The sequence below is a fragment of the Aulostomus chinensis genome, chromosome 2, assembly GCF_037954235.1.
Source record: "Aulostomus chinensis isolate RoL2024-O1b breed Wild chromosome 2, RoL_Achi_v1.0, whole genome shotgun sequence".
NCBI lineage: Eukaryota > Metazoa > Chordata > Actinopteri > Syngnathiformes > Aulostomidae > Aulostomus > Aulostomus chinensis.
Window position 1 is genome coordinate 9,258,119 of NC_141321.1, and position 243,793 is coordinate 9,501,911.

Genomic DNA, 243,793 nt, shown 5'->3' on the forward strand with positions numbered 1-243,793 from the left:
AAAAGCGGTTTCACAGCTACATTTGGCAGTTTTGGGGTTTTTTTTTAATACTTTTTTTAAATGTGTCTGACTGCAGGTGTTATCCCCCACCCCACCCCCCCCAACCCCAAAATTAACATAATGAAAGACTCACACCAATTAGTTGTTTTTTTGCTGCATAAGTTAGATTGATTGAATTTCCTGTTAGACCTGCCTTCACCAGGCTACCAGAATCAGCACAAGAGGAGACAAAGTGTCCACACACGGAGCTCAAGGTTTAACAAACGAGGTTTATTAGTGTACAGAGGTCGAGGTTTCTCTGAGACACAACAAACAAGTGGAACGCTAATAAAACGCACGGGGCGCAAAAACTAAAATTTGGAAAAACACTAAATCTAAATGCGGGCAGCACTATAAACTGAAGGAACGATAACAAAAGGCGACCACCAGACTAACTCTGGGGTGAAATAAGAATTTGGGGGAAAAATAAATCAAGGCTGAGGAATCAGCGAGCCAAATAGAATGGGAACGGAAATCTAAGGAAATCAAAAGGTCAGCACTCAGCTGCTATAATCCGGCAAATGACTAACAAAAATACCACAGAAATACTGGGTCTTCTAGCACACCTTAGTGGCTCAGGAAAAAGTGGAGCGAAATCACACTTAGAAAAAAGTGTCAACGAGGCGTGAAGACGACGGATGCTATTTAATATTTCGGCACACAGAAACAACCAGCTCGGACTTAAATACCTAGGGGGGGTAATCAGGGAATGGATTCAGCTGGTGTTTCCTGTGTGCCGCAGAGTGACTGACAAAGGGAGCAGCCAATCACCAACCAACAGGGGCGGAGCTCGGAACTGGGCAGAGAGAGGGAAATAGCACAGGGATGCTGGATCATAACATTTCCATCGTTGGCATTTATGTCAGTGAGCAACTTGGATGATTTTTATTTTAGAAGTGAACGCCAGGTTGAACCAGCAGCTGTTGATCATCGGCCCGTCTTATGATGGGTTGGAGGGAAAATCCTAGTTTCAATCAGAATACTTTCAGAATACCATCCAGACTGAGTGGAAACACCAAAACATTGGAGGAATGGAGGAATCTTAATTGAAGATATATTACTTATGATACTACATCGATTTGTTTTGTTTCTCGTGGGTCTGGTAATTAATCCCCTGACAACACAGCTGCTGTTTTAGCTTCACAGTAACTAAACACACCCTGCTGAAGTGGAAGCAAGTGGTGGGTGTAACTGCGCAGGAGAGCTGCAGAATGGAGATCCAGTCATAGAACTAGTAATCATTTCCAGGCAGCAGCCGCTCGCTGGTGGCAGACGTCCTCATCAGATCCAAAGCCCCAGTAAAATGATGAGCAAGATTTCACGCGGAGTCTGATGCGTGAGCGCTGACGTTGGGTGTAAAACTGGCATCAAGTGTTGAGATCATATCAGCATGAATAAACACAGAACTGTAGACCGGTGGTTTTAATTCTACATGTAGTTGTTCAAATGATGATTTTTGTCAACATCCCCCCCCCCCCCCCACAATACGATGTAATGTTTTGAAAGCTACAGAGCCAATATATATTGACGGTGTCATTAAGATAATTGAAAAACGTATTCAGAGCTCTCTCAGCAACCTGTACAACCCTAAACACCAACATATAAAATTGATGTTGTTAAAGCGATTGTTTGCAGAGTTAAATAAATGTTCAGTTCACCAAAGTCCGGAAAAGGAGGCACACACAATCCAGGGGGAAACAGCACCCTTTTATAATCCATCAATCACACAGGCGTCCCACAGGGTTGAGACAGGCCCCCTGTTCTTTTCACTCTCCGCACAAATGATTGTTCAGGATTTTGGATGTTCACTTGGATGACACCTTCAGCTGGAGGGTTCACGTTGAACTTTTGTGTTCTCACTGACAGCAGGGACTTCATTGTTTTTAATCAGCGTCTGGTGTGGTCCGGAGGATCGTGGTTTTATTTTATCAGGCTGTATCAGAGAGCGTATGGGGTGTCAGCGTGGCAGGGGAACCTCACCAGACACCTAACAAGACGAGGAGAAATGTAATATATGTCTTCACGCCTGGTCAGAGAGCTAAAATGTGGAGAAATTGCGGCTCAGATATTGCATGTCCTGCACTGCAACACCAGGCCAAGGTGGACAGACGGTGAGGGACGGAGCGATTTAGCCTGGCTGCACATTTTAAGATTTGGTTGTGATAAATATAGAGATGTTGGAAAGCTAAAAGTGTGTCTCTGGGTCTCAAACTACCGCTCACCTCGTGTGGGTTTAAGAACGTGTCAAATCTGAGTCAGTGGTTGGTCGGTTACACTCCAGCTTTAGCAACCACCTTTACCAGCGTTTGAGATGTAAATTTGATATTTATGATTTTAACTTACTTTTCTATCCATTTAATCTGTTTGTAGACTTTATGATGTGCCTGTGTGTTGAAGGAATTATGACAGTGGTGTACTTCCCAACTCAGGCACAGAGGAAGACGTACGTTTGGGTTAAAATGGTGTGCACTCTGTTTTATTGGTTTTATTTAATCAAAGGCTTTTAATACATCCCTGACTCAGAGCGAGTTAGTGTCTACATGTTTTAAGTCAGTGTCTTCCCATTTGTTTGGAACTGATTTAACTTCAAGAGCGCGTCACATTCACCTGGACTTTACTACGCCATACAGTGAGCGCTTCCCACTTTCAGCTCTTCATAAATTAAATGTATTTGTTCTCAAATCCTCTGCAAAACATTTCCAAACCCTGTCCAGCGTGCCTTCTCTGTCACTGGTGAACAAATATCACCCTCTTGTGGTGCGTCAGCTCTATTACAAGTCTATATTTCAGCAAACCTGCAGTAATATTTACAAGAGGAAAACTTGATATTCCTACTCCGGGAATGGTTTCCTCAGCTGGTCTATCCCAGCTGGAAATGCACAGGTGTGTTTGATACCTCTGACCACGTGTGTGAGCTCTAATCAATGCTACTGATCACTTCTGGGCGTGTCAGTCTTTACGCGAGTGCTGTTTTGACAGACGCTTCTAGAACCCGCCTCTAACTCCTGCAGTGGATTCATTTTCCAATGTGCCTTCAGGTAAAATTACCATTACAGTGGATAAAGTGGAAAAGAACTATGAAATTAATCCCATATTTCCCTTCAGTATAGGCTAAATATTATGATCTGTAAGCTATGACATCATCATTTCATTCATATAGTGCTATGACCAGTTTAAGTGATTACTGAAGAGCAAAACAAAGAAGGAAATACATAAGAGAGAACATCAGAGGCAAGCAGATGGGGGCATTAGAGGGGGGCAGGGGTTGCTGGGGAGGGCAAGTCTGAAGAGGCTGGTTTTGGGGGGGGGGGGTGTTAAGGCGAGAGTGTGGGATGGAGGTGGGATGGGATTCCCACAGGGAGGAGTGCAGCAAAGGAGGCCATCACAGGACCGGGCGGATGTGGAGGGGACATGCGGAAGGTTTTGGGGCGGTGCTGGAGAGGAGACCATAAGTGATCAAACAGAAAGAATGTTTTCGTAGTCGGAAAAGACAGAATGAGCGAAGGAACAACAGAGCGTAAATGACAAGAAACAGAAAATATTTCATTATGCTTGAACTACTCAGGCCTGCATGCACGCCAGTCGTCATATTTCCATGCAACCAACCTCCTGAATGAACCCTGCCACTGTTTTACCAGCTGGTATTTGGTTTAGATGTTTTCATAGGTCTTAATACCTGCGCGGCTCGCCGGAGCGCTCTGGCCTGCAATGAGCCCCAGCTGACTGAAAGATTGTCCACACAGATTGCGTGTTGATGTGTGTCTGTGTTGCCATTGTACAACTTTTCAAGCTAAATATATCATTTGAAAATATATTTTGTGCCCGCACCACATCACTAATAACATTACATGAGTGGTTGTGACTGCTGATAAAACAGGAGGAAGTCAAGATGGAGGGGCGACCACTGGAGAGAAGAGTGCTCTGAAACTCGGGAGCTACGTTTCCTCAACCGTACCAAATGGTTTTTGCTCCTAAGCATAAATTTGCAATGGGGAATAGGAGGAGGTTGTGATATTTATTCATTTTTAACCCAAACCAGAGCATTTTCTTAACTTAACCAAATTTTTTTTCTGTGCCTACAAACCCAACCTTAACCTTTCTCGCCATAAGGCATTATTTTTGTCACTTAAGTCAAGACATCAGATAGCACAGATTTTGAAGGGATTTGTGATTGGCGTGCTGAGTGTAAGGATATCCACGGGCCGTGTGTAACCGCGGATGTAAACTGGGTCACCGCCTGCTTCACCTGCGAGATTGTCTGAGATCACCCACCCTGGCAGCTGAAGCAAACACTGGTTTGCATTATCAAAGAATTTCTGGACAAACTGTCAGAAACCATCACAGGGAAGCTGTTCTGAGGACCAGGCGTCTCAACCTGACCGCAGTTCGTCACCAAACAGACTCGCTTGGCCAAATTTTCACCTTTGATGACGTCTGGAAGAGAAGAGATCTCTTCATGGACAAATCTCTGTTTACACTGAGCTGTCAGATGGCACACAGCATGTGTGCCATCATGTGGGCGAGAGGTTTGCTGATGTCAGCGTGGTGAGTGCCCCATGGTTACTGTATGGGCAGGTGTAAGCGAGGAACAACAAACTCAGGTGCACTGTATTGATGTCAGTTTGAATGCAAAGAGAAAGCGCGATGAGATCTTGAGGCTGGTTGTCACCTCCTATCACAGGGTGATAACCCACGGCGCCACGGTGATAGGATCTGGACAACAATTTCTGGTAGCAGTTGCTCCTGTCTGGGATGCTCTGGAACGGCACGGGTGATTGCGGGTTTCCGTTTCTGTGCCAACTTGGCGCAGAAGAAGAATAGTTGAATATTCCACAGGCAACAATCAACACCCTGGTGAACCCCCACGCAGATGCAGGTCACACCAGGTACTGACACCGCCCAACCAGAAATGCACGTCTGTAGTAGCTCATTGTTTAACGCCTGACAAAGGTATTTTCATCAAGAAGTGCTCACAATCACCAGTTTTGGCACATTTATGAACACACTGGGTGGGAAATAACATCTTTTTAGTGCAGGTAAAAAATCTAAGTGAAAGTGGGAGCGAACGTGTTTGTGTTGAAATTTCTGGTGAGTAGTTTTATACGGACGTCACAGCGACGGTAAAAGTGGTCGATCAGCTTCAGGAGCAAACTAATACTGTTTTGTGAAAATGTCCTGAAATAAGACATGCAGACCACTGTTTATTTAATTGATGCAGCCATTAAATGCTATGTGTCTTGAGTTTTAATAAAACACTGATATGGCATGGTTATGTTGTCACCTATGTGAGGGCCATCATATTTTCCATGCGTTGGGTTGACAGCAGAATGACTCAAAACTATGAGGTTGGTTGCCTCTAAACTGGGTGGAGGCTGCACGGGTCAAGGAGGAACCCGCTGAAGTTGCTAGCGCCACCCCGTGGATGCAGGGAAAGTCCAAACATTATCAGCAAAATTTGGGTAGCATTCCTTTTAGGGGAGCCGCATTGTGGTATCCCAGCCTGAACTGGTTGGAGGCAGCGGATGCAGAGCAACGTCGTACTCAGTCCCTGCAGCAGCGCTGGGGACCTCAATGTTGTTGTCGCTCAGATTCATTTATTTGTTCATGCTTCGATGAACGCGATAAAAGAAGAGGAACTTGCTCAGGTTCAGACCACCGCTGGAACCTCAGATGTACCTCAGGAAGCACAGATACCCACCACTAGGTGGGACCAGAGTCAAGGTCAACCCATTTAGGCTCCAAGTCCCACATACAATGTGACAACATTGAAAGCTTTAAATTCACATGTATAATTACGAGGATTATTATGATTGTTATGATTAGGAGTAGTAGGGGTTGTAGTGGGCTAAAAAGAAAACTTTCTTTGTCCATTTGGTTTGTTTTTTTTAAAAGAACTATTATGATTTCCTATAGTTGAAAAACAATCTCTTCTAAACTATGAAGGCACAGAGACGTGACAAAAACATCTCTTAACATGCAAGGCTCACTGGGTAAGAGTAAGAAACTGTGTATAGAAATAGAACCTGTCCCCAAGAACAGCCAGAGACCATAAAAAAGCCTCTATCTGACTCTACGTGATGAGCTGTATGGTGCTGGCAGTGAGGAGGACGAGGAGCTCCTCATCCTGACACTCACTGGATGACGTACGGCCTCTCGACTCAGTCTCCCCCTTGAAGCTGGTGGGATCTCTGAGGAGGTGTGTGTTTCTGTGCTTGGTGCCAATGTCAGAAGTATGTGGTCTCCCTCCAAAAAAGGGGTCACCATAGACTTTACACCCTGGACACCACATGGCAGTCCCTTACATTCTGGTTTCATTGGGAACCCTGGGATGTTCGTGGCGACTAGTTCACTCCTCCTGTCCTGGATGGTGACGTCACCGTCAACTCCAAACTCAGGACCCTCTAAATCACCCTTGAACTCACCGTTGCGAAGAAAGATCCGCCTCCACCACATCAGACCACGTGATGAAGCCGAAGGTCTGGTTCACAGCTCAGGCCGCAGCCTGGCTCCTTGCTGTCTCTTATGCGCTGTGACTGCACCAGGATGCTTGTTGATCTCTATGTGGTTATGACGTCATTCAGGATTTGGTAGCTTGTTGTGAGTTGAACCCTTGAAAGGATCCTTCTCCTCAATGAGGTCCATGTAGCCACTCTGCTTGTTTGAGGAGTTTTCTTTGCAGTTTCAAGGTGCATTAGCTGCGTTAGTTTGACACAGTCGAGCAGCGGCGGAGGGATGGTGGATCCTGCCACCGTCATTAAACATCTCCTTTGAAATGACTTCACCATCCGAGTTTAGCAACCTGAGTTTGATGTTCACGTCTACCCGGTTGTGGACAATCACCATCAAACGCTCCAGAAAATCCTCTTCATATTTGATCTACCTACTGGAACAAATGGAGTAGCTGTTGATCAGGGCTCTGGCTTTAATTTGTGATGTCTAAGCTCTAATCTTGGGGGGGGGTTACTGTGATCTCAGACATTGCTACTACTGACATTACTTCTTCATGCCCCGCCCCTTTATCCCTTGCATGCAAGCCTTGTTTCCAGTGGGCACTGAACATGTGGTATTCAGGTGGACGTGTGCGGTCAGATGCAGGGTTACTGGCAAATAATCATCCAAGTTTGACCTTTTCTAGCGTTGTTATTTATTTCATGAACCTTATTGTACAGAAATCCAATCCATTTCAAAGCAAAATATCCTCAAGCAAAGACTTGGAACATCACATCACAATAACACAATCTAATTTGCTTTATGATTCTGTGCATATTGAAGCAGATGCATCATGAACTGTGACAGCAGAACGTCAAATCAGCTGAAGAACACTGACAATAATTGCCAGCTGTCTAAGGGGAAGAAGTACGAATGCAACTTTATTTTCTCCTTTCAAGTAAAATAAGGGCTGCACTTAAAAATAAAACCCATAGCAGAGTTTTTACACTGCTCCATCGACCCCTAGATCTTCCATTCTCCGTGCACTTAGTTCAGGTGTGAGTTAGTGACTCAAGAGTTGGTGCTTTGTCTTAGCGGAGCTTTGTTGCTTTTAATAATCACCACTGTCTCGGAACATCGACACTTTGGAGCAGCCCGGGCACGAGAGGGAAGTTGCTCTCGTCTCTTCTCCTTTGCTCATCATCAGTTGGGAGAAAACACCAATGTACACGTGATTTATGGCCTTTTCCAAAAAGGGTTTAGAAAAAGAGAAAAATGTTGCTGTTTTTAAATTCACGTTTACCAAATCCATTTGTAAAATATCGACTGTCGGCAAAAAAAAAAACAAAAAAAAAAACCCTCCCCCCCCCAAAAAACAATATAGTGCATCCAGCTGAGCAGCATCACATGAGAGGCTTTCTATCGCAGTAAGCTTCCTGGAATGCTAAACCAGTGCTGTAAATGCTAGGCAAGCTTCACCAGTAGCAGATTTAACCTCCCTCTCGCTCACAGCTTTCCAGCTGTAATAATGCTCCAACCATAAGTCTTCATTTGTCTGTAATCAGTACTTAAAACGTAGATAAATCTCTGTCAGTCTTAATAGACTTTGATTAGCTTGGTGAAGCAGACAATGGTCGACTTCTTATCTAATCTTCACTGTCTATCAACTATTAATTTCAAATTCATTCCGGATCAAAAAGTTAAATGACTGGTGTTGTCTGTAATTAAAGCCAGCCTCATTCTTCATGATGTATTTGTGCCACTATATTTAGCTGCTTGTTTGACATTAATGGAGTAAAGCTGCGAGGTAATGTTTAGTTTAGGCAAATGTGTGGAACAGAGGGGCCACTGACTGATTGAAAAACGCAATAAAGCTGTTGCTTCATTTATCACACAAAGTTTCATGGATGGAGCGACAGAGAGAGAGAGAGAGAGAGAGAGAGAGAGAAGTTAGTTTATGGTTGTCATTTATTATTCTGTTCTCCACTTTGGAGAATCCATGGAATTATTTACTCTTTAGCTCAGGTTGGAGACAATGAATTAGATGTCATCACACCAGATAATGTTCAAGTAACGTCTATCTGAAGCCTCTCACCATGTTTGGTTATTAAAATGTGCCTGAAGCGCCCCCCCCCCCCCCCCCCCCCCCACACACACACACACACACACACACACACAGACACACGGGCTGATTTGCTCCATAGCAGAGGCTTTGCTTCCCCCTTGTGGACAGACTCAGACTCTCCTAGCCAGAGGGATCCACAAGGAGACAGCATCAGTTGTGGTTTCTCATTTCCCCAAATGTCATGAGAGAGTTTCTCTGTTTCAAAGCTTCAGTGCATGAGTTAAAGGGGAAAAACCGGTATTTTGTCTCACGTAAATGCAAAAAAACCTAGTTCATCCTTATAGAATGCATTAAAAATGACATGAAGGGGGCTGGTTTGTATTGTTTATGCCCTCATTCCCACATGGATATTAATAATACATACGTGTTGCCTTACTATGTTGCATGTTTTGATGCATTCCACCATTGCTAACGTTGTATATTTACAGTGCCACATGCCCATAATGCAAAACAATTATTTCCACATGTTGCATTCACCAATTAAGGGTAATACATAGCAGAGGTGGAGGAGTCCATGGTATCATGGTCTCAGGTCATGTATTTCACATTTGATGTTTAAATCAGCGGTGAATCCTGGTAGTTTAGTAAAAATAAAAATATAGAGTTCCCTTCTGAGTTCACGAGAGTCCGAGTCATCAAGCAGGACCTCTCTAATGTGTTTCAAAACAGAAAAGAACAATTAAAAGTACAATTTCCTTGTAATGATGAAAAAGCCATCGGTAGTAAGCAAACATCGGAAAAGTAAAATTTGAACAATTCGCCAGCGTATTTGTGAACTACATTCAAGTTAAAATAACCTCTTTTTTGTTCAACATAAAACACTGGTAAAGTGTGTTTCCATTAGAGAAAAAAACCAACATCCTGAATTGGAGCAGGTGAGGCAGATGCAGTGACCTCAGTACTTTAGTGGTACTACCATAATCCCAGTTCAGTGGTACTCCGCTCTAGGTTTTCCTGACAAATTTCACCTGAGTTTAGGATCGAGTGTAGTTTCCCCAACAAGTTTTTTTTTTTATTAAGAAAATACCTCAGCACAAGTAAAAAAAAAAAAAAACTGATAGCAATACTTTCACTTGCAGTGGAGTAATGTTGCACAGGGGATATTCATACTTTGACTAAAATACTACAGTTGTGTACTTTGTCCACAGGATAAAAATAAAAATTAAAAAAAACAAACGTACTACTAGGTCATCGATTAAACTACAGATATTTGGGGAGAAAACTGATTGTAACAAAGTACATCTATTTAATTGCTGCTCCACCAATGTTTTTTTTTTATAAATCTTTTTTATGAATAAGTTACATTTATATTTACCCCCCCCCCCAAAAAAATATTTTAGTGTGCTGTGTTGAGAGTTTTCCAGGTATTTAATGTATGTATGATGTATTAGAATAGACAATATTTCAAGAGGGGCTCGAGTTGCATTTATGTTTAATTGGAAAACACATCATCTATCCATGTATCAGAGTAAAATATTTCATTCTCCATGAAAACTTCAAACAACCAAACCCCCGACAACAAAACCCCACCCAGTTTTATAGGGGCGCTCTGATTGGCTGGCGTGTCTGTAAATCCGTTCCCTCTTTATTTGGCGTCTCTGATTGGTCGGCGGTGACGACAATCCTGGAACGTTCTCCCGCCCACCGAGCGGATCAAGTTTGAATGAACAGCAGCAGTCTGCTCTGGAGGTGCTAGTTGCATTTGTGGTAATTATTAAAAGTGTGTTTTCTCCTCGAGGCTGCGCGGATCCAGGATGGACATGAAGAAAAGAATTCACCTAGAGTTGCGGAACCGCACTCCGTCAGATGTAAGTCCGCGTCTCTCTGGTCATGTGTCATTCTCAGCTAATGGAGAATCTTTGGTGTGGTGTCTTGGCGTGGGGATACAAAGTTTCTTGCAAGTCAAAAAGATGTTGGAGACGTCGGTTGCTCGGCGAACGTGTTTACGGCTGGCGGACGCTGCGGGGACGAGGCTTCAACTTTTGTGCGGCTGGAAACTCGCGGTCGGAGGATGCAGCACAGCGGTATAAACAAGGCAAAGCGCGACCAGGAGCCATATTTGTAACTTTTGATCTACGAACGCGCCCCGTTCCGTTTAAACCCCCCCGTGTTATTGTTATTTACCCACCGCTCGGTGGCCATCTGCACGCTTTGATTGCGAACCGAATTCGAACGCGTCGTTTTTAAGCCATGTTCTCGGCGCGTGAAGGATGCGGGTACTCAAAGTAATGAAATTATCAATGATGCATGGAGCCTCGGACAGCCGCTTCCCGACCAGTCCCTACAGCCACTCGAACTACTCCGCCGAGTCCGTCCTCGATGCAGCCCGGCCAGTGGAGCATCCACGCCGGAGCCTGCAGCCCGAGCCAGTGCGCACAGATGGCCGACAGAACGCGCCGCGAGCCCGGACCGTTACTCGCCTCCAGCCTGGGCGAAAACACGGAGACACAAGGACACCCACGTCATTAACAACTGTTATTTAATTTGTCCACTCGAGGCTTTCTGTCGGGTTCCACTCGCGCTCCCCGGCTCCGACAAAAACAAATACTCGCGCCGCGTTGTTGTCTAGTTTTCCAGAACTAGGACAAGCCGCCATTTTACCCAGAAACAAAGGCAATTCGAAACGCGCCGAGCATCGCTTTTATTCGACACAAACGACGGACGATTCCTCGTACCTTCTCAAAAATAGACGCATATACACGCCATCAATCCGATCGGCAACTGTTTGGCGCAAGCAACAATGAAAGGTTTGCCTGGCAGCGATCTAATCGGCTTTAGCGGCCCCTCCTACTCACAAATGACCCTGTGCACGACTCGTAGGCTGTTTGGCTCCCACTGGTTTGGACTAATGTGCATCTGCGCCGCTTCCACTCACATACGCGCGTCTCCCGCTACACTGGAACGCACTTAAATACCGCATGTGTTCCCCCGCAGAAGGTAGTCAGATGTGGTATTTACGCGCTGGTTCGAGGAGCCGGCGCATCGCGATAGCTAGAGCCGCCGCGTGCGGAATATTGATGTACAGTTACAGTGTTTGTTACAGTTGAGTCCTCAACGCTGATTGGCTGAGTCACCATCAAGGCCGCAGGAGGAACGTCCGTTATCAGCGCACCTGTGACCTCATGCCTCGCTCTCCAGTCTCGTAACCCTGTCCGGTCGCCACCATCCGGCTCTTGAACGTCTTTGTCTCCTTCCACCGCTGCTCATTGTTTTCGCGAGGGTTCGTCAGGCAGCAGTGTCTTGGTGTCTCCCACCAGCGTGGCGAGTCTGAATCAGAGCTGCGGGGCCGAATCGTGCTCGCAGATGTGATCAAAGAATAAAGAATTACAGGCTTAATTACAACAAATCTAAAACAATAAAAAAAACGCTCAGGAAATCAACGTTTATGTAGTTTTCTTCACTGTGAGTTTCAAAAAGTACTCCTTTAAATATGTCGGATGTCTCATAACTAGGATTTCATAATATGATCACGTGACACTTTGTTCGAGGCTCCAATAAGAAAACACAAAGAGGTAGAGAGGCAGTGAGCTCTGAGTCTGTGTTTGAGTTGGACTTGCTGCTCTAGAATCTTTCCAAGCTCAGAAGAAACACATTCTTTGTTGTTGTGCAAGGTAGAAATATGGCAGTACCCCCCCCCCCCCCAGAGAGAGTGTTTACTGATATATATGTTTTTCATATCATTTTAATTAGGGCTGCATGATTAATTGAAAATGCAAAGTAGCCCACTGCAGTTTTCAAATCCCAGGAAGCTGCAATATTTGTGGAAACACGTTAATCAAGTGCAGCTGGGATCGTCGAGGATTTTTCTTTGATACTGATGTCCTGACAGAAATCCCACCTTTATCACTTGAATGAGAAAAATAATAGGAAAATGGACAAGTCGTCGCACAACTGCAGTATCAGTCAGAATGGTCACTATTGGATGTTTTTTTCCCCTAGAAGTCCCGCGGCTCTGATTTTAGTCATGTCACCACGAGTCAACGCGTCTACAGCTAGTCTGTGCCTCTGGTGCTCTACGTTCAAGGTTTCCAGGTGTGGAGGTTGGCTGCCACTCACCAGATGCTCTCTTTGTGCCCTGCAGGTCAAAGAACTCGTGCTAGACAACTGTCGCTCGAACGAAGGAAAGATCGAGGGTCTAACGGACGAGTTTGAGGAGCTGGAATTTCTAAGCACAATCAACGTCGGGCTGACGACGGTTGCTCACTTGCCGAAGCTAAAGAAACTCAAAAAGGTCTGTTTTTGTTTTATTAAAACTAAAAAATCAAATGAACAGAACAGATTTTTGATTTGGGGCCGTCGTGTGTATCTTCTGATATCGTTTTGTCCCGGTCAATGTCCCGCAGCTTGAACTCAGCGACAACAGGATCTCAGGTGGGTTGGAAGTGCTGGCAGAGAAGTGCCCCAACCTCACACATCTCAACCTCAGCGGCAACAAGATTAAAGACCTCAGCACAATAGAACCGTTGGTAAGCAAAGACTGCAGTCACACGCGGAAAAGTACCACGCGGCAGCCGGCTGTGTTGCAACGCTCATATTCGTGAAACTTGTCTTTTTAACAGAAAGAATTGGGGACCCTGAAAAGCCTAGATCTGTTTAACTGTGAAGTGACAAACCTGAACGAGTACAGAGACAACGTGTTCAAGCTACTACCCCAGCTCACGTACCTGGACGGCTACGACAAAGACGACAAAGAGGCGCCCGACTCCGACGCGGAGGTGTACGCAGAAGGATTCGATGATGATGAGGAAGATGAAGACGGTAAGACGGGGCGAAGCGCTCTGCGTGTAAAACTGTGTTCATTCCTAGCGTCACGGGTGTTAGCGTGTTTGGCTAACACCGAGTGGCTTTACCCAGATGTCGATGAAGAGGAGTACGATGACGATGCAGCGCCAGGAGATGAGGAGGAGGAAGAGGGAGAGGAGGATGAAGAGGAGAACGAAGAAGAGGAGGAGGAGGACCTCAGCGGAGAGGTGAGAGTGTGTGGAACCTGGAATGATGACGTTTATTAATTTCTTCATTGAAGCACAGGAAACCAGCTCTTCTGCGCGGCTCTAAAACTGGAACCTAACAGGAAGTCGTGCTGTGACCTCCCCGGCGACTACGGTTTTGGAGCGGTGAACAAAAATGTCTTGTTGTGTCACGTTAGTCGGACAGAGTCAGTTCATATTGTACACCGGAACCATTAAATCCCAGCGTGTCCAGGAATGGAGGCTCTGGTTTGGAGGGCGATGGTCAAAGTTAGAACAACAACCTCTGGCTGTGGTCATGGTTTACTAACCGGAGCCAGGTCATACAACAGTGATGACATCATCTCTGCTGGGTTTGTAGCGTACACTTGGTTAACCCTTATTACATCATTTTAACACTCAGAAATCCGACCAGGGCTTACTATCAGCGATGGGCGAGATCAGGCTTAGGAATCTTGAAGGGAAACCATTTCCGCCTCACAAGCCTCAGTCTTAACGCACTTGAACTTGTCAGTTTTCACAGATGAATTTCCAATTTTTTAAAGATTTTATTTCTCCTCTTTAACGAAGGAGGAAGAAGAGGAAGATCTGAATGACAGGGAGGTTGATGAAGAGGAGGAGGAAGGTGAGTAAACAGAATCTGGAGAAACGATTTGAAAGAAGAAGCCCGGCAAGGGGAAAAAAAAAACAACCAAGCGATCTTTTGGTCTTACGTGTGATTCTTGCCCTGCAGAGGAGGAGCGAGGTCAGAAGAGAAAAAGGGAACTGGATGAAGAAGGGGAGGATGACGATGACGATTGAGCGTCCTTTTGTGAACTGTTTTTAACTTGTACCTCCCAGTCACTTCCTGATAGCCTGATGTACCCCCATCCCCTCCCCCCCGTCCCCTCCCCCGTTTCATATTGCAGTAGGAGTGTTTTTTTGTTATGGGCCAGTCGGAGGGGGTTCGTCCGGAGAAATTAGGTCAATTTGTGTACCTTTGATGCCACCGTGTTCCAGTCTTTACGGTCCACTTTTAAGTACTTTGTGGACACAAATTTTGTAATATAAAATGATGGCAAAGATGAACCTTTTACATTTTTGTTTTTTTTTTCTCCTTTTTTTTGGTTTGTTTTCTCACTTGTTTGTGTAAAACCAGTTTCTGATGACTTCTGTATTTTAAGACCCCACCACTATCAAAAGGAAAAAAACAAACAAAATGAAACAAAAACAAAACACAAAAAAAAAGTGCATGTCTAATACATTTTAAAGTCAACTACTGGATTTCATGTATGGCTGTGTCCTTTCTTGTCTTAAACTTATTTTTGCATTGTACTTATTTTCCCCTCTAAAATCTTAAGTTCCGTGTTCGTAGTGTCACCGGTAAGCCAATACTCCCTGCTGTCCTGGTGTGAAAAATCTGTCAGTGTGACCCTCCCAGGGCATATTTTTAAATCATAGCAAAAAAAAAAGAAAAAAAAAAGAAAAAAAAAGAAATGTCTGCCCTTGTCAAAGCTGCTCCTCCTCTCTTTAAACCTTTCAGCTTTGATAGTTCGGAAATTACGTGTTCTTGTAAATAATGACCAAATCTATTTTTTTGTATTCTCTTTGATGACGGCAGACATTGAACAGACAACTGAGGGAAAACTATGAATTGTAATAAGATATTAAATATGTATGCTGCTATATCTCAAATACGCAGTGTGAAATTTCTTGAATTTGAACATAACTTTGTATGCATAATCTTTCCATAACATCAGAATTCACTCTCACTTTTCCATTATTCTTTTTTGTGACACGCAGGTGGAAATGTTTGAATTTGTGGTGGTAGTGTAGAGAAGTTCTTGATCTAAGTGGAGGTTACAACTGCAATTAGGTGCATTGTATTGTTTGGAAGTGTAAACTCTGGAAAACTGTCAGTTATTTTGACTTTATTGTCACTATTATACATAACGGTCAAATTGGCCTACCTCAGTGATTTTCACTATTATGTTAAATCCACTGTTCTCAGCCAAATTCTCTTCTTTTTTTCCTTCCCATTCACTTCAATAAATCCCTTTTATATATGTTTGGAGGTTTGTGGTCCTTGTGCAGTAACGTGGTCTAGTCAGAAGGTGTACACACAAATCCAGTTGGAAGTTCTCACGTGATCCTCTTATTTAGGGTTTATTGTTGCAGCAGATATAAAACTGATCAGTCCTGTAAGGGCTGTAGTCTGCCTCTGGAGCTACAGCACAGCCAAACCAGCTTGAAGCTCAAACTTGCTTCCTCCAATCAAGAGCATTTGCTTTGGAGTTTTTCAGGGTGAAATTACCTGAAGAGCTCGACTCAACGCGTCCCACTGAAACGCCACTTGCGCATTCACCTGCTATTGCTTTCAATGTGACCTTTAATTGTTCCTGACATGATCATGTTTTCCTAGCTAGGGCTAGCATCTCTTGTCTTGAATACCATTGCGTACCACAAGGCCTGAAGCACGTGTGCACCAATAGAGGTCTGCAGGCTTTTTTAAAGGCCAGCTAAGAAGCTAGCGGCGCTGTGGGTTCCCTCAACCAAAAGCCAGTGGGACTTTTGCAATGGAATTTTGATCATTTGTGTCACACAAGAGGTTATGACACTCCCGCATTTGGTTCATCAAGATAATCTCTGTGGGTGAACACCACTTTATGATTACTGAAGTGTAAATACAATAGAGGTACAAGGCTAAGCTATGACCATAGCCGTAGCCATAGCCAGCTTCACACTCTCTCTGTTTTCAACCTGACAATTAATGTTGGCAACAGCAGTCTTGTTTATCCACTTGTTAGTTTTCAAGACGTCAATGCTATGAAATTTGTGAGCCTGGTAACTGTTAATGTATTTCATTCAGGAGAAACAAAGGCATGTCGTAAAAGCTCAGCTAGCATTAACCACAGCCATTATTTCTGGCATTTAACCTAAAACCCATTTTAAAAAAATCCCACGATAAGAGATGAGGGAACCGGACGTTCAACGATGCTAGCTCACTACGAGGCTTCAGGACTGGTGGAGTCTGCACTTTGGGGGACAAAGGCATTCTGCCATCACCTGACAGATCCAAGCTGCAGAGAAAGGGAAGAAGAATTTGATTCTTTTGTTTCTCTGATGGCAGAATCTGCAATGGACTCATTGGTTGTCTTCAGAATCATGCGCGAACGCATGTATAAAAAATACTCAAATCTCGCACATTGTCACCTTCTCAAAATAATTGTCAAAGTTATTTTTTGGCTAATTTTTTTTTTTTTTTTTTTTTTGCTGCCTAAATCAACTCCTTATGATGTTTTGTCCCCAGTTTTTTTTTGTGTTTTCTGAAAAACTTGAGAAAAAAATTACGTCGGTGATTATTTCAAGAAGGCAACGACATTATGTTCCGTTAACTCAGCTAAAGATTTGCACGTTTGCCATTTCCTGTAAAGTATACAGCAGAATGCAGGAGGGTCAACAATCCTACCATCTAGAATGTACATACATCAACAAAAACGCAAATCTGGTTTGTTGTGTTATTCCCCGTCAAGGGTTTCATGTTGTTGTTGTTTTTTACTGTGGCTAGTGAGATAAATCTGTCATAAACCGCTAAGCAGTTGTTATCTGTACAAACTGACCACATATTAGGACTGTGTTTAGCCTGAAATGTCTACTCTACACTGAAAAGTTCACCTTCGAAGTCTGTCATTGCACTTTTTGGAGAGACACAGTGCAGACTGAGGCTTCAGTCACTTACTTTCGACTTACTAAAGGCACATATTTTACTCTCGCTCTTCACGATCCTTGCCTAAGACTCTTCACTTTCCTAATCCACCAAGAGCTGATCAGTTTTAAGAAAATATGGTTGGGCCTCGATGAAAAAACACATAAAATGTTTGTAGTGTAACTGCAGCTGACTGACATGTGACAATTAATTCACCATTTCTCTTCATAATGCAGAATTATTGAAAAAAACAAACATGAAGGCATCTAAATAACAAGTTAGCGTACATCAATGGATGTGTCGGTGGAGGAGTAGGAGTAGAGGCAGATAGCCTGCAAGTCTCTAGAACAAAATTACAGATCTACAGAGAAACATGACTTAGCAGTAGTGATATACTTAGTTTAAATGTAAGAGAGTGGTAAATACTACAGTTTTTGTCGCTATTAGGAATAGGCAAGAATATATACAGTATATACCTTGTCTGAAGTTGTTGTTTCATTCAAAACCGTTTTAGGTCCAATTTCACAACAATCTTGCATCAAGTCAAACTGAAACCTTCAGCACAGCCAAGCATCACAATCATTGCTTGCTCAGCCACATCATCATCATCATCAAAAAAAAAAAAAAAGAATATATGTTATTAGTTAAAAAGATGACAAATAAATAGAAGCAAATATACATAACCCCATCATAAAAATGAGCCCTAAACCCAATAACAGCCAACAAAGTTTCCCTTAAGACTCTGGAACGCGGGCCCAGCGAGTCCATCTGATCCATGTCTCCCCTGCTGCTCTTTCTCTGTTTAAACAGGGAATAAAAACACCTACAGAGCGTGAGCCGCTCGTTCTCCTTGGAAACAAAGACTGCATTTGCGTCGCTACGTCTCAGCGTTTAAATTTATAGCCAACATTTGAAGGTGAGGAGAGAAGTTACAGGCTTAGCAGCTCAGGGAAGCGCATCATCCATGTCTGCAAAAGCTCCTCTCGTCTGTCAACTACTTCACATGTCAGCCATTTTGAGACGATGCTGCAGCTCACTGCAAACGGCAGCAGGATTTTAAGGCCTTGGGGAAGAAAAATAGGAGCCAGTGATAGTCTTTTTATCCTCCAATCTGGACTCGGTACAAAACACACAGAAGGTAGCGCTGCTGAAGATGATGGTTTGGTCAGTATTGGAGGACGAATGTGGTTGTGAGGCATTGCCACAAGGGTGACAGGGTAGGCATAGTGGCTGAGACTGAGACAAGAATCTAGGAGGTCTAACTGAGAATTATTCATCATAACACTTTTATAATAACATAAATAATACCAAAATTGTTTTGATCGCAAACTTTCCCTATCAGCAATTTAATGTTGAGGTGGCAATCCAAGAATTCCCTCATCATGTGTCATTCTTACATATTCCAGGAATTAAAACGTTACCCAACAGTAATCATAGAATTGTGTGCGCTATGTGGGGCAGGAGGTTATGATATTGTGAGATATATCAAAAAAATGGGGAAGGGCTCAGAAGCTTGTTGGAGGTCAGAATTGGAGGCAAAGCAAAGCAGCTTTGTCCGAGGTCAGACGTTGTTGGGGCTAACGTTCTTCAGGTTGTTGAGTTCAAGCTCCAATTGGCGTATTCGCACGTCCTTGGTGGTCAACTCCTCCTTCAGCCGCCGCAGTTCATCCTGCTGCCGGAAGAACATCCGCAGGAGCTACATAAAGACACACAAAATTAAATCCAGGAATAGGCAGGAAACAATTATCCTGGGACCTATGTGGAAAATGTGCTGAAGGAATACAGAGAGGAACTAATTTGTGGTCATTACATATAAGTTTGCATTCTAGCACCTCACAACAAGAGCTCATTTATGAAAACAAAAATCTGTTGGTAGATAAAATGATCTTCCCTGGAGACACGTCAGTACCACAGAGCTCCACCAAGGTGAACCAAACCTAATGTGAAACACGCAGCGATGGGCGAGCCTTCAGCCCCACCCTGAGGGTGAGTAAGACGGGGTGATTCGATTGGGGTTTTGCATCAAAAAGCAGACTAACGCTGCACTGTGGTGCAAATATCACTTCATACATCCAGCAGGTGGCGCTAGAGAACACACTATATACATTATGTTGAGGCACATAAGGGGATGAAAGCACGGTCATATTTATGTATACCAGACAATGTTTGTTTCTTCAGGGCACCTTCCTGTAACCAATAGGAGGCACTGTGACTTGAGGTCAGTTAGCAGGTGTCCTCAGGCTTGACCCTCTTCAAACATGTGAGGTGTGGTAAAGATCCGATCATGCTGAGTCCAGCTGCTATCACTTCCTGTTCTACGGTGAAATATCAGAATTGCCGCCTCACAACAGCAACCATTTAACCATTTACTGAATGCTCACAGTAACCGAGTCACCAAGTTCTCAAGTTCATTCTGACTAAATATGAAATGGATTTTGGTGACCCACTAGGAGGAGCACGTCCAAAACTCTGCTCCCGGTTGGCGCTATGATTAATCTGTCCCACATCTTCTTTGGCCTATTTGTGGAGAAATATTTTTCTTGATGCTTTACCTGTCTGAGAACAGGGCTGTATCACCCTCATCAACCCCACTCGCCTCCTCCTCAGAATCCGTTTGAGCTGTCACAGTAGTTAAAACTTAGTGGTGATAATCCAACTGATTAAAACTCTTTGAAAATATTTACTAAAACTAGTTTTAACTGAGTAGAAGCAGCTGGAGTAAGAGAAACGGTTCTGGATGTGTGTCGTGCTGCGCTCTGGTACCTCGTTCTCCGTCCTGGGTGGTACGTTCTCCAGCAGGTCGATGCCATTCACAACCACACTCTTCTTTTCCTTCACCGGTGCCTTGAACACTAACTTGTTTGGCCGGTGGTATCCGTCCTTCAGGGACATCAAGACTGGGTCTGTCAGCCCAAGACAAGCAAAAAACACTCCTGAGCGCCAACATAAATTAGGTGGCCACTAAACTAAATGTCGGTTGGTTTATTATGTTCGGAGGAACTAAGTAATTTCATGGATTTTGGACTTTCGTGGAGGTTGAAATACGTTTCAGCAGATCATTGGTTTTAGAATAGAATGAAGAATCCAGATGATGAAATACTTTGTTTCATTTAAAAGAACACCTCCACATTTTGTTCACCGCTGTTTCTGCGACATTTTTTTGCGGATGATATTGTAATTTTGCAGGAGAAAGGAGGAGTTTGCGCCATTTTCACGACATTACAAACCAATGTGTCGTATTAAAAGACTGAACAACAAGATTCAGTGATGGAAGGTTTTATTGTCTTATTACCTCAGTGTTTAACGCAAACCTCTTTATGCTAAATTAATGTCCACGTCATCTTAACACAATAAGCCTACTGGCACTTATTTATGTAGATGAATGCATGAAAACTAGCCGACGAGTGATTATTGTCTTTATTTTCCTGACATGGTTTAATATGGCAGCTGCTGAAGTGTGGCTTCACTCTGGTGTAGGGTGTGGAGGTTTACCTCGGTCAATCCCACTCAGCCACTCACTGGCGGACAGCGCAGGTTCAGTTCCCGCTGTCATGGGGTAGATGTCCTCCTGGTACGTGTCTGACTGTAAATCAAGAAACACCACTCACTTTCACAAATATATTCTCTGACAGCTTGATTGGGTTTGCCGGTGATATGCAGGAATTTATCTGAGGTTTGAGGAAGTGAAGCACTTTCCTTGTTTCTCAGTCAAACTAATAAGTGGTGTTTGGTTGATGAGAACCTGAGCTGCTCTTGTATGTAACATTACACAGTAGGAAGACTCAGGTTAGTCCAGTGTTTGACTCTCACTGACCCTCCTAGGCACAATCATTGAAACAGGCTCAATCAAGCCCTTCAGGGTGACCAGCTTGTAGAAGCGGAACACCTCGCAGGCCCCCACATCCAGCCCGTGCTTCGGCATCACACCTGCACACAAGAACAGAGGATATGTTGGGGAAGCATTTCCAAAGACTTGGGGTCACCTACATGATCAAATCAGCAGCGTCACTGCAACGTGCAACTACATCGAGGTATAATTTCAGTCTATCTGGTCCCTTTTATTCTCTTATCCTTTCAGCTCTTATACAGCAGTGTCTTGCAGAACCCATCCCACACTGACTCCCTCCCCTTGTCCCATATAGGCTGCTGATCAGGGGGGAAGGGGGAGGGGAGACAATATTTTACCGATCAACAGATGACTTACCAAGGCCTTTCTGTGGTGCTGGGGACCTGAACTCCATGAGATACTGGATGAACGGCTTCTCAGTGGTAATCTCAAAGTAACGGATGTTGCCATCTCCCTGCCAAGATACCAGGAAGGGGAAACTAAGTTAGTATTTACTGTTCCTGAATTCTCTCAATATTTAACATCCGATGGGACAGCATGGCTCAGAGGTCGAGTGGCCGTCTAGCAACTGAAGGGTCGCTGGTTCGATCCCCACTTCCCCCAGTGACCATGTCCAAGTATCCTTGAGCAAGATACTGAACTCCTAATTGCTCCTGATGGCCCTGTGACGGACTGGTGACCCGTCCAGGGTGAACCCCGCCTCTCGGCCAACGTCAATTGTCATATTGTGTTTTATTTGTGTGCATATTTTATTCTTTTATATTGCGTCATTTTCTTCCTGGCTCTGAACCGTATCCATCTTATATTCAGTGTATTTGCATCCCATCTAAATTCTCTACAGGTGATTTATTTTCTATGTTGGTACTTCCATATCTCAATAAGTTTTTAAGAACTTCTATATTTGTGTATTGACAAGTTGAAGTTCTGTATTTGTGTTCTGCTTCCCATCATTTTCTCATTGTTTCAATGCAGGCTTGGCGCAGTAGTGGTCGTAGTAATAGTAGTGTCTTAATCTTCAAGGGTAGCGCTTCAAGTACGATGTGAACAATATAGTATTTTATGAGGTGTACTGGCAGCACTGACCTTCCCCGCCAGGTACAACATGTGTGTGTCAGCATCATAGAAGGGAAACAGGAGTCCCGAGAGGCCGTCTATGTCCTCCTCCGCCATTGGCATAGACAAATCCTCCTAGAAGGAGCAACACATGGAGTTCAACACTCACACATGCTCTGCCCACTCTGGAGCTCACACGTGATGAGCCAGATGGATGTGCTGTCAGACCTGATCCCAGAGAGCGATCTGCCGTGTGTTCCAACGGGAAACCCCTGTGGTGAGCAGCCGCTTCATGTTGCCCAGGAAAACCACCCGGTTCACACGGTGGTTCTTACAGCTGGCTTGCTGGTGGAGCAGCAGACAAAGACAGAGTGAGGCTTTAATGCTGCAGGTTGCTGCTGAGAAGGCGCATGTAAAAAAAGGATATGCAATGTATATTATGTACGTTATTACTGAGGAGCTGCACGTCACGTCCGACTGGGATGGATCCCCAAGGTGACTCTACTTGGCACAGGGCACATACTGTAGTGTGATTTGGGTTGAATCTTTCAGAGTGGATCTTTCAGAGTGAAAGTGTGTCTGTGTACATGTCCCGGTCCTCTCCCCACGGCCGGCTCTCATCGCCTGCTCTGGGTTCAGCAGGGTTTATGAACGTCATTATGTGTCTCTCTTGCGCCAAGAGACAGAATAGTTTCGCTAATCCAAAATGTTGATGGACTTCTAACCACTAATGTTAATAATTAAACACTGGCATTCAAAATGTGTTTCATTACAATTTAAAATTGTATTGATGTGAATCCAAAAATTAAGTTTGCAAATAAAGAAGCTTTTATTTCTTTTTTTTCCCCCACTGGTTGTCAAGCCTTGTTAGTTGGACTTCTGGACCTCTGTTAGCCAGTGTTTCTCAGAGTGGCTAGCAGGGGTGGGTTTGACGTTAATCAGCACATTATGTCCTACAGGTGAAATTCAGTTGGAAATTAAGAGTGAGCGAAAACTTTTTGCACTTGGAACCAAAGCATTTCTGTCAACCAATGCTGACTGACTGGACAAAGAAATACAAAAGGTAGGAGAAATGCAGTACATGGGTGACATCACAAAGTATTTTGAGCTCTAACATATGTCACCTGCAAACATTTTTATAAAGACATATATCTTTACAGAAAAGAGGCATCATTTAAACGTGAACTTGATGAGATGTGACCGTTAAGAACGTCACTCCACGGGCGTTCATTTCCTGCTAGAACTGGAATTAGCAACAAGAATCTATTACTTAGCACCACAAGCTTAAATGTGCAATGACTGACTTTCCAGTTCATTGGGGATGGAAGAAAATAACTGAAAAACATCGCAGCACAGAGGTCTTGACTACACAGGACAACGCATTATTCTGAATATCGGAAACAATGTGTGACATCAGACAATTCTAATTCTCTCGTGTATAGTAACTGGTCCACTGTGGTGACTGCGTGCTCGCTCCCGTGACAACCCCCCTAGCAGCAGCAGCAGCAGCCCCCCTCTGACCTGAAGCACTCTCCCGGAGCGTGGCTCAATGACACGTAGCTTCTTGTCTTTACAGCTGGTGGCCAGCAAGCTGCCGTCTGTGTTGAAGGACATGCTGAGGATGACGTCACTGTGGCAGTCGATCATTTTTACAGGCTCTCCGATCTCCAGGTTCCAGATCAGGATCTGACGCAGACAGGAAGGATGGTTCGGGCGGGGATGGTGAATGGCTGGACTCTGCTTATGTTGTATTGTATTTGAATAAAGAGGCACGCTGAGGGAAAGTGAGAACACTAGGACTGAGACTATTTATTTATTTTATTAATTAATAATGAGTGCGTGACTCTCAATCAATATCATTTATTAATTTCTATTTTCAGTTTAAATAATTACCACGTCTGTTGAGTTGGAATATTTTTTTTCTAATTAAGTTCAATGGCTTTTTTTGCTCCCAAATAACCTCGTGAAAATCCACTACAGAAAATAAATTGAATTAGTTCTTATATTTTTGAGGGTAAGTCAATTTTCACATTTCAGAGACTGGACAGTGTTTCGTGTTTATGTAAGTGCTCAATGACAGATTCTCAAAAGTGTTGTTTTACCTAAGAAAAACTGATCAACATAACAAAATAAGTTTATTTTTAGTGTTGTGATCGTTCTGCAACAGCATGAAGAGCACGTCTCTCCATTCTTTGGTCCGTGTTGTGAAAATCAAATGTTCATGTCCGTCCTTTAATTCAGCATATTACAATGTGAGCCGTGCTTTTATCTCGGTGCTGCTGTGGTACCTTGTAGTCGTAGCCAGCGCTGAAGAGGATGCCGCTGGTGGTGGGGTGCCACTCGATCAGACCCACCCGTCTGCTGTGACCGTACAGCTCCAGCACCGCCTCCGTCATGTTGCGCCTCAGACCGCCCTCTGGGATCTCCCATACCCGCACCTGTCACATTCACATGTGGGTTAATATGCAAATCTCATCATTTAGCATCCACATATCTGCAGGTATTTTATAGAACAGGACACCCGACTGTGTTTCTCTAAATTCTTAACGTGAGCAAACTGCAATCAGTATGATAAGATCCCTCTGATCAAGCACCAGCTATCAATGGAGCTCGTAGCATTAGGATTAGTCTGGATTACAGTTATGGCTGGAAGCTCCATGTTCACCCAGAGGAGATTATCCTCCAACAACTGAAAGTACCATAGAAGCTACCGAGCCTCTGCTGGGCTCAGTAGAGGAACGCAACAGGTGCGTATATCAAGAAAATGGCCAGCAGAGGTTTTAATACAGGTCATGTAACATGAGATTTAGATTAGTTATGACTGGGATTAGACATTGTGTGTAATGTCATTGATGTTATGGAACAGCGAGTGGATTTATATCTTCATATTTGTCATTTTCAGGCCACGGACCTAAAATTAGAATTATCGCCTTGATATTATCCGCTGCAGCTGCAGCTTACATCCATGTTGTCATCATATACTGGATTCAATGCAGACCGTAATTAAAGGTTTTAAGTGTCTTCTGGTGGAATGGAAAGAAATATTGTGTCATGCATAGTTACAGCGAATCATTTTGATGAGGAGTATTTCGTCTGCAGAAGGCAGCGTCAGTCACAAAACCTGCCAGTGGCTGAAAGGGGGAGTTGCATGTCCTTGCTGTTACTGAGGGAGGTGAAAAGGGGGACGGCTTCCAATCAATAACTGGCCTCACAACACCAAAGGTCTCTTCATAAAGGGACAGACCCGATAGGTCTTCCTGAGGAGACTCCCGCACATCCTCCATTAGCTCCTTGTATAATAGTGATCTCACATTTTTTTATTCAAAAAATAAATTAGAAAAACATGCTTGGACTTTGTGTGAAATCTTTTTTTTAGGGCCAAAAATTACTTGCCAGCAAAATTGAATCAGTTCATTCTTGGTTGACAGTTTTAAGGCGTTACTGAGACTGAATGAAAATGGGAGAGACGGATGGACAGAGGAGGACGTTGTGCTTCTGGTAACAGCTGTCACCTGCAGGGAGGAACAAGGACCAGAGCAGCTGGCAGCCAGAGTCAAATCAAACGCTTGTGTCCAGCGAATGAGTTACCAACAAGGCAACAAAGAAGTTCCAGTGGTTGTCAACGTAAGCAGGCATTACAACTCCTTCATGCACCGTCACTCTAACACCATGTTGTTGGTTGTAGTTTCATGAGAGCCTGAATCTCCAATAGTGATCAGCATCAAAATAGTTTCTCGGTTACAGGATTTTTTTTGCCTTCTCTAAGACATTAGGAAAGATGTGTTCACTTACCGAAGTGTCCTCAGAGCAGGAAGCTATGATGTTTTCAAAGAATGGGTTCCACTTGATGTCCAGTACGTTGCCTTGGTGACCGCACACTTTTGGGTAGTGAGAGTCCAGACGGCCCGACTGAAACGCACGGACAGACGAACACCGTTTTTAGATGAGATTTTACTTTTTAAAGACACACAGCACAGCACAATACAAGAATTGAAGGAATTAGAATAACATCTTACATTTACTGCACTGTATCTAATTACATAGAGACCATACCAAAGGCAACTTGATGAGCTGCTCCAAATGAGCTGACATTATTTGCTGGACTCAATAATTACCTGCATCACATCAAATCCCATTTTTATTGGTATTATTGGCTTTAATTACTTGTGAACATGTATGTGAGCAAAAAGACCATGACATCATAGCAACGATCAGAAAATTAAATCCCTGTTAACTTGATCCTTGTAGAGCAGCACAAACCAGGATATAAAAATACTGCTCATGGATGTCTGAGGCTGAGGATTGTTATTGCAGTGACCCCAAGTGTCCACAGAGGGGTGCTGACTGTCAACAACAGGTGATGGAGCGCTCCTCATGTGGTGATGTCATGAATGTCTGATGTCACTTTAATCCACTGACCTCTTTTTTATGTCACCAGAGATTTATTCGGGATCGTCAGGTTGCACGCCAGTGTGTGTGCGTGTGTGTGTGTGTGTGTGTGTGCGCGCGCACACACGCGTGCACTGTCCTCTGTCAACCCTGGAGACTAACAAGCTATAATTTACATTAATGAACAACCTTTTAACTTAGCATCAGTATTTGAAATGAATGACAACCGGCTGCGTCTCAACTTTCATTCCTAAAAGGCAACTCAAAATTTCATACTTTATTTGACAAAAGTCAGACGAATTGTTGTAAGATTCCTGGTACAAGTAAAAGCAATATATTGCCACCAAAAATCAAATTCATGGTCAACAATGTTAGATATTAGAAATACCTAACACAACTGCCGCACAAGAAGTGAGTCCGAGACACAGTTTAGTGTTATCGTCTTCTTAAATACAGAGCATGCAAACACACACAAACAAATATTATAATCGCTGTATTACAGCAATTACAGTCTTTCAAGGCTTCACTAATAAGATCAGGGAAATCAGCCAAAACCAGGAGAAATAAATGTCTGCCAGAAACTGACACCAGCGAAGAGAAGACATCACGTTCATCGATACTGGAGGGGAGGAGACAGTGACGCAGGAGTTACTCCGCAAACATGTCTAAATGCACTGATTAACCCTGGACCGCCAAGGTCGGGTGATTCCCACCCACACGGTTCTTGTCATGTCATTTTCTATGGTCGCCCATGGTGCCTTTTTTACATTTTACGTGACATTGTATCAATTTGGCATACAGTGCACTTGAATATATTTTGATGAAAACTATCTTTTATCAGGAATATCATATCAGGTAAAATATGCCCAACATTAGTGATTGTGTTACTAATTTTAACCTTAGTGTTCTTGGGTTAATGTGGTGGAAAGTCGGATGTGATATTAATTCCCTGAAAACAAATGGTCACCTTAATAATTGCCTGTCTTTTTTTTTTTTTTTTTGCTTAAATCAACTCCTTATGAGGTTTTGTCTCCAGTTTTTTTGTGTTTTCTGAAAAACTTGAATAAAAAAATGACTTGGGGGGGTTTATTTTAAGGAGGCGACGAAATGTAACTTTGACACCACATTCATTTCATTCTCATTTGGAAATGACTGGGAGGTTTGAACATGGCCTCAAAACGTTAATAACACTGGATCCAAGGGACTCATTTTTAAATGGCACTAATTACCTACAAAGAAATAGAGTCTGTGGGGAACACCAGGGTTCCGAGGGTTCGTGAGGTACCACAAGGACATCAGAAATAATTAATGAAACAGGAAACGACTTGAAAGAGAAGGGCGGATGGCCAGAGGCTGCACACTGTGATTTCTACCAAATGGATCTGTAATGCCAATAAATCATTATTAATGAGTAATTACAGGGTTACTACTCTTTAAAAGGCGCTTTTGTGTGCAAAATACAGCCTGATTGATACAAAAAAAGTGCCAGATGAAAAACCCGTGCAGCAGCTGAACATCGCAGCGTGCTGAATCCAAGACAACACATCTTTTCTGAGCAGGTTATCAGTGGTATAGTCTCTCATAAGTGCAGCCCCTCCTTACTAGCAAGCATGACTCAGCAGGATTTTTTTTTTTTTTTGAGTTTAGTTGATATTCTGCGGCTGTGGTTCGTCACATGTTAATGCTGCCGCTGCTGGGTTTGACGTATGTTTGACCAAAACAGTAGCAGGTTGTTCCCAGTGAACACACAGCATGACAGAAATTAGCATGAGATACTGTAGCATCCATGTTTATGAATATGAGTATTGTGTGTAACGTGCTGGAAACCCCCTTTCTGCCATTAAAGTACATTAACAGCAAATCAGTCCATGGAGATGACTCTAGGCCAAATAACACCACACCAGACACAGTCCACTACACGCATTCCTGCGTCTGAGCTGGTGAAGAGGTGTGTGTGACCTCATGTGTCATTATATGTGGTCCTGCTTGCGTGCCAGGTGGCGCCAGCGGTCGTCCTTCCTCTAGTTAGCGCCGTTGTCTGGAGGTGGCCATATGGCTGTCTCGCTAGCAGTCAGTGCTAATGTGTCAGCCATGCTGCCACCTCACCAAACCACCAAATATCAGAAAACAGTTGTCGCGTTTGTTGAGCCGTTCACAAGTGGAGGGCTGCCTGCAATAAACAGCTTCTTCTCGACAGCTATGGATTGTGGTGAAAGTGTAACAGGTGACATCACTACCTATCTAATATTAACCCCTCCTCATCGATTGTGGCCTTTTGCGTTCCTCATCTGTAGCTTCACGCTGTGAGAGCTGCACACCCCCACATACCCCCTCTGCTCTTGTCTGACATCATCAGTGAAACCGCCAGAGCTTTAATGTCATGAAGTAAAGTAGCAAAGACAATTTCTGCGGCCTGCAACTACAGATTCTGATTCGTTGACGGGTGCATCGTCCCACCCAGGCTCTTCTCCTCTGAGCTGCTGAGTAATAAGTGCCATTACTGAAGTCAGCATCCGAGCAGAAGCCAGGAAATGTTCAGGTACCTCGATTCACAAGGAGATGAATCCAGTTATAGTGTTTACACAGGTAATTGATAATGTCATTACACAGCAGGGAAGAAAACATCGACAATACGATTATTTCAGCAGTGAGTCTGCTGTTTTTTATCCTGTAAAGTCGTGAATAGTTGAGAATGTGCTGAGCGTAAAGGTGGAGAGAGGATAGACAACTTATACACAAATGTTTTTGTATTTTACAAAACTCAAATTATACTCGGACAGCAAAAAAGAAACACCAATTCATTTTCCTGTACATGCTTGCTATTTACATTATTCCTCTCTCTGTGATAAAACACAGTACAGTACACAGTACTATGTATTTCAGTGTGCTGCTGGGAAAGTACTGTATGAGTTCCTAAACCAGCCAATGAGACCTGATTGTCTAGCAGCCTTTAGAGAGCAGCAGGGCTCCCACACTTTCCTTCAGTCAAACTCAGCCACTTTTTAAGCATATTCAAGGTACATTTACAATACAAAATCTATGACATCTCCAAATGTCAAAGCTCTCCGTTGCATACTGGGATGTACCACCAGGAATGTCATTGCTGGGAACTATAAAGAACTGTACCAGAGGAGCTCTTTGGGTCTGAATTCCTTTTTCATGAAAGGAATTAAAAAATGGAATTGACTGACAACTGAACTGAAAACACACATACAAACAAACTGTGCTTGAATGTGCATATGTGTATGTGGGTGTATGTATGTGTGTCTGTGTGTATGTATGTATGTATGTATGTATATTTGTGTATGTATGTGTGTATGTATGTTGGTGTGCGTATATACGTATGTGTGTATTTGTATTTATGTATGTATATCTGTATGTAGGTGTATGTATGTGTATATGTGTGTCTGTATGTATATTTGTGTATGTATGTTGGTGTGTGTATGTATCTATGTGTGTATTTGTATTTATGTATGTGTATCTGTATGTATGTATATTTGTGTATGTATGTTGGTGTGTGTATGTATCTATGTGTGTATTTGTATTTATGTATGTGTGTATGTATGTATATTTGTGTATATATGTCGGTGTGTGTATGTATCTATGTGTGTATTTGTATTTATGTACGTGTATCTGTATGTATGTGGGTGTATGTGTGTATGTATGTATGTGTGTATGTATGTATATTTGTGTATGTGTATGTATGTGTGTATGTTTGTATATTTGTGTATGTATGTTGTGTGCGTATGTATGTATGTGTGTATGTGTATCTGTATGTATGTGTGTATGTATGTGTGTGTGTATGTGTGTGTGTGTGTATGTGTGTGTAGTAGTCATAAGGTAATCTGATCATGTCTACAAGTGTACTAGAAAGTTTTCATCAGCTGTTTGAGAGTAGGTTCCATTCCTACGTCTCTGTTAAAGCCCTCTTAGGGACGGACATTGGAAAGTATGCGATGCACATTTTGTTAAATGTTGATAAATTTTCCATATGAATTTTCAAAAATTAGTGAATTAATGCCAGCAACAATCAAATCAAATCAAACATAATTGCTACAGTAACGTGAGACATAATTAAACACAGGAATGATCATCGTATACTTTTGACATAAAGTTTTAAGCTGTGCATTTTAAAATTTCAGCACCTGAACAGAGATCTGACCTAAATACAACTTTTCCACTATAAATGTAGCAAGAAACACTTAACACGCACTGATCTCAAATCAGTCTTCAGGTCAGATCTGAGCCCTCACAGGACCAGGTGTGTGTGGTCTATCACTGACCTGCTGTCACCCACAAACACCTAAACCTTCCCTAAAAGGTGGGTGTCGAACGCTGAAAGCAAACCACAAACAAGTATAAAAGCGTCACAGACCCAGAGTTTGATGATGAGAGTTTTGCAATTACAGTTTCATGCAGTTTCACTTTACTCAAAATCCAAGCTTTTGAAGAACGCACATTAATAGTCAAGCTTTTTCAAGGACTTCTAGCACCCATGAACCCCGACCTGAGCACAGAGCCTGGCGAGTGGTACTTTACTCTCTGATGCTGTGAGTGTCATAACCAGAGAACACAGCTTATAGCAGCTCGCAGCTTATTACAAACGGCCTCAACACTTATAAAGACTGGTGTTGGGGGGGGGGGGCGCACGTCTGCAAGAAATGAAACACGTGTTTCTATTTCAGGGGACGCATGATGAGACAATACTTGCTGCTGAGCGAGTCATTCAACATTACTGTGCTTTACATCGATATTACGTAACAACTGGGCTTCCAAGCTCCGTTTCTGTGTACAATTCACTTCGATTCACTGTTATGAAAAAAGTCGAAGGGAAAATTCAGGGAACATTTGTCCCGTTATGCGAGCGACACTTCCTGGGGGGCTGATTCACGAAACTATCCGACACCGCAACTACACTCAAAACCGTTCATTGCAGCTTATTGGTGGCATTTCCTCAACATCCACCCATGTTGAGTAAAGCAAAAGTGTGAGTTACCTGGACTACAGGTATGACGATGAAGGAACCGCCGCCGGCGCTCTCAGTGACCACGGCCAGGAACTTGGAGTTGACGGCACAGAAGTGGTTGTCATGGACGTTCTTGGTGATGGGGATGCCATCGTAACAGTGCTCCCGGTTGGCTACTTTTCCATAGACGTTTCGAAACTTGGAACTTCGGTATGTTGGACGCCATGACATCTGAGGAATACAAAAAAAATCAGTTAATACAATGTAAGACTGATTCTGTTTCATTGTTTATTTAAAAAAAAAACAACTTCATATAATAATAAAGCAATCTCTACACAAATAATAACCACTTTACAGGTAGAAAAACTGCATATTTGTGGTCTGTTGCCATTTTTCTTCCTAACAATCAGGTTATCTTCGTGAAATGCGAAGTTCTCCACGCTCATGAAACTCATTTACTAGCTCCTCTGGCTCTCCAGCTGTTCATTTTTAAATAGTTTACAGTGTATAGTTTGAAGCCGCAGTCTCCCATTATTACATACACGACACAGGCTCATGTCACACACTCCCCGTAGTCTACCCCCCCATCCCCCTGCTGTTTTTTCTGTTACCTGGATGAATATATTGAGTGTAACACTACCACGTGAAGTGACTCATTTTAAATTTGGTCTAATAACATTCGGAAAGTCTAGAGAAGTGACACTTATTTACCCACGTTCATGTTAGCAGAGGGCTAACTGGTAGTAGCCGGTGGTCTCATGCACTACACGGTGCACACACTGACTCCATTTACTGTGAGGTGTATCATGATTGACTCAGAATCGGTGGTTGGTTTGTGGCTGGCCATTTAGCCAGTGACACTTTTAATCACACACAGCTGAGTTATATTGTAATTGTTCTGAAAAAAAAGCGGTTTAATTGTAGTTGCTTTATTTGTTGAAGTATATGGAGCTCACAATCAGTGGAGTCTACTATCACATCTACCCGACCCACAGTGGCAGGGTGGTATGTCCCGTCTGCGTAGGCATGATAACACTCTGCTGAGGCAACTCTTCCAAGTCCGTTGGTGTGATACTCTTCAAGGGTGTTCTGACACCACCAGACAAATACGTACATGTCAGGAATAGGACGATCACAAACACAACGAGCGAAAACATAAATACAACAGATTCTACCACCAGCCATCACTCCCCTTCGCTTCACATGGATCTTACTCAGAAAAAAGGAAGGAGAAAAAAAAGCAGCCATTGTTTACAGCCACTACACACGAAAGAGAAGTGGCTCTCACATTTGTTCACTTCACCAGAAGAAAGCACTGAAGGAGCTCTTGATTTTTTTTTTCAACAGCTTTAAGTCCTTTGTCCTATTAGCAAGCAGGAGCTTCTCATTTGTGAATAGAGTTTCAATTTGAGTTGTTTTCTGAAGCTGTGAAACCATTAATGGCCCGTACGACTCCAGCCTGGAGGAAGAGGGTGAGCGGTCAGATCAGTGGCAGCTTTACCCGATGACATCAGGCAATTCAGCATTGTTCCAGTTACATGGAGGGAAACTAGTGGGACTGATGCGTGCAGGCATGTAAACAGCCTCACACTGTCATGCCACTTCCGTCTCCGACCAAGCAGCTTACGCACTCGTTCGTCCCAACGCTGCGCTCATTTCTGTTACATGATTGACATAGAATGAATAAACAGGAACGACTGGAAATTTGGTACAAGAAATGTCGCATTTCAATATTAACATCACCAGACTCATGAAAATCATTTTACTGGTCATGTGAAGCTGTAAATATGTTTTGAGCTGAGATCATCTGGTCTGAAGCAACGTCTGAAGTGAACCAGCAGCATAATGGCAGCTTGTTACAGAATTAATGCAGAACAGAGGAGCAGCAGAAAGTGGCCTGAGGGACGGTTAGAGGAGAGGGACAGTGGAGACTTGCCGGCTTTCAGCTCTCTCCACAAGGATGCTCATTCATTGGTCACCGGCATATCACACAGAGGGAGTGTCTGTGTGTGTGCGTGTGTGTGTTTATGTCCTTACCCCGGCATGCATGGCCACACACACAAAAACACTGCAGCATCTCAGAGAAGAAATTACATTGTGTGTGTGAACATGAATCACAGGACTGCTGTGTTTCAAGCATGATTCCCTCCAGGGTATCCCAGTATCCCACCTTCTTAAATTTGCAAGTTTGGTATATTATTACCATACCAATGTTTTATACTGTATACATTCACCTTTCATGTCTGATACACACTATGAACAGCCCACTGATGTTCTCATAATCATCTAAATGTAAAGGTCACCTTACCATCCTGGCGTCCTCACAGTGACACGGTGCTGCTGTGGTCCTCTCAGGTTGCAAAACTCCACCCTCCTTCCTACACCAGCCGCCAGGATCTCCTCACTTCCTTCTTTTCCCTTCAAATCTAAGCAGACGGCCTGTGTCTGCTCTACCTCCTCTCTTGTGTTTTTCTCCCCCCTCCCCTTTAAACTCACTCTTCCCACCCTTCTCTCCTCCTACTGGTACTGAGAGCTGGAGGGACAACACTCCCTCTTCCTCTTCGTAGCCCGCTCTCCCATCGTACCGCTCTATCACTCCCCCTCTCTCACTGTCTTCCTGTCGGTTTGTCTCAGGATCCAGACATCACAGCCTCGGAGAAGTAGCCATTCATACTCCTCCCTCTCCCACCTACTGCTTGTATTATTCTTGGTGATTCCCGGCACCACCCTCTCTCCCCAGCTTGGTCTAATCCTGCAGATCAGTGACATGAAACCTCCTGAATTTGTTTCAAGACTTTTGTCAAGACAGTGAAAGACTTTGTTGCCTTCAGGATGAATCCTAATCAGTTGTGTGACTTCTGTGCTCATGAGTTCGAAAGGTTTTTGCTGTCGTTTAAAGGACTCATAACTGTTGATGATTTTGACATTTAGCAAACCCATTCATGGGTTGTGTAATATCACCTTTCATTTAGCTCCATCATGAAGTCAATATTAGAATCAGGCCTTTAAATTATGAAAAAATACCTGCAAAGTTAATGGCATTATGTATCAGCTCTGATAACGTGCTAATATCATGGACACAGAGCATGATGATAGCAAATGCTGTTTTTAAGAACCGGATGCTCAACAAAGCCGCACTTTTGGACTAACTGCTACGTCATTCTGTTATCCTTGTCATGATGAGCATGTTAGCACGCTGACATTTGCATTTTAGCGAACATTAGCATTTAGCTCGGTAAAGGTTGTCTGTGTCATGTCTTAAAGGAGTTGTGATAAAGAGCTTTTATCAGGGAACAATCGTGTAAGGAAGGGGAATGCAATGCATCTGTGGTGCTTCACGGTTTAGAACTATGACTTGAGTCTGACTTTACTGACAAATATATTACACTGGTGCGTTATCCTGGTCGGAAATGTGTCAACTAGATGTGACCGACACTTGAAATACACTCGTATTAATTCAAGCATTAGTGCTTGCTCCGATTTAACTAAATGATTTCATGTGAGAGGATGATCACATTTAATACACAACTAGTCAACAGTGTGTGATTTTCCGTCCTCTGACAAAATGATTCAATACATCCCAAACATATCGCTCCCATCTTGCAGTCAGATGCATGTTTAGAGAGTGATTTCAGTCTCTAGATTTCTGCTTCCCCCACGTCCTGCTCACTCATCCTGGAGCCTGTGTTGCCTCACTACAAAGAGCGGCTGCAATAGCCTCTGGTCAGGTCGATACGCTGAGGCAGGTGCTGGTAAAAACTGCAGCCCCTGATGATTGTCGACTGTGCCTTTGAAATGCGTCTGGAGCCCAGCAGCTTCACTGTCGGCCTTGGCCTCTTGACTCGATGTAGGAGTGTGTGTACACGTGTGACTGTTTCCATGCCTGTGTGACCATGTGCAGTCTGTTGGTGCGGGTGTGCGTAAGCAGACTTATGCTTATTGAGTTTTATGCCGGGCGGCACGGTGGTGCAGTAGTTAGCGCTGTCGCCTCACAGCAAGTAGGTTCCGGGTTCCAGTCCCGGCTCCAGCACGGGATCTTTCTGTGTGGAGTCTCCATGTTCTCCCTGTTCCTGTGTGGGTTCTCTCTGGTACTCCAGCTTCCTCCCACAGTCCAAAGACATCAAGAGAGGATGAGGCTGATTGATACTCTAAATTGACCGTAGGTGTGACTGTGAGTGTGAATGGTTGTCTGTCTCTATGTGTTGGTCCTGTGATGGACTAGTGACCTGTCCAGGGTGAACCCTGTGTCTCACCCGTAGCTGCTGGGATAGGCTCCAGCCCCCATGACTCTTAACAGGAATAAATGGAAGAAAATGGATGGATGGATGGATGGATGGATGGATGGATGGATGATGGAGTTTTATGCCTCAAGACACTACAGTTCTGTGCACACCCAGTCTTTCTCTTTGTTTCAGTGGATGGAAACATAATGGCAATTAAGATTATTTTTTTGCACATAATCTAGGCTCACAAGTTTGACATCATGTGGTTGGCAGAAGTTACTGTTGTTTAAAAATGCAAGAAAGTCTGCATCAGGCCGCAGGATGGCATGGTGGTTCGTACCACTGACCACAGGGTCCAGCAGCAGGAGCTGTGTGTTCAAATCCTGCTTTTATCACTGCGTTTCATATAATTGACCTAAAGTGTCTTCCTAACCTTAACCAGTGGAGTTAATCAGACTGCAACCATGCTCACACACCATGACACCTTATTTTCTAACTGTGGAGGTCATTTCAAGGAGTTGTCGTCAGTGAATAACGATAAAATAAAGATCTTTAAACGATTCATTAACTGACATCCCATTGTTTAGTGTGTCCTCCACCACGAAAAAAGGAAAGTATTTGACCGTCTATTCCCTTTGTTTCCATGGTGACGACACTTCATATTAACAGATGTTATGATTTGGCATCAAGAGGCAGTGGTCACTTCACCTAATTCAATGAGATGGCATTAATCCAAAAACAGCATTTGGCTCTCTGGTCGTCCTTTGCCTCCAATCTCTCTTCAAACTCTGACACAGTCAATAGAATACAGACTCATTCTGAAACCTTTCAAAAACACCATCCAGTCAAGATTTCCTCAATGTTGGTGCCAGCTGAGGAAGCTGGACCATCTGCGCTAACATCCAGTTGATACACAAAGGAAATCCACACACTTGTCACTCAGGCATACTGAGGCACTGTCAAGCCCTCCCTCCTCCTCTCTCTTGGCAGTGACACTGTACAATTATTAATGTTGTAGTATTCCCGACTCTGCGAGAAGTAAATATCAGAAAAAACACAAATATCCTGTCTCTATTTCGGCCAAACTGTCTCTCAGCGTGAAGCGGGCTTTCTATTGACTCACACAGGAAGTGTGGCAGCTTGGCTGAAAATGATGGAATATTTCCTGCCCTGCTATGGTAATTGCCTGATGGGACTATTGTGGTGATAAAAGGCTTTTGTACAGTAAGACGTTGCAACTGAAGGAACAAAGCATGTGCGCTTTACTAGATATCAGCAGACAGTTAAGTCATTGTTTGGTGTTAATTCTTCTCAGCGCAGAAATACCACAAACCAGAAGTCCAGTCTTATTTCATTATACTACATCTACATCCCTTTCATATGGTCAGAGATCAGTCATGGTCTGATTATGTAGTGGTGAGCAGCATTGATGGGAGCACAATTACGTGGACTCCATCCATCCATCCATCCATCCATCCATCCATCCTTTTTTAGCCACGGACGTGCCTGGAACATCAGGGAAGCTTTCAAATCCGACTTCACTTGAATTTTGTTCCTAGAAATCTCTTGAAACGTAACGTAACGTAAAATGTTCTTTTTTCTTGTGAACCAGTTAAATGGCTACTTTTCCAATAAGTTATGTGTTCATCGAAGAAAATAAAAATAAAAATATTGCCACCTGCTTTGCTTCTGTTTTTCTCATGTTTTGTGGTACCTGCATAAGTAAAAGAAGATTTAGAACAATGGAGCCGCTGTAAATGAATCAGCTACCAAAGGAGCTATTTTTCATATAAATATTGACCGTCTGGAGTGTTTTAATGAAAGATTTTACTCCAAATAAATCTTTAAAAGCTTTAAAATAAAGGCTTAAAGGTGTACTTTAAGGTTAAACAGCAGATGTGGACCCTCTGCAGTAGATGCATCCTGTCCAGCGCAGCTAAACATGTGCTGGTAACATTCCATGCAACAGTGGCTTGAAGCAGTTTTGACCCTCAGTGAATTAAAAGGATTGCCAGTACTGAAAGGTGAAGGCCTCTAACAATTGACAAATGGAATTAAAAACACCGAGTGCAATACATTTTTAACCCTCCCGCTCGTGCAAGCAAAAGTGAACTAATCTGTCTGTATTTTGTGGGATTTTCCAGATGGCCAATTCAAGAATGTTGGCTCGGCGATCTTTTATCTGTGCCTGCATTAATTTCAATCACTTCAAAAGAGAGAAGCTCCTGGAACTCACTCACTTTCCAACATCTGGCCTGTTAATGTCTATCATATCATGGTTTGTATGATTTCATGATGAACTAAGAATACACACAAAACACACAACGGACAGAGTCAACTGTTACCAGTCAGGTTTTAGAGAGCAGCAGCATTGACTGAGAGTGCGAGTCTTCCCTAGAGCTCAAGCCACCTTTTAGCTGGCAGGTGGGGGCTGGTGCCCTGAACTCCACCTCACGGCCACAAAAATACAGTTCCACTGATAGGACCAAAAAGTTCAGCTGGAAAACATCCTGCCTGATTCCTCCTATAAGAGAAGCCACAGTAGTGATGTGCTCCTTACAGTTGTGGACAAAATGAGAGTGGGAATATCAGCATTTGGGGGTGTGGTGCTTGTCGGTCAGGTTGGGCTCTGTGCTGAGATACCTTTGAATCTCCATCACGGGCCTGAAGCTTCAGCATGTCACTGACAACATTTGAGCTGCTAAGTAGGAAGCAAAACCACCAAGGGTAAGTTGTGTATTTGAAAGGCGACAGTGTGGACAGGAGCCTGGTGAACAGCAGCCAGAGAGCGAGATGCAGTAATAATGACAGGAGAGGCAGAAGCTCCGCTAATGGCGGCTCCTGCGGGTCTTAAGCCGGTTCCATTAAGCAGCACTAATGGTGCAAAGAGCAACTTTCCCAGCAGCAGGAAACACAGAGCTAAAGGGCACTTACAGCAGAAGCCCGTGAAGGAGTGAATGTCCCAGACCCATGCATCACCCTCCATTGATGACAGGATTACTGCTACGGTAGTATAAATACAACCCTCCTAGTGCAGTATTTCCTACACTTCAGAAACTACCATGATACGTAAGGTATTTTATACACAAACATAAATCACTGACACATTTCTTATTTCCATTTGTGCTAAATTAATAATATTGCCCTTCCCCAAGGACTTTCTGGCACGTGCTTTTTGGAGCATAATAATGTGATCTTAAGTACACACCCCAAGTGACAGAGGGGGTTAGCAGGCTCAAGGTGAACGGAGAAAGACCGAGGAACAAAAGACGACATGTGACGGAGGAGAAATAGATATAAAGGGAATGACGGGATGCGGGACTGAAGGTGAAAGAGAAGATAAGGAAAAAAAGATGAAGAAGAAGAAGAAGAAAGGGCGGTGGCAAACCAGCTAGGAGTGATGAAATATTTAAAGAAACAAATGCAGAAAGCAGACAGGGAGGAGGAGCAGAGGAGGCTCTTCCCAGACAGAGATGAACTGCCTGCTGTTAGACCACCTGCCCACACACACACACACACATATGCACGCACACACAGTCTCTCTCACACACACACACACACGTATTGAGCCAGCTAAAGCAGTCTAAGGATATGCAAAGAATTCATAAAATCTAAGTGTATCAAGCTTTGTGATCTAATTGATTAAAATACCAGAATCTTCAATCATTTACAACATCCAGACAACATTGATGGTAAATTAAATCTTAAGATCTAAATGATCTTTCCATTACGTGGAGGAAAGACTTAATTTGAAATTAGTTTGGGGGGGGGACTTCAAAAGATAAAAGGACAATGATTTATAACACAAATCTGATCGAGTCCCTCTGGCAACGGTTCAAACGGAGAGAGCTAAATGGCACCAGGCCCGGAGACCGAGGAGAACTTTCATCAGACAAACAGCTCTGCGGAGTTATTCAGCAGTTTGTTGAATTATTATTTCAGATGTGTTACGATATTACATTTCAAAACTTCAAACACAGTGGAAACATTTGACAACAGGCCTGGCTATGGAACCCCAACCCTCACACTTGCTGACAGCACATTAGGAGGCTGAACGTGAGTGACACTTCCAAGCGGTTTGGGCTTCAACTATCAAACAGTTAACCGTCTTACACTTTCTTGGTCCTTGACACTACAAAAGTCAGTGTATCACATCCATCCAGCGTGGGAGCGTCCTGAACTCAGAGTCCCAGTGCAGCAGTATTCTGGTAGACCGTCTTTAAGAGTCGTGATAATGAGTTCGAACCTCTGCTGGAAACTGTTGCGTATGCAAAGTGCAACACTGTGTGAGTGAGAAGCCCATTCACCTGTTTTTATTTTTTTTCTCTGTTAAGGCTACAGTGCATCCTATTTTCATACGAATGAACGTCCCTTACATTGAAGCCATCACCAAATGAGTTCACACAATGCTCACAAGCTCACTGTGGCCAGAGAGGTGTCTCATCTCACACGCCACGCTGTTAATGTACGTGGCGAGATTCCCTCGCCACCAGGAGGAGCCACACATCCTATCAGCATTCTGTCAACTTACACCAATATGGATGATTAAAATAAAAAAAAAAAAATCACATCCCACTTATAAACTTCCCAAAATATTACTGGACCAAATGGGTCAAATCCCAAGAGTGACATGAGTGATTCTGCAGGTTTGCATGAAGCTCAGAAGAATTGAACCGCCATTTTACAATATAGTAGGCCAGGACCAGGACCATTCCTTCCGGGAAAACCTCCCCTTACTTGAATGTGGAAAAATAATGAAATTGTGTGGCTGTAGGTTTCCAAATGAAATATGCCAACTAGGTCAAATTATGACAGTGAAAAGTAATTTCAGGGGGATTATGTGACGCTCGAAACAGTTAATCCACTGTTTTTACAGGCAAAACAGTAACAACGCTACAGTGGAGCATGTGACATCATGTTCAACTCTACGTCTTTAAAACCTTCAATCGACTATTTACTGGTTCAACATATTTGTGAAATCGTCTCTTCTTTTCTCACATAAACTGCACAGTTACTGCTGTTTTTCATAAGTCTGGAAATGCTACTTTTGCATCCAAATTGGATGATGCTCAAGGCTTTCAAGCTAGAGACTCAGTGTGCCAGGCAATCCCGCGCCCATGTGCTGGCTCCCAACACGGACCAAACACACACTCCTCAAACCACCACCGTTGGTAAGACTGTCTCTTTGCTCCCCTGTCCTTGTCTTTCTCTCACTCTGTCTTCCTCTCACTCCTCAAGATTGGGAGGATAGAGAAAGTGAAAAGCAAACCTAGACAGGGAACCTGGCCAAGCCCAGTGCCAGACCATCTGTCTGGCCGGGGACTTCGCCATTCCAGACTGAGAGCGTCTGCACCCTGGCAACCAGGATCTGTGCTGCTAAAATACTGATCTTCCTGACATTTATCTGATACAGCTTCAGACAAAGATAGTGTTAGAAAAGGAAAATTAGATTTAAGGATCCATAAATCCGTATTATGGAATCCATAAAAAATAAATCGGTTCAAATGTTTTATTTATTCTCGTCTCCACTGTTGTGCATATCTTGTGATCTCTGGCTGTCCAGTGCACATGGCATCTTTCAAACCTCTGTTACGGTCTCCTTGTCCTTGGCAGCAGGGAGCCGTATGACTCGGGGCCCACTTGGCGACATCAGGCATCAGAAACTTTTGTCATCAGTGCTGGAAATGCTGTTGATGTGCTCTTTGCATTCCCTCATTCCTCCTTACTGCCCCTCCTTTAGGTTCCTGCCACTTTATTCCCTGGTGAAAGGGGTGCTTTGGTGGTTCTTCTCACTGGAATCAAGGGTCTGGCATTGTAGTTTGTGGAGCCCCTGAGGTAAACTGTGTAATATACATGTGTTGATGTTCAGTTAATGTGTAGTAAACTATAAGCATGTGAAACTGATCATCTCCTGTCAGCAAACACACAGCAACTCCGCACGTCAATACATTTTAAAACAGTGACTCGCAGCCAAATGTTGCATTCAAATGAAACCAACTGCATAAAAAAAAACACAAACATAAATGAGGATTTGATGGAAGATTTTTCAAAAAAAATAAACAAATCTTTTGTGTGTGTTCCTATTTTCATTTGGACACGATTCATGTTGAAATATTAAACACATTTTATAGACCAAAGTCAGCACTGCAGTCTGGGGTCAGCTTCTCAAGCTTTCAGCAGTAAGTTTGACGGGCTGGACCCTTAAGTTTCAGCTGCGAGTTTGATCATTTCCCCCCAAATTTTTACATTATTTTAATTTTTCTGGACGTTCAAAATAAAATTCCGTCAGCATAAAAATATAAAAAGAACAGCATCACAAATGAAATCATTGGGTTGAATTAATTTTACTCTGTTGACATTGGAAGTGGAAAAAGTGACGATTGATCTTGAAGGATTGTCACAAATATTTTTTGATCCGTCCAATCAAAGTTTAGATATCGGAGCTTGGGCCCAGAGTGTTGGACTGATCGATGGCCGTTGGTCCAAATGCTGGTTGTTAATGGTTAAGCGCTATCATGAAGCTATTTGTCTCCCGTCACCCATAGCAACAAGGTAATGATGTCATACAGGAACATTACTTCCATGATCTATGGGAGCACCAGGTTGCCCTGTTATTTCTTTATGTTTGCTCACAAGCTAATAGACTCGACAAGAACGAGCCTCTAGAAAACAGCTAGAAGCACAACCCTGCTGTCAGTTTTCATAAGCAGGACACAACAGAGATCCAGAGCGTGAGAGACAGACAGATTATGGCATCTCTGGCACCTTGGCTAACAGCTGTGACAGGGGGGCAGGGGTCATCCAGATGTTCCTGTTTATTTAGAGCTATTTTTCTACCAAAGTTAACAGGTTGAAGCAAAACTGCAGATCTTTTGGTTGCTTATAAAACGAGCAGAAGTGGAGCCAGTGGAGACGGAGACCGTGTGCTGCGGAGGATGAGGTGAGCTGATGAAGGAGAGCTTTTCTCCAGGACCCCAAAACTTCTAGATAGGTACAGCGGTTAGATTACCATACGCACATCTGGAATAATTTCTCCCTTTGTTTCATGAGTGAAAATCTTCAGATTTCTGTTTCATAAAGAGAAGAGACACCAGCTGTACGTGCACGTAAACACACACACGGAAAGGAAGCAGGCAGCAGTAATCGCCTCTGCATCCATGTGTGAGCTTGTTAAGCCACATTTGAAATGACAGTATTCCCATATGTGGGTGAAGGTTAATGTGTTGTGAATTTGACCTATTTCAGTGTTGACGAGATCATCGGTGGAAAACTAAACGAGCTGCAGTCGTGGTGCTGCCTTCACTCCGCAGCTATGCACCTCCATATGTTTATTATCATTTTTAGCAGTTGATTGTGAAGTCAACAGTATGCAGCTCACATGGCCGGGAGCTGCTCAGGCCAGCAGGCAATATGGTAGATATATATTGAACAGTCACTCATGCATATCTTTTTCCAGTTGGCTGCATCGATCTGCTTATTGCTCGCTCTCGATTCTTCCACTGTAGCGTATGCGTCCCAGTTTAGAGTTCAGAGGTCCCAGCGGTGAAGCGCAGACCTCATTTCACGATCCTCTGTGGACAAATATTTAATTTTGCCTTCTATTTCATGAGGGAGGCTTTATCGGTACCTGGATCTGCTCATTTCACGAGGACTCGAGCTGACTGTATCATCATGGTTCTTGAGTGTCACGGTTTTCAACAGCGATGACGATGATGCACATTTACACAGCTGGCACATTTAACAAGAAGAAGAGTGAACACGGAAATCAGGCTGAAGTCAAACAATGTCAAACGTTGGACTTAAAACCAACAAATATCAATTAAAAAAAACTGGAGTACTACATTGTGGAGGTTCACATGCTATTCTACTGACTGTATCTGCTTTTGACTCCTGTCTCAAGGTCCTTGTGTCCAGCTGGGTGTCTGATCTGTGTGTTACACTGTTGATGTTCCCAAGTTTATCAGTTTGTTCTTTACAATAAGATTACATTGAAATTACAATGTATCATGATGCTAAATTAGGTTGTCCCACAAACTCGAGATGTTCCCTCAGCAAGCCTCCAGAGAGCGCTTGCCTGAGTCCTCCGTGGATTGAAAGAAAAAGTTAGTAAAAGAAATAAAAGAAAGTCAGAGCTCCTAATAGTTGTGGATTTTCTGAAAGGCCCATAGTTTGACAAATACTCATGCAAAATAATCTGCCTCGATTTCAGGTCTCATAACCACATAATCGTGACATTCAGACAATTTAAAAGTTTCTTTAGAGTCTAAACTGGTCTCTTTGGTCTATTTGCTGTGACATTTTAACACATTACAAGCAAAACAACCTTGGTGATGCAATTATATTATACCAACACAAACACCTTTGTCGCGACTGACTACGACTCACAGAGCGAGCAGAGAGCTGTTGTGTTCGTCTAGCCAAGACTTGTCCTCCAGTGACTAGCGGGGGACCCCTTTTGGAGCAACTTCCATCATTTCCCAGTCAGAACAGAAACCAATCAAATCGTCAGACATCAAACTGATGTCAGGTGACTTCACAAAGCGGAGCCACAGGCAGGCTGCTGGGACTGTACGCCAAGCACCCTGAATCACTAGCAAGAACATCTTCCAGTACTTCTGTGCTCGATGGAGTCTGATGCATGAATGCACCCTGCACGTTCTCCGGTGCTACCTGGCCCCTGATCTCATCGAGTCATCAATTAACCTCAGACCCATCTCACTTATAAGATACTTTTCTTTGAAAAAACTCAATTAAAAAACTGCTGACGGGCCACGTTGTATCAGTGGGTCTGGGCTGACAACACAGGCTATTAGAGGCTTGTGTTTTTCTGCTCCACCTTGACAAACCTTCTGTGAATTAATTACCTCTGTGTGTAATTGGATGGTTTAGACATAGCATGGGTTTTAAAACAAGGTCTACACAAAAAATGGAAAGGAAAGACACAAAGCTAAGCAGAAGACGGACAAAGGAAGGAGAGAATGAGTGAAACATGGAAGTATTTTGTGCTGCGGAGTGACTAGTGTCTATATTTACACTGCTTTCAATGCCCATCGGCGCAATACAGAGCTGAATTTGACCCGGATGAACTGTGCTGAGGATTTGTGTGTGTGTGTGTGTGTGTGTGTGTGTGTGTGTGTGTGTGTGTGTGTGTGTGTGTGTGTGTGTGAGAGAGAGAGAGAGAGAGAGAGAGACGGAGAAATAGAGAGATAGAGTGTGTGTGTGGGTGGTAGGATCATCCACCATAGATGTGCCCCTCTCCCCACTCATTGCTCTCTTAGCTTCTCTCCGCTGCTGGCAAAGGCAGCTCAGCTCAGGATGCAGACACAGAAAAGAATCTTCATCTGTGTGTTAAAATGTATCACATTTGAAAGATGTCTTCAAGCTCATGACTTATCCCTCTTTCTGGACCTCAACAATGAACATGGTGATGGTAGGACGTGAGGGGGATATGAGCTGACATTGCATAAGCATACAACGACTGAAACCCCAGCAGAGCCCATAACCCCTCCGCTGTCAGTCTCATGGCTGGGAATGTGATGAGGGATAAAATTATGTAAGTAGATTCCATGACACTTGTCGAGCCTCCCAACCAGGCAGCTTCTGATCCAGCGAGAGGATGATTCTCCCTGCTTCTCACTGCAGTGACACTGCAACAGCCTGCATAGCACTGACCGCTGCAGCACCGCCAGCGCTAGCACAGCTGTGCCCACATCTAAAACTGCTGTCCTGATCATTAAACACCTCCATTTGCAATTCTTAGTTCCTGCAGCACTCACAGGGTCACTTAGGTTCACTCAGACTTGGATCTTGCTTTTATAGTTCTGGCTACAATTTCCCCCCGCAATAACGTGCTGAGAATTGGGACCATTTCCACATTCTTTCAAGCAAATCTGATGAAGTGAGAGTACGATCAGTCAGACAATCTGACAGGTTGTAAATCAGCAGACAGGAAAAGTACTGAACTGATGATAACCGAACCTGAATTGTCCTGAACAATATAAAGATAAGCTGTAAAAAGCAGATAACGTGAAGCATTTGTTGCTCTTTATCAAGCTGTCCACATTTCATTTTTCTTCCCCCTCATACTAACCTGAGGGCTCTTTAGAAACAGTTTCTTTACTCCATACGAATCCAATACACTCCTCCATCAAAAGACCGTGTTTACCGTTGAGGTTGAAACGGGCCAGGATGTGGCGAGGAGTCACGTATGTGCAGCTCGTCTTGGGATGAGTTCAAGGTATTGGAGTCACTGCTGAGCACAGCACAGGGTGATAAAGGGATAACTACCCGAGGAAGATGCCGCTGTAAAACGTCTGTCACCAAACAGCCGTACATTCTTCTTCAAAGAATATACTCCCTAATTTCATCTGATCCAAGCCTGTGTGGTTACCAGCTACCGGTGTTTGACAAGGTGGTGAGGGAACCACACAGCTGGTTTTATTAAGACTTCACTATCAGGCTTCTGCTACTTTGTTCATCTCCTGTATCGAGACATCCCTCGATCACGGTGAGTCAGCACAGGAGGAACTTGCGGTTCAACTCGTCTTCATTCTCCTTCTGTAGGAAAAAAAAACTTGGCTTGTTTGTATTTCTGGCAGCCAATCAGAACCGTTGTGGGTAGGGCGAAGTTCAGGATGCCACAACCGTGTCCTTGCAAAATGACACGAATAAACCATGTTCTGTCCAGGAAACTTGTTTATTCATATTTGTTGTATATTTGGTGATTATAACCCAACAGAATTGTCTGACTTTATTTGTCCAAAAGTTCATAAAAACTTAATTTCCAGCATGTAGGATGCTACTGGCTTGCCAGGGTGGCATTTGTTGTCGTTTTGTATAATGAACTTGGAAAACTGTAGCACGCAAAAAGCATGGAAGGGACAGAGACTGCTGACTGAATGTGACTGAATGCTACACTGTGGCATGTAAACTAGGCTAAGATTTTTGCTGGTACGGCAGGAAGTCGGAATACTTTTAGTCTCTTAAAAGCTCGTATAAAATTCCTCAGTTCAGTCTCTTTCAGTGTGATAAAGCCAGACTACCTGAAAAGAAAGCCACGTGTCACCAGTAATGAAGTGGCCACAGGAGCTTTAGGAGCCTCTGAAGGAAAGAAATGCACAGTATGAAGACAAAGACAGACGGCTGGACATGGAGAAAGCAGATGTATGAGAGGTTGTGTAAAATAGTAGTAATTGTAATAATAGAGAACACAGCCATGGCTTTGTAGCACACATGCAGTCCAACAGGATCCTCTGTCTCAATGCACTGGTTGACTTGTCCCCAGGCCAACAAACAGGAAGCACATCCTATGTCTTGATTGCGCGCACACACACACACACACACACACACACACACACACACACACACACACACACACACACACACACACACAGAGTCACATTTCCCTTTGTTGGACATTACATGGATTTACATTAATTTCCTGGAGACTTACTGCCACCTTTACCTGACAGCAGGTCACCATGCTAAGGTTGAGTGATTTGTGCTCGGTGCACCCAAAGGAGGAGAGTCCCCTAACAGCTTTGCATGCCCACAACAGGGGGAATATCTCATGTACACACAGACTCCACAGGACGTGCACCTAATCTCGGCTGGAGGGGACACGGGCTGTCGGTAGTCATGGTCCCTCTCTCCTGTTCCTGTCTTTCCTCTGGAGGATGCTCTCAAATCATTTCTGATGAGTCTGTCTTTTTATATCTGCCACCTCCCAAATGGAAATCCAAAAATGAACAGGCTCATCCAACAAAAGCCACGGCAAAGCTTTCCATTGTGTGCCTTTCACAATTCATTCCATTCATACTAGAGAAAGTCACTGAGGCAATTGTGTGAATGTATTTGCAGAAAGATAAAGGAATGAAGAGTTCCCCAAGTCATTTGGAAATGTACTCGAGTCTTTTCACACACATTTGAAATGTACAGTTACACACACACACACACACACACACACACACACACACACACACACACGCACTGAACAGCGTGAGGAAGCTTTCTGACAGGCAATGAGCTCATGAGATCTGAATGTCTTCCTGTGGTGAATGCTTTTTTTTTGTGGCTTTCTCACAACTATTTCCCCTTTTTACCTCTTTTTTCTCACACTTTTTGTCAACCCCCACACGCAGCTCACTCTCTCTGCGTATCTTCTTGTGAGTCTTTTATCTGCTCCATTTAAACTGAGCTTACTTCTGGATTTGGTATTCCTAATCTCCTACGCTGTTGTGTATTTTTCTTACTCTAGGAATGGAGGTTTTGGGTTGCTAGGTTAGCGATTTAGCTCTGGTTTTAATGTTTCCGCCTGTGTGTCAGAGAGAGTGTGCGGGTAAACACCAAGCTTGACAAATGGCCAGTGGTCTAAATCAGACTCAATGAAGATTTATGGTGGCTGAAGTGCCCCAAGTAGAGAACGTAGACAGTCTGGACGGTGTTGGATTTGTGCGTGTTGATGCTAGCAGCCAATTATTTATGTTGTTGTTTTTATTGGACGTAAAATAAATGCAGTCGTAGGGTTCACATATTATAATATATCATGAATTTTTTTTTTTTTTTTGCAACGGGAGTCTTAACAGCCTCGCAGTTAACAGCAGAAGCTGCACCATAAACACTGGAAATGGCTTTCAGACGTCCCTCCAACCACATATGTGCGCCTGACATCAGAGCAGCGCTGGCCTCCTGCATAATTGGGGTGTTTGCAGATAAGTAATTGCAAACACACGCAACACAGCTGGAATGCTACTTTGAATTATACAGAATTCACGTCAGTTGGCTGAATATAAAGCTTTGGCTGGAAGCAAGCGTGTGTATGTGTGCGATTATGAGCACTGAGTTTTACACCGGCAAAAAAAAAAAAAAAAAAAAAGAGGACCAAAGGGAGCCCAGTGGGGGGGCTACCCTCTTCAATAGCTTATTTGATGCTTCTAATTTGAGGGTTTAAGTTAAAATAGGATTATGCTGAGGTTAGGGATGCAGGGCAGATGGTTCAGGTTAGAATTAGGAGCCAAAGTGTTTGTGCGTGTCTTCAGAGGACGTTTATCACCACACTGACTCTGTTCAGTCATATTAAAAGCATTTTTGTTTGAGTCTAATGAACAAAAAAAACCCAAAACGCCAAAGGCGCCCCTCCGTGCCGTCCCCCGTCCTGTCTCCCATCCCCATCTCAACCACTTCCCTCCTCTTTCAGCGTCCCCCTCCTCAGTCATGGCACACTGCTCTTTCTGTGGTATCCAACCAAAAACAACTCAACCATTTTAGAGGTTGCCATGCAAATCACAGATTTCTAATCAAGAGGGTATCAAAAGAGCGGGTCGAACAGTGCCAGCAGCTTGACGTTAATCTTTATGGCACATTTGAATAGTTTGCTAAACACTGAGAATTGGGTTTGAATATGAAACACAATTCAGTTCCTTTGTGCCTTTATTACCCCAAATCTGACTGGATATTGGCAGAAGCAGGGCTGGGTGACCTCAGCCTTCTGGAGAGGTCATTCATCTGCACAGAGAAGTCTTGCTGTGGTCATTATGACTCCCTCAACTCCTGCAGACAGAGCAGAACTGACAGGAAGGTAACTCGGGGCAACGATCAGAGCTGGAGCTGGCCTCCTGCGTTGCTGCAGGACACTGCTGTGGGCTTCTATTGAGGCAACAGAAGCCTCGGTGGTTTACTGTAAGGGTTTCGTCTTCCCACCTTTATCTTATGTAAGGGAGCAACCGGGAGCGGCAGGGTTGCATTTAGCTACTTTGAACAGTCTTGACGATGACAACTCTCACAGAGCCTCCAATACGCTGCTGTACCACTTTACTAGTAACGGAAGTCATCCACCCACCTACATAATGTGTCTGCCAACGCACGTTTGTGCCCTGCCCACACACACACACACATACACATATGAGAACAGAATATCCAGATATAGCAGTACTAATCTCACGCTGGGCCCTGATGTGTTAGCTGTGCTGGCAGTTTTCCTCTTCTGTGAAAAGCTCTGCATGTGATTCAGCACTGGGCATCTCACACTTTCCTCCCCTTTGCCATTTCAATACTTCTGCCTCTCCTTTCCATTGTAAGTGCGGTAGAGCTCACCACTGTCAACGGCATTACCTTACAATGACAAGGCCATTCACCAGTAAAGCAAGTGCAGCATCATTTAGGGTGAACTACAGCAGCTCAAAGTCTCAAAATGATTGCTAGCTAGAAATCATGGAAATTCAGTCACCACTGAATTCACCATTTACAGCAATTAAAGGATAAATGTTGATCCCATGACATGAAAACTACATCTACCCAGTTTTAATACATGTTCATTGTTCCTTTATCTCTTGCCAAACAGTAATTATGTGTCAAAAATCTGTGTCAGACTGTTCTTCATCGCTAAATGTCAGGTCTTTTGCATCCAATGAAAATTCCAGCAGTATTACAAATGATCACACACCAAAAGGATTAACTTCATCATCACAAGTTGAACTATGTTGACTGACAATAGTCCTAAATTCTGATTGAATTCTTCATCCACAGTTGGTAGCAGAGAGCTAATCAGAGCCAGCCAGTTCAGCTGATGTAAGTCCCCAGTGTGCGTGCTTTCGAACGCGGGGGAGCGTTGAGCACACACAGCAAAGCTGGAGAATAGAAACGCCAATCAAAAGCCAAGACAAGATGCTTCATGTTTTTACTGGAAACAAGTCAATAGCGCTCTGATGTCCGTCTCAATATCCAAATATTCAGCTTCTTCTTCAATTTTCTGGAACCAAAACATCATTGTTCAGGAAAATACACTTAAATTCAGGTTATCTGGCTTATAAAAGCCCATGGAAACGTACACAGAGCGCTAATCTTGACTATTTTTCCACATTTTTCTGACATTTTATGGACAGTTAATCAAATAGTCAAGAAAAGAGTCAATCAATACTCAATAATAAAAATAATTGTTAGTTGTCGCTCTGGTTTTCTTTTTGTACTGTTTAGTGTGTAAACATTGCCTGGTCACCATTTTGAGCACAAAGTCACTTTGTAATTTACAGTATGTAATTTTCTATATGACTTTCAGTGTGCAGAGACTTACAGGTAGATGTAAAATACAATACATAAAGGGTTTGTTCTGCCTTCGTCTTCCTCAGAGCAGTGTGTTTCTATGGTGATTACAAAATATTAATTTTTCATTCTTTACATTTTAAATCCTAAATTATAGTCGCGTCATAAAGTTGGTGGTGAAATATTGGATAAACCATTCATCCATCCGTCCATTTTCAATACTGTCTATCTGTTAAGGGTCATGGGGGTGGGGTGGAGCCTATCCCAGCTGACAATGGGTGAGAGGCGGGGTTCACTCTGTATGGGTCACCAGTCTGTCACAGGCCCATCAGGAGCAATCAGGGGATCAGTATCTTGCTCAAGGATACTTGGACATGGTCACCGGGGGAAGTGAGGAATGAACCAGCGACCCTTCGGTTGTGAGACGGCCTCTTTACCACTGCGCCATGCCGCCCCCTGGATAAACCTCCGGGCCCAAAGAAATTATTGCCTGTCGACTAAAGCGTCTGTCTTAAAAAGCTAAAGAGCTTATGGTGCTGTCTCACAGACGACTCAGCCTATAAGGCCATGTTTGAAACTAAAGGCCAAGGATTTAAACGTGCAATGACCTATTTTCACTGCATTCCATTTTGTCACACAAATAAATGTCTCTCTCTCCCTCTCTCTCTCTTTCTTTCTCTCTCTCCCTCTCTCTCTCCCTCTCCCTCTCTATGCCACGTCAAATATTAGACCTTTCTATGCGGAGCTGGGACAGACTAAGACAATTAGTCCCAGTAACTTAAACCATCTGTTTGCAGGTTCACATTCGCGACTACTGTGAGTGTTATTGTAGAAACTAATGTCTGCACATCTGCATGTCCACTTTGAAAATAAAACCCCTCCAATACACTTTCATGCAAATTCTTCTTTGCAGCAAAGGTGTAAGTGGTTTACAGGCTTTTTTTAATTTTTCAGACGACCAATTTAATGTATCGCAGCCATATTGACTGAACCAGATGCAGCAGGATTTAATACCGAGTCAGTCAATCAGTTATTTCTCTCTTTGTTTTCACGTAGAAAAATAAAAGTGAACTCAAATGTATCACATGACCATGTGAGAATGTTCCCCCTGAAACCTGGTCAGATGTGCCGGTAACACAAGAAGAAGGTCCTGTGCTGTGGAGCACTGCATGGTTCAGGTTTTTGTGTTTATCTTCTACCTTTTTTTCTACTATGGACGTTACTACAGTTAGCGTGCTACACGCATGAGCTGACCTGAAGACTGGACCTGCTAGCTGCACCAGATGGGGACTGGATCATGTTAGCACCAAAAAGGAGCCAAAGCAGAGTTTGCTTACAACCTACCTAAGAAGACATCTTCAATCAAGTCTTGGCTCGGTTCATTGGTCTGCACCTGTGAGCAACCCCTGGTTTCACACCTGCCCACCCTCCAAGGGGGGAACCAACCACTGAACCGAACCAGACGAGGCTTGTTTGCAAATTGGAAACTGTTTATTTATTTCTTGGTCATATAACTTTTATAAATAACAGTTTGAGCACTCTGTCCCACCCCGAATCATAAAGCCCACTTGGTTACAGAAGCCGTTTAGCTGAAAGGAACCGGAGTTTGTTAAAACTGTACCAGGACCCAGAGACCACCTCTTCAACAGGCCATGGTCCAGTTGTCTAGGTGAGTTCTGAAGTGCGATTGATGTGTTTGCACCTGATCCTCACTAAGCTAGATAGGTCCTTACTGGGGGATTTCTACTACTGCGAGGCGGCGCACACGAGCATAAACTCCCTGGATCTACTCCAAACTCTTCAAACACTTTAGGACAAAGAAGCCAGAGCTGAGCTCACAGACCCGAAGCTCCTCAGTGCTGCAGTGTGTTCTGTAGTGCATCACCCGGGGGACTTAGAGATAATGGTCTGAATCGAACCTGTTACTTTCCTACAATCACTTGTCAGACTGTCTGGAGTGAAAAAGGCCGACTGAATTTCTAAACGAGTTTTGGATTAATCTGTAAACAGCCTGAATTGTGCGGACAATACCTGTCCAGCTGGGCTTCAGCTACCACGACGCTATCGTCGGTCGCTAGCACGTTGCTGTGTGTGACATACAGCACAGCACCATAGCCACTGAGTACCTGAGGGTCAAGTATCCTTTATACTGCAAATTCACGGATGGTTGCAACACTCAGTCCTGGTGTTGTTTAGAAGCCAGTAGATGCCAAAGCTACAGGCGCAGTTCCTCCCTCAAAGACAAAACTTGTGTGTTACATGTATGATGTACGGTCACTAGGCTGGTCCTTGACCTGAGCCTCAGTAGCGCTGTCTCTCCGTGATGTAGCCATCTGTGTCTGTGATGAGAGGACAGGGCTGTTTAGCCCTGTCAGCGCTGCTCCCAAGGTGACTTCTCTGTTGTTGGCAGGCAGAGCCATGAAAACAGCTCCGGAGACTCTCTCTCTCTGTGCCGGCTTCTCCCACACACAGACGTCATCTTTAGATACCGCTGGTGCTTTCATACCCCTTTTATGAAGGAGCATTTTTGTCTTCCACATTGTCCTCATTTCCAAAATAACATGAGAGAATCAAATTCATTAGAATGCTCCTCACTGCCTTTGGCTCTGTCTGTAGTCAAATTTTAGTTTTGGCTAAATGCCAACACAGGCTCACCTGACCTTTTCCTCTTTCCAGTTCTCATAGTGTAGAATGCCTACCTACGCAGCTAGCAGCACACACATGCACGCACGCACACACACACACACACACACACACACACACACACACACACACACCTCCCACACAATCTCACACAGGCAGGGAAATTGTAGTTTGAGAGCGAGCGTCTGTGAGCTTTTATGTTCCAGATTACTAGCTAAAACTGAAAAGTGCACCGTCCTGTGTTCAGAACTCTTTGGAGTGGGACTTGCAGGTATGTGATTGGACTATGAGTCGGAGTAAATAGGCCATTGTCCTGTGTCTGCACCAGGTCATCTATTTTGGTCCAGGTTAATTCTCTTCACGGGAGTAGGTGTACTAATTTCTTCAGTGTCTCTTCCTCTCTCATATTCTGTCTTTCTTTCTCTGTTTCTCTCTCCCCCTGCTAATTGATTAAGAGGATTCAAGCGGCTACAGCAGCCTTGAGCTTTGACTGCGACCACCAACACGCACTTGAGTGCACACAAACACTCACTCGAGTGGGCTGACACACCTACTTTAAGAATAGATGAGACTGTTAACACTGGTGACCTGTCCAGGGTGAACCCCGCCTCTCGCCCGAAAGCTGCTGGGATAGGCTCCAGCCCCCCTGGACCCTTAACAGGATAAGTAGAAGAAATGGATGGCTGGATGGATGGATGGATGGAGACTCTTAATACACTCATACACACACTGAGGAGGACACTGCATGGACTGAGATTCACTCCCTGGAGACATTCCAAACCATTACCACTTCACTCCTAAACTTTGGCCAAAAAACAACCATATACCCTACAATTTCGTGGTTTGCCATGTGGTGGCCAGTTTTTCATCCCTAATTAGGATGTGAGAGACTTTAGTACTTGAATGTACTTAAGATTAAACGTCCCTCAGTTGGTTAGTATTATAAATTACTTTACAAATGGTGCAACATGCAAAAACTGTTCAGATACCAGTGCTGATGTTTCATTTCTCCTCAGAAAACCATAAAGTTTGCAGAGATCGGCAGACAAAAACCTGCCAGCGACCAGGATGAACAGACTGCTGACTGTCACAATGGAAATTAATTTTCGTTGTATCCTAACCAGCGGGGACCCTGATACCTGTCCTCTATCCTGCAATTCTAACACACAAACTCATCTTCACTCCCAGCCTGAAAACACACACACTCACACACACACACACACACACACACACACACACACACTTACACACACACACACACACACACACACACTCACACACACACACACTCACACACACACACACTCACACACACACACACACATTAGAGTAATTATGTGAACAACCTTCCTAGTCCCTTCTAACCGTGAGCTCAAATCAAGGGTGGCATCCTGATAGTTGCCACCCGTTTAAATCAGTCTTACCTTTGTGACAGTCATGCAGAATCAGTGGGTGAGGAGCAGGCCAGTGTCCCCTGAAAGCAGAGAGCAACGCTGCAGGAGTGGTGGAGTGATGAGGAGCAGAGGAGGGCAGCTCTGCTGAGTATGCAGAGAGAGAGAGAGAGAGAGAGAGGGAGAGAGAGAGAGAGAGAGGGAGAGAGGAGGGGACCGGCAGGTTTGAGTGTCTGGCTCACTAAGTACAGCCGGGCTGATTGCTGCTGCTGCAGTGGAGCTTCTCTCTGTGAGCGCTGGGTTACTAACACAGAGAGAAGCTCCCTGCTAGGATACACCCCTCCCTCTTTCCTCACCACACACGGAAACACACACTCTGGTGATGATGATGCACACAGAGTGAGGCTGTCCTGCTCTCTCTCTCTCTCTCTCTCTCTCTCTCTCTCTCTTTCTCTCTCTCTCTCTCTCCCTCAATATGATTAGTGATGAGCTAATACAGCTTATTGATGAGCAGTCAGGCCGGACTGCAGGAGGGGGAGAGGAGGACTGCAGAGGGAGGGAGGGAGACGCTGTGTCGCAGTTTACTACTCAGACACGGGGCAAGCTGCACATTATCGTGTGTGTGCTTGTGTGTGTGTGTGTGTGTGTATGAGAGGGAGAGGCATTGATTGATTTTTATCTGTGTAGCAAATTAGATTCAATTAGCACTAATATTAATTCCTACATTTAGTGTAATCCTATCTTGATGCGATCACACTGTCTTATTGCTCATGTCTACGACCATGTTGTTACCTGAACAAGTGACTATAAACCTTAAACTTCATGCTGTAATTGTACTTTATTCTCTCCCATTTCAAGCGCTCGGTCCGTCTCCACTCCTCAGTCATGCAGCGTCCCGTCCAGCTCATCAGGAGCTGCCGGAGGTTCAGCGGAGATGTGGAGATGAGAGCTCAAACCTCACCGCCTACGTCACGTTTTGTACGGTGCTTCTTTCTCGCACTGCCAGTGAGGTCGTTTGCGTCTTTGCAGGATTCTGGAATAAACTCCTGAGGCTGACTGTTGTGAAATTTTGAAGCAGACAGGACCCTGGTCCAAGGACAGAAACCGTTCCATTTTGGGGGGAAGATCAGAGTCATGGAGAAGAGACATCAACACCTCTGAACTTTCTTTGTTTTTGATAGAACTTTTATAAATTTGTTTTCTTTTGGCAAACAAAAACAAATATTTTGCTTCACGACCCTCCAACTGCCCCACTGACGCAAGTGTGAGGTAAAACCAGGATTTCCAGGAGGGACTAAACTAAATCTATGATTTCCCTTTATCTCAGGGTTTTGACGCGGCACTTTTTTCCTCACCGGCTCCCGTGAGCTGACACATCGGCTGCTTTCTGATGTCTGTGCTGTTTTCCAGACACTTGACTGACATTTCTGTCCATCTCACTTCCACCTGAACGGGTTTATGACTTGGAGTAAAGACCCTGAGTATCAACACGTGAACGCGGGTGTGTCAGTGGGCGGAGACTTGTTCATTTTCATAAAATATCGAACGTGCATTCTGTTCTCTCTGAGTGCGGTTTGCCAGTAAAGGACAGAATCAGCATTGTATCTTCACAAGTGTTTTTCATTGGCTTATTTGTAAGGACATTAGTATAATAGGACAAAGCCATCCGCCCTTGCAGAGAAACATCTTTGTCATACTAATTTTCTAAATAGAGGGATGCTAGAGACAGGCCAAGATTCCTACTCAGTTTCCATGGTTTAACTTACCACCATGAGACTCTTTTCTAGAGGCTGCAACACACAATACCGGCTTTGTTTGCACCACTTTGGGTTGTGCATCGCTATACCAGCTTGTGTCTGTGTTCTGTAAGTGTCTGTACCAGACAAAAACACAGTTCATAAAAATGCATACATGACCATATGAGGGCAGGCCATCGCTCTTTTTTCCTGCAGTTTAATTAAACCGCCCACTATGTTTGTCATTATATAGTTTTTAGGAGTTTCAGCTGAGGCCCGGCTGTGAGCATTTCCTGTCTGGAACAATAGAATTTCCTGTGTCTGCGTGCATGCCATTGGTAGGGGGACGGGGTCTTCCAGATCTGAAGAGGCACATCTACAATAGGCAACATCAGTGTATGAAGGTCTAATTCACCGTGTCAACTCAGGAATACGAGAAGAAGCCATTCCTGTCACTTGGCTCACTTGGCAGCGGTGAGAGACGATGTGGTGCTGTGGAGCTCAGTGGAGTTAAATCCTTCACATTCTTAGAAATAAATGCCCAGCTCCAATTTACAGCAATTATGAGGTGTGGGAGTAACAGACATCATCTGCTGGGTGGAGGCGACAAATACCTGCAGAGCTGGAGGAGCCACCATGTCTCATATGTTCCACCAGATGTCTAGAGGAAGGAGGTGGGCGGAGGGAGTAATTTAACAGTTTTATTTGCTATGACAGTCAGTATTCACGGACGTCAACTTCATTCATGTCAACATTTAGGGAAAAAGTACTCCTCTTCTGTCTGTTAGATGTAACTTCCACTGTTCCCCACTGCTCCGGTGAAATGTGGAAGTCTGTCTTGTATTGTGACTTTTGTGCCTTTATTGTATTTAAACGCTCAGACAAGTCCTTGAGACCTCGGAGTAGCTAGTAAAATCAAGAGCATGCTGCCCTCGTGTGGCCGAATTATGGTATTACCTTCAAATTTTGTGAAAAAAACTCACATTCTTCTTTTAATAGCTATTTAAGCATTTTCCAAGTCCAAATGGCTTTTTTAAAAACTTTATTATCAACTAAAATGCAGAGCTCACATTTTTTAACTCAGCACGATAAAGTCAAGCAAAACCCAAACTAAAACTAAATATTAGTTTAGTCATTCCCATGAATGCTAAATCCATCCATCCATCGTCGTCTTCCGCTTAGTCCTTACTAGTAAGGGTCGCGGGGGGGCTGGAGCCTATCCCAGCATCTACGGGCGAGAGGCGGGGTTCACCCTGGACAGGTCGCAAGTCGAATGCTAAATCCTAAAAATAAATTCAGTTTATACAGTAAATATTTGAGTTTGTAAATAAAAATCAAGACACTTCTATTTTTTTGTTGCAGCCCAATATTTATTTTTCTTAATTTTCTTTAAAGTAATTAAAAAACTGATCTATTTTTCTTCATGCTTTGATTTAGAATATAATATTCAGTGTTCCCAATGCATGGAAATAAAAACTATTGTAAGGATTTTGAGTTTTACTTATGTTTTTAAACACACTGCTATTATTTTGAACACACATGTATGTATGTATGCATGTATATATGTATGTATGTATTCCCCTAAAAGCTGGCATGATCCTTTAAATAGCATCTGTTTAAAATATCTATATAGATATTTTAAACAACATACATACATACATATATAGATGCATACATACATACATATATACATGCATACATACATACATGTGTGTGTTTTTAGTGGGCTTGACTGCAGCTGCAAAGATACTTGCTGTCCGCTGACACACTAACACGTAGACACTGGCTGAACACTTTCCTGGATTTGATTGTTTTGGAACTTTCTGTAGTGAGAATGCACGGCACGAGTGACAGAACTAGCTTGCAATGGATAGAAGCATTTACTATGGTAAAGGAGCAGCTGGATAATTAATATGATGACATACACTGTAACATGTGATGATGAAGATGATGTAATCATTTCTTCTGTAGATCTAGGGGTGGGGGTGGGTCGCCATGGGTGGGTGTTTGTCTCCGTAACCCTGACAGAGCTCGGCAGAGTGCTTAGGCTCAACAAACCTTTGAGCCGCGAGTCTTGGTCCAGATGGAACTGCATGATGCTGGAGGGTGAAGTGGTGCTGCTCCTCCTTCATGACACCCTTCACTTTAAACACATCTCCTACTCTGTCACCTGCAAAACATCCCCATACCACAGCACTGCCGCCTCCTGGCGTTATTGTGGGTGTTACACATGGAGCTTCAAGAGGTTCACCAGTTTGTCTGCAGACACAGACTCAGCGTCTTGAACCAAAAAGTTCAAACTTGCTGTCGTCAGTCCAGAGAACTTGCTTCCAGTCATCATAGGTCCAATTGTTGCGAGCTTTTAACTTTAACAATCTACTTTTTCTTTTTCTGTAGATGAAGTTGTGTTTTTTTTTCACAACCCCTTCAAACCAGTCTTTTCACGGTTGTCAGAGAATGGGTTATGACCTTGTCATGTTGTTTTCCTCCCTTGTTTGAGGTGCTGTTTTTCGCCGATCTCTCTTACTGGTGACAATAATATGTTTATCCTCTGCTTTTGAAGCAACCCTCTTTGTTCCAGGCCCTTTTCTATCCTCATAACTTCCAGTTTCCAGTTCCAGTTTCCTTCTAGTCTCTTCATTTCTGCTGTAGTTTGTCAGAGATCTAAATGCAGATGAGATTTATTGGGATTTTTGTATGCAGACTCTCAAAAGCAAATCTTCTCGACCCTAAAACTAAGCCCTTCTTTTGTTGACATTAATTCAGCAATGATCTGGTTACATATATATCATATATATTAATATCAATATCTCTCTCTCTCTCTCTCCATACATATATATATATATATATATATATATATATATATATATATATATATATATATATATTCCCCTTAAAAGACATGTTCCAAGTTGCTGAGATGATGTCACCAAGTTGGAACCAAATTAACCCTCTCGGTAGTGACACGTACCTCTCATGGTTAACTGACCAAATGTCTCCTCATCCAAACCATTTCCGTCCCCTCTCATGTTTGACTGTACTGGCAGCATTAAAGAAATCGAGCAACTTTACAAACAGACTGAGTAAAAGTGCTTTACTCCGATTTATGGGTCAGAGCTGACAGGAACATGTTCAGGAATCCCTCTTAGCACTCTGGTGCACGTAAAGACGGGTCGCCGGCCACAGCTGACAGCCTGTTACTCTTTGTCTTTAATGGCTGTTACTAAATCACATAATGATGCAGATGCACGACTTCTTTTTTAAATGATAGACAAAGATTGTGAGGAGGGAATGTGCTCCAAACGCTGAATGTTTCTACAGTAAATACCGCTTATGTGTTACCTAAAGTAAATAAAGGTACAGTTTGTTCATCACTTCAGCAGCCGATAAAAACCTTGATATATTTGCATCCTGATGTGTTGCTGGTTCACAAGTGCATCAGTTTCTCTAAAAAGCAACCTCAGGAGGAATTGATAAAAGTCTCCCCCGCAGACAAATGCTCTCATTGCAGCATTTCTAGGATATTCCGATTATTCTGATGTCTTTAATTCACACGCTGACTCAAAACAGAAGACATGAGATCATTCTGCTGAGCTGGTGACTGCAAATGAAAAGACAAAACACACTGTGATCAGCTACTTAGCCACACGATGACTGTCTCATAGAAAACTGGTGAGGACGAGCAAACGCCGTCGTAGACCAGAGACCTCAAAGGGGCTCCACATCTGATTCATCTCTCAGAAACCACATTATAATCACAAACAATGACATGAGTAAGCTGGCGGACCACAGACTGTGCTCAAGTAGACGTAGCCTCCAGGTCACTGGTCTGTTACCAAATCCTAGCGTTGGACATTTTTTAGGTGAAAGATAATTCATATTTGGTCATTGATTACCTTTACACTCAATATTTCCACTCACGTACAGTCATTTTTCCATGATTTCAAAAGTGATAAGAGTCCTTCAAATTTGTTTACATGACTCTGGAAAATAAATAGTACTCTAAAATCATGTTTATATGTGTGAAAAACACCCAGAAGGTCTCCTGCTACAGGGCAACAAACTGCTGCAAAAACCCAGATTCAAGATGCATATTCTAGATATGCTCGTCCAGAGAACGCTCCTCAGACCTGACGACATCCCGTGCGTTCGTCTGAAAATGCTCAATTCAGAAAAAGGCTTCAGTTCTAACAAGAATATGGTGCTTGTATGACCCTGATCTAATTCTGAATATTGTAATTTTCTGGATTATGGTGGATTATTTGTGCGCTAGCGTTGTCGATTGGTGTTGTCCATGTGAAAGTGATTCATTAATCTCAAGGCATAATTCCTACCTTGCTTTATTGTCTTTCTCACTCTAAATTGTGCCACATATATCATGCTGGATGAAATAAACTCACAGACTCATTCAAGAAATGTGCCGAGGAAATAAATCAAATGATTAATACAGCAGCATCTCTTCCTCAGCCACTTCCATCCAATCTGACTTCTCTTCGCACTCCTTGAAGTCACCCCCTGGTGGCTGTTAGAGGGCTGTAAGGCGCTGAGAGGAACATCCACATCTTTGCACAGTGTCTGCTGCTGACTGCAGACTGCTGTCAGTTTAACTTCCAAAACTGCAGCGTAAAAACAACTGTGTCACGCTTGAAGTGCTGTTGTCACGTGTAACGTCCCCTCCAGCACCACAGAAGCAGCTCGTCTTCCACTGGGTAATGTCTTGTTTTATTCGCATTAATGGCAGTAAATTCTTCGCCATTAATCCCATAAATACAGCATAGTCGTAGCTATGTTATGACCCAGATTGGTCATTATTTGAAAAATGAACCCAATAAGTCCCGTTTTGTTCAGACTGGTGTAGCATCCAGTCAGCTGTTCTTCCAAGTCCTTGACTGTGACTGAGTCACTCTGAAACTATACATTAAATACAGCACCAAAGTCCACCCCTTGGTGGCGCCGTGCTCCTATGTTTCTCACCCTGTCAAGGAGGTTCGGTGCAGCTCCCTCTGCTCTGTATTTCTGCCTCACTGGTGAGATTGCAGCAGAGGGAGTTTGAGGTAAGAAGAAGACAATAACATACTACAAAGGTATGTGGTCAGAGTATAATCCAGACCTACTCAACCACCAGCGTTCTTCTTTAGAATAATGAGCAGTTCTTCCTATTACCACCCCTCCTCTCTCTTGTTCCAACCACCCTCTTCCTCCCCCGCCTCCTCCTCTCAGAACCTTAACACTGGCCCACCGCATGATTTCCCCTCACAGAAATTGTTGCTCTATTGGAACATTTAATGTACAGAGGCTCAAATTTCGGCTGCACGGCACACTATTCCCGCCAGCCACAGACTGCACAAAAAGTACTTCCTCCATCATGAGCAAAATTAAGAGGGGAGAGAGAGGAGAATGACGGGGGGGGGGGGGGGGTGAGTAGGACCATGAGGATAGAGGTGGCTGATAGAAGCTGACAGAAATAGGAAGCACAAGAGCAAGTCGGAGTGAGAGTTATTGAGGTTCAAATCAGTAAGTCTTGTGTGTTTTGAAACAGTACCAACTCTTTTCAGTGTGTGTGTGTGTGTGTGTGTGTGTGTGTGTGTGTGTGTGTGTGTGTGTGTGTAGGGTATGCATAGCTCAACCATGACTGGACAATTCCACAGTTTATTCACTCAATGCGATGCATCGCTCCAGTCTCACCGTCTCTTTCAGTCATTTTCCACTGGTTTTCAATTCATCCAAGTCTCCTCTCTCACTACTTTTCCCTTCCTGGAGCCTCTCGTTTGCTCTATTTTTTCACCTGCCGGTCACTGGGGCAGATTTATGGAGTCTCCTGTTGGAAAAACCTTTATCCTTTCAACCCTGACTGGACCCTGATTCACTCAGTGTCCGGGAGGAAGCCGTCATCTAGAATTATTGGAAATTGGACGTCTAAATATAACATAGAAGGCAATTAAGAGGAAGATCTACTGTATCAGAGATTGGGGGATGTGGAAAAAAGACACAGAGCTGGTAACTAAAAACACATATCCATTTCTGTCTTATTTATTTATTTATTTATTTATTTATTTTACGTCTTACGTTCTCTCAGTCTCTTTCATTTCTTTCATACACACTCACCACACACCGAGTCTGGAAAACAACACACTCACATTAAGTCAGTGACAGCAGCAAAGAGGCTTTACCATGTGGTTGCAGTTAAGCAGGCCTTCGCGATCCAGTAGACCTCAAATAAAGACAAAAATACAGGAAATAAAGCACATCACTTTTTCAAATCTCTACACAACAAGAAAAGGGTTAACCATTGACCTTTAAACATCATCAGAGTTTATAAAAATACAACACGGACTCAAATAACAGCCTCCCCTCTTCATCACACCAATTTCCTCTTTACTGTTGTCCCAGATTGTATGTTCCACTCTCATAAAAGGCAGTAAACAAAGGCAAAACATGTAATTCTCCGAGGATCATTTGCTGAACTGCCTGAGTGAGTCAGTTTGGCTGACGCTGAATGTTTGAATGCGCTTTGGTCGGCTCTGTCCCCGTCAATGAATGGGGAGCCATTTATGTTCAGTTGGTCTCCGTTTGGGGCCAAATTGAGGGGTACCACACTGGAACATGACAAATATTGGTTTCTTTACAGGATTACTGTGCCACAAAAGCGGTGACGGAAGAGTACATACACTCCAAAATTACTCGTATAAAATGTTCTCCATGATTAGTCTTAATTAATTAGTCTGGTTTGTCCGTTAGCAGGATAACTCTGAAAGTTTTGGATGGATTTTGGATGGAACTTATAGGTTGAGGAACAGTCGATTAGACTTTGTAACTGATTCAGAAGTGCGCAGTGAACCAACTGAACTCTGTTTGAATTTTTTTTTTTAAACCAAGAGACCAAGAAATATCCTGGAAAATTGTTCAGGAATCACTAAAACTTGAGAATTTAGAAATACAGTAGCTAACAGTCGCATTTATCACCTCCGCCATGCAGGTCACGTGATCGCAGGCACTGGAAAGTTTACTAGCAGCGCAACACAAAAGCCTTGAATGGATTTCGATGATATTCGGTAGAAAGGTAGAATTTGGCTCAGGGAACAACTGTTAGATTGTCCTGATAGTGGAGGTCACGTAGCCCCAAATGCAGACGCCGAGGCAAGCAGGAAGTGATGGACTGACAATCATTTATTAAACTAGCAAAAAAAAAAAAAAAAAAAAGAGACAGACCAAAGAGAACAACATCTAAGCACTGCAAGAACAAAAAGGCAAGATATCAACATCATATCATAGAGAGAAGATCAAACTGAATAGCTGATCCAACCACACGAGAACAGGAAACCTCAATAAAGAAGAGAAACACAGACAGGAAGTTACACAACAAGACACATGAGGGAGGTCCATTTCAAAATAAAACTGGGGTGACTAAAACAGGGCTCAGGCAAACAAAGCATTAATATTGATATATATCATAAATCAATCCAATGAACAAACTGAAAAGTTCCTCATCTAAACTGAACCAGCACCGTGAGCTCTGTGTTGACCCGGCTCCAGACGTCCTGTCCGCAGAGGTATGTCCTCTCCGAGTGACTCTAGTTCCTTTCATGATTTATCTTATGGTAAAAGTTATCAGAACAGTTTTGGTTAAACCGGTGGAGGGGTGCAGCAGGGGCCAAGAGCAAGTGAGTACATTTTAGGACAGATCTGTTAACATAGTGAGTAACGGCGCTGGTTGTCTTGGTGGAGGTATGCGCTCTCTGCGTGCCCTCAAGTTCTAAGTAATCAGAGGCAGTTGCTTTGATGCTGTGTGAGATGATCGGATGACAAAAACAGACGTGGTGTGTGGTCATGTGGTCTTCCTATCACAAGTAGCAAGGAGGCTAGCTCCTAATCCGGTGCTAAATCCAATGGTCTTCCTTCGATTAGTGCAGCTCCTGTCGTTGCTTTTTCAGCTTGTTAGCCAGTCTGAAGGTTTCACTCCCTGGATTAGGACCAACAGGCCAGGGTTTATCATAAAGCTGCGGCATTCTATTGAACCTTCACAACCAGAACCAGGCGTCCCTCCTAGTGTGCTGCCAAAAGTAAAAACAAAAGAACCATGTCTGAATTCATGGGAGGCTCTGAACCACACCGTATCAGAGCTGCTTCTGGGTGGTTAATGTATCAGAAACTTCTCTCTGATTGTCAAGAACTGAGGGATTTGTTAAGATGATGAAAAAATGTATATGTAAACTATTTGACTCCTGTTCCTGCTCTGCTGTTGCATTGTTTATATCAGCCAAACGGCTAACTGCTCCACATTGATTGCATTCCAACTTGCTTCTTGATTGTGTCTGGTAATCAAAGTTGAAACACATGCGAAGGCTGATTACTGCCAGCCGCCTGACACAGTGGCATATTTCTACCACATGGAACAAGCGACATGGTGTTGTTCCCTTCAAACCTTTTCCTTGATTGATTGTGGCATGAATCACTTAGTATGTAATCATGTTCAGCAGAGGTATTGGATTATATCAAAATTCCTCGGAAGACAAATATGACAAAGATATTACGCAATCAAAAAGTTATTCCAGGTTTTGTACAGTTCTCCTCAAATTCATCTCTAAGTGATTCATATTTTCAGAGCCAAATGGGCACACGTCCTCAGACTCAGACTGGGATTCAGTGAGTTGATGCTTAAAATTAACGTTGCAAAACAGGACAAGTTGCTGGGTTTGATCTGGACCGAAGGATGAATGTTTCATTATGAGATGAAGTTATTCAATGTCAAAAACAAATTGCGACGAAAAGAGTTTGTTTGCAATCTGCTTTTCCTTACAAGTGTGCAGACGTCCCACTGTAACGCCAATTCACATCTGTGTGGCAACAGCTCCTGTTATTAAGGAAGTATTTTGAGGCTGTGTGAGAGAATACAACCACATCAGAAATGTGACAGGCTTAAAAGGGAGCCAAAGTGACTGAAGTCCAAAAAAAACAATAATCATGTAATACTAAAATCTGTGTTTCTTGTGCAAGGAAGTTGAGAAAGTGTTGTTTCAATTTGCCTTAAGCATCCATCTGCTGCTTCTGCCATACAGGCATGAGGCCTGATGGACTGTAGACATATGAGATCTGCTATTTTGGAGTTGTCTGATACAACGCTGCGGTTATATGAGGAGAAGGAACCCCCCGTGAGCTCTCAGGTACAGAACGGAGAGGACCAGAGGTTCTCAGTGCCAGCAACCACAGTTGGGTCACATTTTTACATCAGCATGGGGTCGCACCTACACTTACAGTAAATCCCTGAACAGTTTGGGTCAATGGAAGTGTTTAAAAGTCTGAGTTGGTATTTCCAGCGAAGCCTCTCATTCTTTGACACCAGCTGTTTGGCACATTTACATTGAGGAACCAGCCAGCTATACATTGCTGTGGTTTTTGGTACTGGAAGCCATGTTCTTTTTTTTTTTCCATGGCTGTTTTTTCAGACTAAGCTCTGTATGTGATGTTCATTATATGGTTAGTTTGCTGTGTGTTTGGAATAATTGGCCAGGCTGTGGTACATGTGTGTGTTTGTACAGTATGGATGGAAACTACTGCATGTTTCAAAGTGCAGGTGTCAAAAGTGGTGAAATCCCCACTAATTGTATGAGCAGTGAAAACTCCTCTTTTGGAGCTTGGCTGCGTTGAAGCCGAAAGTCAGAAAATTTGCCTTGAAAATGAATCATTTTTCCCACTTTCATGTGTAGATTTTGTCTCTTTACATCAGTCATGCAACCAGTATTGTTCATATTTGATCTGTAGATGTGTTTGTAATAATTTGTAGATATGTTGCTAAGATATTTACTTATGGTTAAAGGGTTGTTCTCAACTGAGACGTCAACAATAAGTGTTTTTTTTTGTTTTGTTTTGCTTTTCTCCACTTCTCTGACCCCAACGCGGTCAAAAGATGTCAAAGGTGTCATTTCTAACAAGAAAAACAAGCCTTAATAACCCCGTCATGTTTGTTTCAAGTGGTCCACGGCCCATGAGGAGATAAGAAAACACATAGTCCACATTCTTTGATAAACTTCCCTTTTCCTTTAAATGATAGCCAGCTCCTGAGTCTGTCCAGGCTTCAGGCCACGACCGTCGTAAAATGGGACTGTTGGATTTGTTTGTTTGCAATTGAGACTTTGTGCATCAGGTTCTCATTAATCCCAGTGAAACATTTATCTGCATTTATTACACTCCAACCAGCCACTAAGTGGAACTGTGGTCTGTTGGCCCCTGAGCAGCTGAACTCAGTGTTTGGGTAACATTTTCATCTTCAGTTTGCTCCTCTGTCCACAGGCCTCTTACAGCGAGGCCTTAACTGACCAAAGGTCATGCTCCCTGTTAGCAAGAGCTCCCTCGGTAAGTTATCCAGTTATAAAAACCACAAATATTCATCTTTTATTTACGTGTAAGAAATAGAACAATGCAGCGTGTCAAGCCCATATTATCACACAGCTCGGTCTTTCATTCATGTCCCATTTAAGAGGGTTTTACAGTTACACTCTAAATTACCACATCAGCTGCTATCATGGGAAAAAAAACACAAGTGCCATAAATTATAAAATTATCATTGCCCCATTTATGGTGCTGTCTTTATTACAGATACCTTTAAATTTCATTTATGGTTGAACAGTTGTTATAAAATCTCCAGGCATTGACAAGGGTGTTCCCCCGAGTTTGGGTGAAGGGGTGGGGGGTGTGTTGATGAAAACTTAATCCTGGCTGATGCCTTCAATCACAATGTGCAGAACAAACTAGAACTGGATTAGGACCCATGTAGAGGAGACACCCTCTGCTTGCCAAATTAAATAGTTCTTTGAAAAGTGCAAACAAAGTTATGGAAACTGAATCTGTCTCCTCCTGACCAGACACGCTGCCAAGCCTGGTACGAAAACAAACAGAAAGTTAGAACTTTAGCTGGAACAGTAGCTGCCAGGGTGTAGAACAACAGAAAATACCATCACACATAGACTTTCCTTGTGGAAAAACCACACCACAAGATGTGTTGCATTAACCATTGATGTGTTGTCACAAGCGTTAAATTTAAAAGGTCTGTGAGAGGGACTTAACTTGGTGTTTAAGTGGTCAACCTGCAACAGATAATTGCGTATGAGCATGATGAAACCTAATAATTACAAGGAGAAAATTGTACAGGGTTTGGTTTTCCATTGAGAACACAGAGGGCAAAAAAAGCCTACTACAATTTTTCCATCTGTCTCACAATGATTGTGAATGCAAATGCAATGAAACAGGAGTGTGTTTCCTCCAATGATGAAAACATGACGGAGGCAAAAGTTTATGTTACACCGCAAGACTTAAGCTCCCGCAGGAGTTGCGAGCTGCTTGGTCGGACGGAGGAATGTGGTGGGTGATGGTCATTAATTTTTTTAATATTATTTATTAATGTTTAGCGGGCTGCACGGTGGTGCAGTGGTCAGCACTGTGGCCTCACAGCAAGAAGGTTCCGGGTTCGAGTCCCGGCTCGGGCACGGGATCTTTCTGTGTGGAGTTTGCATGTTCTCCCTGTTCCTGCGTGGGTTCTCTCTGGTACTCCAGCTTCCTCCCACAGTCCAAAGACATGCAATTAGGGGACTAGACTGATTGATACTCTAAATTGACCATAGGTGTGAATGTGAGTGTGAATGGTTGTTCGTCTCTCTATGTTGGCCCTGTGATGGACTGGTGACCTGTCCAGGGTGAACCCTGCCTCTCGCCCGTTGAAGCTGGGATAGGCTCCAGGACCCCCGCGACCCTTAATGTGTAGGAATAAGCGGAAGATGACGATGGATTAATGTTTAGCCTGGAAAGTATCACTACTACCAAAATGTGACTTGCATAAGAGGCGGGAAGTCATCTCACACTGTCATAAGTCACTGAAACGGGTTCTCACTGAAATTTTGTAGGATGAGAGTGTAACATTTAATTTCACGATTCAAATTTGAGTGGGGGGGGAGTCTCCATGTTCTCCCCGTGCCTGCGTGGGTTCTCTCTGGTACTCCAGCTTCCTCCCCCAGTCCAAAGACATCAAGAGGGGACGAGGCTGATTGATACTCTAAATTGACTGTGGGTGTGAATGTGAGTGTGAATGGTTGTCTGTCTCTGTATGTTGGCCCTGCGACGGACTGGCGACATGTCCAGGGTGTATCCCGCCTCTCGCCCGTAGATGCTGGGATAGGCTCCAGCCCCCCCGCGACCCTTACTAGTAAGGAATAAGCGGAAGATGACGATGGATGGATGGATGGAAATTTGAGTGGGGAAGAAAAATGTATTGTGGGAGCACGGTAGAGTTTTCAGATGTGACTTCAGAGGGAGTGAGGAACAGGACATCAAACGTATGTCTCCTCTCCAGAGCAAGGTACAACAAGCACGCCTCCAGTCAAACAACATCAGAGGCCCAGCCTGGGTATTAGCAATTCGCTGATGTAGTCTGGAGTAAGATTATTTCAATCCCTTGGGATGAGGAGGAGGATCTTAAATTGATTCCTCAATATAACAAGCACAGCAACATCATCCTCCATCTCCCGGTGCAGGCGGCGGTGGGAAACATGAGGGATTCATTGCGAGAGATTCACACGACGAGGCCGCATTTGATTCGCTCTTTTTAAACATCAAGCGAGACATTGCATCGCCTGCAGCTTCATCAGGTTCGCTGCGTTTCTTGAATTTGTTCAGGAGCCACTGAGACATCAGGTAATATATGAATGGTGTGAGGTCTTGGTGGGCAATCCTGATCCAGCGTTTTGCAACTATTTCAACAGATTCTCGATTTAAGACGGAGTAGAAAATCTGGCAATGTAAAGCTGGAGGATAAATGAATAAATGAAGGTTCTCAGCTGACAAGCAAAGAGAGAACAAGGTGAATTTTAGCAATATTCCACAAAACTGAATGACTTACGAGATGCCTGAAATGGATTTCGGCCAGTAATCAAACAGAACATCACCAAGGTTTTCTATTAAGAGAAAATAGACCAAAGTGGAAATGTGATAAAGGACAGAATTTCAGTGTTATTGCTTTAATTGAATGTAATTTAGTTGAAAAACAGTTTTAGACATCCTGTAAGTAATCTCAACAAGACACTTGTTATGTGGTTAAACAGTACGTGTGTACATATCAGTGTCCCATAGATTAATTACTAGAATAAAACTGGTTTAAGAATTGAGCCCTGCGGTACCCCATACAGGTCAGAGGAGCACAGGTGGATGCACTTTCAAGATTTGAGACAAAATAACTCATTAAACTTATAACTTAGAGCGTATAAAAAAAATATTTAGAAGAAAATCAACCGAGCACAACACCAGAAATTCCAAGCAATTTTTTTCCGGGTGATCAAGTGGAACAGCACGGTCATTAATGCCAAAGGCTGCAGAAAAATAAAGAGGAACACAAACTTTTTTTTTTTTTTAATGTTCAGGCATTGGAAGGTTTTTATGGATGTTGGTGTGTTTTGGTTGTTTGTATGGGTTTTTTTTGGGGGGGGGGGGGGTGGGCATGCACTGAGGCCATTTTAAAACACTCAGTAACCCGACAGGGCCTCCTCCATACTCGCAGTAAACAGGGGTTCAATAATGCTAACGGCCACTTGAAGCACTTTTGGAGAAACAAGATCAGGCGACACCTGGATGAGTGGGTGTGGGAGTGTCGGTCATGTCATTGAAATTATGTGGGTGACTGATCAAGGAGGGCTGGGCTGATGTTGGAGGCCTCAGTAATCAGGTCCTGGAGGCTCCACCTTTAATCCCAAGGATTCCATGCTTCACAATCCCCCTCTGCACTCGCTGGGACCTCCTCGATGTTACACGCATCGCTCTCTCCATGGAGGTAAATCCATACGAGCAGCATGGATTTTGATTGAAGCAGGGGGGTAAGAGACAGTGTGAGCCTTGCTGTGTTCTTTGTCATCCATCTTGAGCCGTGTGGCTTTAGTTTCCACATTAGTCTATTTCCCACTATTGCCACTGGCACAACCAAACCTGCACAACCTGCCAGAGATCTGGAAAAGTAGGAATGACTCACTCAAACTTAGACAGAAACATTTACCTCTCTCCCTCTCTCTCTGTGCAGCTCTTTAATACGATCACTTTTGCTATATTTGGACTTTCCAGAAACATTCAGCAACAACTGACACTGAATATGTCTCACCGGGAATTTCACTCATAACTGAGCTGATTGCCACAGAGACAACAAATCTGAACTGCTGCTAGATGATAATTTCCCTCTCCAGCTCCTGAACTGATTTGAACCGCGATGGAGGATCCAGTGGCAAAGGGAGATGACGTAAATCTCCAAATATCTGAACTGCTGAGTGAGGACTTCTCAGAATAATGTGTTTCCTGCCCCAGACAAATTAAGAGGGGCTAATAACACACTTAAGCTACCTCAGCCACGTCTCTGCTTCCTCGTTTGTGACGTCGGCACAATAAGTAGTGCGGTGCTTTGCGGATTCTGAGCAGAATTGTTTGAAGTCATAAAAGACAAACATAGTGAGGTGAATATTAATCTCAGTGTCGGAAACTAAAGTTCTGATGTTTCTTTTTTTCAGTCACAAAGGGACAAAACTGGAATTCACAGTCATGTGGCAAAACAGCTCAATAAGCTGTTATAATGATGTGCTGATACACATAACATGGACCAGTTCTTTGATTATTGTTTGATGAAGTTATGCTCAATAACAGAGATTTTATTTTTTCTATGTGTAGTCATTTTGTTTTGGAAAAACTGCATACTGGGATTGAGGAGAGCAATTTATACGAGAAAAGCACAGGCTGAAAAAATAATATGGACTTCAAATCTCGGTAGAACTGCAGGGGGGGGGGTCACGATTTCTGCAACACGATCAATAATTTAACATCTCAGTACCTCACAATTCTATTTGATTCAGGGGAGCACAGACGAGCTTGCCTACATGGAGCAGAAGGAGTCAAACACCTTTTCTGTTTCTGCAAAACTTCATTTTGCAAAATGACATAAAATGTAAGCTGCGTATAAAATGTAATTCTGACGGGAGAGTGTATATTTTAGTTTCAATGTTTCACAGAGGAGTTGCTAATGTTGACACTTGGGCTCAATAAATAAGAGATCTGTCAGGAGATGCTGCCTGCTGTTCATCGTGTTAGAGGCTAACTGTCTGGACTGGAACTGCTCTTAACAGCCACAAGATGCAGGCTGTCTAACCACGAGCTGCAGGCTCCCCAGATTAGGCACCAAATGCCTGGAAGTGATTGGGGAAAACCTCAAATCTTCTCTACAAGAACACAGTCTGTAGATTTTAGGAAACCAAACTTAGGAGAAATTCTCCAAATAGATGAATCATGTTGATCTGTACCAGGTCTGGTGGGTTTGTTCATCTTTCTCTCCTGCTCAACAGTTTAATCAAAGAACACGAATGACGATTGTGTTGGTTAAGATAATGTTTCTCCAGCCAGCTTTGTTTATCCACCTCTAAATTAACAGAAGATCACAATATAACTATGCTTCCGCTTTGCAGTTCCCAAAGATTCCACTGATTTCTTCTTTCTTTTTTAGCTCCGCTGTGTTTCATGTTTTGCTGTGTCTGGGAGCCTGGTGAAGCTGCAACCATCATCATCATATGATATCTGGCCCAGGTTCCAGTCACAAGGACGAGGAGGAGGACTGAGACATTGTCAGTGTTTAGCGAAGTGCTGTGTGTGATGCTGGCAGTCTGGTGTTCTGAAAAGAAAGAATCTCGGACCTGAACAAATAAAATAGTGAACTGTTTAATGTTATTATAAGTGCTAATGATACCGGTGAATAATAATAAAGTTAATATTAACAATGATAATCATTTTTATTGATACTGCACTTATCAAAACCTGGATTACAAAGTCAAGAAGCAGCATTTTAGTTCTGTGGTGAGGTCTAATATGTGACTGAAATTTCTCATAGATGTCCATCATCCATCCATCCATCCATCCATTTTCTTCCGCTTATTCCTGTTAAGGGTCGCGGGGGGGGGGTGGAGCCTATCCCAGCAGCCTTCAGGTGAGAGGTGGGGTTCACCCTGGACAGGTCACCAGTCCATCACAGGACCAACACATAGAGACAGACAACCATTCACACTCACAGTCACACCTACGGTCAGTTTAGAGTATCAATCAGCCTCGTCCCCTCTTGATGTCTTTGGACTGTGGGAGGAAGCTGGAGTACCAGAGAGAACCCACACAGGAACAGGGAGAACATGCAGACTCCACACAGAAAGATCCTGTGCTGGAGCCAGGACTGGAACCTGGAACCTTCTTGCTGTGAGGTGACAGTGCTGACCACTGCACCACCGTGCCGCCTTCTCATAGAAGAAGCTTTGATGAGTTGTACTGCAGGCACACACTCTTAAGTATTTTTGCAAGGTTCGATTGTTTTTGTATTAGTGGTTGCACGCAGGCAGAATCAAATATTCTGGGCCAGTGGCTAGCAGGATAGCTTAACATAGCTGCGTTAAGCAGCTACTCACCGGGTTGCTGAAGTGTCTCTACTAGTGTCCCTAGAGATGAGAGACAGAGCTGCTGTTGCCACCAGGAATCAGAGAACCTGTCCTCTTCAAAATGTCCTCTGAGACAAAACTCTGTCATCATATTGGTCAGTGTCAATTAATATGTTGCCTGCTTGTAATAGGAATGGTCAGGTTAATTAGGCTGAAAGGACTGCTGCCATGACGCCTCATTATTATATCACACTTCATCGTACAAAGACACTTGTTTTTGGTAACATTGATAGGTCCATACATCCATCTATCAATCGATCCATCCATCCATCAATCCATCCATCCATCCATTTTCTACTGCTTATCCTGTTAAGGGTCATGGGGGGGGTGGAGCCTATCCCAGCAGCCTTCAGGTGAGAGGCGGGGTTCACCCTGGACAGGTCACCAGTCCATCACAGGACCAACACATAGAGACAGACAACCATTCACTCTCACAGTCACACCTACGGTCAATTTAGAGTATCAATCAGCCTCGTCCTCTCTTGATGTCTTTGGACTGTGGGAGGAAGCTGGAGTACCAGAGAGAACCCACACAGGAACAGGGAGAACATGGAGACTCACACAGAAAGATCCTGTGCTGGAGCCAGGACTGGAACCTGGAACCTTCTTGCTGTGAGGCCACAGTGCTGACCACTGTGGTTCCTGATGTTCATATCTACTCAGATATGACAGTGAGAATGTGGTGAAATTACATCAAAATCAAAATTTGCATCGTCTGATCCAGCGCTAGAAACTCAAAGTAGATCTGAGGTTGAACTATCACCCCTGATACAGTTTGTTCTAAATGCCAAACACCAAAATAAATACATAGCAGAAAAGAAACAATTTTCACTTCAAAACACACATGCACACACACACACACACACACACACACACACGTACACACGTACATACACGCACACATGCACTTACACGCACACAGGTTAATACACTGGCTACTGTGTACTCTTTGAGGTGGAGGACTCACGTCTCTTTACAATAGAGCAATCCTGATTGCATACTCGTTACGTACATTTAGAACAAGAGGGGCTGGAGGAAGCACTGGAACCTTTACCACCGTGAATTTGTGAAACACAGTTGACATTTGCTTGGGTTTCTGCATGGCAGCATGAAAACCACCAAATTCCTTCCAGCTTGCATTCTGTCACTCAAGTTCTCGTCATCTGAATCCGCTCACATTGCTTTGATTTGTGTTACTTCAACTTTGGCCGACCATCTCGTTATAAATATCACAATCACATTTTAGTGCTGATGTTTATTTACGTGTATTAGTCAGACCCAGCGGAATGCTTCACTCCTCTTACGGAGGTAGTGGACCTGATTATTTTCATTTCTTGCTTAATTTACTATTAAAACTGTCAATTCAGCCACCTCAGAAGACAGAAAGGGTCCCTAGTGATACTAAACTCACAAGCAATTGACTCCTGTGTGTGTGTGTGTGTGTGTGTGTGTGTGTGTGTGTGTGTGTGTGTGTGTGTGTGTGTGTGTGTGTCTGTGTGTCTGTGTGTCTGTGTGTGTCTGTGAGTACCACACACTACACACTTCTTGTTTGGTTCATGTATTTTATTGTGTGTAATTCTTGACAGAGAGCTTTACAAGTTATGACCTCCCAACTCTTTCTCCAGGTTAATGCTTTATGCAGGGCTCTGTCTTCCTGCTGTCCTCACTGAAGATGATAGAGGTCCAAAAACTATTTTGAAAAAGCCCCATGGAGCAGTTGGAGTATGTGATGTAACACGTTAAAAAAAGAAAAAAAACATCCATTGTTTCTTCCTACTCGTGCCTTACTTGGCTGTGCCTCGTGGAAAGGAACATCTCCACGGGTAATAAGCTTCAGTGTGAACAGTCAAAGTAGAGATGTTTTGAAGAAGGACGTCCAAGAAGTGTCGTAGGCAGCAGCGGAAAACAGAGGAGGCCTTCAAAGGATATGGGAGTGTAGCCATTACAGGCCAGGATGAGGAGAGGCATTTGAGCGCCTCATCATTAGTGACTCCGAGGATGAAGTCTGCTTCTTGATGTCTCGTTGAGTCAGATCTCCCGCACTTTTGGGGAAGTCATTCCTCGTGGAGATGCTGGCCTTTGTGTCTTTTGTCTTCTCACAATAAAAGCCTTTGTGCATGTAATTGATGCTATGCAGTAACAACAGTTGGCTTCCTTTTTTAGCCTCAAGGAAAATCGAGTTGATCTAAGGTCATTTGTCCACAAAACAATCTTTTTTCAAGGCTGGCTTTTCTTTGTGATTGTTTCAATAGTAGAGCTGAGTTTTGTTTTTGTTTTTCTTTTAAGTTACTGCTCAAACACCAACAGTGTGCAAAGGTGCATGTGGCAGGTTCTATTCCTCAAGAAAAGACTGGACAAATACCACAAGGCCCAACTGCCACATATTCTGGCAAACGAAAGCAATGGAGGGGCTCCTGATCTGGACCATTGTACTCGCCAAAATGTTTAATTGCCTATAAAATTTTGTGGATCCACACAGGCCAGGTTCCGTCCTCTCTCCTTTTGTAGTTCAGTGTTTATTTAGTTAATCCAGAGCAAAGACCAGATGAAGAACTGCCCCTTGTGCCAACATTTCCACCTCCACTGAGATTCAATACCTCAGCAACCAAAGTGTCTAAAAAATGCTGAGCCGCAAAAGTCAGATGGTTTGGAGTCATGTTTTTGTGCATCTTAAAGCAGAGGAGGCTTTTCCCTTGTTCTTCTAACTGATGACTTTTTGTCCTTTTTCTTCCATCATTCCCTCGAATTGTTCCATGCATCCCCGCATCATCCCACCAAGCTGTCCTGGTCGTTGCCCCGCTCGTTCAGCATCTCTGGGGGCCAACACAATCAGCTGACAGCGAGGGGTTCCACCCTGGGTTACACGTAATGTGTGGTACGTAGGATCGCGCAGTTGCAAAAAGATCAGCCATATCAAATTCATAAACTGAAAACATAACACTGGCTCTGTGTGCTGACCAGCTGTGCTTCCTGTGTGTGTTCTTCCCCCTCGTGACAAACCTGCGTTGTTAGGATGGATGAACTAAACTGTGGTCTGTTTTCCCGGAGGCAATATTTTGTTTGGTCAGATTGGAAAATAGCACTTAAAAGGAACTACACCAAGACCATTTACAGGAAGTGGTCTTTCCCGGACTCCATGATGTTCTGGAGTTATTTGTATATTGTAGGGATGTGATTCGGCCTGAATCTGACCCAACTCCCAGGTGCTTGCGCATATGCAGCTTTAGCTGTCCAGGTCACATGCACTTGACAAGCTGGAACGTTGATGAGCAAACTCAGTCCTCGCTAGCAGTTAGCTGAGGAGTGAAACGGGGTCTTCAGATTGAACCTTTTCTCTGAGTTTCTTGTGTTTTGCAGTGTTAAGTGGACTGTGAAAAGAGCAGCACACAGTCATGTCCTAGAAAAAAGAACTGCATTGCCTTAAACCTTAACCAGTCTGCCATCCAGTCCCCCATCAAGCTGGCTTGGTCTCCCTGCCTCCCCTACCAGAAGCTTCCTTCTTCAGCTGTTATTAACATTTCCGTGTTTCCCACATTTTGGTATTGTAAACGGTTTTCTTGTCTGTAACAACATCTACTGCACGTCTGTCCGTCCTGGGTGAGGGATCCCTCCTCTGTTGCTCACCCTGAGGTTTCTCAGATTTTTCCCTGTTAAAGGTTTTTTATGGAGTTTTTCCTCAGTCGATGTGAGGGTCTAAGGGCAGAGGATGTTGTTATGATGCCATGTGAAGCCCTTTGAGACAAACTGTTTGTGAAAACGGGCTCTACAAATAAAATTGCCTTGCCTTGCCTTGCCTTAAAACACTTGAAAGTACAGAGAAGCAGTCAGATTTAAATAAAGCTCACAGAACAGCAATTGGCCATTACAGCTTTGCGTCGTTCATCTCCTGCCTCAGCTTCTGACTCCATTCTTAAGTGATGACACACTGGAAAGAAGCAGTTCAGAAGCAGTAGCCCAAAACCCACACAGGCCAGGCTTGGAGGTCTCAGGTTTGACAAAGTTATGGTCGGTGACAGACGCTGAGACTCTCGAGACATCGCTCCTAGTCTGAACTCTGATGGGGGTTAGCTATTTGCCTCTTTACGCCTGATCTCCGAGGACTTGTCCTGTCTGTGGCTACAGCTCCTGTTCTAGTCCCCGGAGAACACAGACTACACACAAACAGATAACCCGGAGGGTGATGGAGGTAATTGCTTGCAGTTGTGCTATGGTGTTGAGGGGTTGTAGAGAGGTGAGGTAAGTGTGACTCCTGTTCAGTATTGATTTCACACTGCTCACACACACAATGGTCTGGAGGAGGGAAAAAGAATGAGATTTCACACTCCCTTCAGCTCCGCTTTGGTCCCCAACACCCCCCCCCCACCGCGCGCCACAGCTTCGTCCTCCAGTCATTGACATATGGAGCCCCAGTCCTTCAAATGCACTGGCGAACTGCCTTCATTCAGAGCACCAGACCTTAATCTTAATTGTAGGTTTCTCTTGGATCCATCATTTGACAGCGGGAGATTCTTGAGCTCTGAGTTTGTGTCCACAATGCTGGTTGAAACAATTCTTGTTATGAAACGTTTTATGTTTATGGAGGAGAATGCTTTTATACCATGATTGCCAAACCCCTATAACCTCTTGATTTCCCCTCCAATTTAGGAACATTTTGGTCTGCTGGAGTTAGATGGATAATGAATGCTGCCTTATTAAAGATTCTATTGTTACGTTAGTCTGCCTCGTGATATGATGCAGCCTTGTATACCACGCAGTCTTGAGGGCCATAAAATATCAGCAGGATGAACAACAGGATGCTTGTGTGTGTGTGTGTATGTGTGTTTTTACAGTGGAAATGTCCTAATGACAAATGCAAATGTGTGTATGTGATCAGGTATATCACTTACTCTAAGAAAAAATTAAAATTTTCAAGAACGCTGACCAGTTACATTCACACCAGAGCTTTGCAGGCACCAGTCGTAGGTGCAGGACTTCATTTCCTGACTTGAAAGAAGAAAAAAGGGAGGCCACAGTCTTCAGATGAAGGAGGAAACCAACCAATGAGCTTTTAAGTAGCCTTGATGAAAGCAAGTCTTATTTATATTATTTTTCTTTTTCCCTCTGAGTCGTTGAAGCGTAAACACTGACTTGATTTGCGTGACCTGTGGTTCGTCTGTGTTGACAAGACAGAGCGTTCTGTGAGAGACAAGGATGTATATCCCTCCTATTTCAGGGCTGGAGATCAAATCTTGATATTTCACAAATTCCTACTGGATTACATCAATGATGAGTTTCACAGGTACGTTAGCCTGACATTTTTCTGTTTGTGTTGCACTCATAGAAGATACGCAAGGCTCCTGTTTCTGTTCACCTTTCCTGCATCCTGACTTTTTAATACCCAGGGGGTAGCCCCCTCCTGGACTGGTACAGCTGATGCAATCAAGTCAGTCCCCCTTCCCGTATAACAGCCCCTGTCTATACTTCTATAACCAACTGTAAATTTGATTGGCTGACTGGTTGAATGGAAAATTTGAATTAAAAAAGTGGACAATTAATAGTGAATTATTAATTGTAATAATAATGACAGATGTTTACATCTGATTTCTAACTACAACATAACATGATTATACAAGTTGATATATTAGCATTATTGAAGTACGCAATGAAGTCTATAATTTTGACTCACAGATCATATTTGCTTGTGTTTCAAAGAGTTACAGACAGCAGGGGAAGCTGAGGAGATGTGATGGGATTGTTAGTGGAAGTAAATCCAACTTTTATTGCAAGCATTATTGTTATATTAGGATTTTTAAAATTAATTCTCATATCTTTCTTATAGGCCGAGTCTCATTTTAGTCATACCACAGCACAAATCCTACAAGTAAATCAAATGGAGCCCACTGTCAGCGGTTTAATAAGTAGCGGTGCTCATAGCTCTGTGTCTGCATCTGAAACTAATTTCACTCAAAACAGAAGATCCTAATACATCAGGGTATCCTTCAAAAAAGTCGTGCTGCATTTCATTTGAACGTAATCTCATTGCTGGGGTGAAAATCATTTTCCAAACCAAAGTGAAAATGAGGCCTTCGTAAGGAAAGGACCCAGATGAATGTGACATACGGTGGTTAACTAGTGAACCGGAGACCTACCAGATGACCACAAATGGCTTTCAGGAGAGCTAATGTACACAAGGTATGTATCCTTACGTCAGCAGGATCATTATACCTTCTCGTCAGGATTGGATGGTTCAACAGCGAGGGTATGAGGTAACATAGAAACCCCACATTTGCGTTCCACTGTTAATACGCTGGTTAGTTTGTGGTCGGAGCATGATGATAGCATTTGTGGTGCACAGCTCGAGTCTGACAGGACGTTTTTGGTTTGAAAGGAGGAAAGGTTTCTGTCGTTACACTCGTATCGCTTCTAATTTTGATGATGCTGGAAATTTTATGAATGTTTAGCATGTATTGATGTCCCACCTGGATCAGGATACGGTCTCCACGCTTACATTTGAGTACGTTATCATGTGCACAAGTCCTGTGGTGAAAAGACGGCCTTTCCAGTCCCACCTTCACATCTCCGTATGTCATCTCCCTCCTGTGGATCATGAGGAACATCCACTACAGTCATGTACTATCAGAACGCTGCCTAAGATGAGCCGTGTGAGAGCTTCAACTCAGCCAGACAGTTAAAGGACTGGAACAGTATTCCTGCCAGCTGTGTCAATGTGGTCCTCCTTCGTCTCCAGCTGTAGTCCCCTCCTACTTCTCCAAGATATAGGCAGCGCTTTAACTAAGAGTTGGAGTCAATCAGAGTGGGATCTTTAACTGTGCTCTCCACTGGGTCTCTCAGCCCACCACATACACACTCATGCACACTTGCGCCGGCAAACATATGGAGTACCTCTGCTTCCTCCTGCTCTGGATCTGCAGCCAGCAGTTAGGTGAGTGAAAGGTGTTTAAGTGTGGGTGTGTTTTGGAGTGTATGTTGTGTGTGTGTGTGTGTGTGTGTGTGTGTGTGGGTGTGTGTTTGCATCCTTGCCTGCTGGTGTTGTTATGCCGTTTAAATCTGGTTTCCTCCTCGAAGCTTTGCTGTATAATAACGGTACTATAAATGTAGTTTGACCCATTTTAACAGTAACTGGAAACTTTGAGACGTCTGTGTGTGAGAGAGTGAGAGGTGGACTTGAGCAACTAGACTGAAGAAAAGCAACTTCTCACAACTTTAGGGAAACGTCTTCACTCTTGTTGATTTTTACAGAATTTGGAATCTGGATTTGTGCAAATATTCAGTGCTTTGCAGAGCAGCAATATTTGGAATGAATGAATGGCTGCCTGTGTGACTAGCCTCTGATATAGTCTGATATTATCACGGGAAGAGACAGAGTGTGGGAGCATATGCTGTCTACAGAGGTGCTCTGTGCCTCATTGGTAGCAGACATGCCCTCGGAAAAGAAAGGTGATGTTATCTTTTTGCAGTCAAGAATCCAACGGCTGCAGAGGTTTGGGTGTCAGCCAGAACTGTGGTCAATTACCAGTGAAATCACTATAGCAGCAACAGAGAGAGAGAGAGAGAGAGAGAGAGAGAGAGAGAGAGAGAGAACGGGCACCAAAACCATCAGTACAGAACGTCAAGTTGTTATTTTTTCCAACATGGATCCAATGAATCAATTCATAATTGTTGCAGGTACAAGACAAAATTATAAAATTATAATATGATAAATTCTACTGCTCAAGTTTAATATACTGTTCACTACTGTAGACTGCAATCATATTGGGTTTTTTAAACAATGATGCTTTATTCACCCATTTTGTTCAGGGGCTCTCTGAACCCCCCCCCCCCCCCCCCCCCCCATGGCGGTGGCTTAAAAGATGTGGGTTTTACTGTTTGCCTTACCCAAGGAGGTCATGTGATCACCAGCATCGTCTTGGCTTGTCTTGTATAGATGAAGAGGGACTGTGATGAAGTTCAGTAGGATGATGGAACTGTTGAATTTTAGAAGTGCTGATGATGTCATGTTGCCTTGGCTGAGGTATGCACTTCCCCCTAAAAGTTCCTCTGACTGTGTTTGTTTTTTGTGTTTTTTATTTGTCATTCATGACTTGCTGACTCTGGAATAAAGAAAGCAAATGGAGAGTGACTACTAACATCAGCAAATCTGTCCAAAACATCTGTTTACTCTCAAACATATAGTCCGGTTGAACCCAGGTCTTCCTTATCCAGCTGTGTGAGCGAGAATGCTAATGTGAAGGAGTACAACCAGCTGGCACATTCAGTTGAACCAGTTCACCTCGTTCAGAGCCACACCAGACCAGAAGTGTTCTGGTGGCTGGTCTCCATGAGCTTTAGGTTAAAACTACAGTATGAGGCTGATGTGACTCCTGGAGTCACCACAGTAGGAAATGTCACTGACATAGAAAGGAAAACCTCCTTATGAATGAAGCCCATTTTCCTCTCTGTGGTCCACGATAACACAAAGATAGGAAACTCTAGTGGGGAATGTGCTCGTGTCCATAAATTTTTCTCCAAATTCATGGTACAGTACAGCACGGTACCATACCATAGGGTAGTAGTACAGTATGGTTTGGTAAAGCATGGTATGCAATGGTATGGTACAATATGCTATGCTATGCTATGCTATGCTATGGCATGGTATGAATGGTACGCTGTGGTATCGTATTTGTTAATGAATTGTTTGAGTTTCGTTGCTATGGTAATTCTTGACACGTCCCTCATATCAGTCAGAATATGAAAATGGACCTGCTGGTGTCTTGAATACAGAAGCAAACAGAGCCTCCATTCTAATCTGTTCAGGCGATGTGCATGTACTCACCTCATGCCAGTACTGAAGTAGAACTACTGGGGTTTATATGCTTGGAGGTCTTTTAAAGGAGAAAAAAATGTGTAAATAATACAACGAGTAGAGGAGAGGAAATGTCTTTTCTAAATATTTAGTTTGATTTTGGAATTTGTTGGAAGCAGGACTTGGAGCGATGGTCAGCGAGGGAGACGCTGACCTTGTAGCTGGAGTCTGTGGAGACAGACGTGATGCTGACTGTGGAATGAGATGTTCAGTCAGGCGCATGAGAACCAGGCGTCAGTCCATTGTTTGTAGATTCCTGGGACTTTGGGGCTGATGATCCCATCAGATAACTGACTAACACCATGTCATATAAATAGAAACAGCAAGAAGAGGGAAACTGTCGGCTGTGACCGACGATAAGTGTTTTTCTCTCTTGGAATTGATACTCCTTTTCTTTTTTTCATGTTTGATTTCTTTTTTTTTTGTTTGTTTGTTTTTTTAACAATCCAGACAACTTCAGTGCATTCCCTGGAAATAAAAAGAGTCTATGTTTCCTGTGTTTGTGAGCTAAGCTAAGCTAACCGGCTGCATGCTCTTGGTCGGTGGTCCTGATATTCTCCTCTTCTCTTGATGAACAAGTATTGGATGAACCAAATAAATCTTGTGACCTTCAAAGACAATTATTTCTGTGAAAATGTTTCTAATCCCTCAGGGACTTTTCATTTCCCTGCCAACAAAATAGGCCAGAGGTTGTGTTTCACACATTATTGTCTGTGCAACACTCAGCCCAAGAATCAACTGATCAAAGTTTTGTTTAGACCAGAATGAGGGATTTCTTCAAGCTGACAGATATCAGTGTTGACGGCTCTCAGCCATGTTATGCTGGTAGCGGATGTCCTTGGGGAGTTTCATGTAAGAACCTGTCCTCATAAGTTACTTGAAAATACTTTCTCATAAACTGATAAAGTTTACAGAGCTCCACCTCTGACTCAGTCCACAGCCTGTAAATGTACCATTCGCTGCATGTTGATATCTTGACAGCTGCGTGGATGTGATAGTTGGGGTCTGAGTGCCTGGAGAGCCTGTTGTTGGCTTAGAGGGTTAACAGCTTGTAAAGCTTTGCCCGGTTGGCTGTTGTGTATTGGGGAACATCTGGATTGAGATACCCCCGTGCCTCCCAGATTATTTACGTTGGCGTGGCGCAACAGTGAATGAAGGTGCCAAAATCTTTGAAAGAACGCAGCATTTGTCCACTGTTATGTATCTTTTGGGGGAAAACCTTTGTAACAGACACCCAGAATAGATCAATGGAAAAATAGTGCACCATGTGGCTTTTGAGATTTGTTTTATGTGGCGACTCTGTTCTCACATTTTTTTTTTTGAATTGTGCAATTGGCCACATATCACTAGTCATAACAGTGTCTTCACAATTTCACTGACATACCAGAATAGAGAGTAAAGACGCATTAAAAACCAGTAAACATGACAAAGCATCATGATGCACCATACGTTTCTTTATAAATGTATACATATGTATACCGTACCACTCTGCACCAGGCGTGTAAGTCAGCAGTTTGCAATCTGACGGCTGCGTTTTGTCAGTGGGTCTGTGGTGGAGCTCCTGCAGCTTGGTGTAAGGCCAAAGGCAGCAGCGAACTAATGTGGGTCGCACCGGCAGCCACCGGCCTGAGGTTTATTTATCTGGGCACAGACGCCGGTACACAGGAAACCCAACAAGACCCTGACCTTGCATTAGAAGCTGCTGATATTACTGGGAATATTAAATTGCTCTGCCACAGTAGTAGCTTGAAATGGAAAATGGATCCCCTCCATTCTCATGCTTTCACCCTGACACTTTTTCCTGTCCCTGTCTTTGCTTTCACTCATTTCTTGGTAAGACCCCTTCTACGGCTGTTTCTCCGGAAATTAATTTTCAACGCATTAAAAAAAAAATCATAGCAGCATTCAATCTGCTAGCTAAAGTGCTACAGTTGAGAAACCCGGCATGCTGGAGGGATTTAATGATACAGTCCGCTGACCTACATTTGTATAAATGATTCATGCTACTAAAAAGGGCTAATTTTTTTTTCTATACGCATTTCTTTTCCCAATGATCTATTTTCAGTCAACCCTTTAATGTCTGGGTAAAGAGAAACCTCAGGAGGCTGTTCGGGGGCAGGATCAAACACCAGCTGAACATGTGAATCTTTCATACAACAGGAAATGAGCGACGTGGAGAATGTGTCAATATTTATGCGAGGAGCCTGCGTGGCGATGATGGCTATTTGTTTAGATAATGAAACAGAGCAAATGTTCTATGGTTCCACCAATCAGGTGTGACGACCTTTGCTCGCATGATTTATAAACATGAATGACGTGCTCAGTCGGTGGCTGTCACTCACTCATGTGTTTTCAGGCAGCTCGCAGGCCTCAGCTTCAGTCCCAGGTTTCCTCTCTGAGGAACCGTGGGAGTAGATGTTTGGTTCCCAGTGTGTTTCTGCTTATTAACACTCCTACATATTCGCTATCTAAGGAATGAAGATAACGTCATATTTCTGTTGAGAAACAGAAGACAGCTGCTCAGAGAAAAAGCTCTCTGAATCTTTAAACAACTGCGCACCCAAACAAATAAATCTGTCTCCTGTTCAACAAAGTGCAGCTGAGTTGGAGCTCTACCCTGGAGAACTTCTCAACCATAACGTCACATGAGTATAACATAAAGCTTCCGCACAAAATTATCTACATTTTATTTGTCCTACTGAAATAATAAAACACTCACTCCTCTGCAGTCATCGCGCAAATAATAATTTCTCATTGAGACTAAACCTCACCCGAATATGTTGACCTAGATTATGAGTTCTGCCATTTCAAAAATATTTTTGATTCCTCGGGATGTGAAAGATCAAGATTCAAAGGTAGTTGAGAGCAGGCAAGGTTCATCTCCATCACGGAGAGTTAGAGCGAAGAAGAACGTGTCTGAGGAGAGGAGGATGGAACAAACTCTGGAGGCTGCAGTTCCACTCGGCCCACGTGTCACATCTGCTGACATCTTCATATTCCATAATATAAATCAGTTAGAAAAGCGTAGGGTGCTGTTTTTACCCTGATTATAAGAAAAAAGGAAACGCTAACTTCCTTCGCGTGAGCTAAATGGAGTAAATGTAGAGGTGTCTGAAGCCATGGTGACAGAAAGACTGAGAAGACTGATGGAAGCGGGCGAAAGAGCTTCCTGGGTGGGGCGGCCGATGAGCTGCGGGGGAGGAAGTTTCAAAAAAGTGAAAAAAGTAGCAACTCCAGAGTGAAATAAATGATCACACAAAATATTGGACGCATCAATTTGAGTCTCTATTTACGCTGAATCATCTCTTTAGTTGACATTACCTTGTGTGCTCCCTTCAATATTTTAAATGAATTCCACGTTTACTTTTGGCAGATCTGGTGACTTCAGTACCTAAGAGCGCAGCTGCAGCGCCTTCACAACACAGTGACACACTCAGCACTGGGTGGAGTTCCAGGGACTGATCCCAGTCAAGCCAAGGTTCCCTTGTGCAATAAGGCATCACGATAATTCCTTGTAGCAAATGATCCCTTTAAGAACTCACTAACGACTGCTTTCAATTTCCACTTTGCAAACAACGGTTTGACATTTCCAATAATATTGAGTTATAATTGTTGACAAGATGACAAAAGTCACATTGTTTTCCCAACGACAATAACACAGCAACAGTATCGGGGCTAAACTTCTGTTTCAGGTCACACAATCGACAAAACTAACCAAGGGTGCAGGATCACATTATTTGGTTCATTAGGTACTAGGAGAGTTTAATTGTTCAAGGACAAGCTCTGCTTTAACCAGGGCCGACACCAGCTGGCATCTGCTGTGGTTTGACTTGAATTCTGCATGTTGTTCATGCTTTCACCTTGTTGTTTGAATTCAGCAGAAGTTTCCCTAGCAGGGAAAAAAGGGCTCACTTGACTTGCCGTGACCCCGGAGCCTCACAGATGGGGCCGAAGCTGGGAGAGGGGACGTTTAGTGTGAGGCTCCGTGATTGAATAAGCTCCATTGTGTGTGTGTGTGTGTGTGTGTGTGTGTGTGTGTGTGTGTGTGTGTGTGTGTGTGGACAAGAGCAGCAGAGATGGGGTGGGGGGGGGCGCAGAAGCCTTTGTGCTTTCATCTCAGCTGTGCGACTGAAAACACATATTTTATAAGGATTGTTAAAAACGCCTTCAAAACCAAACACTGTGACCCATTAAGTACAAACTACACTCTGCCTTCCCTTTCTAGTCCACATCATATTTGGTATATTATGAGTGTAGCAGAGCTCTGGTGAAAAGGCCAAAACCATCGTTGACCTTACAGAAGCTGAAACATCGCGGGAGCAGACAGATCCTGAGAGCTCTGGCGTCTGGGAGGACAGACGAGCAGAGAGATGGATGGAGGGGAAGTCTGTGTGGTGGACAGTTACGTTCTTTCCCTTCTTGGCGGCCAAGAGCGAATCTCATCACCTCCGGGTCCTCACACATTTCACTGCTCTTCTGATGGAAATTTAAAAGAGGACTGATGCTTTCAACATTAGTAAGCCATGGTGGGCAGCCTGCTGACATGTAGAAATCTTTGTGTGATCTGCGTTTAGGTCAGGTACCCGCAGTTCTTCCCTCCCACCGCCTTCCAGCGGGGGAGCTGTCACAGGACATGAGAGACACAAATGAAGAAACAGATTTGCTTTGATCAGAGCTCTCATGACATCTTTTGTTCCTTCCTCTCTTATTTCCTGTCAGATCACGCAATAAATCAACTGAACATATCTGGCAGCCCCAACTCATAGGAATATGTAAAATGACCACAACCTCTTAACACTGCATTACTTGGCAGCGGCGAATCTGTCAAAATTATGTGTCAGCGCACCATGGAAGCAGCAGAGAGTCAGAGGCCCTTTCACGGCCCCTGGTTCAACAATGTAGCACTTAAGGTGTTGATTAATGTTGTTAAAAACTTAATTTCATCGTTACTCACTGACTTTTTAAAATGGTCATAGTTAAGGTAACCACCAGAAATGCGTGGTAAAGGTTATTGAGACATCATGGATTGGGCCAACCAGCCAAATCTGGTGTAACGACACGGTTGAACCAGGGAACCACAAAAAAGAATCCTGATGGATTTCCACTGGCACTGTTTCTGTGGCGCAGCTACATTAAGAGGTTGGCCTTAGTTATATATTTTTGAATGAATCATTTTTTCTTATAAATACAGTTGCAATTAGATGCGATTTCCCCTTTCCTTTTTTAAACAATTATCTATTCAGGGGCAATCTCAGAAGAGGCTTTCAAGGTTCTGGTGGAGCCGGCAGATATCAGTCCAAGGGTTCTTTGTTCCGTCCACCGCTCATTGTTTACAGTCTCTACACCCACTTGAGAGGTTTGCACGGAGTTGAAGGATGACAAATAAGAACGGACTGTTTCAAAAGTAGCCAGTTATTCTCCGTTACAAGTTTAAAACCACTACAGACGCTTTGTTGAATCTTCTTAAACAGAAATTTTCCGACCTTGCATTTCAACCAGTGCGTTCCAACTTTTTCTACCCCACACGGCCTGTTTACATGTGTGGAACCAAAGTCCACACAAACGTGACTGGCCGAAGCAACTCAAACAGAAAACAGAAGCTTCCTTGTCACGACATTTCCTCCCTCGTCTACAGATTCTGTGTTTATATGCATTAATTAAAGGATAGGGGGTTTTTTTGTTGTTTTTTTTTGTTTGTTTCTTTTTTTGCAGGAACACCCTGATCACATCCACACAGTTACACACATTCACACCTGGAAGTTGCTCAGTCTAACCATAATCTGATCTGCTGGCCTTTCAAACTCCTTTACTCATAAATGTGCCATATTAATGTCAGGACCTTCTTAAGGAACTGGCTAAGAGGAACGTCAATGTTGTTTTAACCGTCTCCAGCTTTGGATCTGAGAGAAACGTCTGCTGGAGGAATGTCGGTCAACTGTGAGAAGCAGCCTAGCCTCTATATGATTCATTAATTCCATCCTGTCAGGGTCTGACAAGCGGAGTAGGAGTCAAATAAATCATCAGTTAATCAGGATGCAGACACATTTGTGATATTGCTACTGAAAATAAAAGATTGTTTTTTTCTCTGTCTAGGATTCCATGAGTGCTTCAATATCGACACAAAAAAACACAGGATCATCAAGGGTCCCAAACAAGCTCAGTTTGGATACACTGTCCAGCAACACGTGGCTGCAGGTGGAGAAAAGTGGTAAGACTTTGCTCAGCGCAGACTGTATTTGCATTTTAATGTATAAGTTTAGAAATACAACCATTACATTCTCATCATGTTTGTTCCAACCCGAGCTGAACAGCTTTGAAGGTCAGATAAGTGAATTAATTGCTCTTTTTCAGAAAGTCAAACTATCACGGTGACTTCACATTGTCCGTGCAAGCGGATTAACGTAACGTAACATTTTGGTTTTTAAATTGCATTGTTAAACCTTTCAAAATATCAGTGAGCCATATTTTCTTTTCCGTCAAACACTTAGAATCTATATAGCTGTCATCAAGAGGTCAAGTCCATTACAGCTGCGAAACACCGAGTTGACAGGCTGCATCACTGCCTCAGCCCCCAGATTATTGGACATTTTTCACAGAAAGATTGTGATCTACTCTACCTCTCCTTTGGTGTCCCATTAATTTGCGCTTGCAAAACAAACTGTAGCCCTGCATGCGCTGGATACCTCACATTCATCACATTACCTCATAGCACAAACGAGCTTCTAATCCACACTATTATTAGGCCAACTGGCACCGTGTGGTGGCTAAGATTAGTTTCTGGCATCCCCAGAATGTCTGTTGGCAAGTAGTGTGTTGGTGCAATGCCGACATTCAGCTGAGCTTCTGTGTGCGTGTGAGAGAGAGAGAGGGAGAGAGGAGTGTGTGTGTGTGTGTGTGTGTGTGTGTGTGTGTGTGTGTAAATCATTAGTTCCGTTGATATCTTTAATTACATGTGTTTTTCGTTCCTAACGTCAATGGCTTCCAGACTGGCTTCACCAGAAAATAGATAGCGCTGGTTTCTTAAGACGCTTTAGCAACATTTGCTAACTATTTCCTGACTAGCGACCTCATGCAGTTGTGTGAATAAACACTGATTTCTCTAAGAAAGAGACGCGTGAAATACCTGCACTTGAACACATGCAGGGGCAGTCAGTGAATATTCTAGAACTGGATGTATTAATTTTGTTCTCTCATAGTTCTTCAACCTCACTTTCGTCGATGAAAAAGAAAGGTAGGTCAGGCTGAATGAAGCAGCAGTGAATCTAACCACGGGAGGAGTGATTCGCCTTCTTTGCGATCTAAATTGTGTTGCTGGGATATAATGAGGGTTGTGGTTGGTGTGTAAATTAAGCTATCTAAGCTATCTACTGATACGTCCAATTATGAGTCATTTATGAGATCTTGCTGTAAAAGATGAAGTGCCACCAACTACTCGTAGGGAGGAGGAGATCTCCCGTCTTCAGGTCTTCCAGTATCAGACATTATTTCATTCCTCAGAACAATTGATTGCCTCTGTTCTCCATCAGAGCTCATTACTGTGAAGCTGCCTGGATATTCATAATTTTAGCCACTAACACACCTTTTTATAAATGTTGCACCTCATTGTGCTTTCATAAACCTACTTTCTACCTATCAGTCACGAGAGGTTAGACGAGGTTGGAACGAGTCACCTGGTGTGGCTGATCCAAGGTGAATTAATCTCACTGTGAAATGAAGAAATCTCCATCTGGCTGAGTCCACTTCTATCCTCCCTGGTGGCCTAAGCCACTTGGAATTGCACATGGCCACAGAGAACTGCCAAGAGAGTGACGTGGCCTGATAATCTACATTATTTACTTATTTAGTAATTTTTTTACAAATCAAAGCTGCCATCTTCTTTTTATGGGTTAAAAAAACAGCACCAATCTGCCGTTACTACCCTCACTGTGGTTGAAGGTGGAGCTGATTTGCATCAACACCATCTACTTTTGTTCACAGCGGTTAAAAAGTCTATGTTGCTGCAATCGCTAGCAACCATGTATAATTAATGTGTTAGAAGCACAAGATGATGTCACATCGACTATAATCACTGACATGTTTGTCCAAAAAGAACAAATAAATAAGTCACGCATTGATACACACTTAAATGTTCTTCACGTCGTATTCATTAACGCCTTCTGGAGTTAATACTGTATATCCTGAAGTACTTGTTTTGACGTCATTACTTAATACTTTTGTTTCTTTGCACATTTGTTGTGCATTCATTTTGTCAGGATGCAATACATCATGTTAACACTTGTATTACAAAAACATCAATATGTTAAAACAGTCCAGACTTTTTTCAAGGCTTCAGGAGACTCCAGAGACTCTCCCAGCACGGAGTCCTGAGTCTGAATGGGACTCTGTTTATACCAGCGTCTGCTCCTCCATGCAGGTCTGCGGCCTGCAAGGTCACAACAAGCACATTTGCTAAGCCCTGCATGCAGCGGTGATGCACATACCCCCTGGTGTGGACTCGTCTTGTATGATGCTGATCTGAACACCATTTATAACCGGAGCAGTGAAGTTGTAATGTAAAAGCTAACCCTTTACAGCAAAAATGTCTAGATCTTTCCTTGCAGTACACATGATTTTAGCTTGTAATCAGATCTTCATTGTTGGGGGAATGTGGGGAGGTCGGGGGGGCGAACATGCTCACAGGACAGCCTGGCTCACAGGCACGGCAACAGTTTGGAAACTGTTGTCGTGTGGGTCAGAATTGTTGGTGTTGTCCATCAGTTCATCTTATCTGGTTGCAACAAACATAAATGTTGATATCACTCATAATCCTTGTATACAAATACTCAATAACAAGGTATTTGAGTGTCAATCACGGTGAAGAGCTCCACTTCACTCTGTAGCGTCAGCAAAACCTGAGATTTGTTTTTTATTTATGTTCCATCAACACTGCGGTGTAACTGGATAACAACACAGTTAATTTTACCCCAAAAGAACCTTCCCCTGGTGTAATACACTCTGTGCTTGGATAAACTCATGTCACTTGTGTTTATGAGGCAAATAACAGACTTACAGTCCCATGCTGATTTATTTTACTTTCTTTTCCTCTCCCATCATGCTCGGGCAGTACAGCAAGCGATGAAAAAGAAAGTGTGAACTGCCTCAACCAGGCACAGGATTCTTCAGAAAAATTTGGAGAATATTTCAGTTATTGCTTACTAAATCAAAACTTTAAATAATATCGCAACCAAGAGTATTTTCTCTTTTTAAATGCTTACAAATATCAGACCACAGGGATGTATTTCCCTTCCTACATCCTTTCTTGGTGACTCCAGAATGCAGAACTAGCCAGCCATGTATAATTAGAATTTAGTTTAATTTATTGGATTGCATGCATCAACAGCACCGCAACAAATTCCTTGTATGTGTAAAATTGTACTTGGCAATAAAGTTTTTTCTGAGTCAGATTCTGATGCTAATTTAGCTTGAAGCTTATAGCGAATGATGGCTAACAACAGCACAACGGTCCAAAACTGTCAAGTCTCTAGCATATCGTCCTGTGTAGTCAAGGTTATGTTTTCCTGCTGCGTGATCAGTTACCCACGAACAGTTTGTTTTTCAAGTTTCAAAAATCTGTGTGTTTGTGTGTGTGTGTGTGTGTGTGTGTGTGTGTGTGTGTGTGTGTGTGTGTCTGCATGTTTTGATATGCTATCTCTAAGAGTTTCTTTTTGGTGCTACGTCTTTCTTTTTGTCAACAAATCCCTTCAAAAGCCTGTAATCAATGCGTATTAGTCGATAATCAGTTCGTATCTGTTAACCTACAGCTTATTTGTCCGTGCCATAACCCTTCATTATTATCTAAAACAGCAAACCAGCATCAAACTGGGGTCTGTATCACCCAGCAAGCTCATCAAAACCAGACAATCTTGAATTCAGCTGGCTTGTGAAAACCAAACAACCTCAATCATGGATCAGCGACATCACAAAGGTGATTATCAACCAGATAATCAAGATGGCTACAGCTGCATACCTCACTCGAGGAGAACAAAGCATAGTCCTTTATAAATATGAGGATTATAATCTCTGAATACAGTTTTGAAGCCACACAGTTGGCGCAGAAGAAGGCCAGATGGAAAGCAGATGGCACCATAATGATGAAGCATTTTTTTTTTTTTGCTTCATTGCATAGATGTGTTTGTGGCATGTAAGAAAAGAAAAGAATCTAAAAAAACAAAACTAGGAAGAGTTAAAGTTATGACACCTTGCTAACACATTATTTGTGTGGTACAGGCCTCCGGTGCCCTCTTTCCAGCCAGCGTAGCTGCTGCAGTCGAGCCAACAAACACACACAGAAAAGTCTAGCCTTTGTAAACTGAGAAAGTCACCAGTGCTTCTGTGTCTTGTGGGGTATTTCCTGTTTTATCTTTTAACTCTTCCCTCCTGTGTTCGTGCTCTTTCATTCTGCGCATTTCTTTTCTTCACCTGTATTTTACCAGTGAATCCGACGTCCTCAACCATGAAGATTCCCCACACCACCCATCTTGAGTCATTTACTCAGTGGTGTCTTAGTCCAGTTGATGGCCTCTGTCCTCATCAGATCCTCCTTTCAGTTTCTCCGGTCCAGTCTCAGCATTGCATTCCCCCTTCGTCGTCCGTTCAGAATACTTGCTGTGTTCTTGTTGTTCCTGTTGTTACTGAGCTCTATTATTGCATTTTTGTGGATTTGAAGGCTAAAATAACTTGGCCGACTTTTGCCTTGATTCCTGTGTTCGGCTCAGTCTTTCTACAACACAAATGTGACACGTCCAGGTGCGTCTTAGTTATTCACAAACAAATTTAGATAAATAAAATCAATTATTTGGTGCGGGACTGAAAGACCACAGCAATGGATGACAGGACAGAAAGAGACAAACCTCCGTCTCCTTCTGGTCCTCTCATGGGATTTAGTTCCAGAGAGAAGACAAAAATCCACGTCAGTATCGAGGCTCTTCAAGATTTAGTGATTGACCAGCAGCAGATGACGGCTCACAGCAATCAAAGTCTTTCTGTGCCGCAGGACTCACGCGTCAGCAACATTGTCGATGACACTGCAGATTCCAAAATCTTTATCCTTCTGAGCAATAGTCAACCAACCACCAGAGCTGAGCACGTCTGAGGTGGACACGTGGAGCTCATCAGACTCCTCGGCTGAGGTAAACGCATGAAAGTGGAGCAACAGCGGAAGAAAAGAGCAACACAAACTCCCGCTTGTCCTCACAGTCACATGCAGAGGTGGCGATTAAGGCATCTTTCCTAAAAATGTCTTTGTTCATCAGTCAAGAACTATTTTTTTGAAGGTGTACAACACAATGGAACGTCCTCCCATTGGTTCAAGATATAAAAAGTTCCTAAAACACTGTCCCCCCAAAGATGATATAACCTGGTTTTATTATTGTGACGATGGTGTATTGGCTGAATGTGACCCACAGTGCTCCCATCTTAACAATGACTCATGCGTCTGCTCTCTAGACGGCTTAGTCATCCTGTGGATGTGAAAAGTCCATTTATTCAGCGCAGCAATGTAGGTGTGGATACACAGCTGCTGCCACATATTCAACTGTTTAGTTGTGTGTGTGTGTGTGTGTGTGTGTGTGTGTGTGTGTGTGTGTGTGTGTGTGTGTGTGTGTGTGTGTGTTTTTCCAGTAGTCTGAGAGTTTTCAGCTGGTATGAGGAAAGCTGCTGGACCTGAGGTGACACTACAATTATTACACATAGCTGAAGAATATCATATGAATACATGAATATATGAATACATGAATATATGAATATGAATATGAATAATGTATGTTAAAATATTGTCAGAACTGTTAGGTGGATGTTTCCACACACACATCCATGGACGTATGAAGAGGACTGGATACAATATCCAAGCCTGGCCTCATTAATCTCAGTGAAACTTGCTCAATGGTCCCAGTGGTCCCAGTGGTCCTAGTCGTCCCAGTGGTCCTAGTAGTCCCAGAGCAAGTGCACTAGAGTTGTCCTCTTGCTGGTTTTGGCTTCAGCTCACTTGAATGGGGATGAAAGGTTCAATTTGGCAGCTCTTCTAGACATTCAAAATCTTATCGGCCCAAGGGGATCAAATTATGAAAATGTACTGAGTGTTGTGCAGCTGCCTTCCTACCTGAAGCCAACAGATGAGTTTGCCTTTTTGTTTTTCTGTGTTTTATCCACCACACTCACAAACATGAAACAAACTAAAGACTTCTGCATGGAGAGGCTGGAGGGGATGATGGCTCAGAATTGTAGGGAGGAGTCCTTCCAGAGTGTGTCGGCCAACTGCCTGACAGACCGACCACTGTTTATCCGCCTGGCGGTCAGATACGGTTACAAGCTGCACACTACAGGACACCGCATTTACGCCTCGCCAGAATCTCCACACCTCTTACTTCCACTTCCACCCTGATCTGTGCCACCAGTACACAATTCCAAGATCATTTACCAACAGAAAACATTTCAGATGGTGTGCGACTTGACGCCTGTCATCATCCAGGAGGGGGAGAGCGGAAGGGTGGATTCCTCACAGATACCTAAGGGGGGGGGGGAGGTGAATGCAGCTAAACAATCAGGACTGGACCGCAAGCAGCTGGTTCTTCCTGAGGAGCTGAGATCCCTCAGTGTGTCTGGGAGATTGATGAGATGAAGAGGAGGATGAAGATCAATGTCATCCAGGAGAACTCCTCTCAGCCAGCCTCTGGCATGACAGAGTTTCTTTCAGACTCCAGATGACCTATGACCCCAGTTCACCCACCGTGACCCACCTCTGTCAGTGCCCATGATGCTCATCCATGTGTTCATATTGTCGGCACCCTCAGGATTCAGCTGATTTTGTGATTGTTGTGGTCAAAAATGCTTTATTTTGATGCCCCATTATTAAAAAATTGTGGAACAAAAAATTGCATGATTTTGTGATGGGGGGGGGCAGCGTCGAATGCAAAATTTGCAATTTGATGCCAAAAAAAATGGGATTTGTTGAAAAAACATTGTATTTCTGTTTATGAACATGTTTAATGCTGCTCCGTGTTTAGTGAGGCTGCTTAGCAACGAAGCAGGGGTGAAGCAGGGGTGAAGCAGGTTCATTGCACGAATGCATTATCACATGCGCTGAGAATAGTCTGTAATGTGCAAACCAACATGTAAGAAGGTGATGATGTGTCACGTAGCGTCACAGAACCGATGTCATGGAATCAATTTCCCTCTTAGGAAATGGCGTCTCGCACATAGACGAGAAATCATTAATCAAAACATTAACCCTCTTTTTAATGTGAAACTGCAGACTTTTTGTGACAAACATGCAGTAATTTTGAAACCACGTAAGCCCCCAGATATTCCTCAGTTTGGCTGATTTTGTATGAATTCCTGTTATCACAGATTCACGATATTCCAGAGGACACCCTAAACCACTGTAGAGTTCAGAGGGTGGGAAGGTGTACGACGTTACACTGTTGTGTCTCCAAGTGGTGAATTGATTTTGCGTTCTATTTTTATTCTTTCTCCTATTCTATGGACCTTTCACCTCGTTTATTGCTCCGAACATCTGAATATGGATAACTTACAGAAGTGGGGATAAATTAAAGACAAATGTGAAGATGTGGCAATGATTTCTGCCCATTCGAACGTAATCTGGAGTGTTTTTGTTGCAAGCAAATAAAAATGATTCATCTTTGAAGTGTCAGACTCTTCACCACAACATGTGTTCAGCAAGCATCAGCACTTCCACGGAATGTTTCTGCTGATTGCAAGTTTGTGTGTTTTATCCAGTAGGGACTGAATTTACAGAAATCCCTTAGATTAGTAAATTAGAAAGCAGTTTTTGAGTGATGCACTGATGGCGTGAATTATAATAGGCATCAGACGTTGTCGCTGCCACTTAAGCCTTTTAACTGTCTAACCTCCACTTTCCCCTCGAGCGGTTTCACTTCGACGGAGCTGTCAAGAAAATTTAAATTGTTAAAATTACTGATGTTGCCCATGAACTTGTGTGCCAAACTGCAGCCTTGTCAACTTTTCCAGAGTTGTCTCCCTCGGCTCTGTGTTTGAATAGGAACAGGATCACAGCTGGAAAGGGACTCTGTAAAAAAAAAAAAAAGCTTTTTATGACCCGAACCTGAAGCAAGACAGGCACGCAGCAAAATTCAAAAGGCCTTTTTTGAAGACCAAATTAAGAACTAGCGCTTATTGATTCTACTGTGCTTGGAAAAGTTCTTCCAGGCATTTCATATGCTAGATATTGAAGCAGTATAGGGAAATGAAAACTTATATGAACTTTTAGACTTTTTACACTTCATAGACAGCCGGTGGGGTATGAAAGGGCTTTGTGCACACAGTATTAGGATGTAGCACTCAGAAGCCTCACATTAAAGATGTGGCCACATATCATTCTTGATGCATTTTTGCTTGAAAACTGACCTAAAATTTTTTTTTTTTTTTTTGATCAACAAAATAGTTTCCGCTATTATTTACACCTCAAAAACCTTTCACTCTTCTTGGTCGTCGTTTTTACACACCTTCATCTGCTCTCGTGACTTTTTCGCGTGTGTGAGACGCTGATGGAGCAACTAAGAGTTCAGCCTGTCAACGCTGTCTCGTTCCTGTAGGCGTACACTATGCATTACGCTACTGTAAACACTCTGCCAGAGCTGTTGCTTGATGGGGAGTTGATGAGAGGACACATCGCCTCCAACCGACGAAGGGCTCGGATTGAAAAACTGATGGGGCACACAGTCCTGCATACTTGAACCAGAAGGCTCCCACTTGCACAGTTTATTTTTCTACTGTTGTAGCAGGTCCCTTCAGCAGAGACCTGACCTTTACTCCTGTGCTCCGTTACGAGTCACGCACAAATAACTGCAGGGTGCTGGTGAAGTCTTTTATTTTTACAAATTTGCAAAGGCTGAGCCAAGTAGGAAAACATCATTTGATCTAGAAAATTTGGATTCAGATGCAACACGGATGTCTTGGTACAGGCTGTAGAAGTAAGGAAACTATTCTAGTTATCAGTGACTCAGTATTAAATATTGTGAATTCATGAGGGCACTCCTACATGTGTGTTGTGAATTAAGAATTCACAAAAATCCAACCACATGGTCACTTAGTACTGAAGTTTAATAACAGCGAAACTGTCTAAAAATGTCTTTTTACAAACTATCAAATGCAACATTTGGTAAAATCCAAGTTTTGTTGATCAGGCTGTAGGCTCCAAAAAACAACAACAACAACAACTTTGCTTTAAGCTGAAAAGGAGCAGGGAGTAACTAATAACTAATGATAGCCTCAGGTTCATGTTAAGCGTCATTGATGGTGATAAATAGTTGCTAATTAGCATAACATGCCGCGTAAAGCAGAGGTTGACAAGAATGTCATGAGTTGTGCAGGAGAAGTTAGAGGAGGACTTGCTGGGAGGAAAGTTGAGGAGTCATCTGGAAGTTCTTCATCATCTAGGACTGATTGTTTATCACTACCATCAAAAAAAAATAATGATTTATTTAAGTCCAGGTGAAAGTGGTGGAGGTCCAACTGACCGTCAATCCACTATTGATTAACCAGGGCTTTGTGGAACAGTGAGTTGTAAACCAACTCAGACACGACGGGAATGTTGACCGCGACTTCTTCGATTTGTGAACACATGGGGTATGGCAGAGAAGAGCATCGGGATGTGCAAGCGTGAGATTGCTGTGACACGCTCATGTTTGGGGCAAGGATGTGGTTTCACAGCATCTACGTCCTCTCCATCCAAACGTGAACAAAAAAGATGACCTCATTAATCACAGCGTGGGCTTGGAGATGGCACCTACTCAAACCCCAACATCTTCTGTTCCCTGCATGGTAACCATGGCAGAACATGTCCAAGTGTTTGTTTCATGGCGTCTAGACGTAAGCTGTGTTTTTAATAAAGCGAATTACAGCCTTGCAAAAAAGTGTGTTCTTGTTTCAGCTGTTTGATAAAATTGGTTGAAACGCATGACTTCCTTCCTCCTCATGTGATTCATCTGCTCATGAACCCTTTCAGATCTACATGCCAATACTGACTGATCAAAGACTTGAGTTGATGTTTTCACCGTCGACGTGCTAAAGTTCATACATAAAGTTTTATTTGATTTTAACGCATTTAATGTGTCCTGATTAAAAGTGATATTTCAAAGGTCATAGGTCACAGACCCTCGGTACCTGGAATGTCTCCAACTGTTGATTACTAGCTTTCACCGCAAGCTAACACATCATAAAGCCATCACACGTTAGTCGGCTGACATCAAACTGTTCAGTCCACATGTTGAGGTTCAGTCCATCACGAGGGGGTGCCGGGGCACATGTCATATTAGTGAGCTTTGATTGGACATGTCTGTTCATCTTTGTGGTGTGAGAATTGTTAGAGATGAATGAGCGTGTGAGGCTGGGGGAGTGGGGAAGAACAGGGGGGTTGTCTGGGGCCTCAAAGTGGAAGGAGGACCCCCCCCCCAAGGACAGCAGGTTATATTAGTCCACAGCAGCAACAGGAGAAAACCCCAAATGAACACCCCTCACCCTGTGAAAACCTTTTTTCCATATTTTCCTCTGCAGTTTTTCACTCCATGCAGCTTTAGGCACATGAGAACACTACAGGGGGAAACGGCCATTCTGGCAGTGGTGACGCACGGGGGCTAGCGTTCGACTCTAATGAGCTCTGGAGCAAGATTGTTTGAACAGCTTCTGGCTAAATTCGGGAGGTCCTGGGGCAAGCGTCCAACTCAAAGGCAACAATGGCCCTTTTGCTCCAAGGGAGCTGTGTCCTGACCTGGATTTCTGGTGCAGTATCAAAGTTTTCCAAAGGCAATAAAGTAAAGTCATAATCAGGGTATTAATAGCAGCAAAAAAACAAAGACAGCAGCTTATGAGCTCCATATGAGTCATGCCTGGGATGTGCAGTTTTTTTGTATGGATCCTGATAACACGCACCACATACAGAACTGAAATGAAAGGCAGCACACAGCACCTAGAAATGTCCTGCTGGCTGGGTTGTCATTCATAAGACACACTTCTTACCTTTTCAGATATCAATGTCTCCAGTTGTGTGTCTGCAGTTCTTAATTCAGCTGAATCTCAAAACCTGTTTCAGTAGATTCCATGGTCTTGCTCTTGTAATCCTCCGCCGTCTCAGCTGACCATTCCTGTCCGTAATTGAAGGACCAATGAAACTGTTGGCTGCACAAACACATTTGTAGATTCCATTTTAAATCCTGTGGGAATGTTTCATGATTTTTTTTAAATTTTATTTTATTTACCAAAGTAACTAACAAGAACTTAGAGAAAAAGAGGAACTGGTACTGACTAACTCAGTAATGGAAAATGACCCTCAGTCACAGCACCATATTTCTGTTACGTTCTCATAACCTTTGCTTTCCATTCGTTTATGCTAATATTTGATATTTGATACGTCATCTGAGCAGTGTTTAATTTTAAGGGGCGAGTGTTTTCTTGGGAGTTAGTAGCTTTTTGGAGGCCAGAGGGATCCCGACCTATAAATCCTAAAGTTGAAGATTTGTCTCTCTCTAATTGTTTGGCCTCAGAGTCCAAGCCTGAGGTTGGCCCTGGTCTGCTTTTGCTATTAAGTGGTGTCAAGTGTCTTTCCTCTGGGGCACCGCTGAACTCTGAGTTGCTCCTTTGTACCCGCTAGATACTGTGTGATTTGGACTCCTCAGCTTTTTAAATTCCTATTGAAATTTTTCCAGGAATGTAATTAGATACAATTGGGCACTGAATAGGAATCTGTTACTGAGCAACACCTTCAAAGTTTGGAAAATTTGACGAAAAGAATTCCATATGTTACTGTTTCTCGTTAGTCAGCATTCCTGTAGCAGAAACATTTCCATTGTACTCAAGTTTATTGAACAACTAATAATGAACAAAAGTGTAATTACATGCAAATATCAGCACCAGTCACACGTAGGCTGACCTGAAAGACTCTCCCTCATTGAATCAAAGCTGTGGTTTGGACTCAGTGTTCCAACAATGATGAATCATTTCAGTACTAATAGCAGCAGCGAGTGTGATACATTACTGAGGTGTCAGGGATGAAAATGTTGGTATCAGTGGGTGAATCAACATTAGATGGGTAAAATACAGTTCTCTCAGGCTATCAAACGCTTCACAGTGCCCTTAAACACCTTTTTGGTGCTATTCAGATTCATATCTGCTTTTGTTCTTTTTAAGACCAACCCTGATGGAGGTGACGAGCCAAAATCCATCGGTCAAGAAAAGTTATTTGATTACCTACTGTTCCCGGAGCTTCTAGACCTCTTCAAAATTTTAAGCTGTGTGTGTGTGTGTGTGTGTGTGTGTGTGGATAACGTTTCAAAACACACTGGGGCGTACGTCTCTCTCTCTCTCTCTCTGACTGTAATTGAAATGTAACTCTACATTAGCTATAATTACTCCCCCCTGTTGTTATCTCCTTTTGTTGTTTTCTCTTTGCACGCCAATCTTAATCGTCATCTGCAGGCCTGTTACGTATAGACTGCGCTTCACAAACTGACAGAAAAACATTGCTGTCTTTGTGGAGATGTTAAACCCTGATGCATCTCAACATTTAACGTAAAAATACCACATGATAAACAGACACACATCAGTAGCATTTAAGCCCGAAGGTCTTTCATGACTGCAACAAAGGGTCAAGTCAGCGATAAACAAATCTGCTTTAACCCTTCACTTGTTCTTATCTTTGAAAATACATTTGAATTATGGCTGCCTTCTAGGTCAACGCTCACATCAGTCCTTAAATAAACATTCCAGACTTTTTTATATATATTTTCCATCAAGTCATGTAATCTAAAACCTTTTAGCGACATTTATAAGGCTGCTCTGACCTGCACAGGAAACCCACTGCGAAGTCGTCCGATGGTCTGTCTTGGAAAGACATGGGAAAGGAATGTCCACCACTCAACGGGGTTTTCTGAGGAAAATGGGGTCTATGACCAAAATGCCTCGTCTTTAACTCCATTCATCCAATAACCAGTACAATATTGCTGCCGAACTAACAATGCCGAGGGTGGTGGATGATTTTAGAGACATCAGCTTTCAATAGAGGGGAGTGTATCAGTTCACATCTCAGCCCAGTGGTTAATGCTGCCTAACTATTAAAGACAAGTTTGGTGAGTGGGTGACCTGTGTGGGTTGTAACATCACCTCCAGTGGCTCGACATGGTCCTGTGCAGGAGAAGCTGTATGACTGAACCTGGTTGCCGATCCTGCATAACTAGAAATACTGCACTGTGGCTGTGAGCCTCTGCCACATGTTCATGCCACAGAGACCTCGACCTCTGACCACCAATTTTTTTTAAATGTATAAGTTATATTACAGTTGAAGGGATTTCCTGAAAGTGTTCCTGAGGTATCAAGAATGGGACAGAGCTTGTGAGGTAACAGTGGCAGTGCCCTTTGAACTCTGACACCCAAAATCTTGGAGTTTCATCCTTGAATCCTAGTGGACACTTTTGAGGAAATTTCCTTGAGGTGTTCCAGACATAAAGTACCAACAAAAATGGGAAGGAAAACATATTGCCCCTGGTCTGCAGCTGTCAGCTGTAAACTTTACAAAATGATCAGTTCTGACTTTTGGATATTGTGTTTCTGCAGGTTACTAGTAGGAGCCCCGTATGAAATGAACGGTCCTTACCAGACGGGGGATGTATATAAATGCTCACTGAGCAAACGGACCAACGGGAACGGTTGCACCAAGCTCAACCTAGGTAACGTACCACACAATCTATCTGAACTGACCCCAAGCATCTGGATAAACAGAGTCTGTCCGCATGTGTGTCAGTAAACATCACGGCAGAATGTGTGAGACAGAAGTGGGGACCATACCAGTCATTCCACCTTTTACTGTCTGAATGGTTTATTTACATTTCCACGTTTGATGTCACCATGTCTCTCCACACTGATCACGCACGTGTTGTACCTCTTAGTTACGGTTTGTCAAGCAAACTTTAAAATGTTAGTCTGTCGACACGACGTCGGCCAGCCTGACAGGAATAACAAACCACCAGATCCCAGATGTCGGTAGAGGAAGTCCTTGTGTATTCATGTATGTGAGATCATCTCTGGTTTTCCCTCAAGGAAGGATATCTCTGACCAACGTATCAGAGCGGAAGGACAAGATGAGGCTGGGCATGACGCTCACGTCTAACCCCAAAGACAACAGCTTTGTGGTGAGAACTGCTCGCAGCTCTTTGAATTCACCTTATTCAAATAGAGCCTGACCAGAACATTTGAAAAAGGCCTGATAATAGTCCCCTCCCTGACAGCATGTGCTGATGTTGAGATCAGAAATGTTGCTTATTAAAAAATGCTTCCTTTTAATGTTTCAGGCCTGTGGGCCTCTGTGGTCCTATGAGTGCGGCAGCTCATACTACAGCACCGGCATATGCTCCAGAGTTAATGCTAGCTTCAAGTTCTCCAGAACTATCGCCCCAGCGTTTCAGAGTACGTATCTTTCTTCATGGAGATTGACAGAGAGGGATTATTCATGCATTTCTTCCAGTTTTTCTTTCCCCTCAGCACCCTCCTGCAGTCGTGTCACTTTCTCATCTCTGATGTTTTTCAGGATGTGAGACCTACATGGACATCGTCATTGTTCTGGACGGTTCAAACTCTATCTACCCTTGGACCGAAGTGCAGGCTTTCCTCATCAACATTCTTCAGAAATTCTACATTGGACCCGGTCAAATACAGGTGTGCAAGATAGGAAAGAATGATGAGATATATTTGGTAGTGATCCTTTTTGGATAACTTGAACACCGGTGTTAAAGGCATGACAGCAGATTCTGTGCCATGACTGTTTATATATACGTGTGTCTGTGGTTAGGTTGGAGTTGTTCAGTATGGTGAGAAGGTGGTCCACGAGTTCAAACTCAGTGACTACAAATCTGTTGAGGAAGTGGTGAAGAGAGCTCGCAGCATCAACCAGCGAGGCGGGGAGGAGACCAACACAGCTCTCGGCATCAGCACAGCACGGTACAACATCCTCAGATCTCCACATGGAAGCCTTCATTCCGTCACTCACTTCAGTGAACATGTGCCCCGTGTTGCCACAGCTCACAAGCCTTTAAACAAGGAGGTCGCCGCGGTGCCAAGAAGGTGATGATAGTTATAACTGACGGAGAGTCACATGACAGCGCTGATCTGGACCAAGCCATCGAGGACAGCGAGGAGGATGGCATCACCCGCTACGCCATCGCCGTGAGTCTGCTAGACCTATTACTCACCTCATTTAGGCTCCCACTTTCTGAGGGTTTCTGACGGCTCCTAAATTTCCAGTGCAGCATTAAAACACCATAAACATTAATGAGGTGACCTCATCAGTTGAACCAGGTCCCTCAACAACTGAGGTAAGAGTGGAGCCAAAAACACCCAGAGTCCTCTGGGAGCTTCACAAGTAAGCTCAGTGGAAGTGCAGTTAAAGGTGTAAATGATCCCGTCCAGACCGCATGCTCATGGGGTTCGTTCCACTACTGGGCCGAGCTAATGGCACACTTAATTCCCATCTAGTGGCTTTAGCAGTCTACAAACATCTGAGCGAAAACACTGAAGTCATTTGGATTTGGTCCCAACTGGAGCTGGGGACGATACTGGCACCGGTGTAGACAGGGTTCCCGCAGGTCCTTAAATTAGATTTTCAGAATTTAGGGTCATAAAATGTTTTCAAAGTCTTACATTTAGTTATGGAAGGGCTTCAGTTAGGAGGCGATGCCTGCTGCATGAGAAACAGCCTTATCCCCCACAGGATAAACTTATGTAAATACAACTGTGACTCCATCCTGCTCTTTCTCTTCCTTCGCATGTTTCACAACACAGCTCAGGACGGACACCGTCCTCTGTTCTCAGTGACAGTTACTAGAATCAGAACATTATAGTTTTACTGGTGAGTCATATCTTTCAGTACGGAGAATTTCAATTTGCAGAATAGCCGGAGTTTACAGTTGTTAAGTGGATGAAATGCGGAAAAACTGTAACATTTATGTGTCTTAAAGCTTAGAATTACCCTCAGAGTGCTCTGAAAATGTACATAAAACTTAAATAACAAATTAAAAAAACAATTCTTTTCCAGTTGTTTCTGATTTTTATATATGTATTTCACATTCCTTTGATTACTTTATAATATTACAAAAACATCCCAATAATCCATCCATCCATTTTCAATCCATCCATCCACTTCCTATACTGTTTATCCGTGAAAGGTCGCGACCCTTCAGTTGCTAGGCGGCCACTCCTCTGAGCCATGCTGCCCAATCCCAACAATATCCCTCTTAAGGTGATTTTAAGCATAAAGCTCAGCCCTGACGTGCATTTTATTTATTAAAATCAAATGTTTGATTTGATTTGATTTGATTTCACAAACATGCAGCAACCTGCAAAAGACCAGCATTCTCAATGAGAACGTTGGTCTGTTGCAGGTTGTGAGATTAAGATGTCCAAGCTTATTGGCGACGAAGCCCTTTGCTCACACACTCCATAGAAGGCGCTGACTGGTATTTGAATCGCATCTCCATAGGTTCTTGGCTACTACAACCGGAGAGGAATCAACCCTGAGGCCTTTCTCAAAGAAATCAAGTACATTGCCAGCGACCCAGATGACAAACACTTCTTTAATGTGACAGACGAGTCAGCGCTGAAGGACATTGTTGATGCACTCGGGGAACGGATCTTCAGTTTGGAAGGTTGGCCAACAATGTGTTTGATTGAAATGATGATGAATTCAAAGAAGTTTCTCATAAATTAACAATTGGATGGTTCTAGGATGAGATTATGCTGTGTTTTCCCAGTTTTTTTTGGCGGTGTGACTATAATTTTGCACTTTTGGTTTGATAAAATAAGCCACAACTTCTGATTATTGACCTTATTGAACCTGTAATGTGTCTGTTCTAAGATGGGGGTAGTTGGGATATTCTCTGCTCCTAGAGTGCACACATCTCTCAAAGACTGACTTATTTACTCAGGAACCAGTAAGAACGGGACAGCGTTTGGCCTCCAGATGTCTCAGGCTGGATTTTCCGCACACAACGTTGAGGTGAGTCGTACTTAGGCGACCAGGTTGCCTCATACCATCTGTCAACACGTAGAGCAACACACATTGTCTCAATTTCTGGCACATCATGACTCCTCTCCAGAACCTGCCATTTATCATGTCCCAGTCCCCCCTCTGAGGAGCCTGCTGTGTGGCCCCAGAGGTTTAGGTGATCCTGATTTAGGAGCCCCTGACAGAAAGAGAAGGGGCTTTTTCCACTTCAGCCAGGCAGTGATGGGAAATAAGACACCACATGTTCTCCAGGGAAACATATTAGTGAGAATGTGAGACACATTGAGTCAGTTCTGCTGCTGAATGGCTTGTTTTTCCTTTTGTCCCCTAGAGGATTGTAATTATATCCAAGAGCGTGTAGTTACAGATGGGCCAGCTTTAAGGGTGACACAGCTGGATTAGGGAGACCAGGCACATCTCCTCAACTGTACCTGCTGCTCACTCCAATTTATTGAACGTTCACCTCTCTCTCTCGCTCTCTCTCTCTCATTCACTCTTTGGCTCTTTCCAGACATTTGCTGATGCAAATGCTTTGATTTTCCAGTTCCACTTTACAGTGAGATTTGTCAGGGGAGAAATGAATCTGTCCCATTTATGATGGAAAATAAATAGAAAGCAGAATTTGCAGCTGGGTGTCAGGAACGGTTGGAAATTCTGTCCACAAGGCCAGATTCCATGGATGCTCAACGACACCAACCTGAGTGTTGAGAGTAGAATAACTTATTGGAAGGAATGCTGGATCTTTAGGAGAAAAAATGTCCTCGAGGCCCAGATGGGTTTTACTGCTCGTGCCCTATAATATCCTACTACTGGAACTTGTGTATATAATGAGTTCCAAGGCACGAGGTAGCATAGCATGCCTGTATGTGCTACTGCAGAAGAAATAGGTCACTGGTTGAGCTGTTTTGGGGTTTCAGTCATTTGCCATGGAGACCATTTTGACCAAACATTTTGACCAAACCACATATAACTGCTGTCAGAGAGCAATGTAGTTCAAGCTTGGTGAGCACACAATTCCATCTCTCAGGAAGAAACCGGAATCCTTCCTGAGCTCAAACACTGGAAACTGTTTTGTAGGCATATTGTGTACACAGAGCTGAGCTCATAAAGTAGAGTAACCCTTTATATAAGTCAGTGATGCAGAGTATGCTGAAGGATGTGTCTTCTGTCCTTACTCGTTTCTGAGGCTAATTACGCTCATAGGTTTGGTTTTGTGTGAAAATGTTGGTTTTTAACAGTCGAAGCAGTCGAATTCCCCACATGCAGCCCAGCCTGTGCGGCTTGGTGCGTGGAAAAATGCTCTAAATATGTATGAGCCTTGAAAGAAGTTGTGGTAACCTTATTGGTTAGTTAAGAGAGCGTGACACGGGTCCACCTCTAAATGCCTGAGCATGCTGATCATGAACTAGCATTCATGTGAGTGATGTTAGGAGGGAGAAAGACTGAAATGGTCCAAAATTGCGGTGAAAAACATTTCCCTTGTAGTTTGTGTTTATCACTGTTAACAGCATTAGGTTTCACCACAAGATGAGTCATGCTAAAAACTGCAATTACTGAGCCAAACACACACACATACTGCGGTGGTCATGCTTTGATTGCGATGCTTTACGTATACAGTATGAACTAGGTCAATACTAGAACCATTCTGTTATGGACGGGTCTAGGCAGGAATCGGGGTCAAAGCAAGCCTGGTGAAACCATCTGTATCTGAGTTCTGTTGCGATACTGTACTTCTGGATCCCCTCCTGTCTGCAACCACTTACCTGGACAGACAACCAGCGTAATAATACATCAGAGACATCCCATGACAAATCCAGTAAGAAGAGAGTCAGAACATCTGAACTGCTGAGAACGTCTGCCCGTGCATGCTCCTGGTGTTGGTTAATTGTTCTTTTGGAGTCTATGTCTGGAAAAACTGCATTTACAGCTCGATCTTAATATGACCGTTTCAAGAGACGCCACTTCGTTCTCTGTTTTCTCAGATAAGAACCAAGCAGGAGTTGGGTTTGGGTGGCATAAGAGTGGTTAGAATTGATTGGTTTAGTGACTCTCTAATGTCTCAAAGTGGTTGTAGACAGGTGGCGATATGGACGATCTCACCAGGCAAGGTCAAAGTTAAGTCCTGACCCCAAGCGTGCAATAAAGGAACATAATAAGGGAACATATTCCAATAATAATGATGATTCATTTTATTGTAATGCACTTTATATTACAAAAATCTCAAAGTGCTACAGAGTAAAATTAGCATCATGAAAAGCAAAGATTATAAAAAGACCAAGACCAATAATAGTTCAAACCAGGGGAACCTATGCAGTATAAGACAACAAGAAGAAAAAAGCTTCAAAAAGATACATTTTAAGGTTTTTCTTAAAAACATCGGTGGACTGTTGGGCCCTCAGATGAACAGGGAGGGTGTTCCACAGCCTTACAGCTACGGACGAGAAGGCCCATTGTGTGGAGTATGGTTCTGGGGGCTTGGAGTTTGTGATTTGTTGCAGAACGGAGGGTGCGCCAGGAGGTTTGGAGAGTGAGTAGTTCCTGTAGGTAAAGGGGCGCGTGACCGTTGATGCACTGGTGGGTGAGTAGGTAGACCTTATATTCAATTCTAAAGGGGACAGGGAGCCAGTGAAGGGATTTCAGGATGGGAGTGATGTGTTTGTATTTGCACACCCTCATCAGGACCCTGGCAGCGCTGTTCTGGATGTTTTGGAGTCTCTGGATGCTCTTGTCAGGGATCCTGATGAGAAGTGCATTGCAGTCGTCCTGCCTAGAGGAGATAAAGGCGCGGACAAGCTTCTCTGCATCTGCCAGGGAGAGTGATGGATGGAGGTGGTAGAATGATGCCTTACAGAGGTGTCTGATGTGGGTGTCAAATGAAATAGGCGGGTTAGCTTACCAGTAGTGCTTACGACCGCTGTCAGGCAGGCGAGCCATGCTAGCCCTGGTTTTTGCTTCCATGAGTGGCAGGTCCTGTGTCAGTTCAAATTATGAGGTTGCTGACTGCTGCAACCACAAGTTAAACTAAGGCTGGTTTATCACAGTTTGTCAGGGTTTAGTTTTCTTTGGTGTGCTTACAAAAACTGGCATCTCACTGACTGACTGAGACAAGTGCAAAGCGTGAGCACAACTCTAAAACAAAAATATACTCCATCGGTGCACAGCCACAATCCTTCCAGCACAGAAGCAGAGAAAGCCAGCACTGTGTGTCCTTTGGATCTTCAAAGAGACGTGTCTGACCCACAGCACTATGATGATGCCCAGCTCACCAAATACAGCGCACACTTTCTTATCTCTCAGTAAAAATCGTTCTGTGCTGAGCAAGTAAGAAGGGAAAAAGGGAACGAACAATACAAAAATGAAAACTGGCTGCATCTGTCCTGCAGGATGGGATACTGGTGGGAGCTGTTGGCGCTTATGATTGGAACGGGGCAGTGCTGAAGGAAACACGGCAGGGGAAGGTGGTCCCCCCCAAGGCTTCCTACATAGAGGAGTTCCCTGAGGAGCTCAAAAATCACGGCGCTTATTTGGGTGAGTATTGTTTGAGTTCAAACTGAAATTCTTTGATTGGAGCAGAACGTTCAGGTCTGGACTGTGATGGCTGTGGTTAAGAGGAGACGAGACAAATATGGAAAGACAGAGGATTTTTGTTACTAATAAAGGTTTTGCTTGAAACATGATTTTTCTCTCAGGGTCATTATCCTTTTATTTCGACTTAGCTCTTCTTTTGGTGGTGGCACCATATGTATGTATGTCAGTATAGGACTTGTGGTTTAGGTAGCCGTCGAGCTGTGTGTCCCGTAGCTCCAGTGTTTGGCATCCCATCCAGAACCATCTCCCTCCGCCACCACCACAAACCTCTGCTTTTACCATCTGTGGTTTGTCTCTGAGTTTTTCCAACAGGCTGCCAATGGAGGCCTTTTAAGGCGCAATAGTAATATTAGGTGGAAGCATAACTTTGGAAAGAGACAAAATATATGCAAAGAAGTGGATTTTTTAGTATGAATCGACAAAATAGAAGCTGTAGAAGAAGAAATTTGAGAAACCTGAGAAACCATCCAGCTTTTTGTTCCTCATTCAATTGAGTCAAAGTGAACTCTGCTATAAAATTTAAACTTAAGGTCGTCCTGTTCCTATATGCGCACTCAACAGTGGAACTGAGTTTTCCCAGGAGTTTATATTAGCAGGCAATCTGCTCACTTGTAGAGGAAAAAAGCCTAAAAGATGGTACAGCATGTGTCTAAATATGTGATTGCAAAAAATAAAAGATCTTGTTTGGGTTATTTGAGTATAATGGAAGGCTGCTGTTTCAGCAGTATGTTATCAGTGTGTGTTTTTTTATATTATCAGGTTATACAGTGACGTCCGTGGTGTCAGCCAAAAACGGGCGTCTGCTCGTAGCGGGAGCTCCACGCTTCAATCACACTGGCAAAGTCATCATCTTCACTCTGAAGAACTCGGGCAACCTCACTATCCTGCACTCCCTCAAAGGCCAGCAGGTGAGCTGAGGCTGGAAGAGCACAAGCTCCTGGCAATCATGGGCCATCAGGAAAGGCAGCAGCAGGGAGAGCAGCAGCAGAGACCCCCTGTTAGACAGAACAGAATAAATAACAGCCTTTGGTTTCTGACATAACATGAAAAGGAGGAGCTGGGTTGGAGGTGGGTTGTAGAGGAGGTAGCAAACGTAGGCAGACTGGAGCAGTTTAGAAAGAATGCTCTGAATCCAATTAACCAATAGGAAGCATAGGTGGAGTTAAGTGGGCCATCAGCTGACTGGGGTTGGCTAGAGCTTAGCAGCTATCAGCTGAGCGTGTAAACACAGCTGTGGCTTGCTTGAAGTATGGCTGTGCTTGATATTTGATGTTTTTACATGTCATCATATGTAATGGGCTTAAACTGAACATAAAATGGGGAATGCACTGCCAGTCTTTCCCCTTTTCAGACGCTGTGTTTTTAGCTAGTAGCTATGTGATGTATATGAACTTCATACTGCATGAGGATTTTTCCAATTCATAAACAAATAAAACAATACAAATTACTACAAGAGTAACCATGAAACACTGTATTTTTGTTTCATGGAAGAAAAATTAAACATCAGCCAAAAAGATTTTCATTTTGAAATGGAAGCTCAGTCAAAGGACTCTGCTCCGCTGCTGCAGCCCAAACGACAAAAACACAACACACTTCACACACAAAGTCAGATTTCATGTAAAAGCGTGTGATTGTTTTTATTGTTTGTGTTTGATCTGGTGATTTAAATCCTAATTGATGAGGTTATTATCAAACTGTTAGGGATTAAATCTCATGAACTGAGTCTACCAGGAATCCTAATGTCTAGGGAATGTGTGTCAATGACCGCTGCACACTCACAGCCGGCATGTCGTCACAGGCTGTCAGCCTGAGGTCGTCCTGCAGCAGCGTGCGTTGTACCTTGTCAGCAGCAGTTCATCCAAAATAGCAGATGGGTTTTTTTTTCTGCAGAAACCCTTTTTGATCTCTCAACTCATGAGACGCTTTTATAGGCAGATGTTTCTAATCTGAAACCAACAGATGACACTCCAACTAGTTTCTCCAGTTTCAGCTCAGACAGACACACAATGCATCAGGACATTTGCTTTGGTTCATTATTCCAAAACTGAGTCAGTAAATCGTGAAACAACATGTGGTTCAACACACACTTAGGGAGAAGCCAAACGATTATCAAGTCAAAGGATTGATTTAAAGCATTAAAATCAGTGAATCTATGTTCGGATCTGGGCATGACAAACATTTGAAACTCTTGCAGATCGGCTCCTATTACGGCTGTGAGATTGCACCTCTGGATATTGACGGGGACGGTGTTACTGACAACCTTTTGGTGGCTGCGCCCATGTTCTTCAGTGGAGGCCTGGAGAAGGGAAAGGTCTACATCTACAGAGTGACGGAGCTGGTGGGTATAAACACTGCGACCTTCGACAAATACACACAAGCAGACCACATACTGGACAGGTATTAATGAGGTCTGAGCCAAGCAAACTTGTAGAATCGGGTCAACACCTGTTCAAACTCCAGACGTCGCCAGAAACACACCTCACCACACGTGTCCAGTAGCTGTTGCAGCACAGCTCCACACTTTACACACATACAGACATTTGGCACGTGACCTTGTCCAGATCAGATGTGTGGATCACATGAGGAAACGCCGCCGTACCGGTGTAAAGACTCTACTGGGTGTGGAGAATGAACTCAACAGGAAAGTATTCTGCACCCTCTTAATCCGGCAAATGAATTGGAGGCGAGAACTTTCTTTAATAGAAGGAAATTTCCCAGTGTTCCAGGTCTGTCTCGCTCATTGGAATAACAAATGTCTTCAGCTATTTCAAAGTCAATGAACAGGCATGGAGAAGGTATTTAAATATCTGGTATGACCCAAACCACATCAAAACTCAACACTGGGAGCTGAAACAGAGAGATCGGTCTGTGAAAATGTTCACCGGGGAGGCAGTGGCACATGTGTGAGGCTGTAGGCACGTATGATGTTGACTCAGGTGTCGCTGTGGATACTGCTTTGGAATGACAACTATACTAGTTCAGAAAAGTTGCTGTGGTCATAGTGAAAATGATAAATCCACATTATGACTTTTTCATATTTGCCTCCCTGAAAAACTACACAAATTATCCACCATTGGCTCTGTTGTGAAAATATGATACAACCAATATTTAGTCATTCAAGCGGCGTGGCTCAAGTCATGGAAGTGGAGGGTTCGGGCCAGTTGGACCACCAATCTTTGGCTTAGCCTAAAATGTCACAACCGCGACTGGATGAACTGTGATATTTGAGGAGGAATGACACTGTGTTTCCTTCGATGATTGACTGACAGTCTCTCGCCATCATGAGGTTGGTAGTCAGTTATCGATCCACAGGCAGACTTTTAAGACCTTTTCTTGATGCTGCATCTAACGCCGTCATCTAATAATTTTGGGGGGAAAAACTGTTTTAATGTATAATTCACCAAAACCTAACGATTTCCCAACCGGCTACGGGCATGCTAGCATGCTAAAATATGATAGCAACACAATAAAAACCTCCCCTAAATTCTGGCGCAACAAATTCCTAATGTTAGCATTTAGCTGCCTGGTGTGTCTCAGAATGGCCCCACAGAGCTGCTGGCATGGTTGGAGACCAGAGTGTTGTTTTGTGTTGAGTGTCTATCATGTTTGTCTTTTCTCACAACGTGTCTCACTCATTTTGTGGACTTTATTAAAAAAAAAAAGTCGTATCATACAGTAAATGCATGGATGGTACAGATATAAACTGATACTGTTGAACCACCAGTTTCCTCTTCACAAAGTCGGTAAGATGCTGCAGATGTTACACATCAACCCCCCCCCCCACACCTCACCCACCCCCCCCCCCAAAAAAAAATCAGAAAAAGCACAAAGTTTAGTTGTGTTGATGTTTTAATTATACGTCTGAGTTGTTCGTTTTTCAAAGATTATCTCTGGGGACAAAACATTCAATGTTCGGCCTGCAAAAAATATGTCATTCCTGCGATATTCTGTTATAAATGATGAGATCAAACACTGCAAAAACCAAAGTCATACCAAGAATTCTCCGCTTTAAAGTTTAAAATAAAAAAAATCTCAATTTCATTTAATATGTCAGAATCACCTTAAAATTAGCTCAGCTTGACATTTCTTAAAAAAATACAGTCTCGTCGCTGGAAGTCTTATTTCACTTGTTACAAGCAAAATCCCAACAGGGTTTTTTTACCCATCTGCAGTTAAGATGATATATTCCTGAAAACCGACTTACTGAGATGCTTCTTATTTGTGATTCTGTCTTATCACGAGTGTCATTAAACTTTAGGACTGGAAATTAGACAAATATTCTTGGCAAGAGTTTGTTTTTGCAGTGTGATATAATGACACCACTTTGACTTCACCCAGACAGCTCTGACCAGAGTGCACCGCAAGTCCAAAACGAAGTAGTATCCGCTGAAGTCTGGAAGCTGGTCAAAAACTGAGATTCTACTCAAATTCTGACACAAACAACATAAAAACTGAACTTTTTGTGACCTTTCACTACACAAACCTTTGAAATTCACATGAAACAACACGTTTTCCCCTCTTTCACCGCAACCCAAGAGCAGATGAGAAGAAGTGCAATCTTACTTCCAAACTAAAGTCATCCCATGATACTTGTAGAGCAGGTCTAGAAACACACTCTTCCAATCAATCTAGCTTAAAGAGACCTGACAATTCCCCATGAGCAACGACGCGATGAAAAATTGTATTTAACGGGTAGAAACATCTGCTTTTCTTGGGCCATCTGACAGGTTGGGGTCAAAGAGAGAGACTAGAGGAAGACAGAGAGGGCAAACATAGAGACATACGAGCAGACAGGGAGGAACGGAGGGATGAGGGAAAACAGATTGACAACAACAACAATAATAGCAGCTATAGTAACAGATATATGAACTGAAGAAGATATAAAAACTACTCAAGTCAAATGTCTGTCCATTTTCTCAACTGAACAGACACGTGTTCTCAGGTTTCAGCTAAACTGAAAAGCCAACTAGAGCAATGATATGCATGACTGCTGATGGTTTCTCTCCATTTTGTCTGGATGCTTTCTTTGAAAAGTTTTCCAGTCAGTTAGTTGCTTTCATAGACGTGGCTATTTTCCATCTGACCTTAAACTCAGCACAGATCTGGAAACCAAGATCAGCTTCTCTGATAGTTCAGATGATTGGTGTTAGTCAGCAGGTTTTAGAAGTAATGCTCAAAGCCTGAGTTTTAACTTTTCATTCTGACTTGCGTGCTCATCCAAAGTGTTGCTATTGTGAAAATAGATGGTAAAATACTTGACAAAACTCCAAAGCCCAGGTTTTTACAGAAAGAAGGAGGAAAATGATGATGAGACCTTGAGACTTTGAGCCCTGGGAGGCGGCACACGTTCTTAAAAATGCATTTCAGAAATCCTTTCAGAGATGTTCTCATCTTCTCGAGTGATAGATGTGACTTGAGACTCTGACATGAAAAAGGTGGAGGCAGTAAAGATTTATTGTATTCTGAATAAATATACCAAAGCTATACAGCATTCCTTAGTTCTTTTATGACCCTGAGGTAAAATTCCTCGCTTTCTCATGTACTGATGGTTAAATATTTGTGTTCAAACAGGCGAAGGATGATGTTGAAAACACAGACGTTGATCCAAACTGTCTGTTTGATTGGAAGAAAGATAATGGTCGTCTTCCTGTATATATCACGACATGATTGTATGACTGAAGATGGATCATTGTAACAGCAAACAGAGCAGGATCGAGGTCAGGCGGATTCAGACTGTGCGTTGTTTGATCTCAGCGTCTAAATATATGGATGTTACATGACAGGGAGGACGGGTCGGCTCTTCAAATGAACCGTGTCAGACAGCTACGTGAGACTCGGGACTAAGTGCTTCTGTCCTGTGCTGTGTTTGTTTGTGAGCGCTGATGAGTCGCACCGGCGTGTCCACACTGAAGGGTCTATGACTGACGTCTGTAACGTGTCACGTTTCATTGGAGGTATGGGGATGAAATGCTGCCTGCGGTTTTCCAGACATTGGAAGTTCTCTGTAGGCTTGAACGCCCGCGGGGATATTTCAGATTTTTCCACACAAGATGCAAGAAGTTTTTATGATTCATGAACAAAAGCGTGGGCAGAGAGTTGGATCATCTGGCAGAGCAAAAATATGAATTCCAGAAAATAGATGGAAGAAAACAAAAACATTTCTAGTAGGGTGTCTGTGTAGGTTCTCATTCATCGAGGTCATCGTAGATCGAAGCGAAGTAAAATCTGGTCAACTGGACGTAAGTTTATCTTGAAGACGTTTACAACGTCTTTTCAAAGCTTCCCCAAAGAGCTCAGCTGAAAGACCCATGTGGAACGGCTGCTGCCAACACAGCCCATTAGCATCTGAGTGGTCGGTGAAACTCCCCAACGACCACCCCTGAAACTCCCTGACACCGCACAACGACTGTCGTTTGGGGAGGTCAGGTGAGTCTCGGGAGGGTCGTTTCCACCACAATAGCACTGACCACTCCCACATAGGTTTATAAGCTGGAGCTTCCACACTCTTCACTAGAACTGAAGAAGCCTCTCGGATGAGAGGTGAAACGTCTTCAAGATAAACTTACGTCCAGTTGACCAGATTTTACTTCGCTTCGATTTCTAGTAGGGCCATTCATAGAAAAATCAGCATCAAAAAAGATGTATTTATGACTTGTGTAGTTGTGTGTACATGAAAAAATTGACTGTAGACATTTTTTAAAGGCAGATCATTTTGGATTAATTGCCTGCATTTATTCATTTTGGATTAATTGCCTGCATTTATTCATGTTTTTATTCTTTCATGTTTCGTTTTGTTTTTACTGATGTTGTTGTCGTCACTCATAACCCCAGAACACATTATGATATCAAATGTTTGATAAACAGTAGTGAGGTCTGGAAGAGAAAATCAAGCTTTGGGAATCCATTCGATATTTCCATCGTTTGTCGTGGTCACAAATGTTGACTTTGTTTGTTGTGTTTATAATTGTCGGGGAGGAGCATCCAAGCCTCCAGCTCTTAAGAGTATCTATTGACATCAAAGTCCGCAGTCACAGGAGTTTAAGTCACAACATCCCTGCTGACTGGTCCAGCCTCTCTGGGGATAAACAAACTTGCTCTGATAGTCGCGAGTCTTACTCAATAACTTCAGTTTGGTTGTTTTTCTTACCTCTTTCAGAACCGTTTCATCTTTGAAGGCGCGTTGGAGATCCATAACGGAGGCCAGAACGCTCGCTTTGGCTCGTCCCTCGCTCCTGTCCCTGATTTGAATGGTGACGGCTTCAATGACTTGGTGGTGGGAGCTCCTCTTGAGGACGAGCACAAAGGAGCCATTTATGTTTTCTTCTGTCAGCAAAACAGAATCCTGCGCAAATACAAACAGGTAGGCCATATGCTATGAGTATATAACGGGCCGCTTTGGTTTTTTCATGATGGAGGCGTCCAGGATCGGTGTCAGTGTCTTGAGAGGACAAATGCTTGATTGAGATAGATATTCTATCATCATGAAGAACGGTTGTTCTCACCGCAGCAGCCAGGATTAGAGACCCTACCGCCAAACAGAAATACATCATTTTTTTCAGCGCACCACCATGGAGCACAGATGTGCTGCGCAGGCCAAGGAAAACCGCAAGAACTGTAACAAACACCGATTGTTCTTAAAGATCAGTTACTTTTTTCGGCACATGTCGACATCTTTCTAAATGAATTTCAATTCCATTCTGACATTAAAGCTGAAGTATGTAGGAACCAGGACAGGCTACCTCCTCATATTTCACTCTGCACACTTGCAGATGTGTGAATGTGAATGAGCGTTAGTGGTTACTTCATGCATTCATTGTGCATTCAGAGAGTTTAAAGGTAGAGTCTGTAGGTGATCTGAACGAGCAAGCGTTTCATATTTCTGTCTTTTGTCAAAAGCAGGAAAATGCTAACTTCCTTAGCGTGAGCTGAAAGGTAAAACTTTGAATTTACTCGTCAGTTTACCATCCAACACTCGAGCTTTGGCCGGTGACTAAAGCATGAAAGTGCGAGCAGCCAGAATCCCTCCTCAGGGTGACTGGGTGACCGCGGCTCACTCACCCCACAGTGACTCACTCTGGTCTCAAACTGGTATTACTGGGTGAGACAGACCGGCGCTGGTTTATTTGTATCCCTAAAATATTGTATTTATAATAGAAAATAAAGGTTATGTTAATTGTTACTCGTATGAAATAGTAAAAGTGTCACAGAGTTGGATATGTGAAATAAAGTTTTTAATTTGAATCTGTTGGTTCACCTTTGTAGTTAAATGTAACCTGTCACCAAAGCTATTTACAACTTTCATGACCGGCCTCATCATTTAGACGTGTCAACGTCCTCCAGCAGATAGAAACATGAAAAAAGAAGAAGCTTGGATCGGAGCTTCCTGACAAATTTAATGGATAAATGAATCATAAAAAGCTCAACTAGAAAAATAGGAAATCATTTTAAAAAGACTTACAGAATACCTGTATGTCGTTTAGCACGATATGGAGGACCCCCAGCAGGAAGCAGAGTGATGCCTAGGGCAAGATGTCAGTGTGGTGCAAGTGAAATAAGTGAATAATGAGTGAGTGCTACACAAACAAAAGGCATTTAACAGCACAGTGTGATTGCTTTGCCCCCCAACCCTCCATTTACTCTGAGTTCTGGTTGGAGAATCCCCAGCTGAAACCTTTGGCTTCCATGCAAAATGACTGGCCTTCCTCCAAATATTCATTAAATATTTTTAAAATCAATGAAGGGGTACCAGCATGCTATATTTTGATTAACTATTGAGTTGACATTGTAGGATGTGTCTGTAGTCTACACTCCCTCCTCTGTGTCCTTTCAGAGGATCGCAGCGGCTGACCTGGCCCCCGGCCTGCAGTACTTCGGCCGCAGCATCCACGGAATGGTGGACATGAACAATGATGGTTTAGTTGACTTGGCGGTCGGCTCCCTTGGTGCTGCTGTTCTTCTCTGGTTTGTATTTCAGTAAATAATATCGTTATCAGAAATATTAAAAGACAGGATCAATGGTTGGTTATCATGAAGACATCTGTCTTATCCAGTTGCTCCCTGTAACAATCGAACACAAAACGATGGCAGCGCATGTTCAATAGTCCAATAAATATTTTGTCTTTGACTTTTTAGCCTGCAAAAGAGACCGGACAAGAAGTGTTTGACTGTGAGGTGTATGGAGAGTAAATGTGAACAAAGAATAACGTTTTTTCAGATGTAAACATGTAGTATAAGAGTGTTTGTTTACTTGGGCGTCCAAGTTTGAGTAGAGGTAGAAACAAAGGAGAAAACCCTGCTCCTGCGAGAGTCATATTTGTGGACATGGTAAGTCTTTGAGATTTGGGTTCATCTCCAACATGTCTGTGCCCTCACAGGTCACAGAGTGTGATCCGGATATACACCACCGTCAGGTTTGAACCCAGCAAGGTCAACATTTTTGTGAAGGACTGTCAGAGAGGTGGCAAAGACGTGACCTGTATGTCAGCCATTGTATGTTTCAACATCACTGCCAGGACAGCCATTCCCCCCACACAGGAAATTGGTAAGCCAGCAAAAATAATCCCCTGCTGCGGAAGCGTCCCAGTATGGTTTCCTGCCCCCCCCCCCCGCTTCGTCTTTTGCTGATGTTTGGCGACCCCCTAAGATGAATAATGACCCATTTTCATCTTATGTGAAGCTAATTTGTCTCCTTAATGCACACATTATAAAATCTATAAACGACAGCATTTTTGTTTGTAGAGTAAAAAAGTCTCTGACAAGACATGGGGGAAAAAAAAGATGCGGCACACTAAAAGAAGCTCACCCTGCCAACTGTACTGTTGTCAAACATTCAGCAGACCATTTTTACTGATCCGCTTGAGCTGACAAACCTTGGACTTGCAACTGCAATATAGATCAGGACCGGAGCTGCTGATACATGACAGGAGGAACGATGGCTGGTGAGAAGAGGCAGCATACCTCAGACCCCTGAACGCATATCCTTCATATCCTGACCCAAGCTGACTTTTTCCCGTAAAAGCTGTGATGGCTCCTTCTATTGAGAGTGGCGCCAAAGCCAAATGTTTCTTTACTAGCAGTTAGAGACTCTGATCTCACTGCTGTTTCTCTGCCAAACCTAATGCTGCCGCCTCCGTATCGGGTACATCTCAACCACACTGGTGCTGTCAAATGTTCCTTTCATTGTCGGAATGTAAGTTTCGCTGTCCTTTGTTCGGTTTCCAAGAGAGTTGTTTCTAACTGATTGGCAGTCCAGAGGTGGCTGGTGTTGTGCCACAGATAGAAGACCACCTGCGCGCATTCACAGCGTTTGTGTTTGTTTTGAGAGGCACGTTGGCAGGGTCCAGTTTCCCTGTGGGTAGGGGCAAGGAAGCAGGGGTGAAGCCGTGCGTGTTCTTAGTTAACCTCTCAGACCTCCGACATCTTTATCATCTTTATCAGACGTGCCAAAACAGAGCAGAGGAAGAACAGAGGGAGTTATCCTCTCCTCCGTGGATGCATACAGCGGAACACGTTTATTTAATTTTCATTGTCATGTCTGGCTTGTAATGCACGGCAGATGTGCTCCTGTTTGTGAGTTTGAGTGGTCGGTTTAAAATGAAGCAACTTTTCCCGTCTCATTGAAGTTATACATATTTATGCAAATATATTATACTTTGTATTTTAGTTCACCTACAGTACCAGCTATTTTTTCATAAAGTTGAAATCTTCATTCTGTCGTTGATCCTTGTTCATCTTGAGCGGTAGTAGACTTTCCTCAATAAATGGAAACATCTAAAATAACGTGGCCTGGAAACGACTCCAGGGAAGCCAGATGGTTTGGATTCTGCTCTATGTTGGTCACACATACATAATATACAGGAGTGAATCTAATGTTGCGTTGCAAAACCACACTGATATCATTTACCATAGGCAGAAGTTGCTGTTGGTCTACAAAGTAATGTCTGAACTCTTTTTCCCAACCATTAGGGATCAAATACAACGTCTCAATCTTGGAGCGACGATTCAATCCTCGGGCTGTACTGGACAACCCCAACAAGCTGCAGCCTCAAAACCTGACCCTCCTCCCTGGAGAGGAGACCTGTGAACACATCTTCTTCCACGTTATGGTGAGGCTCATCTCTCATGTACACACACAAGGGTGCGACGAGTGTATCACTCTACATTGGCTATGATTAAAACTTAGCTACGGACAGTGAAATTATTTGTCTATCTACAAATGCATGTTTCATTTCTGTTATGCTGAGATTCTCTGGAAACCACACACACACTCCACGCCCTCCTATAACTCACCTCGATCACAGACCCCCATAATACTGTATATCTGACGTCCTGTGTGTCACCCCTGATGTCAGTGCAGTTTATGGGGTCATTTTATGGCCTGCTGCTCTCCCTGCGTTTGGCTCTTCATGTGTGCACACTGAAGGGCAGGAAGGTCCCAGAACACACTCGTACCACCACACACAAGATTTACTACACCCATATAATGATTGTTTTTACTCTTAAGTTAGCGTACTGTAACAATGACATGAACAATAAGAAAAAGAGCATCCAGGTAGTGCACCGGTCGACAGGATATTTATATGTGCACTACATGTGCTCAAGTTGCTGTGTGGCCTCCAGCCTGGTTGGATGTCTGATAGACATGGCAGGGCCTGTCTTCGGGTTGGAGGCCAGATGGGTGGGGGGAGGGGGGCATCAAGGACTGCGACAGCTTTAAATGCACAATGGAAGGGAACAACTGGCACAAAAGGACATAAGTGGGAATGAGGACCACAGAGATGAAAGTGACATGACAGAGCAAATCTGCTGACTAATAGTTGAACTTCCTGTCTTTCATCAGGAGACCACTGACTACGCGAGGCCGATAGTGTTTGCTGCTCAAGTGGGGCTGTCGGATCCAGAAGCGGGCCCAGTTCTAGATGAGAGCTGGCCAACTGTTGTTAGAACTGAGGTGAGAGGCAAGCGATACTGTAGCTCAGTGGTCCCCAAACTACGGCCCGCGGGCCAGATATGGCCCACCTCCACATTTGGCCCAGCCCCCTGAACAATAACAGATGCATTTTGATTTTTTTTTTTCCATATGTGTATTTGTATTTGATAATAAAATTGATAACTAGCTATTAACTATTTTCATTATTAACTATTAAGGTGTGTTCACGAGGGCTGCAATGATTAGTTGACGTTGTCGACAAAAATCAATAATAGAAATAGTCGATAAGGAATTCTATTGTCAACACACGCGTTTTTCCAACAGAGTGAGGCATCACACTTGATTATCATGCCGAGAGTCGCTCATGCGCAGTAGCGTCTCTGTCTCTGAGCGGTAACATACAGGAACGCAGTGTCAACATCAGGTATGCGCACCAAAACTTCTAAAGTTTGGTGGCATTTTAGCCTGGATACGGCGAATAAAAAGACTACTTGGAAAGTTCGCAAAGCAGACCTTGGTGTCATGGCAGGACCTCGCTGATGCAGGAACATTTGAAGAAGCCCGTCGGGCAGTTGAACGAAATGGAGTCTGACTCGCCTCGGTGAGATTCAAGTAACATTCAAGCCAGTACGGTTTTCATGACACACATTGTACATTTTATAAGCGTATTTGCGCTATAAAAGAGCTCTAGCGTTATGCCAGACTGTGCCTGACAAACGTATTTTGAATTAATGAATGTTCAACAAAAGATGGATTTTTCACTGTACCATCTTTCTTGTTTATTATCATTTGCCACATAATTAAATCAACTTCATGCTAAATTTAAGAAAAAATTAATAATTATCCGATTAGTCGACTAATCGTTTCAATAGTCGGTGACTAGTGGACTATTAAAATAGTCGTTAGTTGCAGCCCGAATGTTCACACCAAACGCAACGCAAATTTTCACGTCACTTTATTTGTGCGAATTTGATCGCTTCATCAATATGTTTCTATTCACGAATAAAGCGACGCGAAAATTCCCATTGCCGTTTGGTGTGAACACAGTCAGTCAGTAACGATTTCATACACGCATACAGCGTGACATTCTTGTCCACCCTTCTGCAGTCTGTGCCCCTGTCTGGCAACCCCCAGAAAAAAATCCTAGACCCGAACCCAGAGAGGGTCATTTGGTTGTGTGGCTTCTGGAAAACAATGCATTTTTACGTTCAGGCAACCCCATGATTGTCACACTTTTTCTGTTACAAACCGACCCCGGCCCCCCATCAGAGAAGGGGAAAGTTATGTGGCCCTCACAGGAAAAAGTTTGGGGACCCCTGTTGTGGCTTGTCATGTCATCTTCACTCCATCAAAAAGTCCCAAACTGCAGCTTCCGAGCCAAGTCATTTCTTGCTTTGACGTCTTTTTCACTAGTTGCCCTTCTGGAACGGCTGTGATGAGGATGACCGTTGTATGCCTGACTTAGCGCTACAGAGCATGACTGACCTGATGACCCAAAGGTAGGTACATCCATCACAACACACACACACACACAAGAATACACAGTCATATTCACACCCTGGATGAAACATTTCATTGATCTTTCACTTCTGATTTCTCTTTATTTTCTCCTCTTCGTCCTCTTCTTCTTCTTCTCTGCCTGCCTCCCAGTCAGTTCTGTTCACAACCCGTTCAGTCTCGCGGTGCTTTCTGCCGCCATCTGGGTGAAGGAGGGATGGAGGGATCTCTGCGGGTGCTCGAGGGAAACAGGAGGAGGATGGTGGTTGATGTCCGGTTGGAAAATAAAGGAGAAAATGCTTATAACGCCCGACTCAATATCACCTACACGCCCAACCTGCGCTTCTCCAGCCTCATAGTGAAGGTACGAGTTCATCAGCAAACTCTGCAGTGTTTTTCTGAGGACAGTGTGAACGAATACACCAGGAGGTACGTTTAAAGCTGATTTAACAAGAATAAAAATCCACATGTGTTTTTCTTGATGCAGGACAACTCTGACATCAAGATCGAATGTTACATTGTGGACAAGCTGAGGAGTGAGAAGCTGTGCAATGTCAGCACTCCTTTTATGAGGGCTAAATCTCAGGTGGGGTGCCACATTCTTTCTCTCTCCTAAAGCAACTTATTTCACAAGAATCACTGTGTTAGCATACCTAAAATATGACTTTCACCGTAGAGTTGGGGTTTTTGTTACTTGCCCTCAGATAAAGAAAAACATGTAGACATGTGTTTTACATTGTGTTTGTACATCGGGGGATAGATTGGCAGATTTGCACAAACTCTCCAGCAGAACTGTTTTTTCTGGAGGTATGCATTTTGGTTTGGTCTGTAGTGGTTTTATGTCTGAGAATACCATATTTTGGAGGTGACATTAATCTGTCTTGACAGATTAATGTAAAATATAAAATGCAAATGTAAAAGCTGAACTTTGAAACCATAAAAATGCATTCATTTAGTCAGTTAAGATACTCGCACTGCTGAGTAAAATAAATATCTGGGTCTTATAGCCTGTGTTGGGACACAATTAAGGTTCTGAAAAAACACTGACATCTGCCATATTAGACCACAGGAAACACGTGCTGCACACTGGAGACGACCATCACCGACCCCACCAGAGAACAATGTCGTTCTGCTTGTTGAGATCCCTTTGTTCTCTCAGTCAGTCCAGGATCAGCTTTGTAATCAGAATCCACCCCAAAATATGACTGGGGTTGGCCTTGGCTCCTGCTCCAGCCCCCCAACAAGAGTCATGAGAATTAACCCTGTCCACTCTGCATAATCCTGCTAAAATCCAGATACAGACCAACAGATGATTTAACCAACCACTTAACCTCTCTGGAGGTTAATCCTCATCACTTGTAGGAAGACGTATCTAATAAGTGTGTTCACGCAGTTCTAAGTATTACACGCACCTAAATAAAACTACTTTCATTACTGTTATTTTCCCATTGCCAGCAAATCCCTCCAAAAGCCCCAAATCAACAATGAACTGATCCTACTAACATGCATTTGTCAAGTTTTGCCAAAGCTTCCTTTTCCAACAGCTATCCTATGTCCACCTTCCTACTGCTGCACACGCTCACTAAATCCACCACTGAAAATAATTTGAAACGAATGTGAATATTTGAGACCACTTTGCCGACTGTCGTTGCATGAGGCTAAAGCCTTCTAGATTAAAATGGTGGGCAAGTTGGTGTCTTTGCAAACAACCAAGAAAATTTTAGATACTGTTCAACTGCTTTAGTGGTACTTCATCCATAAAGTGTACTGTAGTTTGCCTTTCAAGTACTCACAAATAGCGGTCATGAGCTGATGAAAATGTCTTTTTCCTTCCTGCATCACTTCTGTGTGGCTCCAGAATGCAGAAAGAGCCAGCCATGTACATTTGAACTGAGGCTAACGGGCTCATAGGAGCTACAGTAACAAAACGACAGAAAAATCCAGTATGTCGACCTCAAATTTTGGATTATCAATCAGGTCAAAATGGAAGATTTTTCATCAGTTAAACATTCTGTGTGAAAGAGGACTTAAGGGAGTGAGGGAGTGTGGAGTTAAGAGAATTCCTGGGAAAGAGGCCAAAACCCTCATGAGTCATGTCGCCGGTTCTCGGTTATCTGACTTAGCTCGGTGATTTAGGATGAACTTTCTGAGTTTACACTGACTGTCCCTTATTTAATGACCACGTCATTTTGGAGACTTCTCACTGCTTGTACATTCTTGAAAAATACATGGAAATAACAGCTTGAATACACCAGAAGAGCCCTGTTCCTCTGCCACTAGGAACGCCTCTCTCCCCCCGCAGCCTGGTGCTCCAGGTGAGGCACAACCAAAGTCATCTGCTACTGATTCTCATGCTCATCGCTGACATTTCCAAGTCTTTCCACAGCCTTGTAATGTCAGAAATATTTATGAGACTTTTTATTTTGCAGTGCATTTTACAGCAAAGGAATCAGGTTTTACTCTCGAGAGGGTGATGTTTGAAATATTCCTGATAGAGGCGACACAGATGGCACTCTGCCGTACAATTAAGAGGCATTAAACAGAGAGCAGATTAGACAAAAGCCATCTATTCATCCCACTGTTGTCTGAGCGTGGTTTCATGGTTTCTGCACTGATCCAAAGATGGAGGAATGAGGTAATGAAGGTGATTGAAAGGGTTTATGTAACATCCAAACCACTATCCATTATCATAAACAGCGGCCCTCTCCTTGGTAACGGCAATATCATCATATTTCTCTGTGATGCTCCCCAATAACAGCTTCAAGAGGACTCATGTTAAAACTCACCGAATGATTCATGGCCGCTCATTCAGCTTCCAGAACCACAGCGCTGCTCTGCTCTGGTCAAGAACCTTCGAAAATGTGGCACCGGGGGATGAATGTATAACGATTCTGCCACCAAATGAGCGCAAATGGCTGTTTATTTTGAGGGAAAGTAGTGGCTGTTTTAGAGTGGGCAGTAGTCACTGTCGCTGAGCCTTCCACCTGCGTAAAACCAGTGTTCAGTGTGAACCCGACTACTGCTGCATCAAAAAGCCAAGTAAACACGAGTTAATTGTGACAGGCGTGTTTATGGTTCCTCTGAGTGTACGCAGAGATAGGAAGTGGTGGTTGTGGTGTGAAAAGTCCAGACATGGACAGTGACTGTGTCTGAAAGGGGCAGGCGGAAGAAACAACCGCGTACTCACACCACTTCTTCCGAGTGATCGTCACCGAGATTCACCCAGTTGATTTGAAATCAGGGCATGACAAGGGAGAAGAAAACCGCCATTTACAAGGAAGTGGAAACAAAACTGGATAGAGGTCATTTCCCTCAAGGTGGATTACAGGGAAAGAGGTTATCCTGCACTGTATCTGTGGTTTGTCAGGGATGAGTCGGTCTACATGGAGGAGGGAAGCAGTACAGTAAACATTGTTAAACATTCTTTTTGGTCAAATGGAAGTCGTCAGGCTTTCATTACAGCATGTAGGGCTGTAAACAAGGCTCTGCTCTGCGCTGCCAATCAATCGTCCTCTCCTGTCTCATCTCCCCCCCCCTAAATTTCCTCCCTCTGTTTTTGTTTAGGATTCTTCCCTTGCTTTCTATTTTTTACAGCTGCCTCCTCTGTTCCTGTCCGTCTCCTTTCTGCTCCCCTGCCTCGTTTCTTCTATTTTGCCCTAAATTTGACTCTCACTGCTAATGAGAGTCAGATACGTACTGGTGCACTGATGTTGTATCCACAGGGAAATTCTTGTGTTGTTCAACCTGGGCTCTATTTTCCCTTGTTTGGGTCAAAATGATCAATAGTAGGGATCAAAATGAGTTTAATTGTTCCAATACTGAGTGAGATACTCCGGGTCTGGAACCAGCCTGTGGACCCTCTCGCTCAGAACCACAGCGTCCTCAAAGAAGAACAAAACACCCCACCCCAAAAAAAAAATCAATAAAAGACAGCATTGTTTTGCAGCGATGCATCATCTCTGAGCCCACGAAGATGTTTTTCAACGCTGCGTTTCTACATCGTGACTGCAGAGTGTAGTAATGGGCATATTTAGCTTCAAGCTCATAGCAACCCATCATGCATCCTCCAGCTGCTGATTCGTGGAAGAGCGGAGAGACGCGAGCGCATTGGTTCAACTGAACGTGTGAGTTGGTTGTACTCTGCGACAAGAGACCAACAGAAAGGGTTGTAGTTTGTTTCAAACTCAATTAAAAGGGTTTGGGGATTACTGAGCATAAAACTGGATACAGACGACTTGGTTTATATTGTAAACAGACACTTTTGCACGGTCTTGCTGTTGTTTTGTAGCCATTAGTGTTACTGTATTGAGCCATGGAATAAAGAGTCGTGTCTTCGTCTTCTGCGCAGGTTTCGTTTCGTCTGGAGTTTGAGTTCAGCCGCACTGTCTTCTTGGAGCACGTGCGAGTCATCCTGGAGGCCAGCAGGTGTGGACATGTAAACCCTAAACCGTGTGGTTCAAGTGTTGACATCCGAATATTGAATGTTGAGATGTTGATTGGTCTGTCATTGAGTAACAGCCAAACACTAAGTCACAAAAAGAAAGAAAGAGAACACATTGAGACACATGAGAAAACAATTTGAGTGGCTTGTCCTAATTTGACCAGGCTCTCATTCTTTGAATGTTTGTGTCTCATTCTGCCAACAGCGATGGTGAGGAAACCAGCACAGCTGATAATTTCAATGACATCTACTACTCACTGAAATACGAAGCAGACCTTCTCTTCACCAGGTTTGTTCTGACTCTCCCACCTTACGCTGTATGTTGCTGAAATCTATCATGTTGTAATTTTGGAGGGAGTGAACTTGGAACAAAGTTGCTTGATGTCATCTGGAAGATGCTGGAAACAGCGTGGGAAAATAGCTTGCAGATCTTTTTGCTGGAATGAGAGTTTTGTTATCATGTACTTGAGAGCGCAACCCAGTAATTGCTTCTCACATATTGTATTAATTGTCTCTGTTTAATCTTTGTTTCCAAAGAGATTCAAATCCGACTCGGTATGACATCAAATCCGAGCTGGCGCTGGAGGAGCCAGGAGTTATCGGTCCTCCTTTCAACTTCACCTTTCAGGTGAGACCGAACAGGGTGATCACATGACTTGAATGTACAGCACAAAAACTGCTTGGAAATGATTGACACAATGTTGTATTCTCAGATCCAGAATCTCGGCTACTTTCCTGTGAAGGACCTGCAGCTGAACATCGAAATCCCAGAAATGACAAAAAACGGGAACAAACTCCTTCAGATATCTGATTTACACATTGACCAGGTGAGTGGGAAGTTCACCTCAGCGATTTAAGGTCACCATTTGTTGCTGTTGAAAGATAAACGCCCGAGTAAACACTAAAATCCTTAAAGGGTCTAACACACCAGTTTAGTTTACATCTCGTCGTTTTACTGAAAGAACCATCTGGGTTGAACTGGTGTAAATCTGTGAAATGACCACTGCCTCCTAACATCGGCCCGTCTGTTGAAAGGACTCCATCATCGTGGAAGCTGCACCAAAATGAAGTCAATAAGGATCTTGACACAAAACCCCTGGTTCAACAACGTAACGCTCTGAGCCCCAGTTACTGTTTTATTCGTTCTGATGTGTTTGATTGGCTGCGGTTAGGAAAACATCGTCGGTTCCGTTCGTGATGTGAAACGCGGTGTTTTTAGCAGGACTCCAACGTTAAGTCTGCTGTAACTTCTGCCCTCTGACTTGGACTCCCTGTGTTTTAACAACAGGATTTCCTGGTCACAGCACTTGTTTTCTGTGAGATGGCCCTGGTTCTCTCTTGTACGTGGTTGTTCTAATTTGAACCCAATATGAGCTCTCTTGCTCACACAGCAGAAAAAAGGAAGAGTTCATTTTCTTGCTTGCTTCAGAGAACAAGATAGATTGTGTGTTGAGATGATGGCTGACTTAGCGTTGGAGTCTGGGTTGAACCAGGCTGACTGGCCGCCCTTCACCTCATCTTTCTGCTGAGCTGAATTATCCTGGCTCACAAACACACGACATCAATAACAGTCGTCTTATCTTTCCTTTTATCCGAGAGCAAAAAATGCATAAATGTCAATACATGCAGATACGCAGCTGTAACATACTCACTGATAGTTCCGCTCTCGTGTGAACAGAGAGACGGTACACGTTGTTTACCACCCCAGCACGTGGCACAGAGCAGAGCGTCACCTGAGGACCTCACGCGCTTCTCCCGCTTGGTAACGTACAAAGCAGCACTCCTCAAAGTAGATTTTTATTTTCGTCTTCCTCTTCAATCACTGTTCTGTCCTAATGTCCTGGTGTCCTCTCACAGAACCGAAGCAACACCCTGCCTCTTCCCATACAATGCTTGGTCAACGTCGCCTCCTACAAGGAAATTGTCGTTCGAATCACAGGAACTCTACGGATACATACTTTACATGCTGTGAGTTCTTAAACTCAAAACATGCATGCTCCGGTTTTATTACAGTCATGCATGCAACATATCGATTTGTCTCTGTAATTCTCCTTTGACTCTGTAGAGACGACAGCTTTGTCCTTGTTCAGCTGCACTTGTAAAGAAAATAAAAATAACAGCATGTTTTCATTTCTCATCCAGCTGAAGTTTAAAATCCTCGAGCTGGTGACCAGCGCATCAGTGGTGCTCCCCCCCTCCAGCCGCATGTTCCTACATGAAGAGAGGCCTGTCAGACATGTGAGTCAACAACTTTGAATGTTGCAAACTGCCCTGTCTCAGGTTTGACCAAATTCTAATCTGAGTTCTTTAGGCATCCTAATATAATCAGATGCAGCCTGAGTCTGCTCCCCACGTGTGGTTTCACACTTTCATGCTTTCGCAGCTTGGTCTCCAGAAGGGTTTAAACTGGGTCTGGATTTTTTTTTTTATTGTTTTAATGTATGTAGCAGGTACCGGGGATGTGTTTTGCCGGAGTAGTGAGTTTGTGATGAAACAGCAGTATTTTTTACTACAGTTTAACACAGTTCTACCAAACTGCAGCTGCAGAATAACACAGTAAAGTCTGGCACTGGAGCTCACGTGCTGAGTGGTGCTCAGGGACCGAAAGGACCAGCGGCACAACATGTTAAAGTCTGGTCTCACACACTAATCTCTGCTGCCACCTATTGGTCAGTACAAACACTCAAACCATCTCTTTGTATCATCTCTTTTCTCATCTTTACTTTCAAATGATGATGTGAATTTTAAATATAGTGAACAAATGCAAATGGATTTGGGTGTAATCTGATTTTGGTTTTGTCATAATTTATTCATCTTAAATTGTTGACAGAAAACTAAGATTCAATCTTCTGTCTTGTCTTGAAACGTCTAAAAAACAAAGGGAGGTCATAACTAAACTAAAAGATGTCATCATCTCTGAGGAGATTATTACTGATGATGACACACTCAGTTTAGGGTTATAAATGTTACACACATTGTAATTAGGCTTCTACAGTGGTGCAGCGGTTCGCACTGTTGCCCCACAGCAAGAGTGTTCCAGGTTTAAATCCCCGGCTGGCCAGGGCCCATCTGTGTGGATTTTGTGTGTTCTCTTTGTGTGTGCGTGGGATCTCTCCAGGTGCTCTGGCTTCCTCCTACACACCAAAGAAGCAAACATTCTCTAAGTTTAGTCCCTTTCACACTGCACCAAAAACGCAGGTCAACACGGGTTTTTGGTGCAGTGTGAAAGGGTCAACCTGGCATTTTGACTTGTGTCGACCGACTCGCCAAGCAGCCCCGGTGTTTGCTCAGCTTGGCTGACCTGCAGTGTGAAAAAGGCAACCCACGTCGTCTCAGGTTTCACACAACCTTCCTGTCGTATCCTGATTTTGTCACTGTGCCACCTGTCAGGCTTCGCCTATAGCTTCTCTGGCTCCCTTCCAGACGAGCTAAAAACTCCATCCTCCTTCGCTGCGCCGAATTTGTATGCTTTGCAAAAGGGACAACATTGCCACGCATGCAACGATAACACTAACGTTCGACTCTGCGACATCCATGTTGTCGTTTGTTTACATCTCAGTGTTCTGGCACACGTGTATGTGAAATGATGACGTTGTCAGCGCGATGACGTAAGAGAGAAAAACACAGGCATGCAGCCCTCACAGCAGAAGTTCAGACCCGGGTCTTCTGGAAGCTTGAATGCTCCCTAATGCCGAGCAAACCTGGGGCCAAAATTCCACATTGACACGCGTTTTTCAGTGTGAAAAGGGTATTTGACTCTAAATTCCTCCTAGGTGTGAGTGGTTGCCTGTCTCTATACATGGCCCTGCGGTAGACCTGCTGATGGGATCCATCCATTTTCTATCTATTTTCTATCACGGGGGGGTGGAGCCTATCCCAGCAGCCTTCAGGTGAGAGGCAGGGTTCACCCTGGACAGGTCACCATTCCATCACAGGACCAACACATAGAGACAGACAACCATTCACACTCACACCTACAGTCAATTTAGAGTATCAATCAGCCTCGTCCCCTCTTGATGTCTTTGGACTGTGGGAGGAAGCTGGAGTACCAGAGAGAACCCACACAGGAACAGGGAGAACATACAGACTCCACACAGAAAGATCCCGTGCTGGAGCCGGGACTGGAACCCGGAACCTTCTTGCTGTGAGGCGACGGTGCTGACCACTGCACCGCCGTGCCGTGCTGATGGGATAGCGACCCTAAAATCACACAGGCAGTTAACAATGGATGGATGTTATGATTATATTTTCAAATCAGTTTGACAGGATAACTCCATCCGAAATGCTAATTGAATGAAGTTGTGTTTTTTTTTGTGTCCTCTGGTGTGATAGATAATCATTGAGATCAGGAAGGAGGGTGATTACAGAATCCCCACCTGGATAATCCTCGGCAGCACGCTGGGAGGACTCTTACTGCTAGCCCTGCTCAGCCTCGCTCTCTGGAAGGTAAGCCATCATAGTCACGCAGTCCTGGTCATTAATGGTCTTCTGAATCTGACCCTGAGTTCTTTTTTTACTGCCTCCATTTAAACTGGAGTTGTCTTCTCAGCTATTAAAGCAAGACTGACGCCTTCTCATGAGAATGAAATCTTCCTTCACAGTTTTCTTGATAAACATTCGCCAAACATATTTCAGAAAAGTCCTTAAACTTCTTAAAATCAAATTTCAATTTAAAACACACAGATTCAAACTGCACAGCTTTGCATTGTCCACGATGTGCCAAAAAAAAAAAGGGGGGGAAGATTCCCCTCCTGATTCGAACCTTCTGATCTTGCAGTGGACTCATCCTGTTGTTGGGGAGAGAGTTTGAGTGACAGCTGAATTTTACTCAAACTGAAGAGATCTGTGGTGGTTCCACAAGAAAATCGTGGAATATTCCCTTTCAGACACTGTGAAGGTCAAGTGTGATGTAACCTCTGCAACTTGAAAGTGGAGTCAGTCATAATCTGATATGGATACGTCACAATTTGCTGTCAGATTATTGTTGTTTAACTGCTTGATGTGTCTAACAACGTCTGTAAGACAACAGTTTTTCAGACGCGTCGTTTGACAGTGTCCTCGTCGTCTCCTTATTTTATTGTTATTATTCTTCAGGGCACAAAACTTCTCGTGCATATTTTGTATTTCTTTTGTCTTTATGTTGTACGAGGCTACAAGACACATTTCTCCTTAAAATGCACCGAAAATAAAATAAAAGATATGGAGCAAAAATTCTAGAATACAATAAAAGTAACAGAGACTCTAGGTTGTTGTTCTTTAATCCAGTAATTCATTGTGCTAAACTACTCAAAATTCAACCGCAGGTGAAATCGTCAGTTCTGAAGTTGGAAGTTCAAACCTGTCTAGTTTGGCCTCTTTGCCAGGGAAGCACTGTCAGTGAGCACTGATTTCCTCTGGTTGCTTGAAGAATTGAAATAATTGTTTGTTTCACAGTCTAATTTCTCTTCCAGCTTGGCTTCTTCCAGAGGCACAAACGGAGGGACGAGGACGAGCGGGAGGTAAATGGAAAAGTGGCTGAGGAGCGGTAACGCAGGCTGAGGGCCCCCACCAGACACCTTTTCCACAGGGGACCCGACACTCAGGGACCAGCCCACCTTCCCCTGTCCCCCAACACCACAGTGGCAGCGCATAGACAGCTCTGCATGATCGCTGAGGCGAGGCTTGTTCAGTGCACTGGATCTGCCCCACGCCACGACCCCTGACCCCCGAGAGTCAGCACTGTCACACTCACTTAGCATTCCTGCACTGTTCCGACGTCGGGGCCTACTTTGTCTTTGTATTCCGCTGCCCTCCATGTCGTCCCCCCTCAGACCTCGGAGCTCGGCTGTCTGTGGCTACAGGCCGCAGCTCTGGCGCTTCCGGTGGTCTAAAGAGGGAGCTCTGATTGATCGGTCTCTTGAGGCGTCTCTTAGCAATTCACTCTTCGTCTCTTCTTAATGTATTTATTTAACTCGTATGGTAATTTCTGAAGTACATGAAAAACCTCAAGGGTGACTTGCCACCCAAAAAGCTACCGCAAATGTAAAGATATTTTTCTGTATATTGAATCTGATGTTTAAAAGATTTTATCTGTTCAGTTGACTTATAATTTATGATGACACAAAACTGAACTGAAGTCACCAAAGAAGATAAACGTACAGAGACTTCTCTTGATCTTTCCCTGCGAATCTTCCAGACATGCATCCTCTCTTTGGACTTCACGCCTCGTCTTTTAATATCTTCGTCCTGGAAAACCTGTAAGATGACCTTTAAACTTTTGATGCACTTTTACTTTGTACTAAAGTAACTTGAATTTGTAAATAGTCAAGTACGTTTTTTTGTTTTTTTTTTTTGTTTTTTTTTATACCGTTTCAAATATTATAGTGGTTTCCAGTATTTTCCACATGGTTTATGGCATTACTTTTTAACATAAACAACTTGGCAACTAGCTTTCAGTTCCTAAACCTGTTTTTTGATTGTTGCAGGCCTCTTAACACGTGTTGCATCAGAATATGTATGTATCAAACACTGCAACTATTCTGTCAGAAGTCCTGCTTATGAGAAGTGTAAACCAATGATGTCCAGATACCAGAAAGAGTCCAATCAATGCACATTTCTCACAGATTGTCAGCCCCCCACCCCCCGCTGCCAGTACCGATGAAAGTCAGATTCTTCTGTCTGATGAGGTGAAATTCTGTAATAAATCAAATAAAACATTTTATATGTCTACAGATGAAATAAGATTTATTGAAGACCAGCACGGGGAGTTTGAGGTCAAAGAAGGGCCACAGTCGGTGCCTTAGGTCAGGGTAGCTGGAAATGGAATGAATTTTAGGCCTGTAGATGGAAATTTGCTTCACAAATAACAGGATATGAAGACTATAGGCGGTTCCGTTAAGATCAACATAATCGTAACTGACTTAAATGAATATTTATGCTGTGCGAAACCACTGAGCTTGTCATTCTTTTCCATTATGTACGCAGTGGTCCATTTCAACATGGATTTCCACTCTCAAGAGAACATATGGCGAAAGAAATTGGCCTAATGTGTGTGACAAGGCCATGGACAACAACTGGTGAAAATGTATGTGGGCCCTTAAAGAGTGTTTGCCCATGTGCTAATACTGTACTTGCTTTTCCATGTAAGATTATTTGATAAAAAAAAGAGGGATGCTCTTGAATTCTGTAAAGTTTAAATCGTCCAGTAGGAGGCAGTATTTATAATTTCTATCTCCACCTCTCTTATTGCAACAGAAATCTGAGGATAAAAAAGTAAGATGACACCGAAAAAAATAGTATTTCTCAATGCTTCACAGTAGGAAATGTAACTTGTCATATCTGGCTTCCAGCCGTGTTTTGGTACTGTAGATACAGCAGTTTCCTGTCCTATTTAAACATCTATCGCAGCGTCCTGAGGATATCAGGGCTCTGAGCACACAGCTGATCAAACTCCTTCAGGATCTGGGGGGTGTCGCTTTTAATTACACCTGCAAAGTCCAATCAAATAACAAATGAGGAGCACTGAAAGTGGTTCATTGTTTTTCTTCCACGTAAAACCCAAACAGCTGTATGTCTGACGAGCACACGCTCCCACTGGGTATTGGGTTTTACTGGAATTGTCATTTGTTGATGAGATGCCGGTTTGATGGAGCGGCCTGACAGGTGATCCTTCACCCTGCAACAGCGCTTTGTTGAAGGCATATTGTTCCCTGAGGCACTGCAGATGTAATATGATGATGCAGCCGGGGAGGTGGAATCCATATAATGTCACATGCAGCTGAATATGTGAGATTAAATCGACTCTCTGAATGAGACTTATGCTTGCATTAGGACTGGATTCTTTTGGGGCTGATGTAGCCCACAATCATTAAGAGTTAGACGGAATGAGAAGAGGCAAAACATGGACGTTAAAGTGAATAAAGTACAATTTGTCAGAGATCTGAAGCTGTGTCACAGTCGTTAGCAGTATGCTGGTACGACAATCCGCCACAAAACACAGAGACGATTCAAACACTTCAAATTTTACAGGAGAGGGTCACTGGGATGATGTTTGTCACTCTGAAGCTAACATAGGGGATTCTTTATCTCTATCAAAAAATAAGCTCCGTGACAAACAAGCGTTTATGAGATTAAAGGTTTCGTTCAGCAGGACAGTCTTCACTAATGAACTCCACTTTTATGGCCGAGCTTATGTTAGCCAAGCTTACGTCAATGATGTGAACAAACCACGTCACGCCAGCTGGTGATAACTACTGCAGCTCCATTTAGCCTCTTGTTAGCAACTGCAAATAGTTGGTGAGTTGAGCCCATTCAAAACCCCATTAGCTTTGTGACGAGGGAGGCAGACGTTCAACAAAACCAACGCATCAGGCGTTAGGACTCATCCCTGTGCTAATCTTTCGTTGGCAGCATACTGGGATGTCCAACCCTGTTGCAAGAAACAAAGAAATGCTCACTCCTTTAGCATGCGCAGAAGGTGAAACCTTTAATTTCCTCAAACTCATTTATATTTATTGCCTGAAAGAATGAGATAGCTGGTGCACTGGGCCTGGTTTCCCAAGGAGGGGTGCTGGTCTGGACGGCTGCCCCCTGGTTTCTCATTATGGCCAGGTGAAGAGCTCCAGAGGGTTGTCAGTCACTGTAACTCCCCGTTCTATGAGTAATTTCTGTAGTTTTTGTCATTTTTCTGCCCAGTGGCAAAAATAAAGTCAACCTTTGGACATTGTAGCGTCTTACTGCGTGTTCTCGGTGCATCTTTCAGCAGCGTGCAGCGGAGAGGGGGGAGTGGAGCACCACCTCCCCTGTGAGTTCCGTGAAAGTCTATCCTGGTGAGTCAGTAAATGTGTTTATGCCAGATAAGAGAATACACACTTTAAATTAAAAATGCTACATCTTATCTTAAGCAAAGACAATTCCATAGTGTACATAAGTCACATGACACTGTTGCCAAAGCAATATGATATTCCTAACTGTGGTTATTAGATCCTAAAGGGGAAGTCAGTAGTGAACGTTCTAAAGTTCACAGCATCCGAGAACAGCACCAAGACAATTGTGTGCGGGTTCTACGAGATGTGTACAATTTTGTAGTCACTTCTGTGGTGAACTGGAGTGTCCTCAAATGATTAACAGCCTTGCCACTGTGTTCACAACAACTGAGTACGATTGGAGTGTGTGGTTCTCTAACAGCTGACTTAGAACTTGAAGACACATGCTGGACATGTTCCTGCTCATTCAGTAGAAAATCAGATGTTGGAAGACCATTATTTAACCAGACAGGCCTCACCACAGTCCACTAGGTGGACAAGGGCTATCTTCAATCCTCGCCCACTCCCAAATCCGACCCAAGAGAATTTAAGGCTTTAATTCTGTTAATGTTTAAAACCCAGACTGTGACACGCTGGTGTACCCACACCACAACAAGAACTGTACCCTCCTTGAAGCCCTCTCTCCAGAAAATGTTGTAGAACAGCTGTAAAGGTGTGTATATCACACTGCTGGGGACGGCTACCAGGCTGGATCCTTCAGATGTCTAATAACCAGAATGCAGCCGTGATTCAGCCGAGGCTGCTGCTTGATGAGATGATGTCGTGGGAACAAAAGGGTTCCAGGTATGTTGCGAGCATTCATCAGCAGTCCACCTATGATAGTGAGTTGCTGTTACATGTGTCTAAGTGTCACATGTAGCACTACGTGAAAAATTTATTCCGAAGAAGGTATATTTTGGTGACCTGAATCACTTCCTGGAACAATCCAGTAATTCTCAGTTCAGCTGAGTCTTAATCGCTAACGAAGTCTTTGCAACAATTACACGGGTCTGAACCCTCCAGACTTTTCCAAATCTTGCCCACATTTCCTTGCATGGCTGATCTGCACTGTCACCCACTGCCAGGAGGTGCATCAGTGAATATTTCATTGAATGAATGCAGAGCCAGTGATTTGTTTGATGCATGAATCACTAACCCTGCACAAGTTCATATGCAGGTCAAGCGTCAGTAGGGTGAGCTGCTCATGCAAACCCGAGGCCCGTCCCGAGCTAGGAAGACGGCCCCAAATATTCAGTAACTTGGCGTTGGGAAAACGTAAGAGCTGTACGCAAACAGCTCACTGGCTCAAAGACTGATCCGCTGTCACTAGTTAGTGAGCTGAGCTGTGTGTGGCTGTTTAATGCAAGTGAATTGCATTATGGAGTCTGAGTTCCAGTCAAGCAGTGAAAGATTCAGTCGACAAACCTTTCGAAATCATCTTATTCGTGAATTAATTTCACTGATTCATTCCCCTCATCTCTACTTTGGACATTGAGTGCTCATGGATCAGAGTTCTGTTCTGTCTGTATCGCCCGGTGATTCATCTTTACAGGGGATCTCATCGCTTGATTCAGAAAAAAATGCAGGGGGGGACGGGACACACACGTGTCTGCAGCGTGTATTCATGAGTCAAGCAAAACCAGCAGGTATGAGACACAACAAGTGCAGGACGGAGGGAGAACAAATGGGGAGAGCAGCAGGTTCTGTCTCAGAATGTCCTTGGTTAAATTCTGGTAGATGACATAATCAAGCGAAGGACAATTCGTTAAAGCCCGTTACTGTTAAAAATAAACGCCCTGAGATTCAGCCAAACACTCTAATTATAAAGTTCAACATCAGAGATTTTTATATTCACTCTTCCTGATTAGTGTTTGGGGGCACCTTGTTGTCCTTTGATGTACCAACTTCAGATGTTATGTTCAGTATGAGAAACTGTAACGACAATGGAACGATGTACCGAGGTTCAGTTAAGAAAGAAATGCTGTCAAACGCACTGAAATGAGCGTCTCGGTGTGTTTTTTATTCACATTATTAGTATTCCAAGTGTGCTGCATGAATCCTCTGTCACTGTTAATGCAGAGAACACAAGATGAAAGACCTCTTCTGATGTCGTTGCCTGCCAGCAGTTGAGCGGTGCTGCCTGTTGTTGTGCAGGCCGACGCGTCAGACTCATCGGTGCATGCATGACACTCACAGGCTGAGGTAAAATTGATTTTATTTAATTATTAATTGCACAAAATGAGGATGTGTTGTTTTTTTTCTCAAATACAGCTGAAGGGTTGGTGCAGAGCCCTGAAGTGGCCATAACAGAGAGAAAGAATCTGTTTTTGTTCTCCTTATGGAGAGTGTGGCAAAAACCAATATCTCATTGCCACAAAACAATCAATTCATAGGGACTATTAATATTTTATGGACACAAAACACTCTGCGTATAGCTGGGGCTGTGCACTGTCCCCTGGTATCTCGTTGGTGCCAGCCACCGTCCTCCTGTCACAAAACCGGTTATATACAACTAATCTCATGAGCTGTTTATTCAATGAGCCCAGGAAACTCTTCAGTGATAATTAGCAGGAATTAAGCAAAGCTCGCACTAGTTGTGTGAAATGTAAAACATTTTTCATAATGACAGACATTTCGTGAGATACAAAATATTCAGTTTGAGACAGAAGCGAAAGCATAACGCAGGTGTGATGACGGTTTCAGCAGGTGGATCCAGCCGGACTACGAAGTTGCAGCTGAGGCTGAGTGCACACCGGGCTGAACTATCCGGTCTGAGTCAACATTTTGGTGCTCGATAAACCTTTGCGATCAATGATGGACAGCGTGTACTGTACATTGTCTGTATTCCGGAGAGGCACGACTCCTTGAATTTCTCCGTGCGTAAAAGAGCGCGTCGCACATTCCTTGTTGGAGGATGAAGTGAAGACTCGCCAAAACAAAACACTGAGCATCTTCCGGATCTCTGGCCTGATTAGGCAGTAAAGCACCGGGTTCAAACAGCTGTTTGCATGCGCCAAGCACACAGTAACGGGGAACACGTAGGTGTGCACCATGTAATAGGACTTGTCCCAGTTGACCGCGTTAAATTTAACCAAGACGCCCCATAGGGTGATGGCATGATTCGGCATCCAGCAGCAGAAAAAAGATAAAACCACAATAGCGACGGATTTGGTGACTCTGGACCTCCGTTTGGGGTTGCTGCTGTCCATGCACCTGCGCCTCACGAAGCGCAGGAGCATCAGATAGTTGACGGAAACTATGAGCATCGGGATGATAAAAGCAACCAGTATTTTCTGGATGTGATAGAGGGCGAGCCAGTCGTACCCTTCAGGAAACTTGAGGAGGCAGAGTTTTTCTCCAGCGACCAAAGTTACCGTGGAGAAGATCGCCGTCGGTGCGGTAGCAACGGTCGCCGCCACCCACAGTACCGCGCAAACCCACTTCACGCACCGCGATCTTCGGTACGATTTCTTCTTTAAGGTAGTCGCGACGGACCAGTAGCGGGTCACGCTCATGGCCGTGAGGAAGAACACGCTGGCGTACATGTTCATCACCGTGACCGAGAGGATGATCTTACACATGGCGTCTCCGAACGGCCAGCTGAAGTCCAGCGCGGTGTCCACGGCCCAGAAGGGCAAAGTCAGCACGAACTGGAAGTCCGTCACCGCCAAGTTGATGATGAAAATATTGATAGTGGACTTTTTTCGACATTGTCTTAATCTCATGAGGAAAAAGACCAGCAGGTTCCCCACCAACCCCACTGCGCAAACCACAGAGTACACCACGGAGATGAGGATCCTCAGACTCGGGTTGCCGTCTGCGGCAACGTCTATGTCCTCGAAAGTGAAGGTGTCATTGCCCCCTGAACTTTGGTCCAGTCTGCGACTGTGGTTTAATAGTTGAGCCATCTTTAGTAGCAGGTAGTCTAGAGGAAAACACAGCTCAGGTACCACATCTCCAAACTAACCAGGAGCTCTCCTCATCCGCACACCTCGCTGACTGACGGCCCGCCGCGGCGTTCGCTCTTATACAGACCCGAGACTGCGCTGCTGAGCTGCCATTGGTCCATGAGCTGTGACACACGCCGAGATCAAAAATAATCTCAAAATAATTAAGGATTCCAACAGCAAACATGAATGGCGCGGTTTGTCTCTGAACGCATATCTGTTTCTCCCAACAGAGTGAAGCGCGAGCCGTGCGTAAAAGGCTCCAGTGGAGCTGTTTATTACCTTTGATGGTACGAATACGACGGAAACCCAGGAATTAAGACTTAAAAAAAAACATCATGTGCTACGAGAAAGAAAGTGTTCGTTCTGTTTTTAATCAGGGGCCAAGAGAAAGTACAGAAATGCGTGACGTGTTTCCAAGGCGGATAAACATATGCGGCCTGCTCTTTATTTCATTTTTGTCAACACTTAAAAGCGCCATCGTACATCCACGCGAGCAAATGTATTAACATGGTGAGTTGAGGTCAAGTTACTGTCACACTTCATAATTGATGCCCACCTAGAATCACGTTGCTCCTGGTGTTTCGTGTCAGTCCCTCCTTTCGTCCGCTAGATGGGGCACTAACACAGATAGGGACTAATGGACGAGCTCCGTGATGATGGTGATCAAAGGTGAACTCTTTTAACTTTATAGCTTGGGTTTTTACATTAATACTATTAAATAAACCGGAATTTCATATTTCAAACCTTCACTTTTTGAACATAAATTCTAGATGACGGGATGCAGCTGACGTTACACATAAAACTGTGGGAAGGTTTTGCTTTTCTGTCTTCAGCTGTGTGTCCATTCCGCGAGCACAGACTATTTATATGTAATTTACGATCTCCAAGTGAAGGCACAGACACCGAAAACTAGCCCTCATCTGGCTCTTGAGAACCCCGCCGACCTCAGCTCTGGGTGCACAGTATCCGATTTCTGGGAGTAGCAGCAGAAGCAGCAGTCTCCTTTAAGCCTCCAGCCCGGCTCCAGAGGTGGCCCATTGTCTTGAGTCCTCCCATCTGTGGGGGTGGCTCTGCTGCTCCGCCGCGCTGAAAGTTTGCTAAGGAAAGTTTTCAAGCTGTCACTGGCTGTCGGGAGGAGACTGATGGAGGACGTAGGGGACAACTTCTCGTAGGCAAACACCGAAATACTAACCAAGGCCGAGAATGCAACAAAACCAAACCGTGGACGCAGATGATGTCCAGGCCTGAACTGGAGAAAGCACTTGTGAATGCCAGAGTGTATGGCCGCAGCAAAGCGAGAAGTGTGCCCAGCTCAGATGGAGATCATCTGAAATGACAGTCGACACGGTGACAGAGAGGCAATCAGTGTTTTAATGGACAGTCTTGTCAAAATGTCCCGTGTGGACTGCGGGCGTCACGCCTTTGGACAAGGTGTTTCTCCCCTCCGCCTCCTCCTCGCTCTCTTCATCGTCCTGGAAAACTGCAAAACACTGGGCTTATCAGGTCAGTCTCGTTATATATTTGAATTCATGGTTCATTTATAAACCGGACATTGCCACGTCCGCTCGCCTGCTTTGGCTCTGCATGTTTGCTCTAAAACGAATCCCATTGAGCCGAGCAGTAGAGGAATCAATCCCCGGAGAGTCTCAGTGTGGAGGCAGGCCAGCTGTGACTTGTGTTTACAAAGTTTGGGCTGACCAGAGCAATAAAGCCCAGGGGTGTGCAGCCTAGTCTGGGAGCTGCAGAGACCTTCTTTCATGGAATCATCCGAGGTTCGGGTCCCAAGTGTCCTTAAACTAAACAGTACAGAGCTGCTGCTGCTGACCTCCAACTGAAGGGCAGGAAACAGACTGCCACTCAGGGAATTTGCAGCCTGTAGTACTATAATTATCATAATGGAGGTGGTTTCCATTCTGCAGCCAAATGAAACAGCACATCAATTGTCAAGTTAAGTGGGATGTCATCACATTGGAGGATCCATCCTCTCTGCCCGGTCCTGAACACATTCTTCTTTTTCATGCCGTCAAAAGCTGGTTTGGGTGATAAAATGTGAGGCATCTGAGAAACAAGCAGAACAACCAAGGTGCCGTCCTCACTGTGGAGAGAGAGATAAAGCTTGGTCAGACAGTAGGGACAAGGATGCAGCGCCAGGGGAAGCAGCCCTCTAACACAATCAATGCAGCTGATAAATGGAGGCGCTGGAGTCTCAGTTTATCTGGAACCTGAAGCATCACAACACCTGCCTCCCCTTGATAACACTAACGAACATCCACCCAGGGCTTTTATGTACATTCATAATGTCATAGTGACAGAGGTCAAGGTGTTTGTGTGTCTGGGGGGGGGGGGGGGTGCAAGCAAAGCATCTTCAGGTGTGTTTTCACACCGACGTCATCGAATAAATTGAACTGCATCTGTGGATAATGATTTAGTTTTATAGGTTTTCAGGTTCCTTTTTTTTTTCATGACAAACAGCTGCATTTAGACACACAGCAGAGGGCACAGCTGCTTGATGGAAACCTGCAAACACAACCCCTTGAGTAAAAAGCTGGATGGCGTCTATGTTGTTTGAAACTATGCAAACTGGAAGTGTTTGCTCCTCACGTGTTGAGCTCAAATGTTTCTGAAAGTACAGCGAGCGCCACAGAACCAAGTTTAATCTGTAAATATTCTAGAAATGTTATCTGGTCTGGATCGCCGTCAAGACGTTGGTGGCCTTAGTGGCAGATTACAGACATTTTTGTGCAATTATTGAAACCCTTTTCTGGAACATTACACTCATTTGAAGGGTGAGTTGTAAAAGTTTAATCTTCATGATCACTTGGAGTGAAATTCTTAATTCCTATGTAAAAAGAATGTACAGACCTCAGTAGCTGATGTGTGCGAAGACAGAAGCAGAGACCTTGTCCTTCTTACAAAGCTTTGTGAGAACATTATCTGCATTCTACACACTGTTGATGATTGACACGTAGCTTATGATCTCATTAATAGAGGCATGATCATGCAGAGCCATGTCTGGGGATGAAGATGAAACAGGGATTGCTTATGTATACCTAGACGTCCTCTGTGTGGAATAAATTGGCTGCTGTCCAGTTTTTCAATTTAAATGATGGCATAATGTCACCCTATTGAAGATTCGCATCAGCTATTTACCTGTGTTCATTCTATTCACGCCAATATCGAAAAATGTAGACGGAAAATGAGCCCTTATATTTGATGGTTACTGTCGGATCGGATCTTCATTTTGCACCATCGGCATGTCAGGTTTTTTTCTCCAGTCAAAAATGATAAACATGTCCTCATCGTTATGCCTCCTGCTAATGAAGTACGTTGCATGGCTTTTCATTCACCTCCAGCCTGTCTGAGTCAGGCAGAGTGAGATACTACATGAGGTGGTGTTCATGGGAAATGTAGTCTTTATTTTTGAAGCGCAAGAGAACTGCGGTTCTTCTGTAAGCCGGTTTGGTCTGGATAGCTGCTCCTTTGCACGAATCTGACACACCAGCTGGTTTGGAACACAGAACCATCTGGGTAGTCCCCTGTAGGAAAGGGGCAGACACTTTGAAGACACTCTCAGGCAAATGATTGGATGAACCACCTGTCTGTCGCTGTCTCATCAAGGATCAGCAAACACATGAAGCCAGTTGATAGGAGAGCGGGAAAATCTTGTCCTGCAGTGGGGATCTTTGTGGGATGAGTATTTTTTTAAATGAAATACTCATGGTAGTTGTTAACAGACTGGTGTGCTGTCATCGCACCAAATCCACGCCCCTCTCTATTCAAACAATGCTGATTGGTGAGGCCACCAGTATATCATTTGAAGCCTGGCAAGATGGATCCTTGTGTAATTCTGTGAATCCGGCGCCCCTCACTGCCGCGATACGGCATGCACACATGCTCGCTGATTGTCCCAGACGAGCTGCACTGAGCCACTCGATGAATGCGCTGTAGGAGCATTGCTGCAGTGGTACAGTGCTGCTGGGCTCTGAGAATTGTTGATGGGAGTAGAGCTTCATGATAGAGACCTTCACTCTTGCCAATGTATAGAATAAAGTGGTTTGACAAGACACCTCTGACTGAAAAGACGTGTACTCATGTACGCATTCATGTGTTTCACATGTATTCATATATCTCTATCTTCTAAGTGTCCTCAGCCAAATGCTCCTGTGATTAGAATGTGCATCCATTACAAACAGACAGTGGCGCGTCATTATATAAAGGACACCCATCAATGTTGCATCAAGGCTTGAGACTAGACAGCACATTTGCATAACAAACGTCAATATTGTTCTCCCAGGACAACCGTAATGAGGCTAACAGACTGCTATGAATGGCTCTGCTTGAGACGCGTCCTCTTCAAAAGGGACCAGTACCAGATATTTGGTGGACTGTTCCAATAACAGTTGTTTCCATGACTAGCAATGTCTGACTGGACTGTGCGATGCAGTACTTTAATTTAGTTTGATTTATGTATCCACTATTTATTCTTGGAGCGGAGGACTGTTTGTTCTTCTCTGTGAGCTGCTGAACATGTGAATTTTCCCTCAGGAATGAATGAAGGTTTTTTTTGTTGTTGTTTTTTTTAATTTCATTCTATTCGGTGATAAAGCGAATGCACCATATAAAGAGCAGATAGGGACAAAAACACCAGGAGTTCTTCTGGGTTTTGATGAAGAATTTTGCACATGCAGGTCCGTGTGTGACCGTGGAGTCACTTATTGATCCTTGCCAGATTATTTTAGATCACAGCAGCACTGAGTTTCAACTTCACGGAGCCTCGAGATAAGAAAGAAATCCAGTGTGAAGAAAAGTTTTTCCAACTGACTCAAACTGCAGTTGTATAATATGAAAGTTTAGAGATCAGACAGCCGTACATGCTCGAGAGTCTTACTTGTCTATTGTCTTATCTCCTGATTTAAGAGCCTGTCTTCTCCTACATCTTCTCTCCCCATCATGGCTCTGACAGAGAGATTTCTCCAGCCTCAGTATGAAGTAGTTCACCCCACCAGAGTGGATGTCAGAGGCCACTTCCTGTCCAACTTCCTGTCTCACCATGCTCGTCGTGTGCAGCGCCGGGACGCCTCAGAGGAACCAACAGACCTTGATCGCGTCTTCTACCAGTTGTGGCACGGTGGTCAAAGTTTGCACTTTAACCTCACTCTCAACCCACACCTGCTGGCTCAGGGCTTCCTGACGGAGAGGAGGTACGGTGGTGTGGAGGGTGCCAAGATCCATCCTCCCTCATCCTCCCCGTGCCACTTCCTAGGTGATGTGTGGGATGGAGCCACAGTTAAAGGGAGTGCAGCCATAAGTACTTGTGATGGACTGGTGAGTTGGTTACATACAAACTTGTATAATTTCAATCTTAATGTGTGTTTGAAGCTGCATATTTATATAATGAGGATTTATTTCCACATTCATGTTAACAATCCCTCTCGCAGCCAAACACCCTGGATGTCATTTTCCCAAAATAAATGGCATTATCTGTAATTATGTGTTGGAACTCAAGTGGCTTTTTCGCCCTGTATAAAGAACCTCTCAAGCCAGGAGCCAAGAGGTGTCTGACATTTTCATAAAACTATGGGAACATAATGTTCTTGTCTGGTTCTTATAAATGTAATCACTGTTAAATGGCTGCTGAAGAAAATAATGCTTCCCCCTGTAGTTTGTAATATCTCAGCAATAATCCCATAACATGCCAAAAGTGGCTTCTATAGTCTGTTCATCCAAAACTCAACAAACAGTTGACATCCAGGTTATGTGACTGCATGTGTTATGTTAATGGAACGTGATAGAACCCTTCAAAGCTACAACTTAAAGGGGATCAGAACAAACAACTGCCTCTATTTCATACTCCAAGCCCATAGGGGGCAGTATGCTACTGAAGTAAGAGCCAAGGAAATGGTTACTTTCTTAACAAACGTAGAATTTATCATTCACTTTAATGGTACTGAGCTCTACAATTCTACAATTCTACAATTTCATTTAGCAGACGTTTTTGTCCAAAGCGACGTACAACACAAGCAAGAATTTAGACTTTAGAGCTCTCTGAGCTCTTTTGTGACTAACAGTTTAAACCTCACCCAAAAAGTGCATTTTGGCTTTTAGGTCGTCTTATAAGTGTCTCGAGCTCAAACCATGTTGTCTTTCCTGCTTCACATGTGTGAGTAGGATATATTTAGCTTGAAGCTAATGGCAACTAAAGGTTAACAATGCTGCAGCAACCAAACAACAGCAAAAGTGTCCATAAACATCCGTTTACTGACTCTCAAGTGCATCGCCCGCTGCTATCCACATCTTCCTTATCCAGCTGTGCACACAGTAATTCATAAATACTTTGATTTGAGCCAAACCCAAACTATAACACTTCCAGTTCTGCATGTGTTCATGTTATCGGTGAAGATGGCGAGCTGGAGGATTCAGTTAAACCAATTTGCTCATGCTACAATCTTTTGATAAAGCATCACTTTGGGATTGCTGATACAAGTGGTTGAAATGACTTTCCTCCTCCTTTGTTGGGGCTGCAAACACACTGAGACACACGCACGCACGCACGCGCGTGCACACACACACACACACACACCCTTCTACTTATACTGTATCTTTGTGAGGACTTTCATTGATATAATACATTCCCCAGCCCCTCACCCTAAACCTACCATCTCCACTGACTGCCTGACCCTAACCTTGATCCTAAACCTAACCTGAACCTGATTCTAACCTCGACTCTCAAACCAAGTCTTGACCTTCAAACGGCCCTTTGAAGAAGTGAGGACCTGCTAAAATGTCCTCATTTTCCAAAAAATGTCGTCACTCTATTGGTTAAATACATATTCTAGTCCTCAATGTGTAGCAAGTACAACACACACACACACACACACACACACACACACACACACACATTCTCATTATTCCTTCCAAGTTGGTGAATTAGCAGTGAGACAGGTGCTGCCGTTAATACTGGGCTCATCACAGTCACTCTGACAGCTTTACCAGGTAGACGGTCTCTTCAATCGTTACTCTGCCTGATCATAAATGTTTATTCCTTTCATACTCATTGAATTAAAAAAAACAACACCAACACAAATTTTACTCTCTGAGGATCCAGATCTGTCAGCCCTCAGTGGTAATTACTGTTTCACAATGGTGCTCTGCTCAGAGCTCATGTCAGGTGACAGGAGTGGAACCAGACATGTTTGTAAATCTTAAATGTCCCACTGATTGTTAGTGTCAGTGCAAACCCTAGTATGTCTTACATGCGTCTGTCCTCAGTTTAGACATTTAAGTCAAAACATTTCCTCTAAGTGAAACATTCCGACTGCACCCTGGTGTTCACCCAATAGATGCTCGCTGCATTTTCTGAGCTGTCGTGTACAAAATTTCCACACAAAAGCTTTTTCCCGAGGGGCTGGGAGAGCCACATCTTGCACCAATAGTTATAATTTAGAAAAGTTTAGCAAGTCACATGTCATATTAATTTAATAGTGGACCTCGATTCTCTTGTCTTGTTCCTCCGTGTGTTTATTCATATTTTTGTATTTGTGCAGAGTGACACAGAGATACGTATGACCTTTTGATCAAATGTGTGTGTGTGTACATAATCTGCGAGGTTGAGCGTGTGTGTGTGTGTGAGACCCAGCTGAACTCTTATGTAGTTGAGTAATTAACTGTCAATATTTATTGTGAGAGCAACAGTCTTGTTGTCTGAGGACGCTGCCTCTGAAGGAGGATTTCGTCAGATATTAAGACGCTTGAAGACGGCATCTGCCATATTCACTCGCTGAAGAGACAGAGAGGAGATTGGGGACACTGGACATGAAGAGATGGTGTCTAGTGTCTAGATTTTTACAGGTTAGTAGTGAGTAACTGTAATTTTAACCACTTCTGGTAATAATACAGTCATTCATGTTACTAGATTCTGCAAAATCCATCCGCATTTAATCCAGGAACTCTTGCTTGAATGGCAGCAGCATGCATTTCAATGAACATTTTGATAACCATGTTCAGCTCCAGTCACTCTCCCCGCACCTCTGCCTCACTTTCTCTCGCCCACCTACTTGAGAGTCTCACACTGCAGCTACAGCACTAATGGAAGACATTGCCTTGTGCAGTGAGTGAGCCTCATTGCTCATGTTGCTTTTCATTTTCCTCACTGATGATGAAGGCCGGGCTCACCCTTCACACAATGGAGATGTAATGGTAAACACATTCAAATCCAGTTTTTAATCAGCAGGTCCAGTTGCGTAGTCTCAGGGCCAACGTGCCAGCGTACAGAGCCCAACTCTCTTGCTCTCAAAGAACTCTGAGCCAAAACTCCAGAACTTTTGCCAGCGCTTCTGGAGATTATGCAAACCCTTCTTTGGAAAATTTATGAGGAGCATAGTCTGTGATTAGTCACATTTGTGGTGGAAGAATGATGAACTCTGATGACCTCCAAGGAGGGGAAGGCCTTCAGATATCTGTTGTATCGTTTGAGGATTCTTTGTGTGTCCGTGGATGATTTTATTCAACCGTCAGAAGCATTTTTGAAAAGAATACAAGTCCTAGCTTTTTTTCCATTCGGAAAATATTTTTTGACTGTTATGTCAGAGGCTGCACCCGAGTTTAAATCCTGAGCTGAAGAGATTTGCTGTGTGTCGCACAGCTGTGTGTGTGTGTAGCTGCTGGCTGTTGTAGGAGCAGGTGCACGTGACAAAGAAACACTATCCCCAGTTTCTTTAGCATTCAAGCTATAGTAGATACGACTGCATATGACTTAATATTACCTCCGCAAATGAGTTCACGATTTCTGTGTTCGTCTGTTTTCTGTTAGCAGGATTACATAAAAACTACTGGGCGGATTTTCACCAGACTTGGAGGCGGGGTGTAGCGTGGGCCCTGGGAGAACCATTACGTTTGGGGGCAGATCTGTTTGACTTGGTGACTGGGGTTAGCTGAGGTGGCCTTGGTGGATATGTGCTCTCTCTGAGTGCCCTCTGGTTGTCTGTTTTTTTGAGGACGACGGACAGTGCTTTTGCTTTGCCGCTGTGTGATTTATGATGTCGCTGTCCTCACTTGAAATGATAATTTTACAGACATTAGAAATGACACTGTCATCACTTTGAATTGCTTCACAACATGTCATTGAGAAGTGCAGCTGTCGGAAAAAAAATACACACAAATCAATCAAAGAATCTGATAAAGTGGAAGAAGAGCACAATGGCGCAGTGGTTCGCACGGGCACCTCTCAGCAAGAAGGCTCTGGCCTCCAGTCCGCCAGCTGTGTAGAGTTGGTACATTTCCCCATGTCTGTATGGGGTCTCTCCTGGTGCTCCAGCTTCCTCCCACACGCCAAAAACATGCTCGTTCACTGGAGACTCAAAATTGCTCGCAGGCATGAGTGTGAATGGCTGTGTAACTGTCACACACACAAACACGGTACAATGAGCATCATTCAAGACAAACTTGCATAGCCATCTTAACATGCTGGGCACTGCCATTACGAAACAGAATTTCTTTGTTCAGAACATAGAGGACTGGTTCAATAGGCATCTGTAATTGTCAGGGCCGTTCACCTGAACAGAAGAGCACGATTTCTCGCAGATCAGAGAATCATTCTGACACTCTTGCTGCTGCACAGAGTAACTCCTTGGATCTTGACATGGAAATGTTCCTGTCTGGTTTGTCTTTTTGTTCAATCACAACACGTGAATAACAAAATGTAATCTTGCATATTTACATGGAAAAAACATGAAATATTGAATATAATTCACAAATATAACAGGAATATATCAAATAAATTGAAACGCTTTTGTCTTAGAGATAACGGCTTCCCATCAAGGCGCAGTATTGTCTCACAATAATAAATAAAAGAGTCGATTTCTATGAGTTGCATCCCAAAGCATCAGTGTCAGTCCAAAATAATCAGGATTATTATTCTTATTATGAGGTATTTTTCTACGAGAATGTATGCTCCACATTCCACATTCAGGCTACAACAGAAGAAATGAAACAAATGATTCAGAGGTGATGTGATCTAAAATGTTCATTTGTAAAATGGCTTGCAAAAGAACAGTAAAGATGTATTTGTTCGGCATGGCAACCAATTACACAGCAGGATGGGTCATAGCCGGACACATCGCAACACCAGACAACCACAGTGAGTCACTTAAGTGTGGTAATTGTGTGTGTGTGTTTATTCCCGGCCCGTTCAATCATTTCAGGTAAATAATGTCTAAGAGCAGGTTGCCATGTTGTCAAGAATGTGAGGTCAAAGCGTATACAGGGTTTTGTATGTGAATGTACACGAACACGAGTAGTTGGAACAGGCTTTTCACAGCGCAGGTGCAAAACAGACAAATCTAATCCTAAAATTGTTTTACATTTACATGAGTTTACATTTTTGAGGTTTTAGTCAGAGGTGGAACAGGGAGGATAATCACTAACAACAGACTCTGTTGCTTCAAGAGCTGCCACATCAGTGGAAATATTAACCACCTGCTGCAACACATGGATGTTTGTGTCCGATGCCGAGGACCGGTAGGTCATGCAGGTCAGGACACTGCCTCCTCCTCGGTCTATAACTTTGTGCTGAAAGATCACATGACAGCATCTGTTTGTTATTGATTATTGGTCCATCATAATGTCAATTAAAGAGCTTCTGGTACTTTGCAGTAGTGCTGCACAGTTTGGTGATAAAGTTATACTGAGATTACTGATTACTACTTAAATACATGGTATTATCGTTTATCACGAAATATGGACACAATTACTGAAGATTTATTAAATACACAAACAAACATTTGTGTAGTTCTCTTTCCAACAATTTATAAGTTATTTAAACAGCAATAACAAAAGGGTTTTACAGAATACATCTATGTCCGTACCATTCATGCAGCACTGAAAATAATGATTGTGCTTTTGATTTTCTTTTTTTTACAGTTATGTAATGCTATTAATGACACAGCACTACTTTGCAGCAGGTTGTTTATCTGTTAGATGTTTTAGTTTTTAGTTCCACCGTCTACGGCGGCACAGTGGTGCAGTGGTCAGCACTGTGGCCTCACAGCAAGAAGGTTCCAGGTTCCAGTCCTGGCTCCAGCACAGGATCTTTCTGTGTGGAGTCTGCATGTTCTCCCTGTTCCTGTGTGGGTTCTCTCTGGTACTCCAGCTTCCTCCCACAGTCCAAAGACATCAAGAGGGGACGAGGCTGATTGATACTCTAAATTGACCGTAGGTGTGACTGTGAGTGTGAATGGTTGTCTGTCTCTATGTGTTGGTCCTGTGATGGACTGGTGACCTGTCCTGGGTGAACCCCGCCTCTCACCTGAAGGCTGCTGGGATAGGCTTCCTCCCCGTGAACCTTTACAGGATAAGCAGAAGAAAATGGATGGATGGATGGATAGATTGATGGATCACCATCTACATGATAAATACTAGAACCTCGGGCTCTGATGGCTGCGTGCTACTGTATGTGCCTGTCATGTTTACAATACAAACGAGCAATTTTTAACTCTGGCTAAATGAGACAGCTTTGGTTCACAGCACTCAGCCAATATCACATTGCAGATTTAGCTGAGATACCCTTTGTTCCAACAGAGAGACAGACAATAATAAACATGCTGCCACCTTTGACACGGCTGGATGAAGATCAGCAGTCGTGACTGGTGGGATACGCTCATCATCATCGAGTCCAGGGATTCACAGGGGATGGCAAATTTCCGTATGAGAAGGATGCTCTTTATCCAGCAGTGTGACATAGTTGAATTGCTGATGAAACTGGATGAAATAACATTACCATTAACATTACTAGTCCTGCTGCTGAATTGGAGCTACTTCATTCGTTCATTATTAATAATATTGCTTCTTCACTGTTTTTTTACCTTTTTCAGGAGCGTCAGGAGGATTCACTGTCTCATTATCAGTGCATCAGCCGTCTTTAAAGCACCAACCTGAACAATACAAACATTATGCTACATTTATACCCCTGTCGACATGGAAGCTGACAGGTTTGCTCAAGGGTTAGAGAAGCCGTCCAGTGATCACATCGAGGTGTTTTTGAGCAGAATCCTTAATCGCGCCCAATGACAGTTGCCACCATCTGAATTGAAGACAGCTGCAGAGTTGTAAAAGGCCCTGCAGGGTGTTAGTTGAGTCTCTACCGTTACAACTGGCTACAGTTAATCCACAAAAATTGACTAAATGTGAATTCCAATATGGACCAACTAAAGCGTGATGAGCAGCACCTTGCTGCATGTCACAGTTCCAGAGGTGAACTTGATAATATTTGGATTATGCATGAAGGTTCAGACAAATCTGTGTAACTGGAGTGCAAATAGAGAGCACGCACACTCACTATATATTATGTAGCCTTACACACGAAGACAACACAGTGTAACTTTGATGTGAATCCAATGATGTTTGTTACATCGGGCTCACTTCCTGTAACCGCGGGGTGGAACTATGACTTGAATTCTTATGAACAACTTCAGAACCCTCATCATCTGAAGTTCCTACAAGACGTGGTTTTATGGCAGTTTTATATTTGCCACCATACCACATTTAAGGAAAATTCTCAGTCTCCTCAGTAACCTGGCACCAAGTTCATATCCGAGGTGGATCTGGTGCACCCACCAGGATGAGCGCATCGAGTTGTAAAAACAAAAATCCTGTAGTCCAGCAGGTGGCTAACCCTATGATTGATCTGCCCCAAAATATATGGGACCCTCCCTTCTGTACACGCCCCCAGCTCGTCTTCTGAAATTTGGCTTTTTACATCCAGCAATCTCGCTGACAAACAAACAAACGTCACTGAAATCATGAATCTATGGGAAAGGTAGTAATAGCAATGACATTCCTGCAGCTGAACACTCACGAACAATCACCACCTACCAACAGTGAATTTGTGAAATGTGTGTTGCATTGTGCTTTCACATATTGACCATTTTTTTCCAGCTCAGTCAGGCAGTTCACACATCTGGTGTTGATCCTGGTTGAGGAAATATTTAGAGTGAAGAACAAAAGACTGACTGGCCTCTCTTCTTTTCTTCAGACGGGGCTTTTCAAGCTGTCGGATGAAGAGTTCTTTATTGAGCCTCTGGAAAAGTCAAACCGTGAGACCTCAGCACCGCAGGCACATGCCATCTACAAACGCCATACGTCCCCGCCCCCCCGGAGTCCAGTGGTTCAGCCCATCTCAGGGAGACAAGCTCTCAACGGTTCTTGCGGAGTCCCAAGTAACATCTCCTCATCAGCATACACACCTATACACACACAATTATACAGTTACAGAACTCACATGAGATGCACCGCATGAAAATTATGCCATCTTATCTCAGAATTACATCATCATGCATCGCTGAGTCCAACTTTCTTGTCTTTCTCACAAGTCAGCCTCCAGCTGATGAGCAGCAGAACCCCGGCGATTACAAACTATAAATGTTCAGTTACTGATTAATAATCCACTAATTCTGACTGGCTTGACTGAACGAGAACGAGTGATAATCAGGACGATGTTAGAAACCGGTTAAAGCAGTGGTGCGGGTTTGAGTGAGTGGTACTTTGGAGCCTTCTGAAGGACTGGCGAGAATCAGGTGTTATTCAATCATTTCACTTTTAGGACAACCTGCAGATGTGAAGGAACAGAAAATCAGTCACACTGCATCTGTTGCATCTGGCTTAAGGGGTTTTGTTTGGTATGTAAATAAGTAAGTTTTAAGCTTTTTTGTGTAAAGTTGCCCTTAGAAAGCAGAGGAACGGTAACAGAAGAAGGAACTTTCCAGTGTTTCCTATTTTAAGTGAGAGTGTAGATTATTTAATGAGGTTGTTGTCATGTAAAACTTGGATGTGTTTTTCTAGCTAAATGAGAAAAATCCTTCACACTCAGTACAGTATGTGGGTGGCAAGTTAAAAGTCAGGCCAGAAATGCAGTTTGGCCTCGGCAAGTTTTAAATGTGTGTTTCTATCTTCCGTCTCCAGATTCCCATCAAAGTTTGGAAGACATTGAAAGACGGCGGGAGCGCTGGGAGCGCCGCCAGCAGAGGAGGAGGAGAATCCGTCAGCGCTCAGTCAGTAAAGAAAAGTGGGTGGAAACACTGGTGGTGGCTGACCCGAAAATGGTGGAGCACCATGGGAGCAAAGCTGTAGAGAACTACATCCTGGCTGTCATGAACATAGTAAGTGAATGAAACAAGCCTGTATAAAACACAAACCAAGAGGCACCTCACCAACCCTACAAATGAATGAAACAGCAACAATTTTTTCTTTCAATTTCTGTAATCAACATTTATCTTCAAAAATGAATCAGAGCTACCAGCACTTTACAAATGCACCAGAGCTGGTAAAGAACTGGAGGTTCTCTGAGAGCACATACCTCTGCCGAGGTGATCTGACGCTGAAATCAAATAGATTTTTGATCAGAACCTATCCAGAATGTTACCCTGCAAACACGCAACCCAGCGCCGGTGATCACATGACCTCCTAGAAGCGATAATTCGGTACTCTCCTGTTGTAACTTGCCAGCCTGTCCTCACAGCTCCAAAACTTTATATCAAGTCACGGAACTTTATGCCATTTTGCAGAGACTTTTGTTCCACAGTGACTCACAGTGGCACATGTGAGCCCCCGTGGTGACAGACGGCAGGGCGATAGACTGCAGGTAGGAGGCTGCTGCGCCACCCTGCAGGCATGTACTAGTGTGAGAGGGAGTTTGAGAGCTTAGTGCTGGTTTGAGGACTAGATGGGCAGTGGGGCTCTGGAAATTTCCAAATAGGTGATTCACCGCTCTTTGCATCGTTGGACACAGGATGTGAGATGGACCGCTGGGGGATTTTTTTTTTTCCAAATCCCCAAAACATCCAGGTATATCTGGCAAACTGCAGATTTGGCTTTTGCTAGTGGACACATTTTGTCTGTAGAGTGGACAGATATTGGCTGTAACATCAGATGTTTTGTAGCAGAACAGCTGTCATGGACACTGACTAGCACACAGGGTTATGGATCACAGCGGCTTAGCTGTTAATAATTGATTGACAGGAGACATGCAAGCCGGACTCCCTGAGCTGCTGCATCAATATTTAGATACAAACTAGTGTCCAAAAGGAACAATCCTCCCAAGGTACTTAGGTTCAGCATATGTGAGGCGTTTTTCCATCCCAGTGTCACATCATACGGTAGATCTGATTCAACTCTCCTCTTTTGTATCTTCCTCCAACTCACCGGCCTGTAACAGAACTACTCCCGATAGTTTGAGCTTAAATAAACTGACTTCTTGTCTGTTATTCATTAGCACATAAGTGGCTTTTTCAAAACACTGTACGGCTGCTGTGACCGCAGCCACTGAACATACTGTTGCTGTCAGAAGACTGAGTGTCAGGAAAGGGAATTCACTGACAGACGATCCCGCGGAGAAACTGATGTAACAGGCAATAATACAAGGAGGAAGCTGCCATTATATTCCACATCCTCTCAGGCTTTGAAGTTTCAAGCTGCAAATTATTTGAATTTGTGAAAACAATCTTGTGCGGGATTGTGTGTTTTCATGCTCTTTTGTGTGACATGATTTACACACACACACACACACACACACACACACACACTTGGAGTATTTTGATCACACAGGATGTCTATCGGCGGGGTGCCCCCGCAGATCTCAAGAGGAACGCGAAACTGCATTTGATCCAATATTTGAGATACCACCGCCAACCGTTTTGATGTGAACAGGTGCGTCATACAGAGTGTAGAAAGACCCCGGTCAGAAGAGTTACACATTAACAAAGATAACACCCCCCCCCCCATCAAAAAAAATATAATTTGTTGTTTTAAATTTATATTTATCATTATTTCATTGCAAACTTTCATCATGAAACTGTTGCTTTGCTCAGTGGTATAGAATTGATGAGTTTTAGTTGAGATTTCTCTGAAGCCTTTTTGCAAGTAAGGATAGTGAAAACAAGTATGACATTTCTTATAATATTGAAATATTATTGGAATAAGATGCTTTCCTCTTGAGTTGGACTGGCCGTGTGAGCGATGTACGAGGGCAGTGACACTGAACCCTGAGCAGACAGCTGGGACAAAGAAGGGCAAGATACTTGGTCACATTTTGTTGTTAAACTCTCAGGCTCAAACAGGTGACGGGTCATAAAGCAGGCGAGAGAAAAAGTCCCGGGTGTTTAACCTATCACAGAAGTCAGTGTGAAAAAGAGGAACTGAGCTTTAAACACAACACTGGAAACATAAAGATGAATGCTGGAACTCTCACACACTGGCGCAGAAAGAAGGATGGACTAGAACACTAGAAGAGGAAGGACAATACTGAGACACAGGTGAAGCACGTCGGAGTGGGACAGGCAATCACACAGGCAGGAAACCTGACAGGAAGTGAGTTTAAAATAAGACAAGGGGCGAGTGACCAAAATAAAACAGGAAACACTGGGGAAATGTGGAAAAAAATCACAACAACGGAGGAGGGAGCAGAATGGCGTGGGACAGACTCACCACAAGCCCCCTGCTCATCGACATGGCGTCAGAAACTTTTCTTAACCGTAGTGACTGTACTTACAGCAGTGTGCTAGTGAACGCAAGTATACTGCCATACTTCTCCACTGTGTGTGTGTGTGTGTGTCTGTGTGCGTGTGCGTGTGTGTGTGTGTCTGTGTGTGTGTGTGTGTGTGTGTGTAACAGGTGGCAGGACTCTTTCAAGATGCAACTATTGGAAATGCAATCAACATCGTGGTTGTCCGTCTCATCCTCCTGGAGCAGGACGAGGTAAAACCACACGTGCCTCCATTCTAGTGTGTGTGTGTGTGTGTGTGTGTGTGTGTGCGCGCGCGCGTGTGTGTGTGTGTGTGTGCGCACGTTTATTTCTAAGCTGTAACAAGATAATAAGCTTCTTCCCTCAAAGCTCTGGGCCCTAATAACAGCTTAGGTGACTCAGAACATAATATTCAGTGGGCTTTTGCCGGCTCACTCCAACTCCATATTGTACTTTGATTTTTCTGACATTAAGAACGCCCCCCCCCCCCCCACACACACACACACACACACACATACACACACACACACACTGTTCCATTATCAAATCAGCCTGTCTACCATGTTGCCATCATAATTAGCAATTTCGACTGTTTTGTTCCTGTTATCAAGGGGTTGGGCAACAATGTGTCCGCAGTCGAGATATGGCTGTACTGGTCTAATAAGGTTCAGGCAAACACGGGAGGAGAGAGTGAAATTGGAAGAACCGGCCAAAGTTGTGGGACTGTGACCATATAATGGAACGCTGTTTTTTTCACCCCCAACTGGACATGTATTTTTTCTTCCATTGCATGACCACATGGTCTTCCAAGAATCAATAATCACACAAACTCCACTGATCATGCTGCACTGCAGTTGATTAAACTGAGTCAGTGGAACAAGTAGAATAGCCTGCTCTGCCCTGCTGGGGTTAAGCATGTTTCAGATGTAACATTACAGCAGCCTGCAGGAGGTTGGAGTGGCCCTCAGAGACACTGATCCCAGTGTATTCTGGGTGTTGTAGGTTTTCTACCTTCCAAGCAAATCAGCTCAAATCTCCTCAGAACGCTCAGTCAAGATAGATGTCGTCATGATTAAAACATATCTGGGGTTTACTGTTGCTGGTTCTGGTTCAGAATAATTTCTGCCTTTGTCAGAGAGAACTCAGATAATCCATCCATCCATCCATCCATCTTCTACTGCTTATCCTGTTAAAGGTGGTGGGGGGTGGAGCCTTTCCCAGCAGCCTTCAGGCGAGAGGTGAGGTTCACCCTGGACAGGTCACCAGTCCATCACAGGACCAACACATAGAGACAGACAACCATTCACACTCACAGTCACAACTACGGTCAATTTAGAGTATCAATCAGCCTCGTCCTCTCTTGATGTCTTTGGACTGTGGGAGTACCAGAGAGAACCCACACAGGAACAGGGAGAACATGCAGACTCCACACAGAAAGATCCTGTGCTGGAGCCGGGACTGGAACCCTAACCCTCTTGCAGTGAGGCCACAGTGCTGACCAATGCACCAGATAATATGTCAATTTTTTTCTGATAGCATCACAGTGTGGTGTTCAATGAAAAAAAGTAGTGAAGGTTCAGCTAAGCTGAAAGAATATTTGGCCCATTTCCTGCACTTAGGGTTCATTCGCTGCTAAGGTTTGGTTTAAGGGCATCATCACTTTTCTTTTTCTCCCTGCGACGCGCTGAGCAGGAAGACCTGAAGATCACACACCACGCTGACAACAGCTTGAACAGCTTCTGTAAGTGGCAGAAACGACTCAACATGAAGGGAGATGATCATCCGCTGCACCACGATGTAGCCGTTCTGCTCACGAGGTAAAAGAAACCATCTCCAGAGGAGTCACTCACGTGTTGATTTTGACTGTTGGGGAGAGAAAAATTAAATCCGCATGTGTTATTATCATGAGAAGTAATCACAGTGCTCGTGAGGACAATCAAAGCAAGTACATATTCCTGTGTATTTTACACAGCACAAATAATCTTGGGAAATTAATGTGTTGCCCTATTTCTCTCCTTCATACATTAAACCTTTTTAGGATTAATTCCTTAAAATGACATAAGATTAGCTTTAATTAATTAAGATGACAGATTATAGGTAAGTGTCTCCCAGAGACTGAAACCACTCCTCAGTGTAGCTGTATGAAAAGGAAGGAAGCGAGGGGCACCATGAGCAGTGCTTCAGCCAAAAAGGCTACTTTGCCTTTCAAGTACTCGCAATTAAGTGTCTTGAAATCCTTCATTGCCTCTTTGTGACTCCAGTGCACAAAGAGAGACAGCCGCATGTATTTAGCTGGACGCTAATGGTGTCTCAAGGCTATTTAAATCAAAACTGTCCATAAATGTCCATTAACAAACTCTGAAGCAAGTTGTCTGGTTTAATGTGCATCTTTTTGGTTTGGTAACACACAAATACTTACATTTGAGCTAAAAACAAACTGAAACCCCTCAGGCAGAGTCACTAGTGCCAAAGTGGAAGTGTTATGGTTGGTTTTTAGCTCAAATCAAAGTGTTTGTGCATTACTGAGCATAAAGAAGACATGGATTAGACCGGACGATGCACTCGATGGGTAGTAAAGAGATATTTTTGAGCAGTTTTGCTGGGTTTTTGTTGTTGTTGCTGGTGTAGCTAGTAGCCAAGAGTTGCCTGTAGCCTCAAGCGAAATATGCGTGTTTGGCTCGTTCTGCACCTTGATGTCCCAAAATTTAATGCAGGAAGGAAAAACTGTATTTTACAGCTCAAAATAGCATAGATAGCTCAACGCTTTCTTTTCAGTGGCAGAGTAGAGAAGGATCCTTTTAGATTGTGGAAGATAGGAAGATGTCAAGATCAAGAGAAGAGCTGGAGAATTTAGCAGTGTGAAAAGGTCGTAACTGGATACGTTTCAAAATGGCAGTGGGTTGAATGATAAAGTCATGTCAGGGAAAATGGTCAAATGTAAAAAAAAAAAGCTCAAGTATCTTGCCATTTTGCCAGCTTATCTCACTCCCATCCTCATGAGTCACCCTCTCCTCTGCCTCACTGACTCTGTTAGCTCTCCTGTCTGTTACATCTGTATGCTCACATCTGCCCAAGTCTCTGTCATTCTCCCTCTCTTCCTCTTCCTCCCTGGTAAATATATGTTGCCATCTAATCTGTGTCTTCCCCTCTTTCTCTGTTTTTTTTTTTATGTGATTGTGATTCAACCCGGTGGTTTCAACTTAATTAATCAAAGTAAAGAATTAATTTTCAAACCAAAAAGAGTGAAGTTTTCAGACATTTAAATTGGATTGGGGATAAAATGAGAGGATAAAAAGAGATGAGAACGCTACCGTCATTCATTTTTATGTGAGGTAGTGTCCTCTGCGACGCTGCGTTAGAAACAGCTCGTTGAGTTCAACCTTATGGAAATTTGTTGACATTTAGTATTTAAAAGAAATATGCCATATATCAATGTGTATTTGCATTTTCCAGCAGTTCATCTGAGGTATGTAATGGCTACAGGGGAAACACAAGACACAATCATTTTTCTTTACTTTCCTCTGCGGGTCCCTGTTTTCTTTTCTTTTCCATTTAATGGAAATATTCCCAATGCTGAATACCTTCTCTCCTCTTTGCTGCTTAAGGGAGCACAGAAACCTGCTGACCGCTAGTTAGCTTAGCATGCTGAATTGTAGTGGATGGGACAGGTTAGCATGCACTACCTTTTCACACATCATCAAATAACTCCAACTAGGGTTCTGAGTAGTGTTAGCTAGTCATGGAATAATAAATTTAAATACCAAGAGCTTGTCTTTTATGAACAGGCGTGTAGTGATTTGATGGAGCAACTCAAAAGCTCTGTTTTTATCTTCTGCCAACAAATCGCTTGTTGACAACTAGAAGAGATGTTGCTACGTTAATCATGGCTGACTGGAGGAGGACAAGCCCAGACCCCGACCACCCTCTACCCCCTAATGCGCTAAGGTAACAAGCGGTCAGCTGGTGTGAGTCTCAGCCCCCATAAAGTTTTGAGGTTACATAACCAAAACAAGCAAACAAGTCAGAGCCGTGCGCAGGATACATTTATTACCTGAATGTCACAAAATGGGAACATATAACTAGACAAACTGAGACAGGTGGGTTGTTTTTTTTTTATTTATTGATTCAAGCCTCCTCTTTTGTTGTTTCTTCCTGGTCTTTCTTATTTCTCTGTCACCTCATACTTGAGACCTTGTTGTACGGTCGTACGTCTGTCTGGAACTGACCTGAACCTACACCTGACATTTTCACAGGAAGGACATCTGTGCAGCCATCAACATGCCCTGTGAGACCCTGGGTCTGTCTCATGTCGCAGGGATGTGTCAGGCACATCGCAGCTGCAGCATCAGCGAGGACACCGGCCTGCCAGTGGCCTTCACTGTAGCACACGAGCTGGGACACAAGTAAGTGTCCAGTACACACACACACACACACACACACACACACACACACAAATACAGTCACTACAAACCATTATTTTGATTTGTGTTCTTAATTAACACAACATTAAGACACTAGAAGGCGGTTTTCACATCCATTAGTGGAAGTGGAAAGTTTCCCTGTGCTCAGTGAAAATTTGATTTTAGGAGGTGGTCCCACGCATGGTTTATGACATCATAAATATTTTGCAAGCCGGTCCTGGTCTAGACTTCTGCAGACACAATTATAATGTGGACCTTAGTAGCCTCCAGGTCCAAAGGCTGAATTTTTAATTGGGGGAGAAGAGTAGGGGACTCTCTATTGTTTTTAATGTGGTAATTATTGTTAGACACACATAATATTTAAGAGTATTTTGTACATGTTAATGATTTTTGAAGGGGATTTTTGTCCTCATTACACTTCAGTTATGATAAACTCAAATTATAAATAAAGTCCCCTTTAAATATGATGATGATGATGATGATAGAATCCCATTCCTTCGCTGAGGCCAATTACGTTATTTTCCACTCCTCAGTATTTGCTTCTCCTTTCATTCTTGTCATTGGGTTTTATTAGTGTCAGTGTACTTTTTATGTCATTGGGATGATGTTTTTCTGTTTGTTCAATGCCTGAGGGAATATGGTGCTGGCATCCACATTTATGCTATAATAAAGACCTGGAATTATAAAAGAGCAGTGTGTTTCTGTCTAGCACTCCAGCTTTTACATCACATTAAGGGTCTGTCTGTCGGAATGTGCAGCCAAACTCCAGTTTATTGGGGATGAACTGGTCTGTGGCTCGCTACGGCTATTTCAGCATTGTTATTTCATCCTCTTAATTGTCCCGTCTGCAATGTGTACTTGGGGGCTTTGATGTGTCGCCCTGACGACGGCTGCGGTAAAAGGCCATTAAGTTTTCAGGTTCGTCCGTCTCTCATATTCTCGTGACAGTGATATCTTAGTAACGCCTCAAGAGTACTCTGGGGTTAAATGCTCACTCAGACAAGGTCAAAGTCAACGTGACTGCACATCTTGGACATTACTGCAAAATTACATCAATTGTAGGAGCTAAATGTGTGGGTTTATGCATTTTTTTTTCATTGGTGTGGCTGTGACACCGGCGGTCCCCAGGTAAACAGGGAGGCACAGATCTGTCGTCATCAGGTATAAAGGCTTTTTAACCACTGCAGCGCTAAAATTTCTCCATCACACTGATTTATTATGCATCATGGTTGCAGTACATAATGTTATGCTGCACCCGCAGAAGAGTCTGAAGTTTCTTCAATGCAAGGTGCAGCAAACGGTAATAACCATCACACGACAGACACGAATAAAGCGCTCCAGCCAAAGGTAGACTCCTCAGCGGCCTCCAGAAGGAGACTGGGCTCCTTTCACGCACAGCAAAAACCCTTCTGGGGTAACAGAGTGCGGTGTCACCCGTATACCTGGACGCTACCAATGTCACAGCGACACCCAGAGTGCATACAATGAAACAACCACACATACACCCTGTCACATACAGAGACTTGAGCTCATCAGGCTGAAAATGATATCTTTAGATAACAGTGTCAACGTGCATCCCTCCTTAAAATGGAATCTACTGTAAACACTGATGGGCAGTAACAGGATCTGGTCTCTGGGATTGTGTTAGTTCTGAGGCTGAGACAGTACTGTAAACACGAGGAACTCAAAGCATAGTCTCCGTCTCTCAAACTCAGACGTGAACGAATTTTAGTTTATTTTAATTCAGTTAATCTGTGTGACAGCCACTGCTAGTGTTACCGTCAGGGGGCCTGATGCAACAGGCCATTATCGCTCTGCCACATGAGCTTCAGGACAGTTTATAATTGTTGGCTGATTTGATTTGACTACGAGGAGCGTTTAGCGCCACATTATCTGTTGTTCCTACCTCGTGGCTCTTTCACTGATTGTCAGCAAAACAAATATCCCATTATGATAATATACCTGTAGAGGCCAATTCTGAAAGAGCACACAAGTCCTACACACCTCCACCACGTCCTTTGCAGCTGCTTGCAGATAAGCTTTGCAGCAGGTTCCTCCATTACTGTTCCATTGATGCCACCACCACCGCCACCACCACACTATTTTACCCTAAAATAATATTTGATGCAAAAAAAAACCAAGAAAAATAAACCTTTTGCTCATCACATTGTTCACTCTCTTAATACCCCCCCCCCCCCATTTTGTATAAAGCAGTCTGTTATCATAATGATATTCACATTCTTTTCATACTGTTCTTCAAGCAATGGCATATTTGCAGTTGATTGCATTAGTAGAGTTTAGCCCTCTTGATTGTGGTGGGTCATTAAAATGTATCTTTCAAATCGGCTTCACACGGGGTCATGAGCATGCAGGGCCGCAGGCAGGCCGATCACGCGCTTTCATCTCGGATTGGCAGGAACTCTGTGAATATCAAGCTGGAGAGAAATTAAACGATGCACTCTGCCATGGTTTCACGATTCACATGTGCAGTCATTAGTCATCAGCTGAGTTTCTCCCATTGGCCTTTCAGATGAATCAACACCTCTCTCAAGCGCATTCAGTAGAAACTGAATGGAGCAATCGTGCTTCTTTCGTGGAAGCCACATTTTTTTTCCCCCCAATAAGACAGTTTGAGTTTTCACGGTAGGAAAAAGCTGATGTGTACATAAAATTTGCTTTAAAAAAAAAAACAGCAGCACTCTGTCAATAAATCAGTCTGATCCTAAACTGCAAAATGCTGCCAATATGAAGAAGCAGCAGATAACAAAGAAACTCAGACACAAATCAAGAAAATTCTTTTGCTTTTATTCTGTCACTGCTACAGTTTTTGTTGTTAAACTGGAGAAATGTTGAATTTTGGCATTCAAGCATGTGCATGTGTGATGTTGTGACCTCTCACTTTAATCGCCCTCTCTGTGGGATGTGCTTCTATGTCACAGCTTTGGGATTCAGCATGATGGCAACGGTAATGACTGTGAACCCATTGGGAAACGACCTTTCGTCATGTCTCCACAGCTCCTGTACGGTACCTCCCTGCCCAGGTGGTCCCGCTGCAGTCGCCAGTATATCACCCGCTTCCTTGAGTGAGTGCAACATCCCGTATAAACATGCTTCTACTTGAAATAGCCCTCGTTGTGTGTTCAAGTTTTACTGCGCCTCCATCACATTGAATGCATTATCCACTAAAGGTGCATACAGTGGTCTTTAGTTTGAGCCTAGAGTCTTGAATCACATAAAGTTGGAATGACAGCTGGGACGCACACCCTGTCGGCAAAGCTTTTCTCCTGCTGCACATTTTTGGGAAGAATATCTGCTCAGATTGACGGTCTGATCACCCTCTTTCCTCAAATTTGAAGTTAAAGCCATTAAGATTCTAGGGACTGATGGATTTGCTGTCGCCGGTCAGTTTAATTCCACAATTTCCAGAAGGAATGATTGTAATTTTCATGAGGAAGTCAGGCTTTAATTGGCTTTTCTCCCCATCATTCACTGAACTGATTTTCCGCACCCTGCTGTGTTAGTACACAGTGAACGGAGTCAGTCTTCATTTAGCAGCTCACTGTGGCTGCTCCTCCTTCTTCCATCCCTCGCTGAAATCTTTCTAACTGATCCACTGGGAAATATGACAAAAATGACAGTGGTCTTGTTGTATAGAGGCATTGTTCACAAAAGATGGTGGCTAGTACTTAGCTCACTGACAGACACGTCGTACCCCCTGACTACTTTGCAATAAAAGTCAGCTGGTGTTGATGATGTGAAGCAGCCGGATTTGTTCAGTGTCATCAACATCATCTGAAACACCTTTTGGACAAGAGTTGCCGCTGACGCTGAGGGCTGTGTCATCACCACTGAGTCAACTTTATTTGCTGATGAAAAAAGCGACTTTAACAGATTTACTCAAACTAAAATGTTTGAACCTGCACCTTCCAGACTGAAATGTATCAGGCACTAGCAGGCTAACATGGCACTGAAGTCACATTTGGAGTTGGAAAATGAACACCAACCAGGAGGAGTGTTATTTCCAGCAGATTTCTCCTGTGTTTTAAGTGTTCTCTCAGCACACCGCTGCTTCGTTGTTTCCTGCAACTCATTTTGACGTGGCACTTAACTTTATTGTTGTAGGCTGAAATAAATCTACACACATGCTTCATGTGCGTGTGTGTGTGTGTGTGTGTGTGTGTGTGTGTGTGTGTGTGCGTGCATGCAGCTGTTCTCCAGGAAGCTGAACCTTGGATGAATTATTATTCTGTGTGAACACTGATCCAGTCACTAAGATTAATGTTGTGTCTCTAAAGCTTTCTCACTCCATTATGATTTGTGCAGATAATGTGTTCTCACTGGCCCCAAGTGGGGAACACCACCACCATTGTTGAGGGGGTGAATCTGACCTTATCAAGCTAACATAGCTGCTGTAGAAACATCAGGACAGGATGGCGTCCCACCTGCACATTAACGCCAAGATGGACCGTAAGAAAACAGAGTGTTAGAGGAGTCTTTCACTCACACGTGGGAAATAACAATGTGTGACAATGGGGAACCCAGAGACAAAGCACGGGGCTGTTTTAGTATTTATTCCTGCTGTAGAACGTAACCTGAATCCATTTACCAGTAGTGCATCCCTGTCTGGGTTTCTTCTATCTACCACATTTCCTCTCTCATTTGAGAAAGCTGGTTTAGTTCCAGAGTCCTCCGTTATGTTGTGGTCTGGAGCGGTTGGCTGATACGTCCCGGCAAAGACCTTCAAACTGCAAGGAACTGCTGTGATCAACCTCTTTATTCTGGCTCGATGTTGCTGCCTGCATGAGAAGGCTCCTCGTTTAAGCCATGGATATAACATTTGAAATAAGATAATGACTGTTGTTGTATTCCAAGTAGTTACTTTCATTCATTTTATGTCCAGGCTGTTAGTGCATGATTACCCAGGAGCAAATGAAGGTCGTTGCTGGTTCATGGACTTCAGTAATTTAGGGGCATTTCTCCAGCATCTGTGTTGTCTAGGCCTCTGTCATGCCTGAATGTCAGCTACACTTGTCAGCTGCCTCTCATTGGCTTGCTTTGTGCTGCCAGTTTCAACAGGACATGTGTTGAATGTCTGAAATATTTCCTCAAAGTTGCCCCAGTTTCTCAGCTCCAAGCATCTGGAATTCATTGGTGGGTGTTCAGCAACTTGACAGCGCTGTAGCTTCTTGACTCCACCATGGAGAAAAGGGCCCCGGGGTGATATTTACACCCGTGGGAGTTGGCAACCCAAAGGCCTTGTGTGTTTGTGAGGGCTTGTCTCAGTGATGGAGCTGTCCAACAAGCAACATTTGCACTGATTTTCAATCCATTTTCAAGTGAGTGTAAAAACTGGAATGACTCGTCTTTAGATTGATTTTTTTTGGGGTATATTAGCATGCTGTATTAGCATGCTAATAATAAATAGTAAAGTAATGATGTGTGACCTTTGCTCTCCAAGTGCACTCTAGTTTTCAGACTTAGACTCTACTACGATTAAATTCTGGACATTTAACTTGGATTTCTTGTATTTACTATGTTGGACTCTCACTCCATTCAATAACTAAAAAAAAAAAAAAAAGTTCAGTTCTGGACTCTGTTTTAGTTAGTTCTTAGTTTTAACTCCCATACTTTGAGGATTTTCCTCACGCTGTTGTTGTTCTCTGTTTGTTGGGTATTCCCTCCTTGGCCCTGTACTACTCTGCCTGTTAATCAATGTCAGCTTGTGTCTTTGTGTTTCCTCGCTCCATTGAGCTCCAGCCAGCTGTACCTGTCCCTCCCTGCATGTTAATCTGCTACTTAAGACTTTCTTGTGTGGACTCACTCACTTGGAATTGCCTTTTGGATTTTCTGTGTCTGGATGCCTTCAACACTGTAATCCTCTTTTTTTTTTTGTGAAATTAAAATGTGTTTCCTTCCAACCTCTGGGCCTGTGTTTGGGTCCCATTCCCTCCCCAAGTAGAACCTGGACCTATGTGAGTCCCCTAGTATATTATGAAGTGATTTTTTTTTCTTTTTTTTAACCTGTTTAGTGACATTAGGGTGTTTTAAATGTCATAGCACTCAATCTAACAGTTGTTTCAATATCTCAGTTTGACCAGGGACAAAGTGAGGGTTAGGAGAGAGTGTCAGCTCTCATTATCATGCTTGGAAAGGCGACACTTTTTTTGGCTTAAAATGATGGATGGTTACATTATCTGACAGCTACCGTATAAGCAGCTGGAGGACGCTGACTGGACATGAGGAACAGACTAAGAGACTAAGATTATCTAAGACTAAGATAATGAGCTGGAAGGCCACTTGATGAGGTGCAAGCCTCCGCTAATGTCGGTGTAGAAAAATGCTGCTGCTGAATAGATTTGCTCCTCAATCCACTGAGGTGGTCCTTTGTACCCTCAACCACCTAGTTTGTGGAAGTCAGTCTGGTTGGTTTTGTTAAGATCCTTTTTACAGACTGCAGTATGTCCCCATGGTGCAGGGAATAAACATCATCGCCGTGTTGGCGCTGTCATATTGTCATTTTGAGTGCGTCAGTGATGACAATAAACCTGACAAAAAATGGCTTCATTGCTGACAGAGGACTGCAGACATAACTCATCAAAGAGAACAGCTACAATTAATGCTTTGTGATCCACAATAAACTGTGCATTATAATGAGAAGCATTTATGAGATTTGAACGGACTGAGTTAAGGAGCTTATTCAAAGGAACCCTTCTTCCCGGTCACCCACCCAAGCTGAAGTCCCTGTTTGTCCCTGTCGTCCTTCAGCATCCTCTCGTCTGACCTCCACCTCCAGTGAGCTACTTCAAAACCACTAAATCTGCAACGACATTTTTCTTTCGATCGTACTCCTCTAAATACATGCATTTGCCTACTTCTCCCTGGTTTATCTCTTGGTGACTGCAGGACAAGGCTTCTATTGTGCATTCAGTTCTCCCGCAGGCCTTTACTGTTTGTACTGCTTCAGAGCTTTGCTGAAGGGCACTGAGCTAAGTGTGACTGCGTGGTTTTGATATTATCACACAGATGGGCTGCAGATAAACAGGGCCATTCTTTAATGTCTGGAGGCAAATTCCTGAAAGACTAAAACAGCAAAGTCAAAATACAGAAAACCAAACTAATTTTATGTAAATTTAATTGCTGTTCCAGCCTGAGAAGCAAAGGCATTTCAGCACAATCAACAGCCACTCGTGAATTAATGTAGTCAACTTGGAGATGTATGGATTCAGAAGATGGCTCATTAACACACTTCTAGGAAAGCTGCATTTGACAAAGGCTGCAGGAAAACCTACTGTATGTTGCCCTCTGTGCTTCCTTTCAGAAGAGCCTGTGTTGTCCAGAGGCACTCATGGAGAACATTTTAATTGCTGCAGATCTCTCTCTCTCTCTCTCTCTCTCTCTCTCTCTCTCTCTCTCTCTCCATCTATCTCTCTATATCTCCGTCTTTCTGTGTGCTCACATTACATATTAATGACCAGTGGAAACTACTAAACAATTAGCTTCTGTATTAAAGCACATGTATTTTATCTTATTAAAGGACCAGTGTGTAGCTTTTTAGCCCCTCCCCTTTCTGACATGTGATGCACTGTAGCCCCAAAGTACAGTTGGCAACTTTTTCATGGCCAAAAAAGTTGAGACAAGACAAAGGTTGCATGCTGCATTCCACATGGGTATGGCTAATGTACATTGTACTGTTTATGTCATTTATTATGCAGACAGCTAATCCCTTATATTCAAATTAAAGTACCAAACAGAACTCTCATGGGCAACAAATGTTGGTTGATTTACAGAAAGTTCTTTTGTCACAGACCTTTAGTTGAACCATAACATTTGACCTCTACTGTTAGCCTCGGCCAAACCTCTTCTGATTCTGTCTCGTTCACCTTAGCCCTGTTGTTCTCGACCACCTCTGGTGCTATGTCCCATTGGGATTTGGGTGCTTCTAATCCATACTGGGTACTGATGTTTCTTTACACGGTCCACCACTTGGTTGTGACTCTCCATGTCTTGGCTAGCGTCTTACACCCCCCGCTACTATGTGTTGGACTGTCTCAGCAGCATCACAGCCTGCACCTTGGGTCTGATCTGGTGTGATGGACCTTGGCCTCTATGGCTCTTGTGCTGCCATGATGAGTGCCTCTGTGCTGTCTGTCAGTCCAGCGTGTTCCAGCCGTTGTTAGGTCATCTTGATATCAGCCACTTCCTCAATCTGGCGGTTGAACATGCCGTGTAGGGGCTTGTCTGTCCATGTCTGCTCCCCTTCCTCCTCACTCTCATCAGGTTTCAGCTATCTGAGGTGTTCACTGAGCAGCTCGTCCTGAGGGGCCGTCTTCTTGATGCACTCTTGGGTTTTCGCTGTTTCATCTTGGACGGTGGCTCTGATGCTCACTAGTCCTCTTCCTCCCTCTTTCCACTTCGTGTACATCCTCAGTATGCTGGACTGGGGGTGAAACCCTACGTGCTTCTATCTCCTCCTTTGGCCTTCCTATGATCCCAGCAGGGTATCTGATGATGGCTTTTGGACCTTTATATTTATAGATAGATAGATAGATAGGGATGTGTGTGTGGGTGTGGGTGTTGTAAATCACAACCTGGACCCTCACAGCAGCAACACATTTAAAAAGAAGAGAGTTAAAGAGAACAGAGGAGCAGGCCTCTACTCACCAAGTCTACTAACTCATGACTTATTCAAGTGTTTTTTTTTGTCCTTTAGTGCAGACAGAGAAAATTCACTGTTGACAGATATTTGAAGTTCTTTGGTCTGACCATGTACCAGCGATAAGAGGTAAAATCCTCTTTGCAAAGGTACTGGATCCTGGCACTCTGAGGGCAAATGATACAATCCTGAACATGTTGATTGGGTTGGTTTTTCCTTTGTTTTGGAGAAACTGACACCCAGGTCTCATTGGCTGATTCTGGTTTTCTGCATTTCCTCCCTCCTGGCTCGTAGTTGGTCCATGCTCACTCTGTCAGTCTGAGGCCAGCCACCACCTGCTGGTTGGTGAAGGAGGGCTCCTCGTGTAGGCCAATCCATTCCAGTTTCATCACAGCATTTTCGGATGAGAAATCAAGCCACTTTTTAATCTCTCAGCAATGATGGAGTCACACAATTACTGCTTGGGTCTCCTTGCTGACACTTGTTTGTCTGGTATCCCCAAAAAACAAAACAAAAAATGGCTTGTTTCTGTCGAAGCAGGAAAAAAAATGAAGAAAACATCTGTGATTGTGGGACTTGTTTCCTCCTGCTTTTTAATGAGTGTGTCAAAAACACAACCCACGTTGCGGAAAACGAACGGATAAATTTCAGCTGCTCCTCTTTTTTCTTTCAGGGATGTGTTTGAAATTGAGTTTGTACTTTTCCAGTTGATTAGGTCATGGCTGTGCAGCAGTTACTTCAACTGCAGGAGTTGTGAACATGTGAAAATGATCTCAATAACAGCAGCAACAAGGCTGGACATTCTTTATTCCTAAGATAAAGATTCAGGCTTCATTTTTTACAGCCACCAGCCAACTCAGGTGTTCTTGGCAATATCTATGCTATGCTCTGTACTCTGAAGGTTGGCAAATACTTAGATATTAAATAAAATATGAAATATTCCTCTACCTTCTAGTTCATGTCAAAACTATTTTCAGACTAATGTCATGCTGACATTTATGTTTTTTACTGTGATGAAAATCTTTTCAGTCCTGCTTTGCCAGCTATTAATGGCTGCCTTCCTAAAGAGACGAGTGAAATCTGTCAGACTGACAACCTGAAAGTCCCTAAATCACACACACACACACACACACACACACACACACACACACACACACACACACACACACACACACACACACACACCCTCTGTGAAGTTATACCATGGTCAGCACTGTCGACTCACAGCAAGAAGGTTCCAGGTTCCAGTCCCGGCTCCATCACAGGATCTTTCTGTGTGGAGTCTCCATGTTCTCCCTGTTCCTGTGTGGGTTCTCTCTGGTACTCCAGCTTCCTCCCACAGTCCAAAGACATCAAGAGGGGACGAGGCTGATTGATACTCTAAATTGACTGTAGGTGTGACTGTGAGTGTGAATGGTTGTCTGTCTCTATGTGTTGGTCCTGTGATGGACTGGTGACCTGTCCAGGGTGAACCCCGCCTCTCACCTGAAGGCTGCTGGGATAGGCTCCACCCCTCCCCAACCTTTAACAGGATAAGCGGAAGAAAATGGATGGATGGATGAATTATTGCACAGTATTTTCCTATAAATATACATAGACAAGCTGATATTTCAATATTTAGGTACCACAGCAGTAACTTTCAATGTTTATTTGCTTGTGGCAATTTGAGATGGTACTGGTTTTATGACAGGCTTTACTGACTAATCCATATTCATGTCACGGAATAGACTCAACTGTGTGAATCTTTTCCTCTAAGGGACGACTAGTTGTTACGTGTAGGGAGGTGTGAGGGGGAAGTAGACCCAGGCGCAGAAGAGGGTTTTATTTAGGTACGGGGACACTGTAGACGGGGTGACTTGACGACTGTAGACGGGGTGACTTGGCGTGAGGCTGGAGGCTTGACAACAAACAGCGACAGCAAACGACAACAATGACCCAACAACCTAACCGAGGAAAAAACACAGGTTAAATACAAGTGGGGAAACAAGACACAGGGGGTGCAATCACCCGGGTGAGACACATGAGGTAATCACAGGAGTGAGGTCAAGAGGACAGGACATGACTACAAAATAAAACAGGACGCACGAGACAGGGATCATGACACTAGTCCTTGAACAGGATTTTGCTCATGATTTCCTCATGGTTTATTCCCTGATGTTCTGCCTCCTCTTGTTATCCAACACAGTTTAATTTCTTAAGTGTTTTATGTTGCTGAGGATTGAAGCTGCAGTGAACGGATGTCAATGATTGATGGGTGAATCGGATGTTGATCTGTGCAGCAGAAGCCCTGAGAGCGTCTGAATTCACAGCCCTGTGCTGAGGGACACAGCCTGGTCTCTTGAGTGAATATAACATCGAAATACCAGTAATTCTTTTGCCAGAAGGACCTTATATAATAGAATAGTTAAATAATAATACAGGGGCGATGGTGAAGAAAACTCTGAGAATAAAAAGCACAAATCCTGGAGTCCGTTGAACTTCAGTGTTGTAAGATTACAATTAACCATTATGGCCTGTGAAAGACTGGCTTTTAATGAAAGGTTTTAGCCCTCAAACAATCCCGTTTTTTTATTCATTAAAACAGCAGTGCTAAAAGACTGATTGCTGCTTATAAATGCACAACCTCGAAGCAGAGCACAGCCTTCCAGTGCGCTATTCAGGTGGTGCTAATTGTTTTATTTTTCTCTTTCCAGTTAGACTTTGAGGGTTTTTTTTTTCCATATGTTGTTCTGTTTAAAATCCTCACACATTTTTTTCCCAAACCTGGTGTTTGATGGGTTGCATTTCTACCAGATGAATTCAAAACAACACACGCGCTTCCCTCAGCGTGTTCTGGAAGCGGAGGAAGGTAGAGACCAACAAGGTGCCACTGAATGATTTTGACATGCAGTGTTGTTTTTAGAGAGAGTGCAAAATGAATTGGTGAGTCACCATCTTTAAAGAGTACGTAGAAGCACACATGAACCATCGCAGCAGAAGCCAATCAGCCTCCAATGACCGGAATAGAGACATGATGAGAGAGCACGTCGCTGAACAAATGAATATTTGTCAGAGGAAGACGTTACATAAATATATGCAAAAACACAGATACATATGATGTGCACACACTTTACACTTCAGATGTCTGTATTTTTCTGTACTGACAGAATTCTAAGAAAAATCTTCATAAGAATAGTTGCATATTTTTCGATGTATATTCTGTGTGTGTGATTTATTTCCTGCTGTATTTCCACACTTTTTGTAACAACTTATGTATGTATGACACTGTGTCCCTACAAATTCTTTAAAGATGGACTGATGAATTTTGCGAGTCTGAGGAGGAGCACTTTTTCTCATCAGCTGCAAGGAAAATGATTTATTGAACACGATTAATATCCAAATGTCACTCAGAAAAGAAACTGTGTGTGTTTGACAGACTTTTATAAGTTGTGATCGAAAATGGGTTTGATTTCCTCTGCCATCCAACTCCGTGTCACAGTCGCGGCTGGGGTTGGTGCCTGGATGACGCCCCTGCGAAGGATAAGCTGTCGTTAAGCTCGCCGCTTCCCGGGGTTCTGTACAGCGCTGCCCATCAGTGCCGGCTGCAGTATGGATCCAGCTCTCTGCTCTGCGATGACATGGATGTAAGACTCTCTAGAACAACCAACACGTCACATTTCCTCTTCTTTTCCCCTCTCTGCTCTTCTCAGTCTTGTTTTGACGTCCTTTTCATCCTTGCAACTGCTCTTTAATTTGAATTTGACTGGACTGTTCTTTCTATCTTTAGAGGTGCCGCAACATCGTGCACGTCACAGCGGCAGACACTTTCAATTTCTATGATGTCACTTTAATGAAAGGGAGTTTGTATCATTTAATTATATGGGTTACAGGTTCACTTTGACCAACCCTGTATGCAGACAGTCTTTCCATCTCCATGTAGTGCATTAACTTTTTTTTGAAAAGGCAAAACAATAACCTGACATGAGCATAAAAACATTTTTTTCTAAACCTTAATCACAATAAAATACAGAAATAATGCTTCTGTTGCCACCTGCACTCTGTATTTACTGGCTAATTGTATCTTGGTAACATGCTCATTGTGGCCGTTTTAATTGTCAAGCGTCATCACATTTGCATTTCATGTGTGTATCTGCTATTTTTCATTATTTCACCAATGATCATTTATATGGGTATTCATTCATTTGGCACTTTAAAATGATACTTCACCCAAATAGTCAAATTTGTCTTTCAAGCACTCACCAATCGGTGTCTGTAAATCACGAAGAGGTTTTGTCCCTCCTGCGTGGAACAAGCGGTGGAGGAGTAGCAAAGTTCCCAGGCATGTTAGAGATGCTACATGGCTCTGGTCAGGGACTGTGCTGAGGGTCCAGCCATGCAGGCGGTTATCCAGACGGAGCCCCTGGAGGAGCTCGGTTCACTGAGCGGTGAAATTCACCGAGCTGTGCTCGCTTCTAGATGGTGTTGTTAACCCACATACGAAGGCGTTTAGTTTTCCGACGTATTTTGGCCTTCCACGGCAGGTACAACGCAACAGTTCTGTGAATATTCATGGTGAAATGGCGGAAAGAAACGTTGCCGGAAATACTCGCCACTCGGGCAGGTGAGCAAATGTGCGTATTCGCGCGAATGACACAAATGGACACTAAAATGATCCAATAACAGCAAATAACGTGACGCGAAATTCGCGTTTGGTGTGAACACAGTTACATTTGCAGCACGGGCAAGATTTTATCTCATTGGCGGATCTAAAGCAACATCTTTCTGTGTCACTGGTTGTACACCATTCATCTATTCCAGGAAGCCATTACCATTTTAACAGTTCTGCCTTTCTAGATTATTCCACATTATCAGACAAAATTGATCAAATTATGACTCATCAATGAAGTTGTAGGCTATGTAGCAAACGGTAAATAAAACAGTAATACACCTCACTGCCAGAAGGTGGAGACAAACTTGCCACGCTTTAGCTTTAACGAAGCCTGAACTCATCTCCAGATTGGCTTTGTGTTATGTTGCGAGCTGATAAAAGAGCAGCAGGCTCAGTGACAGAGACCACACACACACACACACACACACACACACACACACACACACACACACACACACACATTTTTCCACCAGAAATTGAGTTCATTCTCAGAAAGTGTTGAAACCACATGTGCTGGTTTAACAAGCCTCCCAATACCTCCCGCATTCTCTCTCTCTCACACACACACGCACACACACACCACGACCAGGGCAATACAACAGACTGAGGAGTTGTTTAGCATTTAAGGAGTTTGTTTCCCTTCGAAACAAACACAGTTATAGTTATTGCATGTTTTCCTGAAGCAACTCATCAAACAAATGCACTGCACAGTTTTCACGTCTGTGTTGTAGTCCTGCTCCTTACGTGTTGACAACGTCCACTGTCAGTGGATCACCACTGATGGTCTTACCACATGCAGCAGTGTGTGGTTGCTGTGTTTTCACCTGCTGATTCTGAGACTGAGAACAGTAAAGTGAGGGTTCGCTAGACCCCCCCTATAGTGAGAACTACCTCGGAGGGGGGGTTTATATGTCTGCCAGCACTGATGTGGTCTAGCTCAGGATTTAGGTGGAAGTAAATGGGTTTGGGAGTGGGGAGGAAGTAGGTAAGGGGTGTCTGGCCCCCTACAGTACTTCAAGCTCCAGGCTTACATTTGTTTATAGACACAAAAGAGACATCGTGAAAAAAAGTGTGAAGCTGAAACCAAAATGAAGGCTGAGTTTGTTGATTTTTTTTTTTTTTTCCAACAGGTGAGAAACATATGTGGTCGACTGGTGGTGTCACGCAACGTGATAATCCATGAAATGATAATGTTTTATAATATTCAGTGAAAACAAGGATCCCATGCTTGACTCCGTTTACTGGAATATTTATCTACCAGGTGACAGTTTACATGAAAATGACATTTCCAGCCCACGTCATCATTACAGGAAACTCAAATTGTCATGTTTATGATATTTAATATAAGTTTAGATGGTTTACGGTGACCTTCCCTGTGTAGCCGAGCAGACTTGATGACCTGATGTACTGATCTAATGACCAAGACAGTAAATACAAGCCAACACAGAGGAACGCGAGAGTAGATAGAGGAAAATTTTTACAGGTAAATTTCAATTGAAAAATAGAAACAGTCACCAAACATGTACCAAAAGAGTATGGAGCCAAATCTGGGCCACTGCAAATACAAACATCCACTCTTCTGATCTGCGGTGTACTCGATAGCGCCGATGATTTCAACTCATTTATGCTTTGTTACAGCACTTTCACTCAAATCGTTGGAATTATATTTTCCTCTGTAGCTTTCTAGTAAAGCATCTCAAGCCCAGTTTATTGAAATGGTACAAACGCAGTCATTGGCCCATCTCATTGTGGTGCGTCCCGATTACACCGGTTGCTTGATAATCGTGTGGATCGAAGTGGGTTTAATATGGATTTGTTTGCTGTGAATGCATGGCAGCCTGAGGCAAATGTCATGGTAAATCTTGATAAGCCCCTTGACAGTGATGACTCAGCCCGTCATCTGGAAGGCCAGCGAGTATTAGACTCAGGTCATAAGCACGGATCCGATTTTTTTTCTTTTAAAAACCATAAAAAAACATCTTTCCTTTAGTTAAAAAGTTGAGTGTTCAGTCTCTCTGGCCTGGCTGGAAGTGAATCACTGCATTGATACTGTGTTCCCAGCCATTGTCCTTTATACTCTCTTCCCCAGACTTTGGCTCATACTAATAAAAAGATTTTTTTTTAAATGAAAAATTCTCACAAATGTGGTTACTTAATCCAGAGGAATTCAAAGGGTTAAATTGTTTTTGCTACCTGCTAATCTACAGCATGATTTTGTCCAAAATGTCTAACTAACATTCAGCAGAAATGCCAAACAAATCTGCCGTGACCACTCAGCGACGGACTCCTTGATAATCAGCGCGCCTGACCTTTGGTGTTATCGGTCTTCACAGACTCTATTCACCAGTGAGGGTAGTCAACATTTCCTCGTTGTGGCTCCTCATCCTCTGTTGCGGCAAATACAAGGAACACCTTTTTCTCTATAGTCTTTAAAAAAAATCTCTTCATCCGGTTCTGCTCTTGATTTCAGGAGAACAAAAAAAAGCTGTTCAAATAACGCTTTTATGCACATGGCATTTTTTTTATTTTGAATTCAAACAATACATAATGTGTTTTAGGGCATTGCTTTATTGGCTTTCACTACAAAACAGCAACTCATTCTAACTGAAATTACTGTCAACAGCTTCTGCAAAATTGTATTAGATTTGTTAAAAGTTGCTAACTCGAAAAGATATTTTATCTTAAATCGATGAAGGTTTGTGTATTATATAAACTGCAAATTACAGATAAACATAAAGTGCACAAAACATCTCATTCACATCCTGATAGCTGCCTGGGTGGATGTGTGCTCCATGCAGAGGTAAAGACAGCAGGTGGTTATATAACAAGACCACACACGGGCACCTCAGCATGGCTTCATCCGTCAATATTTATGATGTCTTCCTGGGCATGAAATGCAGATGGTTGTCATTTTGAGTCAAATTGAAGAAGTTTTCCTGTCGTTTTTTCCCCCCTCATCTGCATAGCTTTTATATTGCTGTATTTAAAAGGGGGGGGGGGGAGAAGAGAACACAAAGCCAACAAGATTTTGATTTGTCTGCTCCGCTAGAATGTGTGCAGCACCCTGTGGTGCACTGTGGGAACAACGTGCCACTCAAAGCTAGATGGGGCTGTTGATGGAACCAGTTGCGGCGAGGACAAGGTGAGTCTTCCATTTCAGGAATATTCAGGAATGAGACCTGGGGCTTGTGATGTGTGTTTCTGGAATACTGACCTCAAGTGCTTTGAGTTGTCATGCTCGAGTTCTTCATGGTATTCCTGTATACCCAGTATTTACTCTTGGAGGCTGCTCGTGACCAGAAGTTAAACTGAAGAAAGTTTAATAGGAACCTGCAAAGATTTTTTTGTTGCTCCATTGAAATGTCCTTTGTGTGAAGAGAGAATTTTCAATTGAAGTCCTGCAGAACACGATACGTTTCTTCTCTGTCTTGCAATGCAGTTGTAATTAACACTGAATAACAAAGATGTACGAGTTGGGTTTGTCATCAGATCATGAAAACTCAGGCAAGAAAAGAAACCAACCGGCAGAATGAAAACACTATCTGCTCAGAACATGTTGTGCAGAAGAAGCCCAGGAAATAAGAAATGTCTGCATATTTGCATATTTGTGTATTTATGACGGGAAAATATTGAAAATATGACGTGAAAATCAGAAGTTTGACTTCAGTCAGCGACAAAGAGGAAGTTTAAGCACAAGTCAGTTTGACCAGTAGCTTGAGTTGTGCTGTTTGTTCTCTCGCCAGTGGTGTTTCAGTGGCGAGTGTGTAGCAGTTGGACATCAGCCTGAGAGTATAAGTGGCGGCTGGGGTGCGTGGAGCGCGTGGTCAGCCTGCTCGAGGTCATGTGATGCAGGAGTCCGGAGTGCTCATCGGGACTGCGATAACCCAGTGTAAGTTTAACATTACTACACCTCACAGCCTGTTGATACCCACACAGTTGCGCGCAGACACACACTCAAACACAAAACAGATGCATACAGCCAAAGTTCTTATCACAAGCTGAAAACACAAAATGGGTTATAATTCGTGGAAGAAGCTGCGGAAAAATATACAGATTTTCAGTAAAAAGCAGATTGTGAAATTCATGGAGTGGTGATGATGGATGGCTGATAAGAGGAACACGAGGGAATAACTCAGTTCACACGTTGCATCCACCTGAAGCCTGCTGTGCGAGGCAGAGGTTGTTATGTAATCGGCGGAGCAGAAACAATTTATCTGCAGAATTGATTTCGGCAAAAGATCATAGGATCAGAGTGTATATTTGATTTGTAGGGTTGTTGTTTTGTTGTTGGAGGATAAGTCCAGTTTCAGTTATTTCTCAACGTTTTCTAATCCAAATATTTGGTTAGTTTGACATTTATGTATTAAATGTCAAAAATCTTCGCTGTGTTTGTACAAAGAATGCCTGTATTGGCAGGTACAATATCAGTGGGGCACAGCCGCAGTTTAGTTTTCAGTGGATCATGACTGTCAAAATACACACTTAGACCGGTGTGGTTTGTTTATTTCTTTTCATTCATCCACGTGTTACATTTGCAACACTATTAAGAACTCAGTGTGAGAACAGATGTCATGGGTGTTATTGTTGATATTTGATCGGCTCAGAAGTCAATAAGCAGCATCACAATAGCATTAACAATGCTGTTCTACAGTCCCATGTACAGGGGGAAGTATTGTCTGGGTGAGAGACGGAGGTACCGGATCTGTAACACCGCGCCATGTCCGAATAACCTGCCCACCTTCAGAGATATCCAGTGTAGTCACTTTGACACCATGCCCTACAAGGGCAAGCTATACAAGTGGGTGGCAGTCATCAACAAAGGTGAGCACTGGATTCAGGTTAAACGGGATTTCAGTGTGTCCTGCTTTTATGACATCTTTGTGTTTTCTGTCTGTTGGACTCTCCCCACGCCTTTAGTCAACCCCTGTGAACTCCACTGTCGTCCGCTGAATGAACATTTCTCGGAAAAGATGCGTGACGCTGTCACTGATGGGACTCCTTGCTTTGAAGCCAACAAAAGTCGAGATATGTGCATCAATGGCATCTGTAAGGTAGTGATACTGTTACTACTGCACATATTCTCTGAAAAAAAAGGTTTCATTGATTTGTTTTAGCTTTCAGTCACATAAATAGGCCGATTAATTATTCTCTTCATGTATGTTTGCTTTGTTGAATGCTAAATGCACTGTATTTATTTGACCCTCGCCTTCCTTTCTCTGCAGGCTAGTGTTGTTTGACATTCTGCATGAAAATGAGCTTGGTGATTGAAAAGAAAAATGTTATGGCTGTTATCTCTCAAGATAACGCCCTGCTCTTGCCCATCAGCCTGCGCCAAAATGCCAATCACTGATACAGACTCTGTTTGGATATACATTCAAAAGTAATCACCCTGTTGGAGTCGGGTTTTATGACATTTTGTGACATTTTGTGAGGCACCCGTGAGTTTTCATTCTTGCCCTCGATCTTATGTCTTTGAGAATCCTGCTGGAGCTGGAGGCAAATTCAGAAATGTTGTCTGTTCAAAACAAAATTATCCTTATGTGTCTCAAGGGACATAATTAAATAAGGGAGAAACTATACTGCAGATTTGTTATCTAGACTGAAGACCGCCAGAGTCAAGCCGCAGCTAAAGAAACCTCCCTTCAACCAGTGTCATTACAGATGTGTATATTTTCTCTCATATCAAAACAAAACCCTTGAGTGAACCATTTCCAAACAATTTATCTCCTCTTCTATCGGAAAGATATCCTGACCCCTCAGTCTAGTTTCAAGGCTTTTCACTGCTTTGGCACGCTCCTTGCTGTCACAGAGCCTGTACTGTCTGCCAGGGCTCTGTCCTTTTCCTCATCCTCCTTGACAGGTCTGCTTTCATTTCAATTAGTATGACTTCAAATCTTCCTCTCCAACCTTTCTGAGATAGAATCTCTGTTCAGAGCTTCTACACTTGTCACTGGTATCCCTCAAGGCTTAGTACTGGGGCCCATGTTATTTTCCTCCTCCAATGAATCCCTCACCCCCCTGATCTGCTCACATAGCTTCTTTTATCACTATTTATGCAGATTCTCCAATTGCACCATTGTCTATAATCATATTTTTATCCCTGATCACTGTACCTCATATATTGTGTCATGTGTTGTATTGCATGTGTGATACAGAATATAGGCTGTGACTATGTGATTGAATCCAATGCTGTAGAGGATCGCTGCGGGGTGTGCCATGGTAATGGCTCCACCTGTACAACTGTGAGAAGGACTTTTGAGGAGACTGAAGGACTCGGTACGTTCTGCTTGGTTCAGTTAAGAGTCTTTTCTACAGTGGAATATAATGGAACATCTGGTTAAGATCATGTCAAGTGTAAAGTCTCTATTTGGATTAAAAAAGACAAGAAGGAGTTGGTTTTTACATCTAGATACCGCCTTTATTTGGTTTCTTTACTTGACCTACAGCACCAAAAGGTTAGGACAACCTTTGTTTTACACTGACTGTATACACACAGTCTTTGGTGGCATTCCTCACCTCCACCTTGTTGTTTTTACCAGGACCCCTCATTGTGCATTATTACTCAACATGAACTGTATTGTCGTGAAGGCTATGTAGACATTGGACTGATCCCAGAGGGAGCATGGGATATCCGGATTGAGGAGATGGCTGAGGCTGGGAATTTCTTGGCGCTGAGAAGTGACAACCCAAGCAAGTATTTTCTGAACGGTGGCTGGACTATCCAGTGGAATGGAGACTACAAGGCAGCAGGGACAGTTTTCACCTATGAGAGGACTGGACATCTAGAGAACCTGACTTCACCTGGGCCAACCATGGAACCATTGTGGATTCAGGTGAGATTCACTCGGAAAAAACATCAGAAGCTACCAAATGGTTCATGATGCCCAATAGTAAATATATGAATCTTACAACTGTACTGTCAAGCATGTATTTTCAAGCATTAGATATTCAGAAAAGCACCTGAAATTTGTGTGTGCTGCATTTATTCTTCGATCAACAATAAACGCATTACAGATATCAACCTAAATTAAACAGGATTTTATGAAAATTGTGTCTAGTTTAGGGAAGGAGCTCCAGTGTCCTTGAATAGTTTTTGTCCAATTATTCTCACTCTTTCCACCTCACCACTCAGCTGGAAGCAACAGCATGACCCCTGTCTTGTTATCTTAATCTATACAAAGACTTCAAACGATAGTAAAACCCCACTGGTCTAATTTGTGTCATCATAACAGATTTGCAGCTGCAGTGGAAACGCAAACAGGATATGCAGTGAATGATGCGTTTATCTCCTGACATAGTTTATTTCATGGGGCTACTTTGTTCCTACTGGACTTTTTTTTTTTTTTAATTAAAGTTTTTGTGTGTTATAGCTTCTCTTTCAGGAAACCAATCCAGGAGTGCGCTATGAGTACACAATCAGTCGAAATGCCACAGAAGACAATGATATTCCTGTCTCCGTTTTCTTCTGGAAATATGGATCATGGACTGAGTGTAGTGCCACTTGTGGAACAGGTAAGAGAACTGCTTCAGCTCTGGACTGATTTCCTGGTACTAGAGGACCCTTCCCAGAAGATGATAAAATGAAAAAGACTATCTTATAGTTCGGAAAAACTGAAAATAACAAGAAAAAAAGAGGAAAATAATCATTATAGTAATAGAATAAGCTATGACAAATAAACAACAGTGAAAATGCTCACTTTTGTCAGACCAAGTCTCACCCCCAATCAACACCAGGGGACATTTGACCAAACTCAAAAACCAAACCACTGACCAAAGCCACTGACACCACTGCTACTCCGGGGTGGAGTCGAGTTCAACGATAAATCAGTCTCATTTCCAGTCGCTGATTTAAAGAAAGGGAACCCTTCAAACATCCGTCAACATACAGTAATAAATGTTAAAATGGTGAGTGGTGAGATGTGACATGTTGCCCCCTTAGCAAGCAGGTTGTCAAACTGTGTACGGTCAGATGTCACATTGGATTTGACCACAAGAAACAGCTCACCGTTAGGTTATTTTTTTAAGTCAAATTTACTAAAAGGTCTCCTGCGTGAGCTCAATCAGGCAAAGAGTTTTGTCAATTCTATTTTCTTTATTTATTATCTGTCAATTACCAGCAATGTTGGGGTGAATGAATATAATAATTACTCCATCCATCCCTCCATCCATCCTTCCACTTTCTCCTGTTTATCCGGGGTCTGGTTGCGATGGCAGTAGCCTAAGCAGAGAGACCCAGACTTCCCGTCCAGCTCCTCATGGGGGATCTCAAGGTGTTCCCAGGCCAGTTGAGAGACACTGTCTCCAACGTGTCCTGGGTCTTCCCAGAGGCCTCCTACCATTCAGACAGCCCTGATCAGCTCCCCAGGGAGGCATTCTGACCAGATACATGAGCCACCTCATATGACTCCTCTCAACAGTAATTACTGAATGCATTTCACTGTAGGGGGCAAAGATTAACCAGGAGGTAAACCAAGAAGTATATTTCGTCGATCTGAGATGTGTGAATATACGGTGCACGTCTGACGACCGCATGTGTTTGAAGCGCAACATTTAACATTTGATAAAGTGGTTGTAGGAGAACCCTGCCACCACCCACGCCCTCCCCAGGTTATTAAAAAAGATCCTTTCAGGCGTTTTCACTTTCCAGTACTGCAAGCATTAACAGGGACTAGGATTACAAAAATGAAAGGCAGACAAACGACACTAGAACCGAGAAAATAAAAACAGACCAGACAGAATAAGTACGGCATCGGAAACGTAGGTTGAGAAGACTCCTGGCTGCCCGACTCATTGAAACAGGCCCATTTTAGTCATTATTCCATGTCATGATAATATCATCTCAGCAAACTCCTCTTCCTTAATAACAAATTATCGTTACGAGATGAAGTTTGATGACTATCAGTCTACATTCATCCAGTGGATCAGTTCCCACCATACCCTCATCCAGCCAAACAGAATTGTTCCTACAAACAGTTTGAGGTCCTGATGTTTTGTGATTCTGAGTCAGAAGAATCACAAAAGGTACAGTCGCTATATTTCATTAAAATGTCCTATTTTTGCTCTGTTGTAGATGTCGAAAAGAAAAAATGTGTTCAAGGTTGTTAACGCTGACCCTGGGTCACTTGTCATGTATTTCTTGTCACACATTTAAGTTTGTTATTCGAAGAGAATAACAAAATGTGATTTTATTCACATCAAAGACACACAGACATCTGGTTCCCCCTTCACAAATATTCACTGAAACCTTGTGACTTTGCTGAATTCTCTTGTGAAGTGAATGACTGACATCAAATGAGATGAAAAGGGATAGTGCAGGACAAACGTTCAAGTCCTACAAAAAGCCCTGAACACCTGACACGCTGAACTTATGTGCTGTGTTGGTGTGTTGAACACTTTAAGTCCATTTTGGAAGCTCTGTTTGCTAAATCCAAAGTCCAAAGTGCTTTGAACTGCCGTTGGGTACCAAACTCTCTACCACTGAGGGTACCAACAAAATCCTCTCTACTGCAGGTACAATTCACGATAAACATCTGAGCTACAGTTTGGTCGTTAGGGGTTCATCTGGGCGAGAGAGTGAAGGCACCGCTGGAGGAAGAGCCCTTGTTGTTACTCCTGCAACGCGCCCAAGCCCAACACGCTAATGAGAAGCTGAGCACCATCTAAGTGTGGTTCCAATTTCGAAAAATAAAAGCTGAAAAAAACTCCACCGCATTCATGTGAAATGCAAAGATATGTTGGTATCCACCAATGTCGCACTGAATAGATGAAATCTTTGGTGGGATTTTGAGCTGCTTCTAATTTTATGAGTGGGATTAGAGCTTTGGGCATCTGCTCCCTTGCGTATGATGCATTAATTGTGTAAAAACTGTCCTAATCCAGCACTTCCAGCTGATCCGTCCTGTTTTTAATTCACCACCCCATGAAAACTTGGCTTTTGCTCATCAAGCCTTGTCGCTGAGAGGCACGTCAGTGAACAGCAAGGAGTAAATTGAGTGATGGCTGAATCCCCTTTACCTTCTTTGGTTTCAGGGTCCTTGTGGTGCACGTGCACAATTTGAATCATTGAATAGAACAGAACCCTTGCTAATTGGTTGGTCAGTAATTGGCATGTGTGCTTGTCATCCAATGAGATGTTTGTTTAGCTACACACAAAAAGTCCTACGTTCATGGGATTTGAGGGTTTAAACGAACCTTTGCCTTCCTCTCTGATGTATTAGAGCAGCTTCACCAGTGTCTCCTTAAATGCAGCCAACCTATGTGAAATTGACCTGACAGGACGTGATATTTGCTCCACAGTGCACGCATCAGTCCGCTCCTCCATGCAAAAGCCAAATGTTATCAGGTTTCACCTCCCTCTCGCTCAACAAAGCAGCAACACTGCATATGAGGGGCCACTCAAAGCCCCCCGTGGCAAAGACATGCGCTGTCTTTGTGCCCTCCAGCTGCAATTATTGAATAGAAAATAATCTCAGTATATTACAGCTTTATCAGCTTCAGCTTTGATAGCCATCTTTTGTTATCGATGTCAATCAGTGCTTTCTTTGTCAAGTCCTCTATCTCCTCCACATGTGAGAAGACCTTATAAAAATCTAAATTGGTCACAATATTTATTTCAAAGCAACTTTGACTGTGCAAATTGAGCTACAAAGACCGTGTAATCAACATGGCTGACAGTGTTTCTCTGCATTCAAATCCAGTTTTATCTCATTTCCTCTTTCGGCACCAAATCTATCTTTTGCTGTATCGTCCTTTTAGAGATGTCTTTGAAGATGAAAATTAGCTGTCTGATGTGCTTTGTGAAGGGTCAGCGGGCCCACAGCTGAGGCTACATGGGGTGAGAGGTGTCGCTTCCTCTAATAGGGTGGAAATCCCCTCAGGAGGATGTGAATACTGATGGCAAGAGGCGTCACACGAGGAAATAAATCTGTCATGCACAGGAGAGAAACTCCTTTTATGTGTTACGTTGTGTATTACTGACCGAAACCAGGATTTGAAACCTGTCAAGGGGTTAGAAATACGTTTTCCTTCAACTGGGCTTGTTTTGGTGAGATTCTTTTGATTATTTTGCGTTCCGTGATCATAGCGATAGAGAAATTGGATGTACTTGGTGCTTGATATGCTGCAAGTTTAGTTAATTGTCCTAAAAACAAGTTAGCTAACAGGAAAGTGCATTAAATTTACAGCCTTCGTTATTAGCACTGACAGCGTCATCTGTTTAAATGTGTCCAACAGTCTCGGCACATTTGAGGTAGGTTTTGGTGTTTATCCTGGTTTAACACAATATGCTTTTGTCTCATGTCACTGTTCCAGGTGTTCAGAGGCAGATGGTTCACTGTGTGGAGAGAACAACTGGGATAGTGGAGGAGCACTTTTGTGACCCCTTAACCCGACCTGACGATAACCAAACCAGCTGTAACAAGGAGCCGTGTCCAGCCATGTTAGTTTGCCTCCTGGTCATTTTGTAGGAGGACACCTGCAATTTTCACTGGCACACACACATGCAGACACACACACACAAACACACACACGCACACACAAAGATGCTTGTATCTCAACCCTTGCAGGAGCTAACAACAACAGTCTCGGTGACGTGGTTGAGAGTTGTATCACCATGAAAATACCTCATCTCAGCCGATATCAATAATTAGTGATTATTTTTAACGACCCGTTCTTCAGCTGACATCAGGAGAAAATAGTCGAATTTGATGAATTTATTTATTTTATGAGTCAGACTTTAAAATCGTAAATAAACTTCCACGCTGCTCCGCTGACTTTTTCTTTTTCAACTGTCTTGATTTGCACTTCATTCGTTCACACTTTTATTTAAGGTGAAATTAGTTGTCAGACTGAAACTCTCCAGGTCAATAAGGGGCAGCACAGTAGGAAAAAGTTAAAGTGCTTGCCACTGTTGCATGAAACAACGGAACGCTAACTTCTTCAGCATGAGCTGACAATCATGGTGCTATGCTACCTGGCGCTGCTACAGCCTGGACAGTCCCATTTATCCCACTACCACCAGGTGATGAGTCCCCAAGAGGGACTGAAGTGACGCTTCACCTGAAGTTATCATTGGTTTCTCAGTCATTTACCTGGAGATCTCTGTAATTTTCAAAGATTCTTTTCTTTTCCCTACATGACCTCTTCATGAATTGAGAACTCAGGAGAACTTTTTTTCTTGGTCCAGCAATTTGGACAATAATTCACTTGATTTAAGTCAAGTCAAGTCAAGTCAGTTTTATTTGTATGGTGCCAAATCACAACCGCAGGTCCGGTACCACACTCCTTCAATGATTTGACACCCACAAGCTTTTATGAGTGTAGAACCTGAACTATTTTAGATTTTTTTACTTTTTAAGCTCACGTAAAAGTGTGTACATGCAGTCCTGTACCACTGTACCAACAAATACGAGGCCAGTATTTCCTAAATTCTTAAAATTACTAAAAGAAGGAAAACAATTCTTCCTGAATCCAAGACATCCAAGGATGAGTAACTATCAACAAATGTTAACTCGTGGATGAGGTATCACTTTAATTTAATGCAATTCAGTGGCTCTACTTAGAATAATACAAACATGTGCTTTACGAGGCATTTTGCAGAGAAAATGTTCAGACTGACTTCAGATACTGGATTTTCCTCGGTCGGAGCTTTTTCAATTCTGCCAGTAACTTCTTGAGAATCGTGACTTGGAACTCAACCATTCGACTTGCTTTCTCGTAAAGAGGATTTTCTTTTGAGTTTGAATATTCGGCAAATGATCATCAGCTGACAACATATATTGCTACTTATGTTGTGAGGGCATCAACATTCATGTGTGAGCACAGTAGCGTCAGCATGACCTGAGCTATTTTCCTCAAAAAATGGGAGATGGAGTTGGAATATTCTTTTTGACTTTTACTGACTTTGAACTTGCAAAACCCAGCAGAAATGAAAACACTGTCTGCAAAGGAACAATAAAATCATATCCACCGCCTATGCACAGTTGTACAGAATTGCTCATTTCCATCACTTGTGCATCATTCAATAGGAAATCTTTGCTTCTTCTGTATCTCTCCACTCAAGGTGGTGGGCAGGGGATTGGCAGCGATGCTCTTCAAGCTGTGGCAGCTCTGGTCTGGCTAAGAGGACGGTTCTCTGCATACAGGCCATCAGTGTGGAAGAACAGAAAGCCCTGCAGCCCAGTGAATGTGAACACATACCCAGGCCTGAGTCTGTGTCCTCCTGCAACACACACATCCCCTGCCCAGCAGACTGGACCACTGGCAGCTGGTCAAAGGTGAGTCTGCTGGAGTCTGTCCCTGAAAGATGAGCTATTTCAAAAGTCTGTGGAAAAGCAAATTTACCAGGAAATCTCATTGCCACAAGAAGTGTTTCGAATACGTCGGGAAACATTTGCACATCTCCATCATTTTCAAGTCAAAAGATGACTTAACCGGTTGAGTCAGTTCACTTGAGTTGCTCGCTGCTTTCGCCTCCATATTGCTTCAGATCTGCAGCTTTATCAGCAGCGCTCTACTAAGACACATGCTCATAGCTACACTCTCTTTTCACATGCTGTCAACTCACAGCTTGATTTGAAATAAATGGAATGATTTATAGGAAGCAGTGGTTAGCACTGTGGCCTCACAGCAAGAAGGTTCCGGGTTTGAGTCCTGGCTTGGGCGCGGGATCTTTCTGTGTGAGTCTCCATGTTCTCCCTGTTCCTGCGTGGGTTCTCTCTGGTACTCCAGCTTCCTCTTACAGTCCAAAGACATCAATTTGGGGACGAGGCTGATTGATACTCTAAATTGACCGTAGGTATGAATGTGAGAGTGAATGGTTGTCTGTCTCTATGTGTTGGCCCTGCGATGGACTGGCGACCTGTCCAGGGTGAACCCCGCCTCTCGCCCGTAGATGCTGGGATAGGCTCCAGCCCCCCTTACTAGTAAGGAATAAGCAGAAGACGATGATGGATGGATGGATTTATAGGCATAGTTACAATAACGATAGCCTGAAGAAGCCACAGTTCATTGATATTGACCATGCTGATGATGTGTCTTTCTGCTGGTGGTGGGGAGTCATCAACCACTTTGCTTGCGACTGAAATACCTTGACAACTTCTGAATGAGTCACCAAGGAATCACCAGGCGTTTACTGCCTGTAGAGAATGAAATCTGTTTCCTATTTTGAATCCCAAACTTTTGATCAGAACTATGCCTTTGATCAAAATGACGCCTTCATTTGTTATTCTCAGGGGTTTCACACGTCGGCCGTCTCTCCTGGGGATTTTGAAATATCAAATTAGAAGAGATTAATGGAAATGGAAACGTTTTTTTTTTAAAAAGCATAAATGTGCAAAATAGGAGGCTATAGCCTCTTTTTTGAGTACGCTCTGATGTTGTGAATCTTTACCGTGTTCGTGCTTGTACCCTTAAGGCTTATAGGCACTATTTTGATGAAACCCTCATATTTAGTTAACATTTTGACATTATAAGATAAGGTAAAGCCTGATATGATGTGTAACACAGTTGGCTCTTCTTGTCTGCAGTGTTCACTGACTTGTGGAAGTGGAACACGTCGGCGTAATGTCACCTGCTCGAGAAACACCGGTGTGGACTGTGACCCACTCAAGAAGCCCCTCATTGTCACTACTTGCATCGTGCAGGACTGTCCACAGGAAGCGGATAATTTCGGAGGCAACGACTGGTCTGGAAGTGGCTGGTCCAGCAAAGAAGTTTTCAACGAAATAAACTTCATACCTGCGGCCAAACCACCATCAAAATACAGCACCACCAGAGCCCAACCAAGAAATCACAATGAGGTCAATAACAATGTTGAAGGAGATTTTCACTACCACAACAACATTGAAAATATTGATTTTTCACAAGAAAACAGTGTTCAAGTTGATGATTTCTACTATGACTACAACTTTATTAACTTCCATGAGGACTTGTCAGATGACAGGAATGATTCACTGGAGAATCAGGAGCTGGATTTCCCAAAGGAGGTGAAGCCAGGCGGCAGCACGAAAGAAGCTGCACATATAGAATCTACAAGAGCACCCACAGCAAATCCTCATTTCCCAGAGTCAAAGACCACAAGCCATACTTTGAAACCTGCAGAGCCACAGAATATCAATCTAGATGATGTGAAAGACAAAGGTAACCAAGCAAATGAAGAATCAATGAGAATGAATTATGAAAATTCAGGCGACTTCCTTTCCGAGGATTATCTTCTGCCCGTGTCTACCACTCGATCCCCACTCTTTTCTACAACTAAGCACTCACAGACACCCAAAGATCAGCTGTTTCTTCCTGAAAACACAAGCACAAGTCCTAGTCTGGGTTTCAGCACAAGGGAGCCTGCACAGGATGTGAAACTGGAGCAAGATGGGGAAGAAACTGAACGGTATGGCAATAATTTCAGTATGGAGGAAAATCATGCTGAGGACTTTTCTGTGAATCCAGGATATATCACTTCCTCTCCTGGACTACAAAACACTAACACTTATATCACTGCAACAACAGGGAGAGCGCAGGAGATGGAGGGTGATTTACAGCACAGTTACAGTGACAAAAGTACACAAGGTCCTAATTTCCCTACATCTCCAGGGGTTAAGAGTCAGGAACCTTCAGGCTCCCCAACACCAGAGACTGAAGGGCAGCTGAAGGTAGATGAAGCCGATCATTCAGTCAGGTTGAGTGAAAGCGCTTCAGAAACATCAACAAGTCAATCAATGAAAGAGTTGGATGCAACTCTGTTAAATAGAGACACAGATACCACGAGTGAGGATAACTCATGGGACCTCCGTACGCCCTCACTTCCTGCATCTGAGAATCCACCTTATGCTCCTTCTACATTTGTGCCAGCCTCAGGTAACCACGCGACCTCTGATGAGCCCCCTGTATTAACTGGAACAGACGTCTTACCTCCAACAAACCTGGAGGGACTAACTTCCTCCCCTCCAGCTGATTTACAGCCAGACACAATCGAGCAGACAAAGCCTGCCTTTGCTGAAAGATCTGGAACAGACTCCCCATCGCCTACGTTTACATTAAGTGATTTTCATGGCAACAAAGCAGTTACAACCCCCAAGGTGAAGACAAACAGCAGCCCTGACCCTTCATCCTGGCCTCCCACAAACACACCAGCCACCCCTCAGCCGGTTACTGCACCGAGACCCACAGTGGCCATTGTGTCAACTCCCTCACAGAGTCTGTGGCCACTTCCTCTGCCAACATCGGTCCAGATTCAAACCTCTACTCAGGTCACTGCCCACTGGGTCACCGGCAACTGGAGTGCAGTGAGTCTGTTTTTGTGCTTATATTGTGGGAACAACAACGCTCAGCTGTTTCTCGACTGTTTTTGTCATGCAGGCTCTGTGCCTGGTTTTACTCCCCGCACGACTCCATTCCTTGGAGAGAGCTTTTAACCTAAAGCTAAATCAGATAACATCAGTCTGTTCGAATGGTCAATGCATACAGAATTGAATCTACTTACATCTATGCTTCGCATAACATCAAGAATTTCAGAGACATATTCAAATATTTGTATATAAATTAGAAATACCATGAAAATATATGGAAAAAAGCCTGATATGTCATCCTCCCCAGAGCCAGACAAGATGATAGGGAGCCTTTCCTCCTCAGTGCTGCATCATTGAGCTGAGACACACATAGACCAGCTGACTGCTAGTTAGCTTAGCACAATAACTGGTAGTGGGTGGGAAGTGATCAACTAGATCAGGATTGGAGTCTTGGTTGGTCAGGAAATAATCCGCCACATCCTCTCTTATACATCCTGATTGGTCGCAGAAGTTGCTCCTCTCATCTTCAGCAACCATTTAGTTGTGTTGGCAGAAGTTTTGAGTGTTTGAAAACTCTCCTCCAGCACAAGAAGGTAGTTCAAACGATGTGTCCGTTTCTAAAATTATGATACATCTTCATTTGAAATAAGAATCTCATCATATTTTCATTGTGTGATGTTTCTAACAGAGGTATACTAACACTTCTCATCAACTACCATTCATTGTGCTAAGCTAGCGAGCCACCCAGTCTCTGTTTGCTCTACGTGATTTCCAGAAGGTTGCTGTGTTCTACAAAGATACAGGAGGATCTTTATTGTCCGTTTTAATGAGGTTTGCTGTGCATGCTGAATTCGTAGTGGTGCTGCAGGGTGTTTCTTTGTTCTTGGGCAGTGCTCCACAACCTGCGGCCTGGGTGCCATCTGGAGGACTTTTGCATGCAGCACTGGCACAGTGTTGGACTGCGATCTGGCTAAGAGGCCAACACCTGCCCGGCAGTGTTACCTGCGCCCCTGCTCCATGTGGAAAGTTGGGGAATGGAGTAAGGTAAGACACCTTGTTACTGTGTATCAGTCTTCTGAGTGGAAATGAAGGTCGTTTCACTATCTACTGGTTTTGTGTAGTTGTAGTTTTATAAGACATGTATTTCACATAATTTACACTCAATTTTAGCCATGATCCCAGAGGGACCAACTAGTGGCTTATTAGCCATAACATCATACACATACTCTCATGTTTTCCATCCATCCATTTTCCACTGCTTATCCTGTTAAGGGTCACGGACCCTATCCCAGCAGTCTTCAGGTGAGAGGCAGGGTTCACCCTGGACAGGTCACCAGTCCATCACAGGACCAACACATAGAGACAGACAACCATTCACACTCACAGTCACACCTACAGTCAATTTAGAGTATCAATCAGCCTCGTCCCCTCTTGATGTCTTTGGACTGTGGGAGGAAGCTGGAGTACCAGAGAGAACCCACACAGGAACAGGGAGAACATGGAGACTCCACACAGAAAGATCCTGTGCTGGAGCCAGGACTGGAACCTGGAACCTTCTTGCTGTGAGGCCACAGTGCTGACCACTGCACTGCCCAGTGCCACCTCGCCCATGTTTTGTTGTATTTGATGATGAGCACTGTTGGTTACAAGAAAAGGATTTCCTTCTTGTTTTCCCTGTGTTTTTTTTTTCCGCTGCCCCATATCCCCCCCACCGTCAAAAGAAATATATGCGCTTTGTTAGGAAGTTTGAGCTGGTTTGAAGATCTGGAGCTATGCTGATGTGTGATGTGTCTCTCATTTTTCTGATCCTTTTTGAACAAAACTAAATGTTATGTACCTTAAAATAGATCAGCTATCAGCTATTATAGGTAAAAGTTTGGTAATAAAGATTTTACTGGATCAAGCGGTTATGACATGATTCCCATGCCGTGTCTCTTCCCAGTGCTCCAAGAATTGCGAGGAAGGTGTGAAATCCCGAGATGTCCAGTGTTTCGACATGCGGGACCAGAGACCCCTGCGACCTTTTCACTGCCGGGCGATGTCCTTAAGGCCAGTGACTCAAGTGTCATGTAACCTTCAGCCGTGCCTGGACTGGTACACCTCCTCCTGGGGACAGGTGAGGAACGCAAACAGAATAACAGCGAAGAGGCGCTGTTGACTCTGGTTTCACCACCTGGGGAGTTCATCTTGGTGGGAGGGAGAGATTATATGCTTCTGAGCGCACACCTGAAACTCAGCTTGAATATATTTTGTTTCCTTCTACGTAAGAGGACTGACATTAGGGTTTCTTTCTATTTATTTTGGCACCTTTGAAGTCCTTCAAATTTTGACCTACAGACACAGTGCACTCATCAAAATGTTCACCTCTTCAAGGTCATAGGGCTTTCACTTTTCACGTCGAACTTTTATACATTGGAGGTACTGCAGTTTTTCTACCGCTTTTTTTTTCTTACAACGGAAGTCTATGTCGTCTCAAAATTAGATGTTTTTAACTCCTTCATACTTTCAACTAAATAAACCACTCAAGTATCCAGCCTCTGACGGACTTTTAAACGTGACACTTCTCATATTCCTAGTTTTTATACATTTTTAATTATTTGACTTTTTAATCTAATCTTAAAAATCCAGTGTGATTGAGGTAATCTTCAAATCCTCCGAAACTCACTTCAGTTTTAAAAGCCCTGACATTTCTTCTAATTTAAAACCAACATTCACTCAGACTTCACGATGACCCAAAAAGATTTTGGTCAAAGGTCAGGGTTCAAGGTCAATTGACACAATGGCGGTATCTCAGGGATGCCTTGAGATACCAGATGCCAGAAGATTAACCTGTCTCCCTGACCATTTCCATGAGCGGGATAATCAGCATTAGCTTAGCATAGCGGCATATCATCAAGGCTTATTTTGCACTTATTGGACTGATTAAATGAATGACTTCTAACCCGGAGTGTTTCCATGAGCATGCTAATTGTCATTCGCTTACCGTCAATGTCAATTTCAAACTTGTTGAACTTGTGCTGCCTGAGGAAAGACCCCTCACACTGAGTGTTATCATGCGCATGCGTGTGTGTTGGTGCGTGTGTGTGTGTGTGTGTGTGTGTGTGTTTGTGTGTGTACTGCTCAGTGCTCGGAGGTCTGTGGGGGAGGTGAGCAGCAGCGTATTGTCACCTGTCCAGAAGAAGACAAATGCAACAGGGACCTTCAACCCAGCAATGTACAGTCATGCAATAGCCAGCCTTGTGCTCAGTGGCTTACTGGATCGTGGGGACAGGTACAGCACACACACACACACACCAACACACACACACACACACACACACACGTTCCAATTATGCTACAGCAAAAAAATTAATCACTGCACAATCAAGAACCACAACACGGCATCATAATGAGCTTCATATTGATGCATCTTACCAAGGCTGTTTGTGAGGAGGATTACAGAAGAACCACGTACACAGTTTTCAGCACATTTAGTGGAGAGGTGGATTGTAGGCCATGAGAAAACCCTTTAAATTCTTAATTTTTTAGATTCCTGAATAAAAATGCCTTTCTCTTTACTAATGTTGTGGTTTATTGTCACCTAGGTGGAGGTGCGCATTTTTCAAGTGCCTTCTAGTTTGATCAATGTGTAAATGTAACTCTCAGGGGAGATGTGTGTCTCAGTAATGCAGCCTTATTCTTAACATTTTTATGTTGGAAATTATAAACAATGGATATGAAAGCACAGACGAGCAAATTAAGGCAGTCGTGATGTGATCAAAACTCCACACTTATTACTTTCTATTTGAGTATTTAGTCCCACAGCCCTCATTTACACCTCCATCTCATTGTAACCCGACTGGCTATTAGGATTGCTTTCCCAATTTGAATTCCTTGTCATGTCGCCACATGACTCCCGTTCATACTGGGGCACACAGAAAGATCTTTTCAGACTGTCATTTTAATCCCTGAGCCACATCATCGGTGGCAAAACAACCCCCAAAAGCTGAAAGTCTCAAGTGAAGCAAGAACGTGTCGACGGAATTATTGATCTGATAATCCTGGCAGGCCGCATGTGCACGTGAGAACAGTGTGACGCTCAGTAGTGGTTACGATTGGTCTTCTCACTGACAATACACCAGTGAATATCAAGATAGATCAACAAGCAAAATGTGGCTCTATAATCAAAAATGAGAAGGAGATTCATGGTATGAGAGCCGAGCGCTCTGCCTGTCTAGTTCATCAGCTGCATGCGTAACCCCTGTTAAATTATGTACTCTGCAAAAAACTTGTTTAATTTTCCCCGCAGTGTTCAGCGTCCTGTGGTGGCGGCGTGCAGCGTCGACTCATCAAGTGTGTTAACACAAAGGCTGAGACAGAAGAAGAAGAAGAAGAAGAAGAAGAAGTAGATCCAGCTGAGTGCGACATGGAGCTGCAACCAGACACCACGCGCAAGTGCAACCTCGAGGAGTGCGAGAGTGCTCCCTCTGGTGAGTAGACAAAGCATTACAACAGTACTGCTATTTTGATTAAAATTTTATAAATGTATTCACAGTAGAATTACTGAGCTGATCGTCTGTTTGGCAAGTATCCATCTCAAACCAAGCAGCTAGAGAGCATGTTGCCTCAGAGCCCCTCATGTTGACCTGCCGTGTTTCTACGGTAGCCCAGAGTAGACAAACCAAACACTCCATGTCCTTGCCTTCTTAAAATAATGGCCCAGGTCATGGGACCAGGAAGTAGTACTATCAATGTTGTGTGTGTTTCCTCGCTGAATATCACAAAAACTAGTGGACAAATATGATGGAAATTTTGTGGAATGAAGGTCAACATTACAAGGAACATGAACTTTGTGGGTCTGGATTAAAGTGTAGATGCTGGATGATGACGACTGTCCCAGGCCATGGCAGGAGAGAGTTACTTTACTGCGTGTGTCAGAAAAGCTTCGAGCCAATTCCTTTTGACAGTGTGAAATTTTGGAGGTAAAAAATGTCAACTACTTGAAGCGACCTGTTGTCAATACAGTGGTTTGTATTTCTGAAGAAATCTGAACGTATTTGTGTTAAATGTGTTGCTGCCTTGGATTCTTGTCAGAGCGCTAAGTATTAATCTCCTGGGTGCGGTAGAAATCAGGCTCTGGATCAAGGATCTAGTGAAAATATTTGTTTTGTTGGGAAGAGAATTTATGAACAGATTTTAATAATAGTTTTGACAATTTTAAATATATATATAGACATATCTATAGATATATAGATATATCTATATATAGATGTATAGATATATATACTGTATATGTTATGTATATTCAAATTCTATTTCCACACCGCTAGCTCTGAATGCTTTCTGGGACAGTGTCATCAGTGATAGTGATCAGTAATATTAAGAATATTAAATGGGTTTGTCCCATTTGCAAAGAGAAGTTGAGGACAGCCAGCCTGTCCCTGCAGGTCCAGTTGAAAAGATGGTGTGAAAACAAACTGTCATTTAGATTCCTCTTGTGAAAATGTTGAAAAGTGTATTTTGCTGGTGGCAGCAACAGCAGCTACCATTACTGAACTTTGAAAAGGCAAATAACTGCTTCATCACACGGAGCATCAGCATCACCTTGCAGTCAGGAACGTCACAGTCAGTCTGCTCTGGTTGACGCTCGTCGCCTCACAGCTCACTTGAATCAAAACAAGAAAAATGAAGAAAAAAAAAAAGATAGTCACGCATCTCTCTGTCCAAAGAAATAGTTCCAAAAAATCATAACAGAAAAAAACAAACCGGCCAAACTGAAGTCAAGAACGAGACGGCAAATAAAGTCTGTAACAAGATGCACAGGAGACAACACACAAGAGCAGAAAAGAATGAAAAAAGAAGTAAAGGCTGGACGTGAAGCTGAAAGCACACAGAAACAATGAATCAAAATAAAAGTTCATCCACTCATCCACATCCTCTCTGAGCTTCAAGTCCAGGTCTCACCGTCTCCTGCAACCATGAGCAGGTTAAGAGCTTCTAGTTAAGAGACGAATTGATTGAGGAAAAATATCATCACGATATCCAGAAACCTTCTGCATCTCCATGTATATCCCTGTATCTGGGTAGATCTGGGAATCACCTGTCAGGTGAACAGCATCCAGGCTTCTCATCTGGATGCTGTTTGGTAAGAAGATGCAATCAACTGAAGCGAGGGAATGAGCTTGAACTCTGTTAGCAGTTGGATTTTAATCTAGCAGTGATTTAGTGAACAACTTGCCTATCACAGCTCTTCATATTGAAATAAAGACTTTATCTTAAATGACATATTGATACAATACACCGCCCTACTATTGTTTTTTTTTTTAATGATTTATGCGCGCAAAAAACACTGTGGTAGATTGAAAAAAGACTTTTTTATATATATATATATATATATATAAATATAAATATCCTGTCAGAAATGGATGACGAGCTGAGAGGTGGAGCCCCAGCTTCCTTGACAGCTGGTTGTCCAGTCCTGAGAACTGTGAGTGGAAAGGAGAGAAGACATGGAACGGAATAGACAGGCTGACTGCTCGTTAATGAGTTTGTTATATAAAAGGATGATGTCGGATGAATGAAATGTCAAAAAAGGTAGGGGCGGTGATTTAATGAGGTGCGACTCTCTGAACTAGCTCCACTTTACTCTTTGCTGAGCATGAACTCGTGCTTTGGTTTGAATTCTTCAGCAGCTGCCAGAGGTTTTATCCCCAGTGACTGATTCACTTCACTCATGCAAACTACTTTCAATTGGAATGATTGAAATGTCCTTCTGGTATCTTGCTATCCTGAGTTATTATTATGAACGTTATGAATGCTGTGAGAGGAAGTGGAATGATTGCACTCTAATGAGTCTGTGATTGCACTGGCTCTTGCTGACCTGAGGTCATCCTCCATAATGAAACCTGAGCACCTGAACGCCAGCAGAGCCTGCGTCTTGTGCTGCTGGTGCCACAGGTGGCAGCAGGTTCAGTGCAGGTTGGGACATGTTGTTGTTTTTTTTCCCTCAGTGCTTTGAATCGTCAGGCTGACCAGACACATCTGCGATCTGCATATCTCTCAACTGAAAAGATGTACATGAACTCTGAATCTGCCAACCAGGCAGCTTTTGACGGTATGACAATGAAGATGAATGGAGTATTTATGTAGTATGTGGATGCACACTGGGTCACAAAATGATTTAGCTGCCGAGAGCGCGAAGACGCAGAGGATCCTAATGCGTCCGTCAGTGTTCTCGCTGGACTTGGTATTGACACGTTGACGTGTTCAACCGCTTGCCTGCTGCAGCATAATTGCATGTTTTTGTCAGTTTGTGAATTGCTGTTGGTATTTTGACTCGGAGACATGATGATGTGATGGCAGCAGCGGTGCACCTGGTTGACTGGAGTGTGTGGATTCCCCCACTGCCTGCTGTCAGGTCTGCAGGTGCGTGTTTGACTGTAATACAAGAGGACGTCATGTCAAGTGCTTGCAGAAGGGTTTTGATTATAAGGCATCTGAAAATGCAGTTTACACCGGAGGAGAGGGTGCAGCTCAGGGCCAGCAGTTCTGGATAACATTTCAGTTGCTGCTGCTGCTGCTGCTGCTGCTCCTGCTGCTGCCTGGTTTGTGACTTTTGTCAATGTTAATGTAATGTAAACTTTCCTGCTCCCACAGAGGATAATTCATGTGGCGCTGAGCCCATCATCAGCACCCAGGCAACATTCTAAATGTGGCGTGTTACGCACAAAACAGCAGTTCAATAAGATCCAATAAATGATTAGCGATGAAATTAAAATAAGATTATAATTAAGGAGTAGTCATTGGGAGGTGATTTATCCTGTGATTTAAAAAAAATCTCATTTTGAGAACGGCGTCCTGAAGGCATCATTGAGGATTCATGAGAAAAGAACTTGAAGACTTCGGCTGATAATATTCTTAGCGTTTTCAAGCTGATTCTCCTTCCTGGAGAACACAAGTCTAAACCTTACCAATACCACAAAGACGCTTCTTGTCCTTGATGGCAAAACCGCTGAACCAGCAAATGAATGTACATGATAAAAGACGAGGTTTAAAGACTTTCAATAAAAGAATAATAGAAGTTCCCAAAGATCCTGTCACTAATGTCGAAAAAGTTCAGCTTCCGCAATTAATAGATTATCCGTTGACATCGTTTGGTGATTGACTCCATGTGAATATTAAACCCAAGTGTATTTAGTGTTGTGTCTGAAGTCAATGACCATTCCTTTGTTCTGGGAAGAAAAAGGTTATCACACCATTCATCAAAGTCAGGCAATGATCCTGAGCCTTGGAGTCCACATGAGAGAGCAGCGTCCTCAGGGAACTTCACAAAACCTGTTCTCCTGAGAAGACCTGCGGCCAAGGGGTGAGCCTGTGTTTGATGGGGACTTCTTAGACATTCGTCCATTCGCAAAAACCTGCTGGACCCTTTTTAGTAAGAAGATTTAAAATCAGATTGAGAAGCTGTTCTGGGAGATTCACATACGAGGCTGCATGAGGAAACATCAACAAGTAAAAGTATAGCATGAGCTACAAATTTTTCTAGATGCTTTCACTGAGCGTCCTCCACATCTTTGTCTGGCTGGTAGGCAAATAGCAGGGAATCAAATTTTCCATGAATACAGGAAGCCACGTCAACGTTCTTTAAAGTCTCCTTGATTTGATTCCCTTAGTTCTTTGGAGTAGGAATAATGTCGACATCCTCCAGATTGTAGGAATCCGACCAAAATCAGCACACACCTCTGACGGACAATAACCCAGAGTCCGTAGACAGACGGCGCCTGGACCAGCAGCTCTCCTGAGGTTGACCGTCTATAATAAAGCTGTGACACGTGACTGAGGAATCACAGCTCCCTTGAGAGGTTTAGACTTTCTACCTTCATAAGAGACATTTTCAGAGGTCAGGTGCTTCAGAGCAAGAGAAGATAAAAGTGTTTGACTGAGCTGCAATTTCATCTTCGTGCTTCTGTTTGGCCTTCCTTTTTTCAGATGGTATTTCTCTAGAAACTCCCCCTTTTCTCCAGGGGATTACCAGTCCAGTAGGTGAAACAGTGGAGTCTAAAAGAAGGTGATGTATGATGAAACAGAGTCACTAAGATCATTAATATCATCAGCACGTCTGTCCGCACAGCCAAAGCAGGATGGAAGAGAAGAGAAAATATGTTGTTCTCTGCCCAGCATTCCACTGATTTCTCCACCTAAATGCAGGTGTGTACACACGCTTGTGATAAGGTGATCTAGGCGCAGGAACTGGCACCACGACACAGGTCTGTGGTAGAGCGCCTCTCTGCAGCCGCACGGGTCCCGCAGTGCTCATTGATTAATATCAGCCAGGATGAATGTGTTGGGCCTGTGCGTTACATCAGCAATCAAGTGAGCTGTGGCTGATGCTTTTGTGGGGGTGGGGGTGGGTGGGGTGGATGTAAACTATGGTGAAAAACAACGCTATGAGATAGTCAACAGTTCTATGTTGGGAGTACATATATCTCCCAAACTACGGCGGCTATGCAGCACCTCTGGTAGATGTAGCAGCACACACAACCTCCCTGATGCTTGTTGGGGATCTCCTGTGACTGGTCCTGTCAAGACCAGAACCCCTCAGTTAGGTCACAGGTCCACGTCCTGGTCCAGATCATTGAACCAGGTTTCCAGGAAGGCTAGTGGGCAGGTGTCCTTAACTTAATGTTGGAATGTGGCCTGAGCCTCCGGCTCATCCAACTTGTTTCAGAAAGACTGTGCATGAAAGAGCAGAACTGACGAGAGGACAGACAGCTTTCAGCTCTTGAGTCACTGACATATTCCGTGATTTGCACCCGCTTGGTGTCCAACATCTTGATTAGTGTCAGTGTGATTGACACACACACCAAAAAAACTCTCAAACAACAGACGCAGGACACAGGTCACATGCTGTTGAACCACCTAGAAACAGGCTCAAAAGCAGAGCAATAACAGTAAACTGATTCTTGGGAACAAAAGAAACACAGAGAATGAAACAATAAAGCAACAGGAAGGCACGCTTTCATTTTGGGCTGATACAATCAAACTGGGACAATCGCAGAGGGAGACGCCATTTATAGAAAAGTGACTTTTCACCCCAGATACAGTAGAAGGACAGTGGTTTCCAAACTCATTCACCTGACAGTAGCAGCTTTTTGGCCTTATCAGGCATTTTGGCCTGCTGCTCTGTCAATAGCAGCATTGACGTCAGTGGGGATCCACCAGCTCCTCTAATGACACCACATCACAGGACCAGTGGAAAGGCTGACTACAGTAGCATCAAATGTCTTCTTTGTTACTCAGGCATGCAGATGCATTGGAACTGTCAAAGAAAAAAATGACTTGCAATCAAAGCAACTATTCAGTACTGGAAAAGATATAAGCTGAGACACAGCATTCATTTGCCATCTTTGCTTTTTGATTGTGTTTGACCCATGACCCCCTAACTGGGGTCGAGCCAGGGGGACCCATTGTTACAGTTTGGGGGATACAAAAAATATATGTAGTTTCCTCTCACGTTTCCTCTCCTTATTCTACTCTCATTGGCTCTGACCCTGATCCATCTCATGCTGGACACCAAGTAGCTGGGATATGCACCCAGTTGGCCTGTGTCCATTTCCTCCTGAGTAGGATAAATTAGATGCTTCGGCACCAAATTTGTTGCTTCACTTGCTAAAATATGAATAACTTGTTGAAACAAACACACAGGACAAATTCCAACAGCTGAACTCTGAGTCCTGACTATCAAAAACCATCTGCTCATGGGTTTTCAGAACCATCTGACACCGTGTTAGTGTAACTTACATTGTGTAAGCACCGTCTGCCACTGGAATTGAACTCACAGCCATCAGCATGAGAGCCAGATGAGCTAGCAAGGAGGTGGACACTCACACATCAGTGCATTTCTTCAGGTGTCAGAAGTGAGGTTAACTCACCTCCCTCTCACCGGCCACTGTAACACACACTAGCTGTGTTAGCCACTGGCCGATAGCCACTGTTAGTGCAAGCCTGGCCACCGGTGGTGCTCCAGGGGACACAAAGCAAGAAGATAAGGGGGTCCAACCCTTAAAATAGTTTCCAGATGTCCCAGTTTTCCACTAGCACTTAAATACAGCGTATATTTGTGACTGCCAGGTTAACTGTGCTCACAGTTTTAACAGGTTGTGAATAAATATTAAAGAATGTCACACATATTTACCGCCTTCAGCGGCACAGGAATTTTTTAAATGAAAATGTGATCAGATGACATCTCGCCTGTGGGTCCTGTGGTCTGGGCGTGAACGAGGGACATGGATAGACGATACGTTTACATGTTGAGATGATGGCCATCCTCAATTCAGCAAGCGACGGTGGTATCTCCCATCATACGTGAAATAAGCAGTCATTTAATCCTACTGGAAATTGGACAAATAAAACGGTTATTAATGCTGCAAAAACATTTGAAGGCTCTCTGAGGACAGTTGACAGGTTTAGCAGATCTGACTTTAGCAACATTTCCAGTGGCAACTATCTGTCTGATGTTTATTAGCAGTCTGACCACATGTGAGTCGGTAAGCTAACCTCCTCAGAGAGGAATTACGTTGCACTCGACGCAGACGCATTCATTACCGAGAATAATTCCACTCTTTCAGCACCTGTGGGCTTAAACCTGCTTAAATCCCCATGACAAAGATGCTTCAAGTGCATCAACTTATTCTTATCCGGAGTGTGAACCAAGTGCTGCGACAGGAGACGTGGAATACAACGTGCGTGCAGCTGTGTGAACCCCAAGCAGATTTCTCTTATTATGTCCTTGATAATGTATCCGGGCAGCTGGTCATTAATATCCCACTAGGAAGGCGAAGTTGGTTCTCTTGAAGCAGGGAGATGAGATCGGCAGCACACAAAGACGGAGCTGATGTGAGCTGACGCTTCACATGGGCCGTGCACGTGCTGCCAAGGTAAAAGTTGTTGTTCTCAGGACAAATGGTACCATGGGTGTTACCACAGCTCAGCATCTTCAACCTTGAAGGCGCAACATCACGCGTGATATTAAAGCAAATGAAATGAAACATGAAAGTTGATCACGTATTGATTTGTTCCCGTGACAACTGACACTCTAGCAGGAAGTGATTAAAATCACTCGTCTCACTTCTACAGCTTGAACAGCAAAGCTTACGTTGACATGTTGGGGAAGGTACAGAAGGGGGCGTGTTTAAATAGCTCTGTTTGTCTTGACTGGTTATTCCATGGCAGCCAGAAACTTCCAAAACCTTGATCAGCTCTTTCTTCAGTTTACTTTTAAACCCCAGGCTTGGCTCAGTTCAAGTCTATGCGCACAGACCCGGGTCAGCCCCCTTCCCCGTTGAGAGTGGTCAAGCTGGCTCTCTGTTGTTGTTGTTTGTTTTCTGGTGCATCGTGCAGCATGGAGGGCGGTGATGTGTTTTTATATCTTTTGCTCCAGTCTGAATTTCAAACTTCACCTACCAAACAGAGTTGAAACAAAGTCACCAATGTGACACACACACACACACACACACACACACACAAACACACACACACACACACACACACAAGGTGGGACACAAACGATCACGCTCCCATCTTTACACCAGTGACAGTCTGAGCTGGAGCTGATGTTACCCCTGTCTTCTGCGGGGTGTTTGACCTTGGATTGAATCCTGATTAAACATGGTCGGATTTGTCCTGTCCAAATCTACCACTGAACTAAAAGGACTCCTCAGCGGAGGAAACTGAGAGGAAAACAGGACTTCAGCTCACGATTCACCTGTTGTCTCACACAAATTAGCCGATGTCAACACTCTCCTTGGACTCCCTCCATCTGCGTACCCATGTGTATTATATCCGTGGAGATTCGGAGTCCTCCAGGTCACACTATCTCTTCAGTGCTGTGTTATAGTCAACTGGAATGTTTTGGTTGCCTTGAAAATATTTTGCCTCTCATCCAAGAGGCCTCCTCAGGTCTATGCCACTAGTGGGGAGGTGCAGGCTTTGATAATTGTGTGGGTGTGACCCTCTAAAGAGGCCTGACCCTTGACTGTAGAGGGTCACACCCACACAGAGAAAGTGAAACAGTCTGGCACTTAGAGAAACTTGTATCCACAAGGGCCTCGCAAGGCTTTTGTCTCTGATTTGTAGCTTTGTGTCATCACATTCATCTGTAGTTCCTCTCATAATTCTTCCCCTTCACACACACACACACACACACACACACACACTAAACCAGTCAAACGTTTGGACACACCGTCTCATTCAGTGTTTTTTCTTTGTTTTTACTACTTTCTACATTATAGATACATACTGAAGACATGAAGTATATTAAGCAAGATATATGGAATTATGTAGCAAAATTGTTAAATAACTGTAAAAATGTTTAATATTTTAGATTCCTCAAAGTAGCCACCCTTTGGTTTGTTGGCAGCGCTGCAAGCCCTTGGCCTTCTGTCAGTGAGCTTCATGATGTCGTCACCTGAACTGGTTTTCACTTCTTAGGTTCATTTGTGGAATTTCTTGCCTTCTTGATGGGTTGGGACCATCAGTTGTGTTGTGTAGAAGTCAGGTTGGTACACCGCTGGCAGCCCTGTTTGACAACTGTTAGAATTCATATCATGGCAAGAACCAATCAGCTACATAAAGAGAAACGACAGTCCATCATTACTTGAGGTGCACATTAGACAAACCCCATAACTGTCCATTTTTAGAAATCATCTTAAAAAAAACCTTTTTTCCCTTTGGCTTTCAATCCCCCATGAGACTCTACTCTTGTTTTAATGTTTTAAGGCTTGCTTTTACTAATTGTTTTTTAATTGCTTTATGTCTCTGTTGTTTTACCTATTTATGTGCAGCACGTTGTTTCAGCTGCGTTTGTTTAAAGTGCTACAAAACTGAGTTGAGTTGAGTCTAGTACCTGAAGGGTGGGGTTTCATCAATTTACTCCACCAGTCAAAAGTTTGGACACACCTACCTAACCTCATGAAATGGTTATCTTTATTTTCATGACTTTTTATATTCAGGCAGCACAGTGGTGCAGTGGTCAGCACTGTCACCTCACAGCAAGAAGGTTCCAGGTTCCAGTCCCGGCTCCAGCACAGGATCTTTCTGTGTGGAGTCTCCATGTTCTCCCTGTTCCTGTGTGGGTTCTCTCTGGTACTCCAGCTTCCTCCCACAGTCCAAAGACATCAAGAGGGGACGAGGCTGATTGATACTCTAAATTGACTGTAGGTGTGACTGTGAGTGTGAATGGTTGTCTGTCTCTATGTGTTGGTCCTGTGATGGACTGGTGACCTGTCCAGGGTGAACCCCGCCTCTCGCCCGTAGCTGCTGGGATAGGCTCCACCCCCCTCCCCGCAACCCTTAACACGAATAAGCATCCAATGGATGGATGGATGGATGGATGGTCACCAGAGTCGTTCGCCAAGAGGATATCGTTAAAAACCCTTAATAGAGCCGACTGAGTGCTATGCAGCCAGAATTAAAGACCTCCAGGACATCACGCTCATCCAGAAAAGACTTCAACTGAGTAGGAGCAACTTTCTCCCAAGATTTTAGAAATAAGAGGCAACTTGGAGATGGGCCTGAAATTGGCCAGCACACTGCCATCGAGGGCAGGATTCTCAAGAATCCTTCGACAGCCACTCTCAGCGCTTTGCTGCTCCTGTAGATGCTATTGGTTAAAAACTTAAGTCTAATACCACTGGGCTCAGACCAGAGTTTGCAGTGCATCTGAGTAGAAGTACGATTCCTTTTGTTGCGAGCCTGCACGTACAGTACTTGTGAGGGGTTGGATTCTCAGCTCAGGCTTTCTTGGATTTTCACGTGTTCTTTACAGTAGCCTGGGCTGCATTACGTCACAGGATCTGAGGAAACTTCCTATGTGGAGACAGCGAGTCTAGATTTATGGTTTCAGGGCGCTAATGAATGGGATGAGGAGTGCATGAAGAGTTTTTTTCTTCCTGTCCACCCCAGAGAAGCATAATCTCATATAGTGAAAGACTGTGGAAGTCTTGTCACCTCTGCCCCCTTTTGTTGTTTTCTGTTCTATATTTGGCGGACTGGCTCGTGGGGCAGAGGCAGGATGGGTGAGGGGGGCAAAGACATCATTTCCAGCCTTTTCACTCTGAAACTGCAGTGGACTGAGTTGCAGCTGTGGCCTTTGTACCCCACTGATGTAATGGAGTAACATCTGTGGTGGGGTTGTACTGGATACTGGAGCGCGGGCTGGAGCCACGATGCCGCTGAGCCTGGCACGTCCTCACATCCTGGAACTCTGAGCACTGGGATTCAAATTTTGACAGGAATGTTCACCTGCTGCTTTAAAATCAGGAGGAAACTCAACTTGACCTCAACCAAAAAAAGTGAAGTCCTTATCATCATTTGGTGTTTTAACTTAATACTCCAAGTGATACTTCACTCAAAAGGGGTATTTTGCCTTTAAAGTATTCACAGTTTTGTGAATACTTTAATGACGACTACTGAATACTACTTCTACTCGGGATGTTACAAAATCCTTTCCTGCAGAACCAAGTACTGCTGCCTGAATTCTGAAATTGTGACAGTACGTTTATTTCAATGTAATATACAGAGGTACTTGAGACAAGGATATCGAACAACACACAGAAGGACAGCGGCGGCTGCAGCAGCACATCTGCTTGTAGGTTTATGGAGGTTTTTTTTTTTCCTCACCAGAACAAGTTAACCAGCAAATAAACATCAGCCCATTTATATGAAAACCTACTACAGAAAACTGAACTTCTTATGCCGAGACAGCACGTGTTTCTTTTGTTCCAGAAATGACTTGTTTTCACTGTAGTTTCACCTGCATGATGGTTCACTGTTCGACTTTCGGGTCAAATATTGGAGTGGATCCTTGGGAACACGTGCAGAACGGCAGGCAGAGAAGGGTCCCACTGAAGCGAGTGCGTGCTGGGGTACTTTGATACTCCACTGTATTACCTCGGCCTGGTCGTCTGGGTTTACATTTCTATTAAGGGTTCTATATTTTGTCTTGTATTTTTGTATATATTTCTAAGTCCAATTTAAGTTTGTTTAACACAGTAAATCCATTTTTCTATCGCTTAGTGTTACTTACTGTAACTTCTGTTACATGATTTCACAACGTCTTTTGTCTGCCCTCTTTTAGGAAACGTGTAAGTGTGTATTCTTCTTGTAGCCATTTGCTACACCTAAACACTCAGACTTTACTAACCCAAGCCTCTTTGCGAGGGTGGAGGGGTTTTACTGAATTGTGAAACCAATTGTATGAAGCCTTTTGTGGCTCCAGAGGGAACTGTAGGAAATCTGATTAACTGCCTCAGTGTCAGCTGGGACTGAGGACTAAAATGTGGGAAATATAAAGTTGGAAAGAGGAGTGGATGCCAGACCCCTGTAAGGCTGCTGCGCATCACTCACGGCTCAAGGGTACATGAGCAGCATGAAGACCAGAGTAACACAGCAGCCTAATGTCGGCACTTGGCGTTTACAGGGAAGGATACGTGTTCAATACTAAATATGTGGAATAGTCCTTTCATGGCAGTGCGCTCACTCCCGTGCAGGAGTGGGCTGGAAGCAGCTTACACTCCCAGCAAAGATGTGACAGATCGAAATATCTGATGTTCAAGGTCATTTTCAAGTGTGAACAAGATGTGAAATAATGTGAATAACCTGACAATATTTAATCACTGAAGTCGGTGAAAGAATCCCGAATCTTTTCAAATTCAGTTTATGACTAAACCAGAACAACAGTGGAGCTCCGGCTTAAAAGATAAACATTATTGATGAGGGGAAAAATATTTACACTCCCGTGTGTATTATTTAATGTTGGTATTCGGGCATTCATTATTTAGTTTCTGCTGCTCAACTGAGCAGGAGTGAATCCCAGCTGATACAACCTTGGCAGGTGGCCTGTCAATCACAGGTCTATATTTACACTGCATATCCTCTACTATTACCATTTCATCAAACAGCAAAAAGTGTTGATATAAAAAGTATGTGTATAATTGACAATGTGTTGTCGGGTGTATAATATAGAAACAGAATATTGATATGCACATTTATAAATCGCTGCTCTGCTCGCTGCCGCCCCTGGTGACGAGCGCGGGTATTAAATCCTCTCCACTTAAAAGTCCTACAGTCCCTGATGAGCCACCTTCCTCTGATGGGGTTCTGCTTGACAGGAGCAGCCTTCAGAGAGCCGTGGGAAACTGAACGTCCCTCCCTCCCTCCTGGCGTTGATCTTACCTGCGTTATTTACGTTGTCTTTTAAAGTCATCATCGTCTTCCTCTGCCTTCTAGAAATTACATCCCAACAGGAAAGCGTGGGTTTTCTTTGCCCCCCCCCCCCCCCCCCGATTGTTATTGATCGTTATCGCAGAGCGGCTCTTGTGGAAATTGACTTGCTCGTGATAAGTACGTGATGTTAATAAATGAATAAATGGAACAGTGAGGTGTAGCACTGCAGAAAAGGAGTATCTGTTTTTCTGATCATGTTTTGATTATAATCTCTTGCCCACATGTTGCTGGGAACTCCAAAAAAAATGAGAACAGGAAAACTCACCGCCCGCAACAAGCTTCACCACATAAACCAGACCGAGGGGTTTTGTCACTGCCACGTTTACACCGAGACTCGCCGCTGTCGTGTTAATGTTGTGTTTTTATTTATTAATTAACAGTTTTTATTAATTAATTTCACAAGACATGTGGGGAAATACAAAAAAACACAAAGTCTGACAAACGTGAGACAGCGGAAGCAGACAACAAAAACAGGATTGCCAATATTCTGCATTAGCAGACTTACTGTAACACAACCCTTAACACTTGGCAATGTTTGATAGGAATCAGCACATTTTCCCAATTTGATTAAAAAAATTAGATCTTCCTCTCTGTAATTAAGGGACACAGTGACGCTTGAAACCATACCGACAAACAACATTGACTTCAAACAAACGCCAGGAGCCGTGGCATCAAGAGAGCTTCTACTGAGTCGGACTGATGAGAATCGTAAATGGCTGTGAAAGTTCTCCAGGCTTCGAGTCTTTTTCTGTCATTCGTAAGCAGAACATTTGCCTTCATGTCATTCTAACTCTAGTTTCACTGTAGTTGTGTCCCACCAGTCGCACGCTAGTCAGCAGGCAGCCGGGGCATCGGCCGCCACCTTCCTGCTGCAGGAAGACATATTTGTTCAAATTGGGCTTCACAGCTTTGACCTGAGATTTCAAGCTGGTATTTGTTGCACTGATCCAGACACGGAGAGCAGCAGCCAGCACAGCCCCTGCACCAGTGGTGGATCTTGATCACTCAGATAGTCTGCAGCTAAAGTTCAGGCCCCACCAATCCAGAAAATAACGGCATAATTAGCAAAGCAACGTTTACATTTTCAACTGAATTCAGTCCAGTTGCTAATCACTTGATAGTTGTCTCCTCACTCTGGATCATTCTGTGATGACACAGCAGTCACATGTGCAGCACTTTGAGTGACATCAACATTAACATAAACATAAATCTGTCTGTAACCCCCCCCCCCCCCCGTCTGTACCCTCCGTCTGTACCCTCACAGGAGCCGCTTGTGTCCGTGATCATCTACCACCCCGTCTCTGTCAGACTCTTGGCTTGATGGGCAGCTGCCATGTGCCCAACATGCGAGCGCAGTGCTGCAAAGCCTGCAGCCAGGCGCCGGTGTCCCAGCAGCAGCGGCAGCGGCGGCGGAGCAGCGGCCGCCGCAACAGTGGCAGCGCCGGCAGGGATGGGAGGTGAATCCTCGCGATTGCCTCATCAACACTGATTCCACCACTGAGGGATGAAATCTTAACGAGTGATCAATCTGAGCCCTTTCTGATTTCATCACATCGACCCGTCTAACGATGCACAGGCCCAACTCCACAACCCTCCTCTCCCTTTGCAAAATGGCAGGAATGTAATATTTCTTTGCACTTTGTATATTACAGTATGTCCACAGTGAGATTTGTCTCTGTGACTTCATGGTGACAGAGAACTGAAGTCCATAGAAGGACACAGAGAAACCACTCATGATCCTTTATGGTTGTTACAACGCTTTCCTGTGAAGGCAGCAAATCCAGTGCAGATGAGACCTGTGAGTCATTCACAGCGTGGTTGGGCGGCATAGCTGCAGAAACGCATCAGGTGACTTTGATCAGTAATGTTTGCTAAGCCCCCTAATTCCACACACACACACACACACACACACAGATGTGAAACCTGGCTCAGACCACAGTCTGGACCAAACTGAACGAGGAGTCCTGAGTCAGGATCAAACAAAACCTTTCGTTGGCAGGGTGAGAACACCTTTTTAAAAAAGTTTTAGACTTTAGGAGCAATTACACAAACTAGAGGCAGGCTGCAGTCACCCATTACACAATAGAAGAATAAAAACAACCAGAGAAGTCAAAATGTAGCACGTAACAGGAGAGAAGGAGACAAAGAATTCCCCTGGCCAAGACAATGGCGTCGTTCATCTGTGTCTATTCCCAGGGACCGGCTCCTGCCAATTAACTTCAAACCAGGCAGTGTCAGGTGCACCAACACCTCCCATGCAGGTGAGGAGCGATGACACCAGAACGTAGCTTTAAAGCAAAGTTCTTCAGTGCATTTGAAAAATTACAACATGAAATCGAACCAACCGAGTCGAATTTGCACGGTGCAACACAAACATGAATGTAATACTTCACCCAAAAGGTTACCTGGCCTGTCAAGTATTCACAAATAAACACAAGAAGTTGCATTTTCCGTCCTGAATTACTCTTTTGAGAATGCAGCAAGAGCCAGCTGTGTATTCTTAGCATGAAGCTAATATGGCTTTAATCTTGGTTCAAACCTCGGTCTAGACCAGGCATGTTCAAAGTCCGGCCCGGGGGCCAAATACGGCCCGCATTCAAATTTCTACCGGCCCGCAGCCTCTGTCATTAAAACAATAACATGCGGCCAACCAGCACTGTTGACCTCAGTATAAAATACACGTGTACAAAATACAAGTTTACATTTTACCAGAAGATGGCAGTAGACCTGTGGCCACACTCCTAGTTAACTAGACACAAAGGTCGAAGTTTACGTGGCCCAATTTCAAAATGGCGACTGCAACCACAAGAAGGAAAGTTTAGAGGACAAGTGGAAATTGGAGTATTTTTTCACTGAAATACGAAACAACTGTGTCTGCCGAATTTGCCAAGAGACTGGCTGTTTTCAAGGAATTCAGTATCAAGAGGCACTACCAGATGAAACATGCCAACTATGACGATCGAACTGGGAACGAACGTGGCGAGGAATTGAAGCAACTAAGAAGCTGTTTTAACGGCACAGCAGCGCTTTTTTACAAGAGCGCATGGGACGAATGAAAATGTCACAAAGGCGAGCTACGAGGCGGCACCGCTGACTGCCGAGCGCTGCAAACCTTTTACTGTGGGTGAGTTCATTAAAGACTGTGTGATGAAAATAGTGGACACAATCTGTCCTGAGGAGACGCAAGAGTTTGCCAATGTCTGCCTGGCACATAGCACTGTGCTACGGAGAACTGAAGACGTTTCATCTGAAATTAAGAGACAGTTGGAGGCAAAAGGAGGCGAATTTGACTTTTTTTCGTTAGCCTGCGACGAAAAGGCACGGATGCCTCTGACACTGCTCAGTTATTGACTTTTTTGACAGGAGTGGACAACGAAATGAACATGTGTGAAGAGCTACTTGACCTCCAGAGCCTTGGGGCTCTGGAGCCCCCACACATTTTCACCTCACCAAATCTGGCCCTCTTTGCAAAAAGTTTGGATTCCCTTGGTCTAGCCTAACAGTGGACCCCTGCACCCTTAGTTGGAGACACAAGTTAACAACATTAGGCCTCTTCTGACGGCTGCAGCCACTGTACCTGGCTGAGTAAGAGCTCTCAAGATGACTCCTCCTACCAACAAGAATATCAAAGGGGTCCAGAATCTGCACTGAACACAGCACACTGCGTTTCACAGAGCACCCAAAGTTGTTCAGTTTTTATTTCAAGTTCACTCAACAGCCTTAAACGGTGCAGAGGCCAGTAGTAAACTACCGGACCAAGAACATCTGCCACCCAAACAGATGGTGAACTTTCCAGCTTTTCTCCAAAGTGGAACAAAAATAAAGCTTTCAAAACTGAGCAATCAACTCCTGCAGGTGTCCCAAATTTTGTTGGTCAGTAGAAAAGCAGTGTAGCGACAGTATCAAAGTTTATTCAAAAAATACTTAATTTATTTATGGACTAAACATCAAGTAACCACGTGGAACAGCAAAGACACCACAGCACACTAATGAACGTCTGAGAGAGACTCACCTGAAAACAATTAAAGAACAAAAATTAAACTAATTGCACAACCGGGGGGGGGGGGCGCGCAAGGGCAGGGAAGGAGCTGATAGGAGCCGAACCCGAGGAGGACCAATGAGCTGAAGTGACACTGAAGATCCCACAAAAAAAAGGTGGGAAACACACAAGGCTGAAAGAACAGCTAACCACCGGGGGGGGAAGTGAATTTCAAAATAAGACAAAAACAGAAATAACCCAGACACCAAAGAACAGAGGGAACGCTGGAGCCGAAAAACTAAAAATCAATACGGTCCAGATGGGACTGCAACGCCGAGAACGTCTGTACTGAGGAGACACAAGAGCTCTACAGTAACTTCTGAACATTGTCAGCAGGTCTCAGATTGGCAGCAACAGAGATGTTGATCATCCAGACCAGAAAGTACAATTGATTTAGTCAAACCATGAAATGTCAATACAAGTGCGAATTTTCTATAACACCCACGTTTTTCTCCAAAAGCCTTGGCAGCCATTTTCATATCAGTTTGTCGGACTACTCGGTGAATACAAGGGGTTAGGGGTTTAGCAAACTTTAATTTGAAAAGGTAAACATCTGCAGCAGCTTCTAAAGTGCCTTTTGTTGTTGTGTTGTTGTCGTTCTGTTCACAGTCACAGGTTTTCACCAAAAGTCACAAAGTGTCTTGAGCACACACAGGCTTAAAAGTCACAAGGCAAAATAAATGTGAACGTGGAGCAGCAGGAAATACTCGGTGCTAGAAGCCACACAGGCTCCAGACATTTCAGGTTAGGTGCTGGCTGGCCCAGTGCCTTATCCGCTTGAATATTACGATAAATTGATGTTATAATTTTTAAATAACCACTGGATTTAATTATTGGACAAATCCAGTTTTTAGGAACAATGATGTGTCGTTGAACCAGCGGGGAATTATCAGAGTACTAGCTTAGTATTTTATACTTTTACATCTGAAGTTTTCGCACGTTCTTTACTTCTTCAGTTTCCTGAGAGCTTTCATTAGTCACGTGTTCCCCTGGCAGTCCTCCCTCATGCTGCCACTCAGTCTTGTTACAGCAGCATCTGAGTAACAGCTCACATCCTCTGCGCCACCAGTATTTTTTATTTGCTGCTGCCAGCCAAGCAAAGCTTTCATCTCTACTGGAAAATAATCCATTATTTGAGCAGAGGAAAAGAAGGGGGAAAAAAAAGCAATAATGCATCAAAAGTTGAAGAAAAAAAGCAAGTGAGGTTTCCAATATTAAGGTACTTCTAGAATCATCCAAGTGTGTTTTTGTTGTGACTTTGTACGTGTCTGTCTGTCGGTCTGATCTCTAATGTTTTACATTTCAAGGGTGCGTGAATTCCTCAGGCTATTATGTAACCAAGCAACCCAGGAACCGAGATAGATCTCACTCAAGTCTGTCAGAAGCCTTTTACTTTGTTTGGTGTTCTAATGGGCATATAACTGCATACATGAAGTGCTCCCAATGGACAGTCAGTGGCAGCATCACATCAAAATGAGCCCAGACCATGAACTTTTCTTTTTCTTGATAGCTTTCTTCTGAATATTTAGCGCGAAAAAAGAAAGAAATTCAGGTCATGTTCATATGCTTCCTTGTTGGGTTTGATATCTCAAGTTTCTGTTGTCGTTATTCTGTTTTCACCCTCACTCCCCTATCAGCTCCTGAATTTTACTGAGCCCTATGGGGTTTACAACCGTACGTTTGTTATGAAAAGTACATTTTTGTTATCTTTTTATCGTACCAGTACATTTTTCAGGGTGTGCACTGATGTCGATGACTAACAACCGTCAGGGTGCAGTAAAGATGTTGTTATCGCACGATTTAAATGATGTCGGAAAGGCTAGAGGTGACTCACTTTTACAGGGGGAGTGAGTGGGAGACGCAAATGTATCTGTGCTAACCCGAAATCCTTCATCTAGTGAGGACCAGGACAGACAGAAGCACAAGGGGCTGACCACGGGTGCCGGTCCCTTGCAGGGCTGTCAGAAATGACCCGATTCGACAAAATAACATGAACAAGTAATACTACGATGCTACCTCAGTAGTACCACTATGTCACTGAAGGTAAGTCAAGCTAAAAGGCTAGCAAGGTAGCGACGTACTGTGGAGCAGCAAACGTGGATGCATCTCATGCACAAGAGAAAGCCAGTTGTGAATAATAAAGGGCTGCTTTCCATTTAGTTTTCTCCTGGCGCGGCCACCGAGGTTCACGCTAAACGTACCTGTGCTTGCACTCCAGGAAAAGTGCTGTAGAAAAACTTGTGTTACTTTGACAGAAGGAAATTGCAACCTTGGATGAAGGCTCCACACGTTCAGATAATCCCAATTTGCTGTTTTGCCTTCCTGCAAATTACAAATCTGATTGGACAATTTGGGGAGGGTTTAGCAGAGGCTCAAGTATATTTGCAACTATGAGCAGAAATATACTACTACAATAAGTTAGGGATATTGTTATTTACATGAGTGCTTTTTTTGAAAACCTGAGAATTTTAATGAAATATGTAAAAGTTCCCTTTGGTATTACTAATAATGAATGAGAAGAAACACCATTTTCATTAGTTTAATATCTAATACCACAAAAATTTCGACAATTACAAGAATAGCCCCAAATAACAAAAATTGACAATGTCAGTAGCGGGTGTTTCCACCTTTTGCCACAATGACAGCTTGACAGCGATGTCTCATGCTCCTTACTTGCCTCATGATGTTGTTCTGAGGCAATGCGTTCCACTCTTCCACAAGTGCTACATGCAGTTCTGCCAGGTCACGTGGGGGTGGGGTACGATCATTCAGTCTCTGCTTCAGCTGGTCCCAGACGTGCTCTATGGGGTTCAGGTCAGGGGACATTGCTGGCCATAACATATGAGGCACTCCGACTTCCTGAAGTCGAGCTGTGACAATTCTGGCACGATGTGGTGGAGCGTTATCATCCATGAACAGAAAGTTGGGGGTGTGCTGGCAAAATTGGGGGATGATGATGGGTTCTATGATGTCTCTGAGGTAGAACGTGAAGTGACTGAGCCATCCACAATAACCAAATCTGCTTTGCGCTGACTGGTGATGCCTGCCTATGTAAGGCCTACTGTATACAGTGAGCCCATTACGTGGAAAACACAAAATGAGGTGTGTCTATCACCCCAATACAATTGCATCCCTAACCCAAAAATCTCTGTAGTGAAACAAACACCGTATGTATGAAATCCACTGAGTCTCTCAAAATATCCCTAACTTATTGTGAGTAGTGTATCTCCGCGCTTACAGTCAGGGAATGTGCAGTCGAGATTTCCCAAGTATGAAACTGCAAATAAGATCTTTTCTTTTTCTCTTTCTCCTTGAGGGTTGAACGGGTCGTTTCTGTACTTTGTTTCGGAAAATATTTGTAGGTTAAATGATTCTAGTGGTTCCCAAGCACAAACTCAAGACTCTGGCCACATTTACAGATGCCCTTTAATAGAACTAGAACACTGTAACATAATTTATCACAGCAGGCGTTTGGCTGACTGATGTCTTCAAACACATCATCAACTCCATGTATAAGAACTGTTGGTATAGCTATTACCTTTTAGGAAAAATGTTAATCATTTATTAATCAGTAATATTCTATTACATATGTTTATTTATGAAATGTGCTTTATGTGACAAAATAAAGCTTGTGAAAACATATTTTGCGTCACTGGTCTTTGTGAAACAAGATGTGCCTCACACGAATGTAAATTTAGTCACAGGAGAGACTCATGAGCCGACACCTTGACAGAAATGACCGAGTGACTGACGTCATGTCCTCAACCGAATATGTCCATCAAATCTCAAGCTTGTCACATCAAAGCAAAGTGCCAATTATGATACAATTACACATTAACGATGGCGTGTGTGTAAAGCTGACGCGTCAGGCGAAACGACAACACGAGCGGCATAAACGTAACACACGTGATGAGTGTTTTCATGTTATCTCAGCAGAGCAGTGCTCCTTCCACTTACAGAGACAAGCGGCGATTATTGGTCACAATGGAGGCTCCGAATTAATATAAGCAATCACGAGGAAAATAAAAGTTCAGAATGTGTTTGTTCCTGACTGCTCGCCAGCAGAGGAACATCAGTCCCAGCATCCGGTAGATGACGCCGTCACGGCTGGCGTCCTCAGTAATCCACGGGTGGCAGCGTCACCATCTGGGTGAACTCCTCATAATTGACAGTCCCATCTGACTTGACGTTGGCCTCTTTGAACAGCTCGTCCACTGGGTAGAGATGAGAGAGGAAACCACTCAGTTACATGTCACAGATCTCGTCTGAACCTTCAGCGAGTCAGAGGGGAACTGCGGTCAGGCCCAGTTTGGGGATGGATCGATTCACTGCTGTTGTATGGTAATGCTTGATCTTAAATCATCAGTCTTAGCCCTGCATCCTTGGTTCCGCCCTATTCAGTTATCCTCCTGTTTTCCTCTTTCTTGATTTAAGTCGGAGGGTTGGGTGAAGTTTTTTTTAGTCCATAAAACCCAGCAGGAGTTTCACAGGTTGCAGTAACGTCTCAAACAACTGTTGAACGCGCACAAAATACATAATAATGGCCTCAACATGCCAGGCTGTTAGAAAATCTCTCTGATGCCAGGTTTTTGGGCTACAATACACAGTCTACAGCAAGATGTTACATCGCTGTTATATTCATGCAAGCAGGAACTGATTTCCTGTGAAATGATGACTTTGATATCATCCATCATTGCTTTTCTGATTCTTTTTCATCTCATTTAGTCATGGATTGTAATTTCAAGCCCACAAGCGTCTGATGGATCCTCAGGAAACTCTGTGTATTACAGCAGCAGCTAACGGCGTGAGACCGTCCTCACCGCTGTGGCTGCCACAAATAGGAGCGGGATTGTTTTTTAGTTCCAGTCCACGTCTGTCTCTGCTGCAGTGACGCCGCCGTGCTCCCCCGCTGGCGCGCGATGTGCTCAGCAACCACCCTGTGTCTTGAGCCTTTATGTTGAGTCGCAGGACTCTTCAATGTCTTTTACTGGATGGGATGCAGGAGATTTAACTAAAATCTTTCCATGATAATAAGGATTTTTAGTTTAAGTTAAAAAAAAAAGGAAGAAAAATAATAGGGTCTTCGCCAGGGACTGGCTCAGGCCCTAACAACAAGATGGTGGAAGGTGGACTTGCCCAGAGCAGGAAACGGGGTTAACAGCTGGTCGTAGTAGCCTAGAAAAATAGAAGCATCACAAACCCAGAACACTCGCTGCACGTGCACACCATCACGGAGTGAAGAAATGCATCCCTGACGGAATCTGACTGCATCAGGGCTGAATTCAAGGTGGAGATCGTCTGTCATGGGTATCCGTGTCCACTGAGAGTAAGGCCGACTGACATTTATGCTCCATCATACACAAGAAGCCAAACAGACGTATGGAATCTAATGTGAGATGACTCGTTCACACATTTATAGGGAACAGGACATCAGGAAATGCTTGATTTGTCTGAGTTTCCAACAAACAAGCAAAAGGAAGCCTCTGACTTAAGAATCCCAGGAGAATCCCAGACCAAACCACTTACCCAGTCTGTATACTTAGAACAGGTAATTCAACTTCCTCTGGTGCAAACCAGTAGGGACTTGGTTTGCCCAACTTAAAAAAAGAAAAAAATTATTTTGGGCAGTCAGTATTCAACACATAGCTTAGTGGAGAAGAGGATGAACAGGCCTGATGTAAAGGGGAAGTCCCAGCATGCATTTCTCATTCCAAAATAGACACATTCCATAGTGGAGATGTGACTTTAATAACCTGCTTGAACACACACCTTTTCACACAACATATACACAACTGAAGCGTCAGTTTGGTCGACTATTGATCATGGACACAGGCTCACGCAGGATGTACCAAGAGCCGCCCCTCCGATCAGCAGCCACACCGAGGGGCTTTCTTCCACTCGGTGATCACACCCTCCCATTTTGGAAGAATGCATTTGAACTTGAGCTGCTGCCGTGAAACCGTATCCACTAATACGGAGTTGTTTGAGGCGCCACACTGCCAGAGGCAGTTTAATTATGTAAGGCAGCGAAAAGGGCTGAACGTTGTAAGACGAGGACTAATTGTGGCTGAAGGATGTGCTCAATGAACTGTGCTGAATATGGAGCCAAATGATACTAGCATCTGTAGATATTATTAATATAAGCACATTAATCATCACCAAGTCGCCTTGTGAAGTGTAGGCATTTCTCTGTCTGCCTTTTGAGTGTCTGTGCCCTGTGCGCCTTGACTGCTCCATGGATGTGGGCAAAGCCAACGTGATGTCACCAAGCTGTTTGTGGACTCCCACTCATAAGCCTCAAGACAAAAATCAGCCTCCTTCATCGTCCATTCTACCCTCACTGGAACAATAATTTAGGAAATGAACATCGGCTGCATTGAGCTAACTGGAAATTGAGGCCATTTTTTCCTCAGAAGAAGCTCATGAACCACGTGAAGTCATTTTGTCAGAAAATTATGTGTAATTGGATGTTTTTTGTCTAACCACAGGATTCACCCGCTCTTGACTCTGTAACAACAGCTCACTTTTTTCTGCTTGCCCAATAAAAATCACTGGTAAATGTATCAATTAAACCCTCTGTGTGTGTGTGTGTGTGTGTGTGTGTGTTCTACTGATGTCTGCTGAGCAATTCCCTCTTTCGACACCTGCACCAACATTTGATGCCTCCGGTGACGCCCTTGGCATTGAGGAGAAATGACAGGCTAATACAGCTGAAATTACAGTCTCTGCCTCTTGTGAGCAATGTGTGTGTGTGTGTTTGTGTGTATGAGTGTGTGTTTGCGTGGGGGCTTGCGCTTCAGAGGGATTTAGGAACCCTCTGATGTTACATCGGTGGACCTGTAATTTTGATTTCTTTGGGTTTATAACCAACAACGTGTTACAGTCTTAGAGCGTAAACAAGTCGAACCTAAAATCCCAAAACACAGTCACATCCTCACCACTCCCTTTCAACAAAACACTCACTCTGGCATTCAGGAGTAAGATTGTTTATGCTCACATCCATAACGGGAAAGAATATGGGACTCTTATGTATTTTTATGACCTAAGGGATTGCATTAAAAAAAAAAAGTGAACAAGTCCCACCCTGTTTTCCAGCTCTACATTTTTCTTCTGGGACTACACCAGAGAGGCCTTGCATGAGTGACAGCGTATAAAGAATGCTTGTGAATCTTACACCTCTCAGTTCCTTGTCCTCATGACACAAGCGCGTCCTCCAGTTCTCCTGAGTTGCTATTTGCAGTCAGCTCGCTTTTGAAAGTTGGAAGAGAAAAAAAAAAGTGTTGAGAGCAGCCTGAAAGCTGAGTTTTTGCTCACGGGGAATACCGTTACATGTGTTTACCTCATTACAAGTCACACCGGCAAAGTTTAACAGGAACATCTGCTATAGCAACATATATAACACATACGTGACTCAAAATATCAGCTTTAAAAGTCGTGACTTCACGGCCGCGTATTTGAGGCATCTGTCTGAAGAGCAGCAGACGGCACGGCGACGACCAGCAGACATCTGTGCTCTTACTCTGAATTAAAGCACAATGGAAGCCCCCAATCCTGCTCTTTGTTTAGAGGCTCTGCAAGATTCTGCTGTAGTTTAGTTTTTACGCATCATCGTGTCTCGATAGGTCAACACACATTCACATTCTGACAGTCATTCCTCCTTTTATTGAGGGCATTTACCTTCTTTGTCAGTAAGTTTCTCTCCTAACATGGTGAGCTTGGCTCGGAGCTCCGATGCCTGGATGTGTCCTTTCTTCTGCTTGTCTGTCATCCTCAAGGCTTCTAGGATTTCTGTCTTGGGGTCTTCCTGTTGGATCTGCCTGTGCATCATGGTCAGGAACGTAGAGAAGTCCAGCTCGCCCTTCTTCTCTAAACAAAAAAAAAGTCCACTTGAGACTGTCTTCCTGGTTCCTCTCAAACAGCATCAACAGATTTATCAGCACTGTTATTCCCACTTCATTGCTGGGAATCACGTTTTCTAACCTTGTCATGCATTGTGAGACGAACTAGAAAGCTGCATGCGGTGATAATCGGCCCCTGGCGTGTGTCAGGATGGGTCACACTTCCATAAAGTGAGAAAGAGGTGAAACCTGGCCACGTTATTATTCAGGAATGTGCAGACTCATGTGTCCAGAATCTGATTTAGATACTCACTTCCTATGTCCACTAGATGGAGCTACAGAACGCACAGTTACTATATTATGTAGCTGTAAATCACATGAAGACAACACAGTGTGACCACTAGGTGGTGCTCTGTCAATGACTAAAAATTCAGCTGGTAAACGTCTTCGGCCAACGTTTCAACTTTGACCAACATCTGACCAAATTCGCCGGCTTATCATAACGTGATGAAAACCTGGAAGCATCTCAATTATCCATCGCTAAGTCTCCTGTATGCACCGACCCGAAGCTTCCAGAAAGAGGTTGTTGAAGTAGGATTAGTAGAAATGGTCAAAAACATGTCAGCTTGTAGTTGGGGTATGATACGGTACAGTTCACCAGGTCAGGTGAATGTTTCGTTTCGTGAGTTTTTGAGAATCTGATTTATCAGCCTATAGTCTTTATTTCTGAATTTTAAAGTATGAATCGATAAAGACGGAGAATATATGTGCATCCCTGAAGTACGGTTCAAATCCTTGTGTATCAGAGGCAGAATATTCACCTAACAGGTCAAAATGGCATCAGTGCAGCGCTGACTGGTGAGGCCAGGACAGAAAGACAACAAATGCTGCTTAGAAAGGGAGCGCTTGATTTCTTTTTGCCATAGAAGCAGCGTGACTTGGTGTGCTGTACCGATTTTGTGAACTTGAAGGTGCCTGTCGATTTCCCCGTACGTGGGGCTTGTGCCCAGGCAGCGCATGACGGTGATCAGGTCCTTGACATCGATCTTCCCCTTGTGTTTCTTGTCATACAAGGAGAAGCACTCCTTGAACTCTGCAGGGGACATCAGACAAGCACTGACACGCATCACATACAATCTACTCAAGTGACAGTAGTTATCAGACAACAGGTAAAGTTACCAATACGCTGACTTTACCTTCCAGGAAGTCACAAAGCCGAACGGGATCAAAGTCTGATCTCGTTCAGCTTTACTAGTTAATTCTATTGGAGCCTCAATTATAATAGTGGCACTCATATAAAGTAGACAGATGACTCGCAAACACACACAAATCATGGAAAAGATGGAGTCCAACATACGGTGACAACCCTTACCATTGATCTGAACTGGTGTGAAGAATTTTGCCTGCAAGGGGGAAATTTTATGCCAGAGTTTGTCAAGTAAACAAAACCTGCTGCGAGATATTAAATACAATTTTAGAAACAGCCAAATAGAAGCGATTCACCGCTCTTACCATTGTAGTGTGTCTTAGTTTCTTTCCAGGAAGAGGAGAACTTTCCTTAGCTCCTGTCACCTGTACGTCCACCTCTGTTTAAAGTCCACCACCTGTCCGCCTCCACGTAATTGGATACAGGTTGCCGTGGAAACGCAGCTAACAAACCCACAGTGTTGAATCGTGCGTTCCCTTTAACCCCAACACTTCCAACTATCACGTCTCCTCGGGGTCAAATAAGAAACGGCAGGAGGAAAGCAAACCACAGCCAAGGGTCAGTTGGAGTATTTTAATGACTGTAAACACACGTGTATGGACCTCGCCGGTTAGGGACCGTCTAAAAAGTAGCAGGGTTTGAAAGCCACGAACTGACCGAAGGCGGTAGCAAAAAACTAAAAGGCAGTAGCAAAAAAACAAAAAACAAAAACAAAAAAAACAAAAAACTAACACTAACACATCAAATTCAACAACAATGAAGATGTACGTAACATATCATACATAATCCATACAGTAACAAGCCTTCAGTAACATCTGGAACAATTTTAATCTTTTTTTTTTTTTTTTACGTTAAACTATATTCCTGACACACAGCTGGTCAAGCTCATGCAAAAGAGAAAAGTCGGGCATTACACTGGTCTGTTAATCTTCATTCTAGAGTTACTTATCAGAGCCTCTTCTGTTTTTCCTTTTTGCTGCTGATAAAATCAGGCAGTTCAATATTGAGGACAAGGGAGGCTTCAACCACTCATCCAGGTATGCGCAGAAAAGCTCAAAAATCCTCCACCTTTGTTTAAACCCACTCCTAAGAGGGCTTTCAAATGTCCACACTGTCCACGGTGTTGTTAGATGATGAAAAGAACACACTGCACAACTGAAGGGCAGTACCTGTAACAAGGGACCACTTAAAAGACAATTTGTAGTCTCTTTGCTTTTCGAAGTTAAGCGTGAACAGAGAGAAGGTTCCGGTCTCTGAATACCTCAGAGTGTTTCATAAATGTAACAGAGTGGGCTGCATGTGAGAAGCGTGTGTATGAATACAGAAAACACACACACGTTCCCTCTGGAGAAGTGGCGAAAGTCGACAGAGCCTTTAAAATCACGTGGGTGCACAACATTTCTGGCTTCTTCAGTCAAGACATTCATGAATTCCTGGAAAAATAATTCGGAAAACCTGGACAGCCTGGACTCAGAGGTTCCTCTTGATATGTAAAGTGTAGTAGGACCAAGGCTCTGGCACATAAATGAGTCCTGGGTACTTGTTGCGTAGCACCGGGTCGTTCCATAGATAGAAAACCCAGAGTGCCACCAGGAGCACAGTGGCACAAAAAGAGCAGAAGAGAAAAAGTCCGTTGCCGTCTGGGCTGAGACCTTTCTGCTGTTGATAAATCACCATGGCAACCATGGCAAGAAAGGTGAGAAGAAAAAGTTCAGTGATTTGTCCCTCAGTCACCAAGTACCTTGGGCAGCAGAAAAAAGAAAAATATAATGTGAGTGACGCACTGCATTTAATTCATGGCACATGACACTGGAATTATGGGAGACTAACAGAAAGAAAACAGGGTGTTTCATTCCATCAGCATTACGTTCCAAACAGGGCCAGCAGCTTTTACTTTTCCCCTTTTTTTTGTTTTGGTGCCAATCATCAATTATAGTCCTCTTGTCATGAATGTCTTAAGGCATCTGGAGGGAGAGCAGATGACACATCCCATCTTTTTAACATTCCTACAGTAGCTGAACATGCAGCACAGTTGCCGATAACGTTACATTATTTCCCAGCTCGTAAGCATGACAACTTGAATTGGTTCCCTCCCAATTTCCTACAGGTGCCTCCGAGTTGTTGTATATTGCGTCGGGCTTGTGATAGAACACCGCTCACCGCTTCATTGATGTACAATAATGTTCTTTGTAATTATCATTAAAAAATGTTATTCAAGCTTTTACATCGTGGATTAGCAACCTAAAACAAAATGTTTTCAGGAAAATAAACAATTTAAAAAAAAATCAATTTCAGGCCTAGTGTTGATCTGCCATCTGATTAAATTATGAAAAAATTAATGAATAATTAGGGACCATCTTTTATGAGAATTTTTTCAATAATTAAACGGTTAGTAAATTGTCATTATTAAAACAGTAATTATAATTATTAAGAATTGAATATAAAAGTTACATATTTTGGGGGGGGTTAAACTGTTTGATGGATCAATTGTAGCTCACAGGCATGTGAGTCTGCCTCTGGTTAGGTGATCTGTACAGTTAAACGATTTAAACGTCAACAATTTAAAGTAAAACATTTGGTTTGCACATTAAATAAAAAACTGTTACATCCTCCAATAAATGTCACTGACCAACATCCACACAGTTTAGATTCAGTTTCCTTCCTTTTATTCATTAAGGGGCTGCGATGCAGAGCAAAGCAGCGCACCTTTTGCAAGAGCTCATACTTCCTTATTTCTTTAATGTGAATGCTTAAAATCCCCAAATGAGGTCAAACGATTGAGACTCCTTTCACCTGGGACTGAACGTGTTAAAGGGTTAGCATGCGCACTGTCAGGCATCAGTCTGAAAATGTGCTACACAAACTGGGTGCATGCAATCTTTGTTTCCAGTGGTTTTTCTACGGAAATCTAATTGCCATCTTTGTTTTGTATGTTTGCATCCTGTCTCATCATAAATCAGGCTGATACAGGGGCCAAATCTGCCACCAGGTGCACAAAGAAGATTAAAAATTTTAATTTGAAATCATCCCAGGGAGTATTTTTGGATAGCGATGGTATCATCTAAACATTCAGCCTCCAGAAAAGGTTGGTGCATCAACTATGAACTCTAAAAAAAAAATTGGATTTTTAAAGACATAAAAAGGCAACTGACCAATAATAGAGGGCGCTGGGTCCCAGTAGCAGCCACCCAGAGACGGGCATCTTCCTCTGGTCTTTGGCCTCAGTGAAGCATCCGGTGAAATAGATGAAGAGAATGATAAAGAAAGGAATATACCTACAACAGGTTGAGAGACACGGCTCTTAAACTGGCTACTCAGTTACATCCGTGTATTTCTTTGCTAAGTGGAATGATATGCAACATCATTACACATTTATTCTTATTATTGACAGAGTCAGTCCAGTGAGATCAAACCTTCAGGGCAAACTGAAGACAAATAAATAAATAAATACAGCTTCTGTTTGGGGATCATTTAACTTTATATCTGGAAATGGTGAAAGGTAAGCAGTTTTAACTGCTTTACCGTGAAAAATGTGAGTTTTGAAAATTAAAATCAGGAAGAAGAATTCACAGATATTGCACTGCAGAGAGAGTCTAGGAGTATCTACAAATTAGAGAAGATGTAATCATCTGTATGTTAAATGCAGGATAATGGTGCACTTATCTGACTTGGTAACTTCAACTAAAGGTAACTGTAAACCATATTTACTGTAAACTGTGTTAACATGTAACTGCACCTCAAAATAAACCTTCCCCGGTGGACGTGCAACAGGAAATTCTGCATACTTCTGATGTAAAGGATGAAACTGGATAAAATAAAAATCCCCATCATGAAATATCATGGGCATAATGCATTGCTGGGCTAATAACCTGGTGCTTACAGTAATCCTGCTCCCACGTTGCTGATTCACCGCCTGTCAAATGTCACTGGTGACATTTGTCAAACTTCTTCATTTGACCTGTCACCTGAGCTGAAGGTGACTCGCTGCATGCACCACCGCCGTGGTAGTACCCCTGCTGTGCAGATGAACCCTGGTATCCAATAATTAATTGTTATGTTCACTGGAACAGCAAATCACTGCCAACTCCATCCTGCCTCACTGCACATAGTTCCCTTACGTGAATGTACCAAACCTGGATAATCACCACAAACACATACCACATTAAATGTCCCAGCTGCTCGTCGTAGTAATACAGCAGCTCAAAGGAGTCGATCTGGGGAGGAAGACCAGGACGGGTTTAATCAGTGCGGGTGAACAGGTGTCAGTCAGGCTCAATGCCAGGATGGGAACAGCAGAGCTTCTACTGAAGATGCAACAGTGCCACCTACTGTTACTCTTGAGTACTCAAGTGTCTCTGAAAATAAACAATATACATATTCACACCTTCCACATCTGATGTTAAACCTACAGAGCCCTGTGTGTGTGTGTGTGTGTGTGTGTGTGTGTGTGTGTGTGCGTCTGTGTGATATAAAATATGATAATTTAGGGGGAAAAGTTTTGTTTTTTCTCTCTATATACCCTCCAAACTATCAGTCTCTATGGCCGCTCCTGGAAAACCCATTTTGATAAAATGAATTAAACTAAAATTACATGTTCCCAAGTGGAATTCAAATTAACTAATTCCATTCATGTTTTTTTTTTCATTTTATTTTATTTTACCTGCTCTTTATCTTTATTTCAGTTATGGTTCACTTCTACTGGTGCTTCAGAGTTAAGAGGTTGAAGTGTGATTTTTTTTTTTTTTTTTTTGGTGACTTTGACCGATGTCTCAGCACTATGAAATTAAAGTCATGCTCCATTTCCATGCAGCACTCCAGAGAGGGCTCCATGGGGATTCACGGCATCTTGATTAACCGCAATGGAGAGCTCCAATCAGCCGTGGACCACACTTGAATCAACAATGATTAACAGAACAAACAGGCAACACAAATCAGGACATCATCCAGTCGTAAGAGATCTGAGACGTGTAAGTACACACTGTACTCCATTAAGGAGTACGTACACAGTGTGTGAAATCATATAATGGAACGAATACACTAGGGTGAGCCCGTACAATCTGATACTCCTGCTTCTGCATCCAGCATGCAACATGACAACAACAGCGCTGTCACAAGACAGATGCTTTCCTGACAGGAAGTCAATACCTGACAAAAAGATTCATAAATATTCAAATAACATGCTAACATGCAACAGCGATGCAAAGTGTATTCTATTATCCCCGCCAACTGCACTTTACTACTAAAAGACACGAGTGAGGCTCACCTTGCATCATCCTGTGTCATTCTGAGAATAATTCAAGGTCCTGCAAAGGATTCATTGTTCCAAAGCTAAGCATGATAAGTTGTTTCCAGGTTCGAGTGACACGTGATAGATATTCATATGTATTTTGTCAAAAGTAAACACAAGTTCTGGTCTTATTTCTTAAATATAAATAGAAAAGCCCTAAGTACTCAATTAGAACACAGTCCCTTGTTAGTCATCTTCTTTAAAACATTCATACATTGTTGCTTTTGCTCCGCTCCTTACCCACACATGTATTACCAACACTGGAAAGTCCCCATCCCCCCTCTGCCACATCCCGGCTGACTGACTGGATGTAGCAAAGGTGGCATTTCCTTGACAGGTTCATGGCAGCCTGTCACCTCCTCTCTTTATGGGGTTAGCATGTCGAACACCATTCGCCATTCCAACTTCCGTGTTATATTTATGATTGTTTTCAATCATCTATTTGCCTCGTTTTGGCTTGATTTTTTTAAGTTATTTTCTTTTCAGACTTTGGGGTAGATGGTTGGGGTGTCTGGTGTTAAGCGGTGCTCTGTGTTTCTGTTTTATCACATAATATGAGGTGTGTGTGTGTGTGTGTGTGAGGCATCAGAGGGCTTCTCTGTTCTTTGTATTTGTTTTTCATATATAAATGGATTTAAAAATACACAAGGAAAAAAAACTGGGCTTTACTGGTGCACAAACAAAGATGGGGTCTTACCAGGGAGGCCGGTTTGAGGTCTTTGATGATTGGGTTCTCCCTGACTGACAGGTGGAGCTGGTAGCCACTCAGGATGAGCCGGTGGTTGATGGAGTCCCCCACCAGGTGGATGCTCGCTCCCATGACAAATGTGATGATGCAGAGGTAGACCGCAGAGAGAGGCAGCGCCCTGGGACTGCGCTCGATCAGCTAAATATAAAAATGAATATATAACTGCCGTCATCTAGTAAGGGGCTGAGGCAAAACAGATTTCAGCTCCACCATGTGACCCGTGCATCGCCAACAGGCCCACAACACCTGCTGGAATGTCTGTGACACTAAATTACCTGAAACTATAATTAAGTTGAGCCCATCAAAATGGTTGCTGTGAAACGCATCCATCAATATGCTTAGTTGCAGTGAGTTGATGATGTTTTTCAGTCCACGTGACGACAAATTTGAACCGACAGCGGGTGTGTTTGTCTCATGTTCTGGTGGTTACCATGGTCACCCACGGTCTTTTTAAAGGGCTCAGCCTCAGAGCGGAACAGAGAACAGTAGGTTTTCTTCCCTTTAACTTCCCTTTGATTGTATCCTGTTTAGATGAGGACCTGAGAACATTTTTTTCACCTTTTTAAAACATTTTTTTTTTCTCTCAGTGTTTCATGAACAGCTTGATCACTCAGTTCCCACTCACCTTGAGCATGAGGAACGGTGTGATGACATTGTACGCCATGTGGAAATAGTCTCCAGCACTGGGCTTGTTCAGGGGGAACCACTCCAGAGGAAGCAGGATCTACACACCACACCAACAAACTCCAGTTTGTAGGTTTATTCATCAAGACTGCAGTCAATATGGAGCCATTATAACATGCAATTTCCTACCATGACAATAGGTCTGCCAAAGTCTAGTATCCAGTTCTGCAGGGTCAAACAGAACCACAAGTCCGAGTGGAAGTACCGCCTTTTCTTCTGTGGAACATTTTCCTTCAAACCTGGATTGACACTAAACAGAGAAAATAAGTGACTTAAAGTTTTCATACAGGATGATACAATATCAAACCCAGCTACAGAATAAAAGGACTTCTGACATTCTGACTTCTACTAGGACTGGTCATATGTATGCGCAAGGTTGCCATGAAGTCTAAATGAACTGTAAAACGAGGGAGGGGAGAGGAACACCATAAAAATTAATACATGCATGCACCCATTAAGGTTAATGGCTGAATGTTTTTCCATCACAACAATTTTGTGTGAGGTTTTCTCAGTAAATCCCATCAGGATGTTTCCGCGGAGCCACTGTGAATATATCAAATAGAAATGTGAAGCCTTCTGTCAAACCCCAGGTTTATCTGAACCCATCTCCTCCACGACCAGCATTCCAGCCTGCACACAGGCTTCAGCAAATCCGAGTTCAGATGGCTTCAGTCAAATTCATGTGAATTAGACTTGGAAACAGAACATTTCCAACACAGGAAAGGAGACATTAATTAAAGACACTTAACGAAAGTCACAAGATGCTATTTCGCTCACATACACAGCTGCTGGTGTGTTTGGAACCGCGAACTCATCGACGCTCGCGAGGTTCGCTTCAAGTGTAATCCAAGATACCACAAAGTTCCAGGCTTGTGAAGGGGCAGCACGGCCGATATACAACAGGGCAATGCTAGCACGCTGTTTTACAGATACAATTATACTACTTTGAGCAGACGTATTATTATTAAAAATCTATAATTATTTTTAAAAAACAGCTTAAATTGTATATTGACAATAGAACTTCAGAGAACAAACCCATTTTGTGTTGCCGCCTGAGGCGATAAATCTCTACTTCGTCGTTGTCGTACCTTCTGCATTTCCTGCTACTTGCTAGTGTTTCTTGGACTAACTAACTATTACCAGAGAGTCCTGAAGTCAACACGAAAGCCAAGTTAACGGGGTTCAACTTCTGTAAACATCTCTCCGTTTACTTCCTGGTTAGCGCTTCGGCCCCGCCCCCTCCGCTTCAGGAACCAATCAAAATGAAGCAGACATTAAACCAATTTTTTCCCCCTTTATTGATCAGAACGGGGCGTTCCAACCATGCAGGTACAGCAAAAGAAATCAATCCTAATGAGGCCTTGAAATAAATATATATAATATGGATTTGCACGACAACGAATATTCACTTTTTTTTTAACCAAATGTGCTTTTAATTGCTATTTTCAGTTTTTCACTGTACAAGCTTATTCTCGTCTTAAAGTGTTATTTTAATTGTTTTTTTTTCTGCCATCGATGTCCCAGAAAAACTAAAACAATTTTAATCTCGTTAATTTACAGATTTATTAGCGTCTAATACAATTGTTATCACCAGTAGGTTGAAAACTAAATGTAGAAAAGCGTAGGTCCACTAATTTTAGGTAAAATTAAAGCTGTCTGAATTGATCAGATTCCTGAATTCTTTACCATGATAGAAACTGACAAGATACAACGCATGATTTAAACACGGTAACAAAGGATTTAGACACATAATGAAGTTCGGCCTCCTGGTAATGTGATGAATTCACACTATAACACGTCTGGAAGACATAACATGTCATACATGTCCCGCTAAATGGAAACTGAATAAATGGATATAGAACAGTGAAATAAGAGATTTGAGTTTGTGAGGAGCGGTGACAAGTCTCTATGATTTGTAGTAACACCAACTGACCATTAGATGGTGCTTTTTCTTCGCCTCAGGAGGAACTGTTGACAGGAAAACCTTGTTAAAATAATCATGAGCTGCAACCAGTTTCCTACATTGTCCCACATGGAAATGTCCCGATATTTGTATAATTGGAGACTTTATAGCTTAACTGTGTTATTCACAAAGATGACGTCCAACCCCAAACAGACTCACAAGTCTTACAATATTTAGAGGACGTAACCAGAAACCACCGGGTTGAAATACTGACCAAATGAAGATTTCTTTGGCATAAATCAGTCATTCGTAGGACAGTAAAGAGGAAAGTGTGACTAATCCTCATCCTCTTCTTTTTACATAATTCCTCCCACCCATTATCTCCCTTGATGGTTTTATATCTGCCAATTTGAAGGGCAAAACAAGGGATTCCTGCTCTCTCCTGTGAAAATAAACACATTTTAGTCTTTGATAAATTTGGTTGCAATGTACAATCTTCAAATTTATGAGGTAACTTCATTCCTGTTGTATTCATGCTGCCTCATTCAGCTTCCCCATGAACAGCTTGAAGCCCTGCAGCCCATCGTGGACAATTGGGAGATGTATTTCAAAGAAAAGCCCCTTTATTGAAATTGTTTTTATGAACCATGACAGGAAAGAGACGATTCCACAGTCCAATCATTGAACCTGTCAGCCAAAGTAGGAGCAAGGACAACGGAAAAAAGCGGCGTGCAGTTGTGCTCCATAGGGTCCACTGTTTTACATTCTTTGAATCTTCTTATCATTTAGGAATTATTTAATGTATGAAGACATATATTATGATTATTGCATATTATGATTATTATTATCATTATTATTATTGAGGCCCAATCATTGACAGTTAGAGAGCCCTATTGAAATTTAAGGAATTTCTCTCCCTCTCCTCCACAATTAATTGCCTTTATGAAGACCTCAACATGCTCAAAACCTCATGAAACGTCACATAAAAACCATAGGTGGTGAAAATTTATTAGTGTCATTCACTGATGTACACAAATGACTCGACGAACCCCCAAAGAATGAGTCAAAAATATGGGGAGAACTCCTGTTTTACCTACATGTGAGAAAGTCAGTCAGCTCATGTAACATCAAGACCTTTGAAATGCATCGTTGGACTTTGTGTGGTCCTCATGTTTAATTTGCCTTTTGATTTTTTGGCCTTTAATAGAGGTCGTATTTTCACAAACACCTCCTAGAGGCTTAATCCAATTCTTTACTACATTTAAGCAGTCTCTTCTAGACCACAAGGCATTGAAACCTTTGAGTCTTTGCCTCACTGGGCATGGCAGTCATATGACTCCTCGAATGGTTGGATCTGTTTCAAACTTCAGAATTATGAGCAATATCCTGACATGAACGGCACAGTGGTGCAGTGGTCAGCACTGTCGCTTCACAGCGAGAAAGTTATGGTTTGAGTCCCGGCTCCAGCACGGGATCTTTCTGTGTGGAGTCTGCATGTTCTACCTGTTCCTGTGTGGGTTCTCTCTGGTACTCCAGCTTCCTCCCACAGTCCAAAGACATCAACAGGGGACGAGGCTGATTGATACTCTAAATTGACTGTAGGTGTGACTGTGAGTGTGAATGGCTGTCTGTCTCTATGTGTTGGCCCTGAGATGGACTGGAGACCTGTACAGGGTGAACCCTGCCTCTCGCCTGAAGGCTGCTGGGATAGGCTAAGCAGGATAAGCGATAGAAAATGGATGGATGGACGTTGCCATGAAAACATTTACAGGTTAATAGTGACTCTTAGCCATAGTGCCACCTAGAGGTGACAGGAAGTTTCACATTTTGATTTGACCCCCAGACCCAGGCAGTATTCAATACCTTAGGAATGTATGTGCAGCACAAATGTGATGATTCCTACATATTGATGTAAGATGTGTTTATTTCTAAAGTAACTGATGGAAAATAAATGAAGTCTTATGAAACACTTTATTATATTTACATGCGGTAAATAAGCCTTATTCATAAGCTTGGACACCACAGGGAGCTGAACCCAATTCCAGATATTCCTGTTTACCTACATGCAACATAAACCCTACAGTCTAAATATTCAAGTGTTCATTGGCCGAAAAAAAAACATGCAATTGTCCCTCGATCTGGCCACAGATGTGACAGTCTGGTTTTGATGGAGCTGATCAATCTTCCATCACCTCCCTTTGATCTGACTTTGATCTGTGATGTCTGTCAGCTTCTTAGTCTTGTGAAATTTCTTTGTCATGTCTGTGATCTCAGAATTTTTCATTCATCTTTGGTTTCAGATGTTTTTATGATGACATCACAAAAGAACTTTGAGAGGGCAAATAGAAGAACCAGTACCACTCATCACTGAACAGATTTCCAACTTCTTGGTGCCTTACCAAGACTACGACAAAGACAACCCGAGCCTTTGGTTGGAGCTCCACAAAAGCAACAAGAGCTACCCCCAGAGGTAAAAGTTATATACCAAATTCTCAACACCCCTTCAAGTACCAAAGATGGCTCTTCAAGGGAATGACCAGGAGGCTGGGTGGCATGGTGTCGAGCAAGAGCACCAGGATGCAACAATGACCCTTTACATGGCTCTGAGGAATGAAGCCAGGGTCCTGCAGGCTGCATGGACGGCCAGGAAGGCTGAGTGTAGGGCGGAAGAGTGGAGGGCAGCAAAGGCCCTGGAGGCCTATGAGCAGGCCATGAACGAGCAGGATGAGGAGGCTGAGGTCCTGGAGGTCCAGCCACAGGCTGAACAAGGGCACCGGGATGCAACAACGACCCTTAACACGGCTCTGAGGAATGAAGCCAGGGTCCTGCAGGCCGCATGGAAGGCCAGGAAGGCTGAGTGCAGGGCGGAAGAGTGGAGGGCAGCAAAGGCCCTGGAGGCCTATGAGCAGACCATGAAGGAGCAGGCCATGAAGGAGCAGGACGAGGAAGCTGAGGTCCTGGAGGTCCAGCCACAGGCTGAACAAGAGCACTGGGATGCAACAACGACACTTAACATGGCTCTGAGGAATGAAGCCAGGGTTCTGCAGGCCGCATGGAAGGCCAGGAAGGCTGAGTGCAGGGTGGAAGAGTGGAGGGCAGCAAAAGCCCTGGAGGCCTATGAGCAGGCCATGAAGGAGCAGGCCATGAAGGAGCAGGACGAGGAAACTGAGGTCCTGGAGGTCCAGCCACAGGCTGAAGAGGACCACTTTGATGCGGCACCCGCCCTGGAGGAAGATCTGCTGAAGGCTTTGCAGATCGAAGAGGCTGTAGAGGCCCAACAGGAAAAAGAGGAGCCTGGGGCAATGGACCACCAAGATGACCATCTGCTACAGGTTACCCAGATTGAAGAGGCTGCAGAAGCTCAAGGGGAACCACCGCAGCCTGGGGTGACGGAGCACCGAGATGAGGCAAAGGTCCTGAGGGAGGAGCTGCAGGAGAAAGGGAGGCCCTGGAACTGCTGGAGCAGGCCAAGCCACTTCTGGTCAGCCACTGTGGACTACATCAGTTCATTTTCCTTTCTCCTGTGTGTCTGTCCTCAAGCTCAAGATGTAGATGATATGTAGATTGTCCAAGAATGTCATATGAATAAAATCTGACTGATCAATAAAATTAACAATGAGAATGCGTTGCCTTTCTAAGGAACCTGTAGTAGCAGCGTCATTGCTACAATGTGGAAAATATCCATCTTGTGTTATTTATGATGTTAAATCAGTCTCACGACTAATAATGCACACAGGGGGATTCAAAAATGTATTTAGGGATTTAAATATGCGCTGAAAAAAGCCAAACAACTGTGTCAGTTATATAAATTGCATTTTTATCTTGGTCCAATTGAAAACTATATTTTCCGGTTTTCATTCCACATGAGCGACTGATGCAAACAATCAAACGGCGTCAGCGTCTTCTACAATTCTACAATTTCATTTAGCAGACGCTTTTGTCCAAAGCGACATACAACACAAGCAAGAATTCAGACTTAAGGAAAAACCCATAGTCAGCGCAAAAGTGCTTCAGTTGTGATTCGGTCACAGGCATTGCCATCTAGTGGCAGAAGAAGAATCGCCCCCCCCCCTCCTTTTTTTATTTTTCGGACAAACATATAACATCACTCAACACAGTTAGTGCTACATGATCACTAAGTGCTGGGTCTTGGACCCTCTGACTTATTCTATCCCACAGGACAAAGACGAGAAGAGTCAGGTTAAGTGCCTCGGTGTTCTCTGAACAATTGAGTCTTTAATTGTCTCTTAAAAGTAGAAAAACAACGTCAGTCAAGTTAAAAAAATAAAGGCAACTTCAAAATAAAGTGTCCATATAATTTATATGGTCATGATCCTTCGAATCGTCCTTCAAATAGCCAAAACTTAATTCAATATAATCCAGTGGGACTGGGGGACCGCGGCTACACACGTCTGCTCTCACATCCTACCTGAGAGGAGCTCCTTCTTTCCTTGTTGTTTGAAAAATTCGTGTATATTTTATCAATCAAGGTAGCACAGTTCTGGGCCATTCTGGTGGGCCTGGTAATTTTTGGAAAAACAGACTCAAGCTATTAATTGTATTCATGAATTCCTCTGTTGCTTTATGTGTATTTAGATTTAATATGTCCATGTGGGGTGGCAAAGCGGTGCAGTGGTCAGCACTGTCGCCTCACAGCAAGAAGGTTACAGGTTGGAGTCCTGGCTCCATCACAGGATCTTTCTGTGTGGAGTCTGCATGTTCTCCCTGTTCCTATCTGGGTTCTCTCTGGTACTCCAGCTTCCTCCCACAGTCCAAAGACATCAAGAGGGGATGAGGCTGATTGATACTCTAAATTGACCGTAGGTGTGGCTGTGAGTGTGAATGGTTGTCTATGTGTTGGTCCTGTGATGGACCGGTGACATGTCCAGGGTGAACCCCCCCCCCCCCCCCCCCCGACCCTTAACATTAGAAGCAGAAGAAAATGGAGCACCTGGAGATCCCGTGTCCAGCCAGGGTTCGAACCCGGAAACCTTCTTGCTGTGAGGTGACAGTGCTGACCACTGCACCACCGTTCCACCAGGGCTAATACAAGTATGTGAAAACATAATTTCATCAAAAATGTTACACCCAATCCTAGTTATAGTTTTGCAGGTGAAGACCATTCAGAGAAAAATATCTTTGATCATTTTTGTAAATTTTCCTAACACGATTCTAAACTATTCTAAATGTCCAATTCACTACCATTCATTGTGCTACACGAACGAGCAATCAGCCAGTTTCTATCAGCCTCCTCAAGCAGAAGAGAGGATGGAAGGTGTTCTCTGTACTTTCCTGGTTCTGGGGAGGTCAGTAAACAAGATTTATAGTTTCAGGCAATGGACAATCATATAGTAAAAAATACTAAGATACTATTTTCCTTCCTCTTGGAAACTGATGTGTTTGCAGGTGCAGCGTGACATCCAGAGGAGGTGAAAGTTAATCTCCTACCGACCCACTCGGCCCAGGCAGCATCATGGCTCCATCAGGCAGACCAGGTCTCCTCACAGGCAGGTGGCTTGACAGCCTGCAGACTCCCTGTGGACACAGTGGACATGTGACTGAAGGCCCTTTGACCCCCAGACCCACGCAGTATTCAATACCTTAGGAATGTATGTGCAGTACAAATGTGATGATTCCTACATATTGATGTAAGATGTGTTTATTTCTAAAATAACTGATGGAAAATAAATGAAGTCTTATGAAACACTTTATTATATTTACATGCGGTAAATAAGCCTTATTTATAAGCAAAGACACCACAGGGAGCTGAACCCAATTCCAGATATTCCTGTTTACCTACATGCAACATAAACCCTATTGTCTAAGTATTCAAGTGTTCATTGGCCTAAAAAAAACATGCAATCGTCTCTCAATCTGGCCACAGATGTGCCAGTCTGGTTTTGATTGAGTTGATGTATTGTTCCAGAATAATTACTCCAACTACAAAAACTTTTATTGCAGTGTTCTGTCTATAATCTTCGATCACCTCCCTTTGATCTGACTTTGATCTGTGATGTCTTTCAGCTTCTTGTATTTTCCAGTTTTCATTCCACATGAGCACCTGACATCATGTCAGGCCACTTCTTGAGAGCTTTTCTGTCCGCCGTTCCTTCTCCCACATTTAAAAAGTGGTACAGAGACTTGAACACGATTGGCATCCAGGGAATGGCGTTAAACCGGTTTAAATGGTTTTGAAGGCGCTTGCCATCAGGCCCCTACCCTGGGCCTGGCTCCAGGGCTGGGCTCCGGTGCCCCTCCCGGCTGGGTGCACAAATCCCTTGCACTACCTTCCATGAAGTGTCTGCTCAACCGTTCTTTGTCTGGCCCTTCGCCTAGGACCAGTCTGCCTTCGGTCACCCTACCAGGGGCAAAATGCCCTGACAGCACAGCTCCTAGGGTCACTAGGGCACATAAACTCCCCCACCACCCTAAGGTGACGGTTCCAGGGGAAGTTGTGGCCGAAATAAGTTTCCTCCGCAGGGTGGCCGGGCTCTCCCTTAGAGATAGGATAAGAAGCTCAGTCATCCAGGAGGTGCTCAGAGTATAGCTGCTGCTCCTCCACGTTGAGGTGGTTCAGGCATCTGGTGAGGATGCCTCCTGGACACCTCCCTTTGGAGGTCTTCCAGGCATGCCCAACCGGGAGGAGGCCTCCAAGCCAACCCAGGACGCGCTTGAGGGATTATATCTCTCGGCTGGCCCGGGAATGCCTCAGGATTCCCCCGGAAGAGCTGGTGGACATGGCTGGGGAGAGAACAGTCTGGGCTTCCTTGCTGAGGCTGCTGCCTCTGCGACCCAGACCAACCGGTTAAGCAGAGGACGAGAATGAGGACAAGTTGTCATTCTTGTGAATTCTATGTATAATGTATTTTTCTTCTTGCAGGCGTTTTGCAATCCCTTGTGATCCATGCACAGTTGCTGTCTTTCAGTTTTCTTTCATATTCTATAGTGGGGCAGTTTTTATCATATAATTACTGAAATATACTCAAAAATATTTCATATGCTTTGTCAACATAATTTTCTTGATATACTACCTCCCTGTTCTGTGCGAGTAATTCATTCTTGAATGCGTTCACTGTTTCTTCTGACCTCATTCTCCCATATTCTATTTACTTGTCATTTTTCTTTCCTGTAATTATAATCATAGATGATTAAAAACTAATAGGTGATCACTGATGTCATTCATTAGTAAACCACTGATCGTTTTGTCTCCAGTTCCATTCGTGTATATGTTATCAATCAAGAATGCACAGTTCGGTGGAATTCTGGTGGGCCTGGTGAGTTTTGGAAACAGACACAAGCTTTTAATTGTATCCATTAATTTCTCTGTTGCTTTATGTGTATTTAGATTTAATATATCCATGTGGGGGCGGCACAGCGGTGCAGTGGTCAGCACTGTTGCCTCACAGCAAGAAGGTTGCGGGTTGGAGTCTCGGCTTACAGGATCTTTCTGTGTGGAGTCTGCATGTTCTCCCTGTGCCTATGTGGGTTCTCTCCAGGTCCTCCACTTTCTTCTGCTTATAATGTTAAGGGTCGGGGGGGGGGGGGGGGTTTCACCCTGGACAGGTCACCAGTCCATCACAGGACCAACACATAGAGACAGACAACCATTCACACTCACAGTCACACCTACGGTCAATTTAGAGTATCAATCCGCCTCGTCCCCTCTTGATGTCTTTGGACTGTGGGAGGAAGCTGGAGTACCAGAGAGAACCCACACAGGAACAGGTAGAACATGCAGACTCCACACAGAAAGATCCTGTGATGGAGCCAGGACTCCAACCTGGAACCTTCTTGCTGTGAGGTGACAGTGCTGACCACTGCACTTTAAGTCGCTTCTTGATTATGTTGGTTTCTGTCAGAGGGTAAACAAACCCACTCACACTTTTAATCACATCCTTGATTTAGTACTCACTTACGGAATAGAAGCTGACCGCTTCATAGTTCTTCCTCAGAACCCTGTCTTGTCTGATCACTCCTTCATTACATTTGAATTTACTTTAACAAATTATATCCTACCTGGGAAAAAATCCCGCTTCAGTAGATGTCTATCTGACACTGCTGTTTCTAGATTTAAGGAGCTATTCCAGCAGAGCTTGCTGCCACACCTTGCAGTAATATAATGGGCAGTTATGCTGATTTCACCCCCTCGCAGGTAGACTATCTTGTGGACAGCACTGCAGCAGCACTCCTTGGGACACTTGATGCCATAGCTCCCCTGAAGAAGAAGGTTATCAACCAGAAACGAATAGTTCCCTGGTACAGCCCAGAGCTGCGTGCCTTAAAACAGAAGACCAGACAATTGGAAAGGAAGACACATTCCAGCCAGCATGAGGAAGTCCGCCAAGCCTGGAAGGAGAGTTTATTAATATATAAAAAAGAACTCCGTAATGCCAGAAGCACTTATTACTCGTCCCTGATAGAAAAGAATAAGAACAATCCCAGGTTCCTCTTCAGCACCGTGGGCAGGCTCACCAAGAACCATAGTGCTGTTGAGCCATGCATCCCCCCAACTCTCAGCAGTAACGACTTCCTTTCTTTCTTTACTGAAAAGATTGTGAATATTAGAATGAAGATTGCCAGTAATGGAGGACAGACTACAGTCCCTATAGAAGCACCTCCCAGACTTGGTGCATACTTGGACAGCTTCTCCCCCATCAACCTGTCAGAATTAACTTCTGCAGTCGGTTCCTCCAAGTCAGCCACTTGTCTGCTGGATCCCATCCCAACAAGCCTCCTTAAAGATGCCTTCCCTCTAGTCAACACTTCTATATTAAATCAAATTAATCTTTCCTTAGTCACAGGTTATGTGCCACAGGCCTTTAAGGTGGCTGTCTTCAACCCTTTACTTAAAAAATCTTCTCTTGACCCAGATGTATTAGCCAACTATAGGCCAATATCCAACCTCCCCTACATCTCCAAGATCCTTGAGAAGGTTGTCCTGGAGCAGCTACATGAACATCTGCAAAGCAACGAGCTCTTTGAAGCCTTCCAATCTGGATTCAGGGAACACCATAGCACTGAAACAGCACTGGTCAGAGTCTCTAATGATCTTCTTATAGCTTCAGACAGAGGTCTTGTCTCTGTGCTTGTCCTTTTGGACCTCAGTGCTGCATTTGACACCATCGACCAGAGCATCCTGCTACAGAGACTAGACCATGACATTGGGATTAAAGGAACTGCCCTAAAATGGTTTAAGTCCTACTTATCTGACAGGTTTCAGTTTGTTAATGTTAATAATGACCATTCTGAGTATAGCAGAGTTACATATGGTGTACCACAGGGTTCAGTTTTAGGACCGATTCTCTTCACTCTTTACATGCTCCCATTAGGTGACATAATCCGGAAGCACTCGATCAACTTCCACTGTTATGCAGATGACACACAACTTTACTTGTCGATGGAGCCAGACGACACAAGCCAACTTACTCATCTGCAAGACTGCCTAAAAGACATTAAATCCTGGATGTCCTCTAACTTCTTAATGCTCAATTCAGATAAAACTGAGGTAATCATTTTTGGACCTAAACACCACAGGGACACACTCTTGAATCGGATCTCTACTCTAGATGGCATCACCCTAACTCCGAGTACAACTGCAAGGAACCTTGGGGTCATTTTTAACCATGACCTTTCCTTCAGCTCCCACATAAAGCATGTGACTAGGACCGCCTTCTTCCATCTGCGAAGTATCGCTAAGATTAGGAATATCCTTTCCCAGAGTGATGCTGAAAAACTGGTGCATGCATTTATCACTTCTCGGCTGGACTACTGCAACTCTCTCTTGTCAGGATGTCCTAAATACTCTCGAAAGAGTCTCCAGCTGGTCAAGAACGCTGCAGCGAGGGTTTTGACGGGAGTTAAGAAGAGAGAACACATCTCTCCCACTTTAGCTTCTCTCCACTGGCTTCCTGTAGGATCTAGAATCAACTTCAAAGTCCTTCTGCTGACTTATAAGGCTCTCAATGATAAAGCTCCATCCTATTTGAAAGAGCTCATTAGTCCCTACTGTCTGACCAGAGCACTCTGCTCCCAGAATGCAGGTCTTTGAGTGATTCCCAGTATCAATAAAAACAGACTGGGAGGTAGAGCCTTTAGTTACCGGGCTCCTCTACTGTGGAACCAGCTCTCTCCATGGGTCAGAGAGGCAGACACTTTAACTACGTTTAAGTCCAGGCTTAAGACCTTCCTCTATGACAGAGCCTTCAGTTAGGACTGGTTCAGGTAGCTCTGAACCATTGATAGCTATGCTGCTACAGGCTTAGACTGCTGGGGGACACATCAGGTTACATGGAGCCCTTCCCTCCTCTCCTCTCCTCTCCCCCTCTCTCCTCCTCTCCTCCCTGCACATTTTTGTAACTGTCACTACCACTACTTGTTGCACTTTGTAGTTTGGCCTTGGTGTCTCGCAGTCTCTCTGTGTTTCCACAGATCCACCAGAGCCCCAACCGCCGCCTGCATTGCCCCCCCCCTCTTATTCCCTACTGTTACACCGGCCTGCGCTCCCCTTCCATGAACCAGTCTGCCATCCAGTCCCCCATCAAGCTGGCTTGCTCTCCCTGCCTCCCCTACCAGAGGCTTCCCTCTTCAGCTGTTATTAACATTTCCGTGTTTCTCACATTCTGCATTGTAAACTGTTTTCTTGTCTGTAACAACATCTACTGCACGTCTGTCCGTCCTGGGTGAGGGATCCCTCCTCTGTTACTCACCCTGAGGTTTCTCAGATTTTTCCCTGTTAAAAGGGTTTTCTATGGAGTTTTTCCTCAGTCGATGTGAGGGTCTAAGGGCAGAGGATGTTGTTATGATGCCATGTGAAGCCCTTTGAGACAAACTGTTTGTGAAAACGGGCTCTACAAATAAAATTGCCTTGCCTTGCCTTGCACCACCGTTCCACCAGGGCTAATACAAGTATGTGAAAACATAATTTCATCAAAAATGTTACACCCAATTCTAGTTATAGTTTTGCAGGTGAAGACCATTCAGAGAAAAATATCTTTGATCACTTTTGATCACAAGTAAAAAATACTAATATACTATTTTCCTTCCTCTTGGAGGCTGATGTGTTTGCAGATGCAGCATGACATCTAGAGGAAGTGAAGGTTAATCTCCTACCGACCCACTTGGCCCATGCAGCATCATGGCTCCATCAGGCAGACCAGGTCTCCTCACAGGCAGGTGGCTTGACAGCCTGCAGACTCCCTGTGGACACAGTGGACATGTGACTGAAGGCCCTTTGACCCCCAGACCCAGGCAGTATTCAATACCTTAGGAATGTATGTGCAGCACAAATGTGATGATTCCTACATATTGATGTAAGATGTGTTCATTTCTAAAGTAACTGATGGAAAATAAATGAAGTCTTATTAAACACTTTATTATATTTACATGCGGTAAATAAACCTTATTTATAAGCATGGACACCACAGGGAGCTGAACCCAATTCCAGATATTCCTGTTTACCTACATGCAACATAAACCCTACTTTCTAAATATTCAAGTGTTCATTGGCCGAAAAAAAACATGCAATTGTCCCTCGATCTGGCCACAGATGTGACAGTCTGGTTTTGATGGAGCTGATCAATTTTCCATCACCTCCCTTTGATCTGACTTTGATCTGTGATGTCTGTCGGCTTCTTAGTCTTGTGACATTTCTTTGTCATGTCTGTGACCTCAGAATTTTTCATTCATCTTTGGTTTCAGATGTTTTTATGATGACATCACAAAAGAACTTTGAGAAGGAAAATTTAAGAACCAGCACCACTCATCATTGAACAGATTTCCAACTTCTTGGTGCCTTACCAAGACTACGACAAAGACAACCTGAGCCTTTGGTTGGAGCTCCACAAAAGCAACAAGAGCTACCCCCAGAGGTAAAAGTTATATTCCAAATTCTCAACACCCCTTCAAGTACCAAAGATGGCTCTTCAAGGGAATGACCAGGAGGCTGGGTGGCATGGTGTCGAGCAAGAGCACCAGGATGCAACAATGACACTTTACATGGCTCTGAGGAATGAAGCCAGGGTCCTGCAGGCTGCATGGAGGGCAAGGAAGGCTGAGTGTAGGGCGGAAGAGTGGAGGGCAGCAAAGGCCCTGGAGGCCTATGAGCAGGCCATGAATGAGCAGGATGAGGAAGATGAGGTCCTGGAGGTCCAGCCACAGGCTGAACAAGAGCACCAGGATGCAACAATGACCCTTAACATGGCTCTGAGTAATGAAGCCAGGGTCCTACAGGCTGCATGGAAGGCCAGGAAGGCTGAGTGTAGGGTGGAAGAGTGGAGGGCAGCAAAGGCCCTGGAGGCCTATGAGCAGGCCATGAAGGAGAAGGATGAGGAAGCTGAGGTCTTGGAGGTCCAGCCACAGGCTGAACAAGAGCACCGGGCTGCAACGACCCTGAACACGGCTCTGAGGAATGAAGCCAGGGTCCTGCAGGCTGCATGGAAGGCTAGGAAGGCTGAGTGTAGGGTGGAAGAGTGGAGGGCAGCAAAGGCCCTGGAGGCCTATAAGCAGGCCATGAAGGAGCAGGATGAGGAAGCTGAAGTCCTGGAGGTCCAGCCAAAGGCCGAAGAGGACCACTTTGATGTGGCACCCGCCCTGGAGGAAGATCTGCTGAAGGCTATGCAGATCGAAGAGGCTGTCCAAGCCCAACAGGAAAAAGAGGAGCCTGGGGCAATGGACCACCAAGATGAAGCTGAGGTCCAGGAGGTCCAGTCACAGGCTGAGGAGGACCACACTGATGCAGCACGTGTCCTGGAGGACCATCTGCTGCAGGTTACCCAGATTGAAGAGGCTGCAGAGGCTCAAGGGGAACCACCGCAGCCTGGGGTGACGGAGCACCGAGATGAGGCAAAGGTCCTGAGGGAGGAGCTGCAGGAGAAAGGGAGGTCCTGGAACTGCTGGAGCAGGCCAAGCCACTTCTGGTCGGCCACTGTGGACTACATCAGTTCATTTTCCTTTCTCCTGTGTGTCTGTCCTCAGGCTCAAGATGTAGATGATATGTAGATTGTCCAAGAATGTCATACTGTTTGAATAAAGTCTGACTGATTAATAAAATTAACAATGAGAATGCGTTGCCTTTCTAAGGAACCTGTAGTAGCAGCGTCATTGCTACAATGTGGAAAATATCCATCTTGTGTTATTTATGATGTTAAATCAGTCTCACGACTAATAATGCACACAGGGGGATTCAAAAATGTATTTAGGGATTTAAATGTGCGCTGAAAAAAGCCAAACAACTGTGTCAGTTATATAAATTGCATTTTTATCTTGGTCCAATTGAAAACTATATTTTCCGGTTTTCATTCCACATGAGCGACTGATGCAAACAATCAAATGGCGTCAGCGTCTTCTACAATTCTACAATTTCATTCAGCAGACGCTTTTGTTCAAAGCGACATACAACACAAGCAAGAATTCAGACTTAAGGAAAAACCCATAGTCAGCGCAAAAGTGCTTCAGTTGTGATTTGGTCACAGGCATTGAAATCTAGTGGCAGAAGAAGTGTCACCCCCCCCCCCTCCTTTTTTTTTTTTGACAAACATATAACATCACTCAACACAGTTAGTGCTACATGATCACTAAGTGCTGGGTCTTGGACCCTCTGACTTATTCTATCCCACAGGACAAAGACGAGAAGAGTCAGGTTAAGTGCCTCGGTGTTCTCTGAACAATTAAGTCTTTAATTGTCTCTTAAAAGTAGAAAAACAAAGTCAGTCAAGTTCATAAAATAAAGGCAACTTCAAAATAAAGCGTCCATATAATTTATATGGTCATGATCCTTCGGGTCGTCCTTCAAATAGCCAAAACTTAATTCAATATAATCCAGTGGGACTGGGGGACCGCGGCTACACACGTCTGCTCTCACATCCTACCTGAGAGGAGCTCCTTCTTTCCTTGTTGATTGAAAAATTAGTGTATATTTTATCAATCAAGGTGGCACAGTTCTGGGCCATTCTGGTGGGCCTGGTGATTTTTGGAAACAGACTCAAGCTATTAATTGTATTCATGAATTCCTCTTTTGCTTTATGTGTATTTAGATTTAATATGTCCATGGGGGGGGCGGCACAGCGGTGCAGTGGTCAGCACTGTCTCCTCACAGCAAGAAGGTTCCAGGTTCCAGTCCTGGCTCCATCACAGGATCTTTCTGTGTGGAGTCTCCATGTTCTCCCTGTTCCTGTGTGGGTTCTCTCTGGTACTCCAGCTTCCTCCCACAGTCCAAAGACATCAAGAGGGGACGAGGCTGATTGATACTCTAAATTGACCGTAGGTGTGACTGTGAGTGTGAATGGTTGTCTGTCTCTATGTGTTGGTCCCGTGATGGACTGGTGACCTGTCCAAGGTGAACCCCCCCGACCCTTAACATTATAAGCAGAAAAAAATGGAGCACCTGGAGATCCAGTGTCCAGCCAGGGTTCGAACCCGGAAACCTTCATGTGTTATTAAATGTGTTGCTGAAAAAAGCCAAACAACTGTGTCAGTTATTTAAATTGCACTTTTATCTTGGTCTGATCGAAAATCATATTTTCCGGTTTTCATTCCACATGAGCACCTGACATCATGTCAGGCCACTTCTTGAGAGGTTTTCTGTCCGCCGTTCCTTCTCCCACATTTAAAAAGTGGTACAGAGACTTGAACACGATTGGCATCCAGGGAACGGCGTTAAACCGGTTTAAATGGTTTTGAAGAATTGTGGTCGTCAGGCCTGTTGTTGCTGAAGTGATTGCTCTTAGTTTTTTACTGCGGAATGGCTTTGGCAATCTTCATTTTATTTGGAACTTGACCATTTTGAAATAATAAACACAGATGTTCGTGAATGGTTTTGAGATCCCTTCTATGACTTCTTTCGCTTCTGTCATATCAATGTCATTATAATCAGTCGACTTTTTGTTTTTACATCTTTGAACAACGTCCAGTATTTCTTTCTCATCCACTGCCTTGAGAAACATTGAGTTGGGATTTCCCTCTTTTAAAACCTCCATATTTTCTCCACTGCCCCGGATCAGAGATTTTTTTCTGCAAGGTTGGGTCCTACATTTACAAAAAATGTATCAAGATTTTCAGCCACCTCACTCTTATTGCAAATTACATCATCCTTATCAATAAGGAAGTCTGGATTGTCTATTTGTTTGGACAGACTTCTTATTATACTGTTTAAGATTCCCCATATTCCTTTAATAAGCCCCACCTTACCTCTCTGAGCTGCCTCACC

At 43.5% G+C, this 243,793-nt stretch overlaps 7 protein-coding genes across 15 annotated transcripts; 3 read left to right on the forward strand and 4 right to left on the reverse strand.

Annotated features, from left to right (window-relative positions):
* The first annotated feature begins 10,213 nt into the window (after positions 1-10,213).
* Positions 10,214-15,613, forward strand: anp32a (acidic (leucine-rich) nuclear phosphoprotein 32 family, member A). 2 transcript variants are annotated; one of them, XM_086226508.1, is made up of 7 exons: positions 10,214-10,401; positions 12,675-12,824; positions 12,937-13,059; positions 13,153-13,351; positions 13,448-13,563; positions 14,131-14,185; positions 14,294-15,613. In XM_086226508.1, the coding sequence occupies exons 1-7, from the start codon at positions 10,348-10,350 to the stop codon at positions 14,359-14,361; spliced, it is 765 nt and encodes a 254-aa protein (XP_086082634.1). In that variant the 5' UTR covers positions 10,214-10,347; the 3' UTR covers positions 14,362-15,613. The 2 variants fall into 2 exon arrangements, with proteins under 2 accessions (XP_086082634.1, XP_086082626.1); XM_086226500.1 differs by lacking the exon at positions 10,214-10,401 and adding an exon at positions 10,475-10,617.
* coro2ba (coronin, actin binding protein, 2Ba) lies at positions 14,733-55,168 on the reverse strand. Of its 5 annotated transcripts, none has more exons than XM_086226478.1 (12): positions 45,889-46,119; positions 31,531-31,731; positions 25,938-26,054; positions 24,434-24,583; positions 23,667-23,831; positions 22,374-22,490; positions 22,176-22,280; positions 21,450-21,546; positions 21,060-21,172; positions 20,738-20,828; positions 20,009-20,148; positions 14,733-18,941 (listed from the first exon to the last, which is right to left on the reverse strand). In XM_086226478.1, the coding sequence occupies exons 2-12, from the start codon at positions 31,729-31,731 to the stop codon at positions 18,807-18,809; spliced, it is 1,431 nt and encodes a 476-aa protein (XP_086082604.1). In that variant the 5' UTR covers positions 45,889-46,119; the 3' UTR covers positions 14,733-18,806. The 5 variants fall into 5 exon arrangements, with proteins under 5 accessions (XP_086082604.1, XP_086082597.1, XP_086082612.1 ...); XM_086226471.1 differs by having other exon boundaries at positions 45,814-46,119; XM_086226486.1 differs by lacking the exon at positions 45,889-46,119 and adding an exon at positions 33,804-33,950.
* Positions 55,169-79,730: 24,562 nt separating this feature from the next.
* itga11a (integrin, alpha 11a) lies at positions 79,731-133,121 on the forward strand. The gene is made up of 30 exons (XM_086193569.1): positions 79,731-79,938; positions 87,952-88,066; positions 101,479-101,591; positions 101,962-102,053; positions 102,213-102,327; positions 102,449-102,576; positions 102,710-102,858; positions 102,939-103,083; positions 104,396-104,561; positions 104,841-104,911; positions 108,304-108,448; positions 109,268-109,416; positions 110,703-110,846; positions 115,665-115,868; positions 117,339-117,469; positions 117,883-118,049; positions 119,474-119,613; positions 120,348-120,458; positions 121,851-121,936; positions 122,088-122,298; positions 122,422-122,520; positions 126,283-126,359; positions 126,581-126,664; positions 126,913-127,003; positions 127,089-127,202; positions 128,054-128,137; positions 128,233-128,343; positions 128,518-128,613; positions 130,708-130,821; positions 131,826-133,121. Exons 1-30 carry the CDS (start codon positions 79,866-79,868, stop codon positions 131,901-131,903), a joined length of 3,603 nt encoding a protein of 1,200 aa, XP_086049695.1. The 5' UTR covers positions 79,731-79,865; the 3' UTR covers positions 131,904-133,121.
* A 4,298-nt stretch (positions 133,122-137,419) lies between these two features.
* On the reverse strand, positions 137,420-139,139 carry LOC147269017 (relaxin-3 receptor 1-like). The gene has a single exon (XM_086226530.1). It carries the CDS (start codon positions 139,064-139,066, stop codon positions 137,921-137,923), a length of 1,146 nt encoding a protein of 381 aa, XP_086082656.1. The 5' UTR covers positions 139,067-139,139; the 3' UTR covers positions 137,420-137,920.
* Positions 139,140-140,215: 1,076 nt separating this feature from the next.
* On the forward strand, positions 140,216-210,905 carry adamts7 (a disintegrin-like and metallopeptidase (reprolysin type) with thrombospondin type 1 motif, 7). Its single transcript, XM_086226521.1, has 24 exons — positions 140,216-140,611; positions 144,072-144,433; positions 152,136-152,319; positions 153,062-153,258; positions 155,768-155,851; positions 157,311-157,435; positions 159,872-160,021; positions 162,979-163,122; positions 172,171-172,315; positions 176,390-176,482; positions 177,084-177,229; positions 177,992-178,161; positions 178,258-178,391; positions 179,496-179,616; positions 179,929-180,173; positions 180,711-180,852; positions 184,651-184,777; positions 186,401-186,614; positions 187,866-189,620; positions 190,515-190,667; positions 191,566-191,739; positions 192,748-192,894; positions 193,912-194,092; positions 208,150-210,905. Exons 1-24 carry the CDS (start codon positions 140,482-140,484, stop codon positions 208,344-208,346), a joined length of 5,520 nt encoding a protein of 1,839 aa, XP_086082647.1. The 5' UTR covers positions 140,216-140,481; the 3' UTR covers positions 208,347-210,905.
* Positions 210,906-213,854: 2,949 nt separating this feature from the next.
* calml4a (calmodulin-like 4a) lies at positions 213,855-220,375 on the reverse strand. The gene is made up of 5 exons (XM_086226584.1): positions 220,275-220,375; positions 220,135-220,165; positions 219,715-219,855; positions 218,602-218,790; positions 213,855-215,138 (listed from the first exon to the last, which is right to left on the reverse strand). The coding sequence occupies exons 1-5, from the start codon at positions 220,275-220,277 to the stop codon at positions 215,041-215,043; spliced, it is 462 nt and encodes a 153-aa protein (XP_086082710.1). The 5' UTR covers positions 220,278-220,375; the 3' UTR covers positions 213,855-215,040.
* Positions 220,376-220,520: 145 nt separating this feature from the next.
* Positions 220,521-227,951, reverse strand: LOC147269020 (ceroid-lipofuscinosis neuronal protein 6 homolog). 4 transcript variants are annotated; one of them, XM_086226561.1, is made up of 7 exons: positions 227,829-227,951; positions 226,818-226,938; positions 226,630-226,728; positions 225,954-226,142; positions 224,128-224,183; positions 223,122-223,244; positions 220,521-221,710 (listed from the first exon to the last, which is right to left on the reverse strand). In XM_086226561.1, the coding sequence occupies exons 2-7, from the start codon at positions 226,818-226,820 to the stop codon at positions 221,440-221,442; spliced, it is 741 nt and encodes a 246-aa protein (XP_086082687.1). In that variant the 5' UTR covers positions 226,821-226,938; positions 227,829-227,951; the 3' UTR covers positions 220,521-221,439. The 4 variants fall into 4 exon arrangements, with proteins under 4 accessions (XP_086082687.1, XP_086082678.1, XP_086082669.1 ...); XM_086226552.1 differs by having other exon boundaries at positions 220,522-221,710; positions 227,777-227,922; XM_086226543.1 differs by having other exon boundaries at positions 220,525-221,710; positions 227,724-227,922.
* Between the last annotated feature and the right edge of the window lie 15,842 nt (positions 227,952-243,793).

Excerpts from the sequence above, each read along its gene's own strand:
- anp32a (XM_086226500.1), top strand. The coding sequence starts at position 10,504 with ATGTTGGAGACGTCGGTTGCTCGGCGAACGTGTTTACGGCTGGCGGAC. Across the intron at positions 13,060-13,152 it reads TCAGCACAATAGAACCGTTG|AAAGAATTGGGGACCCTGAA; the intron begins GTAAGCAAAGAC and ends TCTTTTTAACAG. Across the intron at positions 13,564-14,130 it reads AGGAGGACCTCAGCGGAGAG|GAGGAAGAAGAGGAAGATCT; the intron begins GTGAGAGTGTGT and ends TCTTTAACGAAG.
- adamts7 (XM_086226521.1), top strand. The coding sequence starts at position 140,482 with ATGGACAGTCTTGTCAAAATGTCCCGTGTGGACTGCGGGCGTCACGCC. Across the intron at positions 163,123-172,170 it reads TATATCACCCGCTTCCTTGA|TCGCGGCTGGGGTTGGTGCC; the intron begins GTGAGTGCAACA and ends TCCGTGTCACAG. Across the intron at positions 179,617-179,928 it reads TGAGGAGACTGAAGGACTCG|GCTATGTAGACATTGGACTG; the intron begins GTACGTTCTGCT and ends ATTGTCGTGAAG.
- itga11a (XM_086193569.1), top strand. The coding sequence starts at position 79,866 with ATGCACACTTGCGCCGGCAAACATATGGAGTACCTCTGCTTCCTCCTG. Across the intron at positions 104,562-104,840 it reads ACGGATCTTCAGTTTGGAAG|GAACCAGTAAGAACGGGACA; the intron begins GTTGGCCAACAA and ends TTATTTACTCAG. Across the intron at positions 126,665-126,912 it reads GCAGACCTTCTCTTCACCAG|AGATTCAAATCCGACTCGGT; the intron begins GTTTGTTCTGAC and ends TTGTTTCCAAAG.
- calml4a (XM_086226584.1), bottom strand. Across the intron at positions 218,791-219,714 it reads CCTTCAAGTTCACAAAATCG|AGAAGAAGGGCGAGCTGGAC; the intron begins GTACAGCACACC and ends TTTTTTGTTTAG. Across the intron at positions 215,139-218,601 it reads GAAACTTACTGACAAAGAAG|TGGACGAGCTGTTCAAAGAG; the intron begins GTAAATGCCCTC and ends ATCTCTACCCAG.
- LOC147269017 (XM_086226530.1), bottom strand. The coding sequence starts at position 139,066 with ATGGCTCAACTATTAAACCACAGTCGCAGACTGGACCAAAGTTCAGGG.
- LOC147269020 (XM_086226543.1), bottom strand. The coding sequence starts at position 227,785 with ATGCAGAAGGTACGACAACGACGAAGTAGAGATTTATCGCCTCAGGCG. Across the intron at positions 226,939-227,723 it reads CAGGCGGCAACACAAAATGG|TGTCAATCCAGGTTTGAAGG; the intron begins GTTTGTTCTCTG and ends TTCTCTGTTTAG. Across the intron at positions 223,245-224,127 it reads CAGCTGGGACATTTAATGTG|GTATATTCCTTTCTTTATCA; the intron begins GTATGTGTTTGT and ends AACCTGTTGTAG.
- coro2ba (XM_086226454.1), bottom strand. Across the intron at positions 20,149-20,737 it reads GCTGAGTGGGATTGACCGAG|ACCCAGTCTTGATGTCCCTG; the intron begins GTAAACCTCCAC and ends TTGGGCTGACAG. Across the intron at positions 18,942-20,008 it reads CACCCAGGACGGAGAACGAG|CTCCTGCGGATGTTCTTCCG; the intron begins GTACCAGAGCGC and ends GTCTTTATGTAG.